The sequence below is a fragment of the Mercurialis annua genome, linkage group LG5, assembly GCF_937616625.2.
Source record: "Mercurialis annua linkage group LG5, ddMerAnnu1.2, whole genome shotgun sequence".
NCBI lineage: Eukaryota > Viridiplantae > Streptophyta > Magnoliopsida > Malpighiales > Euphorbiaceae > Mercurialis > Mercurialis annua.
In genome coordinates, this window is record NC_065574.1 from 6,547,692 (window position 1) to 6,830,170 (window position 282,479).

The 282,479-nt window shown below is 32.4% G+C and overlaps 42 protein-coding genes and 1 long non-coding RNA gene across 47 annotated transcripts; 17 read left to right on the top strand and 26 right to left on the bottom strand.

Moving 5' to 3' along the window:
• Positions 1–4,834: 4,834 nt before the first annotated feature.
• LOC126681152 (uncharacterized) lies at positions 4,835–6,453 on the bottom strand. Its single transcript, XM_050376576.2, has one exon. The coding sequence runs from the start codon at positions 6,339–6,341 to the stop codon at positions 5,055–5,057; it is 1,287 nt and encodes a 428-aa protein (XP_050232533.1). The 5' UTR covers positions 6,342–6,453; the 3' UTR covers positions 4,835–5,054.
• Positions 6,454–9,063: 2,610 nt separating this feature from the next.
• On the bottom strand, positions 9,064–10,577 carry LOC126681150 (uncharacterized). Its single transcript, XM_050376574.2, has one exon. It carries the CDS (start codon positions 10,420–10,422, stop codon positions 9,136–9,138), a length of 1,287 nt encoding a protein of 428 aa, XP_050232531.1. The 5' UTR covers positions 10,423–10,577; the 3' UTR covers positions 9,064–9,135.
• A 443-nt stretch (positions 10,578–11,020) lies between these two features.
• Positions 11,021–16,870, bottom strand: LOC130014515 (uncharacterized). The gene is made up of 10 exons (XM_050376573.1): positions 16,744–16,870; positions 16,463–16,657; positions 15,882–16,228; positions 15,404–15,695; positions 14,465–14,623; positions 13,754–14,119; positions 13,228–13,293; positions 12,973–13,021; positions 11,540–11,663; positions 11,021–11,341 (listed from the first exon to the last, which is right to left on the bottom strand). Exons 1-10 carry the CDS (start codon positions 16,837–16,839, stop codon positions 11,242–11,244), a joined length of 1,794 nt encoding a protein of 597 aa, XP_050232530.1. The 5' UTR covers positions 16,840–16,870; the 3' UTR covers positions 11,021–11,241.
• Positions 16,871–18,399: 1,529 nt separating this feature from the next.
• On the bottom strand, positions 18,400–19,917 carry LOC126681151 (uncharacterized). The gene has a single exon (XM_050376575.2). It carries the CDS (start codon positions 19,756–19,758, stop codon positions 18,472–18,474), a length of 1,287 nt encoding a protein of 428 aa, XP_050232532.1. The 5' UTR covers positions 19,759–19,917; the 3' UTR covers positions 18,400–18,471.
• Positions 19,918–20,284: 367 nt separating this feature from the next.
• Positions 20,285–26,330, bottom strand: LOC126681148 (uncharacterized). Its single transcript, XM_050376561.2, has 11 exons — positions 25,808–26,330; positions 25,424–25,707; positions 25,144–25,338; positions 24,545–24,891; positions 24,066–24,357; positions 23,123–23,281; positions 22,418–22,783; positions 21,849–21,914; positions 21,572–21,620; positions 20,820–20,943; positions 20,285–20,622 (listed from the first exon to the last, which is right to left on the bottom strand). Exons 1-11 carry the CDS (start codon positions 26,133–26,135, stop codon positions 20,523–20,525), a joined length of 2,310 nt encoding a protein of 769 aa, XP_050232518.1. The 5' UTR covers positions 26,136–26,330; the 3' UTR covers positions 20,285–20,522.
• A 572-nt stretch (positions 26,331–26,902) lies between these two features.
• LOC126681154 (phytochrome-associated serine/threonine-protein phosphatase) lies at positions 26,903–31,260 on the bottom strand. Its single transcript, XM_050376577.2, has 10 exons — positions 30,853–31,260; positions 30,580–30,726; positions 30,399–30,466; positions 30,115–30,172; positions 29,195–29,305; positions 29,036–29,086; positions 28,235–28,378; positions 28,071–28,166; positions 27,918–27,989; positions 26,903–27,220 (listed from the first exon to the last, which is right to left on the bottom strand). The coding sequence occupies exons 1-10, from the start codon at positions 30,931–30,933 to the stop codon at positions 27,137–27,139; spliced, it is 912 nt and encodes a 303-aa protein (XP_050232534.1). The 5' UTR covers positions 30,934–31,260; the 3' UTR covers positions 26,903–27,136.
• Positions 31,261–31,868: 608 nt separating this feature from the next.
• On the top strand, positions 31,869–32,757 carry LOC126682290 (uncharacterized). The gene is made up of 2 exons (XM_050377904.2): positions 31,869–32,149; positions 32,281–32,757. Exons 1-2 carry the CDS (start codon positions 32,078–32,080, stop codon positions 32,593–32,595), a joined length of 387 nt encoding a protein of 128 aa, XP_050233861.1. The 5' UTR covers positions 31,869–32,077; the 3' UTR covers positions 32,596–32,757.
• A 615-nt stretch (positions 32,758–33,372) lies between these two features.
• On the bottom strand, positions 33,373–39,933 carry LOC126682737 (uncharacterized). The gene is made up of 10 exons (XM_050378487.2): positions 39,583–39,933; positions 39,252–39,489; positions 39,040–39,147; positions 38,770–38,939; positions 38,335–38,474; positions 37,533–37,710; positions 36,781–37,375; positions 36,159–36,271; positions 34,591–34,834; positions 33,373–33,933 (listed from the first exon to the last, which is right to left on the bottom strand). Exons 1-10 carry the CDS (start codon positions 39,768–39,770, stop codon positions 33,706–33,708), a joined length of 2,202 nt encoding a protein of 733 aa, XP_050234444.1. The 5' UTR covers positions 39,771–39,933; the 3' UTR covers positions 33,373–33,705.
• A 3,684-nt stretch (positions 39,934–43,617) lies between these two features.
• Positions 43,618–45,293, top strand: LOC126682311 (mitochondrial intermembrane space import and assembly protein 40 homolog). The gene is made up of 4 exons (XM_050377952.2): positions 43,618–43,819; positions 44,639–44,670; positions 44,752–44,877; positions 44,958–45,293. The coding sequence occupies exons 1-4, from the start codon at positions 43,696–43,698 to the stop codon at positions 45,141–45,143; spliced, it is 468 nt and encodes a 155-aa protein (XP_050233909.1). The 5' UTR covers positions 43,618–43,695; the 3' UTR covers positions 45,144–45,293.
• A 127-nt stretch (positions 45,294–45,420) lies between these two features.
• LOC126682310 (uncharacterized) lies at positions 45,421–48,053 on the top strand. Its single transcript, XM_050377951.2, has 6 exons — positions 45,421–46,010; positions 46,104–46,211; positions 46,303–46,480; positions 46,966–47,063; positions 47,515–47,576; positions 47,692–48,053. The coding sequence occupies exons 1-6, from the start codon at positions 45,540–45,542 to the stop codon at positions 47,804–47,806; spliced, it is 1,032 nt and encodes a 343-aa protein (XP_050233908.1). The 5' UTR covers positions 45,421–45,539; the 3' UTR covers positions 47,807–48,053.
• Positions 48,054–50,560: 2,507 nt separating this feature from the next.
• On the top strand, positions 50,561–55,036 carry LOC126683032 (WD repeat-containing protein 26 homolog). The gene is made up of 5 exons (XM_050378852.2): positions 50,561–50,787; positions 51,408–52,224; positions 52,549–52,650; positions 53,368–53,997; positions 54,541–55,036. The coding sequence occupies exons 2-5, from the start codon at positions 51,436–51,438 to the stop codon at positions 54,754–54,756; spliced, it is 1,737 nt and encodes a 578-aa protein (XP_050234809.1). The 5' UTR covers positions 50,561–50,787; positions 51,408–51,435; the 3' UTR covers positions 54,757–55,036.
• Positions 55,037–55,419: 383 nt separating this feature from the next.
• Positions 55,420–58,959, bottom strand: LOC126683033 (alpha-galactosidase 1-like). The gene is made up of 14 exons (XM_050378853.1): positions 58,791–58,959; positions 58,648–58,706; positions 58,481–58,572; positions 58,294–58,397; positions 58,045–58,120; positions 57,307–57,365; positions 57,152–57,217; positions 56,968–57,051; positions 56,819–56,883; positions 56,641–56,723; positions 56,426–56,516; positions 56,296–56,345; positions 55,992–56,135; positions 55,420–55,630 (listed from the first exon to the last, which is right to left on the bottom strand). Exons 1-14 carry the CDS (start codon positions 58,913–58,915, stop codon positions 55,538–55,540), a joined length of 1,191 nt encoding a protein of 396 aa, XP_050234810.1. The 5' UTR covers positions 58,916–58,959; the 3' UTR covers positions 55,420–55,537.
• A 3,370-nt stretch (positions 58,960–62,329) lies between these two features.
• On the bottom strand, positions 62,330–66,846 carry LOC126683031 (transcriptional repressor ILP1). The gene is made up of 6 exons (XM_050378851.2): positions 65,562–66,846; positions 65,316–65,483; positions 64,211–64,887; positions 63,812–64,094; positions 63,367–63,656; positions 62,330–62,728 (listed from the first exon to the last, which is right to left on the bottom strand). The coding sequence occupies exons 1-6, from the start codon at positions 66,717–66,719 to the stop codon at positions 62,536–62,538; spliced, it is 2,769 nt and encodes a 922-aa protein (XP_050234808.1). The 5' UTR covers positions 66,720–66,846; the 3' UTR covers positions 62,330–62,535.
• Positions 66,847–72,561: 5,715 nt separating this feature from the next.
• LOC126683392 (ferredoxin-thioredoxin reductase, variable chain) lies at positions 72,562–73,439 on the bottom strand. Its single transcript, XM_050379268.2, has 2 exons — positions 72,823–73,439; positions 72,562–72,712 (listed from the first exon to the last, which is right to left on the bottom strand). Exon 1 carries the CDS (start codon positions 73,386–73,388, stop codon positions 72,834–72,836), a length of 555 nt encoding a protein of 184 aa, XP_050235225.1. The 5' UTR covers positions 73,389–73,439; the 3' UTR covers positions 72,562–72,712; positions 72,823–72,833.
• A 1,098-nt stretch (positions 73,440–74,537) lies between these two features.
• On the bottom strand, positions 74,538–86,149 carry LOC126680642 (sphingoid long-chain bases kinase 1). The gene is made up of 8 exons (XM_050375790.2): positions 85,184–86,149; positions 84,720–85,091; positions 81,793–81,886; positions 81,672–81,709; positions 81,141–81,287; positions 78,189–78,288; positions 75,785–76,725; positions 74,538–75,048 (listed from the first exon to the last, which is right to left on the bottom strand). The coding sequence occupies exons 1-8, from the start codon at positions 85,655–85,657 to the stop codon at positions 74,899–74,901; spliced, it is 2,316 nt and encodes a 771-aa protein (XP_050231747.1). The 5' UTR covers positions 85,658–86,149; the 3' UTR covers positions 74,538–74,898.
• Positions 86,150–89,695: 3,546 nt separating this feature from the next.
• Positions 89,696–92,140, bottom strand: LOC126679800 (uncharacterized). The gene is made up of 8 exons (XM_050374780.2): positions 91,665–92,140; positions 91,484–91,571; positions 91,112–91,197; positions 90,912–90,990; positions 90,772–90,831; positions 90,155–90,276; positions 89,983–90,054; positions 89,696–89,881 (listed from the first exon to the last, which is right to left on the bottom strand). The coding sequence occupies exons 1-8, from the start codon at positions 91,979–91,981 to the stop codon at positions 89,779–89,781; spliced, it is 927 nt and encodes a 308-aa protein (XP_050230737.1). The 5' UTR covers positions 91,982–92,140; the 3' UTR covers positions 89,696–89,778.
• A 722-nt stretch (positions 92,141–92,862) lies between these two features.
• LOC126683071 (alpha-galactosidase 1-like) lies at positions 92,863–98,675 on the bottom strand. 2 transcript variants are annotated; one of them, XM_050378899.2, is made up of 15 exons: positions 98,444–98,675; positions 96,002–96,060; positions 95,784–95,840; positions 95,637–95,671; positions 95,357–95,460; positions 95,189–95,264; positions 95,041–95,099; positions 94,862–94,927; positions 94,688–94,771; positions 94,514–94,578; positions 94,339–94,421; positions 94,158–94,248; positions 94,014–94,063; positions 93,748–93,909; positions 92,863–93,164 (listed from the first exon to the last, which is right to left on the bottom strand). In XM_050378899.2, exons 1-15 carry the CDS (start codon positions 98,605–98,607, stop codon positions 93,072–93,074), a joined length of 1,248 nt encoding a protein of 415 aa, XP_050234856.1. In that variant the 5' UTR covers positions 98,608–98,675; the 3' UTR covers positions 92,863–93,071. The 2 variants fall into 2 exon arrangements, with proteins under 2 accessions (XP_050234856.1, XP_050234857.1); XM_050378900.2 differs by having other exon boundaries at positions 93,748–93,888; positions 98,444–98,673.
• Positions 98,676–101,761: 3,086 nt separating this feature from the next.
• Positions 101,762–102,664, top strand: LOC126681367 (uncharacterized). The gene is made up of 2 exons (XM_056105828.1): positions 101,762–101,892; positions 101,972–102,664. Exon 2 carries the CDS (start codon positions 102,110–102,112, stop codon positions 102,662–102,664), a length of 555 nt encoding a protein of 184 aa, XP_055961803.1. The 5' UTR covers positions 101,762–101,892; positions 101,972–102,109.
• LOC126680431 (uncharacterized) lies at positions 102,622–104,206 on the top strand. Its single transcript, XM_056105957.1, has 6 exons — positions 102,622–102,667; positions 102,782–103,004; positions 103,087–103,219; positions 103,297–103,593; positions 103,682–103,788; positions 104,114–104,206. The coding sequence occupies exons 2-5, from the start codon at positions 102,784–102,786 to the stop codon at positions 103,739–103,741; spliced, it is 711 nt and encodes a 236-aa protein (XP_055961932.1). The 5' UTR covers positions 102,622–102,667; positions 102,782–102,783; the 3' UTR covers positions 103,742–103,788; positions 104,114–104,206.
• Positions 104,207–106,717: 2,511 nt separating this feature from the next.
• Positions 106,718–109,943, bottom strand: LOC126681123 (pyruvate kinase, cytosolic isozyme). The gene is made up of 4 exons (XM_050376520.2): positions 109,795–109,943; positions 109,283–109,543; positions 108,001–108,462; positions 106,718–107,765 (listed from the first exon to the last, which is right to left on the bottom strand). The coding sequence occupies exons 2-4, from the start codon at positions 109,541–109,543 to the stop codon at positions 106,953–106,955; spliced, it is 1,536 nt and encodes a 511-aa protein (XP_050232477.1). The 5' UTR covers positions 109,795–109,943; the 3' UTR covers positions 106,718–106,952.
• Positions 109,944–118,233: 8,290 nt separating this feature from the next.
• On the bottom strand, positions 118,234–121,883 carry LOC126679783 (AP2-like ethylene-responsive transcription factor At1g16060). The gene is made up of 8 exons (XM_050374764.1): positions 121,445–121,883; positions 121,290–121,372; positions 121,154–121,162; positions 120,875–120,963; positions 120,682–120,755; positions 120,515–120,565; positions 119,929–120,005; positions 118,234–119,066 (listed from the first exon to the last, which is right to left on the bottom strand). The coding sequence occupies exons 1-8, from the start codon at positions 121,612–121,614 to the stop codon at positions 118,570–118,572; spliced, it is 1,050 nt and encodes a 349-aa protein (XP_050230721.1). The 5' UTR covers positions 121,615–121,883; the 3' UTR covers positions 118,234–118,569.
• An 8,016-nt stretch (positions 121,884–129,899) lies between these two features.
• LOC126682115 (probable folate-biopterin transporter 3) lies at positions 129,900–134,256 on the top strand. Its single transcript, XM_050377681.2, has 5 exons — positions 129,900–130,491; positions 131,051–131,310; positions 131,639–131,734; positions 131,814–131,984; positions 133,256–134,256. The coding sequence occupies exons 1-5, from the start codon at positions 130,146–130,148 to the stop codon at positions 133,844–133,846; spliced, it is 1,464 nt and encodes a 487-aa protein (XP_050233638.1). The 5' UTR covers positions 129,900–130,145; the 3' UTR covers positions 133,847–134,256.
• A 264-nt stretch (positions 134,257–134,520) lies between these two features.
• On the bottom strand, positions 134,521–137,072 carry LOC126682114 (aspartyl protease family protein At5g10770). The gene is made up of 2 exons (XM_050377680.2): positions 136,743–137,072; positions 134,521–135,980 (listed from the first exon to the last, which is right to left on the bottom strand). Exons 1-2 carry the CDS (start codon positions 136,948–136,950, stop codon positions 134,701–134,703), a joined length of 1,488 nt encoding a protein of 495 aa, XP_050233637.1. The 5' UTR covers positions 136,951–137,072; the 3' UTR covers positions 134,521–134,700.
• A 10,944-nt stretch (positions 137,073–148,016) lies between these two features.
• LOC126681197 (uncharacterized) lies at positions 148,017–150,991 on the top strand. The gene is made up of 6 exons (XM_050376663.2): positions 148,017–148,237; positions 148,332–148,547; positions 148,634–148,807; positions 148,929–149,035; positions 149,410–149,732; positions 150,185–150,991. Exons 1-6 carry the CDS (start codon positions 148,112–148,114, stop codon positions 150,751–150,753), a joined length of 1,515 nt encoding a protein of 504 aa, XP_050232620.1. The 5' UTR covers positions 148,017–148,111; the 3' UTR covers positions 150,754–150,991.
• LOC126681198 (protein HEADING DATE REPRESSOR 1) lies at positions 150,992–153,649 on the bottom strand. Its single transcript, XM_050376665.2, has 3 exons — positions 153,320–153,649; positions 151,647–151,975; positions 150,992–151,436 (listed from the first exon to the last, which is right to left on the bottom strand). Exons 1-3 carry the CDS (start codon positions 153,438–153,440, stop codon positions 151,230–151,232), a joined length of 657 nt encoding a protein of 218 aa, XP_050232622.1. The 5' UTR covers positions 153,441–153,649; the 3' UTR covers positions 150,992–151,229.
• Positions 153,650–155,810: 2,161 nt separating this feature from the next.
• On the top strand, positions 155,811–157,343 carry LOC126683473 (probable FBD-associated F-box protein At1g32375). Its single transcript, XM_050379382.2, has one exon. It carries the CDS (start codon positions 156,099–156,101, stop codon positions 157,341–157,343), a length of 1,245 nt encoding a protein of 414 aa, XP_050235339.1. The 5' UTR covers positions 155,811–156,098.
• Positions 157,344–157,528: 185 nt separating this feature from the next.
• LOC126683474 (uncharacterized) lies at positions 157,529–161,871 on the bottom strand. The gene is made up of 6 exons (XM_056106053.1): positions 161,706–161,871; positions 160,225–161,153; positions 159,175–159,270; positions 159,010–159,078; positions 158,683–158,916; positions 157,529–158,035 (listed from the first exon to the last, which is right to left on the bottom strand). Exons 2-6 carry the CDS (start codon positions 161,144–161,146, stop codon positions 157,809–157,811), a joined length of 1,548 nt encoding a protein of 515 aa, XP_055962028.1. The 5' UTR covers positions 161,147–161,153; positions 161,706–161,871; the 3' UTR covers positions 157,529–157,808.
• Positions 161,872–166,821: 4,950 nt separating this feature from the next.
• LOC126683472 (uncharacterized) lies at positions 166,822–170,905 on the bottom strand. The gene is made up of 6 exons (XM_056106052.1): positions 170,678–170,905; positions 169,210–170,156; positions 168,599–168,682; positions 168,395–168,481; positions 167,785–168,132; positions 166,822–167,331 (listed from the first exon to the last, which is right to left on the bottom strand). Exons 2-6 carry the CDS (start codon positions 170,147–170,149, stop codon positions 167,066–167,068), a joined length of 1,725 nt encoding a protein of 574 aa, XP_055962027.1. The 5' UTR covers positions 170,150–170,156; positions 170,678–170,905; the 3' UTR covers positions 166,822–167,065.
• A 3,117-nt stretch (positions 170,906–174,022) lies between these two features.
• On the bottom strand, positions 174,023–174,586 carry LOC126682453 (protein RESPONSE TO LOW SULFUR 4-like). Its single transcript, XM_050378155.2, has one exon. It carries the CDS (start codon positions 174,522–174,524, stop codon positions 174,261–174,263), a length of 264 nt encoding a protein of 87 aa, XP_050234112.1. The 5' UTR covers positions 174,525–174,586; the 3' UTR covers positions 174,023–174,260.
• A 2,861-nt stretch (positions 174,587–177,447) lies between these two features.
• On the bottom strand, positions 177,448–180,405 carry LOC126679919 (PIGF/3-ketodihydrosphingosine reductase fusion protein-like). The gene is made up of 8 exons (XM_050374943.2): positions 180,057–180,405; positions 179,896–179,961; positions 179,688–179,730; positions 179,272–179,326; positions 178,785–178,833; positions 178,412–178,479; positions 177,887–177,995; positions 177,448–177,775 (listed from the first exon to the last, which is right to left on the bottom strand). Exons 1-8 carry the CDS (start codon positions 180,282–180,284, stop codon positions 177,662–177,664), a joined length of 732 nt encoding a protein of 243 aa, XP_050230900.1. The 5' UTR covers positions 180,285–180,405; the 3' UTR covers positions 177,448–177,661.
• A 1,857-nt stretch (positions 180,406–182,262) lies between these two features.
• Positions 182,263–189,062, top strand: LOC126682363 (probable cellulose synthase A catalytic subunit 3 [UDP-forming]). Its single transcript, XM_050378016.2, has 10 exons — positions 182,263–182,612; positions 182,755–183,021; positions 185,415–185,748; positions 185,834–185,971; positions 186,051–186,176; positions 186,269–186,481; positions 186,568–186,850; positions 187,519–187,733; positions 187,819–188,169; positions 188,246–189,062. The coding sequence occupies exons 1-10, from the start codon at positions 182,308–182,310 to the stop codon at positions 188,813–188,815; spliced, it is 2,802 nt and encodes a 933-aa protein (XP_050233973.1). The 5' UTR covers positions 182,263–182,307; the 3' UTR covers positions 188,816–189,062.
• Positions 189,063–195,648: 6,586 nt separating this feature from the next.
• Positions 195,649–196,960, bottom strand: LOC126682859 (mitogen-activated protein kinase kinase kinase 20-like). Its single transcript, XM_050378623.2, has one exon. It carries the CDS (start codon positions 196,867–196,869, stop codon positions 195,904–195,906), a length of 966 nt encoding a protein of 321 aa, XP_050234580.1. The 5' UTR covers positions 196,870–196,960; the 3' UTR covers positions 195,649–195,903.
• Positions 196,961–203,095: 6,135 nt separating this feature from the next.
• Positions 203,096–204,576, bottom strand: LOC126682691 (F-box protein CPR1-like). The gene has a single exon (XM_050378438.2). It carries the CDS (start codon positions 204,410–204,412, stop codon positions 203,285–203,287), a length of 1,128 nt encoding a protein of 375 aa, XP_050234395.1. The 5' UTR covers positions 204,413–204,576; the 3' UTR covers positions 203,096–203,284.
• Positions 204,577–206,005: 1,429 nt separating this feature from the next.
• Positions 206,006–206,662, top strand: LOC126681044 (uncharacterized). Its single transcript, XR_007641313.2, has 2 exons — positions 206,006–206,189; positions 206,320–206,662. It is a non-coding gene; the product is annotated as an uncharacterized LOC126681044 (long non-coding RNA).
• Positions 206,663–210,723: 4,061 nt separating this feature from the next.
• Positions 210,724–211,590, top strand: LOC126681043 (uncharacterized). The gene is made up of 2 exons (XM_050376412.2): positions 210,724–210,977; positions 211,206–211,590. The coding sequence occupies exons 1-2, from the start codon at positions 210,839–210,841 to the stop codon at positions 211,439–211,441; spliced, it is 375 nt and encodes a 124-aa protein (XP_050232369.1). The 5' UTR covers positions 210,724–210,838; the 3' UTR covers positions 211,442–211,590.
• Positions 211,591–212,008: 418 nt separating this feature from the next.
• On the bottom strand, positions 212,009–216,615 carry LOC126681042 (shikimate O-hydroxycinnamoyltransferase). The gene is made up of 3 exons (XM_050376410.1): positions 216,450–216,615; positions 214,896–215,361; positions 212,009–213,120 (listed from the first exon to the last, which is right to left on the bottom strand). Exons 2-3 carry the CDS (start codon positions 215,301–215,303, stop codon positions 212,233–212,235), a joined length of 1,296 nt encoding a protein of 431 aa, XP_050232367.1. The 5' UTR covers positions 215,304–215,361; positions 216,450–216,615; the 3' UTR covers positions 212,009–212,232.
• Positions 216,616–226,165: 9,550 nt separating this feature from the next.
• Positions 226,166–233,532, top strand: LOC126682441 (probable protein phosphatase 2C 60). 3 transcript variants are annotated; one of them, XM_050378140.2, is made up of 11 exons: positions 226,166–226,275; positions 226,727–226,850; positions 227,793–227,856; positions 228,854–228,978; positions 229,403–229,556; positions 229,794–229,919; positions 230,799–230,922; positions 230,995–231,071; positions 231,853–231,905; positions 232,893–232,947; positions 233,032–233,532. In XM_050378140.2, the coding sequence occupies exons 2-11, from the start codon at positions 226,780–226,782 to the stop codon at positions 233,224–233,226; spliced, it is 1,044 nt and encodes a 347-aa protein (XP_050234097.1). In that variant the 5' UTR covers positions 226,166–226,275; positions 226,727–226,779; the 3' UTR covers positions 233,227–233,532. The 3 variants fall into 3 exon arrangements, with proteins under 3 accessions (XP_050234097.1, XP_050234095.1, XP_050234096.1); XM_050378138.2 differs by having other exon boundaries at positions 228,870–228,978; XM_050378139.2 differs by having other exon boundaries at positions 227,809–227,856.
• A 3,366-nt stretch (positions 233,533–236,898) lies between these two features.
• On the bottom strand, positions 236,899–237,642 carry LOC126681368 (secreted RxLR effector protein 161-like). Its single transcript, XM_050376909.1, has 2 exons — positions 236,991–237,642; positions 236,899–236,906 (listed from the first exon to the last, which is right to left on the bottom strand). The coding sequence occupies exons 1-2, from the start codon at positions 237,640–237,642 to the stop codon at positions 236,899–236,901; spliced, it is 660 nt and encodes a 219-aa protein (XP_050232866.1).
• An 8,180-nt stretch (positions 237,643–245,822) lies between these two features.
• On the top strand, positions 245,823–248,976 carry LOC126682557 (chaperone protein dnaJ 8, chloroplastic). Its single transcript, XM_050378276.2, has 3 exons — positions 245,823–246,786; positions 246,893–246,961; positions 248,534–248,976. Exons 1-3 carry the CDS (start codon positions 246,559–246,561, stop codon positions 248,726–248,728), a joined length of 492 nt encoding a protein of 163 aa, XP_050234233.1. The 5' UTR covers positions 245,823–246,558; the 3' UTR covers positions 248,729–248,976.
• Positions 248,977–252,514: 3,538 nt separating this feature from the next.
• Positions 252,515–256,676, top strand: LOC126682365 (magnesium transporter MRS2-1). Its single transcript, XM_050378018.2, has 6 exons — positions 252,515–252,801; positions 253,179–253,797; positions 255,380–255,508; positions 255,604–255,939; positions 256,021–256,068; positions 256,316–256,676. Exons 2-6 carry the CDS (start codon positions 253,198–253,200, stop codon positions 256,544–256,546), a joined length of 1,344 nt encoding a protein of 447 aa, XP_050233975.1. The 5' UTR covers positions 252,515–252,801; positions 253,179–253,197; the 3' UTR covers positions 256,547–256,676.
• A 1,130-nt stretch (positions 256,677–257,806) lies between these two features.
• Positions 257,807–259,096, bottom strand: LOC126680450 (uncharacterized). Its single transcript, XM_050375567.2, has 2 exons — positions 258,913–259,096; positions 257,807–258,236 (listed from the first exon to the last, which is right to left on the bottom strand). The coding sequence occupies exons 1-2, from the start codon at positions 259,055–259,057 to the stop codon at positions 258,145–258,147; spliced, it is 237 nt and encodes a 78-aa protein (XP_050231524.1). The 5' UTR covers positions 259,058–259,096; the 3' UTR covers positions 257,807–258,144.
• Positions 259,097–259,202: 106 nt separating this feature from the next.
• Positions 259,203–262,494, top strand: LOC126680449 (uncharacterized). 2 transcript variants are annotated; one of them, XR_007641168.2, is made up of 6 exons: positions 259,203–259,330; positions 259,407–259,492; positions 259,565–259,625; positions 259,831–259,917; positions 260,793–260,939; positions 262,107–262,494. XR_007641168.2 is itself a non-coding variant. In XM_050375566.2 (5 exons), exons 1-5 carry the CDS (start codon positions 259,250–259,252, stop codon positions 260,883–260,885), a joined length of 408 nt encoding a protein of 135 aa, XP_050231523.1. In that variant the 5' UTR covers positions 259,203–259,249; the 3' UTR covers positions 260,886–261,307. The 2 variants fall into 2 exon arrangements, 1 of the variants encoding a protein (XP_050231523.1); XM_050375566.2 differs by lacking the exon at positions 262,107–262,494 and having other exon boundaries at positions 260,793–261,307.
• A 1,478-nt stretch (positions 262,495–263,972) lies between these two features.
• LOC126681369 (probable FBD-associated F-box protein At1g32375) lies at positions 263,973–265,217 on the top strand. Its single transcript, XM_050376911.1, has one exon. The coding sequence runs from the start codon at positions 263,973–263,975 to the stop codon at positions 265,215–265,217; it is 1,245 nt and encodes a 414-aa protein (XP_050232868.1).
• Positions 265,218–282,479: the final 17,262 nt, after the last annotated feature.

Below are 282,479 nucleotides of genomic sequence, written 5' to 3' on the forward strand. Positions count from 1 at the left end.
GCCTTTAAAGTAACGACTAATACTGATTAAGTACGAGAATTAATATCAAAAGTACTCCTAAACTAACAAATGATCCGGAGATTGAGGAAAACAAATCCGAGTTTTAATTTTTATTTGATTGATTTGAATGATGTCAAATACAAAACTTGATTTCCACTATTTATAGCAAGAAAATCCCTTATAATCCTAAATAGAATACTATTCCTAATAAAAAAAATATTCCTAATGAGGTTGAACTTTTTTTAACAAAATTACTAAGAAGTGAAGAAAAAAAACTAATTACTACAACTGTGATTTGGACTAAAACAGTCGGATCAATCTATATGTCATTCGTAAATCTTCTATTATTTTGAGCCGGTGTAAACAATTAATATTTGCTTACATAGTAATTTTATACATATAAATAAAGTTTATATTTCATAAAAGATATATTTTTTATGTCAATTGTTTAATTGATTACAATGAACTTACTTAGTTAACATAAATGATAAAGATTAGGATCTCATGCTTGTCTTGATACTACTCCACTTCTAACCAAACCAATTAAACAAGCAAATGTATAAATAATTAAATACAGCAGTGATTTATTTACCAATAAAGGTGAGCACTAACTAAATTAACCGATTTTCTCAAATAATAATAATAATAATAATAATAATAATAATAATAATAATAATGATCATTTTGGTTTGGCTCGGTTATAAGTTTGGGTTTGGTTGGTTTGACTAAAAATTTGGATTTGTTCGGTTCAATTTTGATAAAAAATTTGATGGTTTTTGGTTATCAATTCGGTTTGAGGTTTGAATTATTCAAATTAACTAAACCTACTGAATAAATTGATATTTTTTAAATAAAATTTCATTGTAATTTTGTTGGTTTTAACTAAACCGACCTAGTCACCGACCTACTCGATCGGTTCCATTTAGATTTTATTTATTCACGTGATTTTGGTTAAAGTTGCTTATTCGGTTGGTCCAGTTTTAAGCATTCTGTCTCGGTTTTTACCTAACTGACCCAATGTTCAACCTTATTTACCAATAAACTATAACTCTTAGTAGTATATGAATTTGGCGGAATTTTACTAAGCCCTTACTTGTTGGGGGTAAATAAATTAGGAAAATGTACTTCCCGGAAAATAAGAAATTTCTTTTACTTGGTTCAATTTATACATTTTACTTCTCGGGAAGTTGGATGTTGGACTTCACTTTGACTAGGGAAATATACTTATATTATTTTATAATTGTTATTTATAATAAAATTAAATATTTTTATTAAATATTTTATATTATATAAAATTCAAATAAGAAAATAAATTTTTAATTTTAATATATAAAAACTCTCTCAAATAGTACTTGAATCATAAATAATAGTTAATAAGCACAAATTAAATTATTTATTGCTCTAAAAAAAATTATTTGTTTAACAATATAAAAATTATCAAATGACATTTATGTCATTTAATTAAAAATATAGTATAGTATATTAAAATCAATTTCGTACTTTCCGGAAAGTAGAAATCAAAACAAGTAACATTTATCAAACTTTTTGGGAAGTAAATTTCCAGGAACTACACTTTCCGGAAAGTTATTTCCCAGAAATTACTATAAAACGAATTAAGTGAGGCATAAAATGGTGGGATTAATTCCTCACAAGCTTCAAAATTCTCCCTCCCAATTATAAAAAAAGTTGTGATTTATTTTCGTTAAAAAGAACAGAAATAATAAGTATGAACAAAGGGTCAATGCGCTCCCTGAACTTGTGACACAGAGTTATCTAATTCAATTTACATTTTTTGAGCAACTGACCTCAAAACTCTTCATTTTTAGATCAAATAATTTTATAATTTATATTTTTATTTCAAAAATAGATTTAGGACATTATATCGCAACAATTAGGAAAGTATCTAATTACTTTTTTGCATCTTTCACCTCCAATTTACATTTTACGCATTTTAAAAATATAATTATACGGTTGTTTAATCTAGAAATAGAGAAATTTTAAATTAGTTGTTCAAAAAAATATAAATTAAATAAGATGACACCATGTTATAAATTTAAAAGGCACAAGTTGACCCTTTATTTTAACAGTAATAAGTATCGCAGATTGTGACCGTTCATGTTCAAAATGAGAATAATTTTAGTTTTGATGGAAGACAAAAGGTAATAATGATGACAGTGATACAAAGAGGAACTGAAGCTACTTTGGATTTCATGGTGATAATTCCCCCAAACAGGTATATAATTATTAATTAACTATTCCTAATCTGGAAGCTTAGCTTTAATCTCCGTCAATTAATTAAAAAAATTTCTTGATTAAGATTAATATATAGGGACCCTTTGCCCATTTTTCTTTTCTTTCCACTCTGTCATATTTGCATCGATAAAAGTAAATATGTTGAGAAAATGATGAAGTATGGTAATGGCTAAAGGTAAAAATAAATCCTTTAAGTATTTAGAAAGAGCACACAAGCTTTTTTAGTTATTTATTTGCCAATTGGACCCTTAATATTTTTAAATGGTGCATAAAAAATATTTAAGTTTTTATAAAAAAGCACATGAGCCATTTTAATTTATTTTTTTACCATTTAGCTCCTCATCGTTTTTAGTTATTTTTGTGAATTTTTCAAGCGTATAATTTATTTACACTATTAAAAAAGGTAAGAGCGCAATGCCAAAAAAATAACTAAAAGAATTTATATATTATTTTAAAAAACTTCTAAATAATCTGTAACTTCTACCTATAATAATATATGCTAACTTTTGAAAAGGCAATGTCACATGCAGGAAAAAAGGAACACTCGTTGTAAAAAATTTAAATGTAGTAAAGCTTACCAATTGTGCAAAAAAAGCCAAAAAATATGGCTGTACTTCTCTTTACTCTTATGATTTCGAAAAAAAAAATCATTTTCTTTTAAATTATTGATAAGAAACTAATGACATCATGAAATTAGATTAGATGTACACTTTGATTTAGTTATTAATTAGTAGCCAATGACAAGTTTAATTTTGTCTTCACTTAGAAATCTAATCACCATAACACAAACTTGGAGTGATAATACATGCAACTTAAAAAACTAATATTTCTCCTTTTAAATTTTAGTCTTCTTCAACTAAAATTTTATAACGAGGAAGTTTTCATTTATAAAACATAAAAATTAAGAAAATAATAGCAAAATTTTGAAATAAAGGGAGAAAATAGTAAGATCCAGATCCATGAAAATAATTAAGTCTAAATGTATATATTGGACCCTCACATTTGGTTCGGTTTTGAATTTAGATCCTAATGAATTTTTTTTCAATGTTACAAAGATGTGTCACTCATATAAAACGCAACGTTTTTACTTACATGACAAGTCAAAATTACAAAAAAGGACATAGTTCGGTGACCGTTTTATAATAAAAAATACAACTCAATGACTTTTTTGTATTTATAAAAATTTTAGTGCTCTATTTGTAACAACTTTAGCGTGAAAACGGTGTGTTTTATATGGATGACACCCCTTTGTAACAAAAGGTATATTTCAGTGACCATTTTATAACAAAATAAAGTTTAGTGATCATTTTGTAACTTAAACTAATCCTAGTGACACAAGAAGTTTAATATCCAACGTTAAGTATTTCTATCAATTTTTTTATTAGTGTCCAAACTCAAAACCGAGCCAAACATGAGGGTCCATCCAATTCATACATTTGATCATTAACTAATAATTTTATTTATTTGTTAGAGACTCAATCTGTGGAGTCGGAATTTAAAAATTAGGGGCTAAATTATAATATGAAGGGTTAAATGCAAATTCATACACCAACTTTGACCTAATTTGCAATTACAATATAAACTTTGAAACTTGGCAATGTCAGTAACCAACTTTACACTTTTGGCAAATCGATACACCAAACTCAAAAAACACTAACGTGGACATTGTTATAAACCGCCATTTGTCGTTTTATGATTGGTCGATGTACCAATTTTCCAAGAAATGAAAGTTGGTTACCGACATTGCCAAGTTTAAAAATTTATGTTGTAATTACAAATTAGGTCAAAGTTGGTGTATGAATTTGCATTTAACCCTAATATGAATTATATGTAGAGAGCAACTTTTAAAAGTTGGGGTTATCAAATAGCAATACATTAATTTTCTGTACTATTTTATAAATTAATATAAGTTGGGTAGTAAACCTCTGGCTTGATTATTGGACTCAACGAACTATGAATTGTACTACAGAGAGCAGCTCATTATCTTATATTCACCATAAAAATAACAAATTTTCATCTAATTAGAGAAACACAATTATATGAAAATTCAAATTTAAAACTTGTATGATATAATATTGAGGTGCGATGATTGCGGTAGAATTGAACTGCACTACACTCACACTCCATTCCATTTCAATCTTCACACAGTACATGCATTATTATCTTTTTATGGCTTGTCTGATTTACATTCACTTTTCAAAACTGATATTTCGATTTCTTTAGACTTTCAATTGAACCAAAGCTATTAATTATATTTATTAATCAAAATAATAAGATTTTTATACTTATATATAAATTAACTAATAATAATTCAATTGTTTTTTTTATAAGTCAATCAATTTTGAAACTTTTACTATACCGAACCGAACTATTTAGAGGTGTCAGAGGGTTTATGGATTGTATTTGTAGCGTGTCAATCTGTTCACTTGACACAAACACAATCCATTTACTAATTGTGTCAAACGAACATATGGCACGAAGATTAAATAATTTGCGTATGTTAAATCATATAAACCATTTAATCTAATAGATCGATTAAAAAGCATATAAAAACAACTCATATGGCTTGTAGTCAATGAACAACGACACGTTTAACCCATTTATTTATTTGATTGAATTTGGAAAACACTTATATTGACAAAACACAACACAATATGTTCTCATTGTGTCATAAATGGATTGAACGAATTTACATGTCAATATGCAACATGATAAAATTTAACCGTATCTATGTTTTATGACACATAGATCTTTAACCTTAATTCTGAACCATTCGCATGACCAATTTTCTGAAAGTTCATTTATCTGACAAGGCCTAAATTAACCATGCCCCAAGTAGAGTCAGGCCACGACTTTTCTTTAGCCTTCATCAGAACTAATCTACCCCAAGCAACCCATCCTTCCCATGACATCCTCTTGTCCCAGGGGCTCCCCCACTCCAACAGCAGCCTCACCCCCCTCTCCGCCACTCTCTCTGCCTCCTCAAACCTCCCTTTCAACATATACACCTGACCCAACACCACATGCGGCTCTCCAACATACGGGTTCTTTTCGATACTACGCTCCAGCAATTCTTCAGAGTTCTTTTGGGACATTTCACAAACCCCTTTCCAGTACAAGTCCCTTGCCTCTACTTGCTCTTTTGCATCTAAAATCTTAGTGCACTTATCAAACACGGGCGGAACTACGAGCTCTATAGTTTCGTCCCTCGCTTCGTCTACCTCAATTCCGCCCCTGCTTTTCCTCTCCTCGATGAAAATCTCCTCCTCTCGCCTTATCAGAGTGTAAATGGCGCCCATTCTTGATACCGAATTCATCCATAGCCCGGGCTTGCCATCACCAGGCCACAGACAATTCTCGAAATTACTACCTTTGAACTCGAGCCTGCCATCATAATTTTCGAACATCACATCCTGATAACTGAAAAATTGGTCGCTGAAATCTGCAATGGTCATCATCAGAAAAACAGCCGCCATTCTTCTCGTTACAATAAAATCTTCGCCAGTCTTGATATGTTTGACAGTGATGCCTTCAGCAGGCAAAAGAGAATTGAGTTTCTTCCTCCAGGATTCTTCCTCTCCATGAAAAAGGTCCTTCTCCTTCGCATTTTTCAGGGACATCTCGGATAGAATAAGGTGTTCGGCGAGTTCAGAGTCCGAATACTTGAACAAGAGATCGTCATGGATCAAGGGTTGGCGAGGAACGACGCAGAACAAGTGAATCAGCCTCTCTGCAGCCTCACCAACATGTCCACGTACCACGTCGCGTCCTGTATTAGGATCAAAGATGGCGAGATTGACGTAAGAATTGGAATAAGCAGAATGGAAGAGGCCACAAAGACAGACGGAGTCCGGAGCTTTCCAGATCTTGAGAATGCGATAGGTGTCGAATAAATGCTCCAGAAAGCTGCCATTCCTGTGCCAACACTCTCCCGCGCCAGCAGAATGCAAGACTGCAACCAAGGAGGGGAGATTCTTGTCGATGGAGACCAGCTCTCCACGAAGGAAAGGGCGAGTAGAAGCCAACAGAGTATGGAGATAATCTTCGTCGGATTCTTCAGAAGGCGGACGGTGGAGTGAAGAGGACATGGTAGGATTAGTGAATGCCAATGTACAAGAAAAAAAAAATGATTAGGTAATAAAATGAGAGACACTTGATCAAATTAATAATGCTAGCCCGCCTATGATTAAGTAAATATTACTATTACTATAGTACATAAAAAAATGAATATGTCGCATTTGGCATCAATTAGGTATAGTAGATAAGAAAATAATTGATCACTTTAGTCTTTTTTTAATCTTCTTGTTCAGCTCAGCAACAAAACATATTTGTCATATTGATAAAATAATTCAAAAACCTTGCTGTACCATGGTCATCATACCAAATAAACAAGCTCACATTTACCACGATTTTGCTTGTTAAAACACCCTCAATGTACAATCTGTAGCGGCTCACTGAGTGATAAGATGGTCAGCAGTTCGATTATATCCTGACAGAACACCAAGAGAATACCGGAAATACATCCCGTCCAACTAGTAGTCCTCTCCATGCCCACGATGGTTTACCTCTCAGAGAAGCATGTATGAAATCACCTGATTGAAAATATCTACCCCGATATATCTTATATAACAGTGTATTCTTCTCATTAATAAGACGCCATCCCTGTTTTGCTAAGTATAATGATACTAGTGTCGCTTAACGTGTTTCACACGTGACTCGTAGTGTTACTCGTTATATATTAAATAATAATTAAAATAATAATTAATTAAAAAATAATTTATTTTATTTATAGAAAATATAAATATTAAATATTAATTAAAATATTAATTTATTAGAAGTAGTTTATGTTAATTAAAATTCTAAATGATAGACATCATTAATTTCTATTCAAACACAATCAAATAATTTATATTTGTAACCATTAAATTTGGTCATCACACAAACCTTGTTCTATTAATTTTTTTTTTTCAGTTAGTATATTGCAACTTTATCCTATTTAGATTCTTTTTCAGATTGAGATTATATGTTAATTATACAATTTTTGGAAACAATTAGCAAGTGGGATTTTATTGAATCAAAATTGCATTCGGTAATTGTGCCATCTAAGTTTATTTATAGCAAGGTGACAATAATCATAATATATACTATATAAAAATTAGACTTTAGAATCTTACCTTAAAAAAAGATATAAAACTTTACCGTAATTTACATCAATTATTAATAAATTACCACGATTTTAGGAAATAATTAAAAAATATAGCCGAATCATATTATTTCCTTATCCTAATAGTATTTTATCTTTATTAATTGTTAATTCAATTAGTAATAAGTAGTGACCATAAAACCTGCTATTAAAATAAATTTGAAAGGACTGTTAGGTAAATTTGCATGTCCCACCCTCCGTCCGTGCTTTTGTATATAGTATAGATAATTAGAAAATATAGCCGAATCATATTGTTTTCTTATCCTAATAGTATTTTATCTTTATTAATTGTTAATTCAATTAGTAATAAGTAATGACCATAAAACCTGCTATTAAAATAAATTTGAAAGGACTGTTAGGTAAATTTGCCTGTCCCCCCCAATCCGTGCTTTTATATATAGTATAGATTTAGTCAATTTTAATAATATTTTATACTAAAATTTGAAGAAATTTTAATATTTTTATAATTTTTTTTATAATTTTAACAGATTTTAATGAAAGTCATAACATTTAAATATTTATTAAACAATATTAAATAGATAAGTATACTTAAATAATGTATATTTATTAATTTTTGTTGAGTGTTAATTTTATAGTTTTCAACATATTTATAAACTATTCATTTTAGCTATTTTTAGTTAAATATTTGTAATTAAATAGACTTTTAAAATGATATTCATTTATTTGAACTTATTATGAATAAAGTATATAAAATTTAATTAATTGAATAAAGTTTGTTAAACTTATATATTAATTATTGGCTTAATTGCTTTAAAATTTATTAACTTTTATCACAGTTTGCAATTTAACATGAACTTTTAATTCGAAAAAGTCGAGAATTTTTTTATGGATACCTAAATAAACATTGTTTTAGTATTCACATGAATTTGTTTTGACAAAAATTTGATCGGTTTTCGAATTGTGAAAATTTAAAAGTTGGTGTCTAATATTGCCAAAACTGAAAGGTAGTATTAAAATTATAAAACATGCTAAAATTTGTGATTTTTAAAGCAATTAAACTTTATTTTTATATAAATAAATAATTATGTTAATTTTATGATTAATTAATAAATTATAAAAATAATTTTTTTATTATTCAATTCAATTCAAATTCATTAGTTCACTCTTAACTAATTATTTTTATTAGAGTTAGATTCAACATAAGATACAAAAGAAACCTTAAAGTTATTTAGAAAGAGTAGTCCTCAATATTTTTAAATGGTGCAAATAACCCCAACGTTAGGAAAAAATCACAAAAATAACTAAACATGTGAGAGTTTAAATGTCCAAAAAAATAAACTAGAAGAAATCCAGCGCTATTTCTCAAAAAATCTAAGTTATTTTGCAACGATTAAAAACATTAACGAACTAAATGACCAGACAAAAATTTAAAAAGATTTATGTCCTTCTGAATAAGTTTTTCTTGTACCTTAAACCGTCAAAATTCATATTTAATTTTTTTTTATTAAAATTACATTTAATGAAAATAATATATTTATAATTTTTCATGTTCCATTTTGACATACAGAGATGTCATAATAAATAGATGAAAATGTAAAACAAAGAGGGAGATTACAAAATAAAAAAGATATATACACACTATAACATATTAATAGCAACTATTTTATTTAGCAAAAGAAACAAGCATGTGACATATTAGAAGGCAGTGTGGTAGTCATTTATCGGACAAGCCCCAAATTAAGGATACCCCAAGATGTATTAGGCCACGACTTCTCTTTAGCCTTCATCAACACTACTCTTCCCCAAGCAATCCATCCTTCCCAAGACGTCCTCTTATCCCAGGGGCTCCCCCACTCCAACAGCAGCCTCACCCCTCTCTCCGCCGCTCGCTCCGCCTCCTCAAACCTCCCTTTTATCATATACACCTGACCCAGCACCACATGCGGTTCCCCAACATATGGGTTCTTTTCAATACAACGCAGTAATAATTCTTCGGAGTTCTCTTGGGACATATCACAAACACCTTGCCAATACAAGTCCCTCGCCTCTATTTGCACACTCGCATCTAAAATCTTAGTGCACTTATCAAACACCGGGGGAACTACGAGCTCTATAGTTTCATCTCTCGCTTCGTCCACCTCAATTCCGCCTCCGCTTTTCCTCTCCTCGATATAAATCTCCTCCTCTCGCCTTATCAGAGTGTAAATCGCGCCCATTCTTGAAACCGAATTCATCCATAGCCCCGGCTTGCCATTGCCAGGCCATAGAGAATTCGCAGAGTTATTACCTTTGAACTCGAGCCTGCCATCGTAATTCTCAAACAGCAAATCCTGAAAACCGAAAAGCTGATCGCTGAAATCCGCCATGGTCATCATGAGAAAAACCGCCACCATTCTTCTCGTTACAATAAAATCTTCACCCGTCTTGATATGTTTGACAGTGATGCCTTCTGCAGGCAAAAGAGAATTAATTTTCCTCCTCCAAGACTCTTCCTCTCCGTGAAAAATACCCTTCTCCTTCACATTTTTCAGGGAAATCTCGGATTGAATAAGGTGTTCGAGTAGTTCAGAGTCGGAATACTTGAATAACAGATCGTCATGGATCAAGGGTTGACGAGGAACGATACAGAACAGATGAATCAACCTCTCTGCAGCTTCACCAACATGTCCACGGACCACATCGCGGCCCGTGTGAGGATCAAAGATGGCGAGATTGACGTAAGAATTGGAATAAGCAGAATGGAAGAGGCCACAAAGACAGACGGAGTCGGGAGCTTTCCAGATCTTGAGAATGCGATAGATGTCGACTAAATGGTCGAGAAAGCTGCCATGCTTGTGCCAACACTCGCCCGCACCAACAGAACGCAAGACCGCAACCAAGGAGGGCAGATTCTTGTCGATGGATTCGAGCTCTCCTCGGAGAAAAGGGCGGGCAGAAGCCAGAAGGGTTTGGAAATAATCGTCGTCGGATTGTTCGGACGGAGAAAGGTGGAGTGAAGATGGCATGGCAGAATTAGTGAATTCCAATGTAGAAGATGAAGAAGAAAAAGATAAAGTTTAGATAATAAAACTGAATTGAATAAAGAGAGATGTGATGAGTTTAGTTATGTTTGGTCGAACAGATAAGGCTATAAAATTGATCAAATCGATAATGCTATCCAGCCAATGATTACGCAAATAATAAGATAAGTATATAAATAGAAAAAAGTGTATAAAAATGATACCGGTACATTTGGCATCCATATTCCATACCAATTCTGTCGCATTTTTGGCATCAATTAGCCTTCTAGTCCTTTTTCTTCTTGCTGTTCAGCTCAGCAATAAAACCATTATTCATATTGTTAAACAATAATAATCCAGAAACTTTGCTGTGACGTCATCATCATACCAAATAAACAAGCTCAGGTTTCGCACCATTTGCTTGATGGAACATCCTCAATGCAAAATCTGTAGCATCTGATAGGATTTTCTTGGTGTGCTACCGTGATGCCTGTACAAATGTCGCGATTGAAGCGTGAAAGCGATTCAATTCCATTCGTATTGCAGACCTGTTAGTGAATGAACGCTATTTCACTGTGGTTGGAACCCAAATCGGTACAAGAGATGCAATGGAAATGAAATCCGACTCGTAAAAGAGTAATACACACTCGATTCAAGGCATGGTATGGGATATGATGAGGATCAATATATCTAACCTAACATATATCATAATCCTTCTATCAGTTCCATAATGCAAACAAATAGTTCATGTCCTAAAACAGAGCTATTTCATATCGTTTTTTCTTGAGAATTTAGAGAGTTCGTCGAGACATAAAAAGCTCATCGTCACTTCTGGCTGCCGCCAGAGCCGAGGTCAGGAGGAGTCATATTTAGAACCTTCATTAGAAATGTATACTTGAATGCATCTTCTTGAAGCCTCTCAAATCTGCACAAAACAAAAAGCTTACCACCTTAGTTGGTTGGGAATACACTATCAAACATCTCAACAATAACAAATATACTGCCGCATGGTTTGACAACATAACTAAGCAGGCAGACCACATGTACAAATGCATGCACACACAGACACATGATGAGAGGAGGAGGCAACAGCCTTGAATTGAACAAACAAAAGAGACCATACCTTCCCGACTTGGAAAAATGTCCAGCACCGAGTTCACATTTGAACAGCAGTAAATTATCATCAGTTTTCAATTCTCTCAGCTTTGCCACAAACTTTGCAGGTTCTGAATACATAACCCGAGGATCTGTTGTGATATTAAAAACATTAGTATTTAACCATAGGTATTGAACATAACTTATGTCTTATTGGTCTATTCATATACAAATTGTTTTCTTTCAGATGAATCCTACACTTTTACCATACATCCCATCATATGATCAGTAAGTGCTTACTTGGACACCAAACCATGACAAAAGAAAGTTTTGAACATCCGAGTAAATTTTATGAAAAACTTTCTTCTGAGAAAAGACTACTGTGTTAAGATGGGGGTTAATATCCTGGTGTACAAGATGCAGGCTTTATAAAGGATTAGACCCTTGCACCACAATACTAAAATTGCACTAGTAATTTTCCAACGAATGGCAGCAGCAACAGATATCATCTAGACAAAGCAAAACAGCAATGAAGAATTGAACACATATGTAAAAACAACAAAAAGTAGTTCTGTTTTTAGTTAGATAGCGTGTAGAAGTGACTCTTCCATCTACTTATGATAGCACGCAAGTTTGGAATCACGTTTGTGAGTGTGAGGCAAGTTTGGAATCACGTTTGTGAGTGTGAGGCAAGTTTGGAATCACGTTTGTGAGTGTGCGGCAAGTTTGGAATCACGTTTGTGCGTGTGCGGGTAGGTGAACAATTAACAGTCGATAAGGAGAGGTTCTTAGAAAAGCTAGTTGCTCATTTATACATTGATTTTTAATTCATTCCTCAAACCAGTAATATGTTCAAGAACTCGATCACTACAGCAAGAGGCTTAATGCAGTTGATAAAAAATAAATATAGGCTTAATGCATAGTTAGACATCTGAAGTTTGGCTTCTTGGTCAATTTATATTAACTTCGGATATAAATAATACCCATTTCAAAAGATATTTTGAAAAATTCAAACAGCTTTATTTGGATTCAAAAAATAATGTTTTTATCATATTTAACCACTTTTGATTTAGCCTAACAAACACCTAAACACTATGTTTTGGTAACACTGGAGCACAAACATAAAAGATATGTGGATATATTGAATAAAAGCGCATATCAATTTTTTTTCAAAATCAAGAAAAAACATTTTGGGTTACATTAAAAGTTAAACTTGTTGAAGTGATCAGTTGACGGAGACTTAGGTGTCAAAATATGCATTTGGCCAGCAGTAATATCTACCATTCCTTACATCTCTCGTATATGGACCATCCTAATAAGTGACGTCAAACAGCTGGCATAGAATTCAAGCCGAATGTCATTGATATTTTAAATGGAAAATGCCTTCTCTCCACCTACCAACATATTTTCTAGAAACATTATGAATTGTGCAAAGCCTATGAAGATTCTGAAGTCACTCACCATGTAAGCCAGCTGTAACAAGGATGTGGGGATAATCTTGAGGCTTAACCTGTAGAAAACAAGGATATGAGTTGCAACATAAATAAAAAAGATCACCATGTTAACAGAAGCAAATGCTGGTTCAATCCACACAATTTTGGGCAATGTCCTCAGAAAGATATAGAGTCCTTAATTCATCTTCAATCACTTTTTCTGTCTTCACATTAACTAGTCTGATACGATTAAAACAACTCAGAATTACTTTATGGTGCTTACATTATCAACAGGGGAATATGACTTCATGTAGAAGTAGAATTCCTCCTCCCGAGGGTCGCCCCATTCCTGCAGCAACAATAAGAGTTCAACTACCATGCCAATATCTGGTAAGAAGCACCAGCAGACCCTATTGTGACCGCAAAAGCATAAGTATATATCTATTTTAACTGTTACAGGGTAACAACTGAAAGAATAGTTAAGACCCAAGTAATAGGAACCACACCATGAGAAAATAATAAACATGCATATAAACTATTGTAAAACAAGAAACAGACAGCGTTAAGCTTAATATTATAAGTGATAACACATCAACTAACAATGTAGTACATGAAGTATTCAAATTTTTCTAGAAAGTTTCAGGGGCTGTTGCTTTGCAAAACAAGAAATCTAGGCCTTAATGACTGCACACTTTAGATTCAAGCATTAAAAACTGTCATGCATTGCAACCAAACCAAGCAACTATACTATAGGTTACAATTGCCTCAAGTAGCTAAAAGTTTTGGAATTACTAGAGAAGAAATTATACCTCCCACTCTTCAGTGGTAAGAGGAATACTCGGGTCAAGCATAGTTGTCAGAACATCCACAAAAGGTACTCCTGCAACAGCAGCCTTAAACAAATCGGGCCTCATATTAAGAACAGAACCAATAAGTAATCCCCCTGCACTCCTTCCTTCAATGCACAGTTTTTCCTTGGAACAGTACTTCTGTTCTAGTAAATACTCTGCACAAGTAATAAAATCTGTGAAAGTATTCTTTTTCTTCAGAAACTTCCCGTTCTCATACCACTGCCTCCCCATTTCACCACCTCCACGAATATGAGCTATTACAAAGATTAAACCACGATCCAATAAGGATAGCCTTGATGCCTTGAATGTTGGATCTATCGATACCTTTAAAAAGACATATTTAAACTATTTCAAATAGGAATTCCAATTGCAAGTGAGAAATAAGAAGAATTTCAGCTTCATAATGCAAAAATGACAAAAATATTAAACAAAGAAGCAGATTTTAGTTAGTTAGAACTTAGAACTAGAAGTTTGAACCACGTATGGGCACAAATAATTGATCTTGTCATACAATAAGATCGTACACATGCAAAAGGTGCAAAGTCTCTTGTGAACAGGACCTTGAAGCAAAAATCAACATTCAAATACAAAACTAAGAACCAGCCACTGCCAGAGAAAAGCCGACTTCTAACACAAGGGAAAAATTATTTACACGAGTTCCCATCTTACCTCATATGAACCATAGCCATAAAGATATAAAGGATCAGACCCATCAAGTTTCACGAGATCTTTCCTGTAAACAACAGACATAGGAATCTGAATGCCATCTGAAGCTGTGGCATATTTCCTCTCAGTAACATAATTAGATGTATCAAAACCTCCCAATATCTGAACAAAACAGTGAAAACAAAATACACATTTATTGATAATACAACAACTTTAATATGAAAAGAGTTATGAGAATAGCATTTATTGAGAATAGCATTATCAAAACAAATTAAATTTATTGATATAAAGATTGAAATTAAACAAACCTTAGAAAGAAAATTATAACAACTATGAAAACATAAATGCATAAGCATCAAGTTTTATTGAATCAAGTAATTCAATTAAATAAACACAAGATCGAATGATATCAAATTCAAACTTTATAGCTATCATTCATATTTCAAGTAGAGCGTTACCCATATACTAGAATTTCCTTTCAGAAGTTTTGATCCATCAGCCAATATCCCATGAACACACAGCCAATAACATGAAATTTGTTATTTTATCTATTTTTCTAATTTTGTCCTTTTATTTTTTTAGATATATAATATATATGACTAATTCTTTTTATTGGTTTTATTCTATGTTGGAATATGGAGCAATTAATTCATTTGGGAATAACTATGCATATTTACTAGGGGGTAGATAAGACTTCTGATTTTAAAATTATTTACCAAAAAAATAAATGGCGGTTTATAATTTGAAACACCAAAAATAGTAAGGCGGCCTATCAATTCAAGATGAAGGGAGTACTAATTACATTTAGACATTTCAAAGTTGAAGATTCTAAATGAAAAATTCCAAACACAAGAGGAAAATACAGGAAAGAAAGACACCTTGACTCACTACACCAAAATTAGACGAATAGTAGTAAATGCAAATTAATTGTTCGGAACTTACTGTATCTATCTTCTTCAAGACAGAAGTGCCCGTGTTCATATCATAATCATACACAGAATGCGGTGTCTTCAACGAGCTATATGAAAACCTCAAAATGCTGGAAGAAAATTCTGATTCTTCTGGGTCTACAGTATATACAGGGTCAATGAAGTCAACAGTCTGACCACCTTTAAGGCTCACAAGTGGCTCATCAACAGGTGGAAGATGAAACGTTGTGATTTTGGGAAGGCAATTTTGACGCTCAAATACAACTAGATGGTCAGCAAAGACTCGTGTGTCCCAAATTTTCACGCTGATGATTGAAAGATCAATGAGCACAATGATTAAAAAGACCGACAAGAACTGAATGCAATACTTCTGATGTTACAATTAAAAATGACTATGAAGTTCTATTTAAGTTCATATGTGATGCGTTCAACATGAACTATTGATCCAAAAGTAAAAGACAATCTAAATATCATAAGAGAATCAATATCACCTTTCCCTATGAGGTATAAGAACTGTAGTGTCAGAAATGTTATTCATTGGACAGGCTACTAGCTCTGAATTGAAAAGCTCATCAGTTCGTCTCTGGATAATAAAATGATTTCCGCGATGGGTGACTGATGTATCAACGCCATCTACTCGAGGTGTCAAAACCTTAGCACCATCTTCAGGCTTAGAAACATCAATATAGAGCACAAACCTTGTCAGTTTGCTGTCAGATACAACAAACAAATAATGTTCACTTTCTGAAGCATGAAGATCCAAAGAAAATTTATCATCCTTCTCATGATATAGGCAAGTGTCAGTTGATTGATCTGTCCCCAGCTTATGCAACCACACCTGAGAAATCAAACCAAGAAACCATCACGTCAATTTATAAGCAGAAAGTAAAGAAGAGTTGGGTTTTACTTGAAAAGGAAAGATTTTCCATGTACATAGTCTAGTAGGCCCATTACAAAAAGAAGCATGTCAACAGGACCAGATGCTAATTCAAACAAGAGTCAATCTATTGTAATGTAAAACAGATGATGGTAAAGAGAGGAACTAAGGCAGAAAACTAGAATGAGAAGATACCTTATCAGCACGATGAATCTCATCCAAAGTTATATAAACCAAATAATCATTGCCAGCCCACTCAACAGCGGATGTAACACCAGTGAGAGGGCTCCCAACAGGGATTTTAGTGTCAGCATTAATGACATGAACGGTGTAAATTTCATCTCCCTTTGTGTCTTCTGCATAGGCAGCCAATTCATGATTTGGCGAAACCTGATGTAATAAATAGTATCAAGAAAACAAAAAATGAAAAAAAACATTAAAAGCAAGAACAAATCAGCTAGCGAAATTGTAAAAACCTCGAAAGCACCAATGTGGTAAAATTCATGTCCTTGAGAGTTAACATTCTCGTCGAGCATAACGTGCTCGGGGGGATCATCAGGTCCGGCGGGCATAACATCATGGACAGAACGAGGGGATTGATGATCGTAATAGTATTTTATCTTTATTAATTGTTAATTCAATTAGTAATAAGTAGTGACCATAAAACCTGCTATTAAAATAAATTTGAAAGGACTGTTAGGTAAATTTGCATGTCCCACCCTCCGTCCGTGCTTTTGTATATAGTATAGATAATTAGAAAATATAGCCGAATCATATTGTTTTCTTATCCTAATAGTATTTTATCTTTATTAATTGTTAATTCAATTAGTAATAAGTAATGACCATAAAACCTGCTATTAAAATAAATTTGAAAGGACTGTTAGGTAAATTTGACTGTCCCCCCCAATCCGTGCTTTTATATATAGTATAGATTTAGTCAATTTTAATAATATTTTATACTAAAATTTGAAGAAATTTTAATATTTTTATAATTTTTTTTATAATTTTAACAGATTTTAATGAAAGTCATAACATTTAAATATTTATTAAACAATATTAAATAGATAAGTATACTTAAATAATGTATATTTATTAATTTTTGTTGAGTGTTAATTTTATAGTTTTCAACATATTTATAAACTATTCATTTTAGCTATTTTTAGTTAAATATTTGTAATTAAATAGACTTTTAAAATGATATTCATTTATTTGAACTTATTATGAATAAAGTATATAAAATTTAATTAATTGAATAAAGTTTGTTAAACTTATATATTAATTATTGGCTTAATTGCTTTAAAATTTATTAACTTTTATCACAGTTTGCAATTTAACATGAACTTTTAATTCGAAAAAGTCGAGAATTTTTTTATGGATACCTAAATAAACATTGTTTTAGTATTCACATGAATTTGTTTTGACAAAAATTTGATCGGTTTTCGAATTGTGAAAATTTAAAAGTTGGTGTCTAATATTGCCAAAACTGAAAGGTAGTATTAAAATTATAAAACATGCTAAAATTTGTGATTTTTAAAGCAATTAAACTTTATTTTTATATAAATAAATAATTATGTTAATTTTATGATTAATTAATAAATTATAAAAATAATTTTTTTATTATTCAATTCAATTCAAATTCATTAGTTCACTCTTAACTAATTATTTTTATTAGAGTTAGATTCAACATAAGATACAAAAGAAACCTTAAAGTTATTTAGAAAGAGTAGTCCTCAATATTTTTAAATGGTGCAAATAACCCCAACGTTAGGAAAAAATCACAAAAATAACTAAACATGTGAGAGTTTAAATGTCCAAAAAAATAAACTAGAAGAAATCCAGCGCTATTTCTCAAAAAATCTAAGTTATTTTGCAACGATTAAAAACATTAACGAACTAAATGACCAGACAAAAATTTAAAAAGATTTATGTCCTTCTGAATAAGTTTTTCTTGTACCTTAAACCGTCAAAATTCATATTTAATTTTTTTTTATTAAAATTACATTTAATGAAAATAATATATTTATAATTTTTCATGTTCCATTTTGACATACAGAGATGTCATAATAAATAGATGAAAATGTAAAACAAAGAGGGAGATTACAAAATAAAAAAGATATATACACACTATAACATATTAATAGCAACTATTTTATTTAGCAAAAGAAACAAGCATGTGACATATTAGAAGGCAGTGTGGTAGTCATTTATCGGACAAGCCCCAAATTAAGGATACCCCAAGATGTATTAGGCCACGACTTCTCTTTAGCCTTCATCAACACTACTCTTCCCCAAGCAATCCATCCTTCCCAAGACGTCCTCTTATCCCAGGGGCTCCCCCACTCCAACAGCAGCCTCACCCCTCTCTCCGCCGCTCGCTCCGCCTCCTCAAACCTCCCTTTTATCATATACACCTGACCCAGCACCACATGCGGTTCCCCAACATATGGGTTCTTTTCAATACAACGCAGTAATAATTCTTCGGAGTTCTCTTGGGACATATCACAAACACCTTGCCAATACAAGTCCCTCGCCTCTATTTGCACACTCGCATCTAAAATCTTAGTGCACTTATCAAACACCGGGGGAACTACGAGCTCTATAGTTTCATCTCTCGCTTCGTCCACCTCAATTCCGCCTCCGCTTTTCCTCTCCTCGATATAAATCTCCTCCTCTCGCCTTATCAGAGTGTAAATCGCGCCCATTCTTGAAACCGAATTCATCCATAGCCCCGGCTTGCCATTGCCAGGCCATAGAGAATTCGCAGAGTTATTACCTTTGAACTCGAGCCTGCCATCGTAATTCTCAAACAGCAAATCCTGAAAACCGAAAAGCTGATCGCTGAAATCCGCCATGGTCATCATGAGAAAAACCGCCACCATTCTTCTCGTTACAATAAAATCTTCACCCGTCTTGATATGTTTGACAGTGATGCCTTCTGCAGGCAAAAGAGAATTAATTTTCCTCCTCCAAGACTCTTCCTCTCCGTGAAAAATACCCTTCTCCTTCACATTTTTCAGGGAAATCTCGGATTGAATAAGGTGTTCGAGTAGTTCAGAGTCGGAATACTTGAATAACAGATCGTCATGGATCAAGGGTTGACGAGGAACGATACAGAACAGATGAATCAACCTCTCTGCAGCTTCACCAACATGTCCACGGACCACATCGCGGCCCGTGTGAGGATCAAAGATGGCGAGATTGACGTAAGAATTGGAATAAGCAGAATGGAAGAGGCCACAAAGACAGACGGAGTCGGGAGCTTTCCAGATCTTGAGAATGCGATAGATGTCGACTAAATGGTCGAGAAAGCTGCCATGCTTGTGCCAACACTCGCCCGCACCAACAGAACGCAAGACCGCAACCAAGGAGGGCAGATTCTTGTCGATGGATTCGAGCTCTCCTCGGAGAAAAGGGCGGGCAGAAGCCAGAAGGGTTTGGAAATAATCGTCGTCGGATTGTTCGGACGGAGAAAGGTGGAGTGAAGATGGCATGGCAGAATTAGTGAATTCCAATGTAGAAGATGAAGAAGAAAAAGATAAAGTTTAGATAATAAAACTGAATTGAATAAAGAGAGATGTGATGAGTTTAGTTATGTTTGGTCGAACAGATAAGGCTATAAAATTGATCAAATCGATAATGCTATCCAGCCAATGATTACGCAAATATTATACGTATATAAATAGAAAAAAGTAGTATATAAAAATGATACCGGTACATTTGTTTTTTTTTTTGCATCAATTAGCCTTCTAGTCTTTTTTCTTCTTGTTGTTCAGCTCAGCAATAAAACCATTATTCATATTGTAAAAACAATAATAATCCAGAAACCTTGCTGTAACGTCATCATCATACCAAATAAACAGCTCAGGTTTCGCACCATTTGTTTGATGGAGCACTCTCAATGCAAAATCTGTAGCATCTGATAGGATTTTCTCGGTGTGCTACCGTGATGCCTGTGCGCTAATGTCGTGATTAAAGCGTGAAAACAATTCAATTCCATTCGTATTGCAGACCTGTTAGTGAAGGAACGCTATTTCACTGTGGTTGGAACCCAAATCGGTATAAAAGAGTAATACACACTCAAGTTCAAGGCGGTGTGGGATATGATGAGGATCAATGTATCTAACCTAACATAGATCATAATCTTTCTATCAGTTCCATAATGCAAACAAATAGTTCATGTCCTAAACCACAGCTATTTCATATCGTTTTTTCTTGAGAATTCAGAGAGTTCGTTCAAGACATAAAAAGCTCATCGTCACTTCTGGCTGCCGCCAGAGCCAAGGTCAGGAGAAGTCATATTTAGAACCTTCATTAGAAATGTATACTTGAATGCATCTTCTTGAAGCCTCTCAAATCTGCACAAAACAAAAAAACATACCAACTTAATTGGTTATGATACACTATTCAATAACTCAACAAAAACAAATGTACTGCGGCATGCTTCAACAACATAACTAAGCAGGCAGCACATGTACAAATGCGTGCAGAGACAGACACATGACTAAAGGAGGCAGGCTACTGCCTTGAATAGTATAAACAAAAGAGACCATACCTTCCCGACTTGGAAAAATGTCCAGCACCGAGTTCACATTTGAACAGCAGTAAATTATCATCAGTTTTCAGTTCTCTCAGCTTTGCCACAAACTTTGCAGGTTCCGAATACATAACTCGAGGATCTGTTGTGATTCCAAAAACATTAGTATTTCATCTTAGGTATTGAGCATTAACTTATGTCATCTTGGTCTATTCATATACAGATCGCTTCCTTTGAACTGCATCCTACACTTCTATTATTTAGCCAATCATATGATCAATAAGTGCTTACTTGGACTCCAAACCATGACAAAGTCAGAGAAAGTTTTGAACATCCGAGAAATTTATGTGCAACTTTGTTTAAAAAAAAAGTACTGCGTAAGATGGTGGCGAGTATCCTGGTGTACAAGATGCAGGCTCTATAAAGGAATAGATGCAAGAAGCCCTGCTTACCCTTGCAACATAACCATAAACAATTCGTTTGTGTTGGGAGCATGATGTGCAAGTGAAACTAAAGTTCATTTTAATGCAACCTGTAATTGCACTACTAATTTGCCCTCAAAAGGAAGCAGCAACAGATATCTAGAAAAAGCAAAACAGCAATGAAGAATTGACAACATATGTAAAAACAACTAAAGAGTAAATCTATTTTTTGTTAAATAGCATGTATAAGCGACTCTTCCATCTATATATGATAGCACACAAGAGTCGAATATTTGCTAGAAACATAATACAATGTGCAAAGCCTATGAAGATTCTGAAGTCACTCACCATGTAAGCCAGCTGTAACAAGGATGTGGGGGTAATCTTGAGGCTTAACCTGTACAAAACAAGGATATAAGTCACAGCATAAATAGAAAAGATCACCATGTTGACAGAAGCAAATACTGGTTAGTGTAACTTCTAGACTAGTCTTTCCAATCCAAAAAATTTGGGCAATGTCCTCAGAAAGATATTAGATCCCTTAAATCATCTCTTTCCGTCTTCACATTAACTAGTCTGATAAAAATATAAGAAAAACAATTCAGAACTACTGCATGGTGCTTACATTATCAACAGGGGAATATGACTTCATGTAGAAGTAGAACTCCTCCTCACGAGGGTCGCCCCATTCCTGCAGCAACAATAAGAGTTCAACTACCATACCAGTACCTGGAATGAAGTACCAGCAGACCCTATTGTGACTGCAAAAGCACAAGTCTATATTTATTTTTAACTGTTACAGAGTCGCAACAAAAAGAATAGTACAGCCCCAAGTAATACGAACCACACCATGAGAAAATAAGAAACATGCATACAAACTATTGTATAACAAGAAACAGACAGCGTCAACCATAATATTATAAGTCATAGCACATCAACTAACAATCCAATGCAGGAAAAATTCAAATTCTAGAAAGTTTCAGGGGCTGTTGCTTTATGCAAAACAAAGAATCTAGGCCTTAATGACTGCATAAATTAGATTCAAGCATTAAAAGCTGTCATGCAGTGCAAACAAGCAGCTATTGGATACAATTGCCTCCAAGCATTTCCTCCTTATAGACCCTCTAGTGAGAAATGGCCTTCTATTAAGTAGCTAAAAGTTTTGGAATTACTAAAGAAGAAATAACATAATACCTCCCACTCTTCAGTGGTAAGAGGAATACTCGGATCAAGCATAGTAGTCAAAACATCCACAAAAGGTACTCCTGCAACAGCAGCCTTAAACAAATCGGGCCTCATATTAAGAACAGAACCGATAAGTAACCCCCCTGCACTCCTTCCTTCAATGCACAACTTTTCCTTGGAACAGTACTTCTGTTCTATTAAATACTCTGCACAAGTAATAAAATCTGTGAAAGTATTCTTTTTCTTCAGAAACTTCCCATTCTCATACCACTGCCTCCCCATTTCACCACCTCCACGAATATGAGCTATTGCAAAGATTAAACCACGATCCAATAAGGACAGCCTTGATGCCTTGAATGTTGGATCTATCGATACCTTTAAAAAGACATATTTAAGCAATTTCAAATAGAAATTCCAATTGCACGTGAGAAATAAGAAGAATCTCAGCTTCCTAATGCAAAAATGATAAAAATATTAAACAAAGAAGCAGTATTTAGTTAGTTAGAACTAGAAGTTTGAAGCCACTTATGGGCACAAATAATTAATCTTGTCATACAATTAGATCATACACATGCAAAAGGTGCGAAGTCTCTTGTGAACAGGACCTTGAAGCAAAAATCAACATTCAAATACAGAACTAAGAACCAGCCACTGCCAGAGAAAAGCCCACTTCTAACACAAGGGAAAAATTATTTACACGAGTTCCCATCTTACCTCATATGAACCATAGCCATAAAGATATAAAGGATCAGACCCATCAAGTTTCACGAGATCTTTTCTGTAAACAACAGACATAGGAATCTGAATGCCATCTGAAGCTGTGGCATATTTCCTCTCAGTAACATAATTAGATGTATCAAAACCTCCCAATATCTGAACAAAACAGTGAAAACAAAATACACATTTATTGATAATACAACAATTTTAATATAAAAAGAGTTATGAGAATAGCACTTATTGAGAATAGCATTATCAAAACACATTTATTGATATAAAAATTAAAATTATACAAACCTTAGAAAGAAAATTAGAACAACTATGAAAACATAAATGCATAAGCATCAAGTTTTATTGAATCAAGTAATTCAATTGAATTAACACAAGATTGAATGATATCAAATTCAAACTTTATAGCTATCATCCAAATTTCAAGTAGAGCGTTACCCATATACTAGAATTTCCTTTCAGAAGTTTTGATCCATCAGCCAATATCCCATGAACACACAGCCAATAACATGAAATTTGTTGTTTTATCTATTTTTCTAATTTTGTCCTTTTATTTTTTGTAGATATATAAACAATAATATATATGACTGATTTTTTTTATTGGTTTTATTCTATGTCGGAATATGGAGCAATTACTTCATTTAGGAATAACTATGCATATTTACTAGGGGGTAAATAAGACTTCTAATTTCAAAATTATTTACCAAAAAAATAAAAGGTGGTCTATAATTTGAAACACTAAAAATAGTAAGGTGGCCTATCAATTCAAGATGAAGGGAGTACTAAAGTACATTTAGACATTTCACAGTTGAAGATCCTAAATGAAAAATTCCAAACACAAGAGGAAAATACAGGAAAGAAAGACACCTCGAGTCACTACACCAAAACTAGACGAATAGTAGTAAATGCAAATTAATTGTTTGGAACTTACTGTATCTATCTTCTTCAAGACAGAAGTGCCCGTGTTCATATCATAATCATACACAGAGTGCGGTGTCTTCAACGAGCTATATGAAAACCTCAAAATGCTGGAAGAAAATTCTGATTCTTCCGGGTCTACAGTATATACAGGGTCAATGAAGTCAACAGTCTGACCACCTTTAAGGCTCACAAGTGGCTCATCAACAGGTGGAAGATGAAACGTTGTGATTTTGGGAAGGCAATTTTGACGCTCGTATACAACTAGATGGTCAGCAAAGACTCGTGTGTCCCAAATTTTCACGCTGATGATTGAAAGGTCAATGAGCACAATGATTAAAAAGACCGACAAGAACTGAATGCATTACTTCTGATTTTACAATTAGAAATGACTATGAAGTAAAAGACAATTAAAAGGCAATTAAAAGACAATCTGAATATTCCTCAAAAAAAAAAAAGACAATCTGAATATCATAAGAGAATCAATATCACCTTTCCCTATGAGGTATAAGAACTGTAGTGTCAGAAATGTTATTCACTGGACAGGCTACTAGCTCTGAATTGAAAAGTTCATCAGTTCGTCTCTGGATAATAAAATGATTTCCGCGATGGGTGACTGATGTATCAACGCCATCTACTCGAGGTGTCAAAACCTTAGCACCATCTTCAGGCTTAGAAACATCAATATACAAGACGAACCTTGTAAGTTTGCTGTCAGATACAACAAACAAATAATGTTCACTTTCTGAAGCATGAAGATCCAAAGAAAATTTATCATCCTTCTCATGATAAAGGCAAGTGTCAGTTGATTGATCTGTCCCCAGCTTATGCAACCACACCTGAGAAGTCAAACCAAGAATCCATCATGTCAATATATAAGCAGAGCAGAAAGTAAAGAAGGGTTGGGTTTTACTTGAAAAGGAAAGATTTTCCATGGAGAATCTAAGAGAAATTAGTCTAGTAGGCCCATTACAATGAGAAGCACGCTAACAGGGTCAGATGCTAATTCAAACAAGAGTCAATTTATTGTAATGTAAAACAGATGATGGTAAAGAGAGGAACTAAGGCAGAAAACTAGAATGAGAAGATACCTTATCAGCACGGTGAATCTCATCCAAAGTAATATAAACCAAGTAATCATTGCCAGCCCACTCAATAGCGGATGTAACACCAGTGAGAGGGCTCCCAACAGGGATTTTAGTGTCAGCATTAATGACATGAACGGTGTAAATTTCATCTCCTTTTGTGTCTTCTGCATAGGCAGCCAATTCATGATTTGGCGAAACCTGATGCAATAAATAGTATCAAGAAAACAAAAAATGAAAAAAACATTAAAAGCAAGAACAAATCAGCTAGCGAAATTGTAAAAACCTCGAAAGCACCAATGTGGTAAAATTCATGTCCTTGAGAGTTAACATTCTCGTCGAGCATAACGTGCTCGGGGGGATCATCAGGTCCGGCGGGCATAACATCATGGACAGAACGAGGGGATTGATGATCGAAAATAGAACGCCTGCAGTGCTGCTCATACTCCTTACCCTCCAAAGTCCGACAATAGTAGTAATAAGGCCCCTTTCTTCTAGGTGCAGTTATATCATCCTGTTTGATACGCCCTTTAATTTCCGCAAACACCTGTTCCTCAAACGGTTTGGTTCCTAAAAATTCCCAAATGTAATCATTGCACATTAAGTGTTCGATACATTTCCTCACTGAACTAGAAAAACAGAAAAATAAACAACAAATTAGGAAGCAGACCAGACATAACGGAGTCGACGTAAGCATTCTCTTGCTGGAGGTAAGAAAGGACCTCAGAACTGGAACGAGAGTCATCGCGAAGCCAGTAATAATTGTCCACTCTAACATCCCCGAACTTCTCCATTACATGCTCCACTTTCTTCGCCGCTGGAGGAAGAAGTTGATCAGACTTCACGGCGGCTGCCGTGGATGATGATGTCATAATGATTGAGAGCGACGAGCAGATGACGATCAGTGGTGGCGTTAACGCGATGCTTCGCCTGCTGAACTGATGCTGATGCTGATGCCCAAACAGACGCAGACGGGATTGTATCGAACTACGGATCATATAAGGCCTTTTTTTTACTCTCTTCACTATATTTTGTTGACTGGCTTTTCTTCTACATTTTTTTATGAATTCATAATTTTTTTATACGAATGTAAAATGTGTCCATATAAAATATAAACAGACTGCAATCTGGTTGATTTGGATAAAAATTTACATAAATTTTGCTTACTACAGTTGATTTGATCAATTATGCTCTGCCAGTATCAACTTGATTTTTTGAACAGTCAGTTTTAACTCTACTGTAATTGCTAACTTGGAAAAAGTATCTGCAGATTGGAAAATTCTTACCTGGTCCATGAAAAATTCATGAACCTATCCAATTTGATCAAATCCAAAAAAACAAATTGACTATTAAATGTCAAAAGTGAAATATAGTTTGACAGGCATCAGTGCTTAAACCAGCAAAGAATGAGCATTCATAGTTTTGCTTTGGCCACTAGAATTAGAATAATTTACATTCTCTCTCGTTACAAAGCCGATATGAACGACTAAAATTACCGACATCACTAAAATTGACAGAAACAACACAATATGACTACAAGAACAATCAAATTATTGAATAAGAACTTAAGAATAAGTAGATTACAAATAAAAAATATTAGAAACAGTTCGGAGACAGACGATAGTATAGGTGTAGCTGATGACCCTAAACTTATGAATTTTTCATCGTCCTTATAAATCAAAGTACGATTAGACAACTACAGAGGGAATTTAAAGGAATGAGATTAGATAAGCATCTTAAATAGATATTCTTTTTCCAAAACAAGAAAAGGAAATGACTTCTAATAACATTAAAAACAAAACAGTGTAACTGTAAAGAATTCTAATACACAAGCCACAAACCCTAAAAAGCAGCCTTTTTAAGTGAATGGAAAATGTCCACCCAAGGTCCACCTGCAACAAAACATGTAAATTGTAGATGTACTCTATTGGCTTTCCATTACAATTCCCTTCAAGTAGGCACAATTTTACACTTAATAATTCAGCAAATGATTCCCTCATCATAAGAAATATGGAACTCCTGTCCTTGGCCCTCTCATCTGGTTGTTCTCCTCTGTTTCTGTGAAAAACTTCACCTCTCTCTCCTAAATAAATCACAAATAAACAATTACCCGTCAACACGTCACCGATGACAAAAGTACTATTCATCAAGGAGATCATCAAATTGCTACTTGAAAAAGAATGCACATGTAACTACCATTCTTAGCTATGTTTCGAAGAAAACGACAAACTATCGGTCTTAGCTTAATTATCATGAAACCGTCACAAATCATCCACAAGTTGTAACAGTACTAACTGTCGAGCAGTATTCGCAATTTATCAACATTACGTGACAGCACCTGAACTTTTATGATTTGAGCTTGAAGCTCATATGTTTAGATGTATGGGATAAGAAGTAGAGGGCGATTATGAGATTAACTATCATTTTGTAGCCTGAGGCTAAATGGGCCCTACAGAATTAAAGATAGCGGAAAACATGATGCTAGCAAAAGGCTTAATGTGTTCAAGAGTAAATACAAGTCATTTTCACACAACTGGCCTGCAATACTGACATTTCATTTGGCAGGAATACCAAAAAAAAAAATGATAATTGGCTGTCTGAAAACAATTTAAAGTTGCCCTTTTTGACTATTGTTGCACATAATGCAGTTTTCAATTCCAATCCTGATGGTGAGCTGATAAAAATCTTAAGGTGCCAATGCATTAATCGTATTTTTCAATATCAAATTTCTTTATTTAGTAATCCACCAAAATAAATAGAAGGAAACGTCTGATACTCACCATGTTCTCATTGAAGCTCAAGATAGAAGCTACATTCCCACAACGGTAGCAATAATTTGGAGCAGACCAAACCTGCAAAATGAACCAGATCTTTATACCAAATTGCATTAATAAATTCAAAATCATAGCATACAAAAGATTCAGAGTCCTTACGGTTACTAAGCCTTTATCTTGAAACATGTATTTAAGACCTTCTTGTACAAGTTGGTGTGCCCGACAAACCAGATCAAGATTATTAATGTGATTGAACTGCAGCAAAAATATAACATGTCAGATGGGCAGTCATTTTTATTAAAGCTTACCTTAGAGACAATTACCTCAGAAGTAACCCTGGATCCAAAAAGCCAGCCTGCTCCTCGTGGACTAACTGCCCATGTTTCAATATCTTCAGGATCACTCCACATTAGATCACAGAATGGCCCTTCATGTGGGATCTCACAATTGCGTTCAATTACTCTTATCTGCCAAGTAACCAGTCCATGCAAGCCATTAGAGGATAAAAAGCAAGAGCTTGTATACCAGAAACACATAAACAGAACAGGACATATTTCTACGACTACGACTACTAGTTCTTCTAACAAAAATCCTCGCAACAAACCCCGTCTAAAACGGAGCAAGTTGTAAAATTGTGAACTTAAATTTAAGATGCACTTTTTTATTATAAGAATCTTTGCACCAAACTCTTTAGATACACCACAATCTGCTGAATCGTCCATTGATATGTCTGACGGAGATCAAAACCAAGAAAGAATCAATAGATTTCAGTGCAAGTGCCAAAAAAAAACATAGACAGTTCCGCATACTTCCATAGTTTCAATGCATGCAGGCACATGTGCATGCATATCGCATGCCCACAGATGCTATCCCAAGGCAATGACACGGAGGCTTGATCTGAATTTCATGAACATTTCATGTAAAACTAAACACTTCATAAAGTGTCTCTTAAAACGCTTTATTCCTTAATTGTTTATCAGAAATAACCAGATATGAACATCTAATTTGGTGCATGTAATGAGGAAAAGACACATGATGCAAAACCTAACAACCAAAGAAAGAAATATGGGCGTACTACAACAAATATATAAATTTCCAGTACAATTAAAAGGAGAAATAAGCACCTGATCAATTGTTCGAATGTCAGGAGAGAGGCCGCCGTGAACACAAAGCACCTATACAAGACATGTATAATTAATGTCACGTAAATTAAGAATGCAAGAAAAATGCACATACAAACATGTATTAACAAATTTAATAAACAAAGAGTGAAATGGGCTTACAGTGCCATCTATAATTGCTGAGAGTGTTAAATAATCAAAGACATCAGTACAATACCGCCATGCATTTGCATTACCGTACTTCCTCTGGCACTCATCATAGAAACCATATACCTATAGGAAAATGAAAATGACACATGAAAATATTATAGGCCAAAAAGCAACTGCAAAAATTGATGGATTCATACTAAAAGCATAAAATTATGGGATTGAAATTATAATGATATGAAAAATATACTTTCATCTTCAGCAAGAGTAGAACAAATAGAACGAGTGAGTTTTACAAAATAAATAAACAAATAAAGGTATCTGTAATTCTGTATATCTTATATAACAATGTCAATTTTTTTTTGCACATAGTAGGAAATCAAAAATATTAAAGCCGAACTCAGTTTCTTCATAACACGATACTACTTATGGCTGTTACATGTCCAAAAATGCAAGTGAAACTAAAATCAACAGTGACTTTAGCTACTAAGTCTGAAAGATATCTTTACTCTTTAGACAAAAAGTCTACCTCTTAGTAATTGCTACCCTATGAACCCCCACAAGATATAACAAGACCTGATCTAAAAACATTTGCATCCCTTCACCTTAAATTATACTCCTTCCATCCCATTCTAATTGGCAAGAATCTTACACATATTGTTTATGATAATCATTAAATACAGAAAATTTTTACTTTTATATCCTTCATGTCACATTAAATACTTCACATTATACTAAAAACTTCATTTAAAAAAATAGTTATAGAAGAGGATAAAAATGGAAGAATCAGCTCAAAAATATAATATATAGATGCAAATTGCCAATTAGAATGAGACATCCAAAAAAAATTGCCCGTTATACTGGGACTAAGGGAGCATTTTTCAGAAGCACCATCAAGCAAATAAAGAAAAAACCATGTTATAACAAAAACACACCTGAGTCAGCTGCCTACTTTCATGATTTCCACGCAAAAGTGTAATATTGGCTGGGTACCTGCAAAAATTACCGAGTAAATCTTTCCACTAAAGCAAGTAGGCAACAGAACATCTTCACAAACAGAACATATTTACACGCATGCTAAGCAATTGGGCAACATCAAGCAAAAGAATACAGATGACAATTAGATGATGTGCCAAGAAAAAATACAATGCAGAACTGGACCTAAAATCCGACTCATAACATGGTACCAGATGAAAAGTCATGCAATACGAAGATATACCTGGCTTTAAGAAGCAAAAGAATAGTGAAAACTTCGAGACTGTTATAACCTCTGTCGACAAAATCTCCCTGCCAAAGAAACCGATACTAATAAGTAAGAATGCAATACCAAAAGAGCATAGCCGGGGGGGGGGGGGGGGGGGGGGGGAGGGGAGAATTAAAATAAAAACAAGGAAATTTACCATAAAAATATAATTAGTCTCAGGAACATGACCTCCAGTATTGAAAAGCTTGATAAGATCGTGAAATTGGCCATGAATATCACCACAGACAGTGACAGGACTGTTGACGGGCTGCACATTGGACTCCTCAATAAGGATCTCTTTCACCTGTTGGCGGTAGTTTTGTCAGAAAACCCTAATTTCATCCTAACATATGATTCAATTAATTGAACAATTAAAAAATAAAACAAAATGAAAACCCTAGAACGACAGATTTAAAAGAAAAGAACGTACGTATTCGCAGAGAAGCTGAAGCTCGTCCTCCAAAAGATGCTGCCCTTCCTTCACCTTTGTTATCCACTGATCCAAATCCATTTCTCTCAATTTTTTTATTAAAAAAATCCCCCAAGAATCTTAAAGAACGACGAAGATAAATTTTCCTCCTAAAATTTCCAGTTTGCTTTTAATATTATCCTCTGAATTTTCTTGTTTGTTTGTTAGAAGTACAAAAACAGATCTGCGGCGGCGGCTGAGTAAGTTATTCAGCCAATTAAATCTTGCGAAACTAATAAATATGTATTAACAGTATTATGGAAGAAAGAAACGCCACCACCAGGAGGAGGCGAACGACGGGAGGCAGCGCAAAGAATTACCCAAAAGAAAAAAGTCGATATTTTTGGGGAAATTGTTTGAAAAGGACGACGCCTTTGATTTTTGTTTTTCTTTTCTAATTACAGAAGATATCGAGAAGGCCCATAATGAACTTTGAGGCCCATAAAGCCCACTTAATTACAAACCTTTATTTATTTATTTTTTAATGACCAAACTTATTTTGAGGACCCTGTACTTTTACTATTTTATCTATCTAGTCCTTCATTAAGGTTGTGTTTTTATCTAGTTCTTATATTTAATTTATTTTGAATTTTAAACTCTTTATTGAATAAAAAAAGAGCATAGACTACACTAGTTGTAAAACGTGCATGAGTCCGAACTTTAAAAAAAACACATAAATAAAAACTAAAAAACATATGAACCAGATAAATAAAAATTAAAAAGTATAAGAATCAGATAAATAAAAACTTAAAAGTACAAAGGTCTATTGACTAAAAAAAGTAAACCGATCCAAATTCGCTTTTTCATTTTCTACGTGGTAATCGTAACAGCAATTTAACACATGCATATAAATTCCATACAAAAAAGAACCTTTTTTTAGAATCATCAAAAAATAACTTATTAAATCAATTTCATAAAGTATAGGGGTCTAATGAATATAAAACTTCAAAAATGGATCAGAAAAAACTTATCGGTGAAACTAGAGAAGTCTGAAGATGGGATGGATTTGACCTATTTTAATTTAGAAGATGAATAACATTAAATAATGGTTATTCTGATGAAAATAAACCATTCTTCCTTCTTCTATTTGAATCTTCAATTCTTTGAATGATCTTCTTTCACAAACCCTAATTAGAATTTGGTTTGATTCAATTTGGTTGAATTTGATTGAAAAGTGAGAAAATCGATGGGAGAAGAAGTAGGTTCCAGTAGCACCGCCTCCGCCGCGGCCATCTCCTCCTCCAATATAGGTTTTCAGGTCAGGTATCTTCTTCACTCTCTTTTTTGATCGGTACTATTTTATTAATAATGCATCAATTTTTGTTTTCTGAGAATTCGATTTGTTTAACTTTAATTCAAACTAAAACTCGGAAAACTAATGATTCGCAGCTTCTCAAGAAGCATGGTTGGAAAGAAGGCACTGGTCTTGGTGTTTCTGAGCAGGGGAGATTAGAGCCAGTTCAAGTGTATCAGAAAAACAATAAACGAGGCGTCGGAGCTCATACCAATAATAATCAATTCAAGAACAAGACCGCCGTATCTCAATCTTCCTCCGACCACCGGCGCCAGAATGAAACTTGCGGTTTAAGAAACTCGAAGCCTCTGTCTAAGAAACAGAGGAAGCTGGTGGAGTTAGAAAAGCGTTTGCAAGAGAAGGAATTCGAGCGGGCGTTTTATCGGGAGTTCTGGCCGGATAATGTTTGATTTGGTGTTGTAATTATATGTCTCTGCTTTTATCCACTTTCTTAGGTCCGTTGTAATTGAATCTGAGATTCTAAATTCAATTCAGCAGCAGAAATTAGGAGTCTGCAAAAAGTTGGCTTAGTTAAGAATTGATCAATTAATCAAATACAAAATTCAAATTAATAGATTCCATCAATTTTATTTTATTTTTTTGAAATTAGATTCCATCAAATTGAAATCGATTTAATCAAATTAACTAAAATCTAAAAAATATTAAAGTTAATTGACTAGATTAGTTAGTTAATTTGGTTAAATCAAGAAATATAATGAGTGGAAAACATACTTAAAATACCAGCTACATAGATAATTTTGTTATCAAACTCGTAATCATTATTGAATCGTTTCTTACTTGATGAAATCAAATTGAATGAACTAATTAAAATTTTCAAATTAAATTTAAATAAAAAATGGTTATTAATTCAAGTTGATTGTATATGTAAAAAAAATAGGGAAAAATCGATGAAGATCTAATATAGTCATTTGCTCCCCTATAGCAAAAATCTCGAAGGTCTTTTTCTTTTCTAAATTCACCAAATTTCATTAAATTAAATATGAAATAATTATATTTATAAAAAAATTGAAAAATCAAAGTAAAAAATTAAATCCGGTAATCTGATATGGGATAGGTATTTTGTGCTAACGCAAGCGCTGCCTAATCTACAAATTTTCTTATGAAAACAAAAGGAAATTATCAAATTGTTTCGCTAATAAAAATGTATCTATGGTGACATTGTAAGATAATCAAAGCTAGTTAATTCATAAGCACAAGAATTATTTACAGAGACTTCATAAGATTATCAAAGCTTATTAGTTAACCCATATTTCCTGATACTCAAACTCTCTTTCTAAACTATTCATTTTGCATGTACAAGTAATAGAGATGCATAAATGAAATTCGCTATTCAATCTAGTTCTCCATAACCGTGTTTTCAGGATCAAAATTTTATCAATTTTCCTTGAAATCAATTTAAAGCGAATGAAAAATTATATTGCTTTTTGTACATTGCATAAGCTCATCTTTTCCGCTTCTGCAATTTAGAGAAGAATGCAGTTCTTATCCAACACCAGTATTCACTTCTTTTTCTTGCTGTCGTCAAGTTTAATGAGCTGAACTGGAGCTGCCGGTATCCTAATCCACCATTCTCTTAACCGTCTACGCAACCTATCGCTGTTTTCTTTCCTATAAGGCATCTCACGTGTGAATGCCTCTAAAAATACCAGCAGAATCAACTGCCTCAACGGCACAAAAGCTATCAAAACAGCCATGACAGCCAACATGAGAGCAACTGTTTCGGTTGCCTGACAAACAAACAACCAACACCAAAAGGTGTCAAGCACAAGTATATTATGCCATCATACAAATCATAATCAGCCAATAAAAAATCGGGAGTTGGGATAGAGCAGTATCCTGAAAATAGATAGCGACAGAAAGGGAACAATGATGGAATGCAAATGTATGATCCATGTATAATATGATATGGGGCGTGCATGAAAAATATTGGCAAGAATAAAGGCACACAAGCTAAGATATAAATGCATTACTGGTGCACTTGTTTCACTTAATTTGTTGAATCTCTGAGATGCAATTAATCTAATTAGTTATTTATGAAAGCATTTTAATTTAATTAAGTTCTGCATTCCCACTTGCGTTTGAAGTAAAATTCAAATTCCTAATACTTGCTGGCATAGGCTGAAATTGAATGTCAGTATTATACAAATAACATGTTGAATGTCAATTCTGAACAAAACTTCTGAGGAAAACTGGAGTTATCTCAAATGAAGTGCATATCATCTAAATTCAACTTTTAATTCAAGTTCGCATGGGTTTAAGAGTTTCAGATAAGTTGGAAACAAGCTTCAAAATTACCAATTTTCATATGGAAAGTTGGAAACAGTGCCTCGGTCATTTTCTTCTAGATAGATAAAAGTAAAACGAAGAATGGCATAGACATGTACCTGTGGAAGAACAGAAAACAAAAGAGCTCTAATCTTCAGGAGGATAATATTAGCCGTCTGAATCAGTGCTTCAACTTGCGAGATAGCTTCTTGCAAAGTCAGCAGCTGCTCTACAGCGTTTTTATTTGGAGGAGCTGTAACCCTGAAAGCCTCCAAGGGTTTCTTTTTGTTGAAATGCCTACGCCATAACATGAAAACTGCAGAGCATATGCATAGGGATGGCAAGAAGTACCTAGTCCAACCCCTGTACATCATAAGGAATTACAACATTACACCTGTTGATTCAAGTAATCATGAAAAAATTCAAATTGTTCAAGTTTATTTAACTAAACATATTCTGATTTGTCAATTCGTGCATGGGGCAATGAACCCAAGGGAAAGAAAAAGGAACCGCTTACCTACCAAACCGAAACCTCTATTTTTTGCTACTAGATAATTATGTATGAGATACATTCTATACTAGTAAAATTTGCCAATACATCACAAATTTCACGAGTAAACTGTTTGAATACCTTACAAATTACATAAAAATAATTCATTTAACACTCAACAAAGGTTAGAGTTTAAATTTTGGATACATGACCATGAGGTCATGGTGCCTCAACCTTAGCCATTAGGCGAAACTTTTGTTAAAATAGACAAAATAATTATAATTTGCAGACAAGTATACTTTTATTAAAGAAAAAAGATTCAATAAAGTGATACTTAATGTCAAATTTAGTGTTATCAAAGGAATAAGAAAAGGAAAAAAAACTCTTTCCGCCATCGAAAAAGATCTAGGTGATTTAGCAACCTGAGAGTCAGTTGGATGTAGAAATAATCATTTGAACAGAATCAACTAATGTCAATAACCATTGAATTTGAGGATTCCTAAAATTTTCTATGCACCTCAGACTCCCAGGAATAACATTATGAAAAAAAATTGACACAGAAGCCCTGACTTCCTGTTTTTGACTTGATATGATCTCAATCAAACTAATGCTGATCATTTATTGTAATTTTCCATTTTATCTAAAGTCTCTAAATGTTACAGGCAGTTGTTCTACTTCTTTCACATCCACATCACCAGAATTCAAACTAGTTTGCAAATTTATTCACAGCGGTCTTATGTTAAGATGTGTCACTGCGCTCCCAACAAAACCCAACTCAACTTCCGGGCCTGTAGTTTGCCATATTATAACTGTTTCTACACCTAGTTCCTGCCTAACAGGAAGCTTAACAAGCTCCCTATTGTTGGGAGATGCATACTTGAACTTAATGATCACATATTCAGAGATCCATTGAAGTTAAATAGATGCATGCAGTTTACAGGATGGTGGAAAGTTCATTCTATTTTGTAGCCCAAGACTCCATCAAGGCCTAGGAAACCAACTTAGCAGCCGATGGAAAATATAACTGAAAACGTATCCTATGTTACACTTTCTCAATTAATAGAAAACTATATCTTTCAGAGGCTAAAGATAGGCAATAACAAAGAAAAAGAATATATTTTCAACACTTCCTGAATGGAGCAGAATGATACACCTAATTAACCACAACGACCAAATCTACAGCATGAGTAAAGTTACCTTGAGATGGCATAGCAGCATAACACCATAAACAAAGCTGATTTAAATGGATCTTCCCAAGAGACCAGAACTTGAAGATGGTTAACTAATTCAATAATTGGATAAAGCAGTTCCTATAAAACAAATACGAGAAATTTCAACAAAACTATATATAATAAGAATTAATATGTATGGCGAGTTTTAAAAAAAAATCCAGTCATTACAGAAGTGAAAGGTTGGACTGATTCCAAGGATATATCAAAACCATGTAGTACGTTCCGTCATATTTTTTATTCATTTGCTGGCAGCATCAAGGTGGGGAAACGTTACATTTTCTAGAGATGGTATTCCATTCAAAAAACTATCACTGAATAAGTGAAATATATGTGAAATAAATAGAACATATGATGTCTGAAAGCCTACAATTTAATTAGCAAACTGATTATAGTTATGTTAATTATTTGACCTATCGTTCAAAAGTTCTTAGTGGTTGTCTGGCTTATTAAAAGAAGCTTGGATAATTGGCCGTTTATCTAAACACCACAGAAATGATTCTCCCAAGTTTTCTGGAAAGCAAAACAAACATTATTAATAATTCTAATCATATGAGCCCAGAAACACATTCAAAAAATATTGTAACAACCTTCATGACTGCAACATTTGTGTCAATCCCTTCAACCTTGACTTTGTCCACAGTTGCCTGTGCAGCTTCAACTTTTCCAATCTTTGACACCGACTGTTTCACTGCTATCTCCAAGGGACTGATCTCACCAGCACAAAGATCTCCTATTGCAATTGCTTCTACATCTAGATTCAACTCCTTTTTTAGAGTAAATCCAAGTTGGCTAAGTGTCAGAAGTGCAACTGGTGAGCACACCCGTTGCTGTTTTGCATGTACAGATCCATCAACATTACGTGGGGAAGCAGTTAGAGTTAGAAGTGTTAGGCGACTTGATAGTGTTTCCAGGATCATATCTCCCCTAGGAAGACTGTCAGCCATTTTAAAAGAAAGGATGGATTTGTAATGGGATGAGAAGATGTGGAAAGCCTCTCTCACTGCACGACATCGGAATATGCCAAGACTAGCCCTAGCAAGAAGCTCCAGTTGCTGAGTCTCTGTGAAATTGTTTTTTCTAACAAACTGGTGCGCATGCAGAATCTCAAGACATATATCCAACCAATAATCTCGTCGAGAATTACCTTTAAATTCAGGAAACTCAAAGTAAACAGGCTCCACTCTATAAGTAAGAGAGAGGGCGTAAGGAAGAGAAAATAGAAGGAAAAGTTAAATATAAGTATATGCTCACATGCATTAACACTGGATATATGACATTGAAAGATCACAATCTGTTTAAATACTAAGCGTTCTAGATGCTAGGAAGAAAGATTACGTACACAGATGCGGACTTGTACATCACAGCTTTATCAAAGAGACGAGCACCCAATGGCCCTGTCAGTTCAGGCTTTATGACTTGTTTCATATCCATTGCCAGATCATATCTAACTGCTTTATCATATAGGCCAACTCCCAATGACTCAAAGTAGAGGGCGTAATTAGTCAGTGTTAAGCGGCCTGCGCAAGAGAAAATAGATGAAAATGAACACAAAAAAGGAAATAATTTAAATATCGGTCATGCACAAGAATACTCTTTCTCTTTAACGGACTTCAATTCAGTATCAGACCAGAAAAATAAAAAGTTGCCACTTGACCCTCACACAATTGCTATACTTAGTTTATATGAACTTGAGTTGGTGGACCTTAGCAGGTCATAACATTACTTTCTAGAACTTTTTTTTTGGCTTATTGGACATTTATAAAAAGGACAAAAGTGCCAAGAAGAGGAAGTCACTCCATCAAGCTACTAGCGTTAAGATAGGCCTATTAAGCCTTTGAAGTTTGCACCTCGACAAAGTATTTCTTTTAGGGACTATTCAGCCAGCATTAGCCCATACAGGCAGGAAAATTTCAAATAAGGAAGAGAAAATATGATGATGATGATGGCAAAATTGACTAAAGATATTCACTTCTCGCAAAAATTCCATGAGTATTTCGAATGGCCCTAGGCAACTGTGATACCACTACCAGTCCCTACCAACGATCTGCAGAATTGGAGATCCTGCTCAAGTTTTAAAAATATACGATTTCTATCTAACCAAGTGGCAAATTCTGGATGCCTTCACCAACTTGGTGACTTACCCGGCCATGCTGCGAGTCCAATATGCTGGAGAACCGGTTGTGTGGGAACTGTCCCATCAACATCAAGAATGATCTCTCCCTCAGCAAGCTGAAGATTTGGAAAGAAGGATCCAGGTGCAATTTTTGCAGCCTTTAGAATCCTATAGAAAGTAAAGAGCCAGAAGACAATATTTAAAGATCTTAAGTAAAAAACAATGAATGAAAACTGAGAAACAAAAGTAAGAAAAATATGTTTAAAGCTATTGATGTTCATCAGAATTCAAAAGTCAAAGGCACGTTACACGTGCTTCTGACTAAAATTTAAGCATGTAAGTTTACATGACAGGTTTAGCATTTTCAGATCAAGTGATGGCTTAGAAATTCAATGATCTGAAAACAAGGTCTGTGATGATGGTATATGAAAATCAAACAAGAAACATTGGAGCGAGTACATACTTGTCAAGGGTGTGAAGGTATTTATCAAATATGAGGAAATGAAGACGACCGGCTGAAGAAGTGGTGAGGGCATCAAAAAGATTGTGAGCAGTCATGACATCAGCAACAACAGCACAAGCAGGAGCAATGCGTGCAAAAGCCTCCCGGCCAACAGTTTTAGTGTCATCAACCTGATAATCCATGGTAGCTATATGTTTGGAGTTTGCGTATTAAAAGACATCAAAGGAATACTAAAAATCAGAAAAACTGATAATCAAAGCGAAAAAAAACCTGGACAGCCATAGTAGTGGGGCTTGAATAAAATAGCGAACCTCCATCCTCATCCCCATCATCCTCATTTTTTTCTTCTCCTTCGCCTTTCTTAGGAGAGGGCGCTTCCTAAGAGATGACGATAAATATATATGTACATACTACACAGTTAAGTAAACATGATCACAAATCAATAAATAAACGCGGAGAGATAAAGTTAGCGAATATATTACATTGGGAAGGGATTGGATAATGTCAATGCAAGGAGATTCCCAAGCGAGCATCATATCATAGGTCAACCGACGAAAATCCTTGTCGCTCAAAAAATTAGGATCAGAGGATATAGAATTGAGGGTTTTATAGAAGCAGAACTCCACGAAGTTCCTAGCGTAAGTGAAGAGTTGCTTTACGCTCTCCGGTAGTTCTATGTCAAATTGGTGCTGTAATTCTAGCGTCGCCACTCCAAGTACTCTACAATGCAGTGATCAAATTCCAAAATCCTTTTAAATACATTGAAAATAAATGAAAAAAAATATTAATCGGAAGTTTGATTGAGGAGATAACCTGGAACAGCGAGCCACGACGGAGTTGGCGAGAGGAGAGAGCTGAGGAATGGGGGAAATGCCATCCGCAGAAGGTGAATCGCCTTCTTTTGAATTTGAGATTGAGACTGAAGACGATGATCGTTTTCTTTGAAATAGTGATTTCAATGAATTTTGGTGGTTAGTCATCATATTCTCAAGCGTTTTCATCTTCTCCGTTCAGAGTTCGTCGGCCGTATACCAACAAACAAACGTTGAGTTCTGCTTAATTTTATTTCATCGCCACATCTTTCTTTTCTTGGCTTTGTTCTGTGCCAAGCTTGCCAGTTAGTTATTCTTTCCCCTGGTTCCTGAATTTGCCTATCAATTTTAGAATAATATTTTTATTTTTATCTCAATTAAAATCATACTCCTTACTTTTAAGTCGATCATGGTCCTATTGTCTAAAAAAATTCTGTTTTATTTTAGTTTTATTTCAATTGTTCCGTTTTTTGCATATTTGTTGGTTCTTTTGATGTGTTCTGTAAAAAAATTCTTTGTCGAAGTGCTTACCAAAGGGAAGTGGTTTGGTGATTTTTGCAAGTGTTCTTTGAATCGATCCTTAATTTGAATATGATCGTTGTTCAAACTTTAATTTTATTTTTCACAAATCGAGGGCGGTCAATTAATGAAATGTATAATGGCGGTTATTGTAATCACAAATGCCGCCTTTGATTTGCCGTCTGCTTCTCTCCTCTTCTCTACCGTCGGTGTTTGCTGCCCTCCTCTCCTTGGTCGTCCGTTGACAGTCAATTTGTCGATGTCTTACCCATTTCTCACATCTCCACTTTGTCCAGTTGTGGAGAAGAGGATGAATCAAGGGAAAATGTGAGTTTTCTGATTTGGCCTTGGGCGGTTACTTTTTTCAATCCAAGTTTGGGCGACTGAACGGTGTTGCTGTGATAACAACGACGGCGATACATCTGGTCCAGGTTTTTTCAATCCCATCGGTAGTATTCTTTCTTATTAAAACGTTAATTTCTGTTACTTTGCATATTCATGCTATTGTTCATATAACCAACAAACTATAACTGTTTGCATGAAACTATTATCAAAATTGATGGAGTTAATAATTAGATTAATTAATCATAATAAAACTTTAATCTTTTTGTATCTAATTTTTTTGGGATACGCAATCTAATAAAAACATGACCCTTTACCATCATAAACAACACTACATTTCATATCTTTGAGATCATTTTTTGCTTTTCGTTTGGTTTAAAATATATACATGTGTAATTTTTTTCCCTAAATCTTTGTATAATTGAATTCTATAAACTTGATTGTTATTTGTTTCGAAGTTAAAATTTTGTTGTTTGAGTTTATGTAATACTATAATTGATAGGATGATACTTTATCCAAATATGTTTTGCAATTCTGATAATCAAACTTCGTTGGCTCATATATACAATAATATCTCTAATATATTCAACGGTGAAAATCGTATGCTTGGTGAGTTTAAATAAAAGATTTTGATATGTGGAAGTTTTGGTATGATGGATGTCGCTTTGATGAATTTTAGTAGTGAACGAGTGTTCTTAGGTAGTGGCGATAATCAATAAGAGAAAACTCTTGCGCTCCGAACAGCACCCGTAGTCAAATATCTTATCTCTTTGTTTCTGTCTCAACTTTTTTATTGTTAATTTCTTTTTTAAAATTAGACAGTGAACAATTTTAATTTTCAAAGTACATAAATCATGAGAAAATGTGTTTTTTCTTTTTCTTTTTCTTAGTTCATACTTGGTTTATTTTTTCTCTTTTGAGTTCATACTTTATTTAGTTTATCATTCATTGTTATATATCATATATGCATAGAAATTCATTAAAAACTGATTTCATAAACTATTTGCATAATGAATTTGTTATATTGGATACTAAAATCCAATGAATTTAATTAAAAACTGATTTCATAAACTGATTTCACAAACTATTTGCATAATGAATTTACACACAAATATCTTAAACTATTATAAGGCCAATACTAACGAGGATATTGAATATATTGGTGTATTTCTTGTGAGGTTTTGTACTCCTTGTGAGGTTATTGTACTCCTTGTGAGATTTTGTACTTCTTGTGACAGTTACATGAATTTTCATCAGAGCAAATTACTTTCTATCAAGTCTCTATCGGTACTCACAAGATCACTGTGCAAGTGTAGCACTGGCGGCCACACCCGCCTGACTTGTAAATTTTAATGCATCTTTTAATAAAAGGATTTGCATTGCAGTTGTTGGTATGGTTTGTACAAATTTTGGGTTTTATCACTTATTACATTTCTCATCGATTTTCAGGTATAACATCAACAAAATTTGCTGAGGCTCTTGGCATGCACACAATGCAAGAAGAATATAACGGCAGAAATAGAAGTCATAATTATTGATACCGTTCGCTTATCATCGTTGTTTAATTCGTGTGAATTTTCACATGTTAAGCGAATGTGTAATTGGATGGCCCATGAAGTGGCTAATAAGTCCTTATATCCTCATTTTTAGGAGTTATTCAGTGTATTATTTTATTTGCGGCAACTATTGCTAAGAAACATTATGTACTTCTATTTTCACATATCAATATAATCCTTGTTTTGACAAAAAAAAAATTAATGAAATGTATTTGAAACGGAACAAGTTAAAAATGAAAGTACTAGCAGTACAAATGAGGCTAAAAAAAATCTCTAACATTAGAATTTTCTGAATTCTTACACCGTAAAAATTTCATTAATAGAATTGTGTTGATTTGTTTTGTTTTGATAAATTTTATAAATTGTTTGTATTTTTTTGTGTTTTGTAGTATATTTTATAACAGTTGATTCATAACGTACTTCAATGATTATCGTACTATATATTATTTTTTGAAAAAAGAAATGGATACGAAATAAAATAATGTGATTTTTTTTGCTTTAATTATGTGAAAGAGTAAGTAAACGATATAAAAGAAATATTTTATGGTATTTTTAATTAAGTAAAATTATTATTATTATTTTAATTAATACTATTTTTAAATGGTCTAATATCTTAAAAAAACTCTGACCTTTCATCCCCTTTTCAATCTTACTCTGACGTTGCAAATCAATCAATTTTACCCTATTATGTATTTTTTCATTTCAATTGTACTTTAAAGCATAAAATTGATTTTCTTTTATTTGGCAAAAATTCTCTAAATTGATCCTTTTTACATTAGATTAATTTTTTATATTAAATTGACCAGTTTTGAAGAATTCTTCTGAATTTTTGTCAAATAAATAACGATCAATTTTATGCTTCAGGGTACAATTGAAATGGAAAAATGCAAAATGAGGTAAAATTGACAAATTTTTAACGTCAGGGTAGGATTGAAAAGAGGATAAAAGGTCGGGTTTTTTAAGGTATTAAGCCTTTTTAAATCAATATAGACACTTATATTAGCTCGAAACCATCGCAGTTGAAAATGTAAGTTTCGACATAAAATTCACATAAAAAAGACGCATATGCTAGAAACACGAACACTTACAAAAATTAAAAGTTAAAGTTATACAACTGCGCTGGAGCTATATAAATCCTTAGGCTCATTAAAACTTTACAACCTGCAATTCTGAATCACCGCATAAATTGCTGAAGCAACAAAATTTGCAAAAAAGAGGCTTGAACCATCACAAAACTTGAAATGAAACAAGAAACAAAGAGACAAAATTCACCAAAAATCGTTATAAGTAAACAGCCAAAACTATTAAATCTTTATATAATCCAAAAAAGATTCCAACGTTTTAAATTTTTCCAAATAAAATCCCAACATTTCACATATTTGTACTTTGTAAACTAAAAAGATGATAAAATGGCCGAAATTCGGGATGAGACTACATAATGCAAAAATTGGAAAAGATAGAATTTGTTTCGTAATATTTTAAACGTTAAGCTTAAATCGCTAAAAAAGTGAAACGTTAGAATTTTTTTTATTTCTTTTATTAAAATAGTAATTTTTCTTGTAATTTTTCCCTAATTTAGATTGAGATCGGGCTGGGCTAAGTTAAAAAAGCTTAGGCTCGACCCGATTACAGTTCCTAATCTGCGGTGAAAAATTGGTGCATAATCTACTTGCAGACCAGCTGTCTAGAAAAGTAAGATGGGTCAGGCTCATAGCGAGGTGGCGGCAGTTGATCAAACTCAGAGTCAGAGCGACCAGTCAGCATCATCGGTTGAGTTACCTGATTCCCAGCCACATACGTCAATCGAATCTCTCATTGCAGGTGCCAATTTCTAGTTTTCTTCAATGCCTAACGTACCATGTGTTAATGGGTTTTAGGTGTTTGTCAATATGTCCATGTGAGGAGTTTTCGGTTGGAGTTTTGATTTTCTTTTGTCCAGTAATGCAATGTTTAATTGGATGATTAGATTTCTATAGAACTGGTAAAATCTTTCGAATTTGCGCTTACTTGAGCAAATTAGGGTGTATTATGATTGCTGATACAGTGTTAGCTCTGCTAAGTAGCCTTTGATAAAATGGTAATTAAACCAATCAAGTGCCAGTAGCTTAATTATTAAACTCTGTGAACAAAGAATAGATCAATCTATTGCTTTTCCATTATCAGACTAATAGATCAAGTGCAGTGACATAAAAATTGGGTACAAAATCTTGGCAATGTCAGATATGAACTATAACGTTTTTGTAATTCGGAACACCGGACAATTTCTTGATAACAAATATTGATGTGGATGACGGAATAATGTATATTCCGGTGTCCTCGGACCTCAGTGTTCCAAATTAAAAAAAATTATAGTTCGTGTCTAACATCGCCGAGATTTAAAGTTTGTACATTAATTGCAAAACATGCTAGCTAATGTTCATGATTTCTTTTGCATTTAACCCTAGAAAATATATAGACAGTCAAAGTGCAATTTTATTCGCACAATTCCCTCTATTCTGAAAGAATTTGGGTATCACTTGGACCCATCATTAGCCTATTACCTCTGTATATCGGCTCATGTGATATTTCGGGGGGGGGGGGGGGGGGGGTTGAAGTCTTGTGCAGTTTGCAGTTAACTTCATTTTTTAAATCCTTTGGCAGAAGCTGTTGCATTTGGCAATGAAGAGAATGAGGTTAGTGCACATCAGATTCATACCTATTTTTCTTCATGATCCGGATTTGTAGATAAGTAAAGTTGAAATATGGATTTTTAGTCTCTTGATGCAAAAGCTCAGAAAGCACTAGAGTGCCCATGCATAGCTGACTTGCGCAAGGGCTCATGTGGGGTTCCGTTTTCAGAAGCGTTCCTTTGTTTTCTCAAAAGTACCGCTGAGGAAAAGGTACGTGTAATGAACCATGCATTATAAATTTGGAATCTCTACGAAAGTGTAACCAAGATGTTGTATTTGGTTTTCCACAGGGTTCGGACTGTGTACATCCATTTGTGGCTTTGCAGAATTGCATTAAAGCAAATCCTGATGCATTTCCAAAGGACGTTTTAGAAGAAGAAGAAGTGAGAAAAGACGACAAAGTGGCAGCTCAAGAGTACGAAATTCTCCCTCCGACATGGTCACGGGAATCTCCAAGCCAAAAATCCAAGCTCTAAATAGACATTCTTGCACAGCAATTACAGTTCTGAAATACTGATTTTGATCCAGACAATTGTTGGCCTCTAATTATTTGAAAAATGGAATTTATTATGAACCCAAAAGACTGTATGAAATTAGCAATATATCGAATTGATTTGATACTTTAATGTGACACAAATATTAGGATCAAGCAAGACTCTAAAACATATAATGAATATCAGATTTAGTATCAGTAATATTATTTTCTTACATAGAAACCCAATTACGTACATTACACAGGAAATTAATTTAACCTTACGAAATAAATTTGTTTTACGGGAAAACCCTCCCCAACCCAATCCATAAACCTCAGCAGCCGAGCTGAGCGGATTCCAAAAAGCACAGTCACAAAGTAGCCGGCCGATTGACAAGTGATGTCTTTTCTCGCTGCAGCTCCGGCGGCCTCCTCTTCGTCGCAACTGCTTCAGCGATCCAAACCGCCCTTACCTTCTTCCAACTTACCGTCCCCAAATTCCCGTGCATTTTTGCAGCTGCGGAAGAACAAACGGATAGCGAGAGGGTTTCTTCATGTTACGGCGGCGGCAGCTAACAAGAGCAACTCTAGCCCAATTGAAAACAATAGCAACACCCAAAAATCCCTAAAAAATAAGGAAGAAGAAGAAATAGAAGTGGAGGAGGAATTGCCATGGATTCAGGAGAAAGCATTGGACGTAGTAGAGTTCACCGGCTCTGTTACTCAAGCCCTACCTGGTCCGAGAGTTGGCCAGAGCTCCTTACCTTGGATTCTGGCTGTTCCTTTAGGTTATCTTAGCATCACCTTTGTTATTGCCGTCGTTAAAACCCTAAAGAAATTATCCTCTCCCAAAGCCAAGCGCCGGAGCCTGGTCTCTTACTTTTAACCTATGCTTTTACATACATTATTGCGTTGTTCTTATATGATAATTAATTTAATTTATTTCTTGAATTATTTCATTCAGGTCAATAAAAATGCTATGCTTTGCAAATCCATTGATGAGCTCCTATTTCACAAAGCAGGACCTGGTGAGGCATTATCGCCTTCCGCCCTCGCTGATTTGCAGAAAAAGGTTATACAACATTTCTCAACTCTTGTTTTTCATTCATAATCTGTTGTTTAAATTCTTTTTGGCTTTGACGACTCCTGCTAATTCATTCCAGACAGGTTTTAGCATGGAGGATATTTTCCGCAAGTATGTTCGATATGCTTTGAATGAGAAGCCTTTCAATCCTGATCTAGTTGTCAATTTAATCCACTTTAGAAAAGCTTCAATGCTGGAGGACTCCCACGTTGCTGATATTTTGAATGACATTTCAACTCGGATTGTGAACGAAAAAGGTACCTTGTTATTAAAAGCTCCTAATTTCCTAATGGCGCAAGAAATAACCATTTGTTAGAGGCCTGTACTTTTGTTAGGCATTATTAGTGCTTTGTAAAAAATATGAGAATGAAAATAACAAGCAAACCTATCACCTACACATTCTCTAAACTTTTGCCGTTAGCTTTATATTTTCAATGTAAGGCAATTACAGGATGGCTTGTAGATGAAGGTTTGTGTATCTTGATGTTAAATTTTAGGTATACAGGAATTTTGTAAGTGATACAAAAGAGACATCAATGGGACTTGGGGGATTTTCTTTGCTTTAAGGTTTTACCTATAAATTTGTTTCCAAGCTTTAGTGATTTAGAATTGGGGGAGGACTAGGGTGAGGAGACTGGAGTCAGTGGACTGAGCAATCTGCAATTTGTTGAATATTGGTACTTTACTATGACTACACCATATCAGTTGTGATATCAATTTTCAACTTTTTCCTGCTCCTCAGGTCCGGTGGTCATGGATATGGCAGGGTATACTGAAAAAGGATTTAAGAGAAAGCTTGCCGTGCAGACCCTTTTCGGCAAGGTGTATTATCTGTCTGAGGTAAGTGGCTTAAAAATAATTTTTAGTAGTATTTTTATAGCCCATATCTACATTGCAGACTTTGTTGAGCTGCAGACAAATACTCTTCCCGTATTTTCTCACTTGTGAATAAGGATTTAATTAGCTTTGCTGATGTTGAAAAACTTTAAGACTTATAATATGGTGCCAATACTTAAAAATTTCTGATTACCAAATCCATACACATCTATTGCCTCTAATATGTTAAATCTTATTGTGATCATCTCTTGTGACTCATGCCTAACATGTGGTCTTCCAATACGGTCGATGATGTCCAAAATCCTCTTTTAATTTTAAGTTTCTATATTAAATTTCATTTGTTTTGGAGGGTTAAACTTTGTTTTTTTTTGGTTACTATGTGCTCTATTAGCGAATAAACCATTTTCATGAAGGCTTTTATGGTGTTCTGATTTTTGATTTGCATTTTGACCAGCTGCCAGAGTTCTGTTCAAGAGACAGTTCCTTAGTTGTGAAGGAGATATTTGGGGTTACCGAGTATGTCATTTACGCATTTTGCTCTAAAAATTGATAGAATTGAGATTTGAGAATATTTTATACTTCGCATGTTAGTTCCATACTTACACATTCCTCTTCTTTTTCCCCCCAACAGTGAAGATGCCGAAAAACTTCGGCTGCATACTCTTTCCGAAGCCGGTGATATGGAGTCACTGGAGAAAATGGTTGACAATTCAGATTCTGATGAGCAGTTATCTGCGGGTCCCTGATTTAATAGAGGTTTTGTTGCGGTGATTTTTGAGATAATGTTAGAGAACCGTACGTATTTTTTGCTGGGTTTTTTTTTTTTTTTGGAAAAGTGAAATAGTTGTAACAAGAGGCGTTGAATTGGTGATTTTCTTTCATGAGCTTGATGTGAGAATTAACTTAGAAAATTCTGTGAAAGGGAAGTCGTTATGCTCATAAGCATTTGTATACACATCTCAGTAATAAAGTGTTATATCTCTTAAAATCCCACTAGCTTAACCATACACTTTTTATGTTTAGGTGCTTTTGTATAAGCAAGAAATTATGTCAATCCGAATCTAACAATCTGGATTAGACCGAGTTATAAATAATTAAATTTAAATAAGTAGATCTGACTAATAAATATCTATAAAAGAAATGAGTGTTGTGATATGCATATTTATGAACATATATGACAATAAATTTTAAGTATTCTCTATTCTTCTGTTTTATTTTCTTTCTGCTCCTATTCATATACACTAATTACTAATTTAACCACAAGAGAGGCTTATTAAAAATTCGCAACATGATATTTGTTAGCTTTATATATATTACTTATTAGATCGAACCGAAATTTCAAAACCAAACTCCACTAAATTTCTAAGGCTATAATACTTTTTGAACAAAATCGAATAAAGGGTCAACGCGTCCCCTAAATTTATGACACGGGATCATCTAACCAAATTTATACTTTTTTGAATAATTAAGCCCAAACTATTCATTTTTGGGTCGAATAACTCCATAATTTATACTTTTACTTTAAAAAATAGATTTAGGATAATTATCTCGCGTATTTAATTACCTTTTTACATCGTTCACCTCCGATTTGTATATTACGCATTTTAAAATACAATTATGAGATTATTTGATGCAAAAATGAAGAGTTTTGGGATTAATTGCTTAAAAATACATAAATTGGGTTAGATGATCTCGTGTCACAAGTTCAGGGGGCGCGTTGACCCTTTGTTCGAACTAAATCTTGCCAATCAATTTGATTAATTTTTCAACTTGGTTCGATTTATACTAAAATTTAGCTGATCTTTTTTAAAAAAATTCAAATAAAATGAAAAAAAAAACAAAATTATAATACCAAACCAAATCAAATTTGTAGGTTAGGTTATTCAGTTTTTGCACAAGCCCTAGACCTTGGCAACCTACCTAATTAATCAGTGATTTATCAAAAATATCCTTCCAATTTCCCTACGCATTTGCTAACCTATTTGTTAGAACAGCTTCCATTGAGTCTCTGCACCTATCCTTTTTTATTCTGTCTTTATGATATGAACCTTTGTTTGTTTTCGGAAAACCGGATTTGACTCAGGATTGCCCATTTTTAATTCCAGGGTTTCTCTGAATTTGAAAGTTATCACTTAGTAAGTTTCCATACCAAGGCTCAATCCAATTAAGTCCGTAGCGTCTACCAATTTCGCCATATCCCCCCTTATTTTTTCGATTAAAATCTTATTATTACCCGCCTTTCAGTTTAAATATCATTCCATTCTAAAAAGAAGAAGAGGCAACTTTTCAAAAAAAAAAAAAAAAAAGAAGAGGCAATGTTTATACGCTAATGTCATGTGAGTGACTCATAAGCTGTATATAATCTGTAATAAACAAAGGAAAAGGTGATGATATAACCATTATATTTTAGCCGCATCTTAACGTGGGTCTTAATATTTTTCAAAGCTCAAAACAACCCTGATATTTTATTTTATTATAATATACACTCCACTTTTTGAACCATTAAACACTCGTTAGTTTTACTAATATGGATTATTGTTGCTCATTAATGTTGGAAATGTTAATAAAAATAAATGATATTGATTATTGTCATTTTAAAATTTAGTTGTAAGTGAAACTCATTATCTAAAAATATTGAATCTGAATGCTTATATGTTTTCTACCATGTTATTACGCTCAACTCAAACTTATTAAAAAGTGAATAATGTTCAACAAAATCACGCTTTCATGATGTTTAACTAAAAAACATATTCATTCCAATATTGAAGTGGTTTAAATTGAATTCGACATTTGCTTAGTTGCAAATCATACATGTGACAATAGTATAAAACAATTACATTATCTTTAAAAAATTATAACATCCCCTTTAGACGTCACTAGCTTGTAAATGAACAAATGTGCAACTCACTGTAAACCATTTCAATTTATATTGTTCAACTAATGTGAAAATGGATTTTTTTTTTAAATTCCAAATTAAATGAGTAATATTTTAAACATCAATTATCGTTCATCATTTAATCACTTTGAGCATATAAACACATAACTATTAAAATTCAATTTTTTTGGATAGTGAGTCTCACTCAAAATTAAATTTCAAAATAACAAACAGTCATATCATTTTCACACATGTATTAATATTTTCCAACATTAATGATCAACAATAAACCCATGCCATCAAAATTATCAGTGCTTAAAATTATTTAAAGGTCCGTTAAATCGTGCATCAACATTATGATAAAATAAAAATCAGAGTCATTTTTAAGCTTCGAAAAACATTAAGGTTCAAGATAGGACGCGGCTAAAACATTAGGGACATACCCACACCTTTTCCTCTAACCAAATGATGAACAATGAGGGCAACATCTGTAAAAGTGAAAAAATTGTAGGTGGTAGGGTGCAATGTAATATTAAGAAAATGATTAGGGGCAGAAAAGAGAGATACAAAAATGTCACCGTAAAACTTTTTTATTTTTATTTGCCTCTGTATAAATTCCAAGATAAATATAAATAGAACAGATTGATGGATTGTCCTATAAATTACAGAGAAATAGAGAGTGGAGAAGATTCATAGATTGGAGTCGAGATTATATTATTGTTGATAAAACAATAAAGGAAAGAATCAAAGAATCTCCCAATTCAATTTTCTAATTTTGGAAATTTTATTTCCAATTTTGGGGTTTTATTAATATCATCTAATCTAATTTCTGTATCTGGGTAATGCTATCTGGTAATCATTTTACATTTCTTCTTTTAATTAGTTTAATTTTCTTGATTTTCGTTTATAATCTTTGTGTTGATCGATCCTCATATGGTTTGCTGCTTATTTAACTGTTTTCTTGTCTCTTACTCTGAGATTGAACTTAACTGTCATAGGATTAAATAGAATTGGTTATGTTTGATCATATGAATTATTGTAACTGTTTGTTTGTTCTTAGATTACAATCATGTTGTACATTAATTAAAAATTAGAAATGAAATGAAATGAAAGTAGTGTTATTATGAATATTGTTTTAATTGTTGCTTCTAAATTAGTTGTGTTGTTGTTATCATGTCTTTAATTGCTTAAAGCTTATTGGTGCTGCTGTTAATTTTTCGTGTATTAACCGCGTGCCGCTCTTTGGGGGTTTGTACACTGCTCATTTCATACTTTTACGACGTCATGGGTTCTTGCTTTTGTTTGAGTTTGTGTTTCTTCTTGGCATTGTTCCTTTTTGTTAACATTTCCACTTTTCATTGCATCAATTTGTGTTTCTCATATGTATTCTTATTTTTAGGTTGATGCTTATGAAAATCAGATGTTAATCTTTTTCCTCTCTCTCCTACTTGATTTACTTGTTTTTATTGTAGAGCATATATGGGCTGAGTTGGACATTTCATGGGAGTTGTAGAGGATAATGAGCCGCCTTTGAAACGTGTAAAGTTGCCCCTTGGAGAATCCAAAAGTTTTTCCGGCCACTCGTCTGTTACAGGTCCATTAGCTTGCTCTTTGGGAGACTTGATGGCTAGGCCACTAACCTCCCAAGGGGATGGAGAAACAATCGGTTCAAGAGGAGTCATTAAGAAATTGGAATTTGTTAAAATTATAACTAGGGCATTGTACTCACTTGGCTATGAGAAGAGCGGGGCTCTTTTGGAGGAAGAATCGGGAATACCCTTGCACTCACCTGTAGTAAGCTTGTTTATGCAGCAAGTAGTCGATGAACAATGGGATGAGAGTGTGGCCACCTTGCATAAAATTGGTATTCTGGATGAAACAACTGTCAAAATGGCGTCTTTCTTGCTTTTAGAGCAGAAGTTCTTTAAACTTCTGAAATTGGATAATATTGTTGCGGCCCTAGATACTCTAAGGAATGAGATAGTGCCACTTCGCATTAATTTGAACCGCATTCACGAGCTTGCTGCCTGCATTGTCTCTCCTTCACGGTGTTTGGTCTTTTGTCAGGATACCGAGGCTGCAAATTCTAGGTCAAAGATTCTAGAAAAATTACAGAAACTACTACCTCCTACTGTCATGATTCCTGAGAAACGGTTAGAACATCTTGTCGAGAAGGCTCTTGACATGCAACGTGATGCTTGTGTTTTCCACAATACTTTGGATAGTGATCTTTCATTATACTCAGATCATCAATGCGGAAAAAACCAGATTCCCTCTCAAACAATGCAGGTTAGATGTCTTCTAGTTTGTGGTCCTTCTCTAATATTAATTTGTACGTTGTCCATTTGTTTGTCCTCTCTTTCATTGGTTTATAAGCAATATTAACATCAAAACTTTGTTTCTGATGCAGAGAAAGTAAGTAATTTACTTTTTTTACTTTTATGAATTTAATATAAGTTGAGATGAAAACTTTGATGTGTTGTATGGTTTTCATATGACGATCACTTTTTTGTGTGCATATCATTAAACTCCTGATTGCTTTTAGTTTGCATTGCACAAGTTTGAAAGTCATGAGATCTTCTCATTTCTTAGTTTCTTTTACCCGATGAACAGATTCTTGAAGCACATGATGATGAAGTTTGGTTTTTGCAATTTTCACATAATGGCAAGTATTTGGCCTCATCTTCTAAAGATCAGTCCGCGATTATATGGGAGGTAAGCATCTCATCGTCATTCTTGGCTTCTTTCAGACATAAATGTTTTATTTAATAGACTGGTTATATCACCTCGATTAATCAGTTACATATTTCGATAAACAGCAAGTATGACGAATTAATGACTAGTTTACGGTCTTCTCTTGCATTTTTATGAACATCATTATAGAGTAATTTTCTGGATCTAATGCTTCTCTAATCATTGGTCACATTAATACTGGTCATATTCAAACAGGGATATATATACATACAGCTACACATATTCTCGTTAGACTTTCAGAGTTTGTTACTGGGACTTTAAGCTGTCAATTTTTAAGGGTAAAAGCACTTGCGGAGGAGGGGGAGGTTGTGAAGATAAAATCTTCAATCCTTTCAATTTAACATTTTTTTGTCTACATTCATGAGTAGAGGGGGTACTATAATATTCTCAAATTTATACCACTGGTTACAAGATGCTCTTTGGCTTTTATTATTAGCTACATTTTGCACCATTACATTATTTCCTAGGCTTTCTTTATCTTTTTACTATGTAATAATCCACGTTTGCAACACATGTTTACCTGTTTGTGTGTGTGGATATTATAGGAGGTCACTGATGATTTTTAAGACGTGGATGCAAAATGTTTCATATTTTCTTCTGCAGTTTTGTTCTTGTGGAATTGTGGTTTAAGTGTGAAGTGGATTTAGAATTGATTTGACTTTTGCTGGTCAATTATAGATTAAAGAGGACGGTATAGTTTCACTGAAGCATGCATTAAAGGGTCATCGAAAACCTGTGTTGACTGTATCATGGAGCCCTGATGACAAACAACTCCTTACATGCGGACAGGAAGAAGTTATCAGGCGCTGGGATGTCAGTTCTGGAGAGTGTGTCCATGTTTATGATAAATCTGGCATTGGCTTAGTATCCTGTGGATGGTTTCCTGATGGTAGGGGGATATTTGCTGGCATGACAGACAAGAGCATCTGCTCGTGGGATTTGGATGGAAAGGAGCTGGAATGTTGGAAAGAGCAGAAGACACTAAGGATAGCGGACGTGGCCATAACTGATGACGGGAAGAAGATTATAAGTATGTGTAAAGAAAATTCAATATTGTTGCTTGACAGGGAAACGAAATCTGAAAGGCTGATTGTAGAGGACGAAACATTAACATCATTCTCGCTATCAAAAGACAATAAGTTTCTTTTGGTCAATCTTTTAAATCAAGAAATTCATCTGTGGGACATAGAAGGGAGTCCTAAGATTGTGTGCAAGTATAAAGGCCACACACGTACTCGATTTATAATCAGATCCTGCTTTGGTGGATTTGAGCAGGCATTTATTGCGAGTGGTAGTGAGGACTCTCAGGTACTTTTGTTGTCTTTTGTGCTAATGGTAATGAAAAATTTACTTCTTCTACAGAAGATGCTATGAAGAATATGCATTGACTATCTTTCCAACAGTTGGTACCTTTGAATTATTATTATCAGTTCTTGCACTTATTATTATGATATTGTGCTGTTTGTGTATATTTTGTACATAGAGTGACTGATAGTTGAAAGATGCAATATAGGGTATTATCTTAGAGATGTTGAAACTTCTATCGATCATGCCTTATTTTAGTATATATAGGCCATTTGTTGGCTTTACTGCTGCAAATAGAATGTTAGCATACTAGGTTGGCCGTCTGACAAAGTGGTTGTGTTTATTTTGGAGTGGCAGCTGTAGTGTGGTTCGAACTCTTATGCGTGCCGTTACAAACACAAAATTCAATCTGAAAATTCAACTTGTATGGATGTGCTATTTAAAAAATAATAATTAAATACACATATTTCAATATTAGTATGCAGATTACAAGGATTCATACATTTGTTTTAAGACAGCTACAATGACGGGGTGAGGTTGTTGCAGGTGTATATATGGCATAGAGGCTCCGGAGAATTACTGCTGGCACTACCAGGACATTCAGGAGCTGTTAATTGTGTTAGCTGGAATCCAGAAAATCTGCACATGCTGGCTTCAGGTAGTGATGACCGGACAATTCGAATATGGGGCTTAAATCACTACAGTCTGAAGCAGAGAGACCGGAGTAATGGCACTGCTCATTCCTGCAACGGAAAAAGTTAAAACATCCGGAGAACAGTTATTAAATTCCTTGGAAGTTACGGAGATTATAATGTTAAAAGTTAATAGACATTTGTTGTAAGACTTGGAAACAATTACTTGTGTTCATGGCATGTGATAGCCGGCAAAATGGCATGATTTGTTAGCCTGTTATCTGCCAAAGGGATAGAAATTTAATCTTCTGCTGAAGGTCAAATCCTTGGATTATGTTTCTCTTTCCCTGGAAAAGTCATGGCCTTGAATGTTGCACCTAATGCATCCTTCTGAAATTACTTCGCTTTCATTTTCTTTTCTCATTTGCTCTCTCTAGTTAAATTATTTTTACACAAAGAGTGCAAGAAGTGGTGGCATCTAGTAGGGTTAATGCTGATCATTTGGTCAGTTAATTCAAATCATTGCGACTTTATTTCGATTCAGTTTAAAGAAATTTGTGATTCAGAGTTATACTGGGGACTTCGATATTCTACATAACAGATTGTGCAGTTCACCCGATTTGTACGATTCATACTCATATTATGAATTTTCATGCTCTAATTATGCGATTGTGTGGAATGAGAATATGACATTTCGGTTTTAATTAAATATACGGATTCTTCTAGTTCTATCTATGGTAGGTTATACTCAATTTGCTCATTCCACAAGGTTCTCTTTTGAGTTGGAGAATGATAAGTGAAGATTTAATTGGATTTCGCTACTTCATTATTACAGAGTCTCATCATATACATATTACATGGTATAACTTTGTAATTAGAGAGATTAAATCTTGTTTTTTACAAAGAAAAAGCTATAAGATTGGAGTCAACACATAGAGCTTGCAGGAGTGAGGTTCCACGTCTGTTGTCAGCTTTTCTTGAAATGGCGTTGCAAGAGTTTGATGCTGAGTGACATTAGCATGGAAGAGACAGAGTAGGTTAAGAAAAGGATAAAAGATTAATCGCCGCAGTCCTGAAATTATGAGTCAGGATTAATTAACTCATATTTAGCGGTTTTAATCAATAAGAGACAATATTTTCTAATTCTAGATCGATTTACCCCAAATTGGGTCTTTAGTCACATGAACTGTTTATTTTTATAATTGGGGGGTTAATTGACCTAAAAATAAAAATACTGTATCTAATTGATTAAATTTGCTAAATGTGAGTTAATTGATTCTAACATATAAATTCAAGAACCGCGATGACCTTTTAATCAAAAAGAAGAAGTGAATAAAAATGAGTTATACAGTATTATATACAAACCTCCCACACATCTCTTGCTTGAACAAATGTATGGTCTGAAGAGATGCCTATGTCGTCCCAATGTGCTGTCATTGTTGATTTATACTTCTTTTTGTTTACTAACAATATTACTATCCTGTTCCCTGATAGAGGTCCTGCCCATATCTGCGAAATTCGAAACAATGATAGAATTTAAAGAAAGAAAAGGAAATCGTCTCGTTTCTAAATTTTAAAGAACGTGAAGGAATTATAATCAAAACTAAAGTTACGATTTTATTTGCAAATATTCGTAAAAGCTATGAAATATGAGTTGAGTTTAGCTTACATCTCGTTCTCCTTCCATTCTAACTTTTTTAGCCTGAACTCCTAACGAATCTGTAATCGTTATTCAATATTAACAAATTTAAATTTAAATATCATTAATCATAATTCAAATTTATATGTTCCACACACACCTTGATTAATGGCAATAACTTCCTGGTTGCTTATAATTTGCATAGTTTCATCGGTCATGGACCGAATATCACACCCTAAAAGCAGGGGTGCCTGCAATGCAAACAAGCATTATTCTTCGAAGACGAGTCCTACTAAGATAAGATCTTTTTCGAGAATAATATTTGTTTGAATGTCGTTAGGATTCAGTATCCATCAAGAAGCAAAATGTTGTTACCTTAGAGACGGCCCAAATGCTAAAGTGAACTACGTATTCCTCATACTTCATTCTTCCATTGCCCACTTCTAGCATATCTGGATCTGATGGGAGCATTTGCATTACAGGAATCAAACCAATGTTTTTTTTATGTCATACAAACGAACCGATTAGGCTTAGTTACAAAGCAAAAACTAACCGTTCCACCCGCCCGGTTTGGCGTAACTAGCGAATACTTGATTCATGTCAGCTATCTTTAGCATACTGTATGTATAAGACCAGCCAAATTAAATGATTAAAAATGTCACTAAAATAATCCATGTTGGAGTAAATAAAATATATGTATACCTGTCCCATGAGTCAGAAATGTCATCAGTAGTTCTCCAGCTATTTCCAATATCTCTTCCCCACAGAGCTGGACTCATGTCTCCCCTGTTTTAATCAAACAAATTATAAATACATATGCTGAGTTTGTGAATAAAATACTCTCTCTGTCCCGTAAAAATAAAAAAAAAATAGTATTGAGTCGTACCATTCACAGAGCGAGAAAAAGATGGATCGGCCCGTCTTCTTTAGAGCATCGGACATCACTTTGTATCTACAAATTTAAGAAAATTAAAGTCAGACATATATATGTGCATCCATGGATTTCATTACAACAAGTTGAGTTGAGGACATAAAATTAACCTGATCGTTGGTTTTGTATCATCGTTATAGCAGTTGTCATACTTCAAGTAGTCAATTCCCTGTAAAGTAATTTATGATTACAAATTAATAATACCATATACTTCATATGCATAGTATTAAATTTTTACACGGCCAAATGTCTTAAAAAGGCCAAACCTTTCATAAAAGTTTCACAAAAGTCCTGACTTTTCAATTTTGTCGATTTTGGCCAAAAACTGATTATTTGGTTTCAATTGTGGCCAACTCTCAGATTGATTTCAATTTGCCTATGTGGCGCCTATGTGACGGCTATGTGGCGCCTATGTGACGGCTATGTGGCATGTCAAATATTGAAAGGTCAGGACTTTTGTGAAACCAAATAATCCATTTTGGCCAAAATCGACAAAATTGAAAGGTCAGGACTTTTTTGAAACCAAATAATCAGTTTTTGGCCAAAATCGACAAAATTGAAAGGTCAGGACTTTTGTGAAACTTTTGTGAAAGGTTTGGCCTTTTTACAACATTTGGCCTTTTTACACTCTATACATTTTAATTTTAGTCAGTATAAAATATAATTTATTTCAATTTAGGTTTAGTAAAAAATTATAATTAAGTACCATAAATCTTTCTAATGATTTCAAATCAAATTGAGTCTAGCTACGTGACAACTGAATCTTGCCACGTCATATTTCTTCTTATATTAATACTAAAAAAGTTTAGTGACCTTAAAAATTTAATAGCAACTAAATGAAAATATACCCATGAAGCGAATGTAGCTGCATCTTGTTCTTCATGGCCGAGTGAACCCGGCATCCTTCCCGAACATGTTCTCGACCTGATTCATAACATATTAACACATCGATTAAATTTTAAAAAAAATTAAGAAACTTGTATTAAAATCTTACAAATGAAATGTTTAGTTACCATTTTGTTAAAAATGCATGCAAAATATTTAAACCCAACTTGTATCACTTGGTTTCTTTTATGACACACAAATTTTATACTTACCCTGCATCTCCATATATTCCCAACTTTAAACCCTTGCTATGAACATAATCTGCCAGAGCTTTAATTCCCAAAGGAAATGTACTCATGTTCGCTTCCAGATTCCCCTAATTTAATCAGAAAAAAAACGTTTAATAGCTTAATCAACAAGAAACCAAACTAACTTAACTAATTTAGGGTTGTACATTACTTGCGGGTCACGTTTTGATTCACCCCAACAATCATCTAAGTTCACATATTCGTATCCAAGCTTAGCCAGCCCAGTTGAAACTAAAGCGTCAGCTGTGTACATTTACAAATTACACTAATTAAGATTTATCAAATTAATGTAACCAACCAACTAATTAACTTACTTACCAGTTTCTTTAATAACGGTTTCATTAATTTGGCAGTGAAAGTGATTCCAACTGTTCCACCTGCATAACCATTAAACTCTAACTAATTAAATTGATGTAATAAAATTTAAATTAATTTAAAACTAATTTAAGAAATTACGTTACCCCATAGGAGGAGTGAGAAAAACGCCATTGTCAAGCAGCAATTTCCTGCTGTTAATGGAAGAAGAAGCTACATGGAGGATGAGTAAGGAAAAGAAAAATGAGCAGCAGCATGAAGATGAACTCATAATTATAATTATAACTAATTAATTGCACTTAGTTATTTGTGGTTTTTTTTTTGTCTTCTTAATTTAGTGTGTGTAGTGTGTATTTATATACGTAGACATTATATTAAATAAAAAGTAGTGTCGTGCTAAAAGAGTGAGTGTGTAATGTGCACTCATCAATAAGATGGACTGTGACGAATTCACTAGGTTTTTTAATAAATGCATTGCCGAAATGCAACAAAAAGATTTCTTTTAATTTACTACTACTCGACGTATTTCAACCACTAATTATTTTATTTGTAAATTTCCATAACCATAAATACTCGAGGACGTTGCAGTTTCGATCCTAACCTTTACGGCTTGTTGTGAATTCGTCCCGAACTTCTGAAGCCTGCTGTTTTGGCTGAATTAAAATGAAAATTGCTAATACTAATACTTAATCCAACTAATCCCTGCTAACCAATTTTAATTCAAACGAAGAATTAAAAAAATATAGATAGATGAAAATATAAAATGAAATACTATTTTTCTTCCTAAAAAATAGATAATATTTAGTTTGTATAAAAATTAAAAAGTTATTGTAAATTAATTATTTTTAATTAGTTTTTCATTCTATTTTTTAATTTAAATATAAAGATATTTCCTATATTATTAGTTGAATATAGTAAAAAAAATACAAAATACTTATTATAGTTAATAACATATTTTAAAAATTAAATTTACTTTTAATGCATAAAGTCATTATTAATGATAATTAAAAAGAATATAATAAACGTGGTTCAAATTCATGAAAGATAAATTAATATTTTAATTTTAACTATTCAAATTATAATAATACATTTATCTATGTTTTAGAACACCGAAAATAACAACTTTAACTGTTTTTGCAGTATGGAAATAATATGATTTATTTTAGTCTTATAAAAAATGGGTTGAATAATTTATTTTTAATTCAATAAAATTATATTAATAATAATTTAAAAGCTAAAATTTATATGGATAATTGCTTACTACATTTTCTTTGTGGGTCGGCTATTCATAAAATGCCCACGTTTTAGAAATCTAAGAAACTTGTCTGTAAAGGCAAGCACGCGCGACTGTGGTGCAGCAGCGGCCTCCCATTACAAATAATCACTGTGTTTATCTTTAATGGAAGTCAGCCTGCCCCACTTTCTAGTTTTAACTCTTTTTATATCAACATTTCCATACTCATCCACTCATCTCTTTATTTCTTACCACAAATAGGGATCTATATCAAATCTAACCAATTAAATAAATCAAACCTAATTAAATTAGAATAAAAAATTTCTCAAACAATGATGAAAAAAATGTTGAAGTTCATATAATTGATAGTCTTCATAAAAATTAATAATATAGATAAATTTAATTGTATTATAACATGTCATTAAAATAGTGGCACTATCATAATTTTGTTTATTATCATTTACACATTTGAATAGTAATATTATGATAGTACCACTATTTCAATGACGTGTTATAATATGATAAGCTTAGTCCAATTATAACGCGGTGTACTGAATATATCTAAAAATTTCTCTTGACCTATATCATTTTTTTTATAATGATCTCTTTATCTTCATTAAAACTTGAAATGATATATATCAAATCAAAAACTAATATTGTAAAAAAGAGTCGTTAAGATTAAAAGATATTAAATTATTATGTATTGTTCATTTAAAATGAAGAATGTAGATTGATCCAACATAAACTTGAGAAGAATCTAATCTTGTAATTTATTTATTGTATGATTTTAAAAAATTATGTGGTTTGATTTTTCAAATTTAGAAATTGTGAAGCTGAAAAATCCAAAATAATTATATAATTAAAATATGATTTTTTAAAATAATCTTTTTTATGATTTAGAGAAGTGAATTTTTTTTCTATTTATGGAAGGATTTAATCTCACAATCTTTATAGAGTGATGTTTAGAACACATACCAATTGAGTTATAACTCATTGATACATAATATGATTTTCTTATGTGTTCAAGGGTAAATAATATTTTTTATGTATTCAAACGAGTTAAAATATACGATAATACTATAGTTTAATATAAATTAAAGGGTCAATGTCAAAAAAAATCACGAACTTTACACGTTTTTTCATTTTAATCATGAAGTTTAAATTTTCTCATTTTCATACACGAACTACCACTTTTTCCCAAATTCATACACGGTGCTGAGGTGACACTCATTCATTGGTGTAAAATGACCTCCACCTCAGCGAATTACACCAATGGAGTCGTGACACCTCAGCACCGTGCATAAATTTGAGAAAAAGTGGTAGTTCGTGCATGAAAATGAGAAATTTTAAAGTGCATGATTAAAATGAGAAAACATGTAAAGTTCGTGAATTTTTATGACATTACCCCTAAATTAAATTTATTTTTGTATTTAAATTTTCCAAAAGTAAAAAATTCTTATGTTGTGATTGAACCTAATCAAACTGAATTTTAAATTTTAAATTTTAAATTTTAATTCAATTTGATTTCCTTTTTTTTTTTCCAAAATCATATAATATTTTTGTTCTCAATTTGTAGTTTTGCAAGATTGCAGGACTCTTTCTAGTTTTTATTTGGCATAATGCCTCCAAAAACCCTGATCTTTTAGTCCCTTTTCAATCTTACCATAACGTTAAAAACTGGTCAATTTTACCCTATTTCGTATTTTTGTGTTTCAATTGTACTCTGAAATATTAAATTGACGTCTTTTTCATTTGGAAAAAATTAAAAAACATTCTCCATATCTAGCATATATTAATTGTATATGTTGAAAATTTATTTAGATATAGTTAAATTAATTAAGAATTTAAATTAGTTATAATTTGATTATGTTTTTTAGTTAGCTTTTAAAAATAAGACTTATTTGTACTTTTTTTGAATGGAATAAATTTTATTTTATTTTTAAATTTAGTTAAATGATTTCATTATTTAAATTAAAAAATTAAGGTACAATTGAAACGAGAAAATGCGAAATAGATAAAATTGATCAGTTTTCAACGTCAGGGTAGAATTAAAAAGGAGCTAAAAGATCGGGTTTTGTTAAGGTATTAGGCCTTTTTATTTTCGTTCTTTGCATTCTTTTAATTTTGTGAACCGAACTTGTAATTGAATGGCACATTTTATAACCAGTAAAGTCCTTAGAGATATTTCTTTTTGTTGTAATTCTCTAGTACAAATAGTGTGGTTAGAGTCGAGACTTTGTAGTCGAATTCCCAATCAATGTAGATTTAATCTTTTGGCAAAAAAACAAGAACTACACACAAGTCTAGGCAAGCAAAACCCTACAATCTCTTTATCTCAATTAAAGAAAAAATGAACAGACCCCCACTTCAGTATCCTTAATTCATCTCATAGGCCTCAATGCTTCCTGTAATAAAGTTTTTTTCTTCTTTAAAATGAAAAACGAAATAAAATGGGAAAAGCTTTACAACTGCCTCAATAGAACTCGAACTCTTACTACAATTTACAAGATTCCTCAACAAAATTTGAGAGACTACCAAAAAATTCTATCATTAGGTGTCAAATCTACAACTGCTATTAGAGAAATGGTCCGATTCTGAAGAAAACGGACAACACAATCAAAGAAATCTAGATAGAGGATGCCTGTATTTCTTTCAAATCACAAAGCCTCTCTGAGGCCAAACATTCTAGCTATTTCCCGGGCTTTATCATAATCGTTGAGCTCAACCAACATCTTCTTCAATCGACGGGCCAGTCCGCTGGTCTCTGTTTCAGACACACCTGAAGGATGCTTGTCCTTCAACCTCTTTGCTAGAGACATTATGTAACCCACTAATCGTTGTAGCTTATGGCTGCAAGTTACATTGATTTAAAATAAGAAAACATCAGTTAATTTTAAAATGCAATGACTAACAATAAATGCAACTAATGACCAAAACTAAGGTTGAATGCACAAACTAGTAATTTCTGAAAGATGCTATTTTTTTTTATTGTTTTACTTTCTACCTCAATTAATTCTAATAAAATTTTGAAGTAAAACCGCAAACTTCCTTAATTGATATGGGAGACTGGGACTAGCTATATCTTGCCAAAATAAATGTTCTACTATCACTAATGGTCAACACCCTGCCTGAAAAACTAACTCCTAGGGACTACAACAAGAAAACATAAGCGAAAAATATTGTAAAGACTAGCAGTATATCGTCTAGGCAATTAAAGACTTTCAATGCCAAATGAAAGGGGAAAATGTAGAGAGAAGAGAGACTAGCAGTCTATTGACTGTGAAGCTGATACATTTTCTGTTAGGTTCAATCATGACTCTTTTACCGCTAAGTAATTTTCTACATTATAAACCTTCAATAAGAAAAATTCTAGTTTTAGAAACCAGTCCTATATAATTTCTAAATTTGTTTCAATTGTTCGCTTGATCTTCTAAGAAATAGTCAATGAAAGTGCAATAGCAGAATAAAAGTCAGGTCCCTGTTAGTACCTGCGGTCAGTGATTACGCTTGGACCTGCCCACACACCAGATAAAGAAGCAATAATCCTTTCAGTTCTTGTAATTGCATCATGAACATTATTTGCAATGCTTTGAAGATGAGGGAGAACCTTCCCACACAAAAGCTCATCAAGAGCAAGTTTCTCTAGCACTGGCAATGACAGCATATCTTTCCACAAACAGATGTTTTTCATCAATCGAACTGACATCCCAAATCGATATGCTGCAATTCGTGCCGCATTTGGGACAGCCTTAAGCTCAAGTGGGCTCCATGTTGGGACCTGTGACGTAAAAATTGTTGCCACCATTAGCACCACCACTAGTTATGCGTTATAAGGGAAAAATCTCAATGCCTGCATGCATGTGTTTACATGCTCTTGAGTGAATAGAGAGAGAAGGCGAGACAAAAAATGAGCATCGTGTTCAATATGCATACCATAATATCAGCAACAGCATCGGCTAGACGCGTGCGAATTGCTACCAGCAGCTCTGCTAAAGCCTCACTAGAAGGAGGAACATAATCAGTTACCAAATTTGTGGCAGAAACAGCATTTTCAGTCTCTCGTGTACTGAGTATGTCCCAACAGTGGGCAATTTCATGATGCAAAATAGGTATTGCAACCTTTGCCACTAGTTCAGGGACGAGGTTAGGATCAGCATCTCCAGGATTGGGATCACTACCATTTTCTGGCAAACCATAATCAGATAGCAAAGAATGCCTGAACAGAAAATGAAAAGACTTAGAGAGGGTATGAAGTACGTTTATATGGGTTAAAATACATAGAATAAAAACCATAGAATTAACCAAACAGGCATTGAGAATGAAAACTAATACCATTTCATATTGAAAAAATCTGCATCCTCATGGAGAGGGTCCCACTTTAAAAGTTCTAGTCTTACGTATGGAGAGAAGATGGCAGGAACACTTAGTGACATGTATGCATCTCGATAACATACTGAGTATTCTTTCTTCCAAATTTCAAACCTTTCTTTAACCATAGAAAGTTGGGAATATTCCTCCGAAGCATCACCAAAAATTTGACCAGCAGTATGGAGTAGCAGATCCCGGTTTGACTGATACGCTGCACTTTCACTGTCGCTCTCATCCGTGCTTGACTCTCCCTCTATTTTCTGACCAGTACCATCGACGTCCATAGATGACAATCTCTTTGACTCGAAATGAGCCCTCCTACGCTGACGTGCATCAGCCCTCCGCTTCATATCCATACGTTTCTGTTGGTTGATATCTCTGCCAAATTCATCTAGCTTCACTGCTAGATTACTTTGTTCTTTGGCAGCTGAAGCATCTTGGGCTGCACTTGTAGCAGCAGCAATTACTGCTTCACTGCTCCCACGTTCACAGAAAACCTGCCTTGCTGCTTTGATAGCTATTTCTACACCAATCATCTCATCGTGATTATCAGAAGTTCTTCTTTCTAAAATAGCAGATGCTCGTTGTTTATGAAGTGTCTGCATCTGCTCTTCCAGTTCCTCAATAAAAGGAGCTTTATCCTGAAATGTAAACAACCAGCAAATCAATATTTATGCATTATCACAGAAGAAGAAAGAAACTGAAAATTAATTGAACTCTATAGTTTATGATTAAGCACATCTATAAAGAAAAGGAAAATCCAGATACATAAACCATAAACTATACAGCTTTAGAAGACCAACTAAATTCTTGTTTACTTATTTCAGGTCTCTTTGGTGCCTGGTAAACGTATCTCCAAGTTCCAATGTCCCTTTTTTATTTTAACACACACCTTGTTGTTTTCAATAGTGTCATAAAACAAAAATCAGCTAAAATCCTAGGTGTCGAAAATGAACAGGCCAAAGCAAATGTGAAAAAGTATTTTCCTTTCCTTTGAGTAAAACAATTAGAGAGGGAAAAGGAACAATGAAGCAATCATGCAGGACATAACATAAAATAAAAATCATACCTGCAGAAATTCACATATATCAGAAACAAAGTGACGAAGCTTTTGCATAAAGATGTACTTCTCACCAGCAGCAGATAAAGATTTCTCAAGAGCAGTAATATTCATCAATGATGCCGATAAATTATCATCAGTCTTCGCAAGCGACATAACAGTTCTAGCGTGCGATTCCTAAAAGAACATTAGGGTTAGAAGCACATCACAGTAAGTTTTAAGCTCACAGAAACGCTAACATATTCATTACGTCACCTTAAACTTGGATAGTGTTTGTTGCAATGCTTTGGTAGCAATGAGAGCCTGCTGGGGAATGGACAAAGCATCCAATGGTTGAGAAGCTCCACCAATGCTAGTAACAGCAGCAGTAGTACCAGTTGAATTATGTGCGAGAGGCGGCTGCAGCTGATGATGCTTATGAATGGCAGAAGCCGACGCAGCATCATCCATTCTCTTGTTACCCCCTAAAGCCTTTCGAAATTGCTCTTCCTCCCAAATTTTATCCTCTTCATCCTCCTCATTATCATCAACAACAACACTCTCCTTTTCAGCATATCTAACATTAGGACCAATAACATCACTCCCGTTGTCAAAATCATCAAACACACCACCAGGAAGAGCGCTCTCTTTCTTATTATTGAGCCCAACCATGGCAACTCGAGTCCGAAACTCCGGCTCCTCATCGCTAAAACCCTCAGCAGTACCAAGATTAGAACCACCTCCTCCGCCACCATCCAAAGAAATATAATCAGGAGCAGAAACCCTAGACTTGCGTAACCGCTCCTTTCTTGCCCTAATTTTCCGTATAGTGTCCTCATCCGGAATCAAACCTAAAGAAGAGAACCGATCATTCGTACTGTGAAAATCTCCGGCGTCGTCTTCGCCGTGGTCGCCCTGATTATCTTGTCGACTGGTTAAATCATCCTGAGTGGGCTTGAGGAGACCCTTCAGAATAATTTTAGGTTCCGCCGAAGAAGACGAGGGTTTGGAGAACAGAGTGCGAGTATTCTTTTGAAGCTCAAGAAGTGCTTCTTTAGTATAAGTACCAGCTTGCGGGCGGAAGAGATTACTGTTATTATTATTGTTAGCAGTGGCAGTTGAATTAGACGGCGGTTGACGATCTTTAGCGACGGTGAGTTTGTGAGAGGATTTTTTGGTTGCTTTTGGTTTATTGCTGGATGATGATTTTGTGGAAATGCGAGGGGTTTGTTCGTCGGTTTCTTCGTCGTCTGCGAAGCTTAGTAGCTTCTTTGGTTTTGTAGAAGGGGGTTTGCGAGAGGAGGAGAGGGAAAGTGCTGGTGTGGTGGTGGAATTGGCGGCGATTTTTGATTTAGAGTCTTTGTTTCCGTCGTCGTCTATGTCTTCGTCGCCTCTGCGGCGGAAATTTCTTGATTTGGCAGAGGCGCTGCTCATGGTTGGGGAATTTGCTGATTTCTAATGATTTTGTTACAATAGAGTTCGAAAAGTTTCTCTGTAATGGTTCTGATTCTTCAATGTGATTCAACTAAACTGAAATTTCGCCCGCTCTTTTCTAAGTCCAGCCCATCATCAAGCCCAATTTTAATTTATTAATTTTAGTTATTAAAATTTAATTTGAACAAAGCATCTATTCACCCCTTCAAGTTGGTGCGAAGCATAAAAAATCAATTCTAAAAAATTGGACAAAAGAACTCTAATTTTCTGGCAAACTGTTTCAAAAAACTCATCTGAAAAAAAAGAATAAATTACCTATTTAAAAAAATTGAAATCTAATTAACACCCATTACAGCCGGCACCTCCACCACCTCCACCACCACCACCACCACAACCAGCTATCGCTGCTCTTACTTCACCACCAACACAAACACAAAGTTGTAAATGAGGCGGCTAGCGTTCGTTAGAGAAAAAGATGGCAGTTTCCGAGATCCTCAAATCTTAACAAAGAAGAAAAAAATTAAATGGAAAAAAGATAAAAGAAAGTCATAAGACAAATGCAGAAAAGGTCCTAACATTTTTATTTAAAATTGATATAATATTTATATTTTTAAAATTATAAGAAAATAATTGACATTTAAATATTATATGCCAATTTTAAAAATAGAATAGATTTTAAGGACTTTTAAAAAAAATATACTAATTGGAGTGTAATTCATTGTCGAGGGTGAGAGTAGGAGAGGGGTTCTTGACCCGGTTTGCCGAAAGTTGCAGTCTTTTTGTCCAGTTTCTCTAAAATTGCGTGTTTTGTTACTTTGTCCAACATCAAGGGATGATTTGATCCTTTGTTCATTTTAATTTTTCCTCAAAAGCAATTTTTTTCAATCAAAATGCATATATGGTTGCAAGAATTTGCCGTGGCAACCAATTTTACTAGTTTTTTTTAAAGATTTTTCATATACTAGTTTCGCATTACGTGCTATGGACGTGGCTCGTAACGTAACTCGTCATATTAATAAATTTATTATAATTATATCATTTTTTATTTATAATTAATATTGAATTAGTTAAGATTTTTTGTAAAAGTAAATATAATATATTCAGTTATTAATTTTTTTTTCAAGATTGAAATTTAAATAATAATATATTGACCAATACATTGTTTTGATTTTGTAGTTCAATCAAACTAAAAGATAGGTATTCCTACTAATTTGGAGACAATTTAGTTATTTTTTACATACTAAAAACTAAATTGGAGATAATTTAGCTACCTATTCTAATTATGACTTTAATTATAATAGTGATTAATTAAATAACTAATTAGTTAATGACAATAAAATCTTTATTTATTAATAAATTGAAAGGACTATTCAGTAAATTTGCTTGTCTCTCCCCTCCATCCGTGCTTTTATATATAGTATAGATAGATACATATATAATTTTATTTTGAAGAAAAAATTGTAAATAAAAATTATACATTGCAAGTTTTACGGGTACAAGAAGAGAAAAATTCGACTGCTAAACACATTAAGAAATCTAATTGAAACAAACTTAAAGCTGAATAATTAAACTAAAAAGATCACCTCATTTAGTTCTAACTCAGTTGGCTAAGGAGTGAGGCATAAGTCCCAAGGGTCCTGGGTTCGAACCCCCTTGTGGACAAAAAGGAAGAAAAAGAAGAAGATTTATGGAGAAGACATCTGGAGAAGGCTCACACGTCAGAAGCAGCGGCTGCGGCATCATTCCGTCATATTGGCGAGCTCGGCGATGCATTCAACGTAAACGGTGTGGATGGCGTGAATGGCGAATTTGCACATATTTGTAAAAAAAGAGTAGAATGTATATATATAGCTTTGTTTGTAACTTTGTAAATTTGTAGCTTTGTTTATAGTAGTAGTAGTATGTAATATTTATCTCTGTTAAAAAGCATCCACAAACAATGTGCAATAAATTGCCAGATCATCACTCTATTGCAATGTCTTCCATTCCATCTTTTAAAGTACGGATAATCTCATAAAAATTCATTAACTTTATATATTTTTTCATTTTAGTACCGCCGTTTAAAAATTGTCATTTTCATTTATCAGCTTTTAATTTTTCTTAAATCCATATACCGTTTAAAAATCCGGCAAAAATTGATGACATGTCACTATCTGGTTCGTTATGGCATATCAATATCCGCTTGCCAACTCAACAATTTTCACCGGACTTTTAAACGGTGTATAACTTTAAAAAAAATTGATAGTTGGTGTATGAAAACGATAATTTTTAAACGTCGTGATTAAAATAAAAAAATGTGTAACTTTGATGAATTTTTATGACATTAACTCTTTAAAGTATAATGAATAGATGAGACATTATTTTTATTTTCAATATATATATATATATATATATATATATATATATATATATATATATATATATATATATATATAATTATAATAAATTAATACTTTAAAAAACAATTTCAATAGTTTTAGAAAAATAATTAAGTTATAAATTATAAAATAATTAATGATTAATACAAGAGAGTTTAACTAAATATATAAAAAAGCTTAATATAAGAAATGTAAGAGTTTGTGTGTGAAGAAATGAATTTAGAATTCAAAAGGTAGCACGGAAACGACATGAAACAGACACGGGGAAGCGACAAATATTTAAAATGAAGGACACGAAACGTGGGAGAAACATGTAAATAAAAAAAAATATAGGGATATATTTATAATATTAAAAATTATAAAATATTATATACATTAAATTTTATTTATATATTTATGCCAATTAATAAAAGAAATCAAATATAATTAAATCCAATAAAAATAAGAAAATAAGTTTTACTGTAGATAAATTAAACAATAAAAATTGTGGATAATTGATTCAAAAAAATTATTAATTGAAAACTTTTCAGGTTTTTTTTTTCTAACTATATAATTTGTTTTATTTACGAAAACGGCCTGAAACATTTCCTTATGAGTTTCCGAGAATTTCTGAGAATTTCCGGTTTCCGAAACGGGACACACAAGTTCGTCGAATTTTCCGTGCTTCTTAGTTCTTCTTCCATCGATTTTGGATGAAATTGGGTTAGCTATTCAGAGAGCAAAGAGAACGTTTCATCAAGTCTTTTTTTCTTTACCAAAGATAGAATACGACTCTTAAAATCTGAACTTATTAGTTACGGCGGCAGAATTCGAACATAATCTCTTAATACACTTGGAGATGCCTTAACCATCTAAAATTGGCCTCAATAGCTATCAACTTATTTTTTGCCTTAGCCCCCTAAAGTTATCTTTTGCGACTCCCATAAACCCAATGTTGAATAAATTAATTACTAATTACTAATATATATAATTTAAATTTCAAAAGTCAAAAGATTATAATTAAAAAAAAAAATTGGTTGATGGTGCTAAACTAAATAAATTTAATTTGTTACTGTTTTATTGAAGAGATTGATATGGGAACCTCCAAAACACCATTTTTTTTTGTCGGATCCAAAACACCATTGAGTCCGTTCAATATTATTGATAATGGGAGAAAGTGTACTGACTGGTATAGAAGAGAGCTATTATACTCTCTATTACAGCCATGGTGGACGCTTTCTTACCTTTTTCTTCACTAGTTTGTTGAGATGATCAAACCATCTTTTGCATTTTATAAGCATGAACATTCTCTGAGTCATGCGATTGACAAGATACAACTAATAAATAACCACTAGTTAATATTGGCAATATTCAACTGAAAAGTTAGTTCATTGCATTTATGAAACCTATACTGAGATGAAATGAAATGGTTGTAAAAACTGAAGAGAATTTTATGAATAGAACACTGATTTTCTAGATTTGTTTTAACATCTCTGACAGAGGATTATACAAGACTCGGGGTGTAAACGAGCCGACCCGAACTTGAGTTATGCCAAACTCAATCTTTAGCTCGAGTATGTAATACAAGCTTAAGCTCGAGCTCGAATGGGCTTGAATTCTCAAACTTGAGCTCAAACTCAAACGACATCCGAATTACTCGAGTTCGAACTCAACTGATTTCAATAAGGGACAAATCTAATTATTCATTATGTTTTCAAGTTTGTTTCACTATAAAATATGAAATTCAATCAATTAAGTTTGATATACACTATATGAAGCAAATACGCTAAAAATAAATAACAATTTTATGTTTGTAAGAGCACGAACCTCTATAATTGATAGTTAAGCTCAGCTGAAAAACTCAAGTAGCTCGAGCTTGACTCAAATTTTTAGAGTCAATCTAGAGTTTTCTCCGAGTAGATCTCGAGTAACTCAAGAGTAGTCCAACTCGTTTATACCCCTAAAACAAACTACCCAATTTTCTAGATTTCTAGATTCCTCAACCATCTCATACCATACTGGTATAAGTTATAGTCGAGAATAAAAGTTTTCTTGTCTAGTACTCCCTCCGGTCCATAATATTTGACGCATTTGAGAAATTGTTTTGGTCCATAATATTTGTCATGTTATAATATTAAGAGAGCATTAATTGCTATTTTTCCATATTTACCTCCCATTAATTTATTGAAATAATACAAAAAACAAATGAAAATTGTAGTCATAAATATAAACAAGTTTCAATGTAGGGTTAACTTAGTAAAAGTGTTTACAAATTAAATCTTAATTCTTGTGTTAAAGCCAAATGCGACAAATATCATAGACCGGAGGGAGTAATAAACTGAGAAGTAGTGTAATTCAAGCTGAAGAGAACACAAGGAAGATGAAAAAAAAAAGCATAGAGAAAGAGAATTACAGAAAGAGAACTGAGGAAGAATGAACACTTAACTGTTGGTATTATTGCCTAACCTCTGTTAGCATTCTGCCTTTTCTTTATTTTATTAGTTACATAAGCTGATTAACTAATTGCAAACAACTAGCTAATCTAACAGCAGGGACTATCTACAGCAATTATAACAACTAAATCCAACTCACCAGTCTTTAGAAGATTAGGAAATACCAACCGATATATATATATCAACACCCAACAAACAAATTTACTGTATCCATGTCATGACACAGATCATCTATTGGTTCATTTAGATATATAGAAATCAAATCACTTCCATCTAAGAGATTTAGTGTTTGATGTTAATAGTGTTAATCATAGAAAATTTGAGTAGTAAGCAATGCTCTTCAAGGATAAGCAGAAGATAAGTTGGTTGGATAAGAATACCCTATAGTTTCAGAGTGATGCTAACTGCTAAATCATCTACATCATCTAAAATTTGGCTTATTCAAAGGTAATTGAGCTCGTGAGCAAACTAAATTCTCCATGGCCTTACATTCTCCTTACTCTTGCAGAGTATTTGGGAGAATGCAGAAAGCTGATGTCATGTTTTTTAGCAGTTACTGTTAGTAAACTGTCAAGACATGACAGCCATAGACACTAGTATTAGTTTTGAAGGGAAGAAAGAAATCGGAAAATAAAGCTTTGTTCTTCTTAGCACGGACACTTCATCCCATCAACGTTCCCGTTTCGGACACAAAACTTCATTTTGTTACAGAGTAAATCTTAAAATAACACTGTTTAGCCGTAGTTCTTCTATAACGGGAAAGAAAAAGAGGATCCAACTGCATTTTTTATGAAAAGCAAATATCTCAATTCTCATCTCAACATAACAAGGGAAAGAGGGGAATGGTTTAGGAAAAACCTTTAAAAAAGCTGCTGAATTCCCACCATATTTGAGTGCACATTTAACTACCATATTTAGCTCGAAACCAAATCAAAAAACAAAATACAAATTTCCAAATAAATATTCAAATTCAATAACAAAATTTGATATTATCCATGGAAATAATCATAACATTAATTAGTAAACAAGAGAAAACAAGAGAACTTTTCTCTAATTATTTTTACATAACAGTAAGAATTTACATATTATTATTTGCAGCAGCAGCAAAGATAATGATAAAATCTTGTATAGGTGACAATTGGGGTAAAATTACATAGTACACACACATACATACAAACAAACACTGCACAACAAATGAGAAATTTTGTTGAATAATGAAGCTTTGTATGATTAATTAATCCAAAACAAAAATCAAATAAAAATAGAGAGAGAGAGAGAGGAAGAAATACTAACTTGCTAAGGAATCAATCAAGAAATTCAAACTCATCTTCCTTGAGATGCGCAAAGAATTTGACAGCGCCGCGACCTTCAACCTCAATCAAAAATTCCACTTTGTAAGGGAAATTAGCAGAAATTCGTTTGCCTTTCCAGAGCGCGACGTACTGCTTGAGCCGACCTTCTTTACCGGTGAGATCTAATTCCGGGATCCGAGGAACGTGGTAGACCTTCAGGGGAGCTTTTACCCTAACCCTAGCTCCTACCTTAGTTTGTTGCTCCTGCTCTTCCACGGTTGTCGACGACGGTGACGCTTGGCATGAAACTAACATCGTTCTCCTACTCGTACTCTTCTCTTTCGTAATTATAATGGAGGCAGGAGTAGTTTTAGTTATGGAAGTTGTTAGGAAGCTGTGGAGAGGAGCAAGACATGATGTGAATTTTTTAGTACTATAACTGTCGCAGTAAGCCGCCGGAAATGAGGAAGAAGAGGAAGTTAGATTCATGGAGAAGAGAGGAAAACGGGCGGAGGCGGTGGCTGAGGCGGAGGCTGCCGATGGTAAAACCAGAGGTGTGGAACTCATTTCTTTTCTTCTTTTTGTTTTTGTTTTGTTTTCGTAGCTAATTTTTTAGCTCTTATATTCGGATAAGGTCCCTCTTCTAAAATCACCCTTTCTTTTGTACAGGTCATTTGCATTTATAAATTTAAAACTAATAATAATTAGTACAAAAATATAATAACAAAAAAATTCAAAAATATCACAATATTACTTTATTATAAAAATAGCACTTTAAAATGAAAAGAGTTGAACCCTCACACCAATCAAACTAAAAAAAGGTTAAATTTAGTTTTTTTAATTTTTGATTATTAATAAAAATAGAATTTCAGTCAGATATTTCATTAGTTAATTTTGTTTTGTTATCCAAACTTAATTAAAAAAAAACTAGATGTATATGGTCTAATATAATTTAATAAATAAAATATGATTTTATTTTTATACTCATAACAAATTTCTAAAAACATTCTTTAAAAAGATATCAATCGAAGAAAATAGAAAAAAAAATTAGAACTATTTTCTAAATAAAAGTTTATGATACTTTTTTTTTTTGAAATAGAGTATCAAAGATATAGAAAAAATTAATGTAACCGTTGTACCATATTATTCATGCAACAAATTAACTATGTAAAATTTTTAATAAGTGAAAGAATAAATAATTAATGAAATCTATATCACAAATGCTAGTTCATAAAACTTTGTATAGGGAACATACTTTTTTTTTCATCTCTAATTAAAAGCTACATACAACTTTAAGAATATAATGAGCAAATCCACATTTGATAATTTCAAATTTCTAATGCTACTTCTTGATATTTCTCTTTCGAGAGAAGCTTCTCTGAATGAAAAATTTGCATTCAAATGAAAAAACACTAAATTTTGTCAATAAACTGCACCATATTACAGACAATGGAACATCAGCAAATGAGAATTTTGAGAGCTGTAATAGGAATTGGATAATGATACCTGTCTATCTCACATGTCCTAGGTTTACAGCTAGCCACCAAATTTTAATCCTCTCAACTTATCAATACTGATCGAACTATCAGAATAGAAGGGAAAAAAACGAGGAACGCTTCAAAAAAGCCGACCCTTTCGAGTTTCCAGCTCTTTCCTAGATTGAAGTTGTATTCAAAAAGGGGCAGATAAGACATGAAATCTGAAGAGGTACCCATGTGAACAGAAAGCAAGAGTTCTTTACTTTACAATATTAACATCTTTAGTCGGCCGTATACAAGCTAACAACCAGGGCCCTTAAAGGGAGAAAACTGTTTAAGGCAGAATTTCAATACAATGATCTGCTCGTGCCGACAATGAGTGCACAATAAACAACAGACTACCAATGCATCACCGCAGAAGACATTTACAAAAACCTCACATGTGCAATGGCACGATCATGGGGCTAAAATCGGGGGTTAAGCAAAAGAAAAAAAAGACGGTTCAAGGATATTCTCTCCATTTATACCAATCACAACATGAAAATATCGGAAAACTAACCCTGGAACCTTTCCGATTTCAAAAAGATGGCTCAAGTATGTTAAATGTGATGGCTTGCAGGGCGACCGATGAGTCTGCACTGTTCCGGCAGCAGATAAGAGAATACTTGCCCATTTAGCGGGAAAAACTCACCATCAATGCCGCAACCATTGTGGGTGTGTTTTACGGCCTTTATCTTCACAGACTTCACCTGCAGAAGCAAGTGTTAGATGAGTTTAACCAAATCAACTTCACTTTGAATATGGTGGTATCGACACCAATCCACAGACAGACCAGATTAAATTCTAAAACTCCCCATAACTTTATTGCAATTAGATGTGCAGATTAAACACTTCTCAAGAGCAAATTTCGACCAATTCCCTCCATATCAATGACCACAGTTGACATCTTCATGAATTTTCATACAGCAAAATATTTTTGAGGATCATGGATTTTCATACAACAAAATATTCACATTTGTGCATAAAAAGTATTAACTAAGCCAGATGAGCCAAACAAGTGAAGGCAATGGCTTTTAATAACAAAACCTTTTCCAAAAAGAACAAATACGAAATAGTGTCAATTCAGTTCTCTCGTGTGAACATGCAAATAAGTGAGCTGTATAGCTACCGGAAATGAAACAGAACAGAATTTTCATTCTCTCTATTGTTTTTTTTTTCATTCTTGAATGACCCAGATTATGTATAGTGTGGGGGCACAGATTCCAATCATAAATATGGTAGAATCTGCTAATGCAGAAAGTACCAGATACGCGCTCAGGCAGCTTGTGATACATATTGTTGCATGCTTCAGTCAAATGAACAGGTAAAATTAGTATTAGGTTAAATTGTAGATTATTTGTAATTCCTAATGCTAAAAATGCAGGATCCAAGAATGAAACTTTGATTTTGATAGTGCAAAAGCATCTCTCAAGCACATGCCCGTACCTTTATGTACTCAACATATGGTAATGAAACATGTCGACCGGTCAGCATTAGCAAGAAAAATCTCGACAGCCTTAGTCGCCCACTACCATGAACTAAGACCAAATCCATGGTATTGTCATCATGCTCAGCTCTTGGTGCTGCCACTTGAGAACCCTGAACCGATCTACAAGCATGGTTGCAAACCAGTATGCCAACATAATGTCCCTTCTTCAATTCCCATTTATCCTCAAACCTAGGCACAACCTCCTTTCTGGTTCCTGCTTCAACATCATCTGACGGCCCTGGCAATTCAATTGGGTTTTCCAGGTCCCAATTAGGTTCAGAATCCCATTTGGGTTCAGCATCCCATATCGGACCTGGATCGGACAATGTTGAAGATATATCCTCTCTATCACTTGTTGCTGCATTTCCCCAAGAACATCTACTAGAGGGATCATGTGAGGATGTCAATCCACTCCATCCTTTATCTGTTCTAGACTTTGACCTCGTTCTTGGCCAGTTTGGAGTTGTTGACAGTGGTAGCTGTGGATGAATAACTTCTGGCTCTGCTATTATATTACTCCTTCCAGATGACAAACGTTTTGTTTTTGGATCTAAGCCTCGCACATACTCGGATGGTTCAGTGCTAGCATGAGTGCTACTGCAGGTTGTATCCAGCTCACCCCCAGACATTCGACTAGGGGTCATTATCGAGTCAATACTCGATAAACTAGAAGCTCTCGGCATCCCTTCGGTGTTTGATTTCCTCATAATATCTGTGTACAAGTCTGACATGTCAACTACCTCTCGTTCAGACTGTTTTCCTTCTCCATCAACTTTTGATGCCGGAAGATATTCCACTTCATAAGTGTATTTTGGTAAGCATATGAATTTGTGAAATCCAGCAACAAGATAACGCAAAGGACCAAAGCGTTTCTGGTATTTCTCAGATAGTTCCAACACTGCAGCGCAAAGGGAAATGTAAAAAAGGTCAAGAAATTTTTTTCTTAAACATATTTAGCAATCAATCAACTTCAAAGAAACTCAAGTTCAAGCGTCCTTCTCGCAACCAATGCATACATTATCTATATTATCTTCAGTCGATATATGGCAAAGCTAGGTTTCATGGAAACTGCGAAACAGCTTTCTTTGAGAATATAAGAAACATAAATATGAGCGAAACGTGTAAATAACAAAAACGTAGGAATATAATATCAAAATTATAAAATTTAATATAAATCAAATTTTATTGATAAAAAATTACATTTTCATATAAATGAACTGTGCAATCAAGTCTGTTAGAGATAAAACTTAATGGACATTCGCGTGCAGAAATGTGTTGGATATAAATAAATTATTTTTGAAGTATCACCCAACGGCTTGAACTTTTAAAAATAAATTATTTAAAAAAATTCAAAATTTAAGTTAATAAAAAAACATGTCTATCAATTCCATAACCATAATTGAAATTAATATCTAAAAGTTTCACAATTCATATTAAAAATATAATACAATCTCACAAAAATAAGAAGATAAGATTTGTTGTATCCTCTCTTTATAGATCAAGAATTAATTATTATTTTGAAGTAAAAAAAATATACATAAATCAAGAGAAGAACACAATTGTGTTTTTAGGAAGAAGAGTTTTTGTTTGAGGGCATCATAAATTAGAAGAGTTATAAAACACAAATAACTAATTTTTTTAACAAGAAATAAGCTTTCCACCAGGAAACGAATATCTAATTTTAAGTATTTACCAAAACACCCCCGACGCATTTCATTATAAGTTTGAAAAAAATTTGGATATTAAAACGCCTCGAAAACTAAGAAACTCAACTGCCTCAAAGTTTCCGTGCATCACAGTCCAAAGTATAGCATAACAGAAAAGTAGCCATTTACCCCTACTACTAGCTAAATTTGCAGAAACAATTGCAACAACTGCAACAAATAATTATACAAAATACAAAGGACGACAAATTATAACCATTAAATGATCGCAGATTACTTTCTAAGATTTAAATCATCTAATTTCTATTATTAATATTTCCTTAACATGTAAGCATAAATGACATGAATGAATTTTCAAAAATTACTCAAATCGTAGATTTCATAAATTAAATTCGGGTTTTCCAACTTATGCAAGAAACATGTTTAAGGTTTTATGTAGTGCATGTTAACTAAGATAATTGCATAAGCCTGGTAAATGATCCTTAGAGTTTCTTTTATTAGTTGCATGAGTGATTTCCATGCTTCCAACAATTTCTAATGCATTCCCTTGAGCAAGAAAAAAGTTCATTGGAATTAGTTGGTTTTTCAAACATTTTATACTATATGGCCACCTCAGATAAAAATACAATGAACTTTAATATTCTTCCAAGATCTTTTAGTACTTTCACAATGTATTAATAGACAATGTTGAACTTACCATCACTAACAAAACCATAATACGAAACTGTCATCCCAAAGTGAACAACACCCGTCTGAATCCACTCAACAGCAAAGACATCTGTGGCAGTAAGGCCACCCTGAAATAAATTAAAAAACATGTAAACTGTGTGAAGTCGAACTTTTTCCCAAACATAATTATGGAGAATAATTTGGAATGTGCAATTTCGGAACTTAAAAATTGATGAGCACATGCCTGTGCATGAACACTGCAGCAGAGGAAAATGATAGCAGACAAGTAGCTATTCAATTAGTATTCAGGTTCCGAGTAATTGCCTTAAAATATTATAAGAAGAAGCTAAACAGTTGGTAATCAATGTCATCTCACAACTAAATTGGTCCATATTTGGTTTTACTACATTAGCAATCGTTCTACTGTAGCGGGCTTCTTGCCGAGTCATTTAGCCTTCTTTTTTCCCTATTCAAGGAATTCACAACTAGTCTACATTCATAGGTCTTAAACTTTGACCGACTGGAAACCTCATACGCAGATATGTCCCTGCAGCATAAGGTATGAGTTCTTTCTTAATAACAAACAAGCAACACTTCTAAAAACTTACAACTCTGTTAAGGAATACTTCACTGGAAAACAACAAATAATCAGACATATAAGTTTATAATTGCCAAGTCATGGATATTTTAGAAAAACAGATGTTTCAACAATCAAGTTCACAATAGCTGCTAAAAACTTTTTACATGAAATGCATATTTGTTTGGTCATGATACGAGACCAGAGCACTCAATGGAATATTAATTTTGTCCCTGGCCATTAAGATACACCAAGATTAATAAACAATCAAATGCCATTATTTTAATACCTAGGACTGTAGGACAGAATTGAAATCTTGTTGAATGATGTTCTTACTGATAAATAATGCACATCGCTTCAAGTCTTGTTCGCTCTTTTTGCAGAGAGAAACTATTAAAAAGTAAATGATAGGTACATCATGGCCTGATATATATATTAAAAAAAATACTGCCAGAAATATTGGAGTGATGTACAAAATGGACCTAAATAGATCTAAAATTTACCAAAAATCAAAAGAATAATAGATTTTAAGCTTTATTTAGATTTCAATTGCATTACAAAATTAAATTAACTTACTCGCAGCATATTCTCATTTAAGATTTATATACTAAGCATGCCGATTACCATGGATCCGATGAGTCAAAGATTTGTTAAGCTCATGGAGAAAATAATAAGAGAATAATCAATCCATGTTTGATGGTGTCTTCTATGGTTACTTTGTATTTTACAGTGTAATTGTTACTTTATCCACTTATCACCATTGGATGAATAGCAATCACTTGTATCCAATGATAAACAAAGTACACTAAAAATAAAATAACGATAGAGCTCCCCACGTTTGATAGCTCCTCTTAATTTCAGATCAAATTTTGAGGGCGGGCAATTGTTTTAAAGAATATTTTTTTCAATGTGAGTGATTGTTTTAAGAAAAGTTTTTCAATCATGTCAATTTCTCACTGCAAATGCTGAATGTACAATATAACTTTTTTAAAATTAGTGAAAAACCCCTCTTGAGTGCTTATGAAGAATAGTCATTCCATGACCAAGGAATAGTTACTGCATTACTTCTTTTATATTATATGTGAATCAAATGACATCCAAATCTTAGGAGTTAGGACAATATAAACTAATTTTGATCTTTAAAACACTTAGACTCCAATACAAACCAAAAAGAATTACAATATGTTTCAAACAAGAAAATGAAATTAAAAATAACCATAGCATAAATGCAATTTGCCTAGAGGAATATCCTATAAAGAAGAGTCAGAACAAGACAAATACCTACTAAAGCCCAGTCGATCTTACCGCAGTATTTCATCATCGGAGATGTGTCAAATAAGTTATTGGCGTTAGAACCGGCTTTGACACTCTCTTCATACATATGGTTACACAAATCCACATCAACCATACCACAATCCCAACCACTGCCACCACAGTCAACTCCTCCCCAAAATAAGGAAAGATTAGAGGAAAGAAAAGCTCCGAGGAGATAGCCGATAAGAAACAGGAGACTAGGGAAATTATCACACTAATGCAACCACATATACATTTTATATCTAGCAGTATAGAGAACTCAAGATTGAGATATCAAAATATGCCAACCTGGCATACTGGATTAAATGTATGACGGCTAAGTAAACTATTAGAATGAGATAAATGAGATTAGTCAAAAGAAGATCAGATAACTAGAATTTAGTTGAAAACTTATGGTGTTATATTAAAATTACAAACTCCAGATTCAACTATAAACCTTCGATCACACAGCAAAAATGGTTCACAAGCAGAAAAAAAACAAGTCTATATGTAGGCGCACAAAAACAAATCTGAAAAAGTTTCTAAATAAAAGAAAATTCGGAAAGATAACCAAATAAATATCAATCAGTTTAGTACTTTTAATTATAGCCACGATTCACTCTAAATTTTTCTGAAGATATTGCTAATAATTGTTTGGTATGGAAGAGGAGAATCCATAGAGCTAAACCCCAATTAACTTGGGAATAATGCTTAGTTGATTTAAGTTTGATTGAGTACAGCCACTATTCCAAAAGTGACAAACATTGCCAATAGAGTTTTGAATTAAATAAGAATAGGAACATGCAGCTAGCCAACTACTATATAAGATAATATATTCTCCATCCTTCTTCCTCACTGATAAAAAGAACAAAATTCTTAAACCTTTTCATATATGAGTTACCATGCATCACTTAAGCAGTTAGATGCTAGATGGTTGAAACTAAAAATATAAAGCCGATAGGTTAAAAGTTTAGGATGATACATGAATTAACAATCAAAGAGAGGAAAGATTTGTGATCAGTTTGGCATGTGTGAGGCAAAATTTTGATACTCAATTTCACGACAATCACACATTTGCAGAGTTGTTAGGTAAAGTTACTAGTCAAGTACCTTCACAATTGCTATGGCAGCAGAAGCTGGGTCTCTTACTCCCAGAACAGTCCAAACTAGCGAATTATCTGAACCTGCTGGTATAATTCCAATTGGTATGGATATGCCTTCTTTCTGGTTATCTCTACTCAGTAGACCATTTAAAACCTATAAATAACAGTACATCAAGTTTTTATTTGTTCAAGAAACTAAAATAAAAACACAGCCTTAAGTCTACAAAGATATGCTAATTCTGCAGGGATCCTCAACAAGCACGCATAATAACAAGAATCAGAAGATTGCACCAAAATTTAATTGTAATGAATTAAATAGAACCAGTAGTGTTGGGGAAAATGTTTTTTTAACAAAAGAGAACTAAATAACTCAACTCATGCTCTGAGAAGGGTTCAACCAAATAAGTAGTTATGTCAAAACCGAAAATATTTAAACTAAATGACGAATTGGTATACCACTGAAAATTGAGCAGTAATAACTTTATAGTTTAGATAAGTCAAAAGTTTAAAACATAAATAAAGCTCAAGATAAATTCACCTCATTGATTATTCCATCACCGCCAACACAAATAATCCCTGAAAGAATGTTAAATATTATGTAAATTGGTAAGAATGGTATAATTGGTAAGAAAAATAGCCTATAGTATTGCTCTTGGTACCATCAGGGCATGTGCTGATGTCAACGGTAGATGCAAGATTTCTAGCATGACCAGCTGATGAAGTTTTCACAACCTCCAATTTAAACCCTGCAAGCTGTCATGGTTTGCACTTTTTAATGTTAGAAAAAATAATCACTAAGCTCTTCCCAACAAGTAAAGCAAGAAAAGTTAGAATGTAAAAAACATGTCCCACTACACCCATAGATACCAAGGAAAAAAAGGGAACATGCTACATAAGTTGCAAGTGTCACGCACAGTAAACAATCATATAACTGACTTGTTAAAATACAAGAAGATTCATCAGAGCAATAACTAATGAAATGTATCATAATAGGAGATTTCATTCAATTTCTAATTAAATTCTTTTCAAAAAAATGATATAGGAAATATTGCAGAAAGAGCTGTATCAATAGCAGCAGTTCCGCTGAAAAGTTTTATTTTATGCGTGTGTACGAAGAGTTTAATTGCCTGAAATATAAAGAACTCAGTCGGGATGGTTCTTGATATGTAAAGATTAGGCCAAATTGAAAATTCCTTGAAAGAAATCAAGTTAATAAAAATTCGTATACAGGTAATGCCCTTAACGTGCTTAGCTACTATTTGCAAAGCGAAGGAGGAATTGTGTATGTTCATTTAAGCTCAAATGCTTTACGAGATAAGCACAGAAGAAATCTTTTGAAAAGGCGATCTAACCTAATCATGGATCAGGGAATGTTGCACTGAAACTGATATGTAAGTTAGTGCATAGAGCAACTAAAGCAGAGTAAAATAATGATTAAAAAATTTGGCACATGCATTTTAATATGATGACAAGTTGTGAATCACGTAAACATCTACAAATCAGCGATTTAAGAATCAAAAGCTTCATCATTCCCAAATTAAAAGACTCAATGATGGTTTAGTTGTGCAATGATAGAAGAAGTGAAGATAGTGAAGGATAAACATAATGGTGACTCTATAGCATATGGGGGATGTTAAGCTTTCAACATCAAACGGCTGATAAGAGCTTATATGTGATGCTCAAGATGATTTGAATGATAGGAACAAAAGATCTTATACGAGAGGTATTCCCCTTCCCCAGTACCATAGGTAGGCAAAGGGTATCTTATCTTTATTTGCATGAACATGAAGGATACTTAATGAAAATATCAATGGGAATAAGTTAGAAGTAAAACCAAGCCGTTAAGACTTAGGTTCTATATGTCTACTTTAAATACATAGGGAAAACATCCTAACAAGAGGCGAATCAGATTTGAATCTCAAAATAATTTAAATAGGCTCGACTTTTATCAAGTCCATTTCACACTCAGATAGCATAAAAAAGAATCAATCATGAGGTTGAATATCACAATATTATATTTAGAATATTTAGAAAACCTAATATATTTAACTATTTCATATTAGTTCTTTTTTTAATCACAAACACTGAATATGATATTACTGTCTTACCTAAAATGTAAAATTACATTTTACAAAATCCTAAGTTAAGCTCCATTCAAAGGTGACTCGAGTTTGTTAAAAGTTTCATTCTAAGCTATCTTAAAAGTTTGAGTTGAATTTAATGATCATGTCTAGTTTAGTTGTGCTACATATAGCTAAACATGAGTTTGAAAGATAATCTTAGTTCAATTAGACTTTTGAACCCTGAATTTCTAAAATGAATTATAGACCTCAAGTAAAGAAGCATCCAAAAGTAAACCATTCATATGGACAGCTATGAAAAGCCCCTTGGACGGCTATAAAAAACATCATTGGATCTCAATTTAAAGCTTGAGAAGATTGAGTCAACTCTGTCCAATTGCAACCCTCTTCTTAACCCTATCATAGGGACTATATTAAGAAGAATAGCTAATAATTAAGATACAGGCAAAAAATGCTTTTGACACCTCAAGCTAGCCATTTTCAACTGAAGACCAATTTACTCTAGAATCAATGCATGTCATAATATGCCAATGAAGATGATCTTTTTTTTTACTGCCATTTTCAGGTGTACTGAAGGATAGAAGATGACGGTGAGGGAGACAGGTTTATATTCTAAGCATTTTGTACCGAAAATTTAGATCAGCAATCAAATTTAGAATTAAATGGATTTTTATGCAAGTCAGGTATCATATGCAGAATGGTTAAAATGGAGGAGTGCTGCGATGTGACCGAAATATTCTGTTAGATTCCATCTTAAAACCAATTGGTATCAAGTGGAGGTGCCCAACTAATATTTAAACACATGTCCATTCACACACACAACCAATGTGGGATTTTCCACTTCAACACTCCCCCTCACGCGTAGCGTGTCCGGGCCGAGTAACCAATCCCCCCTTACGCGCAACTCACGTGGGCCGGGCCAAATTCAAATTGTGTGAATGAACAAGTCTTTGATACCATGTTAGATTCCATCTTAAAACCAATTGGTATCAAGTGGAGGTGCCCAACTAATATTTAAACACATGTCCATTCATACACACAACCAATGTGGGATTTTCCACTTCAACATATTCCTATGAAGTTGAAAGGCAAGTTTTACCATACTGCAATATGACCTGCTATGACGTATGGTAGTGAACATTGGATAACGGAAGGGCAACACACTTCTAAGATGAGTGTAGATGAAATGAGAATGGTAAGACGCATATGCGGTTATAAAAGAATTGATAGAATAAAGAATGAATATAATCGGAAACAAGTAGGAGTTCTATTGAGGAGAGGTTACGAGAAAATAGATTAAGATAGTTTTGTCATGTGAGTTGTAGATTAATTACAAAGGTTGAACATATTAAGTCACATTGAATCCATGTAGCGGACTGCTTAACTTGGGAATAAGTCTAAATTCAGTTGAGTTGAGTGAGATATCACATGCAGAGACACGTAAGATTCATCTACAACCAATAGACAATTAGACAAAAACATAAAACTTAAAAGAAACAACGGACCTTCAATATTGGCTCGACGATACTGTGGAAAACTTTAGTTGATCGACCGCGTCCTGAGCGTGGATTTAAGATGACAAGCATTTTGGGTGGACTCTTACACTTAAAGAGCAACTCGGGAGGAGTATCTGTAGGAAGTAGCTCGGAAGATGCTTGCTTCTTTGATGAAACCAAAGGATGAGGCAAACAATTCACATAACAGTGCTGATCTGCTAAGCCACCAACCCATTGAATTGCCTCTTCGACACTAGAAGCCAAGAAGCGATAGTCCCTGCGACTTCTCTTAGGTTTTATAAAACAAGATAGACCACAAGAACCCTTTTTCATCGGATAAGAATGAACGGTGAAGTGTCTGAGACCAACATTGTATGATACCTGAAAATGTAGTATGGAAAAGAGTCAAATCTTGTATCCTCTATCTTAATGCAAAATGAATCATTTTCGTTGAAAAGAAATAATTCAATTACCGAGATAACATCATCAAGATGCAACATGTGAGAACCCCAAACAAGAGCCTTACTAGTAAGTTTAGCATCAACAGCTTCTTGGTTGAACACATCAACAGAGCTTTGCTGTTGTCCATCTTTCGCGGTAGCATTATCCTGGAAACTGGTCTTTCTCTTATCTAAAATAAGCTTACCAGAGAACACAACGCACCCCAACAAATCAGATTTCTCGTCTCCTCCGATTATATCAATCCTATGGTCTTGCACAATAACCGCAGATTTTTCCTCATCAGGTTTAGCAGACGCCTTCACCTTCTTACTGCGTTTCTCAGGGTAAACAATCGGGGACGAGAGTTGTCCCCCAGCAGTCGATATTTGGGAACAAAATCCCAACCTCCTCAGAGACTGCTGATGATGAAGCACAGATTTACTATTACTAACACCAGCAGCAGTAGCACTGCTGCTGCTATTCCTCGACGCACTCTTCTGCAGCATATCTCCGTTCCTATTCTAACAATAATAATTCGCAAGAAAAAACACTCGGGAGTCTACTCTAGGGATTTCTCAAATTACTTTCTCATCTATCTATCTATCTATCTCAAAACCCTACTGAAATACACAATTTGATCGGATCAGCTTGCAATGCAAAACTTCCTTAATTCTAAATTTCTAATTCATTCGTCTTTATCAGCTAATAATCATAAAATTAAACAGATGAAAATTGGCTTCAACAACGTCCAACCAGGGGTAAATCGGGAAACTCACTTAAAATTAAGCCGGAAGAAACTGCACCGCTGGATCTTGACGATAGCAGGTTGTTAGATTGGATGAGTAGGAGCAGGTACACGAAGAAGAAGGTTGGTCATTGAAAGTTGAAACGATGAAACCTATCTTCGTCGTTTAAATTTTTTTATTTTCTGTGCAGCTGCGGTAATGACTAATGAGTCCATATTTCATTGTCTTTTAATTATTTTTAATCTGAAAATTCAATTCTACCTCTATATTCATTGAAAAATGCAACTCCTCCTTCTTTCACAAACATTAATATGTGCACATTAAACTTTTTATTACATATAAAAGCTTACTTTATTTAATGGAAAAAAATACTACCTTTGTTTATTTATTAAAATTATTAATTATATTTAATACTAAAAAGCAATAACTTTACCAATAAAAAAAGCAATAACTTTAGACTAATTAAATAATTAAAAAAGCATTTAAAATTAAAAAAAAGTAGTATTTTTTTTTTAAATAGCGACCGTATGTTTTTGACCAAACGGGCTTTTAATTCAAATAATATAAATCAGTGTGTTAAAAATTAAAGTGGTGGCCAAACCGCTAAGCCACCGGTTCTCGGTTTAACCAGTTCTACTAGCGGTTCATCCATTTAATCACTTTAACTATTTGTCCAATCATGTTTTCCTGGGACAACTCGGTCCAACTTGATTCAACCACAATTCTGTTTTTTGCAGTTTTTAGACCGGACTGCTAGCCGGTTTTCAATTTAATCCTTGTGGACGACAAGTCTGGTCTGCTTTTTAAAACACTTTAATAACTGCTTAAAAATATTGAGGTTCAATTTAATAATATAGAATTAAAGTATACAGGTATTTTGAAAAATAATTAATTTTGAATTTCTTTCATATGATCCAGGTCATTATTTATTTAGTCTATAAAATTTTAAGTTAATTTTCATAGAAATGAAAAGGTACACATTTTCATGGATGGGTCATGAGATGCGGGTTGAGTAGAGATGGCCACATTTGTTAAAATTATTTTTAAGTTTAAAGATTTTTAATTAATTTAGAAAAAGTATAAACATAGAAAATAAATGAAAAAAGTCAAAGAAATAATAAATAATAGTATGTTTTATAAGAAACTGAAGAAAATAAAATAAAAGAGCTTGGTTGAAGTTTAAAATTAAAGTGGAGACATAAAGAAAATTTGAAAAAATGACGAGGAAGGAGGCTACTTAAAGAAAGAGGTTATATAAAGAGGAAATTAGGTACTATTAGGTTAGTGTTTCTTTAAGTATATAATGAGTTAATGACAATGATAGCACATAATTTTAATTTTACTTTTAAATTCGGTTTGGAATCGGAGCTTGCGGTTTCGGTTTCAAGAAATTCGAAACGGATCAGAACAGCCTTCCTATAATTTTCGAGCCGAATTTGGCTCGGTTTCAAGTTTGATCAATCCGAGTTTGACTAGTTTAGAATTTGACCAGTTCAAGTCCGATTTTAATTTAGTCAGTTCTAATTTCAGTCGACGGGCTAAACCGGCTAGTGGCTACCTATATGAATGGTTAATTGTTGATGAATGAGACATTATCTTATCACTCTTAATTGAATTTTAATAAAATAAACATCAACAAAAGCAAACTATTCTGCTTCTTCTTCATTTTTATTTTTTATTTACTTTTAATGAACCAAGCACGTTTCGTTTATTTTCAAGATATTAAATTAAATCACAGTCTGAAAGAAATTAAGGTGACAACTATATTTTCACAATTTTTAAATAAATCACGTGGATGCAACGGATCATATGAAGAAAAACTAAACTGAACTAAAAATAATAGGTTTCTTTTGTTTAATGCAAATTTTTAAACTGAGTTGGTTTTTAATTTCGAAAAATTTAAATATTTAAATTACATCTATGTATATAAATCCAAATGCATGATATATTACTATTTAGCTTATGTTTAATTCCTAATATTGTATTTATTTTTCATTTTACCTTTAAATTTTTTTAAATGACAATATTATTGTATTCCATTTAAGCCAAAAATCTAACCGAATTTTACTTCTTAATTCGGTGCGATTTTTATTTTTCAAAAATCGAGCGCTTTTGATATTTATAATACCAGACTGAATCAATCGATGCACACTCTTAGTATTCAATACGATTCCAGTTGGGTTTCATGTTTGATCTTGTATTTTATTAGTTAAATAAAAAATATATATTATCCCATTTTTACTAGTTAAAATACTATTTTGCCTCTTTTTTTAATTTAATGAAAAAAAAAACTAATTAATTTAACCTGATTTGTTATTGATTAGCTTTTGGTCTGTACATTTGAGGGTAAAATTTGAAGTAGTAATAAAATATGTGGAAGTAAAATACTCCCTCCATTCTCAATTATATGCCGTTTTGGAGTAAGACACACAAATTAAGAAGGGGATAAATATATTCTAAATTACTAGACTACCCTTATTTATTATTGTTTATTGATTACTTATTTTGTACTTCTAAAAAGATTAATTAATTTAATATATTGACAAGATGAGAATAAGGAATATAAAATATATGAAAAGTCTAAAAAAAAGTTGAAAGTCTTTGTAAGTTGTAACATCACTTCTATTTTAAATAAATAGATAGAATTAATTGAGGTTTATTTTAGATAAAAACAATGATGTCAAATTTTGAAATTCCTCAAAAAGTCATAATATGAGATATTTTTGAACTTCAGAAACTCATATATTTAGAAATGGAGGGAGTATCAAGTAAGAAAATGAAAATTAATAGTGCATTTTTTAGATTTAATTGTAATTCCCCTTAAACTCAAGGTTTTAAAAAAGTCGCCTTAAGTATAAATAATGTTAGGAGAATATGAACTTCTTTTGTTGAAAACTAGGCAATAACTTGAGAAATTTTTAGATCTAACTCAACTACATCAATCATGGGGAGAACTAATAATATTTTAAAAAATAAATTTATAAGAAATTAAATTAAATTAACTAAATTATGTTATTATCATCACATTAATGATATTTTGAAATATCATTTCCACTGTTCATGAATGACGTGATAGACAAATTCTATATAAATGTTTTTAAAATGGCATTAGCTCTATCTACGGATAAACAAAGTCTATTTAACAATTTCATTACCTTTTTTTACGAGGATTAAAGAAATTTATTCCTACTAGTGATTTGAACTCAAAGACCTATTAATTTTAGGTATTGATGCATATGATGGGGTTTTCTTGTCAATAAATTTTTAGATGAACCTACTTCACCATTTAAGATTATGAACTTCCCATTAATAATACATGACTTAATTAACAGAAAATAATCTATCAATAGATGGTTTTTTTAATCAGAATTAAATGCATTTCCTAAAACAATTAAAAATAAATGTTACAGAATGATCGATTATTTTCAATGAATTACGCTACATATAACACTATAAATAAAAAGCTCACAATTCGGTGCCATGAACTAAGTTCACCCAAAAAATTCTCGACAATGGACTACATCACTTGCATCAATACTAAGCGAAAATCCACAGCAAGTAATTTAGCGGCTACCACGTGAAACAAAACCAGATGTCTCAACTAGAACTTCCTTGATTTGGAAGGAAAAAAAAGAACTAGAACTTCCATCAGTTTTTACAAACATTTCATCTTAGTATAGGTCTCAGAAATACAATGCACAAACTTTCAGTTGAATATAATATCAACCATTTACCAACTTGCTTATAAATGCAAAAAATGACTAAACTACGAAAGAAAAGGTTAAGGAGAGCAAGAGAGACTACAATCATGCATATATTTCCAAAGATATACTATAAAACAACATGTAAACAATTGAAAACAAATGTTACAATCAACAAACTTAGATTTTGAAATATTTGTACCCGTCATCAGGATCTGTCATCCCCTCTTCCCAGTCACCTAATCGACGGCCTCCAAAAACTACCTGTTTAATACCTAAATATCTGCCAAAAAGAAATGACCGTATACACCCAATAAGCAAAGAATTAAAAACAGTTAAAGGTGAATTATATAAAGAAAAGTCGGCCTTTGGCCTTAAACGTACTCTGAACTCAATACAGTTAAGCAGTTGAGAAGCACATCTATGGCAAAAAAATCAGATGTACCGAGATCTACCCTGTGAGAGATATACGCATTTTAATAAGCCATATCCAAGCACCAGAATAACATATTGTTTTATTGAAATGATAAGAACAATAGAATCCAGGATTTTATACCAAAATCTGCCCCAGTTATCTTGAAATTCAACGTCACTTATATCATGGAATGATGATGGCATCGCTTTAGAGCCCTTCTCTACATCATAGAGGGGATTGTACTCCATCGACTGATTTGCCAACTGCCATTAAAGTACCATTAACATCTTTCAGTTGGGCTAGCAGTCTGACAGATAGACTAAAAAGGAATGTTGTTTTACCCAGCACTGCCTAGAGCATAGACAAATTACAGGTTGCAAGCCTATTAAACCAATGCTAAACATCGACTTTACCTAATTATCATCTTTTTCGTCTAAATAGCACAATTGAATGAAAAGTAGCCCTCAAATGTAAACTAGCGCGTTTGGCTCAAACGAGTTCCACTAAATTTTGTAAAACTCATTTGTAAATGAATATAGTTGTGTTTGGTTTAGTTAGAAATTCATTTAAGTAACTCCATTTTTTAAGCTTTGGGGAATTGATTATGTTCATGTGAAATGAATTCTATAGTAGGTCTATCCAGGAGGAGTAATTAAAACAAGTGGAGAACTGTTCTTATTATGTAACTGATCAATGAGACATTAAGGGAAAGATGAACATCAAATAATGCGAGAGAGATGCAGAGGGTAGAACCAAACCTGCAGATTTGAAGAATTGAAGGCTCCTAGACGCCCCATTACATACCATGATTGAACAGTCTGCATAAAATTTGTCCATGTCAGGTTCTATTCAATTTTTCTTGAGATCAGATAATAGAAAAAGCAAGAATCTTAGTTACGCTGCCAATAAGATCAACATCCCGATCAGTTGGACTTCCGAATAGTTCAAACCATATGTAGGAATCCACAGGATTGAAGCTGCAAGTGCAAGCCACCAAAAAAAAATGTTGGAAAATTCATGTTTGTTTCCATTTTTGCTCTAAAAATAATCCCAAATAATATACTAATAAATAAACTAACATTAAGAATGGATACATACTCTCTAAAGCTGACATTGAAAGCAAGAACTGAACCAGTTTTAGATTTGGAAAAGTTACGACCTTTCGTCCTAACTCTTTCTTCAACCTGACAAAGAAAAAACAAGATTGAAATTTTATTTTAAGACAAAAGAACACAGGAAAAATCCGTGGTGAACTGTAGAATTATGAACTATGAATTCAATGACACATGGCGTAATAAATATGAATAACAAATCATTAAATAGCATATTAATTGGCGTTTTCATATATTTAGGATATAATGCTATTTAACAATTGGTTATTCGTGTCATATTCTTAAATTGATATTTAACAATCCTTTGGTGAACTGGGTTCACACAAGAATTTCTCGAGTAGGAATGTGAATAGATAACTCTTTTTCTCATGAGGTCGGGGTTGCCAACGCTATCACCAAGAACAGCTCGAAGCTCGTCGTCGTGTTTGCAAGCATTTTCAAGGACTCTGCATCAGCATCAAACTCATTCAGAAATAATAATGAGAGAAATAAGATATTCAGTGAGGCATTTAAACAAACACATAGAAGAAGGTAATGACTTGGCCCAGGAAGGATAATTCTGAAGACGATCGTATTCTCTTTTCCTCTTTTCTTCTCTGATTTTGAGTAGCCGCCGCCCTCTCGCCGTTGTACCTGACACCACCGATGCTCCGGTCTGCTTCTGATTGTCGTTGTTAGCAGAATTCCTGCTGCTACTGCCATTTATGGAAGAAGATGATGATGAAGAAGAGGCGATTAATAGAAAGGAACGACGAGTCGTTTGCTTCCCTTGGGTGTTGCAGTTCCCCATTGGGAAGGAGTTGGTGCTGCAGCAACTCCATCCAAATCGTAGCTCCTGTCCTAATGCAACTGACATTTTTTATTTTATTTTGACGCAGCTGTTCGTTGCAGCCAGCTTAAAAGGTTAGCTTTGAGAGGAAAAGAAATGGGGGAAATTTGAATGAGAAAATATTTTCAGTAGTGAGTGAGCATAGAATTTTTTTCTTCAAAACTTGGAGTGAAGATGGTAGAAAAAGTATAAATTATAGTCATAATCAATCAAAAGCTACCAATTTTTTTTTAATTAATGATACAACCTTCAATTCTATGAATTTTGATTTAATTTTAATGAGTAGTACAATTTCATTATAGATAATTATTCAATTTAAAAACATATTAATTTAAAAATATTAAATTTTTGTAATTTTTTAATTTATAATCAAACTTTTAAATTTTGATAGTTACAGCAATTTTAATAAGTATCTTTTGATTGACAAAATACTAAATTTAGTTATATTAAATGAAAAAATCAATAATTGAAACATATCAAAATTAGCATAAAAAAACTCATCAAGATTAAACTATAATTGACAAGATTAAAAAAATTGACCATAAAAAATATTAAATATGTTTGAGTGATTAGATCAAAATTATAAGCTATCATTGTGATAAACTAAAATAGAAAAAAACTAAAGAAAAATATTCCATATAATGAATAAATTAACTCTAAAATGAGTTTTGATAAAAAAAAAATCTAACATTTTAAAAAGTTTAAAATTGTTCCGCCCCGACAACGTTATACTAGTAAAGAAAAAACAAATTAAACCCTGAATTTTATTTATAATTTTTTTTAAAAAATTGTTTTTAATTAATTTCTACCGATTGAATAAGCCACATGCATAAAAAAATCAATCTTTATTGATTTTTTTTCATAACATAATTTATATATTCAATATAATGAATATCAATCTAAAAAAGTAGTCAATAAATATGTATATAGTTGTTATTGTTATATTAATAATGATTTTTTTTAATATAATTGCTTTTGAATTATTTTTATTAATTTGACGTTATCTCATAATTTTTACCCAAATGTTCTGATACTACAAATGGAAACTTTTTGGCTATGGGTATTTTTATTTTCCAATTCTGTGTTACAAAATGGCAGAGGTATTGCTGTTTTAACTCTATGAGATTGGCTTTAAGATATACATCTTGCACGCATGTGAATCAACTGTTGCTGTAAGGTTCCCCACGAAATGCGTCTTAAGTGTCTTGTGCTGCATAAACACATACCAAATAATCAAACAAAATCATTATATCTAACCGTAAAATTAGTGATAAGAGTTCGATAATATACGTATTAAATTTTTATTAGTTAAGAATAAAAGAAATCCCCAGTCAAGATTACTATACTAGCAGTTGGCTCAGAAACCAATTAGAAATTTGATGATATACATAATAAATGAACAAATAAGTCATTCTGTTCCCTTTAACTTGCGGATTAAGAACACTCAATCGTGAGAAATTTTAATAATTTATTCTATAATTTTGCAAAAAATAGCTAGTTACATCCACTCTTGCGTTTTTAATGAGCGGTAATATATTTTTGGCGTTCATTTATTTATTATCTTATGTTAATTCTCTAATACGATTATGTTCGATATGTCCATCATTGTTGTTCACGCGCTCTACAAACATACGAATTGATGCAATTGGCCTTCTTTTGAAGAATTATGGATTAAATTGTCAAAACAGGCCAAATTAATTTATACGAGCTTGTTCTACAAATTTAAGGACCGGAATTACCTTTGCTCGTATCAAGTATATATATATAAAGAGAAAAAGAGAAGAAAATAATACCTCCCACAGATCTCTTGCTTCAACAACAGTATTCGAGGGAAGTCCAATGTCCTCCCATTCGGCAGTAATGGAATTGGGCGATGGCCCTCGGTTGAGCAATAGAACAACTACTCTGTAGCCTGACAGAGGCCCTGCCCAAATCTGGTTAACCAAATTAACAGACTAATTCGATCAGTTAATTTGACTTTGGTTATATCGGTCAGTTTATAACTGAACCGACCATTTTCTCACCCCTAGCTAGTAAATTTCATGGCCAATAAATTTACCTCGGGGTCACCTTCCATTCTAACCTTCTTAGCTTGAACACCGAGTGAATCTGCCATAAACAGTAACCCGAAATTATCTAACGTAGCTATTGATGTTAAACAAAGCAGATACATTAAAATGGTACAGAATTACATATATCTTACCTTGGTTAACGGCAATAACCTCCTTATTGGTAATAATTTCAACCGTCTCTTTTGTCATATTCCTCACATCACAACCGATAAGAAGGGGTGCCTGCAGAAAAATATAAACTGTATGTAACCGAAAATTATGTTTTCACATTTTTAAAGTAGAGCCTCGAGATAGCTTCAGCTAGAATTATACCTTGGACATTGCCCAAATGCTGAAGTGGACTATGTATTCATCTTTTGTCATCCCTCCATTACCGACCTCGAGCATGTCAGGATCTGTTCCACCAGGATAAGATATAAACAGATTCAGTAGTTATATTCTGCAAGTTTCGGAGGTTTTTTACCGTAATCCGAGAATAACTACGAACCATTCCAACCACCAGGCCTTGCAAGGTCAGCATAAATCTCGTTCATGTCTGCTCTTGACATCATACTGCAAAAAAAAAAGCAAAAAAGAAAAAAAATGAATGGCAATCAAGGATTCCTGAACTGAATGGGGATTTTCGTCCTCAAATACCGACTGTTTGAAAGTTTAATTGTACCTTTCCCAATTATCAGAAATGTCACCGGTGGTTCTCCAGCTATTTCCTACCTTGGCACCCCAAAGTGCAGGATGCAGGTCTCCCCTGATCAATATAAAGAGGTGATAAAAAATGCTTCTAGTATCAACAAGAAGACTAGAAGTTTAAGAGTGAAGTCAATGGGGAATGGCTTACCATTCACAAAGCGAGAAGAAAATAGGTCGACCTGCCTTCATAAGTGCACGAGTCATTACAGGGTACCTATACAGAATAATTGAGGAAAACATATACTAGTACTTCAATCTGGTGATTCTGGTGAACCATTACTTGACCACTCAGAGCACAAAAGAACAATATTTGTGGCAGGTAATTACCTTACAGTTGGTTTTGTACCATCATTGAAACAATTATCATACTTCAAATAATCAATGCCCTGCAAACAATACATGGTGCATTAAGTACTGTTCACAGCTACATTGTTTTGTTGAATTTTTAGATAAATAGAGGTCATTATTAACATACCCATGAAGCAAATGTCTTAGCATCTCGTTCTTCATGGCCAAGAGATCCCGGCATTGTTTTGCTGCATGTGAAATACCTGCCACATAAAGGCGGATGCAGTTATCTACTCAGGCGTCTTACTAGACTAAGTACATGAAATACCTGCATTATATGGTAGAATTATGTTACCCTGCATCTGAGTAAATTCCTAATTTAAGACCTTTGCCATGGACATAATCAGCCAGAGCTTTAATGCCAGATGGAAATGTGGACTTCTTCGCCACAAGATTACCCTGGAAATTATCAGTTATCAGTGTTGCTACTTTGTTTTACAGTTGACAATGCCAATCTTTTGGTTTTTAGCCTTTTTGTGTCACTTAAATTATCAGCAAATTTTGGTGACTAGACAAGGCTAAGTCTTCTTGGTATAAAACAAAATTAGGAGAAGAGAAAAGATGAAGATGCAAACCTTCGCATCACGAGATATTTCCGCCCAGCAATCATCTATAGAAAAGGAAAAGATAGAAGAACACGTAAATTAGATACTTGTGCAAACGATTAAACAGAGGTAGAAATAGCAATGTTTTAAAAAGAGAGCAGCAATGGCTAACATTACCTATATTAACATAGGTATAACCAAGTTTATGAAGACCGGTTGAAACTATGGCGTCAGCTGTAAAATAAACAAAATACCATCAGCGGAATCCTTTGGAATGACTTTTTTTTAATCTATGAACAGTTAAGGGGAAAAAAACTATTATATGGTTGATGATAATTTCTAAAAGGGAAATCTATTATGAAGATATAAAACTGAATAGTACAAAGATTGTATACCAGTCTCTTTGATCATATTTTCATCTATATGGCAACTGAAGTGATTCCAGCTATTCCACCTGGGGATGATCAATGCAAAGTAAATAAAATCATACTAAAACTAGAAAGATAAATTACATTAAAGGACTCGTGGTTATAATAATAATAACGAACGACTGTTCAGACGAGGGCTTGTGCAAGATCAACAGTGTTGTATGTAATAGTAGTGAAGAAAATGCGGATCACGTATTTTCTGATTGTGTTTTCAGCAGAGCTATTTGGGCTAAATGTATGGAAGCTTGTGATATTCATGGAGTCATGGACAAACAAAGAGCTAGAGCAGGAAGATCGCTTAGTTTATCAGGATAACAAATGGAAAGAGCATTTTTTGTGTAGAGTTAGAAGAACTATATTATGTGCTATTATTTATTGCATATGGACTGAAAGGAAGTCAAATTATCTTCAATAATAAACAGCAGTTAGAGAAATGGGTGCAAACGATGATAAGAGATGCAGTTTTGTTGAAGATGGATGAAGGGATGCAGAAGTCTCAAAATCCTATTGCAAATGTGTTAATTGAGAAATGGCAAAATATCTTGTTAATTTTTTGCCTGTTATGATTGTATAATAGAGTTGTGTTTCTCTGTAATAAGTACATACTGTTTTTCAGATTAATAAATTTCTCTTCTTAGTGTTTGACTAAAAAAATGTTAATGGACATGGCCGGTGGTAGAATCAGAAATATTCACGTGGAGTGATTTTCTTTTTAGTCGAGCTATACGTCGTTCGACTTTTTTGACCGAACAGTAGTTTGACTTTAAAAAAAAGTAGATCAAACTATAATTTTGTTTGGCTCAATTTTTTTTTAAAATTATTCGATCATCTATAAAATAATATTGGTACATCGGTTTCAGACATCTCGGAACCGGGTGAGACGGCCGCCCCATTTCGCCCAACCCTAGTTCTGCCACTGAACAGGGCATTGCTAAATAAACCGCCTCCAATTGTACCATATTTACATTGCCTCATATTTTGCATATACTACAAATCCTATCTATTATTTGCATGAATAGCATCAACAAACCAACAATGACTCACATATTCTACAGATTCAAAAGCAAATGACCATATCATCACAAAAGTTAATACCACCAAAATAACATTCATCAAAGAATTCGTAACATTTATCTTTATAGTACTATATACATGGATTTCATCAGGTTTGCTTGCGGTATAATAATCCGTAAATGGTAGTTCTGGGGAAGGAAAGTGCTTGTATGAGAAATTGAACCTACGACCTAAGCAGAATGTTGCATATACCACTTAAGTTATAACTTATTGGTCAGTACTTGTATCTATATTTGATTTCATGGAAAAGAAAGTCTTTACTATGGAATATGAATTTTAGAGTTTCAAATTCTCCAAAATGGATTGAAAAACTGATATTTCCTAAATTATGAATTATTCAATTTAAATAAAATAAAATAATTTTGATAACTTTTTTCTAACCAAATTTAAAATATTAATAATGAACTTTATTTATATATAAATTACAATTTGTTTTTCTTAATGAAATTATTTTTGTAGTGCATGTAACAACAAAAATTAATTAAGAAGCAAAAGATATTTTAGTAATATCCACCTCATATCTCATATATTAAATCTTTAATCAGATGAAAAATTAACTCTCACTCGTGTACTTTACCTTCCACCCAAATAAAAGAATAATTCATTAAAATCCATCTCCTACTTCTACTTTAAGAAGTCATACTTTGGCAAAAAAAAAATACTTTAAGAAGTCATAAGCTTTTTTTTTTCTTTGATAACTTAAGAAGTCATAAGTTTTAGGTTAGAGTTAGTAGCATCTTTTATTTATTCAAACTATTTCTATTTAATAGGATTATAAATTTTAAAAATAAATATGAGTTGTTTTTAGTAATGACTTTAGGAACAAATGATCAGTTATTTGGTTACATTACAATTTTAATGATTTGATTTGATTTGTTTTTATTATTTTATTTTCAGTTTGCCTGTGAACATAGGATACTGAAATAATATAAAACATCAATTAATGTTTCATTGTTGCTATCTTTAGTTTTTCTTCCAAATATGGTACTATAATACTTAATAAAATAAAATAAAATTTTAGTTTATGGGATAGTATAATGTAAATTGTCAGATGAACCAGCTCTGGCTCAAATTAAATATCACAATGATAAAAAATGATAAAAAGATCTGTATCTATTGTTTTGCTTCTGAGTAAATTTTCAAAAATTAATTACTAGTGAAACAGTAAAAGAAGTTCAGGATTTGCTCAAAACCAAAGCAAATGACTATTGAATCACTCCGAAAACTTGAAGATAAATTTTTTTATGAGCAGAAAAACAAAACTCGCCGATCAATGGAGTACTGAGTAAAAAATAATTAAAAAGAAAAAAACGAGATAGAGCTAGAAATACATACCCCATGGGAGGAGTGATGCCAAGACCATTGGCAAGGAGGTTACGTCTGTAATTGTTAGCAAGTGTTGTTGATGACGTCGGCGATGCTTCGGCCACCGCCGCCGCCGCCGCCGCCAGCAGCAGCAGCTGTAGAACTGCTGAAGTTATTTCCATCTCCAGCTTCATCTAATTTTGATTATTGCTATTTGTGGAATGAAAGGAATCGGATATAAGGAATCAGAGAAGAGGGGTTTTTGATATTTGGGTGCCTCAAAGGCACCCAAATTTCCGGATAAGTGCCTCTTTCGGAAATAATTCCGAAAGAGTGCCTGGACCCACATGTTCCGCATTCTAGAAATGCGGAACATGTGGGGTTCCGCATTCCTAGAATGCGGAACACTACTAATTTGGGTCAAAATTAGTGGTGTTCCGCATTCTAGGAATGCGGAACACCACATGTTCCGCATTTCTAGAATGCGGAACATGTGGGTCCAGGCACTCTTTTGGAATTAATTCCAAAAGAGGCACAACAATGGAAATTTGGGTGCCTATGAGGCACCCAAATATCAAAAACCCGTAGACTGGACTGTTCTCGACTGACACTCTATTATTAATATTGATAATATTATTATGACTAAATTACTATAAAGCTCTCATATAAATCATAATTCAAATTTTAGTCCTTTTTATTGAAAATCAAATGATATGATCCTCTATTTTTATTTTTGTCAACATGTTGTCTTTTCGTCCATTTTTGTGTTAGCAAAAAGAGAAATAAAAAAAAATTAAAATTAAATTTAGTCTTTACACTTATTTTTAACACAAAATAAAAATTATAAATTTATGAAATTCAATGTATTAATAAATTTTATTTTTTTCCTTTATATTTCATTTAGTTTTTTAAACTAATAAAAAAGTAAACTTTAAAAAAATAAAATATTTAAAATTTAAATTCAAGCCGTTAACTCGCTAAATATCATAGCAATATAATTTTTGTTTAGATGTGTCATATGTTTAAGGATTGGAGTGAACTTTTATTTACTTATCCTTTTACTCAGTTTTTTTTGTCATTTCTTTTACTCAGTTGACTTAAATCGTTGGCGAAAATAAAAATGAGAAACGTGTCGTTTGATTTTCAAACATGAAGAACCAAAATGTGAATTATAACATAGGTGAAGGGTCTTAGAGTAATTTACTCTATGATTATTAAAATGATAATTATTACTCCCTTGTCCAAAATGACAATCCGATATTTATTTATTTTTATTGGGAGTAAATTTTTTGACGTTTGTGAAAAATATAAATTCATTAATAAATTTATTAATTAGATAATAATTAAGAATTTGTGAATGAACGAACAAACACAAGCGGGCTCTATTAGATGCAGAATATACAAACACAAGCTCAAATTCACTACTAAAATTCACCGTTTTACCGACGGATTTTAGCGACGGAATTGAGATCCGTCGCTAAATCCATGTTTCCCGACGGATTTGGCGACGGAATTAGAATCCGTCGCCAAACCCCCAAAATTACTACGCGGGAAGCCTCCCGCCTTTTTTTTGTCGTTCTTTAGCGACGGATTCAAGCAATCCGTCGCTAAATGTAACGACGGACAAAGAGTCCGTCGCTAAAAGGGGCGCATTGAAACTCACCGTTTCAATGCTCCCTGTTTAGCGACGGATTTCTTGAGTCCGTCGCTAAATTTGGCGACGGACTCAAGCAATCCGTCGCCAAACTATGCGTTAATGAAACGCACCGTTTCATTAACGCATGGCGACGGATTATATCAATTTAGCGACGGATTTAAATCCGTCGCTAAATTGAAAATCTATTTGACAGAAAACGGCTCTGCTTCTTCATTTCACTTCATTTCCATTTATTTTTGTTTCCGCCGTTGGTTCTCCTCCCTTCGCCATTCGTTTTCTTGTCTTCCGCCCTTCGTCTGCCCTCCGTCGTTCGTATCCCGCCGCCGTTCGTCTTCCAGGTAAGTTCTCTTACATTTCTTTGTTTTTGGTATTTAGTTAGGGTTTTTAATTTTTTTTATTTAAAACAGAAAATTGATTCCCCGCCGCCTGAACCTCCTCTCCCCGCCGCCGCCTGAACTTCCTCTCCCCCTCTGAACCTCCGCCGCCGCCTCCACCGTAAGCCCACACCAGGTATGTTTTTTTTTTGTTTTTTTTTTCTTTGTTTTGTTTTATTTTCCTATTTTTACTTAATAACATTAATTTATGTTAATTGTTAGGCTAAAATAGTTAGATGGCAGCCATTTAAAAATAAAAATTAGGTTAAAAATAATAAAATGGCAGCCATATATAATTAGGTTAAAGGAAATACTAGGTTAGTTTGGTTAATTTATTATTAATTAGGTTAAAAATAAAAAGTTAAGTGTATTTAATTATTATGTTATATATAATTATTATGTTTTGTAATTTATTATTAAATTAGATTATTATAGTTAGGTTAATTTATTATTAATTAGTTTAGATTTTTATAATTAGGGTATTAAAAGTTATTTTTAATGTATGTTAGATTATTTAATTGTTATAAAAAGATTATTTTATTGTTAATTGTGAATAAATTGTGAAATATGAATTTATCTAAAAGTAATTACTTATTAATTTTGTTTAAATTAGTCTAATGGGTTTAATTAGATTATAAAAGTTATATTAGGAAATTTGATAAAAAGGGCATATTTACTTTAGTTAATCGTTAATTAGAATGTTATCAACGATAATTTAAATTGTTGAATTAATTTTTAATTGGCGTGAATAGGTTGGGTTAGTTAGCTTAAATTATTGTGTTTTATATTTTGAAAATGTACTGTTTATTTGCAGGCTTTCCCTGAAAAATGGGTGATGCTCATTTTTAGGGGAAATGCTGCCGGATTTTCATTAACAATATAATACTAATTTGCGATAGTTTTTGTACGTGTTGTAGTTTTTGTACATTGTTGTCAGTTTGCACCGCTCCCGCCTTTTTTCTTCATTATCTTGCAGTTCTGCTCTATAACAAGTAAGTATCGTTGTTTTCTATTTTTTATTTTTTTAATTAAAGTAGACTGGATAAACTTAAATAAAGAATAAAAAAAGATTTTATTCACACCGAATAAAATCTCACCTAGCCGTAGAAAGCCCGTCCCGTGTCCTCAAGAGATTGAACGACACGGGATTGTACGTGTGTACAGTTCGTAAAACTGGTGTCTACGTAATTCGATCACGGAAAAAAATATACGTATAGATGCGGTAGTTACATTCTTTTGAACTGTCCTGAAATCGAGCATTACAAGAAGTAAGTCGTACTCTACTTTTAAATTTATTTGTCAAATACATGACTTTACTGTAATAACAAATATTGGGTTCTTTTTAAAGTTTGTATGTTGACGAGTTGTACGAAATCATTCCCGGAATTACCCAAGTACAAGTAGAAGTGAAGCTCGAGACTGAATTTGCCTCGTGGTTTGAACGATATGTAAGTATCCAAAATAATTTTTCACAATTATCTCGTACTTATGTAAAAGGTCTGACAAGTATACATTTATGTGGTACAGGCGCAAACTAACTATATAAGTAATCCGTATATTTCGAGTCTGGCTAAGGGACCGCTTAGGCAAGCTAACCATTTTCAAGGATATTTTGTAAACGGGTTTAAATTTCAAACAAAGGCTTATGGGGAGAATCAATTAACCATGAATAGTGGAGTTTGCGTCAAAGGATCACTCTACGCTCCAACGGAAAGTGATTTTTACGGAATACTAACAGATGTTCTTGAGTTGGAGTACCCGGCTCTGCCAATTAAGAGGACTGTCTTGTTCAAGTGTAACTGGTTCGATCCGACTGATAGAGGTATGTCAGTGCATCCTCGATATAATATTGTGGACGTCAATCATAAACGGAAATACGGAAAATACGAACCATTTATTTTGGCTGGACAGTCCGGTCAAGTACATTACTGCACATATCCAAGTAAAAAGAAAGATAAGGTCAATTGGTGGACAGTATGTAAGATGAGGGCCAGATCAGAGATAGACATGCCCGATTCCATTACTCCAGCGTTTCAAGAGGACATTATAGAACAACCTCTAAACGTTATAACAAATGACGGTTCAAGAATTTTGGTTGATCCGGTTGGGGAAGTTGATACAGATGTGTTTTTCGCTCCTCCAGAGGTGGAGGACGAAGAACAAGTGCCGTCAATATCAGACGAAGAAGATATACTTGAAGACGATGACGATGACGATTAGTAGGTAAATTTTGTATTAGGTAGTTGTATCTTAGATGTTCATTCAAAAACTGATTTTGTTTTATGATTTATATGTATATGTATATATGTTATGTGTTTAATATTGATTTATTTGCAGATATGCGAGGGAGGAGTGCTAGTGGGACGGGCCGGACTCGGCCCCCCACACTAGCGGTTGTTGAGGAGGAGGACGACCAGACAGCACCTCCAGAGGTGGCTGAGGCGCAAGAGGGTGTGCAGCCAGCTCCAGCACCTCGTAGACCTCGAGCTCGGCGCCAGCCTGTTGAGGGGGAAGTATTGGATGCCACTGGCAGAATCCGAGTCATCCCCAACGCACAGAGGTAAATAAAAAATTTATATTTCTTAGTAATAAATGTGTTATATATAATATTTTTCTAAGTCATGTTGATTTTTGACTTACAGGACCAGGTTGCTCGATACCAGCACGGTATCTAGAGAGTTGCGGGAAATCTTCCAGAGTCGGTGGTGGGCAGTAGGCACCGCTTGGAGGTTTTTTCCTGAGGAGGCTGTTTCTTTTTACTTCGAGGAGTTTAAGGTAATTTAATTTAATTTTTATATTTTTAATCTACATTTATTATTTTAATTAATTTGTTAAAATTAACACTTTTGCAGAAAAAATTCTTCTGGGAGGACGAATTCGAGGAACGAGTCATCCGAAGTACTTTCGAGAAGCATGCTGCGAACCGGTATTCTGACAGGTTGTCCACTTACAAGACTTCTCGTGAGAGAGACGTGTCTATTACAGACGACGTGTGGCAGGCTTGGGAGAGAGTTTGGGACTCTGATGAGACAAAGAAGAAATCAGCCCAGGCGCGGGCCAATCGGATGAGCGAGCCGGCCGGAGCTGGCACTGGACCAGTTCGACATACCGGAGGGTCGATGTCTGCTTTAAAGCATAAGGCGGTTTTGGTATTTATCTTTTATTTTAATTATTATAGTATTTTATGTTATATTTTGTTGTTAAATGAACTTATAAATAACTACATTTGTCTGGCAGGCTAGGGAGCTGGGCGCGAGCCGACACATGCTGAGGTGCATAAGCGGATGCACACTCTGAAGGCTGACCCGACCCGATTCGTGGATGAGCGCGCGAGGATTGCGGCTGTAAGTATCTTTTTAAAATTATATTGATTGAAAGTAGTATTCAAATAGTTTAAGTAGTTCAATAGTTTGAATATAATATCTCAATTGTTTGAAACACATAATTTATTTTATTTGAATTAGGTATCTTTGTTGTTCCTTTGAATTAAGTGGTTTGGTTGTTGATATGTGCTAGTTTGTACAATTTGAAGTTTGCAGGATTTCCCTGAAAAATGGGTGATGTTCATTTTATAAACGAGATGCTGCCGAATTTTTATTAGAAATAACGTTTAAGTTGTTTGAAACATGTAATTCATATGAAACTAATTGGTTTAAATTATTATTGTAGGAGCGTTTTGAGCAGGAGATGTTGGCCGCTACACAGACAGCCGAGGGGAGTACAGCATCTACCCCAGTGGATCCGGACGAAGTTTATCTTGCTGTTGAGGGGGTGAGGAAGCGGCGTATCTACGGATTAGGCTCAGTTGGTTCTGAGTACGTAGCCTCGCAGCGGGGTACTTCTAGTAGACGACCCGGCAGCTCCTCTCAGACCATGTCGCCAGCTGACGATGCGAGGTTCCGCACTGATCTCATCGCTCAGTTTGCGGATACGATCAGTGATCAGGTCCAGATTGCGGTTGCAGCGGCGATGCAGCAGATGCAGCAGCGGGCCCCGGGAGATGTTTTACCCACTCCTCCACCACCGCCTCCACCTGCTACTGATGACGTTGTCCCAGATAACGACGTCACAGATTTGTAGTACTGTAGTGTAGGGACGTTTTTGGTATACAATTTTCATGTATCGTACGTTATATATATATATATATATATATATATATATATATATATATATATATATATATATATATATGATATTTTCTTTGTTTTTATAATTTGCGTCAATTTATGCGTATTTAAACAGGGTATGCATTCATTTAAAAAGCCAAAAAATCAAAAAAATTATGCTTGATTTTTGTCAATTTCCCGACGGGTTTGTCCGGATTAGCGACGGATCAAGTCCGTCGCTAAACCCAATCATAAAATTAAAATACGGAGTTGGCGACGGATAAATCCGTCGCTAAAACTGTCGCCATTTGGCGACGGACGTTGGCGACGGATTTATCCGTCGCCATTTCCGTCTTGGAACGTCGCCAAACGCGTCGCCTGGCGACACGTTTGGCGACGGACCTTTGCCATTTGGCGACGGATTTTTCCGTCGCCAAATGGCGACGGATTGTTTTGTGGCGTCGCTAATGTATTTAGCGACGCCACATTTCCCGACGGATTACGTCCGTCGGGAAATCCGTCGGGAAAGCAATTCCCGACGGATATGGGCTTTTTAGCGACGGAAAAATCCGTCGCTAAAAAGCTCCATTTTAGTAGTGATTGATGCACCGACCAATCATGCAATGGCACGTGGCAGTACATTGTAATATCCACATGTCAATGTTTTTTTAGATTGGTGTATCAATTTGCCAAAAAATAAAAGTTGGGTACTGATATTGTCAAATTTTAAAATTCGTATTGTAATTGCAAATTAAGATAAAGTTTGTGATTTAATTTGCAATTAACCCTAATTTTAATGATAGCGTGTTGTCATTATTGATCTCAAGAACCCAGACGATATGGATACAGTTTAAAAGAATAAGTATAGAAAATTGGGAAAAATACAAAGAAGTCCAAACAAAATTGGTATTTTTTTTAAAAGATACACTCTTTCAATTTTTTTCACTTAGTATCTAAAATATTTTCACTTAGTATCTAAAAGTTTTTGTTTTGTATGTTTCTTATTAGAGATGTATCAAAAATGTAGTAACAATATATCTTTTAGTATTAAATATATATCAAAATTATATTTTTTATAATAAAAAATAAGTACGTAAAATGAAAAGATTTTTATTTTTAATAAAAAATTGTATTTTTTTCAACTTAGAGCGTATTTTTTTAAAAGTAAGTGATTTTTTTGGGATAATTCAATAGTTAATCTTAGAACATTTAATTAGATTAAAATACGATTATGAAAACTTAGCATACCTTTGTGAGTGCAACAACTGTATCAAACAAATTGTACGGCCAAATCTTGAAATAATTTCTACTCAGCTTCTTCAATTCACCGATTCTCACTGTTTATGAAAATTAGAAACAATAATTAATGTGTGAAAGATAAAGATGCATCATATGTGAGTAATAATTTAATAACAATAAGGACATAAAACTCTTTTGATTACAGTAGTAATATTTTAAAATCTTATAAATTAGCGTGTTAAGTAGAAATTCTATGTTAAAAAATTTAGCTTACTTTTAGTAGATTTTAACTTCATTAAATAAGTTGAGTTGGCATATTTTGAGTTATTAAATCTATTTAAAATTATTAAATACTGAAATAATTAATTTAAGCAATAAGTTAGCTTATTAAACACCATCTTAGTACAGTATGAAACTGAAGGGGACATATGTCTTATTTTAAAAATTGAAAGGCTTAAATATCTAAAAAATAACTCAAAGGAGTTATGTGTACCTTTTTTTTAAAAAAATATTTTTTTTAACTTCTGCCTTTTTTTAAAGAGTAAGGTAGTCACGTGATGTGATTTTGTCGAAGATTTTGTCTGGTTAAGAAAGATGGATCTAAGAATGTGCCAGCATGAATAAGGGACCACAACCTCAGACTCAGTCCACATTTTTAAAATTCTAGTCAATTCATAACAAGCATGCGTACTAGTGCATGAAAGTGACGAATGAAACTCCCATCTTCACGACGTTTTGGGGCTAACTAATACACCTTTCATGCTGGTAGAACTATACATTATTCCGCTATTATTCAATACTCATCGGTCTCAAATATCTCGAAACCGGAGTGGAGCACCCGCCCCATCTCGCCACACTCTAGTTCCGCCCACTGCATGAACCTGAAATCCCTCTGGTATAGTCAACACCTCTAATGTGCAAGCAAAACTTCTTGTAATTTGAATTTCACTCATTTTATTATGAAGTTAGGATTTCACAGAACGCAAGTCTGTCTCCTAGGATCAGATACAAATCCAGAATCCCTGGACAATACATTTAGTCCCATACAACATAACATTACTCATTAAAACCATACATAATTGTAACTAAATTCTCCGACCGACCATTATACAACTCCAAATAGGAAAATCACTTCCATTTTCTTCTCTAGCCCCTTTTATATATCATTTCACAATGCATATCTTAATAACAGAGGCAGCTCCAATCCGATGAAGAGCTACCACCGCATCACCAACCTTGCACAACCCCTTTTTCGTTGCCGACTTTAGAGAAGCTTCCAGAATAACCTCAGTAGATTCTGCATCAGTAGCCTTTGCAGATCCTTCCCCAAGTAATGGAATCAGCCCCCTGTAAATCAGACTGTGCCTGGCAGGGGTCTCGTCACTGCACGACCAGTCAAAAGAATCAGTCGTCAGCACTGGGACGACTACAGACAGAATTGGAACTGCTGGCCTGTACTTGGCTACCAACTTTGCTGTTGTCCCACCACGTGTCAATACAACAATGAGCTTTGCTCTAGCTTTGTTAGCGGTCCGTACAGCTGATGATGCGAGACTCTCCAATGGGCTCATGGGAAGCGGAGTTGATCTTATCATCTCCTTGAAGATTGTTCCATAGTCAAGGGATGATTCTGCTTCAATACAAATTCGACGCATAATCTTTACAGCAATCTCTGGGTAAGCCCCAGCTGCACTCTCGCCACTAAGCATAACACAATCAGTGCCGTCAAGAACAGCATTGGCAACATCAGTGGCTTCAGCACGAGTTGGCCGGGGAGACTTGATCATTGATTCAAGCATTTGAGTGGCAGTGACTACTGGCTTGCCCGCAAGATTGCACTTGTATATCATCATCTTCTGTGCCAGGAAAATCTTCTCGACGGGAATTTCCATTCCAAGATCACCACGGGCAACCATGAATGAATCGGTCTCCCTCAAGATATCGTCAAAGTTGATCACTCCTTCCTGATTCTCAACCTAAGAAAAATAAAGCCATGTATTTTACTAAATCAACCGAGTATTAGATAAACCTTACAGTAACCGATAAAAACTATCAAGATTGGTATTTAAATTTAATGAATAAAAGAGCAGACAAAAGCGTCTAAGCTACGTACAAAATTGCATAAGGCAGATATTCAGACAGATCTCCTCCAGTATGCATATTCACAAGTCATACAAACAATCCAAATGAATAGAAGAAGCATGTTTATACCTTTGACATTAACTGAATACTCTTGGCATGTGGCCCGAGGACTTTACGTACATGAACAAGATCTGAGCCCTTGCGTACAAATGAAAGAGCAATTATATCAATCTTGTTGGGAACACCCCATTCCAAAATGTCTTCTTTATCCTTATCTGTCAGAGTGGGGAGATCCACCACGACACCAGGAAGATTAACATTTTTCCTCTCACCTAGCATGGCAGTGTTCTCACAGCGGCATCGCACTGTTCCAGCCTCTGTATCACAAGACAAAACAGACAGGGTGATGGTACCATCAGCACACAAGATGGTATTTCCAGGTTTCACGTCAACTGGCAGTTTTTTGTAGCTCATGGAGATCGTCTCGGTGTCCCCCTTGATGTCATAATCAGTAGTCACAGTGATTTCCTGGCCTTCCTTTAGTTGAATTGGCTTCCCATCCTTTAAGAAACCAGTCCGAATCTCAGGTCCCTACAGGCAAAAGAAGAGTTTGAATACCTACAGGAGTACTTATTAGTGCCAACCTAAAATAATTATCAGACTTCCAATGAGCAGAAAACAAAGTTGAGACTAAAATTATCACAAGAAAATGTTCTGAATTCCAACTTTCTGTTTCATCCAAGTGCAAAAAAGGAGTACCTGGAACATAGTAAGCAATTCGCCACCAGCACATGGAATTTAAAACATTTAGACAGATTATACAATACTGAGTGTGATGCATTTTCAAAGATTTAATACCACGCATCAGTTTACTCTTGAAACTTAAAAGAGCATTAACACATCTTTTAAGGAAAGAATTGGGGAACAAAAAGAAAACATTCTGACACATCCTATATTTCTTAATTTGATTATACATGTAGAATGCAGATGCAGTCATGTCCAAAGTGACACTCAGTAATGCTAAAAATAAGCAATCAAGAGGCAATGAATCTGCCTTTGTAAGCTTGAATAGAATAGGTAGATATGCCAGCAAAAACAATAGTGCTAGCAAGTCTTCCCCATGAAATCGGACTAGCCATTAATTTCTTATGGGTTGCACGTCTTACGAATTTTATTTTATGAACATACTATGTATCAATGATGTATTTTCAAAACAGTTCTAAAACGAACATACATGTAAAAGCCGAACAACTTGAAATTACAGGCTACGAGTGACAAAGGATGTTGTTGTGGGATCGAGCTACTATTTTCCTCAATAACAATGGTGAAGACGACTCCCAAACCACACGCAAAACTAGCATATGAATGAAATCGATATGAAGACGACCAGAAGAGATAAAAACGAGGGTACCTTAGTATCAAGCATGACAGCACAAAGGATCTGAGTGTTATGCATAGCCTCCCTGAGATTATTCAAAGTCTCTTGCTGATACTCGTGGGTACCATGGGAAAAATTGAAGCGAGCAACGTTCATACCAGCTCTAAGAAGTTTCTCCAGCATAAAAACAGATCGAGAAGCCGGTCCGAGAGTGCAGACAATCTTTGTCCGAGGGACACGTAGTCCATCTTCCGGAAGCTCTCTCAGAATACCCTCTATGTCTATGTTGGCCATCTAAAATATGCATCAGACAATAAAAATTAGATTCGATTTTTCATACATGCATACCTATATAATCAAAAGTCCAAATTTGCAATTGACATTGATTGATTGCACGAACAAATCTTAACACCGTGCTAAAAATGGAATTGAGAATTAAGACATAGATAGAAAAATAAAATTCAAAACAGATCTAATCAATATGAACAAGGAAAATTAGAACAGAAACATGAATAGAGACAGTAGTGTAACACTAGCAAGTTCACCTGCTGGCGGCGGTGGCGGTGGTGGAGGCGGCGGTCGTAATTTCACCTCTTGTCGGAAGTGAAAGGAAAGGACTGGATTGCAGATGAGTTCTGTTCTGTTTTGTTAACTGGTGTTGTAGCTTGCGGACAGTATTATACTAGTAAAAGGGAAATGAAAGCAACTAAACTACAAACAGCACTACTATTTACTTCCGTACAGTATACTTGGTTTTTAATGAGTAAAAGATCATTTCGGTCCTTATATTTATGAACCTGACTTATATACACACATAAAATTACTACTTAATTAAATAAGTATTATTATAATACCATTTTTATGAATCAATTTCTTTTATCTAGATAAATTAAAATTTGTGTCTGTTCTAAATTGTCTATTTTTTTGAGACAGGGATATTTATAATTTTGAGTTTTGCATCAAAAATTTATGTTTTTCTATAGAATATTTTAGTATAATATTGTTACAATAAAATAAATATTTTAAATATAGTAATAAAAGAGTACGATTTGAACGATATTCTTCATGTCTCCGCATTAGTTTAATTATAATATTTAATGTAATGTAGTTTAAATATATTAATAAAAATATGTTATTGTTTAAATTTAATATATAGTTTCTAATATATATATATATATATGTATTATTAATAATTTTTAAAAATAAAATTATTAAAAAATTATGATGGACAATGTAAAATTAGACTAAATTGAATATCATAAAAAGAGTAATAGCAATTAAAAATAAGAAAATTAACTAAATGATAAATTTATGTGACAAGTGCAAAATTTCATTTAGGTTTGTATTATTCAATTACATTAAAATAAGTTAGTGTTTTGGTTTGTATTGATTTGGTCTTACATGGATCAATATTACAATATGTAATGTAAATGTCCTACTTTTTAAAATATGGATGTCTCTGGCAAATTAATTTTATGAGAGAAAACATGTTAATTAGCAGCTATTAGTATTAATCATATTATTGTGGGCGAGAGCAGTCGACCCACATTATTTTATTAGCATTACCACGGGCTTCCGCAATGCTACCTACCCCTCCCTTTCCAACCTATATTCTTATTTTATTCTGATTTTTTTTAAGGATCAACGATTTAAATAATAATTTAACCCCTAAATTTATTAAATTTATAAACAATAGACAATTAACATATGAATTAATTTTATAAATTAATTATTTATGAAATTAACAATTATGGTCAATTAATCTCATTTTGACAAATTAGCTTACAAGTTGAGGAGCAAATTGCCAAAATATGATTAATTGACTGTAATTACTAATTTCATGACTGATTTATCTACAAAGTTAATCTATGTATTAATGCTCGTTGTTTACAAGTTGCGGGAGAAAATGACTATCTAAATCTAGGACAATTCACTTCCTCAAATTCGCACTAAATAATAAAAAAGCCAATTTTATAAAAACCAGTCAAAAACCCTTAATTTTTACCAAACCGGGTCAGTTTCACCCATTTAAAAATAGATTGAGACACTTAGTTTTGATTAGTTCTAATCAATATAATTAAATCTAACTAAACTTTAATTAACTCTAATTAAACTTTAATTAAATAAAGTCCTAAATAACCATAATTACCTCTAAATTAACCCTAATTGTCTCTAAATTAACCTTAATTAATCTAACATAACCTTAGTTAACCTAAACTAACATAAATTAATCCTAAAATAGTCGCCACCTTCAACGCATTTGCTACTTTTACCTCGGCCTCCACCTCCTTCAACGGATGAGTAACAACAACAAAAGGTGAACCGAGAAGTTGCAATGAAAGGCGAACCGAGAAGTCACAACCACGGATAAACAGTACCGGCAAGCATCATATTCAAGAGACGAAATGACAAGATGAGCAACATTAAATAGGCTAACGAATATGAGCGACATGATGATGATGATGATGATGATGATGATGATAATGATAGAAGAAGAAGAAGAAGAATTGGTGCATGGACGAAAAAAGCCAAAAAAAAAGGAGATGAAAATAAAAAAAAAAGCAAAAAATGTCCCTAATATTTTTATTTTAAAAGTGATATAATATTTAAATTTTTAATATTATAAAAAAATATTTAAATTTAAAAATCATTGAATGTCAATTTAAGAATAAAAATAAATATTAAGAATCATCTTTATTTTTTCTATTTTTGATACAGAGTGTGTTTCACTATCGGGAGTGCGATTAAAGCAAAGAATTTGATACAAAATGTTAAAAGTTTGGGAATTTTGTCTGATTTTTGTAAAATGGAGTTTTATGATACTCTATGTCAACATGAAATAAATTAATCATTTGTTCAAAAAATATTTAAGAACTTTCATCTTATTCCTCCATATCGAATATTTAATTAGAAAAAATGGTTTCAGCTTTCGAATTTGTGTGTTGGAATAAAATAAATTATTTTTGACCTTTTTAGCCAGTTAAATTTCAAAATTTGAAGCCACTTATTGCTTTTTAGCCAATTAAATTTTAGAATTTGTGGTTTGCAGTCAAATAAATCACGTATCTGAGGTATAGAGATTAGAGATTATTTGATCTAAATTAAAAGAGTTTAAAATATAATCGGCTTAAAAAAGTAAAGAAATGACTTGTTTGATCTCGAGACACAAAAATAATTAATTAAAAGGTTAAAAATGACTATTTTGACTCTAAAATACAAGTTTAAGGGCCGGATTGACTCTTTGCTCATAATAATTTATACTATTTAATTCCTCTTATTAGATATTCAATAATATTTTTATAATAAAAATATTTATGAGCAGCAGGGTGAGGCACCGAAAATTTTAACAATCACCACATTGTTGTTAATCAAATTTGAGACAACGCTACTACTCACGAAAATTAGCGCGAAGGTTAGGAGTCGTTTTCCAGCGGGACCGGACATTTTTTCTAAATTCGAACAGTAACCATATTCCATTATAGAACACTATCAACCACACCAACCAGAAATCCTGGTTCGCGTAGTAGTATTCCATAATTTGTGTCTGGACTTTTATGTTTTATTATTTTCCTAATTTATCCTTTTAATCAATTTTTTAGCACGTGATTTGCGAAAGCGATAAATCATATATCCATATAATTATAGCACTACAATTTTTCCAATCATACATCTAATACTATGTCTAAGGTTGATTTTATGAGTGTTATTGTCATTTTGTTAATTAAGACTAAATTGTTTCTATGTAAAATTGATTTTATTTACTTACCATATTCAATGTCTATATAACCAACTAATTACATGTTAACTAATTATAAATGTCTATGTCAATTAATTTGAATTCTATTAGTCAAATAAAACTAACTATTTACTAGCCTAAAAATTAATTATAAAAAATATGTAAAAAAAATGGGTGATAAAATAAGGCTAAACATACATCATGCAAAAATAAAAATAAACGTAAGTCTAAAATCGATTTTTAATATTTTCCTTTTTAATTAGAAATACAAAAATAAAACATAAATGTCTAAATGACTTTAACTTTAATTAAACTACCGTCTTTATTAACATATACAACCGCTAATTACATTTTCGAATTAACTCCTAATTGTTCTAAATAAATTAAAATTATTGAATTATCTAACCTAAATTAATTGATTTAAATTAAAAAAAACACGCATCAAAGTTTTACTATATTACGGTTACAATTTTACAATTTACAACAAAATAATAAAATAAAAAATAGCATTTATATATTTGAGCCGTATTTTGAAAAAAGAAAGAGAGAAGCTTTTGTTGTTTGATTTTTATTTATGTTTATCGATGATAAGTATAGCTTTTGTATCAATATTTTTGAAAGTTCTGTATTTTGTTTCCCATGTATTTTTATTTTATTTTTAAAGTTTTCTCTCAAAGAACATAGATGTTTGTTATTTTGAAAGCCACAAAATTTAAGTTTGTTGTAACTTCATTGTGAAAGCCGAATCAGATCTGGTTTTCGTCTTCCTCCCATGGAAGACGAGCAACTCTGTCTCTAATTCGGCTTTCAGCAGGAGAGACGACAATTTGATAAAGAAATTTCATGAATCTTTATGGGATTCATAAGTAATAAAATGATGTCCATTAATCAATGAACTATAACTCAAGTTTTTGTTTCTTGAAATTTTATGGTACTCATAAGTAACAAAGTGAAGTCAAGTGATCAATAAACTATAACTCAAATAGTATGTGTTTGGAAGAATTCTATTGAGATGGTGGGTTAAATTTTTCCAACTGTGTGATATGTGATGATAAGAAAAAAGTGATGTCCATTGAGAATAAAGAAGTTGGAAGGTAAATGGTAGCATGCACCTATGTTTGAACCGCAAATCCACATCTGCTAAGTCAACTATGGGCCTAACCACTTGCACCACCAAAAATGTTTCACAGATTAATAATTGAGGAAATTAGACACAGCACTTGATTATTAAAAATAATTCCAAAAATACTTAAGTATCTTTTTTTTTCGGTCAACACTTGATTCCACCTTTTTATTTCATCCAGCACTTGATTTCACCTTTTTATTTCATCCAACACTTAACCCAACCTTTTTATTTCGCCCAACATTTAACTTCATTTTTTTATTCATCCAACATTTAACTCTATTTTTTTAAGATTTAGAATTTAGATTTTAGAATTTTAGGAATTTAGGGTTTATGATTTTAGGGTTAGGGTTTAGTATGATTTAGGGTTTAGGGTTTAAGATTTAGGATATAGGGTTTAGCATGATTTAGGGTTTAGGATTTAGCATGATTTAGAGTTTAGAGTTTAAGAATTAAAATTTAGGATTTAGGGTTTAGCATGTTTTAGGATTTAGAGTTTGGAGTTTAGGGTTTAGAGTTTAGAGTTTAGGCTTTAGCATGATTTAGGGTTTAAGGTTTAGTATGATTTAGGGTTTAGGATTTAGAGAAATAAGATTTTAAGTGCTAGTTTTAATGTTTTTATTAAATTAAGTGCTAGGTGCAATTTATTTTCTTTTATAAGTATTGTCCGCAAATAAAAACCAACATAAGTATTTTTGAGATTATTTTAATAAAATCAAGTATTTTTCAACTTTTCCCATAATAATTTGCCAACCAATGAATCCTTATAATTGTTTCCGGTGCCTAACACCTAACTCCATCCGCTAACTTTGAGCAACTCTCTATAACTTCACATTTATCCCTTTTCAGGGATTGATGCATATAGTTATTGATAACTTTAGATTAACTACATATCAAAATGATAATTTTGAATACAATTTTTAAAAAAAATGTTAAATAGATAGAAAAACTCAACTTCTTTTATTATTATTTTCCAAATTAATCTAACCGAATTTTTTAATTTTACTAATTTTATCTCAATTTTAAAATTTAACAGCAATCATATTTTAATTTTAAAAATTATTTTAGAAACATGTGATATTTTGCAGTAAAAAATTTGTTTAAAAGTTATGTGTAAAAATATAAATAAAGTAAGGTTTATTTATATCTAGGGATATTCTCAAAATATTTTACTTTTGAAATAATTACAGAAGTATCCATTTTTTTGAAATTATTATGTCTCATTAAACCTGTTCATGGGCTTGGATACTCGCACATGCCCGTCCAAACCCGGTACTTAGGGTCGGGATGGGACAATAATTGTTGAGTTAATTAAACAAAACACGGGCTTAGCCCAAAATAATTAGATAATTACGGCACTAACTTTGGAAATTGATATTTGTCATTCTATCACATATTCTTTGATTTTTAACCTTTCCAAATTCAACTTTTACACTTTCAAAATAAGAAAAATACGATCCTAATAGCTGTATCGTTCATCTCCAATTTCGATTTCTTCATGTCCTCCTTTCCTCAAGGTCGGCGATTAGTTGTTGTTCTACTGTTGTATCATTCGGCGGCTGCTTCCTTGGCGGAGCCACTGTGCGGCGGCGTGGAAAGAATGCGGCTAATAAACAGATCTGGTGATCCGCAACATCTCCTTCCGTTCTTCATCGGCAGCAACATCTCCTTCTTGAGATTGAAAGGTTTTTCAACATAACAGATCCGGTGAATTGCTCCTTTAGATCCGCAATTCTAATCGCAATTTATATTTTTTGTTTTACCCATCACATATGATTTTGAATTGGTGAAGCAATTAGGGCAGGAGGAGGACGGGTGGGCATAGACTCTTACATGGTGGAGGAGGAAGGTTTTTTAGTATTGCAGTTTCCGCATGTTGCGCCGGTGGTTGTGGTGGATGTGATGGTGGCGTTGGGTAACCAATGGTTAATATTAGGTAAACCGTTGGATAATTTTGTAATAAATTTTATTTTGAATATATAATTAATAAAATCGTTAGTTAACTGTTGTTGAATTTTATTTTGTTGCTATTGAACCAACGGTGTACTAATGATATACAAATGACCTTGTTTTTTAGTACACTGTTGGTTAACAAATGGTTAACTAATGGTTAATCAATAATTTAAGATTTAAAAAAGACGATTTAGATTTTATTTGACAGTTGCTCTTGCGGTGATAAAAGTGGATGAGTTTGTAATAGAATTTTCAACTAGTTTAATAGAAATGGAGGTTTGATTTTGTAATAGTTTTGTGTTTTGGTTAACCAACACTGTTAGTATACCGTTGGGTAACCAAAATCGTATTTTTGAGATTAAAAAAAATATTTTTGAGAATAACAAAAGTCATTTTTGTAAAAAAAAAGTACAAATTATATTTTTCAAAAAAAAACTTTGAGTTAGTATTTTTGAGAATATTTTATCTTTTCTGGTATTTATCTAAAGAAGCCATAATTGTTTGTTCCAAGCTCAGCTCAAATCCGAAAAAAGGCTGCTATTTTGTGAGCGGACTCAGACTTTTATTTTTATAGATTTTTGAGGAAATTACATCATTTACCAAAAAAAATGAAAATAATTACAAAACTACGTGTTGACTTTTTCATTTACAAAAATCTTAATAATATTTACAAAAATACAAAAAAATAAAAAATAATATCAAACATACGGTGTATACTGTGGGTATAATGTCAGTATACTAATAAACTAACATTATATCAACATCATATCAACATTATACCAAAATTATACATACTGAAATTTTATTAATATTAAATAAAAATTGACCAAAATTACATCAAATCGTATACTAAAAATTAAATTAATAATATACCTAAATTATACCAACAGTATACCAAGAGTGTACACATCAAAATATACTGAAATTTTATTATTACATCAACATTACACTACATCGCATACTAAATATTTGCCTAAAAATATATTAAAATTATACCAACAATATACAAATTCTCTAGTTCATTACCAACTATAGTGAAAAATACATATAAAAAAATATATACATATTATCAACTAGAAAATATATATAAAAATTTATAATCGATATATCGAAAATATACTGAAAATTATACCAATAATAAAATAAATATCATTTTTAAATTATCTGATTTATAGTTTTAATATTTCAAAATTATACCATAATTATACCGACATTATACAAATCGTACTTTTGTAATTAATTTTCATTTTTTGGTACTTTTGTAATTAATTTTAAATCAGTCATATTTTTGTAAATAAAAAACGTTTACAGGTACATTTGTAAATATTTTTAAAATTTTAGGTAATTTTGTCATCGTCCCAAGATTCTTATGTAAGCCCGACTTCAGCCCGAGCCTGTAAAAAATATAGTGTTAGGGCCGAATTTGGTTAGAAAATATAAATTTTAAATAATTGTTTACAAGTTTTAATATAAATTATTAGATAATTTCTATTTATTAAAATCTATATTATTTTCGACAATAATCATCACTTATTACATAAAATATTAAAATAAGAAAAGCTCCTAAAAGTGTTGATTTACAATAATTATATTAATTAAAAATTAGAATATGTTATCTGAAAAATTATATTTTAGTTAAGTTTAGAGTAAATTACTTCTAAGCCCCTTATAATTGTCATAACTCACCACTTTGATCCTTCACTTTTGATCCTGTCAGTAATTTAGTCCCTTCATCTATTTTTGGTGTTAATCAACCTAGTCAAAGGACTAAGGGATAAATTAATTTCAAATTTGAGGGACAAAATCATAGACAAAAATAAAAGTGTGGGATTAAAACTGTTTTTGAAGTTAATTTTTTTTATTTAGTCCTTTAACTCGGTTGACTAACACTAAAAATTGACAAAAGAATTAAATCGTTGACTCGTTTGATTTTCAAATAAGAGGGACTGGAGCATGAATTATGATATATATGGGGAGGTTTAGAGTAATTTGCTCTTAATTTTATCTCATATATATGGAAAAAATTTAATCTTTAAACTTTCATGCATGTTGCATTTACCAGGTAAACTTTTGTTTGAGAGGTAAATTAAGATGTACATGTAACTATATATATACATTGCATAATGTAGTAATAAAAAATAAAAGGAAATAATCAAATTAATCAAGAAAAAATTGAGTTTGCCAAAATTTGTCTTATTAAAAAGAAATAATTGATAAATGAATGTCTAATTTGTTTCCTATATCTACATATAATTTAAAGATAATCTTACATCCACATCTTACGATGAAGAAGAAGAGAAACCATATATATGTTAAGAAAAAAAAAATTCTGAAATCTGAATTGTTTCTATTTTCTTACTTACCCCATTGATCGTCATCGTCTCCGACCACCATCCCTACCTCCTTGTATTAAAAAACCCTAATAATTTATGTATTTTAAGAATATAGCTAAACTTTTTTTTTGTCGGAAAATATAGCTAAACTTATTATGGCAAAATTCCCCCATCTTCAAGCATCAAGTACAGAGTGAAAAATAGGTGAATCAAATGAATTTAGGTCTCCAAATATAATATCATCTCCTTCAGTGTAGCTACCGGAATCTTGGCAATCGAAGAATGTCTGGATATCGTCCGGGAAGCACCGACGGGGCCGTTCGGATTCCGGTGGGGTGGTAGGGCAATCGGTAGTAGTACTGGCTGATGTTCTTTCTAACATTTCCTTAAACTTTGAGGATTGTAATAAAAGCCCTAATGCAGATGAAACCGAACTAGGCGGTGGTGGCGGCGGCGAAGAGGTTTCGGTGGTGGCGGTTGAGCCGGAGAAAGTTAATTCAAGGTCTTCAGTAGCGGATGGTTTTTGATCAGCATCAGAGTTAGGGTTTTGTTGAGAATTATTAGGACGTAACCATTTGATGTAACGGCTAAGGTCAAAGTTTGTAACGGCGTTAAGTCCACGATACTCGATGGCTGCCATGTCATAAGCTGTAGCTGCTTCTTCTTGAGTGGCTGAAATGAGAATACAAATAAAATTCAGGGGTAATATGGGAAATAATATAGATTTATAAATGAACTTTTATTAGCATGCATATTTTGGTGTGAGTTTGAAATTTTTAAATGACTTCAGTAAGCAGTTGGGGTTTGGTGGTCTATATCCCAACCAACTCCATTAGATTGGCCCATGCATTTATCTTTATTATTTTGACTTTATTATAAATATGCATTAATTAATAATTTAAAATTTAAATCATGAGAATCTACTAACTAAATTTCAAGTTTGTTAATTATTTTTTTTGGATAAAATAAGAATATTTGGAACTAATTAAACTATATTTTTCTCGTTTTTCACATAGATGGTACATTTGATGTCGACTCGTAGGAAAATATAATTTTTTTAATTTAAGTTCTCTTTTGTTATTAATCTTTTAAAATAATTTTTATATGGCAATCAAATTAAAAAAGACAAAAAAAACTATATCCATTTTTATACTATTTTGTCAATCTATCTACAAAAAAATATTTAGATATTTTGGTCATTCAATTTTACAAACTGATAGATAAATAAAATCAATTTCTAATTTAAACCTATATTTGGAATCAAAAACTTAAAAATAAATTTCAAAAATAAATATATAACATGAAGTTTGAATTTTAATATTTTTATTTATAAAATTGACGGAACAAAATGTTTAAATAATTTTTTAAAATATATTTAATAAAATGGTCAAAATTATAAAGATATAAAAAAACATTGTGCATATTAGAAAACATTTATTTAATGAATCATAGTATTTTATTTATTTTTGAATATTTGAATGGTGTGAAAATGCATTACTATTACATTTGAAATAAAGAGAGCAGAAGAAATTACCGTAAGTTCCAAGATAGAGGTATTTGTTGCCAAAAACTCTCCCAATTCGAGCCTCCCATCTTCCATTATGATGGTGTCTGCGCAATTTAGGATTTCTTGCTCATTCTCTCAACCAAATCAAATGTTATTTAATGGGTGGTGACCGACAAACTGCTCTATCAACTTTTTTTACTTTTTTCTTGCAAGTTATTACACTAATAGAAAGTGACTGATAGAAGCCATAGAATTTTAAGGATTTTGCCTATTGACTAAATGTGGTAAGTTCATCTAATTTCATCAACTTCAACTCTCTTCAACTAAATGCACACATTTACTATTAATTCTTCTTTCCTTCTTTTTTAGAATAAAATAGCTTATAAAAAGCGAACCCGAGAACTATATAAAATTTTATAAAATTAAAATATATATGCGAAATAATAGTAGCAAATAAAGGAAAATTAATTAAAAGCTATATTTGTGATAAACGTATTGAAAAGGTATTTTTTTTAATTCTACTCAATTATAAAATAATACTAATATAATTTTAAAGCTAAAATGCGAGTTAAAGACAAAACAAAATAAGTTTAAAATGTAATCATTTACATACCTTGCAACACCTCTATATTTGGAAACCCCACGAGAAAAACCACTGCTCTTCCTGTAAATCCAGTTAATAATGATAAATATGGAGTATATGGATAAATATTGATTTTTAAATTTAAATTTTTAAAATTGGAATATCTTTTTTATAACAATTATAAATATAATAGTTACCTCCTCAAGGATCCAATATACTCTTCTTTTGACTGACCCTCCATATATTTTAGCTCCTCTTCATAAGTTGACAGCTAAAACCAAACAGTCATGCATTAACATTAATTAGTTCAACTAAGAAATTGTTAAAGTTTAAACATAAAAAGAAATTAAACTAGAAACTTAAATAATGTGAGTGAGAAAAATAATTAACTGGAAAATTAAGGATGGTATCTTGCCCCCAGTACTTTAAAGCTGCCAAGTCATAGGCATGTGCTGCAGCTTCTTCTTCATCATACGCACCTACCAAATCACGCCATTTTAATGTAATTTTCCATAATATGTAAGCTTTTACATTAATAAAAAATAATTAGAAAAATGCAGTAATTGTTTTTTGTTTTTTTCACCTTCAATAATTTGAAAATGACAGTATCACAACTTCAAGAGAGAAAAAAGCCAAAATAAAATAAATAAATAGATATACCAAACATACCTAGATACACTGTGTTGGCCAGTAGGATTTCACCGGCAAGATCATCACCAATTCAAATTAAAAAACATATTAATAAAATTAATCTAAAAAATAATTAGTAAATATGTTAAATGAAAATAATTAATAAATGAAAAACCTTGTCGTCCTTTCTTCTTCTGTGATTCATTCCAGCAATTCTTATCCCACAAATGAGCTTCGTAACGTCCAGTCCATCGATGCCTGAAAATTTAATTCAATTATAATCTATCATGAGAATGAAATTACATATTTTAAAAGAGAAACAAATTAAACCTTGTAACGCCTCTATAAACGGAGCTCCGTTGAGGAGGAGAGTCACGAGGAACAGTTTTTCTGGTACGTTTAGTCTTGGTAGAAGAAGCAGAAGCTGATTTCATAGCGGTATTACTATTACTGTTACTATTAGTGTTGCTTGTTTGCTTGGGTAATTTGATCTTGGCCATTAAAATGAATTAGGTAAGCTCAAAACAGAAGAATATGCAGAGAAATAAAAATGTACGTAGATAGAGAGAAGAGGAAGGGAACGAGGACTAGGTCAGAAGAGAAGATATTCAAATCCAAAGAATATGGAAAAATAATTATATAGAAGAGAGAGAGAGAGAGAGCCGGCTTTTAGAGAGAGAAAGAGAGTGTAGTTTAGTGGCCGTCTCTAAGCGGCCTTTTGCTTTCTTTGTCTTCACTTACGGCCATGGGCTTTTGTGTGTCTTCATGAGCACAGCGTTGTTTAGAAACCAAACAGATGCCCCAACCGGAAATTTTATAGGCCAGTCTGGTGGGACCCCCATTCAATTTAATTGGTTGGACACATTAATCTAAAATAAATTACATTATTATTATTGTTATAATTTCTATTATTTTATTATAGAACCTATTTTGTTAGGGGCGTAAAGGAATTCGACTACTTGCAAATTATTCAATATTAATTGAAAAAAATAAGGCCAAACCCATCTAGTGGCCCCTGTACTTTACACATTTTTTTCCGTAGGTCCTTATATTTCATTTTTGTATTATTTGGTCCCTCTACTTACCTATTTTTATTTTTCAGGTCCTTTTTGAGTTTTTGTCAGTCCTTTTGTGTGACTGGAGGAAAAAACGATTGTAAGTATAAGGACTGGAGAAAAAACAAATTGTAAGTAGAGGGACTCGAAAAAACTCAAAAAGGACCTGTAAATCGAAAATAGGTAAGTAGAAGGGCCAAATAATACAAAAATGAAGTACAAGGACCTACGGAAAAAAAAGTGTAAAGTACAGGGGCCTCTAGACGGGTTAAGCCAAAAAAATAATCGAGTTTGATCCAAAAAAATTGTGTCGACCTTAACCTCGACTATTTGAGTCAAACTCGAATATCAATTAAAAAAGTTTGTGAAACTTGCAAATCTAAACAAACCTTTTACATATATTCAATAATTTTTTAATTACTCTACTTTAATATATATATTAAAAATATTTAAAAAGAATCAGGTATACCATTTATTTTTTGTCCTTTATTAAATTTAAGTCAAATTTAAGTAATTTAAATATTATTCGAATGTATATAACACATCGAGTTCGAATTTAAATTTGATCTAATTCGAGTTCAGTTGTATCTGTTTGTTTACGCTTCTAATTTATACTAATCGAATTTGTTTAAATTTCGCTTAATAGCTAAGAAGCACGGAAACTTCGATAAAGTTGCGTTTCCCGTTTCGGAAACCGGAAACTATTGGACACCCGTACGAAACGTTTCGGGCCGTTTCTGTAAATAATAAAAATTAAAATTTGTAAAAAATTTAAAATTATTACCCACAAATAAAAAAATTTAACTAGTTACCCATAAATTTTACATTCGCATTGCCCACAATACAACAAATATACTTATTTGTGTTGAATTGTATTATATTTTTTATATATTTATAAAATTTTAAATATTTAGTACATTAAATTGAATTATTTTGTTAATTATCATAAATATTTAAATAATATTTTTATAAATATATCCTTAAATTTTTGTTATTTACACGTTTCCCCCACGTTTTGTGTCCTTCATTTTGAAAAACTTTCGTTTTCCCGTGTCCGTTTCGTATCGTTTCCGTTTCCGTGCTACTTAGCTTAATAGAATTTCAATCCAATCTACCAGTATGGTTTAGATTTTTCAATTACAACTTCTTTTACTTTAACTGAATCTTAACAGTATTATTTTTCAAAGGCTTAATGGCAAAAAAAACCCAAACCTTTACGAATTGTTGCAATTATATCCAAACCTTTTAATTTTTGCAATAATATCCAAATTGCATTATTTTGTTGCAATAATATCCAAATTGCACTTTTTATATGAATTTTTTTTGAGTTTTTTGCCATTTTTTGGAACTTTTACTATATTATTACACATCAAAATATAATAATAGCCTAATATCTTAATTGAAAACAACAAGTTTAGCCATCAATTTGACTATTATTGCTACAAAAATGCAATTTGGATATTATTGCAACAAAAAAAATGCAATTTGGATATTATTGCAAAAATTAAAAGGTTTGGATATAATTGCAACAAATCGTAAAGGTTTGGGTTTTTTTTACCATTAGGCCTTTTTCAAATATAAAATTTTTTTCAGTTAACTCGGTTTATGGAAAAATTCTTAGGTAAATTTGGTCTACCACGTCATCCGTAGACCAAACCTATCACATTATGACACATCATTAAAATGATGGCAATTTTGTAATATTACTATTTAAAGGTGCAAATAAGTAAAAAACGAATTTACAAGATTGCCATCACTTTAATGACGTGTCATAATGTGATAGATTAGTCTACGGATGACGTGGTAGACCGAGTCTACATAAGAATTTCTCCAGTTTATGATAATATTAATTACAAATTTGAATCCGAATTGATAGAATGCAACTTAAATTCATGGTTACTTTATTTTAACTGTTCTATCATTAGAAAAAAAAACAATAATTGCTCCTCCATGATAAGTAAACAAAATAATTTTTATTTTGTAAAACAGTAAAATAGCCATAAAATACATCTAAATACATCTCTCTTATTTGGATTAATAATTCAAGTACTCATTTTTTTTTATTTTAACCTTTTTAGAATTAGGCAATATTTTACTAAAATCATATTTCCTCTCACAAACGCTCTACTTCAAACAATGATAAAAAAAGAGGTTATTTTTAAAATACTACGTGTAAGTAAATGTTGTTCAGGACTTTGAGTTATCGGGGTTAATATGTTGAAAACAACCCTTTTAACATTTTAAACTTAGAGTACCGAGTTATTACAATATTTATGAGGTACTAGCGTCGTTTTACGAGTTTTATAAAATAAAATTATAACGGATTATTGAAGACGGAGCAGTATCACAGAAAAGTAAATACTAGGAGGAGGAATATAGGTGGGAGGCACAGGTGGGCCAAGGGGCGGCAGACTCCATGCCCCACCGATGTCTACGCCACCGTCTACATCATGAACGTAAAATTATTTACAAAACGGCATTACAATAAGAGATACTAAGGCAGTAAGCAAAGCATGATGAGCCACCAATACCGTATTCATAATTTAATTTGTTCACCCTTGACCGGAACTATAATTAACTATCAACTGAAAATCCTTGACCGGAACAAATTAACTATAATACATCAAGTATCAGCCACTGTTTAATATATATTCTAAGTTAAATCTAATTATCATTTGCTGCATTAAAATTACATCATACAAAAATTAGATGTAAAAATCTCTGGTTAAAAGAAATTATATTTTGGAAATTACTATCTTTTTTCTTTTAAATAATAAATAGCAATAGAGGTAAAAAAATATATATTCTTTTCTATTCAATATTTTATTTTTTTTCTCTTTTAATTATAAATTTATAACAGAAGTGCAAATATGAAACTAATGTTTTTAATCTTTTTTTTTTTAAAAAAACCTTTATTGATCAACTAAAATATAAATTGTATACCTTTTTTTTTAGAAGATATATATTTTATACCTAACATTGCCTTTATGCTAATTTAAAACTCATAAATATGAAGAATTTAATATACACAATATATGCATGAAACACGGAGTAAGAAACACATTTGACTATGCAAAAGTTTTTTTCCATACCAAATGGACAGCAGCAAAAAATTTAAAATTAAATTATGTAATTAACAAATTAACATCCAATCTTGTCAACATCAATTGAGTTTATAAGACACATAATATATATATTCCCATTAAAGAGGTGTACAATTGTGGAGTTTAATTAGTTGATAATAAATAGAAATAGTACTATAGGAGTCTATAATAAATGCTAATACATATAATGGCAATTGGAGATTAGGGCTCACTAAATGGAAATATTACACCCAAAAGGAAAAATAAAATTTAGCATAAACTATATTATATATGTAACTTTATATTATCACAATGAAAAGAGGTAGCAACAAAAGGAGCTAATATGGTGTCTTGTTACTTGTCAGTATATGTGTGTGTAGTAGCTAGGTTATAACTTATAATTAACCATACACATAGAGCAGTGACCAATTGCTACCTACTAATTAATCTACAAATCCATGATCAATCAATTCTTTATATATAATAATAGAAATGGGGAACCTTTCATTTATAAAGACAACAATTATGTTATTACTTTTGTATTGTATTGTATATTAATGTAAAAATCTATACATTTTGATGCGTTTGAACTATAGAATCAGCAATGAAGCCAGAATTAGGGTACGAGTTGTTTAAATCGCAATATACATTATATATGAAAATATATTTTAAAAGTTGGAAGGGCTAAATTGCAATGTACTGTAATTTTATGTACTAATTTATATAATTTTTATAAATTGAAGGAACAATATACAGAAATTTTATGTATTAATTTAACTTTTGAAAATTTAGAGTAACTAGAGTGTATAACGTTAGAGTAATTTTTGGCCACTCCAACTGTTACTTATTGATTATTTTTATCCCGCATTTTTATTCAATTTTTAGCCGTTATTCTTTTTTCTTTATAGCTCCGTCGCCGAATATTATGATATTAGTCTAGTTCAATAAAAGGAAAAAACGTATGTAAATCAATTTTTTTTGTCTATTTGATGAATGTAGCACAGTTAAATATAAAAATTGCTTATATAAAAGATTAAATCTATCTGAAGTGGTAATAACATGTTAGAGATATTTAAAAAAAAAAAAACATGTTAGATATACATGAATTGGTCCCTCTACATAAAAACAAACCAACCAAAATGAAGGGGTAAACTAAAGCTGCTTTAAAATGCCTTCATTTCTGGTGTGCTATATTTCGCGGCTTGTGATTCATTTTTAGTACAATAGTACCATTGCATTTAATGAATTTTAAGATAAATGCACCAAATTTCTTAAATTTGAATGTCTGCAAAGATTGCTCTATATCATGGGGTAAGCATTCGCTAACCGAATCAAACTAAACTCCTTTAAACTAATCAAACCGAACTCTCCCAAATTTAAAATCAAATTCAACCAAAGGTTTTTTTTTTTTTTTTTATAATTTGAGAGGAGAGAACACTTATGGGAGAAATTGAATTTATGACTTTGGCAGTTTGATGTCCAGTGCTTATACCATTTGAGATACAACTCTAATTGAAACTGAACTCATAAAAATAAAACTGAATCAAAAACTATTTTTTTCTAAATTTCAGACGATTCAGTTGAACCGATTTAAAAACAAAGAAAATATAAAAAAGTTAAGTATTTGATTATTCGGTCATTTTGATTAATTTGAATTTTTAAAATTCAAAACTAAAACCGAACTAAAAAAGTTAAAAATTAAAACTAAATCAACCTCTAATTTAACTAAATCAAACTGATCAAAAGTCGTCAATTCAATCGGTTAACTCGGTCGGCTCAAAATCCTACTCACCCCTAATATCATGTTCTTCATTTACTACATTTTTGGTGAAACTTTTGAAAAAAATAAAGCTAACTGGAGCGTAAAAAAATTTAATCATCAGGAAACTTTGTACCCTTGTAAACTTTTTAACCCAAGGTAAATTACTATTTTGGTACAAAAATGACCTTAATGTTTATCACATATTTGATCTTTTTATATTAGTCGGATTTCAATTATAATTTTTATATCGCGTTAATAAAAAAACACATGACGTAACAAAAACATCCGTTCTCATTAACTAATATGATGGGACACTGTTTTCTTGCCACAAGACTTCAAACGGGCGTGACTAAAAATGAAAAAAATAGAGAAAAGATATAAAAAAATGATCCTAATGTTTATTCTAATTTTCACTTAGTCACTCATATTTTTAGATATCAATTATAACCTTAATACTAATAAAATATATATTTTAGACACAACAATTGACGAAACTGGATATCTACATTAATAATTATGACGTGATATCAACTTAAGGACTTATGGACATGAAAAACCTCAATTTAATAAAAAATAATATTATAAAAAAAATTAAATGATAAATTTGATAATTTCCTACTGTCTTATTTACAAACGAAAACACAAATCATGGTTCTCGATCTACCACCACCGCCTAAGGTATCATATAACTCCAGACCAAATATTCACATGCCAGCACTCAAGAGAATTCATTTTTTATTTACACTAATTATAAATGCCATCTAATTCTTTTTACTACTAACTTTTATTAAATCAAGATTTCGCATATGTCCATAATTTTTTAAATTGATGTCACATCATATTTGTTAATGGAGACATCCAACTCCGCTAATCGCTGTGTTTAGAATAAAGGTTTTATTAACATTAATATTATAATTTAGATCTGAAAAATATTAATTAACTAAGTGAGAATCAAAGTAATTATTAAGGTCATTTTTATGCATTTTCCCCAACCATGTTTGTTAAAATTCGTGCCTAACGGATAGCTAACGGAATGGAAGTTCTTGACTTCATGTTATGTTGTGTGTTTTATTAACGGAAAAAATACAAAGTTTATAATTGAGGTCGGAAAAATATAAAGACTCCGAATTCAAGTGAGATTTGGGATACATTCTTGTGTCATTTTGATTTTTTCAACCTTTTCCCTTTTATAAGCTTTCACCCTCATTTCTTTGGATGCAAGGACATGGGTAAAGGCCCACTGCCCCAACTATGGTCTAAAATTAGGCCACAAACTAAGGTTTAAGATTTTTAGAATTTTTTACCCAAATTTCGTTTTTTTAATTTATTCAAAGTTTAATTAAATTTTATAAATTATTTAATTACATATCTAATTAAATTTTTATTTAAAATTATTTAATATTTTTAAGATAAAAAATTTATCCGATTTTTTTAAGTAGAAAGCAACATGATATTATTTTATATTAAGTTGTTTTTAATGTTTTTATTTTTATAGTAACAAAATTGTTCGAAATTTCCAATTTAGAGTAAAACTGAAAGTCGAAAATGCAAAATAGAGTAAAATTGATAATTTTAAAGCGTCAGAATGCTATTAAAAAATAATTTAAAACTCAGTAGTTTTTGAAATATTTTAATTAATAAAAAGCCGACAACTCTATTTAAACAAAAAAAGTATAATTTATTGTGAACAATTTAAATAATTTATAAATAAATTAGGGTTATTGTTATAAAATATTATCACTTTTTGTGTTATTTTCGATTTAAGCATATTCTACTAAATGTGTCACCATACATTTCAGCTTTTATTTAGCATATAGAAGTTAATTTTTGGCCAAATAATAAAAAAGACCAATTCTTTCATGAAAGTTTCATAAGAATCCAAACCTTTCAATTTTATCCAATTTGTCCTGAAATGTATGATTTCGTTTCAATTTTGTCCAATTACACAATTTTGCTTATGTGGCACTGATGTGTGGCTTTGCCACATTGGTGCCATGTAGACGCCACATGAGAAAAATTACATAATTGGATAAAATTGAAACGAAATCATGCATTTTGAAGACAAATTGGATAAAAATGAAAGTTTTGAACTTTTGTGAAACTTTCATGAAAAATTTGGCCATAAATTTATCATTCTATGACGTTTTACATTTACAGTCTAAATGCTATATATAATGTCGTTTTATTCATTTAAAATGTCAATTGACATTATTTTATGAAAAATTTACGCTTAAAACGTCACTGAACTATATGATGAAAAGTTTGAAAAAAATCATAATATGAGATGAGATGTTTTGTATATTGATTAAAGTGAAAAAAATAAAATAAAAAATAAAATACCAATCCTATAGCTTATAAATTCAATTCTACAAATTTAAATTATATACGTAATGAAATTTCAAACCCAAACTCCTTACCCTTGGAGACTCTTAGTGGCGATAGATTGAGCTCAAATTTTTAATTTTTTTTTATTGCGACAATGAGATATTTGGAGAATTCTAATACCATTTAATTAAAATATTGATCTCTACATATTTTATTTAGGTCATGCCTGCCTTAGTAAACACATGTATTTCAATATCTTAAACAATTTGAATAAAGAGGCATTCCACTCCACAAACTTGTAAATCAGAATCAATTAACTCACATTTATTTATTTTAATTAATTAAAAAGAATTTTTTATATTTTTAAATTCATTAAAAGTAATATTTTCCATTTTCAAATCAATTAAAGATAAAATTAGATTATCTCAATTTCCGTACTTATTTATTTTATACAATTTCATCCTATTTAAAATTAAAAAATATTTTTATTTATTAATTATAATAATTAAATTTAAGTTAATTGATCCGACGTACAAATTCAGGTACCGGGACGATCCTTCCCTCAAATTTTGTTCATATCTAAATTGCATCAGTCAACGTTCAATAGTAACTTGCCTCCAACAACTCCATTTCTTAGTCACATTGAATTTTGGATCCAACATCCTCTTAATTAATTACATCTCCATCTCGAGATTCTTTCCGCAAGCAAAAAAAATGCAATAACGCTCGTAAATTTACTTAGATTCTGCCATTCTGGTCAAACTTTGATATACCCAGTTCATAAAACACCTCAAAATCAAGAACCCATGGAGGAATCTCAGTCCGAAAGAAACCCAAATGACTGTAAAGTTGGACTATTAGATTTCATGTTGAGGCCAGTGCAATGGTTCAAAAAGCTTGGTCAAGAGTTGCATTGGAGCTTTGTTTTAGGAGTGGTGTTAATCTATGGAATTAGTCAAGGATTTGGTGTGGGACTCAGTAAAGTTAGTACTCAGTATTATATGAAAGATGAGCAGAAGTTACAGCCTTCTGAAGCTCAGGTTTATTTTGGGTTGCTTCAACTTCCTTGGATTGTTAAGCCTTTATGGGGTCTTTTAACTGACTCTGTTCCTATTCTTGGCTACCGTAGACGGCCTTATTTTGTTTTTGCAGGTGAAGTTTGTGTTCTTTCTTGTTTAAGTTATCTGTGTTATTATATACTTGGATTGCTTATTTGAAGTTGGATAAGCTGTTTTACATTAGTCAATTTGTGTTCTGTCGATAGATAGGTGTGTTATGTGCATTTAATGCGATTTATGATGTGGTGTTTGATTTAGGGAAAATTATAACACAACCGTTGTGCCATGTCATTCGTGCTTTACAAATCAATAATATTTTAGCCGTGTGGAAAATTTAATAGCAAATGCTCATTAGCTGGTTGTAAAAATGACATGACGCAGCGGTTGTATGAGATAAACACTCTTGATTTAGAGGTGCGTGATTCTTAGTATTTGCTCTTTAATTAGGTTATAAATGTAGGATTATGAAACTTCATAAGTGTTTCAGGAAAAGGAAATTTTACTTGGACTTGGAAAGTTTCCGCGCAACATAAATCGGCAGAAGTATTGGTTTTCTTAGTAGTATTCTATGTAAAGTTGATGTCATTATTGCATTTTCTATGATTAGTAAGCCAAATGCAGTTGTTAACTAGGATGGGTATACCTTATGTCAGGTGTGCTTACTGCGACGGCGATGCTTGCGCTGTCACTACAAAAGAACCTGCATCTTGCTTTTGCTCTGCTATATCTAATGGCTGGAACTGCTGGCGTGGCTATAGCCGATGTGACTATTGATGCGTGTGTTACACAGAATAGCATAAGTCATCCTTCTCTTGCCGGTGATATGCAAAGCTTGTGTGGACTCAGCTCTTCCATTGGGGCACTTGTTGGATACACACTCAGTGGCTTTTTGGTTCACATAGTTGGTCCTAAAGTTAGTTCCTTCCTATTCATATTTATCAATGGTTGAATTCATTTATGAGCTCAATTCAGTTACATTGCCTCTTAGACATGTTAATATTCAGTTGAGCCAATTCTTTTACCCTGTCTGGATGAACACATATGAGAATACCGCCCATTTTTTTATTACTCAAAACGGACTAAAACAAAAGAATCAGATTTGCAGGTTCCGTTTAGCCTGACTTAATTTTGGTTCTTAATTATTATGAATCTAATTGCGTTCAATGGGTAGGAGCATTATCAACTTACTTTCTTAAATTTACCCTCTATTCACCTGTTAAAATGCTGCTCTTATCTGGCAGGGTGTCTTTGGGTTGCTCAGTATCCCAGCAAGCATGGTCATTTTGGTAGGAATAATCCTTAGGGAATCCCGCGGGCATCGATTTGCTTATAGAAGAGTAAGCGTATATAAAATTTTCATTCAACACATTTATATTTCAGCTTTTGTTCTATGCTCATATGAACTCATTGATTTAGGTAAACGAGAAGTTTTTGGATAATAGTAAGGCTATGTGGATGACACTCCAATGTAGGGATGTATGGAGGCCATGTTTATACATGTACCTGTCACTTGCATTAAGCTTACATATTCATGAAGGAATGTTCTATTGGTATACAGATGCTAAAGGAGGTCCATCTTTCTCAAAGGTAAATTGTTTCGCTTATTGTATACTTTAGATGGACTCAGGTTCGTGTATCAGATATAAGTACTTGCTCGGAAATCTAATTTGCATATTCCAAAACTTCTTTACCTTTTCTCCTTATCTAGTCCCTAATATCTGGCAATTTGCATCCTTCTCTACCCAAATTTCTCCTTCCTGGTCTTACTTGACAATTTGATTTCCACGTTCAGAATGAATTGGAATGAATCGCATATATAGTAAGGTGAAGTGGCACTTAGTTAGGACAAATATTTGGTTGACTGGTATGGAAAAAGTGTAATCTTTTAAGGAGAGAGATTAACTAAATGACATAGTAATGGTAGAAGTTGAAATAGTATCCAAAAGGCTACTGGATTTTGGCATCAAACAGAGTTGAGCGGAGAATGATTCTGTTATTTCATAAGAGTTTGAAAATGCTCCAAACAGTGATTGATTACTGTTTCAAAAAGTAGGAAGATTGACGAATCCGCATCATTATTTGAAAACTCATGAATCTTCAAACAATGGGGAAACCTTGAAAGTCTTTTAGGGAACTTTAGGTGCCAAACTTAAAAATCTATGCCTTGTATGGTTGACATAACCAAATGTAGTCATTCAGAGCTTATGCAATATGTTGTACATCTCAGAATGTAAGTTATCCATGGGATATAGGATGTCACCTTGGATTAAAGATCAAGTCAGTTCATTAGTACTTAATATTGGGGTGTCGATCTTTTGTTTAGCAGCATAAGATGCAGGGCAATAACAAAGGCTCCGTTAACTCTAAAACTGAGCACTTCCGAAGTGCTCAATACGTAGAGCTTGTTTTTGTTAATAAAAATGCTAAGTTGGTTCTACTCAATAGTTATTGATTCTTTTATCAAATTTTTTGAACCTCGCCTACACTTTATCAAATTCAAGTGTAAGTTAGAGCCATCAGATTTATTTTTTATATACATATAAAAAACATATAAGCTGAACTTGATGACTGTCCTAAACTAAAGAACTTTTAAAAGCCCAATTTAGTATTTTTAATTAATGGTGCAATTGGTTTATTGCAATCTATGACATTATCGATACTATAATCACTTTAACTACATTGTGCTTTGCATGCATCGTGACCTTTTTTCTCTTTCCATGTATTCTTTAAAAAAAACTCGTCTCTATAATATTCTTAAAATTGATTGAATGTATGTATAAGTACAAATCCACAATCATTTTAGAAATTTCATACTTGTGAATCGCCGCCCATGAACTCTTTACTTTCTTTGTGTACAGGAAGTTGTTGGGTCTATATTCTCGGTGGGCGCAGTTGGTTCTCTCTGTGGTGTGCTAATCTACCAAAATTTGTTAAAGGACCATCCTTTTAGAGACATACTTTTTTGGTCTCAGTTACTGTATGGTGCATCAGGATTGCTAGATTTAGTACTGGTCTTACGTCTAAACTTAAGGATTGGTTTGCCTGATTATTTCTTTGTTGTTTTCGATGAAGCCGTTTCTAAAATGATTGGACGCATTAAATGGATGCCTCTTCTCGTGCTCAGTTCCAAGCTTTGCCCAGCTGGTATAGAGGGTACTTTCTTTGCTCTGATCATGTCAATTGATCATGTCGGTTTGCTTTCATCAACTTGGGCAGGAGGTCTCTTACTACACGTGTTAAACGTTACACGAACACAATTCGACAATCTTTGGATGGCTATTTTGATCCGGAGCATGCTTAGACTGGTTCCAATTGGCCTACTATTTCTGATACCCAGAAGTGATCCCAACTCAGCTATCCTTCCAGAGGAGATGTTGAAAACCAAAAAAGGTGATGATATGCTTGAAAATGAAAATCTGGAAATGACCTCCCTTGTTGATAGTTCTTGAATTACAGTACGTAAAATGAACTTTCTGGGAATTGCTACTTTCTTCATGACAAGTAGTAATCTGAAGTTAGATCATATTTTCTGGTTCGATTAGATATTCCTGTTTATCCATTTTTGAGAAAATATCAGGAATTCTCATCAGGAATTCTTCATGATGACCGTGTCTCTTTCTTCTCCCCACAGTTCACGAAAAAGAGTGGCTTGGTCGACCATTTATGAGTTAATTTCCACGAAAATTTCATACAATTTGAGCATCAATTAGGCAATTTTTGTACATCAATGTGTAATATTTCCGGTAGGGAACACTTTAGATTACTGATAAACTCTGCAATCAAAGTTGAAGCAAAGATACAGACATGTTTACACATTCTTGAAGAAATACCTCAAACATGAAATTTTTCTACAGGGCCATTTATCTGTCTTTTGTTTGCATATATTTTACAGATTCTGTTATATCATTTTTTTTAATTTTGATGTGGCATGGATTTTGTCCTGAATACTTTTGCTTATCATTTTCTGCATGGCATTTTTTAGATTCCTTGTACAAAGATTCTTTAAATTTTGTTTCCATTTTATGCAGTAAAGTTGACAGAAATGAAATTTCCTGTGCTTGATTTGAAGTCTCATGAAAAGCTAAAGTTTCATGACCTCATCAACTGATAATCCACAGAAACATATAGAATCTTTCTTTTATATTCAAACAGATCTTGCAGGATAAATATACAATTTGCACAGATTCTTTTCCTGTGCCTGGAACACCAAATAATTACTCAAGAAAATGGAAAAGGCATTTACATATTCAATCAATGGTCGGTTTTCATCACCGGGCGATCGGGATGAAAGCTTCCAACATACTCAGTTGAAATTGCAAGCTTCTGCTGCAAATCCCAACCTGGATTCTTTAGTATCATATACAACCCTCAGGTTTCTCTGCTGATAATTTCCAATTATCGGTATCTCGTAGTCGAACGAGAGACTAGCAAGAGCCAAACAGACCTGAGATGCATCAGTTTTCACAAAATAGAAAATCCCAGTTACATCTACAATCATCTCAGCATTTCCCTCAAACTGAAATTTTATTGTAGGAACGTCAACTTCTTCATATCCACTTAGGTTAAAGCAAGAATCTAGTATCGAAAAAGGCGGTGCAGTCGGAAACCTAGAAAACTGCTTCAGAAATTCCGTCTTCAGAACACTGTAAAGCGCAGGAGGAAGCCTGGTAATAACCGTCCCCGAATCAATCAAAATTCCACCTCGTCCAAAGCCCGAAGCTTGTAATGCCACCCCGCCGATGCTAACACCGGTTAGGTTAAGAAAGTAGAAAGTTGGTAATTGAGGATTAACAATCATTCTAGTGTAAGAAATTGGAGTTATGTTCTTGTAAACTGAAGAATTAGTATTACCACCCAGAACTAACGAACCTGAAGAATCAGAAGCTGTAGTAGGCAAACAATAAGAAAAAACGCCTTCAAAAATTGCCGAAGTTTGAGAAATTAACGAAAGATCACTTCTTCCTAATCCCATTAAACCCGAAGCACCACCAAATAAACCTTTATTATTCCTCCCACACCCAAAAACAAAATTCCTGACAGGAATTTTCCCAAAACTGAGCTGTTCAATACCCAACTCGCCACGAGTATAAGATCCGTCGCCATAATTAACGATATAATTACAAGTCGGCGTATCAGTACCACAGACTCCTACATTTCCTGTTGCATATTCTAGAGATTGACAAGTTGATGAATTGCATAAAATTTTCTGGTATGAGGAAGATCTTGAAGGATTGAAAAGAGGATCTTTTTGGTTATAACAGAGTCTACAAGGTTGGCATTGAACCCATGTTAAGTCACTTCCTGTGTCTACTATCATGGTCATGTTTTGACCACCTAATTCAACCGTTACAATGTAGTTTAGTGTTTGAAGTCTTATACCAGAAATTAAGGGGATTTGACTATCAACAGAATTAACCGAATTTCCGGAGATGATTTTTTGAATTCGGGATTGAAGCGATTGAACGCGGAGTTTATCGAGAATCAAGCTTTTCTGTAGCTTCTTGTTCCAATCAGCAATCTTTCCTGATGCACTGCAGGAATCTTTGTGCTTCATTTCCAATACTGTTGCACCATTCTCCCATCCTGAAGTAGAAACATAATTAATTAAAAGATAATTAAATTGGAATATTCTAATCTACAATTGGAAAAATTGTTAGACGGACTCAACCTATCACGTAGAATTATGAATTTTTCAATTATAATTTGACATACTCATAATATAATTAAATTTTAAAATTAATAGAAGTCACATCATTTCACTTTAAAACACTTTCAATCAAGAACTAATATATATGACTTATACTAATTGGCATTATAACATAATTTAAACACGTGTCCGATTATGAGTGGAAAAGTTATAATTTTACGTGATGAATTTTCAAAAACATTCTCATACACATGAAAAAACCAAAAAAGGAAAAAAATACCAAGAAAGGAAAAAAAGGTTGAGTAAACAAGGAAAAGTACACGTACATACATAAATATTAGGCTATTAATTACCATTTGTAAGGTATAAATAGCTCTAAGTACAAAATTGTGTAGAATGTTGCATGCTAATATGGAAAGAAAAAGGAAATAAAGTTTTTTTTTTCTATTTTAAAGAAGATTGAAAGATTTTAGGTCAGATTTTCACTCCCTATAAGAAAGTTAAAAGTCTTAAAGAAAAAGAGAGACACCAATAAATAATGTTTCGTTTCACTAAAAAAATGAAAAAAAGAAAAAGATACAGATTACAGATCCCAAAGTGAAGAATAATAGAATAAAGATAGTGAAAGAAAAGAGACTAATATTATTAAATTCATAAAACTAATATTTAAACCATCCTTTTATTTTGGTAAGACTCACTGGATTTTTGTGAAATACAAGTTGATGAATTAGTGTAGCTGTTACTCTTCAGCTTCCATTGATATTCTTGAAGTTTAAGGACTTCATTTTCTTGAAAAGCTGACTGAATTACAGTACCATTAACATTAACAATGGCAAGAAAAAGAAGAACTGATGCGTAATAATAGTGTTTAAGAAGCAGAACAGAATCTAGTTTTGGTTGAAGCATTGTTGGTGAGGATGGAGAAGAAAGATAAGAGTAATATGAATATGTGAGGTATGAGGAAGAAGAAGAATGGTAATAGTGGGGGGAGATTGAGATTCTTGAGGTTGGAGTTTGGGAAGACAACAAAAGAGGAAGGGCTGGCTTTAGGACCCCACTCTTTGCATGACAAATTATTGGGGATTCACGTGCATTTCATACACTCAAATAGTTTTAGTTGCTTAGTTTAGTTTAGTCGAGCTAGAGTCTTCTAAATCCAAAACCTTAACTACGACTTTACAATTTTAGGTTTGCACGTCATATTTAAATTTATTTTTTTTTAACTATTTTTAAAATATAGCAATTCTTTTAGAATAAACTCAATGACGGAATTGAAATGTAAATCTAAAGTATGAATCACGAAAGAAAAAAAAGCGGCTCGACGATAAAAATATTGATAAGACCATGATTGGACTACATAAGCGCTTTTTTATTTGCTTTTAAAAACGCTATTGTCATTTCATTTGTTGTTGATAAGTAGAGTTTTGATTTTAACAAGATATAATTATAGCAATTTATGTTAAAAATTGTTTATATGAAGTTAAAAATTTATGTAGTTAAGATGTGTTTATTGATATAAAAACAATTATTTCATAAAAAATATGTATTAAATATGATAAAGAAAACGATAATGGCCGTTTTGTAAAAGTCATATAATTCAATATTTTCATAAAATTTATACCCTTAAATTTATAGACTCAAGTAGAGGTTAATATAGAAATCTTTATTAAAATTCAGATATATTGTAACGGATATGTAATTAATCTATATTAGCTTATTGTAAAATACTGAAAATGTACATTAATGAAATAGATGATTTAAATGAATAATTCAATAAAGAGATTATATTAATTTGTGTGGGTAGTATTGGAGTGGTGGGTATGATGAAAGGAAGTAGTAATTATTTAGAATGATGTTTAATGGTATGCTAAGCTTTCATAAGAAAAGGACTCGACCCATCACGGAATCAACTGTCATTCCATTTGAATTATGAACACACTCACTCACTCACACAAATTAGAAGAAGTGGATGATAATGATGATTGATGATTGGTGGAGAAACATGTTAGGGCATGTTGTGTGTTTGATGTTGTCCCTTTCTATTATGGGATTACTTACATGTGATCATATCTATTCAACATATATACTTGCTTTAGTATTTGGCTCAATGCATTTTTTGATCCCTAAATTTTTATTCAATAACTTATCTGATTTTTATCTTTCGATTTAATATATCGAACATTTTAATTTATTAATTTCGGATGCTTAATTTCTAAAATTGTATTTTTAATAATTGTTTGACCTCCTCTTATCCATATGAACAAAGCGTTTGGTTACAACTAAAAAAAACGCGTGAACACATATTTTAGATGACATGTCATTTGGTCAATGAATTTTGACCTTTAAATTTATACGCTTTCACCTATCTAAGCCCCAAATTTCTACTCTTTCATCCATCTGACCTTTCTATCTTCCGATTTGACTCATTTGATCAACTTTCATCACTACTGGATTTCAGTTGTTTTGCGACGGACAATTCCGTCGCAAATCACTCATAATCCGTCGCAAATGTGTATTTGCGACGGAATTAGTCCGTCGCAAAAGCTCTGGTCGCTAAAATATTAGCGACCAGAGCGTCGCAAATATGGCGACGGCCTGGCCGTCGCCATATCCAAACACACCGTCGCCAATGTCGTCTCCCAAAAAATGAAAAGGGAGACGTATTGGCGACGGATTTAAACATTTTGCGACGGAATTGATTCCGTCGCAAATATTGACATTTTGCGACGGAATTGATTCCGTCGTAAAATGGTACAAGTTTGCGACGGTTATGTGTCCGTCGCAAAATTGTATCATTTTGCGACGGAATCAATTCCGTCGCAAATTGTCAATATTTGCGACGGAATCAATTCCGTCGCAAATATCGTCGCAATTTGAACAGAATTATCTATTTTCCGTCCGTTTTTTCTATTCAATTCACGACGATTAAAATCTGTAAAATCTATTATTTGCAACTCTCATTAAAACTCAATTTCCAAAAACGACCGATTTCATATAAAAACATGTTATATTTTACATATCGTAAGAAAATATATAAAACAAGATAACACAAAATGTATAAAAGTGACAAAATACAAAATGTCAGAAATACAAACGTGACACTACAAAGTCGGAGTGTCGTCATCGTCTGAAGGACCTGGGGGTGGGCGATACTGCGGAGGAAGAGTCTGCATCATCTTCGCCATCTCGGCCTGAATAATCTCGGCCATCCTCTCATTGGTTCTCGCCTGCTGGGCACGGAGATCCTCCACCTCAGTGGTAATCTGGCGCAGTCCGTCCTGGATCCCCGCCCGCACACGCCGCTCGATCTCCTCCTCAGTTCGCTGTGACTGTGTGGACCTGGTCCTCGCCCTACTAGACGTCGTCGTATCCACGTACGCAAACTATAATTTTTTTATGTAAAGTAATTATAATTAACTAGTTATTATAATTAATTAAACGAAAATAAACTAAATTAATCTAAACTAGAGTTTTTTACCTAAACTATAAATTATAATATTTATTAATTAAATAAAATTAAATTAAATAATGAAAAACTCACTATGGCGGCTGGACAAAGGCAGCGGCAGCGGCAGCGGGCAGCGGGACGTCGACAGCGACAACAATGAGGGCGGCGGCAGTAGCGGGTATACGTCAAAACGGTCTAAAATCGAAATCATAAATTAAATCAATATACTAAACAATTAATTTAGGTTGAATAAACAAAATAAATAATTAACTAATATAACACTTACCGCCGGTGGATGAGGAGGAACAGACGGCGGCGCACGGTGGAGGAGAGAACAGGACCGGCGGCGCACGGTGGAGGAGAAGAAACAGATGGCAGCGGCTCTCGGTGGAGGAGGAGGGACTGATGGCGGCGGCGCTCGGTGGAGGAGGAGGACTGATGGCGGGGAGGAGGACTGATGGCGACCGGCAAAAGAAAAGGAAGGAGGAGGACTGGTGATGGCGGCAGAAAGCCAAACAAAATAAGAAAAAGAGTGAAGGAGGAGACCAGGTTTCAATTAGGTCTATTTTTTGCGACGGATTGTTATCCGTCGCAAAAAGTAGGCCTAATTGAAACGCACCGTTTCAATTAGAAGTTTTGCGACGGACAATAACGTCTGTTGCTAAACTTTTGCGACGGACTTTATTATCCGTCGCAAAACTTCTAATTGAAACGGTGCGTTTCAATTGAGGCAGAATTTAGCGACGGATTGAGAAATCGTCGCTAAATTTGGCCTCAATTGAGGCGCCAAATAAACCCCGCCAATTCCCGCCCTTTTAGCGACGGATTTGCGACGCCGAATCCGTCGCTAAAATGGCGGGATCACACCCGCCAACACTTTTACAACTGTGGCGACGGATTTACAACTTTGTCGCAAATTCCGTCGCCAAAACATCAAATTAGCGACGGATTTAATTTCCGTCGCAAATTTCCGTCGCTAATTTGATGTTTTCTACTAGTGCATTTGTGTCTAGTTTAGTTAGATAGCAGCCCAATATCAGTATTTTTTTGCCATATCAACACATTTGTGTTTCACTCTCTTTTAGAAGTCAAATAAGTAATATTTATAAGTTGAAATATCAGATAAATTAAACTGGAAAATGAGGAGTCAGTTGGATTAATGGATACAAGTTCATTAGTAATATTTTCTAAAGCTGTTTTTCGTTTATATAAATAAGATTTTCTATAAATATAAAACCAGAATTCACAAAAAGTATAAATCTTTCCTAATAATTTAACATAAAATAAGGTGTTTAAACAATTAATTGCATTTGTTCAAAAACCGTCTTATAGAATAAAAATAAAATTATATAACTGCTCTAATATTATAAGAATTAGATTCTCAACTTCATAATAAAAACTAACAAACTCTTCGTACAAAATAGACAAATAAACTCCATAAAAAGACAAAACAAACCCTTCGTAAATAAATAAAAATTTAACAAAATAATATCCATAAGAAAGATAAACATAAATATAAAATTGAATTGAGTATTTATTCATTGATATTTTAATTAATCATAATAAAATTATGAGAATAAATTTAGCTATTTATTTTATTTAATAAAATAAAGCAATATTAAAAAGTGATGACAACAATAAATAATAAAAAAATAAATCTTTAACAATAGCCATAAAAAGAATAAATTCTAAACGGCTAGACTTTTTATTTAAAAAAAGAAAAGTAGATTATATTAAGTTGACTTCTAACCTTAAAATATTTTTTAAAAATGTCGTTAATCACTTGTTTTCTTTTTTGATAATTATTGTTAATCATTTGTTATAACAAGGAATAACACTAACTATATCCGGCGGCAATTATGGTAAGATTATATCATTTTTTAAATAATGGTATAAGTAAACCAAATTTTATTTTCATACTTTAAATATTTTTATAGTCAGATAAGTATTATTTTAAAAGATAAAAAAGTAAAACTATAATTTTACAATTTTATAATTTTTTTTTTTTCAAAAAATCTGTAATATATGATCAAATTGTACTGCATCCATATCTATTTTCAATCACAAATTAGGCCCGTTTTCTGAGAGAAAGTCCAGGCCTTCAAATAACTAAAATGTAAAAGAGAGGTCCTGCATCATCCGAGAAAGGGGGAAAAAGAAGGCCCATTTAATAATGGCCCGTAAACTATCTCAAAGATAGCCCATAACTACCACATGGGAAAGAGTAAATAACAAAACTATACAAAAAAAAGAACAATATTACAAAAATGCTAAGTCATCTCTATTATTACATCACCACCTAAAAAAGCTAAAACTTTACATTTAATACCTTCCCAATGAGAATGCAACACATGGCACTCACAAAACAAATAAAAAAAAGTCAAAAACACGTCAGAATGGGTCAAAAACGCGTCAGAAAACGCGTCTGACTTGTGTCAGTCACGCGCGTCGGTCACGTGTCAGTCACGCGTCGGTTTGTCAAAATTATTCACATGTATCATTTATGTATCCGCGATGTATCGGCAATGTATCAGAAACATATTTAATTATCATTTTCTCTTATTTTTAAAACAAATATATATGTATTATATACACCCAAACACACATACTATTTATATTTATTATTTATATTCTTATAAAGTGTATGTATAGCATATTTTAAATTAAAAGATACATGTATTACATACTTTAAAAATACATAAATTATGTTACAAAAAGAGTATTCATAAAAAAATGTTCTTCCTACATGTTTGATGCGTGCTTTATTCTTTTATTAATTATGAATATATATATATATATATATATATATATATATATATATATATATATATATATATATATATATATATATATATTCATACACACACTCTCATATATATGTATTAATAATGTGTATGTATAACATATTGAAATTAAAGCTACATGTATGATATATTTTAATTAAAATTTACACATCAATAACAGTTTAATTTGTTACTTGATATAAACATCTTTATAATTTGGTTGTATTTTTTTAGCTCAGTTGCCTAACATTTAAAAATTATGTGTATCTTGTATGTTCTAACATATTTTAAGCATTATTGTTTCCTATATATCTATCAAAATATATGACGTGTATCTGAAATGTATTTATAACATATATCATATTAAAAAAATATGTGTTCCATATATATATATATATATAAATATGTATCCTATATATATATAAATTAAATATTAGAGATTTATCTAACAAATATAAGTAAGAAACATATCAAAATACGTTTAATTAATTAATATATATTTAAAATGTATACATTTGAACTGTTTTTTGATATGTATAATTTATATATTAAATAGAAAAACACAAATACATCCAAGATACATTTCAGATACGTCATATATACATCTCATTTTTTCAAGGTGTGACTGAATAAACTTAGTTTTTAAATTCATAAAATGGCCGAGAAAAAAGTGATGCTAAAAAGTTATAACTATCGCTCAGATAAGCATTTCCTTATATTTTCAATTATTGTAAACCATATACCAACAGTTACTCTACAATTATAATGATTCACTAGTTTAAAAATCGATCGATGTATCTACAATATATCAATGATGTATCGGTAATGTATTATTGATGTATGTGTGATGTATTTGTAATGTGTCTACAATGTATCGGTGGTACATGTATTTGAGCAGTTTCTAACATGCATTTGATATGTATAACATATGTATCTGATATGTATTTAAGATATATCTCGAAGACAGTCACATACTATTAATGGAATTTATTGAAAAACTATATCTTAGACATGATAAATCTTAAATACATAAATAATACATTTCTTTCTCATTTGCAATGCTATCATATTTTCTAAATAAATATACTGTCATTTTTATAAAATAAAAAAATTGAATTAAACTCTATCGAATTATACACTTCCAGCAAATGGATTGAATGACGAGGTTGATGAGTTTTGGTTGCAAATAATTTTCACAATTTTTCTGGCTGGCAACACCTGAACACTAGACCTCCTGAAAGTTCTAATTTCCTCCTCCACATCTTTATCCCACGATGTATCAGAGATGAATCAATAATGTATCAGAGACAACTTAAATACATTTTCTATACATCTTAGAGACAACTTAAATACATTTTCTAAAAAAAAAACTATATACTAAACTTCTCACTAAAGACACTGTTAAAACCATAAACTACAAATAAAAAAAGCACATAAGAGATGTTAGCAAATAATAATATACTATTTATATCACATAATGTATAAAAAAATAAAAAAAAACATCTCTTAAATAATATAAATAGATGATACATATGGATACATAAATAATACATCACTTTTTCATTTGCTTTATCATATTTTTTTAAAGAAATGCATTGCCATTTAACATAAAAAAATTAAATTAAATTCTATTGTTAAGAATTGAAATAAATTAATATAATTAATAACATAATTTTCATCTCTAAATCAATTTAAATAACATACAAACATAAAAAAATTAACTTATCTATGCGTCGATTAACTGTTTTTCTTAAATAATAAATTTACAACTATAATATATTTGAGATGTGTCGAAAACGTATTAGAGATGTATTGGAAATGTATCAACGATGTATTCGTTATATAAAATTTATCTTTCAAGTGGCTTTTTGTATGTTTGATTATTTTTTTATTTTTTTACATAAATTAAATTCACCACATTATAATTATTTTAACTTTTTTTAATATATTCAATCTATTTTATTTTAACTACAATAAATGTATTATACATATATCATACGTGTATCCACTAGTTGTACTAAATTAATTATTATAATTGTGTAAATATTATCCTTAATTTGATCAATATAAATGAGAATGAGTTATTTAATTTTGGGTTATAAATTCAGGGACCAGATTGGTCCATTACGCATAGAATATCTCAAAGCAGAAAAATAGATTAGTGAAAAGTTCATTATGAATCATTGTCATCTCCTTCCCAAACAATTTTTTGCAACAGTTAGGCACACCCCATTTTTTCTAACGGAAAATTGGTGCATGCCAACCCATTTCTACTCTCAGGTATTTATTTCATATTCCTTTGCTTCACTTATAGTTTATTAATTTGATTTTCATTTATTTTAAATCTGTTGGGTAATTGTTAGAAGTGGATAAAGTTAGCGTCTTGAAGCACAAAATTGAGCATCTTAGAATTAACTATATGACTTCTCTTGTGTACCTGGAAAATTCATTTTCTTTTCTAATAATTCAAAAGTAGAAAAGAAATAAATAAACTTAATAATTAAATTAACTTCAGCAAACCCACCATTACAGTACAATCTCTATTTCCCCTCTTATTAGTCTTCTTGGATCCCTCCCCCTTTTCACAAAACTCTCTTTTTCGTTCATGTAACTCGAGAAAAAAGTTTCTGGCTAATTTCTCTGTGTTTCGTTTTCACACACACAATGAAAAACAACAATAGGAGCTGACGGCGGCGATGATTTGTTGTTAGCAAAAGAAAAAAAATGAAGAAAATATAGGAGCAGAGATGTGGTATACGGAGAAAATGAAAAAGACAATATAATTTTAAATGGGTAAGAGGAAGAAGATAGAAGAAAAAGTTAACTATGGCTATTAATGGAGGAAATAAGAAAATAGAAAAAATAAAAGAAAGGAGAAAAGAAATGTGTTAGATCTATAAAAATAACAAATATGACAAATGGAAGGCTGAGATCATTTATGTATTGAATGTAATAATCTTCCGTTATTAGCTCAAAATTGTAAAGAAAAAATTAGCACATGTGTAAGATTTGAAAAGGCTTAGCATTTTTGTAAGAAAAGCCCTTATTTAGCCCATTCCTGTAATTTTCTCCATGGGAAACAACCACCATATATCAGTTGCAAACGGTGCACACTCTTGTTCTTTCTGAAACTCCAAAACTTCTTTTTGAGAATTTTTCCTTTTTGAAAAATTGAGATTTTTTTTAACCTACAATACTTATCAATTTCTGATATCAAAATGACATTTCTCATTAATTTATTGAAAAATTAAAAAAAATTAAAAAAATGCAATAATATATGTGATTTTTTAAAAGAAATTAATCAATAAAAATACTTGTGAATTTGGATTGTTATTTTCAAATTTATGTGTCAAAAGCTACACCGACAAATATTAACAATTGAAAACAACAAAAATGTGTATCATATCATATATATAACGATTTTAAGATGAGAAACATGCACACTTTTATATCATTTTTTTGTGATCAATCATGAGCTTGAATCAATTGAAACTTTGTGAAATTGTATAATTCCGATGGATAATCAGCTGAAAGTTTTTTAAAATGAGACAAGTAAAAATAATATGTCTTTTTATAAATGGAATAACATGGAGTATATTATTTCTATTATTATTTTAACATAACAAATTTATTTCTATTTAATATTATATTATTTATTTATTAACTTCAGTTACACAAAAAGACATTATATAAAAAGGAATTTTTTTTTAAATCTTAAAAAAAAGGAAATATTATACAAGAGAAAATGGTGAGAATAATGGGAAAGAAACCAACCACCTATATATGCATGTGTTGCTTTGCTACACAAAAATTCCAATCGTATGCCACATATAGAGTTAGGATTAAGTACGTATTTCGTATAATAATTTACCGTTTTCAACTCTGTATCGTAATAGCAATTTAATGAAAAAAACTAGCCAAATTGACATTTTTGAAAAGAGAAGGCGCTTATGGAATTTATGTGTAATTTTTCCATTATACAATATGCTTTATAAGTGGCTTGTTTGACGGTCAACAAAAAGCCAAAAGGAAGAGAAATCCAAGTTGGAAACATTATCCAAAACGGCATCCAAAAATAGCACCTTAAGTTATTAATTTTTTTAAAGTTATATTCATATTTGTAACATAAATAAATACTACACTACCCACTAGATCTTTCCGCGTACCCATCTGCTACCAATCAAACACACTTCCTTTAAATTAGTTTTAAAGCCAAATATTTTATAATTATTTGATGAATATTTTATAATTTCTGCTCATAATTAAAAAATAATTAATTTCACTCATAATTATTTTAATAAATCTCTATAAATAATTTATCACTTAATTATAAATAGAGACTGGGGAACCATAATAGTATCATAATATAATTTCTGAATGTTGTCATCTCTTTCATGAAGTGGGTCCCTTCTCCCATTATCTGCTGCTAGATAATGATCCACTTAGCATTTCCACGTGTTCACACGTGAATTTGACACGTAACTCAAATTGCCACCTTAGCTTTCCCCACTTCATCTCACCTCACATTTCAGATTTTACCAACATTACCAAGGGTCGGCATGATTTTTTAACCGGCAAAAGTTTTATATTACCTTTCGAATTCTATATAAGAATAGTTCTTAAAAATATAGTTGTAAATTGGATATTTTAATTCATTTTATTTTTTTCATATTAGGAGATAGAATATTATCCAATTCCAAACGTTACAATATATTAAAGCTGAAGTAGCAATATTTTTATAAAATAAAAAAAAATGAAATTTGTTGACTATTTAACCAATCATTATCTTAATAAAAGTTTCAGTTTTTATTATTTGAGTGGTTAGCTGGAGTTGATGAGAGTTAGTTATTATTATTGGTATGTTATTTAGTTATTAAATTATTTTTTAAACGAGTCGAACAACGAATTGCAAAGAGTCGGGGTCGAATTCCCAACCTCACGTTCTGAGAGTCTTACCAAGGGGACTAAGAGCTCAAGTGATAATAAAACTTAAGGTAATTTCTAGATTATCATATATTACATGTTACAAAACTTATATTATCCATTAAAATTATGATATATATTTACTTATCCAATAATTTATTTAATTTCATTTCAAAATAATTTGATATAATATACAGATGCTCGTAATTTCATTTAATTTTCCAATATATCATAAAAAATATTTCTAAAAAGAAAATTAATAATTGAAACAAAATTTGATTAAATTAAATTCAGATTGATTTTGTAGGATTCAATTTAATTGAATAATTCTTAATATTGTAAAAATAATTAAATTGAGTTAAGTAAATATAAACCAAGCACTGAAGATAAAAAGTCGTTGATTTGATTAAATATAAAAATTAAAAAAACATAGTTGAATTAGGTAAAATTAATTTTTAAAATTTTAATTTTTTTAATTATATAAATAATATTTTATTGGTGCATTTGATATAAAAAAATTTACTTTATATCAATATTAAGAAATATATTTATATATATTAAAATGTAAAATAATTAATTTATGTGGAATAATTATAATAATTTTTTTAATTTTTAATTTATTTATCAAAAGTATAAGCTTGGTTGTTTATAGTAATACAAAAAGGAGTAGTAAATAAGAAGCAAGGGTATTTCGGTAACCACCTACTGAAATTGCAATCCTTGCTGGCCTAGGCAACGAACACGTGGAGATTCGGTCCAGTCACGTGACAGCCGCCTTTTGAATAGAAAATTATAAGCAAACAGTATAAACAAAGTTTTCTTAAAAAAACACAAATGAATGACAGACAGCACCGAGTAGAAGAAGAAGACGCCATTCTTGAAACCTCAAACACTAAAAAAAAACACTTCCAATATGGTTCAGTTGATGAACAACTCCAAGAAAACATCATCAATCAAGCTCGACCTTGACGGTTCTTGTTTTGAATTAGACCGACTGGGTCCGCTTTACAAACGTCTCAAACTCGATTCTCAGTCTCAGGTTTCTAATTCACTTTCTTTTTCAATTAATTTTCTCGACAACCAAACAGAAAATTTTGGTTTTTGATTTTTTTGTTCTTTTTTTACAATTTCAGATGATACCCACCAGTAGTCCACTTGAAGAACCGAGCCCACTTGGTTTGCGTCTCAGAAAGACCCCATCTTTTTTGGATTTAATTCAAATGAAACTTTCTCAAGGAAATAAAAATAATAATATGAAGAAAGATCACAAGGATGTAGTTTTTAATACTACTGATAAGCTCAAGGCCTCTAATTTTCCTTCTACCCTTTTGAAAATTGGGAGCTGGGAGGTATTTGATTTGTGGTTTTATTGTTTGTTGAAGTTTTAATTTTTTTTTTTAGTTTAGAGATTAATTTTTTGAATCTGGTTGTGCAGTATAAGTCAAGATATGAAGGAGATTTGGTTGCAAAATGTTATTTTGCTAAGCATAAGTTAGTTTGGGAAGTTCTTGATGGTGGTCTTAAGAATAAGATTGAAATTCAATGGTCTGATATTGTGGCTATCAAGGCTAATTTCCCTGATGATGGGCCTGAAACTTTGGATGTTGTGGTAATTTCTATTCAGTTTCTGTCTTTATAAGTATCAATCTTTGTGATTTTAATGATGATGATGATGATGATGATGATGATGATGATAGATCTGATTGAGGGATGTTTATGTTTTGGTGCAGTTGGCTAGACAGCCTCTGTTCTTCAGGGAGACTAATCCACAACCTAGGAAGCATACTTTATGGCAGGCAACTTCAGATTTTACTGGTGGAGAAGCTAGCATCCACAGGTTTATTTGCCTCGAATTCTATATCAGCTTCAGTTTGTTGGTTACGATGACAAAGTTTGCTTACGAATGTTTCATGTTGTCTGTATGGCTTCATGTGTTGAAGTATTAGTGTCTTTTAAGTGTGTTAGTACCCTGGTTTTTATCAGGGAAAGTAGTATTTTGAGGTCAACTATCTCCTTTTTCCGATACGTTTTTAGGGTGTTAGGATTTTTTTGCATCTAGCTATGCATAAGAGTAAATTACAATTACAAGTAGTGTTGGAACGTTTTATCAAGCTCTGCTATGTGTAAATGATACATCGAAGAATAATGACATATATAAATCTAGTATCATGTGAATTGGTCACTGTACTGATGCTGTTAATTTTGCTACAGGCAACATTTTTTGCAGTGCCAACAAGGCTTCATGGGTAAACATTTTGAAAAACTTATTCAGTGTGATCCTCGTCTCAACTTTCTTAGTCGACAGCCAGAAATTCTGTTGGAATCCCCATACTTCGAGCAGAGACTTTCTCAGTTTTGTGACTTGAATGAATCTACGGAGGTACTTGAGCCTAAAGCTGAGAAGAGATCTGCTGTATTTGCTTTAGGGGATTCAGCGTCGCCAGTTCTTTCGTCTTCCTTGAGTGATGACCACCATGTTCTTATGGGTGGGACTCCTGAAATTATTTCTCAGCGAACTCCATCATTGAGCTCAGGTAAAATGTGATCCTAGAACTCATTCCGCTCCATCCTCATTTATTTGATTAATACTCACATCTCTCCTTAGTCCTTACCATCAATGCTATGTTCGGAATTGATGAATATGAACTCATAATAGTAATTTGTTACAATGACCTGATAATAAGCTTCAGGAGTCACCTTAAAATCTGTTTATGAACTATAGTAGACTAGTGATAGTTGATGCTGTTAATTAATAGTCATATTTGTCTTCATGCTGTAATCCTACAACTCTCGAGCATAATTTTTTATCTTGGTTATTTATATGAGTTCTATTTCTTTTAACAATTATATATTATTGTCTATTAAATCGACCACAAGCCCAATTTCAGAAAAACTAGGCTATGGGTTCTTACTGTTCTTCTAGAGTACTTTTTATATGGTAAATAACACTATTCATAGTCAAACTTATCATACTTTGTATGTGTAGACGCCTATGCAATTGAAGAAATCAGAAGTATGAAAGCATGCCGGCAGACAATGCCAACCCATTGGGATCAAATCAAGGTGCCTGGACTGCACCCATCAATTTCAATGAGCGACTTGGTGAACCACATTGGACAATGCATTTCAGAACAGATAACCACCGGAAATCCTACCATTTCCGACAATAACACAAAGAACAATGATATTCTGGAGGAGATCACTCAATACTTGCTTAGCGATTCTCAACTTACATCTACATCGGATGAGCAGTCCCTCATGTCCAGAGTTAATTCTCTTTGCTGCTTATTACAAAAGGATCCCACTTCGGCATTGAATTTACAGGCTAAAGCTAACACTAATCTTGAATTAGATGCTGGTTTGAGCCTCGGCGAAACTAAATTCAACGCTGCAGAGCGTAAAACTCTGGAGGGCTTTTCGTTGCCAGCAGACCAATCCAATAACATTTCAAGCTGCAAGCAAGCGCCGGCTATGTCGAGGAAGGATTCGGTTGGAGAGCTGCTGCTCAATCTTCCAAGGATTGCCTCCCTTCCGCAATTTTTATACAATATGTGAAGGGATTTGGATAATCAAGTGTGAAGACTGTTGGATCGTGGCGAACAAAAAATATGGAAGTCTGTAATTGGTATGTAAATATGGTGGTTTTAGTGTATGAATGTAAATTGTAGTAGCTCGAGGATTTAGAGATTTGATATTGATGAAGAATCCTCCTGTGTGCAGACTAGGAAAGTGTTCTTTTCTGTACTTGTTTCTATTATCTCAACCTTTTATATCATTTTCTTAAGAGTTTAAATAGTCTTTATCCCCCCACCTTTTTCCTTATACCATCTGCTAAAAGAGCATTTACAGAACATTTGGGTCAATTACAAACAGCAAGCAGGCGCACAACATATATAGTACCACCTCCTAAAACAAACTATCATGAAAAATACTAGTGTATATAGTATATTCATGTATGATTTCTTCTAACTTTTAAAGCAAACCTAGCTATAATAAAAGAATAATTAAAACAAATCTAAACGACTATTAATTTAGGGTTCGTCTCCTGCACCATCATCACTCATTTGTTCATTCTGTTGGAGCATGTTCATCAGCATGTTTACTTGGTCTTGAAGTACTGCATTTCCTCTCTCTACTTCAGCTCGTTTACTCCGTTCTTGAAGAAGTTGTAGCTGTAAATGTTCTAGACATCTTGCATCTTCTTCCAATTGCTCATTCAACCCGTCTATTTCACGGTCCTACAAAGGTCATTTTGCACGTGTTAGTGAGATTGTACTGCTGCTGTATTGCACGAAAACTTATCGAAAATTACTACGTTTTGACATTTTGCTTTAATGTACGGAAACAATCATGAAATTCCGAATCTTTGTATTTATAACGCAATTTTGTAAAAAGATATTTTTTCATTGTTTTGGCGTTTTCTGTTTTCGTGCATTAAAACAATATACCTTTCTGTTCATTTCTTGCACAGCAATCCTCCGCATGCTCTCAACAACATCTACATTCACAAGCTTGCGCTTTTTTCCAATCAGCCAACCCTTAGGATAGCTTGCTGCATCAAAATCCGGGGGCGGAAGCAGAGATTCAGCCGCCGGTCTCCGGCCATTGATGTTCAATACAGGTTCCAGTGGTTCAAAGAGAGCCTTTCGCCGCTCGGAAAGCTCCGGAACCACAAGTGTGTCCTCCATGTTCTCATCATTGGAAGCTGATTCTTCCTGTTTGGTGGGTGTTTCATTAGGAGTGTTGTCTATTACCTTGTCTAATTCCCTCGCGCTAGCTGTCGGAAAGAAATTACTATTCTAGTTCCAACAATCTTAGACACATGAAAAGTTTACAAATGTGATTCACCCAAAAAATAATTAGCAATCAAGAGTTAAATTTAATCTCGAGCTACTCTTAATTGTTTCTCTAGCCGAGTTTAAATATCTAGATATTCAATTTAAAATCTTATGAATTTTAATCGAATTTAAGATTTTATTTTTAATTCTTAAACATTTCTATACTTATACCTCAAATCTATAAATAAAACCTTTATGATTCAACGTTTGAGCATTTTTTTTCTTATTTACAATAGAATTTTATTTTTAAACTATTTATGAATGATCGAGTCGAGCTGAATATATCATTATTATATTGCAGCTCGAACTATTGCACGTCAAATTTCGAAATCAAGTCGAATTTAACACTATTTTGACTCAATTCTGGTACACCTAAAACTGAAGGTTAAAAGGTGGTGAACTAAATTTATATAAGAGTTTTTCGGTCCTATTTAATTTAAAGTTTGAGCATTAATATTCTCTCCTTGAAAATAAAAAATAATATGAATAGAAAGGATATTGATAAAACAAATTCTAACATTCCAACTTTGTAACGATTTAATTCTATAGTTCAAATTATAAAACAAATTTTAACCTTTCCATTTTTTGCATTTTGTAATCCAAGCTGTTTTCCGATAATTTTGTGCATACGTGACAATCATATTAGATATATGTATTGACATATTAAATTCTAAACAAAATTGAAAAGTTAGAATTTATTTTGCAATTAATCAAAATAATTTTTTTTTACAATAATGAGGAAAGAGTGACTGGTAAGCTAAGTTAACTTAACCTCAAAGATTAACGTAGCAGCAAAGCAACTGCCTAACAGAAAAAGTCATAACATTGCTAAGCTAACTATCACAGCTGGTCCTAATAAAACACTGTTTTCATTCTCTCTTTCTAACCAAATTGGGCATAATTCAGCTGATAATCATAGAAATAGTCTCAAATAATGAAAATAAAAGTGTTTTCTAAACATTTTTTGTTTCTTTTCTCCTTTAGATAGCACTTAAATTTCAAGCAAACATCACTTTAGTCTCTGAATTTATAGGGGAGGGTCGATTAACTTACATTTAGTCATTTTAATCAATTAAAAATCAATTAACTCTCAAATTATACAGAATGAGCGAGTTTAGCCACCGCATGTATCGAATAACAAAATTGGTTGATCTAAAATAATGAATATTGTGTCACGTATAAGTTCAGAGACCGCGATGATCTTTGTTTCTTAAATTTTCTTGGGAAACAAACAAATATTAGTACAAAACAAAGTAAGTAATTAAGGAATTTATATGCAGTACCTGATCTCTTTCTAGATTTCCAAGATATATTAGGAGTAGAAGAGACTATAGAGAACCCACTCAAAAGCCCATCCTCAACTTTATTTCCTTCATTATTCTTGTACTGTATATTTTTATCCATAAGTGGATTAATATTAAGCTTTCTTTCAAGAATTGAACATAAAAAAAAGATAGAAAAAAGAAGAAAAGAGAGAAATTTCTTGAGAAAAATAAACCAAACTTTTATTTTGGGTGTACTTTAGAGGTTAGCTACAGAAGAGAAAGAAACAAGTTGAAGATAAAATTGTTGTTATTGCAGACGTTGGTTATATTGATGACGAAACCATCAAGAAATGCTGTTTTTATTTCTTGGATCCAACGGCTGTTAAATGTGTTTGTGGAGAAACAGATTTTAAGCCAACAGTTGTTTATGTGGGTCCATCATCTTCGATTTTCGTCTAAAGTCTTTCCTTTATTTTGTTAAATTAAAATGTTTTTAACCTCAAAATTAATAAAGTTAAGTTAGTAAAGCGGTCTTCTATTTTAAATGAGATTCCAAATTCAAATTATATTTATATATGCAGCCGTTTAAAATTTAAAATTAAAATTTACCTCTGACACCTAGGGATGTGTAAAACCGAACCGAAACCGAAAAATCAAACCGAACCGATAAATTCGGTTCGGTTTAAAATTGTAGGGAAATTTCGGCTGATCGGTTCGATTTTGCGTTTAAAAAAATTTCTAACTGTTTTACATGTAAACTGAAACGAAATAATCGAATCGAACTGAAATAACCGACCAAACCAACTGGTTCAGTTTGGTTTGATAACTTTCTATTATTTCAATTCGGTTTTCTAAAAACACCAAAATTACGTTCGGTTCGATTCAGTTTGAACCGAACGCACCCCCCCCTACTAACACCTACAGGCTACATAGCTCAAGTGAAAATGAGTTGAACATAAAAGGATTAAGAGTACTCTTTCAATTGTTGAGACCTATCCAAAAAAAACTTATGAATTCTATACCAAAAGTCTTTTTTATTTTACTTTATTTCTAAATTTACTCTTTCAATTTGTACATTGTAATTGAATTTCACTTCTAAAAAACAAATTGAATTTCACACTGATAACAAAGCATATTCCTTTGCAGAATAAAAGATGTTCTTGGGAAAATAAACTTCTTGCAGTTCTGAATTTGTGATGCCGTTTCTAGAAAGAAGGCAAAATTTCCAACGACCCCTTCAAGATAATTATATGTATACTTTGTTTGCATAGTTATTTGCAATAATCATTGAACAAAGGATCAATTCACTCCCTCCACTTGGCACCAAATATCAAATAAAATTATTTTCATCACTTTTGGTACAAAAATACCCAAAATTTATATTTTCGTATCAAAAGAACCCCTTTTCACCCCTTACTCAGTCTCACCTCCTCGGGTGAGTTTCACTCTCCATTAACAACATAAAAAAAGTTTTAAAAAACCCCTATATATAATTTATTTTACAAATTAAAATTTAATTATATTAATTTTTCATTCTAACCTTTATTATTTTAATTTTTCAAACATCAAATTAATATATTAAAAAAGATTAGGGGCATTTTTCTATTTTTTCCCTTCTTCATTCTCAAAGAGGATGATCAGTGTTTTTTTCAATACGAAAACGCAAGTTTTGGGTCTGTATGTACCAAAAGCGACGAGATAGACTCATTTGATATTGCGTGCCAAGTTGAAGGGGTGAATTGATCCTTTGTTCAATTATCATTACTTAAAAAGGCATAAAAGATTAAAAACAATTTAAATCTAAAATTTTACTTTCAATATTAACAAGAACCCAATTTTTATTGAAATAATTTTCAAATTTCCTATTTTTGAAAAATAATTGCAGCGGTCACCTTTTGTAAATGATTACATCCCATACTTTTTTTTTCCAAATTGCCCTTTTGATTTCAAAAATAGCATTTCTAGTGTTTTTGTTTTTGTTTTTTTATTGGTGTTTTTATGATGTATTTGGTGTTTTTATGATATACTTTGATGAATTTATAGTGAATAAACGCTAGTTAAAAAAAAGCATTTTATAAGTATTTTAGAATTATTTCTACATATTGGATTTTAGCACGTTTGTTGCTTATAATTAATGTCTATTACTTCCTAAGACTATGGTTTACTAACTTCTTGGTATTTAAAATTCATTTGATTACTCATAATTTATTTTTATATATGAAAAATGAGACCATATAATAATATCTACTAATAATGGAGTTCTCGGTACCTTAAGAATTAATTGAACCGTGAATCATTAGCCACACGTATGCTCGTTCAGACCACCAGTTCGGTTTAGGCTTCACAAGAGATTGTATATCCAATTACCTACTAGCGATCCCAGCTCAGGCGCATTGTGTCCGGCTCTGAATCAGTTTCAGATGAAGATAGAAAAGAACATGTTATGTTAACACATGACAACCTCTGTTTGAGTTACCGAGATATATTTTTATCAAACACATTATGTGCATAACAGTTAGGCTTTTTATTGTAACCCGCTAACTGTAAACTGTTGCTCCCAATTTGGTGCAAGATGTCGCTGATTTCCTTACAGAATATTGAAAATCTAGATTTCTTCATTCACCTAAAAACAGTTACAGATTCGGAAATATCTCAACTCCTGAAAATCCAGCTTCAGTTTGGAAAACAAAATTCGGTAATCCTTTTCAGAATCGGAAAACCCTTCACCGACAATTTAAGCTATTTCCTCCCATATACATAGATATGTCTTCATGTTTGTGATTCCTGACTGTAAAATATGGATCATCTAAGTGAATTGCCGGACGAAATCCTTGAGAGCATAATCTCGAATTTGTCGATAAAAGAAGCAGCAGCAACGAGCATCCTCTCCCGCAGGTGGAGACACTTATGGAAAAATATTAATTATCGTATTCTTGACATTGATCTTGCAGATTTAATCTCCATCTATTGGTACCACAATATAACATCACCACTTGAAAGAAGTGAAATTTTCAGTTTAATGTCGACCATCTTGGATCAACAACAAGGCTCAACCATACATGAACTCAGAATCCGCTTTCCTTATTGCTATTGCAGCTTCTGGGATGAATTTGATGTACGCCCATTAGTTTATTGGATTAAGACGGCCGCTAAAAAGAAAGTTAAAAATCTTTTTTTACAGTTATACACATTGGGTGGTAAAACTATTACCAATGCTTGGCTATTCCACACGCTTCCTTCCAGTTTCAGTTCTCTCGTGTCTCTTCGCCTCGTAGCTTTACATTCTTCATATTCTAAAACATTGATCGACTATTTTTTATTGAATGCTCCACTTTTAGAGGTATTGTGTATTCAAAAGTGCTCTGACTTGACAAACTTGAAAATTTACTCTCTAAAGCTAAGACATTTTACTTTAACTGATACCTTGACTAAATGTCTTGAAATATCAACACCAAATCTCGAATCTTTCATGTTTAGGCACGAGTCTGAGCCAACCATCTTGTTTAAAAACGTTCCGTCTCTCAAACATATATCTCTGGAGGGATTCGACTCTTACCGGCTTATAGTAAGTAATCATCGAAACCCTATTTTGGGTTTGCTAACTCAGCTTGACTCGCTTGCATTGACAAAACTACGCCCGGCGTACATAACTTCTAGTCCTATCATAAACTTTCCTACTACGAAAAATCTTAAGCAGTTGCAGCTCTCACTAGATTGTTATTATGAATTAGTCAACACTCTGACTCCGTTGCTACGAGCTTCGCCAGAGTTGCTTAAAGTAACACTCATCAATTTGGAAAATGCGGTTTATCGGAATTCAAGGCGGGAATCAGCGCTGAATTCACGTCATCAATGCCTTGAGGTGGTGGAAATGGTCAGATTTATAGGTTCAAGCCAAGAGATAGAATTCGCTGGTTACTTAGCTGAGTATGCTGCTTCACTGAAGAAGATAATAATACATAATCATGAATCCGTCCATTCAATTGGGTTGCTTCAATTGAAACGTAGGCTACCTTCGTCTGTGGAGATACAGATAATTTAGTGTCATTAGTTCATAGAATATCATATGTTATGTTATTTGTTTTTCTCTTCTGATCTATGATCTACATCTATGAAGAATTTATTTTCATTCAACAATATAAAATTGATTCTTTGATATCGTATTTGAAAAGTTTGTAATACCAGAAAGTTTGAACATACAATCTATGCAAATTTCTGCAGAGCCTCCAACGAAAAGGACGACAAATCCCATAATTGAATAACAAAAGCTTAATTTGTACATGCTTAGCCTGTTGATATACAAATCAAAATTTCACTTAACCAGGTTTTTCAGGTTTAAATGCTATGATATATACTATAAAGTATATACAGTTGCTAGATTATACAATATTGAGTCATTCTTCTATTATTTCATTTCACCATTCTATATGTATCCTCCTGACTAAGTCTATCAATATTCAAAAAAGCAAAAACATGTGAGAAATTGATTGACCATGATGAGAGCTAGCTAGTCCTTGTGGTCCATGACACAAGCTATACACGGAGGATCATGAGCTTGAGCTTCAGGAGTGATTTTCTCCAAGCAAGAACCATGAAAGTGGTGACCGCAAGGCAACACAGCGGTAGGTGTTCGTAGCTCTGAGTTCTCGATGGTTCCTTCCGGTGAAAATGACAGATCCCTCTTGCATATGTAACAGTTCAATCCCATTGGTTCAACATAATCCGCTTTTATAACTGCAAACAATATAATGTAATCAAAATAGATTCAACTAAAATATTTCTATTATCACTAACGGTGTGTTTGCCAGCATAGACTACCAAGGCTATATAGTACGGAAACAGAAACATTGAAACGAGAAACATCAAAATGAAAAACTGTTAAACAGTATTATTTACAAGAACAAGTTATAAATATTGAGTTTCGGAGTTTCAAAAGAAAAATTGAAAACGGAAATGAAACAGTAAGACTGGAAAAATGCCCGTGTCACATATCAAATGGTGTATTCATGCATGCAATTAATACAATAAACAAAGGAGTAATAGCAAAACAAATTGGTTAAATTTTTCTCAGGTGGAATAAAACATGAAATGGCAATATTTGGAGTAATGTTTCGATAAGGAGTGTTTATCACATGCATTATGTCATATTTACAACACGCCAATGAGCATTTTCGATAGGAAATCTTTTAATTACTATTTAATTTTTTTATTTATTAATTTTTCCACATGTCTAACGCACCGTTAGTTTATTGCACGAAAGACATGGCGCAACGGTTGCTTGCAATAATTTTTCTTCGATAAGTCACTTCATAAGTTAGTTGGAACATAACATAATAAACAACCACTATACAAATGCTGACACAATAAGCGTTGAAAATTACCTTCCAATAAACTATCGGGTGGCCAATTTACAGAGGGGGATGGTAAACTGCGAGGAATGTTGAACATTTGTGGTCTTAAAGAAGACGGATGACCGGAAGGTCTAATGAATCTTGATTTTGATAATTGAACTTTTCGAGTATTAGACGAGTGAGTGGTTGCATTGCTTCTAAGAGATGGTCCGGGAGAAAATCCGAGAGGCAGTGTAGGCAAATTTACTGCTGGCATTTCTTGATCTGCGGTAAAATGAACATTGTTTAGCTAAAAACATAGAACATGCCATAAATTTTTGAAAAGATACGGATGTTGGTGCTGTATTTTCACAATACCAATAGTATGAACAGGTCGAGATAAAATTGCAGAAGGGTCAAATAAGGCTCGAGACATATCATGATTACCTGCAAGAGACCATCACAAGGTATTACCAAAGAGACTAGACAATGACATTTGCAAACAGCATCAGCATTAATGAAACATATGAAGGATGCCCTTACTTGCAGGTCGAACTCCAATATTCATGCCAAGTGGACCAATATTAGCAACTTGAGCAGCTTGAGCAGCAGAAGTATCAGCTTGAATATGCTGAGCTGCTAAAGAAAGTTTGGATACAGTTAATTCTATAAGAAACTTGATAAATTTCAACAAGAAGGTCCTCGTAATCACATTAGAACAACGTGTTTTTTCAGGACAGAAAATGTTCGAGCCTAAATACCCTCTAGAAAGATAATTAAACAGTTGCACAGCCATGATGTATTGAACACGGAAGGCTTAATCGCTAACAGTTCACACATAACAAGCTATGCATCAATGTAATATTTAATGGATTCTATCCGCTCCACGACTTCGAATAACTCATGCATCATGAGCTTGAGCTTCAGGAGTGGACCATCACAAGGTATTACCAAAGAGACTAGACAATGACATTTGCAAACAGCATCATCATTAATTCTAAATTCATTTAATAAAGTAACACACATCATTCATTTTCCATTTTTCTGTTGTCTGGAAACAAAAGCATATGATTTAGTACGGAATTTCATTACTATTCAGAATACGTTATTTTGATCAGAGAGTTCGGATTTCTTTAGCACTCCAGCTATGAAATTTGAGGTTTTGTTTACTGACCAAATAAATAATGTGAACCAACAAAAGTAATACCAACAAGAAGGTCCTCGTAATCACATCAGAACAACATGTTTTTCCAGGACAGAAAATATTCGAGCCTAATTACCCTCTTAAAAGATAATTAAACAGATACACGGCCATACAATATATAAACTAAGTACATAAATGTTTACATGATGTATTGAACATGGAAGGCTTAATCGCTAACAGTTCACACATAACAAGCTATGCATCGATGTAATATTTAATGGATTCTATCCACTCAGGCCACGACTCCGAATAACTCATGCATCATAACCAAAATCTTTCAAAATGTAATGACACTTATAAGATAAAACAATAGGTGGTCCAACAAAAAGAAAACGAAATTTCAGTTCATAATTACATCTAACATTGGAAAAGAAGGATCGATAACCTACCTGATTGCTCCAGCAAGGGCCTGTTTCTAGTAAACCCCATGAAGGGAGAAATGGCCGAAGGCTGGGGTGAAAAGTTCCTGAAAGTTCGAAACTGAGTATTTTGTAGGTGTTGAGCGATCGTAGCAGAAGAAGATGACGATTCTGGAAACCCCATTAGCAGATTCTGAGTAATCCTAGCATTAGGTGCACCAACTTGGTTTCTAAAGTTCGGAATTGGAACTGATGAACTATTTGGAAAACCTTGAAAATTTGTGTAACAATTTGCATTTGGATATCTTCCAGGCCTGATTTCCTGAAAGAGCGGACCATTAGGTACACCAAACCGGTTTATAAAATTCGGCATTGGAGAACTGGTTGGAAAAGATTGAATGCGTTTATCATTCCTATCTAGAGAACAGTCAGCCCTTTGCCTCACAGGTTCCAACATTCCCCTACTCGGGGTAGGAATACTTTGCCTATCCGTTTGTCGCGAAGGGATCGGACTATAATACGCAGCAAAATTTTGATCCTGGCGCCGTCTCTCATTCGCCCCTACTCTCGAAAATCCATCAGGAATGTTTTGCATATCAGAAAAACCACGGACAGAGTTGGCAATAGAACTACGGGAACTTCCAGAAAAGTTTTGGCCAGGGGAAGCATTGATCGTGGGAAGGACATCCAAATCAATGCTCTGGTTGCAATAGTCGCTGGCCGTCCTTACGCTTTCTCCATTAACTGGATATCCCACGTTTGTATCCATTGACCGGACATTCAAATCAATGCTCTGGTCGTAATTATCGCCGGAGACCATATGTTTATCTACCGTCCTTACGTTTTCTCCATCAATTGGAGATCTCACGTTTGTATCCATCAACTGGACATCCAAATCAATACTATCATTTGCTTCTGCAGTATCTTCTTCTTTTGGCTGTTCAGTTGCCATTGCACAACTAGTTTGGGGAAAGTAGAAATGGAACAAATTATTTGCAGGATTTACACCTATTTCAACTACGATTTTATGGAGAAGCTTAAAGAAAATGTACAGAAACAAACATAGAAATAATAACCCTCAAAGATTACATTCATTAACAAAAAATGCACATCACTTACAAACAGATAGTTCATGCTATGCAATTCTTTTGTATCAAAGAATTACTTCATAAATTTACCACACACAACTATCATTAAGATTCTAACAAGAAAACCCACCACACTGCACAATGAAAATCATTAAGAATCTAACAAGAAAACCCCAGAATCCTTAAGGAAAAATCATTCAAGAAAATAGATAAAATCAAGAAATTTAAAGAAGCAAAGAAAGAAAACAAAAAGAAGAACAAACTGATGAGTCGCATATCAGAGCTACATTAAAACATACAAAAGAATTGATCAAGAAAACAGCAATGCCAAACAACAAACACAAAGAAATCAAGAAAGAAAACCAATTCTTTTAACATTAAAGAAATTAAATCAAGAAATGGGAATCGGAAGGACGCTCTTACCAGTGAGTGACTGAGTGAGCGAGCGAGCGAGTGAGTGACTGAGTGAGCGAGCGAGCGAGTGAGTGACTGATTTTGAGCGAGCGAGTGAGTGATTTCAGAGTTAACGCAGAGAGAAAATACAGGGAGAGGGGGTAGTTTATGTGTGTTTTGGCGCTCAATAGAAGAATGTGTTTTTAAAGGGTTTGGTATGAGACCCTTGGCAGTTAGAAGCAATTTCCACGTAATTTTTTTGTATCATAGACAGTCGACACTCTAATAGTTAATATTCTATAAATTAATAATTCTAATAATTAATAGAAAATTGAGAGAACCAACTTCGTTCCACGTTGGTAGAGGTGGCCATGGGCCGGGTCAGCCCGTGAACCTGCCCAGAACCGGCTCGATCAAACCCGGCCCGGAACCGGTCAAACCTAAAACCGGACTAAAACCGGCCCAGAACCGTACAAAGGGCGGTTCCGGGCCGGTTCCGGGCCGGTTCCAGATTTGTTGAACCGTAAACCGGCGATTCCGGGTCGGAATCGGTGGTTTAAGAGTTGAACCCGTTGATAAAAAATATATATTATATATTTAAAATACATATTATATCTTTATCACATAATATCTTTATTTTCACAATAAAATATATGATATTTGTTTTAGTTAAATTTTTGGTTAATATTTTAATTTTTTTTTTCAAATTCCTTATTTTTTATAATACTATCTCCGTGAGTTATTTTATTGTTATATTATTTTTTTTAGTAATTAAAATTTAATTTAATTTTTAATTGTTTTTCTAAACCGTCTTAAACCGGAACCGGAACCGTCCGGTTCCGAACCGTCATGGAACCGTCTCTTAGGCGGTTCCGGGCCGGTTTCACTTTTTCTTGAACCGTGACCCGGCGGTTCCGAACCGGAACCGTCGGGTTATGAACCGTGGCCACCTCTACACGTTGGATACTTAATAATTATATTATCTAATAATTAATAAAATTTAAAATATATTCTATATGAATATTAATTATTAGAGAATTTTTTTTAAAGAAATATATAACAATTGATGATTTATTTGAGGCAATACTAATCTTAATTCATAAAGTGGAAGTTAAAATACCATCAAATTATGACTTTTTTATTCTTTTGAGAAATTTTCAAAAAAGTTGTTAGATAAACAAATTAAAGTAAGTAAAGTATCTATAGTATACAAAATATTTAAAATTATTTAACTTTATTAATACAACTTTTTAATAATTATTTTTTGGTTTGATATCAATTGATATTTTTAAAATTGAATATAAAATTATTTCTTTTAAATTGAGTGATTGTAAAGTGTATTTAGTTAATTTTTTTATAATATAATATTAATATTAGGTCTATTAATGTAGATGCTTTAAAATATCTTTTATAATTTTTTATACAAATTCAATAAATGAATAATTCTAATAATTAATAAATTTTTGATCCACCATGTGTATTAATTATCAGAAGGTCGACTGTACCAGGTAGCAAAAACGCTTCATTGAAATTAAAATTTTTTTTGGCAAAAAAAAATTTAAAATGTTTTGAACACTTGAAGTTTCGAAAATAAAATTTTATTTTTTATATGAATTTTTTTAAATAACATTGTTTCGCCATGCCCCAAATATTCCGTTTTCTCGTGTCCATACTTGCTAGATCATATATTTTTTTTAAATAAATTTTTTAGAAAATATAATATTATTTTAATAATTTTATATTGCAAAATAAGAATTTTAATATATTTATATAACATAAAAAAGTTATTATTTACTCTTTCTTTTTAAAATTTTAATTATTATTTTTTCTGATGTTTAATCAAATTCATTTATTTTTTCTTGAATTAGTTATGTACATTATTCGGCTTGATCAAAAAAATTGATTTTGAAAAATTTAAGGGTTAATTGCAAATTAATACACAAATTTTATCCAAATTTGCAATTACAACACGGATTTTGAAACTTGGCAATTTAATACACCAATTTTTATTTTTTTGGCAAATTAGTACACCGACCAATCATACAACAACACGTGGCTTTATATGACAATGTCCACGTTAGTGTTTTTTCAGTTCGGTGTATCAATTCGCCAAAAAATGAAAATCGGTGTACCAATTTGCCAAGTTTAAAGTTTGTGTTGTAATTGCAAATAAGGGTAAAGTTTGTGTATTAATTTGCAGTTAACTCAAAATTTAATCAATTTTATTTTTAAATTTACTTTTCTTTCAAAAATATCATAAAATTATTAGATAAATAAACAAATTTAAAATCAAATTGATTTTTTAATAATTGCACTTTTTGAACAAAAAATGAGATATAAACAGTCTTTAAAAGGCCATTAGTAGTACTTTTTTCGGTACGTAATATTTATTATTTTTAAAACAAATTACTCATAGTATTATCATATATACTGTACTATAATTCTGAACTCCTAGAATACTTTCAATATAATTTTATCATGTGTACTCATGTGTAATTCGTACATATGTTCTAATATCTCTTACAAGTTACATATGTGGAATCACAACTTTTCATTTTTTCTAATAGAATCTTAAGCATCAATTATTATTTGGGATAAGATACAAAAATGACCCTAATGTTTATTCTATGATTTAAATGGCCCCCTAATGTTTTCTGAGTCTAAAAAGTAACCCTAAGCTTACTAAAATAGAACAAATATATCCTCCACCGTTAGACGGGGGTATATTTGTTCCACTTTAATAACGTTAGGGTTATATTTGTTCCACTTTGATAATGTTAGAGTCATATTTGAAACTCATAAAATATTAGGGCAACGGCTAATTATATGCCTCATCAGCCGAGTTAACGTTCAAACACGCTGCTATTAGACGAAGGGTATATTTGTTCCAATTTGATAACGTTAGGGTTATTTTTGAGACTCAAAAAATATTAGGGGGCTATTTGAGCCATTAAGTAAACATTAGGGTCATTTTTATACCTTAACCCTTGTTACTTTACACCCTTTTATAAAATACTCCCTTCATTTTTAAATAGATATCTTTTTAGTATTTTTTAAAATTTATAAAATAACCTCATTTATTTTAATTAATTTATAAAAACTTTTAAATTTATTTAGATTAAGAATTTTATTGGACCTTTACAAATTACCACTTTTTCCTTAATTTCCGTATTATATTATATAAATTACCACTTGTTAAATACTAGTTTCGCATTACGTGCTATGCACGTGGCTCGTAACGTAACTCGTCAATGAACATATTAGTAAATTTATTATAATTATATCAATTTTTTTATCTATAATTAATATTAAATTTTTGTAAAAGTAAATATAATATATTCGGTTATTAAATTTTTTTCCATACTGAATTTATTCTTTTTTTGGTTTTATAATAACCATAATTAAATAATTAACTTAATTTTATTGATAATATCTTTAAAAATAATAAGATAGAAATTTAAATATTATTATATTGACCAAATGCAGTATTTTAATTTTGTAGTTCAATCAAACTAAAAGATAAGTATTTCTACTAATATGGAGACAATTTAGTTATTTTTTACATACTAAAAACTAAATTGGAGATAATTTAGCTACCTATTATAATTAGGACTTTAATTATAATAATGATTAATTAAATAACTAATTAGTTAATGACTATAAAACCTTAATATAGTGGCGAACTGAAAGGATTATTCAGTAAATTTGCCTGTCCCCCCCCCCCCATCCGTGCTTTTATATATAGTATAGATAAATTCCCTAATTTTCTCTTTTTAGTCTCTCATCATCTGTATATTTTTTTCAGTTTCTTTTGTTATTTTTATATTTTGAACAATAGATATTTTAGTTCTAGCTATGTTAAACTCTACTTCTGTTTAGTTTACTAGTATTAGTATAAGCTTGTAATCGATTAACTTTTTTAATACCATTATCCTTTAGACAAAAAAAACAATAGATATTAATTTATCCTCTAAATTTTAGTAGTACTTTTTTTTTAATTAATATTAGGTTAAATTCAGATAACCAAAATAATCAACCGAATCTAATATTTGTATGCTTTGGTAATTGGACCGACTAATTGACACCCCCTAGACTGTATTTAAAGAGTCAGAAGTTAACCCTAATTGCGATGAAATATGTAATACACGATGAAATATGTAATACACGATGAAATATGTAATATCGGATCTCTCGAAATTTCAGCCCCAAATCTTGTATCTTTAAAGATTAGAAACCATATTGAGCCAACCATCTTCTTTAATAATGTTCATATATCTCTGGAGGAGTACAGTTCTTATTGGCATATTGTAAGTAGTAATCGAAACCCTATTTTGAGATTACTTCCTCAGCTCGACTCGCTTGCATTGGCATTGACATCGGGATTCACAGAAGGTTACGAGCCAGTTGTAACTTCTAGGGGTTATTAGCCAAAATGGTACTCAACCTTCGCACCTTTTATTAAAATGGTAACCAACTTTTAATTTGCATCAAAATGGTATCCAACTATCTAAATAACATTTGTTTCAAAATGATTCTTTTAACATTTTCTGGCCACTTTTGATGACGTGGCAACCGAAAAAATAAATTTTTTATTGAGACTAAGAGTTCGTTTTAATTTTTTAAATTATATAAAATCTTATTTGTCATGTGATGTGGCAAAAATATAAAAAATTAATTTTCCGGTTGCCACGTCATCAAAATTGACCGAAAATTATTTAAAAAACCATTTCGATACAAACATTAGAAAGTTGGGTACCATTTGAATACAAATTAAAGGTTGGTACCATTTTGATATAAGGTGCGAAGGTTGGGTACCATTTTAGCTAATAACCCAACTTTTAGCCATATCATAAATTTTCCGACTCTGAAAAATCTCAAGCAATTGCATTGCTACAAGCTTCGCCGGAGTTGCTTAAATTGTTGCTCGTCAATTTGCAAGATCCGACTGATCGGTATTTTAGGATAGAACCAGTACTGAATGGTTTCACTACGCGATCATGCAATCAATGTCTTGTGGTGGTGGAAATAATCGGATATAAAGGCTCAAGCCAAGAGATAGAATTCGCCGGTTACTTAGCCGACTATGCTTCTTCAATCAAGAAGATATACTCAGGTTTCTGACAATTCAAAATTTCAAACATACTAATTGAATAACAAAAGCCTTATAGCCTGTTGATATACAAATCAAAATTTCACATAACCAGCTGTTTCAGGTTTTAATGCTATGATATGTCATGGTGTTTATACTATATACAGTTGCTAGAGTATACAATATTGAGCCATTCTTCTATTAACATTTCATTTCACCATTCTATATGTATCCTCCTGACTAAGTCTATCAAAATTCAAAAAGCAAAAAGATGTGAGAAATTGATTGACCATGATGAGATCTAGCTAGTCCTGGGATTCATGGCACAAGCGATACACGGAGGATCATGAGCTTGAGCTGCAGGAGTGATTTTCTCTAAGCAAGAATCATGAAAGTGGTGACCACAAGCCAACACAGCGGTAGGTGTTTGTAGCATCGTGTGCTCAACGAAAGGTAGTAGTAGTTCTGAGTTCTCCATGGGTACATATTCGACCGGTGCAAATGCCAGATCATTCATGCATATGCCACAGTTCAATCCCGTTGGTCCAGAAGATTTTTCTTTTATAGCTGCAAACAATATAATATAGTTAAAATAGATTCAACTAAAATATTGCTATTATCACCAACGGTGTGCTTGCCAGCATAGACTACCTAGGCTATATAATACGGAAACAGAAACATTGAAACGAGAAACATCGAAATGAAAAACTGTTAAACAGTATGAGTTTACAAGAAAAAGTTATAGATATTGAGTTTCAAAGTTTCAAAACTGTTTTCGAAAATGAAACGCCCACAAGTAAGACTGGGAAAATGCCCGTGTAACATATATAGCAAATAGCATATTCATGCATGCAAAAGGAGTAATAGTAAAACAGATTGGTTATATTTTTCACAGGTAGAAGACAACATGGAATGGCAATATTTAGAGCAATGTACCGATAAGTCACTTCATAATAAGTTAATTGGAACTTAATAAATAACCACTATACAGATTGTGACAAAATAAGCTTTGAAGATTACCTTCCAATAATCTGTCCCAATTTGAAGAGGCGGATGGGCTTGAAGAAGACGATTGACCGGAAGGTATAATAGATCTTGAATTTGAGAATTGAACTCTTCGCGAGGCGGATGGGCTTGAAGAAGACGATTGACCGGAAGGTATAATAGATCTTGAATTTGAGAACTGAACTCTTCGCGAGGCGGATGGGCTTGAAGAAGACGATTGACGGGAAGGTATAATAGATCTTGAATTTGAGAACTGAACTCTTCGCGCAGTAGCCGAGGGAGTGGTTGCATCCCTTCTATGAGATGGTCCAGGAGAAAATCCGAGAGGCAGTGTAAGCAAATTTACTGCTGGCATTTCTTGATCTGCAGTAAAATGAACATTGTTTTATTGAAAACATAAACATACAATAAAACTTTGGAAAGATACGGATGTTGGTGGTGTATTTTCACAATACCAATAGTATGAACATGTCGAAATAAACTTGCAGAAGGGTCAAAGGAGACTAAGGCTCGAGACATATTATCATTACCAGCAAGAAACCATCACAAATATTACCAAAGAGACTAGACAATGACATTTGCAAACAGAATCAGCATTAATGAAACATATGAAGGATGCCCTTACTTGCTGGTCGAACTCCAATGTTCATGCCAAGTTGACCAAAATTAGCAGCTTGAGCAGCAGAAGTATTTGCTTGAATATGCTGACCTGCTAAAGAAAGTTTGGACACAGTTAATTCTATAAGAAACTTGATATATTTCAACAAGATGGTCCTCGTAATCACATTAGAACGTCGTAATTAATGAAACATATGAAGGATGCCCTTACTTGCAGGTCGAACTCCAATGTTCATGCCAAGTTGACCAAAATTAGCAGCTTGAGCAGCAGAAGTATTTGTTTGAATATGCTGACCTGCTAAAGAAAGTTTGGACACAGTTAATTCTATAAGAAACTTGATACATTTCAACAAGATGGTCCTCGTAATCACATTAGAACGTCGTATTTTTTTAGGACAGAAAATGTTCGAGCCTAATTACCCTCTTAAAAGATCATTAAACAAATACACAGCCATACAATAAGCAAATTAAGTACATAAATGTTTACATGAAGTATTGAACATAAACAGTTCACACATAACAAGCTATGCATCAATGTAATATCTAATGGATTCTATCCACTCCATGACTCCGAAAAACTCATGCATCATATACTACTAACCAAAGTCTCTCAAAACTTAATGATACTTAATTATAAGATAAAACAATAGGTGGTCCAACAAAAAGAAAATGAAATTTCAGTTGAGAATGTAATATTAAATGTGACGTTGCAGTTTTTGTATGTATATATATTTGTTTGCAGAACTCATTATTAACTTTAAACACTGATTATAAGGAACAAATAAGGCATCTAACATTGGAAAAGAAGGATCGATAACCAACCTGATTGCTCCAGCAAGGGCCTGTTTCTTGTAAACTCCTTGAAGGGAGAAATGGCAGAATGTGAAAAGTTCGTGAAAGTTCCAAACTGAAGATTTTGTAGTTGTTGAGCAATTCTATCAGAAGAAGATGATGATTCTGGAAACCCCATTAGGAGATTCTGAGTACTCCTAGCATTAGGTGCGCCAACTTGGTTTCTAATGTTCGGAATGGGAACTGATGAACTACTTGGTAAACCTTGGAAATTTGTGACATTTACATTTGGATAGCTTTCAGCCCTGATTTCCCGAAAGAGCGGATCATTAGGTTCACCAAACGGGATTCCAAAATTCGACACTGGGGAACTGGTTGGAAAAGATTGAACGTGTATGTCATGAGAATAGTCAGCCCTTTGCCTCGCAGGTTCTAACATTCCCCTACTCTGGGTATGAATATTTTGCCTATCCGTTTGTCGCCATGGGATCGGACTAAAACTCATTTCTCTAGGTGATGTAGAGGACCTCCCTACACTCAGCTGTAGATCAGTTGACATCCCTCTACTCGGAAAGCCTCCAGCATCTTGCATTGCCATACCATACCTTTCATAGGAAACACCACCTTCATTCTGTGTTCGACTACAATACACAGCAGAATTTTGAGCCTGGCGTCGTCTCACATCCGCCCCTAGTCTCGAAAATCCATCAGGAAAGTTCTGCATATCAGAAGAACCACGGACTGTGTTGGCAATAGGACTACCGAAACTTCCAGCGAAGTCTTGGCCAGGGGAAGCATTGATCGTGGGAAGTACATTCAAATCAATGCTCTGGTTGTAATAATCGCTGGCCATCCTTACGTTTTCTCCATCAACTGGATATCCCACGTTTGTATCCATCAAATGGAGATCCAAATCAATACCATCATTTGCTTCTCCACTGTCTTCTTCTTTTGGCTGTTCATTTTCCATTGCACAACTAGTTTCGCGAAAGCAGAAACGAAACAAATTATCTTCAAGATTGACACTTATTTCGACTACAATCTTATGGAGAAGCTTAAAGAAAATGTACAGAAACAAACATAGAAATAAAGATTACACGAATTAACAAATATGCACATCATTATATCAATTACAATCAAACAATCTCAAAATAAACAGATAGAAACAAATCTTAACATAAAGCATAAATTTACCACATAAATATGCATCATCTAATAGCAAGAATCCACCATTTTACAGGTTACATAAAGATTCTAAACAAGAAATAGATAAAAGATTAAAGAAACAGAAGATTAATACCCAAAAGTTATTAAAACTAAGTACAAACTCATCAATCGCATATCCAAATGAAATTTAATCATTTAATCATAAATCATTATCAAATTTAATCAAGAAAACAGAAATGCCAAACAAAAAACTCAAAGAAATTAAGAAAGAAAACCAACTTTTTTAACATTAAAGAAAATCAAGAAATGTGAATCGAAAGGACGCTCTTACCAGTGAGTGAGTGAGCGAGCTGAGTAATGGGTGAGTGAACGAGCGAGTAATGGGTGAGTGAGCGAACGAGTAGAGAGTGAGTGAGCGAGTTGAGTGGTTGATTTCTTGAGTTTAGAGAGAGAGAAAATAGAGAGAGAGAGAGGGTAGTTTGTGTGTGTTTTGGCGCTCAATAGAAGAAGGTGGTTATAAAGGGTTTGGTACTTGGCAGTTAAATGCAATTTCCACGTAATCTTTTGTGGGACCAATTCGCGTGCTTACCTGGCAACCGTTTTACTATAGGACACGCGTGTCTGCTTTAGTGGCGGTTACTTTTTGCGCTGCTCTGCTCGTGTTTTAGCGGGTTTTTCTTGAACTGATTATTACCGGGTTTGGGTCTTTTGCATGGGGGGATTTATCAAATTTACTACATTTTATTTAGTGATAATTTTAATCAGAAAATTATTTATTTTATCTATTTTAATAAAAAAAAACATACTAATATATATTAATTGCAAATTAAATCATGATCTATAGCGTGATTTGTAATTAAAACACGAAATCCGATGCTTGACAATATCACTTGCCAACTTTTATGTTTTAATAAATTAGAATACCGACCAATAATACAACACAAAAATGCTGATAAGACTGAATATTATAATGTCTACAAATACCAACGTGATTATACATTATAATATTCATGTCATCATTTTTTAGTTAAGTGTTTTGATTTGTCAGAAAAATAAAATTTTATAATTAACATTGCAAAGATTTAAAATTCTTATTATAATTGTAAATTATGCTAAATTTTGTGATTTAATTTGCGATTAATGCTTTTAAAAATGACAGTGTAATTAATAATTATCTTCAAATAAAATCAGAGTTAATAAAACACATTAAGTTTACTTAAATTTTATTTATAAATAAAAATAAAAAGATCATCAACGACCTTTTTTTAAATCAACATAAAATCTTATATTAGAGCATCTCCAATGACCTCTTTAAAATTGACAAACTCTATTTAAAGAGTTCTGTCAATAAATCAAAATGCAATGAACTCTCTAAAATTTAAATTTGGAGTAGAGAGTAAATGACTCTCTATATGTGGAGAAGCATTTTCACTCTCTATTTCATTTTCAAAAAGACAAAAGTTTAAATTTTAATATAAGATGGTTATTCTTCATTTGAAATATTTTGAATTTTTAAATTAAAAACTAAATAAATAAGTCAATATTATTAATAATTTTATTTTTAAATATTTTTTATAAAAATAAAAGTAAAATAAAGAGTAAAGATTAACGAGTCTATTGGAATAAATCTAAATATATTATTCTTTGCATTAAAATACTTTTTATTTTAATAATTATGCTCTTTAAAATAAAGAGCATCATTGAAGATACTCTTAGTTCAAAACTGTTGGCTATAGGCCCTTATTTTTTATCCCTTGTTTTGATGATAACTAAAGCCCACTAATGTGTTAATTGGATTATTGCAAGGCCCAATTTCTAGAAGCATCTTGATCTTTCCTCTAGCAACAAAGATGGAGGGTATTTTCGGAATCAGCTTGAAAAATACCAGCCCAGCACTATCAGGCTGTCAGTGTACCTTGTACTGCAATCAGGCTGCCAGCACTACCAAACAAACCTGAGCTCAACCTGATTGGCCAGATTAGCCTAGAATAGGCTCCTCCTCTTGTCACCATGTACACCTTGCATAGAGGATAAGAATTGAAGGAATATCCTGATGTGACTCAGCCCTACTCTCTAGAAGATTCTTGGAGTCTATAAAAGGCATTCTTCTCCATTTGCAAAGGTGTGGGAAATCAAGTGAAAAAGATCAAGTTTCCACATTCTCAAGAGCTTTCAATCCTTGGTGTTTTATCTCAAAGAAAACTAGGAATAGTTTGAGTGAGAGTTCATACCATCTTTCTGTAATCATCTTGTGAGGAATAGAATAGGTTCTGGGTAGAATCAGATTTATTCTTCAAAGGGTATTAGTTTGCTGAAGCTATCAAATCAGCTTGTAAGTTACAGACTAGCTTCTGGGTAGAAACTAGGGTTGTATTCTTATTGGCTTTATCTCTAGCCCGTAATAGAGATCTCAGAGTGGAATACTTAAGGATGGGGATCCTTAAGGAGTGGATGTAGGCAGGGTTGCCGAACCACTATAAAAATCTGGTGTTCAGTTTTATGCTTTAGTTTCTGCTTTACTTTAGCTTCATCTAAAACTGTTTTTGAAAGAAAGCTTTTCATTTAAACTAAACATAACTTTACATCATCTCTGTTTTTATACTCTGTTAAAAAGGTTTTCATAAGTCTATATCACGCAGCTCTCAAACTGATCCATATTTGATTAGCTTGTGAAGACTTTACATTCATCAGGACGAAGCTATTCCATTAGCTTTACATATTTAAGCAAAAGTTTTTAAGTCTCAATTCACCCCCCCCCCCCCCCCCCCTCTTGAGCTACTGCTGGATCCAACAAAAACGATAGCAGTTGCAAGGATTAGGATCCTCTCAAGTTGATTGAACATGACCTATCATGTTTAATCAATCTACACCATTCATTATAAAATGAATGGTGTAGATTGAAAAAATATAAAATATGCTAAGTTAATTTATACCATTCATTTTATAATGAATGATAGGTCATGTTCAATCAACTTGAGAGGATCTTGATCTCAGTTGCAAATATATGTTTTGGGATAAAACTCAATGAGCTGACATAAAATAAAATATGGTACACTAAAAATACAAACACCTCGATGAAGTCGTTTTATATATTTTTGAAAGTTAAAATTATATAATCGCCCTAGAGAGCTATGTAAGCTATGTAGCACGGAAACGACACGAAACAGACACGGACTAATGGCGAATTTTTAAAATGAAGGACATGAAATATGGGGGAAACGTGTAAATAATAAAAATATAAGGATATATTTATAATATTAGAAATTACAAAATTATATGTATATTAAATTTTATTTATATATTATGCCAATTAATAAACTAAATCAAATATAATTAAATCTAACAAAATTAAGAAAACAAGTTATATAGGTTATTGATTCATAAAAATTATTTATTGAAGATTTTTTAGGTTTTTTATAATTATATATTTTTATTTATTTATGAAAACGGCCCGAAACGTTTCCTTATAAGTTTCCGAGAGTTTCTGAGAGTTTCCGGTTTCTGAAACGTTTTCGAAACGGGACACGCAACTTTATCGAAGTTTCCGTGCTTCATAGTATGTAAGTCCTTCAATCAATCAAGATCCCGCAACATTCAGATTTGAATCATCTAAAAAGAAGTGAACTAATAAAAAACTGCAATATAAAAATTTGAATCATCATAAAAAAACTTGAAATAAACCAAGAAACAACAGCAATACTGAATTAACTTGAAAAGAACCAAGAAACGGTACAATTGATCGCCCAAGAATAATTAAAAATTTATAAACAACACACTATCACAACTAAAACTAAATTCCATAACAATTTATTGAAAAGAACAAGAAACGAAAATTTATGTGGAATCACCCTGAAATCAACTTTAAATTCACAGAAACAAAAATTTACAAACCGAAAACAGAATTAAAAACTTAATTACACATTCGATGAATATGAAAGTGGCAGAGAGAGCTGATCCATTAGAGAGAGTAAATGAGTATTATAAAGATGAGCTTGATGAACAGCTTCAGCTTCAAGCTCCCCCAGCTGCGAACACAGCCTCTCCTCCGCCTCCTCTGCAATTCTTAATCTCCGCCAAACTCTCTCCACCTCCGCTCTCATCTCCGCCTCTCGTTCTCTGCTTTGTTTCAGAGCTTTTTCTAGCTCTTCCACTCTCTTCTTTAACTGCTCTGCCTCCATTTTTGTAGCTTCTGCCAGAACCAGACTGTTCTGTGTTCTTCCCAAACGGCGCGGAGCTTCATATTTATAGAGTGGTTTTAGTATGTCCAGGTTCATTGAATCTTGGTTTTTTTTATACTACTATTCAAAATTTGTACTCCCTAATTGACAAAATAACTAAATTACAATAGATTTCAAAAAAAAAAAAAAACTAAATTACAATAACCAATATAAACTAATAAATGACATAGATAGTTACTTCTATACCCCTCTATTGATAATGGAGCTAATTAATACTATTAGTATGTTAGTCAAATTCTCATTAAATATTCACCATTTTTCCATAAAAAGTTTAAATTTAAATGAGGGTAAAGATGGAAAGTTAAAGAAAAAAATTATAGTTAAGTTAGTTTTGTCAATTAGAATGGGACACCAAAAACTCCATATTTTGTCAATTAGAGTGGGACGGAGGGAGTATTTGGCTTATGTATTTGCTTTGCTATTATACCATGCTTTGACATTCGCATTCGGTGCCAGTCCATTTGAGTAAATTCGTGTATAATTTAAAATTCATTTGAAAGATTTTTAAAATAGTTTGAAAGATTTTTAAATTCATGTATAATTTAAATTACCAATGAGCTATAACTCAAATGATATAAGCGCTAGGCAGCAAACTGCTAGGTTGTGGGTTCGATTCCTACCACAAGCGCTCCCCCAAATTATCAAAAAAAAAAGATTTTTAAATTAATTTGAACTTTGAATATCAATTTCAATTATTCTACATTAATTGTTTATTCGAATTTAAATACTACAATATTTTGCTAGACAGAATCACAAATTTAATCAGATTTTACTAATTTATTTATTTATTTTATTATAATTGAGGCGCATCAAAATGGCAAAACTTTATAGATACATCATGAAGTCTCGAATTCAACCTAATCCTTAGCACGGCCCGTTGTTTCGGCTCAATTTCTAACACCTAGCAACTAACCTATATTCTATATTGGTCTAATTTTTATTTTATATGATTATATGAATATATAAAAACATATAATTTGATACAAAAATTAAATTTTAATTTTTTTATATAATTAGTCAAACTAAATTTTTTTATTGTTATATGGATCTTAAGGTCCAGCTTTGAAATTAAAATTTGATGGAATTTGCGTTGAAATTCAAATGCTATAATTAAATCCAATTTAATCTTAATAGTGTATAAATTTGACTCAATCATGCATATTTTAATGTAGGTCAATTTAATTTTATTTCCTATACTGAATTTGTGAGCCGCACATATCTTTTGTTTTCCATTTGCCTCTTTCTTTGTTTTGATCATAACTTGCCTCTTTTCTTTATTTTTGAAAAGGTGTTTACTGTTACTACCTTATTAATTTTTATAAATGGATTTTTGAGCCGCCCGTATTATTTTAGTGTTCTTACCTTGTCTATAAATCTGTGAAGATCTTGATTATGAAACTTATAATTTATAAAGTTGAACTACGACCCGGTATACAGAAAAGTCATCATTAGCTCCTTCTTTTTTAATGTTGAAACTTGAGAGCAACACATGTTGGTGGTGCATTGGTCCATTTGGTCAATGAATCAAACCAAAATAAATTAATCATACCTGACTGCGGTTTATCATAATTATCGCATTTAAAAAATAAATGGGTCCATAATATTAATTGTTACTCCCTCCGTTCCATTTAGGAAGTCCGAAGTCCCATTGTTGTTTTCGCACATATTAAGAAGACAAAAATGTGCTTTGAAATTGTACATGTCATTAATTATTTTATACAAGTGTGTTTAATTATTAAGATAAAATAAGGAATAAAAAAGGAAATTTAAGCTAAAAAATTACAAGAGACTTCTTAAATGGGAATAAAAAAATGGACAATGGAATTTCCTAAATGGGACAGAGAGAGTATTTTCTATATTTGTTCCTCATTAATTTATTGAAAAAATACAATAAACAAGTAAAAATAGTAATTATAAATATAAACAAATTTTAATATATGATTAATTTAATAAAAGTATTTATAAATTAATTGTTTTTTTAATTCTTGTGCTAAAAGTAAATACGACAAATATTATATACCGAATAATAAAGTATTCCTATTCGTCATTGAGGAATTCTCATTAACCTTCAATTGTATGAATTATTTAGCTTCATACAAGAAAGAGACTCCACTTGTCACTTCCCTCGTATATTATCTAACGGCTAATATGAGTTGTTTACATTTAACAGAAACCGTTAAGCTTAACTTGTAAACTCTAACAAACAAACAAAAAAACCTCTAACAGAAATGTAACAACCTAACAAACTGAAACACACACTGATTCATGTAAACTGATTCCTGCAGAGGAGCCTTCTATCAACTTCTTTTGCTGATCTTCATATAACATGACTTGTATGAAATTATTTAGTAAGTAATTATTTCGCGGTCAGTTATTTTAATCAACCGAGTAACCAAATTTTATTGATATTAATTAGTAAAAAGCTCGTTTTAGTGTCTATTCTTAATTATATAAAAGTTGAGACAGCAAATAAGTGGTCCTGTAAAAAAATTACAAAATTACCTTAAATGTTTAAATTTTTCCAAAAATAACATTAAGCATACATTTAATTTAGTGGTTCAGTTAGTTCAAAAATCTCATACTTGAAACGAACCTAACTAAATTAATCAAATTAGTCAAAATCAATAGCCATAATCGAAGTGAATGAATCAAAAGCCAGCCGAATTAAAATTGGAGTTTGATTCATTTAGTTAATTCGGTTATATCCAAAGATTGCACAACCCTATTTATATATGTAACCCTTCACCCACATGCCAAAAACAGCCTGCTTATAGAAATAGGCGAGCCATCAAAAGACTGCGCCAAGAACCCATACCATTCTATATTAATAAAACAAACCACAGTTCCTAAGATTAAGAGTTCATGCCAGTGAAAATTTAGTTTCATATAATGATCTAAAAGAATGACTCATTTATCCTTCCTACATTTATAAGCAATCGCTCTTTAAGCAAAGGGTGAGACCAGTCGGTCCAGCCAGAATGCAAAAGACTGCATATCAACAGTTACGTATTCAATAAGTATTCGTAAAATAGCATAAGCTTGCTGCTACAACACTTGATATTTTCTTATTTAGCATGTTAGTCCCCTTTAAGATGCTGCCGTCCCCCACGTGCAAGGGTAAAACAAAGAGATACTAGCATTCCGACTAGATAGCCAGTCATTGCTCCGTAAGTTACACATATTGGCCATTCCTACAAATTTACAATAAACTGTTACAGTATAGATCATAGAACTCGTGAATATAAAAATTTAGTGCATAGCTTATGATGGCGAATATTTAGGAACTGAAGGAAAATCAGCACCTGCCATGGTCTTTCCCAGTCCAGTGGCATAGGCCAAGCCCCAAACCAAGCTGCAATTACAGCCCCATGTGCAGGTATGCAAATCATGTACTCTAAAGATCCGATCGGCCTAAAAGAAAAAATGCTGAGAGTTGGTTTAACCAAAGATTTATAGATACAGTTCAACTATGCTGCCTTAAGTTCATCGCCGGTTGCTCTTTTTGCAACTCTATTTAGAAGACCATGTAAATCTACTAATCTAGCGTTTGATAAGTCTCGTGAGTGTACAATTAATTAACCAAACTGCAAGTGCAGATTAGCATGGAAACTCTCACTTTGACGTGAGGACAAGCATACAATAAGGCTGTCTAGGAATAAACAAATATTTTCTACACGTTAAAAAAGATATTTCTCCAAATCTATAGATTGCTTTACTATTTGTTTCGAATGTCAAAGTTTATGATCCAGCTTTAAGCATATTTATAATTTATAACTGTATTAGTACAAAGTTAATACTCCGAGAGATTATGCTGTTGCAAAACTTACTTAGAATGTGCAAATATACGTTGCCAATGAGACCATGACGAACCAAATACACAAGCTGCTGGCACAAACTGCAAAAATACGAGAATGTTCAATGATATCAACTTATCATAGAATGCTGGTCAAGGGAAGTAGACATGCTCAAAAATCTTGGATTTGTTCTTACACTATCTTGTCTAAGCAAAGCCAGCAAACGGAATAAAAAAATCAGTTCACTTGCATAAATCACTTCACTTGCGTAAATTGTAAAATTGATGAACATTTAAAAGTAATGCGAGAGATAGAACACAAAACATGAGGTTTTTAAGTTTGAATTTTCAAACTAAATTGCTTAATTAGTAGATAAACTTGCCTAGTGAACCATAATAGAACTTACTGTGAATGATGACATAAGAAGAGACCAATTAATGGTCTTTGGTAAGTACCTGTCTCCAATGATAAGAAAGAAAATCAATACCCTACTGTAGATTGTTAACTCCAAAACAAATTAAGGCAAGAGATAAAGTCTGCGTTCTATCATAATTAAAAAAAATACGTAAGTATCCATCTTATTATTTTGAAACCACAAGTCATAGACTCATAGTCGAGTTGGACAGCCACCACCATCATGTAAACTTAATACCCCAGCTGACTTTCAACTATAATCAATTTACTTTCAGAACAAAATAGCAAAACAAAGTTTTCTTAGAAAAAAGTTGAAACAAGCAGGGGAATTAAGGACCTGACAGTAATGACACTCTTCCAAGTTCCAACTAGAGATTGTGAACCCCTTCACTTCAAAGTTTGAAGTTCCAACCTCGACTGTGGTTTACATTTTCAGAAAAAATAAACAGAAGTAACACATTACTCACTATACCACATACTGGATACCAACAGGAGCGCCCAAAACGATTGCTCCAAGAGCATTCACTAGAGCTCCTACAGATTCAAAAACAAATATTATAAGGTTGGTGAATCCAGATGGAACGATAAGAAAACAAATGTAATAGCACAGTGTGAAGTAAATAATTGTCATAAAAATAGAATCACAAATGCCAATCTGTTACATACAAACATTGATCTAATTAGTATTGGCCCGAATTAACAAAACAAACAAGATGCCAAATAAGTGATTGATGGCGTAGTAGTGGAATGAATGAGTTATATCAATCAAGGCATAATCAAAATCAACTGTCATCAGAATTCTGCTTATAAAACTTCTATACTTCTAATGTTGATTTCAGTTTCATGTGGCATTGATCTGGAATTTAATTCGACGAAGAGTAGTATATATACTAACCAACAGGTAGAGCCAACGCGCCTCGTCCCACTCCTTTCAAGTACTGAAAAATCACATTCAAAAATACAAATTAACTACAATGAAACATAACAATAATTTAACCAAAGCTTGTCTGGTTAGTATGACAAAAAGAAAGTTACAATCATTGACCCAAAAAAATCCAATCTTTTCCGACATTTCACAGAACTCCAACAATTTCCCAACATACCGAGCATTGTTCAGGATTCAATCGAAACCAACTGTGAACAAGAATAACAATGGGAGTCTCAACAACCTAAAAAACAAGTAAATTAAAAAGATAAGAAATTTAGAATTGAATAATGTGTAAACAATAGAAAATAAAATCAAAAGGAGGATAAATGAAGGTACCCATGTGAGAAAAAGGGTGTGTGAAGGATCAGAGACGAGATTGACAGAGCAGAGATTGTCAGCCACCACCAGTAAAGCTATTGCTAAAGCAAGTGCAGAGATGAGATGGACTGAAAATGCTTGTAGAAATGAAACTGATGCTTGTAGAAATGAAACTGATGGAGAACATGAAATCTCTGGTGCAGATGCTTTTGTACTACTACTACCACTGTTCATCTTCTTCTCCATCTTTGTGAAGTAAAAAAGCTCACTTCTAGAGACCAGAGACGCACTCTAAACGGGTACTTTTAAATGAGATGAGCTGAGCCTGGGACTGGGAGAGACAAACTGCATATCAACCGGATCCAAAAATATTGTATGTAAACTAATTATGGGCTCATAAATAGTCCATAATTGGATAATTGGTATTTGGAGAACACTCATAATTTTTTTTAAATATATTTTATCAAAAGTTTTATGATTTTTTTGTATATATAGACTAGTTTGCATAGGAATAATTTAAGATACCATTTATAATTTATGATTTTTTTTCGGTTAATAATAACTCATTCTCATGATTCGAAATTCAAAATTATTGTTAAATCTCAAAATGTGGATTGCACATAAACTTGCATACCTGACAAATTTGAAGTATAATAGCCAACAACTCAGTCCTAACCACTCTATTTATCAGAAAGGGCGTAGCCGGTTTTAAAGCCATGACGTCCAGATGGCTGAGAGTTAGACCACTAGACAAAACTCGTGCAGACTATATTTTAAAATTTTAATCATGCAAGTGCTATTCTTTTTATATTTTTCACATATTATAATTGTTTTTTTATTTCATGCATTTAAACTAAAGTTAAAATAATCAAACCACTCTGTATTATGTACTGTTTTTACCATACTAGTTTCGCATTACGTGCTATGCACGTGGCTCGTAACGTAACTCTTCAATGTACATATTAGTAAATTTATTATAATTATATCAATTTTTTATTTATAATTAATATTAAATTAATTAAGAATTTTTGTAAAAATAAATATAATATATTTAGTTATTAATTTTTTACTGAATTTATTCTTCTTTTGGTTTTATAATGAACATAATTAAATAATTAATTTAGTTTTATTAATAATATCTTTAAAAATAATAAAATAGAAATTTAAATAATAATATGTTGACCAAATACAGTATTTTAATTTTATAGTTAAATCAAACTAAAAGATAGGTATTCCTACTAATTTGGAGAGAATTTAGTTATTTTTTACATACTAAAAACTAAATTGGAGATAATTTAGCTACCTATTCTAATTAGGACTTTAATTACAATAGTGATTAATTAAATAACTAATTAGTTAATGACTATAAAACCTTATTTAGTAATGAACTGAAAAGGGTTATTCAGTAAATTTGCTTGTCCCCCCCCCCCCCATCCGTGCTTTTATATATAGTATATATATATATATATATATATATATATATATATATATAGATAATAAAATAGAAATTTAAATAATAATATGTTGACCAAATACAGTATTTTAATTTTATAGTTAAATCAAACTAAAAGATAGGTATTCCTACTAATTTGGAGAGAATTTAGTTATTTTTTACATACTAAAAACTAAATTGGAGATAATTTAGCTACCTATTCTAATTAGGACTTTAATTACAATAGTGATTAATTAAATAACTAATTAGTTAATGACTATAAAACCTTTATTTAGTAATGAACTGAAAAGGGTTATTCAGTAAATTTGCCTGTCCCCCCTCCCCATCCGTGCTTTTATATATAGTATAGATTAATATAAACTTCAATTTTGTCAAATAAAAAATCGCTCTATATTAACCATTTTAACTACTGACACTTATTTTCAATCTAAATTGATTCGAATTTTTGATTTGGTTCGACTTTTACTCGCATTGTAGATCCTACGAAAATTGACAAGAATATGTCCGAAATAATTGTGTCAATGAGTGTCCTAAAGAATGAAAACAATACCCACGTATATAAGAATTGGTCCAAGATATTAGAAATATTTGCTTATGAATAGGTCCAATAATATTTTCAATAATTGTTGCCGACTTTGCTGTAAGTGTAACTATCGTTATGCAACATGTTATTTGGAAATAATTAATTGTTTTATTCATTTTAAACTCTCTTAACGAAAAATAATAATTAGTTTTCTATAAAAACACTGATTATTTTACTTCTAATTTTTTATTAAACTTGGATAGAGACCTATTAATGGGTAACAGAAGTTCATTATGTCAACTAATAAAGAGCGGATTAAGAATCTTGAAGCTGGATTTGGAGGATTACAAGACAGCTTTTTACGCATGGAGCTTGGCGTAACCGATAAAATGCATCATCTTGAAACCACCCTTCACAAAATATCTGAAGCTTTGCTCTCTAAGAATGAATCCATTTCTCCTAATGCTAGCGGACGCCTTGAGAACATTTCAATCCGGATGGAAAATTGGGAGCAAGAACAAGATGAACTTCGAATGATGAAGAATGAAAGTTCCGGGAAAGATCGGAAGTATGAAGACGATGGTCCCGATCCATCCATGTAACACTTCTTTTTCTTCCTTATTTTTGTTATTGCTACTATTTTTTTATTGTTACTTAAATGAAGTACAACTTCACTTGATTTAATTAGTTTAATTGAACTCTACTAATTATGAATTTTTTTTGGGTTGCTTGTGGATCAGAATGGACGAGGACAGACTACCATTATCAAGAAAAATACCAATTTCTTCTAGTCATATCAACCCTTACCGAATGATCATCGTTATCCGACTTGTAGTTGTAGGATTCTTCTTTCATTATCGAGTTACGAACCCTGTGAACAATGCATATGCACTATGGCTTATCTCTGTCATTTGTGAGATCTGGTTTGCTTTTTCATGGATTCTAGATCAATTCCCAAAATGGTATCCCATTGAAAGAGAAACATATTTGGATCGATTATCCCTAAGGTAATTACTAACTCCTTATGTCAACCATACATGATGTTCGTGAATCTTTTTTTTAGGGTCGAAAGTTTACACGAATTGGACTCATAAGAATATAAATTAATTTTAAAATTAAATAACTATATTAATAAATTTAGGCTTAAATGCAACAAAAATCACCAACTTTTGCCTGTTTTTATTATTTAACATAATTCTTTTTGCCAAAATTAAAGATTATGTTAAACATTAAAAACACGCAAAAATTAGTGATTTTTGGTGCATTTAATCTAAAAATTTACAAATACAAAATAATAAATTTGGAAGTCATACAATTTTTATTTTATTATAACTCTTATGATACAAATTTAATAATTTTTATATATATTTTTTATGATAAAAAGTAAAAAAAGATAAAAATAAACTAGTAGCAAAATGTGAACTCGTGATGATATAAATTATTTATAAACAAAATATTTTTGAAAATAATATCTTTTATAATTAAATATATTTAAAATAAAATTAAGTAAAAATATTTAGCAAAATATATCAAATTTTCGTAATAAATGATATATTTATAATAAAATACATTTAACTGATATAAATAATGTATAGTTTCGTCTCTCCATTTTTTTAGTCCAGATTAGTCAAAATATTAATACAAATATGAAAAATGTTCGAACGAACTTTTATATTTATTTATTTAGGATTTTAATACATACTTTTAGGCAAAACGTACCAAAAAACCCATGAGGTTTTCGCAAAAATACAAGAGATTTGAATTATCCGGAATGCCTTATATATTATCTATAACAAATATAAAAGTGTATTCGCGGGGGGAACACTTCCATTCACGGACAAAAATACCCTATAACAAATATAAAAATGTATTCGCGGGGGGAACACTTCCATTCACGGAGAAAAATACCCTCTACATATTTTATCTAAGTTGATATTCCTAATTGTGACATATAAGAATATTTGTGCTTAACAAATAGAAAGACGACATTCCTAATTCATAAAGGAGACATATTAAAAATAATTATCGCATTAGCTACCATTATGTATTAAATTTCTAATCCTAAAAGGAATTGTGCAACAACTATCATTATGTGTTAAATTCTTAATCCTAATAGGAATTGCACATATATATCACTATATATAAAAGAATATAAGGAGTTTCATTAATATTAAATAACCATATTATAATATTTGTGTTAAAACTTTGATATTTTTGATATTTATTAGTTAATTACTATGAAAAATAATATAAATTTGTTTCAATCATATTATCATTTTTTAATAACAAGAATATCAAAAATTAAATCTATTACTTAATTCGAACTTTTAACATTTCCAATAAAAAAATTAAAATTTTATAAAATAATTCAACAAAACAAATAAAAATATACAAGTCTAATAAAATTTAAATAATTATATATTATTAAAAAATATACAATTATAATATTAAATAACGGGTCATATAGATATCTTTAACGTGCATAGCACGTGGCCAAAAAAACTAGTATCAAAAAAATGCACAATCAACGTCCTTTTTGATTTTCAGGGTACAATTCAGCCCCCAGTTTTTTTATTGAACAAAAACAGCCTTCCGTCCATAATCACCGTTAACTGGTGACGTGGCACATAGAAAAAAATTTCAAAAAAATCCCTAATGTTTAAATTGTTTACAAATTTCATATTTATAATTTCTTTTAGCACATTTCACCCTCTTCTTCATTTAAATACAAATAAAATTTAAAATTTAAATATTTAAAAATCGACTTTCGGCAAGCAAATTTTATTTAATGCCACTTCACCTGAATTATCCCTGGTAATTTAAAGGAGCTGTATAGGCCGGGGAAGAAACTATACATATTAAAGCTCTGAAGATGTGGAATAAATTTCAATTACATTAAAATTGATTTTATTAGTTTCTTCCCCGGCCTATACAGCTCCTTTAAATTACCAGGGATTGTTTGCACTACACACTCTCTTCATTACTACTTGCTGCGCCTGCGGGGGACTACTTTGAACAGGCAAAGGCGATTCGGGTTCCTTACTAGTTGACACCCATTCGACAGATTCGGGTTCTCAAGAACAGACCATCAACGATGGTCGGATTTGTTCTCTGACCGGAATTCGGTTTGTCGCCATTTCGAAATAGGTTCGGGAAAATAGGTCGGCGTTTTTCAAAATAGATTTAGTTAGGTTTTAATTGAATTTCGATTGGTTTTAATAAGTATTTTAATTATTCATTATTAATATTTAAATGAAGAATAGGGTGAAATGTACTAAAAAAATTATAAATATAAAATCTGTAAACAATTTAAATTTCAAAAGACCTTTTATGATGTAAATCTTTGTGTGAAAAGTCGAAACTAAAATTCCACGACTCACTTTTTCCACTTGTTTGGCAGGTATGAGAAGGAAGGGAAGGCTTCTCAATTAGCTCCAGTTGATATATTTGTAAGTAGTGCTGATCCATTGAAAGAACCTCCCCTGGTGACTGCAAACACAGTTCTCTCCATTCTAGCCGTGGATTACCCCGTTGACAAGGTATCGTGTTATGTTTCTGATGATGGTGCTTCTATGCTAACATTTGAGACGCTATTACAAACAATCGAGTTTGCAAAAAAATGGGTCCCTTTCTGTAAGAAGTTTGACATTGAACCAAGATCACCGGAATCTTATTTTGTGCAAAAGATGGATAAGGTGCATGTCTCGTTCATAAAGGAACGTAGAGAAATAAAGGTACAAAAGCTTCCAAATTTGAAATTTATCCTTCCTTTTGTATGGCTGAGTATTTTCATTTAGATTGTTCTTACTGTGATTGCAGAGAGAGTATGAAGAGTTTAAAGTTTGTATCAATGGTTTGGTTTCCAAAGCGCAAAAGGTCCCGGAAGAAGGATGGACAATGCAAGATGGAACTCTATGGCCTGGAAATAATGTTTGTGATCACCCTGGGATAATTCAGGTGTTCAAATATTGAATTTCCATATTATGGTTTTGTTTTTTTCTGACCTCTAATATCGATTATTATCGATCCATGCCAGGTTTTCCTTGGTCAAAATGGGGAGCTTGACATAAATGGAAATGAATTGCCCCTAATTGTTTATGTTTGTAGAGAAAAAAGACCTGGGTATAATCACCATAAAAAGGCCGGCGCAATGAATGCTTTGGTACGTAGTTAAAGAAAGGAAAAGGTGTCATATTTTTTACATCGCTGTTGTTGAGGGGATATGGTGTTATTTGAACTCTTTTCATCAAGCAGGTCAGGGTCTCTGCTGTGATCACAAATGCTCCATATTTGTTAAACTTAGATTGCGATCACTACTTCAATAACAGTAAGGCTATAAGAGAAGCTATGTGTTTCATGATGGATCCTTTGCTTGAAAAAAGAGTGTGCTACGTCCAGTTTCCACAAAGGTTTGATGGTATTGACAAGCATGATCGATATGCCAACCGAAACATTGTATTCTTTGATGTAATTATTAAGTTACTAAAATTTGTTTGACTTTTCCACTACAAAATATTCCTCAGTTTAGAAACTAACACATATTTTTATTACAGATTAACATGAAAGGCTTGGATGGCCTTCAAGGGCCTATATATGCTGGCACTGGATGTGTATTCAGAAGACAAGCATTCTATGGTTTGTATGCTCCAAAAGTAAAGCAATTGTCAAGTAGAACATGCAACTGCTTTCCTAAGTGGTTCTGCAGATGTTGCTCTTTAGGAAGAAAAAAGAAGAAGAAAGGTACCAAACCTAAGCCTGAGACGGAGACGGACAAGATGGCTTCAAAGACATGTGCACATGGGTCTGCTTTAGAGAATACCAAAGTTGGATTTGAAGGTAATAAAAGTAAAATTAAATCCACATATACTATAAGGACGTTGTGTTCAAACAACATTTTGAAAATTACATGAAGATACCTTTTTCATAAGTTATTAAAAAGACAATTTTCATATATATTTGCTAAAATCATTGCAAGTATAGCTTAATATCATTTTAGTTACAATCAAACATTTGCGATGATGATTTGAGTTTAATTTGTAATTTCATTTTCAGCTTTCCTCTGAAGTCTAAACCGCACAGAGTAGATTTATTGCACGTTATTGATAGAGCCTCTGTCAGAATGTCTTTTCAATATGGAATACATATATTTGGTATGGTTTCTTAGACCAATTTGGATTTTTTGTGTATCTCAAGCATTAGTTATAATTATTTAACAATTTATGAGGTTGCATTATCACCGACAAGACCGATTTAGAGTGTAGACGAATGATAATTAGTTTTTCCCTAGTGGAACATTTAGTCATTTTTTCCTAGCCATTCAGAACAGGTTATACACTTAGATTCTACACTTGAAAGTATGCTGGTGTGATGCAAATTTAATATTCATGTCTATTTGATCATGCATTTTCTCAACTTTGTAACGTGCTTTCATGTTTGTTGTTCTTCTCATTAAGTGTTAGTGACATTCCAACTAGCCTATTAATTTTCTTTTGCTTACATGTAAGGGCTAAATACAGGAGTTGAAGATGAAAATTCAACTACAATACCTAAAGCCAAATTAGAGAAGAAATTTGGACAATCTTCTGTTCTTGTAGCATCGACACTATTAGAGGATGGTGGTATTGGTACGTTAGAAAATGCCAGCCCTGCATCTCTGTTGAAAGAAGCCATCCATGTAATTGGATGTGGCTATGAAGATAAAACAAAATGGGGAAAAGAGGTAAAACAAATAAATAAAGTCGTATAAAATTATTGACCAAATAGTTGATTATGCTTATTGAATAAAATTGCTACGAATCCTCCAGGTTGGATGGATTTATGGTTCAGTGACAGAGGATATACTGACAGGATTTAAAATGCATTGTCATGGATGGCGATCTATATATTGTATCCCAGAAAGACCTGCATTCAAAGGTTCTGCACCCATCAATCTTTCAGATCGTCTACACCAGGTCCTTCGATGGGCTCTTGGATCAGTTGAAATATGTTTAAGCAGACATTGCCCACTTTGGCATGGGTATGGAGGAGGTTTGAAGTGGCTTGAGAGATTATCTTACATAAATGCTACGGTGTATCCATTAACATCTGTCCCTCTACTGACATATTGTACTCTTCCTGCTGTATGCTTGCTAACTGGAAAATTTATTACTCCAGAGGTATGCAGTTTATATTCATAAAGCTATTGAGTCACGTAACATGTAACTAAAATTTACTTTTATTTCCACATTGCAGCTCGACAATAACGCCATTTTATGGTTCCTGTCACTTTTTCTTTGTATATTTGCGACTAATATATTGGAAATGAGATGGAGCGGAGTTGGAGTAGAGGATTGGTGGAGAAACGAGCAATTTTGGGTGATCGGAGGGGTTTCGTCACATCTATTTGCGGTTGTGCAGGGGTTGTTAAAGGTTTTATGTGGTGTAGATACAAACTTCCATGTGACATCGAAAGGAGGAGGAGATGATGCTAAGTTCTCCGAGTTGTATATATTTAAGTGGACGACGTTACTCATTCCACCAACAACATTGTTGATAATAAACCTAATAGGTATATTTCTTGCTCTTTTAACTGCCTTAAGAAATGGCTACGAGTCGTGGGGGCCTCTGTTCGGTAAGCTATTTTTCGCCTTTTGGGTGATAGTCCACCTCTATCCTTTCCTCAAGGGTTTACTAGGAAGACACAATAGGACTCCTACAATTATTATTGTCTGGTCTATTTTGCTTGCTACTATTTTTTCCCTATGGTGGGTTCGCATAGATCCATTCATATCGAAAACAAATAATCCAGTTCCAGAGAATTGAGATTTAGACTGTAATTAGAATTAGCAATACAAAGATAAAAATGTCTTCATATAGCTTTTAAAACTCTTCTTCTTTGGCCAAGGATGTGTCAAGTTTGAGGTGGTTGTAGCACCACACGCAATTGTTAAAGTGATTTGGGACAAAAACTCTAATCAGTTATTCTTTATTCAGGGGAAGACGAGACTGGATAAACTATATCTATGTATTATTATTATTATTATTATTATTATTCATAAATCTTTCTTTACATTTAATTCATTAAGATTAATCAAGATTATTAGTCATAATGTAACCAAACAAAGCTATAGTTTTTGAATCAAAACAATTTTGGTTTTGAAAACATATCGTACCACACAATAGTTCAAAACTTTAATTACAGTAATCACCAGATACTCTCATGACTTGAGTTGAGATCACATAAAAAGAAATATATAAGTAAAATATTGAGAAATTTATATAGTTCGCAAATCTATATATATCCCTAAAAGATCAAAACTTAATTGATTGTAGTCCCTAATTTCAGTTTATAGTTTTAGTTTTTGTAATTTTCCAAAATCCCATTCACTTAACTTTTCATAGGGATGACAATGTAGCAAATTGTTCGTTCCACATATAATTCAAATAAGTATGTATATACAGAAAAAAGTAATTTACAGTAAATATTCGTGGACTATTCTCTCTTTTCAAGTAGTTTTTAAATTTTAATTATTTGTAGCCAAGTTTCTTTTAACTTTTATTTTACAATTTGATTGTTTTGTCGTTATTTTTGTGCAATTTTCGTCAAATTTAATAACGTGGAAGCTAACTGAAATCCTATATGGACAATTAAAATTTAATCTTGGTCATGCGGCGCCATGTAATTAACACAAAAAAATTGTGTTCATGTAGAAATACAATTGCCTCTCTATGTCATCAAAATTCACGAAAAGGTGCAAAAATGAAAGCAGCATAGTTGAGGTATAAATTAAAATTTAGGTATAAATTAAAATTTAGTAATATATGTTTGAAAAGAGAATATAGTTACAACCAGTGTAAATTATCCAAAAATTGGGACAATTATGAAAACCAAACAGATAAATGAAAAATTATATTGAAAATAATTTAGTACGGTGAATATTTGGCTTGGGAAGAAAACTCCTACAAATAAAATTTGAGTCATTTTCCCTGTCTGTAAGTTGTAACATTGTTTCCCGAATTTTCTCTTAAATCTTACCAGTCACCTTCCATAATATACAAGACATTTTAAAAAATCAATTTTTTTTGACTTTTTAAATATATTTAAATCTTTTAAAAATTGTGAATCTATTCAAATTTGATAAATTCGTTAGAAACCTATCCAGTTTTTCATAGTTGATTTAATTATATTTATTATAAAAATTGAATATTTGAAGTTCTTCTAAAATTGAAAAGATAAAAAATTGTCGATTGAGATACCATATGAAATGAAAAAATCAATTTTAAAAAATATCGAACAGATTTTGAAAATTTAGATAGATTTTCAACGAATTAGTCAAATTTGTAGTAACATTTTAAAGGTTCGGATAGATTTTCCGAAGTCGAATACATGCATTTTTAATAGACTTATTTAGAGGGATTACGGGCTTAGCCCATAATAATTAGAGATATACGGCCTTAATTATGAAAGTTGACGTTTGTTGTTTCATCTCCCCAAATTCGCATTTTAACCTTTTTCCTTATAAATTTTATACTTTCAAAAATTGAAGATTACGGTTCCAAAATATGAGAGATTGCATGTGCTGATTTGGGCTAGATTTTCGCATTCCTTTTCTCCATTCAGTCGTCCGTTTCCATTTATTTCAAACTTCCCATTTTCAGTTGTGGTTCATATTTTTGAATTCAGAATCATAAGTCTGCCGCCATCGCCCGCCATTGCCCGCCATCGCCGTTTGTGAAGAGATTGCCTACGTTTTCAGAAAATTACAAATGCTTTTTCCACAGCAGAATCATTAAAAATGGTGAAGAAAATTAGGGTTCATGGGCGGGTCCGAAGTTTGATTTCAGTCTAATCCTTTGTTAATATGAATATTTTGGGTTAATCACATTTTGTGTGTTGTTTAATCCGTTTTTTATTTTTCTTTTGTGAACGATGTTGTTGATGAATGGTGGTTCGATTTTTTTGTGTTGCACAGCATGTTGCACTCTAAGTGTTTGAAGAAATGCTTGTGAGAATTGTAATATTTTTTGGGTGTTGGATAACCAATGGTTAACATTGGGTAAACCGTTAGGTAACCTGTAATTTATGTTTTGAATATATCATTAATAAAATCGTTAGTAAACAGTTGTTGAATTTTATGTTTGTGGTTTGATTTTTTTATGTTACACAATATGTTGCACTCTAGGTGTTTGAAGAAATGCTTGTGAGAATTATAATATTTTTGGATGTTGGGTAACCAATGGTTAATATTGGGTAAACTGTTAGGTAACCTGTAATTTTTATTTTGAATATATCGTTAATAAAATCGTTAGTAAACAGTTGCTGAATTTTATGTTTATTGCTAGTTAACCAATGGTGTACTAATAGTACACCAATGACCTTGTTTTTAGTACCTTGTTGGTTAACAAATGGTTAATCAATAATTTTAGATTTTAAAAAGACGATTTAGGTTTTATTTGACGATTATTCTTGCGGTGATGAAGGCGGAGGAATTTGTAATAGAATTTTCAACTAGTTTAATAAAGATGGAGGTTTGAATTTGTAATAGTTTTGTTTGTTGGTTAACCAACGGTGTTAGTATACCGTTGGATAACCAAAATCGTATTCCTGAGATTAAAAAATATATTTTAGAGAATATAACAAAAGTTATTTTTTTTTAAAAAGTACAGATTGTATTTTTCAAAACAAAAAATTTGAGGTAGAATTCTTGAGAATATTTTATCTTTTTTTGATATTTATCTAAAAAACCCTTTTTAATACCATTAGGCCTATATATATTATGCAGTGCATGCTATAGTTATTTTATTTTGGCAAAAATACTTAAAACCCCCTCACCTTTGACTTTGTTTTCAATTCCACCACCACGTATGAGAATTTTCAATTACACCCTATTTAGGGTTTTCAGTTTTCACCTGTACCCCAATTGACTAAAATTACCTCTTTTCATTTAGAAAAAAATTTAAATTAATCCTTCATTTGTATTTTTTAAAATGGAAAAAATAATGATACAATCCCTCTATTTAGTTGGTTTTAATAATTTTATCCTTAAATTACCAATTTTTTTTATTTGGGGTGCAGATGAAAACTGAAAACCCTAAATAGGGTGCAATTGAAAATTTTCCTAGGTGGTGGTGAAATTGAAAAAAAGTTCAAAGCTGGGGGGTTTTTCAATATTTTTGCCTTTTATTTTTTACAGAATAAACATTACTTTATTCAATCATTGTCTCATCATAATATCATATGATTAAAAGAAGTACACTAGAAGATCAATTATACAATTTTCCTTAATCTGCGTCTAACATATTGACCATTAATTTCAAATTAATTTAGATTGAACCAATAATTTGAGCAAGAGAGAATCTTTCTGATGGCAACAAATTGAAAACTGTAGCCATGGACATGCAGCTGTACTTTGTGTCATCTGAGAGGGTAGTGGCAAAAGTTGGCCGGTCTTTGCGTGGTCATGAATTCTCGCCGGAAAGTCATCGGAAATACGCCTAGCTTCAGTCAAGTTGGAAGACAAAAATATTCCAAAAATAATGAGAAATGAATAAAAAATGGCACTTATCACCATTTGACTCTTCATCCTGGTCTATAAACTGGGAATTAGGAGTGCAAATTTTTATTCAAGTAATGGTGAATTTGGATTTAAAAGTTAATTACGTTTGGTGTTTTATTGGGACAGAACTCTATATAAAGTTTATTTTTCATATTCAAATTGGTTTGCATCAAAATAGTAAGTTGAATAATTTGCCGATATTACAATTCTTTGAACAAACAAAAAACTTATTTTCATGATAATTTGTTTTATCAAGGTGTATTGGTAACAACCAATAAATCATTTATGAAAAAAAAAAGGGTGGGGATTTCCGCACTCCTTAAATTGATTTTCACACTCCAATACATTTCATATTGACTACATCACCCTCACATCTTTTTCTCATCTTATTCGTCTCCACCCCATTTTACCTTTTTCTTTCTTTCTCAAATAAATTCATCTCTCCACAAATATATTTTTATTTTCAACCAAGACCCACCATCACTCTTAACCTATGTTTAAACTTTAAAATATTCATATGTATTATATGTATCTTTTTTACATTACTTTCTAGCACATATTAAATTTCTATGCACAGTTGTTAAGAGTTAGAATGATTATTATGATTCCAATTTAAATTTTAATTTATAGAAATTAAATCATTAAATTTAATAGGGTTTTTATACTTTTATCTTAAATAGAGTTTTTGAACATAAATGTTGATTTTTAGCTGTATGTTTATTTGAAAAGTACATTGATTAATTATTTAATAATATAGGATGATGATAAAAATAATTATTTTATGGTGTTTAAATAAAGAATTTATTATATGAAATTAAATTAGTAATAAATATATGATACCATTACATATGCTTTTAGTAAAAAAATTAAATTTGATATTATGAATATAAAAATAGATTAATAATAAATTTATATAAAGTTAATTTTATTTGGGCATGTTTTTAAATGCACAATCTATTTAAAGTTCCTTATACATTTTTGAGAAAAAAAATTATATCTAAAAAATATCAAATAATATAGATTTCTATGAAAACAATAATAAAATGTGATCTATGTATATAGTTTAATAAATAATTTTTATATAAATATATGTATCAAATTATTAATTTTAAGTTAAAAAAAGAACATAAATAAGTAAATAAGATAAAAAAGTTCAAAATGTGTCAAAATATGTTAAAGTTATTGGAATCAAAGAGTTAAAAAAAATAAAAGTATTAAAGAGTGCGAGATTTTAAAAGTATAAAAGTAAGGCTTAATCACCGAAAAATACCAAATCTATACGTTTTGTGTCAATTATAGCCAAACCTTTAAAAATCACCAGATTTAGCCAAACCTTATATGTTCTGTTTCTTTTTTAGCCATTTTTGAATCGAACCGGTTTTTCTGACACTGTGTCGTCCATGTCACCGCCAACTAAGAAATTGGCTGACATGTCGGCTGAAATATTTAAATAAGGTTTGGCTATAACTGACACAAAAAAAATAGGTTTGGTATTTTTTGAGTGAATAAAACTAATTTTAAATTCAAGCCAATTTTTAAGTTTAATAATTAGTAAATTAATTATATCATTTATGAAATTTATATATATTTAAAAATAATTAATAATTAATATTTTCTATTTAATACTAATTTTAATTAATTTTAATTTTTTATTAAACCTAATTAAACCTAATAAATTTATATTATAATATATTTAATGAATATGTAATTAAAAAAATGAATTAATATATTACTTAAAAATTAATGTTGAATTAAATTTGGTGAAAGGATTTAATGTTCATGATGATTTTGAACTTGATTTATTATTTTTAATGTTGTTGAGATCTTGATATGACTGGATTTAGGTAATAAATAAAATAGTTATGTGTAAATTAAGGTAAGTTTTTGGCTATGCCGAGTAAAATAACATATGCATTTATACTTATAAACATCATGATATATATTGATTACACCACAATGAGCTTCACTTTTTAAAGAAAAAAAAAAGAGAAAATAATTACACTCGTCCTTTAAATAAGCAGTCTATTCAGTGATTATTTTTATATTTATGTGTGTATAGTTTAATTACGAACACTGTCGTATGTTTGTTGTGTATATTACTCTCAGATTGCTCGTTGGAAGACGAACAATTGGGTCTCAAACGACAGCGGTGTCAAAGAACCGACGACTGGAATTTAAAAAAAACAAATTTTAAGATGAATATGACATTTTTTGTTTTTAATAGAATTTAAATTAATTATATATCCATCAAATATGTAAAAAAATATTTATTAGAATTATTTAAATTTAGTAAAAAAATAAATTAATTTTAATTAGCGTTAAATAAAAATATTATTTTTTAAATATATATGAATTTTATTATAATATAATTAATCATTTAATTATTTTATTTTAAAATTAGTTTTATTCACCAAAAAATACCAAACCTATGCATTCTGTGTCAATTATAGCCAAACCTTATTTAAATATTTCAGTTGTCATGCCAGCCAATTGATTAGTTGGCGGTGACGTGGACGACACGGTGTCATAAAAACCGGTTCGATTCAAAAATGGCTAAAAAAGAAACAGAACATATAAGGTTTGGCTAAATCTGGTGATTTTTAAAGGTTTGGCTATAATTGACACAAGACGTATAGGTTTGGCATTTTTTGGTGATTAAGCCTAAAAGTAATAAATGATATCTAATGAAGGATGTTAAAGTCATTTACCACCAAAAGTGGAGTGTCATTATAAATAGTGGAGTGCGAAAATCCCTACCCAAAAAAAAAATACCTAACATTCTTTTTGATATGAACAAACATCTTTGTAACCGAAATAAAAAATGCTTAACAATGTCTATTTTTTTTTGTTGGAATCAAAAAGACATTCTTTGTTATGACTAATTTAGGATTATTTTAGTTAAATTTGTCGAGAAAATAAGATTTCTTTACCACCTACTTTTTTTATTAGCAACACTTTGGAATCTAGATTTTCTTTTAAGAAAACTAAATGTGTTTTTCACTTGAATTGAATTAGCCAACTAAATACAGTGTATTAAGAGCAAGCATATCCACAAAATCTCAAACCCACACTATAAAATTTCTAAAGTCTCGATGGATTTTTATTAATAATGTACAACTAATAACATGATTTAACTATGAATAAAAAGAAACTAAAATTCTGCAACATGAATCAGTTCCCCGTCTATGCGGAACGAAAACAGAAACCTTTAAACCGAAAACATAAAAACAGAAAACTACGAAACGCCATACTTATAAGAGTAGACTACGAAAATATAGAGTTTCCGAATTTTAAAAGCCTTTCCAAAGACGTAGGATTTCGAGAAGTTTCCGTGCAACATACAATTCCTCGTCTTTACAATTTGCATAGTATGGGAAAAACTTGCGAGAAATCTTTAAACTTTGAACTCACTGCCAATTCTTCTTCTGTATCTTTGATCTCACTGCTGATTATATCATCAAATCCTGACAAGAATGGATGACTCAGAAGCATCTCGGCCGTAGATCTAAACTCAGGTTGCTTCACAAGACAAGCCCTCAGGAAATCCTTCCCATCTTCTGAAACCTGACAAGGAATTTCAGGAATTTCAGATTCATCGTCACCAATCTCAACCATTAATTCTTCAGAATTTGCGTACATATAAGAATCCCAAATCTTCTTCCCTGTCAACATCTCAAAAACAATGCAACCAAAAGCCCAAATGTCACTCTCACATTCTTGAACCCCGTCAACCACCGCCTCCGGAGACAAATACATAGTAGTTCCAAATATACTACAACTCTCCCCCAAATTCCTTTTCTTGCTAACCCCGAAATCCGCAATTTTCGGCACAAAATCCCCCCGGTTTTCGATACCGACAAGCAGTATATTCTCCGGTTTCAGATCGCAATGCACGTATCCGTGTCTATGAATATAATCTATCCCTTTCAGAATACACCTTGCATATCTCCTGACGTCCAATTCCGGCAACCCGCGGCCGTCGGACTCCTTAATAACTCTATCTAGGGTTCCGCCGGAAGCGTACTCCAACAGAAGATTGTAAAACACGAAACCACTGGTGGGGGTAGTGGTTTCTTCGCCGTAAAATTGGAGAATATACGGACAATTATTCTGAAAAGTGTTGTAAATTTCTGTTTCTTTTTGCAGTGAAGCTGATTCAGGGAGCTCCGCTGACTTAACCGCCATTAACGAGGGATAAAGAGAGTTGGGTTTCTTTAAAGTAGCCGAGTGAACCGAGCCGTATCCTCCTTCTCCGAGTAAATTTCCTCTCCGCCATAAAACGCCGTCGTTGCTGCTTTCTTGTTCGAGATTGATCTCCATTGTTACAGTTGTAGAAAATATGGATCATCAGGTTTATAATTTGGTTTCTGTGGTACTATGTAAGATTAATATTATATATAGCCTAGGAATTGGTATGAGAGAATCCGTTTTCCTAAAGGAAATAGGATTGCCGACTCAGGGAAAGATTTGTTTTTAGTTTTTTACATTTAATATCAGCTTATTTACTAATTAAGTAGATTAGTATTAAATGTAGGCGCAAAGGTTATACAGTTAACATAACTAGTGACAGATATGTTAAATTTTTATTAACACGTCCCGCATATTAAAGAATATTTTTATTTAAAATAAAGGTTTTTTTTGGAATTTTATTTTAAATTTAAGTACCACGGTATCTATACAACAAAAAAATAAAACGAAACATATGTTTATGATAGTAGAATATTTAATATTTAATAATAAAAAATAATTAAATATTATAATATTATAAATATTTACTAGTTTGTTTTCAAAATGGCATATGCCATAACTGATGAGTGGAATAATCACTCATAATTTTTATTTTAAACAAAATAAATAAAATAATTATAGAATCACCCTAAAATTAAATAAACATAGAAGTAAACAAATTTCTTCAAAAAAAATTAAATACTTAGAAAAACATTAATTAATAAATAAATATGGCTCATAATTGATGAGAGACAAAAAAAAATAAATTTCTAAACATTTACTTGGAGAATTCTTATGTACCACGCCTAAATAGGAATTTCTCCCAATGCAATTACTCCTATAGAGAGATTTAAATCTTTAAAATTAAAGGTTTAAATAGTGAGTGCTAGAGAATTTTCTAACACTCGAATTCTTTCTATTATTGCCAATGTTAAAACTTTATTTTTAAACTTTTGTTATTATTTTGGTTTCTTAAAATAGATTAATTATTCAAATTAATTATTTTGTATCTTTGTATCAGTTGATCTACATTGTATTTCAATTTTCTTTTTTGATATAATAATATCTCTAACAAAAATAATTTTTTTATATTATTAAAAAGGAAAAATTAGAAAAATAATACCACTGTATCTCATCATATCGCAATTTTCTCTAATTTCTTTTTATTTTTTTGACTTTCAACATTTACAATCTTCAAATGTGAGTGCATTGGATATAAACTAAAATTTCCATATTTTTATAGTAAGATTATCTACTTTTGAAGTACCAATCATTCTTCATTTTTATTCTAAGAGCGCACCTTATTTATAATTGTTAAATAAATAATGTATTTTTTCAATATAATAATTATAATTATACAGCATAATTTTTCTAAAAAGTGGTGTTGGTATCAAGGATCAAGATGAATTTTTTTCTGAAAAAATAGATCCGGTGGTTAAGCAAAAGATTGACAAGGCAATTGATGAGAAGATTCAATGGTTGCGATGCAGTGCTAGCTCCGAGAACCGGGTACGGCAATGCTAGCTCCGCTGCTCCGGTGGTTCTGGAGCAGAACCAATTATAGAGGAGGTTAATAAAAAGTGGTTCGTCTTGGGTGCTCTGTGTAATCTGTTTCAGCTTGTGCTTAATTAGTCTAAATATTTAGGGCTGTAAATGAACCGAGTTGCTCGTGAGCAGCTCGGTGTTTAGCTCGATAAGAGCTCGATTCGTGTTAATTCGTATTCTAAACGAACCAGGCTCGAATTTGATTTTTTGTTCGTTAATATAAACGAGCCGAATTCGGCTCGTTTACGTTTACGAACAACTTGATCATTAGTTTCGTGAACAAGCTCGTGAACCAGCTCGAATAAGAATTTGTGAACAAATTCGACGAGCTCACATATAATTCGCGAACAAGCTCGTTTAGATACTCGATTAGGTGTTTGCGAACAAACTCATATTTAAATTAATTTAATTATCTTAAATAATTCAAAAATTACTCCCTCCGTCCCAAATTGATAGGTAGCTTAGGACAAAATACGGGTATTAAGAAATTTAGATTTTTTTAGATAAAGCCAGTTAATAAATAGAAACACCCTCATTTAATATAGTGGCAACTTTTGTTGTCTTTGCAAGATATTCTCTATATAAAATGTGGGTATGTCGGATAATTACTACTCCCTCCGTTCTTTTTTAGTTGTCCATTTAGTCAATTTTATTTGTCTATAAATAGTTGTCCATTTAGAAGTCTCATGTGATATTAGCTATTTATTTTCCAAGTTTACCCATCCCTAATAAATGACTCTATGTTTTAATTTAAAAAGCCTTTATTTAACTAATAGGGCTATAGTAGTATTTTTCTTTATAAATAAAGATAAAAGAAGCACTATCTTGATATGTGCAATATTACTAAATGGACAACTAAAAAAGAACGGAGGGAGTACTTAATAAGATAAATATCTAATGTCTATAAATGGGGCCAAAAAATTGAAACAGTGTCTATCAATTTGAGACAGAGGGAGTATATAGAGTAAACAATACTACATATTTTTGACATATTCTATCAAAACTACGTACTTTTGATATAAAAGAACTCATAATTTTAAAAGTAAAAATAATATATTAAAATTTAAAAATTTAGAAATAAAACCAATAACCCTAAATCTATTAGAAAATGATAAATTAAACTTTCAGTTATTTTTTTTATAATTTATTCAATTCATGTTCATTCATTTAAATTTTTCATGTTCAGTCTGTGTTTGTTTATTTAGCTGCTCCGAAGAGGGGAGCGCGAGCCCATTGCTTCCTCCTCAACACACTTATGAGCCTATATTACATATATCCTTATAAATTTATGGAAAATTCTACTTGGCCCGAAATTATTTAGACACAAAATGGCCAGAAAGGACTTTTCTGCAAATATTCAAACCAGCCATAATAAAGGCTTTTACCGAAAAATTGTAATCCTCTCCAACATTAACCATTATTTGCATCCCAAAAAATTAAAATAGCTGATGGCATTTCAATATCAACACTACTCTTTCTTTTATCTATTTCACTTTTTTTTCATTATTATTTTGAAAGCTATTTTTCATTATTGATATTATAAATAATACTATAATTTCAAAAATTTATCATCCATATTTTAAATTTGAAAAACCTGTTATATTTAGTAAATTGTTTTTAGAAAAAAATAAGATAAGTTATTTATCAAAATATTGATTTATTAAAAAATTAAAATATACTTGACTAACTAAATTCATGTGTTTTAATTTAATTCTTTTATTTTAAAAATAATATTTGTGTCATATTTACTAAAATTAAGACATATTCTCTTTGTCGCAAAACGACAGTGTGTATATATATATATATATATATATATATATATATATATATATATATATATATATATATATATATATATATATATATATATAAGTTTTTTAGTTAGAAATATACTGGTAGCAGATAAAACTTTTGTTAAATAATTAATACATTACTCTTTCTAATGTTTTTTATTAAATGCTACTCCTTCTGTTTTTTTGTTGTCAATCTGACCAAAATTATATTTATTAAGAAATTGTCAATTTTAACTTAAATTACAAGTATAAATAATAATATAATCTATTAATAAATAAATAAATGTTTTGTAAATTAAATTATAAAGTCATTGGATAAAAAATTTCGGTCACCGAGCTATAGTTTTTTATAAAACAGTAACAAAATTATAAAAAATTGTATAATGATTACCGAACTAGAGTTTTTTTTTATAAAACAGACACGGAACTATAAAAAATTATAAAGCGGCTATTGATTTTTTTTTTTTTTTACAAAACGTTTTTGATGATGTGTACAAGAAACAGATATATGAACAAAGGGTCAACCCGACCCCCAAACTTGTGTCTTGAGATCAAATAAATTATTTTTAACCTTTTTAATCAATTAAATTCTCAAATGTGTATTTCGGGTCCAATTAATATATCACTTTAATCAATGAGATCTCCAAATTTATGTCTAATGGTTTAAATAAGTCGGCATTTGAGGTATATATAGAGATTATTTGACCTAAATTAAGAGATTTTAGAGATCTAGTTGGCTAAAAAAGTTTAAAATAATTATTTGATCCCGAAACATAAATTTAAAAGCTGGGTTGACCATTTCTTCAAATATATATAATAATGCAATAAATTGATAACCATTTTGTAACTTTTTATAATTCAGTAATTATTTAATAAAAATATTATAATCCGGTGAGCTTACATATATTTAACTCAAAGTCATTTATTAAGAAGGGATAACTTTGAAAAATAATAATTAACAATATCTTAAAAAAAATTAAAAGATAAAAAAAATTATAGACAAATAAATATTAGATGGACAAATAATAAATAAAATAAATAATTTACAATGACTTATAAATATATATAAAAGTATTTTAATATAAAAACTTTCAATTATTATTAAAGCCACACAATTTTAAATCTAAAGTGCATGTGAGTTGGCAAGTTGTTCTCCTAACTTAAGTGAGGTCACGAATTCGAACCGTATTCGTGTATACGGGCGTTTAAAATTTAGGATCCCCGCAAGGAATCTAACCCGCTCGAGTAGAGATTAGTCTGAATATGGAAGATTTAAAAGCGTCGTTTCATAGTTAGAAATCGTTCATGAAACCTCGTGGTCATACAACAAAAGCCACACAGTTTTATTTAATTGACTAAAACTAATTTAATTGAGAATATTTTAAATATTTATAGAGTTATTCAATTTATAGAAATAGAAACAAATTTGGAATTTGGAATGTTCAAAATAAAAACCAGTCTATTTAAATAGATAGAATGATTAATAACTTTCTAATTAATAGATGGATCACATATATTATTCTTCCTTAACTCAAATTATTGAATTATTTTGCTTTTAAAATATCTAAAAAATAAAATTATCTATATATAAACTGATAATTTTATATAATTGAAAATTTTAATAAATTTTTAATACATTAGATGTCTTCTTTTGATAGTTCAGCTCAATTATCGTTCTAAGCAATAAAGAACCCACTAGAAATTTTAATGTGCTATTATAATTATCATATATCAAAAAAATAAAAAAAATATGCCGTCGATTTTTATATAAAAATTTAAAATAATTAAATCTTTAATTGATTAATTATCATATATTTTTATTAATTATAGTATAGTATATAAAAATCAATGAAAATATAATATTGTAATTTAATTAACTAAATATAATTAATTATAATGTTATTATAAATTAATTTTAAAAATATCAATACAATTAAAAAATTACTAAATATCAAATATATTTATGTTTATTTTAAATTTTGTTTTCATTTAGATTAAGACCCAAAAAAATTTGAAAGTTCCATAATAAATGACGTGATACTAATTTTCCACTAGGCTTTATAGTATCATTAAATTAATAAATCATATGCACTTTAATTAAAGTGTTGATACAAGTAGTCTTCTTGAAAATTTTATTTCGTCATTAATATCTTTTACTCCCTCCGTTCTTTTTTAGTTGTCCATTTAGCCAATATTGCACATACCAAGATAGTGCTTCTTTTGTCTTAATTTATAAAAAAAATACTAATATAACCCTATTAGTTAATAAATGCCTTTTAAATTAAAACATAGAGTCATTTATTAGGGATGGGTAAACTTGGAAGATAAGTAGCTAATATCACATGCGATTTCTAAATGGACAACTATTTGTAGACAAATAAAATTGACTAAATGGACAACTAAAAAAGAACGGAGGGAGTATTATTTTTGCAAAAGTATCCCTATCACAAGCTTTGATTGCATTAATACCCCTTTGGGCCATTCGTGTCCAGAATTTTTCTGGCCAAATAGCACTACCCTAAATTTATAATGCAATACACTTTTTATGTGGAATTTATGTTATTTTAAAATAACACAAAAGGACAAGTTAAGAATAAGACAAAAAACAAAACAAATTTTTACAACATTGAGAGCATGAAAAATGGGGCTGGCATGAAAATAGCTGTATGTATTGTTTGGAATGGTTCATAATAGGAGAAAATTACCCTGCTACAAGTCCCGAGCGATATCTTTTGATGCTTACCGTTGTGAAAACAGCTAAAGAAACAATAAAAATTGGTGTCACTTTGCATTCATGTTGTCCATTATATTTTGAAATGCTTGGATTTTTGAATTCCTATGTCAGTATTTTCTTGAACCAGTGATCATAGTGGTTAATTATTTTAGTAGCACATATTACTATTAATCCATAATGCATTTTCCTGTCATCATAGATAACCAACAACAATATCTTCTATCTGCCTCAATTAATATTGGAACGAATTACTGGCTGCAAATTTAAAATCTTTGTATATGAATGACAGAGACCTTAGAGCATAGGCAGTTTTTTGTTACTACATACTGAAATTCTTGACAATAAATATATTCTTAGTGTTGTTTTTTTAATAGTAATTAAAGCTTTTTAGAATAGCATGCGCGTCGCCTTACAAACTAATTATAATAAAAATTAACTAAAACAACACAGAATACCAATAGTAGTTCCCTGCATGAATTTTATGTGGAAGTGGAACAAGGCTTCTCGCACATAAAATCCCGACCCTATGCCTTCGTCCTGATTTGCCGAAAGGATAAAGAATTTCAGTAGTATGACTTGTTGGATCCAACCAGCTATGAGTAATTCCTTGCACCGCTTCTACTAAAATTCTGTCACTCTTTACGTACAATAAAGGTTTCAATTCCATATAAACATTATATCCCATGGAAAATAATTTAGTCCAAGACTCTCTCACTCCATATTCCTTCATAATCCAAATATCAGCACGGTTATTATAGGCATAGCTTGTACAAAGGCATCCCTTAAGTTCTACCACCATATTCATAAATTTGATACCTTCATCTGCGATCGTAGGCTGTAGCACCTCGTTGAACTGTCGGTTCCTGAGGTCAAACGCGAGTAATATATTGTGGTAAACACTCATCGGTTCTTCGCGTGGAATAACTACCCAATGCAAGGAGGAACCAACAAAAACAGACATTAAATTATTATAATATTTATCATAGTTAGGAGACGGGGTTTCGAGATCTTGAATCCTTGTTGACGAATTATCTTTTAAACTATATATCATAACCCGAAACAGGGTTTCGCTATCTTCTTTCGTGATTATGACCACCTTGTAATCATTCGCTGCAGCATCATACCCGAATCCATCAAACCGAATATCGCCCGTCCAAAATTTACGTACAAGCTGTTGACTCTTGGTCGACGGGTTCCACAAAGTGATGCCTTGATGATTGTACATAGCAACCAACCCGTTACAGGATCCAAACATATCACCATATAACACATTGGAATCACAGCTGTGCTTCAGAAAAGGCACACGTTGCATCTCTAATTTAAGCGTACGCCTAAATCTGGAGTCTAGATCAAGCTGGTATATTGAACCATCTTGGTGGACTTCATTGAAAATAAGAAGGCCATTAGATTTGGATTTGGTGAGATTGAGATGGTAGTTGATGAAGTCTGGACCGTCGATCAAACCACAATAGTATTTGGACAAACATCTGAAGCGTAGAATAGATTTGATTGGCAAGAGAGTTAAGATGTCGAACATAATATCAACATGCAACTCCTCTGACATTGTTAAGTATTTTCTGAGATTTTTCACTCACTCATCTGATCCATGATTGCTTTATAAGGAGTTCGGGTTAATTAATTATATTACTTTCCAATTTCATGGGGATAAGTAATTCTGTTCTCATTAGAGTTGTAATGCAACAGTACTACTTCGTAAAATAAGTTTATTAATTTGTTATTGATAACTTCAAAAGAATCAATTACTACTTTAAAATGCAACTTTCAATAAAATACATAATTCGTGACTAATACAATTTCTAAAAGAGTTTTTAGCCGTTTAAAATAGCTTCTAAAAAATAAATTGAACAAAGTATTTCTTATAAATTTAGAGAATACAAACAAACATATTGAAAAAAATAAAAAAGATAAAGGTTCAAAAATGGAGTATTTTTTTGCAAATAAAGTTTAAAAAGAAGTATCTCTTACAAAATATCTTTCACTACTCTTCAAAAATCTTTATATCTGATACTATATTTCTTTTAGGCTAAATTTTTACCAAAACTTGTTTTGAACTAACTTTCATTTTTTCAACCTTTTCTTTGTTTTTTTATTTTTTTATTTTTTGTTCATTAATTTCTGCACCTACTATGTATCAAATATTTAATTTTTTAATTATTTTATGTAAAATATCGATCTTTTTCGTCAATTACAGATCAACCTAAGGTCAATCAAATATCTACCAATGACAATGTATCACGTCCCAATAAGAACTAATAAAATTTGTCAAATGTCAAGACAAGATTAACATGCATGCAACATGTTGAGATTGAAATTGAGATTGATTCGCGGTATAAAGGTATTGATTTATATTCAACCATTACAATTTACAAGGGTAAGATTTAAAGAACTAAACATGGATTTGCTCAGAAATGCAGGGTAAATTAGATGTAGCAGACGAGAAAAAGATTGGCAATGCAATTGATGAGACAATTGAATGGTTGGATAGGAACCAACTAGGTGGAGTGGATAAATTTGAAGACAAGCTGAAGGAACTGGAGATGTTCAGTATGGTGCTAGTAGAGATGTTCCGATGGGCGGCGGTCCTCAGCCGGGAAGTGCCAGCCAGCTCTGGTGGTTCTGGAACAGGACCAAAAATTAAGGAGGTTGATTAAAAGTGGTTCATGTTCATCTTGGATGCTCTGTTTACTCTGTTTCACATTTGTTTATAAATAATGCAGGTTTATTATGTAGATAACGAATTAAAATGTTAATGATGTATTCCTCTACAACTTATTAATATTATTGTCCAGTCTCAATCTAAATAAATTACTTTCCCTAAAATGTTTTATTCCTAAATTTGAAATCACGTGCTTTAAAGTTAGGTCAATCAGCACTCAGCAACTTGCTTAATTCCTTGTGCAAGAAGGCAACTCATAAGTACAACTTTTATCTTAAAAGAAAAAAGTGAGCATCAAATTCTGTTGCATCTTTTCCTATCAAGCACTTAAAATTAAAAGTATTGCAAGAACTAAAGTTTTTTTTATTCCAAAACATTTTTGAATAACAACTTCATTTTTTTCCGGGTTTAATATACTTTTGGTGTCTCAACTTTTTTAAAAATTACATTTCGGTGTTTGAACAAAAATTTCTAACGACCGAGTAAGTGAACTTGTTAAAAACTTACAAGTTGGTTGTTATTTCCGGTTTCGATCCGGTAGCCCTTAAAAACGCATGTTATGTGGATTAATGAAGTTACACATAGGCAAATATTAATTAAAATGTATATGACATGGAATTTAGGGATTGGAGAATTTTAAAAAGACTAAAGAGCCCTTATAACGGTAATATTTTTTAACTTAAGAACAGAGGACTTGTTCTTCTTCTTCCTCTAAAATTTCTGATTTCTTTTACTTCTACTCTTTCTTTCACATCAATGAGTTCAAAAAGAATGGATTTTTGTTATTGTGACAGGAGAAGCATACAACGAACTTCATGGACAGAACGAAATCCGGGACGAAAGTTTATGACATGCGAGATGGGAGATTGCAGCTATTTTAGATGGAACGATGACGACATGTGCGAAAGAGCTAATCGAATTATACCTGGGTTATTAAGAAAGATTGGAAGTTTAGAAGCTGAACTTGCAAGAAGCTGGAAAAGAGAGAAATTCTTATGGGCGTGGGCAATATTTTCAATTGTAATTCTCATCTTTAAGTGAATTGATTGTTGTAATTTGATGTAAAATCTGTATTGTTTGGTAGTTTTTGAGATTTGTAAAATGGAAAGCACTTTGTAGATTTTTGGGTTAATGAAATGAATGTGTTTACTGCTTTTAATGAAGATGTTGCAAATATATTTTGAGTTGAATTTGATGTAGTAAATGTGTTTGATTAAATGCCTGAACTAAACTAGATCAATGGCTGAATTAAATACCTGAAATAAGTTAGGTATATTGTTGCAGTGAAGGTGTTTGATGAAATGCCTGAATGAAAGTATATTACAGCCTGTATTTGTATGTTTGATACTAGTAAAACTGTAATTGAACAACCTCAAATTCAATTGTAACTTCAAAACTCTTAACCCATAAACTAAGCAAAACAATTGAAATAAACTCTTAATTATAAACAAAAGAAAAAACTTGAAGAATAACTTTTGATTCAATTGTAATTTCACAATTTTAAGTAGTAATATGTCTACTACAAAATGTAACATTCATGTGTTGCTGCTAATCACTAACAACACAGGCAAAAACCCTTAGTAGCCAGATTGACTTCAATTGTATCAGTAGGACAAAATAGATTACATAAACCAGATTGACTTGAGTTCAATCGCTACTTAAGGTAACCAAAAAACTTAGGAACAACCTAAGCTAGACAAAATACAAAATCATGATGTAGACTATCCTGGCAATGTCTCTGGAGCTGGTTTAGACCTAATGGACTCTTGGGTAGGGATAATTGGCACTGAAGACTCAGCTTCTGTACTCTTTTTGTTCTTCTTTTTGGCTCTGGTTTTTGCTCTTTTCTGTGGCTCTGATGCAGTTGCACATTGTTTGCCCCATCTCTTGTAACCCACTGTTCTATCAGTCATGAACTTTGGTTCAGGTTCATTTCCAACCCTTCTTAAACCTTCTCTGTAAACAACCCTTTGACTTGTAGTTTTTGGCTGCAAATAATAAGACAAAACAGAACCATTTCTTACAACCATAACTTACAACCACTAAGATAGTTAATGCATATAAATAACAGCAAGTCAACTTACATTTGTCACAAAAGTGTTTGTTTCAAAGTCATTGTATACACCATATCCTCTAACAGGTTGTGTATGTATTCCTGGAATGTAAGTTGGAGTCTTTTGCACAACTGGATTCTTTCTCACAAATGTCCTAACATTTTCAGCATACCTTCTAGGAGAGAGTACTGGATTGGTGACACCACTATTTGAGTGTGAGGTTTCACTCTGTTTACTGCTTTGTGCCCCATGTGTTGCTCTCACAAACTGAAAACAAATATTGGCATATCAATGAATCACAGCAAGTCAAAAAAAATTGTATACAAATATATGCATTAAATAACTTACTGGCAGTTTTGAAATTCTAGAAGGTTGATCCCCAGTTTGTTGTTGATGCTCCGTAGTGTGCTGTTGATCCCTATTCAAATTAGTATCACTTGATGGAGCTTGAGGGCACTTTTTCCTGTTATGGCCCTTCTGAAAACAGACTTGACAAGTCATGACTCTGCCCTTTCTGGATAATTTATAACCACTAGATGCTTCTCCATCTTCTTTTCTTCTATTTTTTGCAGGCCTGCCAGGCATCTTTTTGAATGGAGGGGGCTGAGGTGGGTCATATGGAGTTTTTTTCCAAAATTTTCTCCCATTCATTGGTTGCATTAGATACATATATGCCTGTAAGTATGTTTCTTTCCTAAACCAATGGGAGATGTAATCTTCTGGATTACCATCTAGGTATGCAATGGCACAAACCGCATGAGGACAGGGTATACCTGTTAAATCAAACTGTCTACAAGTGCAAGTCCTGTTTTTCAAATTAAATGCATAGCTATCTCCAAGGTGCCCTATTTCAAAGCCATCACCCCCATTATATAAAACTTCACAATTACCACTCTGTAATTTGCTCTCATGCAGCTTTTTTCTTATCCTATTCCCAAAATCACCAATCCATTTAGTTGCCAGATCTCTATTGGTATGCAACCTATTCATAACTAAAGATCTTATGTCTTCTAACATGGCAATAACATTCTTTGTTCTAGCTTCAATAATTTTACCATTAAAAGCCTCTATTAAATTGTTATCAACAATGTCACATTTTACCTCAGTTGTGAAGTAAGCTCTGCACCAGTGTCTAGGGTGAGTGATTAGCATGTCATCAAATCCCTTTTGTGTGAGCTGTCTCATTGCCTCCATGTTTTTGTTGAAATCAGGCATGTTGGAGGACTTGGCACACTTCCACCAAAGCTTTTGCAAATCTTCCCTCCTTCCATTCTTTTTCCTCCAGTTAGCATATAGGTGTCTTGCACAACACCTATGTTCTGCTCTAGGTAGCAAATCAGCTACTGAATCTAACAAGCCCTGCAAAACCAATTCACAGTACATAAATAACTAACAGCCCATAAATTCAATAATAGTCTATATAACTAACTAACAGTCCATATGTAATTGACATTTAGCCCTAACTTCCTTCTGTGTGTTTCTCACAAGCTTAAGCTCCCTTCTCTCTTGAATTGAAAATCTTACAAGAGCTTCTTTGAACTGATCTGGTCCACTTAGTTTCATACCCAGACAAAAAGACAATTTATCTGCCTTACTTTTGAACAATGGATGTCTAGATCTTCTCCTTTGTGCATGATCACCATCTTCTTCATCTGTTGTGACTGGACTGTAACATTCATCCTCTTCCTCTGAATCCCAATAATCAGTCCCACTTCCATCTTCCTCTACATCTTGCTTTGTTGCTTCAGCTGAAGGTTCTGCCTCTTCATTGTTTTTGTAAGCTTTGATTTTATCTGCTAGCTGCTTCTTTTTCTCCTTGAAATCCCTCAGACTAGCTCTAGATTCTACCAACTCATCATCAGAGGACATATAAGGACAGTCCAGAATTTCCTCATCAGAAGGCTCTTCCTCATCAGCTGCAACTCCATTACCTTCTGTAGCCTCAGTTCCACCACCTTCACTAGCAAAATTTTCTTCTGCATTTACCTCTGTAGCTGCAATTCCATTACCTTCTGTAGCCTCAGTTCCACCACCTTCACTAGCAAAAATTCCTTCTGCATTTACCTCTGTAGCTGCAATTCCTTCACTCTCACTCCTATCTTTTTGCTGTCCATTATTATTATCATTAATATGTCCAACCCCCACATCTGTAAGCCTTATCTCATCTGCCTCTGGTGACTCAGTGTTAATGTCATTTATACCCTCAGTTATAGAGACATTACCTAAACTACCCTCACCAGTAACTGCATAATGCTCAGTGTACACCTCTATTGTTTTATGCTCTATTAATAACTTCACCAAGTCTGAAATTGACCACTCAGTTAAAAGCCTCAACCCATGTGCTAAAGATTTCCCTGGGTATCTAAAGTGAATCTTGCTAATTTGTCTATTTCCTAGCAAGTTTTGTGTGATAATGGTGAAATTCGATAAAGTAAACTTCTCTATATCAATATCCACATGCCACAATCTTCCCCCATCATAAACCTTTTGAATGCCTCGTAAGTCCCCAATAAAATAACCCCCCCAGTATAGATCAATCACAGGCCTGCCACTAACATATATAAAAATACACTTCAATAAATAATAAAAAAATGGGTGTAAAACAGAGTTCTACAATTTAATAATGAGTTTACAGAATCATCAAAGAATAAAGAAAAAAAATGTTAAATAACCTAATCACTAACAGAAATCACATACCTTGTCATTGTATGGTGATAATCATTCAAGAAATTTGCTTTAGATACGTAAATCAAGCACAACAATCGCGTTCTTCAAACCCCTTTTCCAATCTTGATAGTTTCTTGCTCTTGATTTCAATCTTGATCGAATCGCACAAATTCACAGTAATTTTTTCCCTCAATTTTAACCTAATTTTTTAACTTCATGTAACTCAGTCCCGTTTTGACAGATGAAGGGCAAATTAGGTCATTTCCGTGATCACGTGACTGTCACATATGTTCATTTCATTTAATAAATATCATAATTCCATGTCATTAGTATTACCCTCTGTCTTTTAGCCATGTCATACTCCACATCACCATTTCTGTCAGAAACCGGAAATAACAACCAACTTGTAAGTTTTTAACAAGTTCACTTACTCGGTCGTTATAAATTTTTGTTCAAACACCGAAATGTAATTTTTAAAAAAGTTGAGACACCAAAAGTATATTAAACCCTTTTTTTCCTTAACAAAAATCCAGAATTTTTCTACATATCAAGACAGGTTCCCCTCATTTTCTTGTTAAAGCCAGTTAAGAAAATGAAGCTTGTTGTATTTCTTCCATGGTTACTCATTTTATGCAATCATGCCATATCAAACAAGGCATTTCAAGAGACACCCACTTCACTACAACATCAAGATTTCACCCTGCCAGATAAACAAGTACAAGTTCATGATGGTAACGAAAATTTCTCGAGTTACAAATTTCGGAATTTCATTTTCATTTTTAGAAACGCTTAAAACTCTTAAGCTCTATATTTATAACTAATTCTTGTAAAACAAAAGTTTCCGCGTTTTACTTATTTTTGATTTCTCGTTTTGGCGTTTCTGTTATATGTAGCTTACTTAATCTTGTGCTTGCTTCGTTATAAAATAAGTTAGACTAAGCTTTTTGAACTTGCTGCAGGTTTAAAAAATGGAATGAAAGAATATGAAGAAAACCATGAAATTTTTCATTCAGTGAAGGGAAGAACAGGTGGACATGGGAATTCGAATATTGTTCATCAGCCTGGCCCTAATCAAAAAAGTGCTGCAACACTAACAGCAAAGCCTGCTTTCTTTCTGTCAGCTATTTTTATGATTGTAAATTTGTATGCAAGTTTTGGATTGGAATTTGATAGATTTTCCTATTCTCACACTTAAGAACAAATTGTGCAGATGCATTGAAATTCTGATAGCTACATGCTTGAAATAGTTGAGAATTTTGATTTTGTTACTGATTAATTATCACCAATTATTATGTGATTTGTACTAAAACTGTTTGAATTATTAATGAGTAACTTGATTTTTTACTTTTTTCCAATAAGTTACAGAGGTGTTATCTTTAGACATTGTTATTCATGGATCAATTAGTTCATCATCATCATACAGTAACTTGGACACTAGTATTCAACAAAAGAGTTCAAGGGCTGCATTTGATTTGAATTATTTTTTTTTAAATCAAACCGAGTCAATGATATAAAGAATTTAAATATTTCAAACCAAATCAAACCAAGGTTCAATTTGTTTTTCTGTTCAGTTTCAAACGAAAAGGGAACTGGAAATTTTGTACTTCTAATTTGACCAAATGAAGAAAAACAAATACAAAAAAAATTCTAACCGAACAAAAATGAATTTATCATACAATTTGATTTTCCAGTTTTGTTCATTTTTTGCAAACCCTTGCTGTAGGTAAAGAAACATTGGCTATAAATAAATAACTCAGAAACATTTAACAAAAGAAACCTTATTGTATAAAATTAGACATAATTTTCTTTTCCCAAAAGTCCCTTCATATGTGCAAAGGTATACAACAGGAGCCCTTCTGAAAGGACATCTTCTTCTGCAATGTGTTTATCAATTTAAACATGTATGACCAACACTGAAAGATACATGCTGACCGTGAAATTACAAAAACAAAACGAGCTTCCACTTATTGCCAGTAGCTCAATTTCTTAAATTTCATAAATGAACTTCTCAAACAGTTTCATGTGTGCGGATTGCAATGCAATGGCTACCCATAAGCTCCCGTCGTTTGTTGGGCTAGGCAAGACGAATGAGAGACCCTCGTATGGGATCCCACCAGGTCCCATAAAAATTGGTCTGCCCCATCCAAAATCTGCATCATGGATGGGTAGCCTGACCCAGCTAGTAATCCCGAGATTCGGGCACTTAAAAGTGTGAGCCCCTCGAACAAGGGCGGATAGATCAGGTTGAAGCTCTAGGTAATCGAGAGCTGACCTCAAGTAATCGTTGTCCATGCAAGATAACGCGTCATGGATCTTGCTTGCAGCATACCAGGTTGGCTTTGATTCCAAATCACCTGCTACTGCAATTGGTGTTGCTGTAAAGATCACATTGCCGAAGTAACCTGGTGGAAGCGGAGGGATCAATCTGGACCGTCCGTCAGTTGCAATGTATAATTTGGTTTCTTGGTCTTCAGCAAGTCCACGAGCTCTGGAAGCAGATCTCCATACATGACCCGACAACATCGAATATGAACTATAATTTATTGTATTCCCGTCTTCCTTTGCCTTAGCTTTGAGCTTGCTAAGCTGATCCTTGGACAGCTTGAAAATCGAGACTGTTGTGCTATCTGGTTTTGTGGTTTCTGGAGGATTCTTCAAGAATGGAGGAGGTTGGTACTCAATGTGCTGAAATTGAGGCAGGGGTGGATCTCTGGCACGGAGGAGGGTCCGGTCAATGAATGGGGGGATGGTTAAGTCAAGACCGCGAGCCATATCTGCCCATGTATTCACAAAGTGAAGGCCAGAAAACCCATCAGCTGCATGGTGCTGCATACCCACACCAAGGGAGGCTCCCCCACATTTGAAGTATGTCACCTGCAGATTGTCAAAGCAAAAGCATGCTCAGTAACCTTATTAGTGTTAATCTTTCAGCCAAAAAAACTCAAGTTTCTATTAAATCTTTGATAATGTAATTCAATCTCTTAACCAATTAAGAGAAAAGGATGGAGTCCAGACTTGCACTTAATGAATGAGGTCCACTTAATATGAACTGCTGGAGCACAAGTTGACTAAGTCAAAGGTAAGATATTTATTCATCTGCCTAAATACACTGACCTTAAACATAGTCCTAAAATATTTTTAAATTGCTTGATAATACCAATTTATCTCACTAGTAAAACAGTTGGAAAAATAAGTTCCCTCTCAGGAGAATGCATTGAAGATGCTGACATTAGGCTTGCCTAGTAGCATATTTTCAGTTATTCCTTTAAGTATTCTTAAGCGATGAGCTTTGGAGAATGATTGAACAAATCTGAAACTAAAGAATCTCTTTCGTACACATAAATTTCGGCTAGTTGGATTAGATGTGTATTATTAGATTCATCTGAACATATGAAGTTGTACATCAAATCTAGGAGGCTACTTTTAAGCTTGTAAATTGACTGCATTCAAAAATGTCATTCCACAAACAGAATTTGAAACCACAGCAGACCCTTCACCGTTCAACTAGAGATATAAATTCTAAATTATATCCACAATAATTCAATTCTAAATTATGAAACCACAGAAGACTCAAATTAAATTCTAAATTATGGGAACGGAAGAAATCAAAATCAAAGTTTCAACAAAAATGAAAAGGCATCAGATATGGCTATCCCTAGGCCAACAATCATCTCATCCTGCTCATAGTTCAAACATTTAACTACTGAAAGATGTTAATCAGCACCATAATATTGAATAATGCAGAAAATGCGTCTCTCACTCTCTCTCAGACGATGGACCTCAATCTATCTAAATGCGGAATATAGAAACAGCTGTACACACAAATAGTCTTTCAAGATTAATCATGATGGCAACATATCAGTAATTATCAATGATCGGTATCAAACTTAATCGCGCAAAAAGCAATTTAAGTTATTTGAATGCCACAACCATATTAGGACCCCTCCATTTTCCACAGAAAACTTGCATAAACTCTACACTAAATCCACAATAAATCAAGCTTTAATTCATAAAAGCTGAAAAAACAAACGCCATTATATTGACTATAAATAGCAAAACAATTTTTCCGGCGCATTCAATTAAGCAAATGTAATACTACCAAATTCAACTACTTGATTCATTAATAACATAAGAATTTTATATCCAAATAAAACCAATACAAATATTGGTGTAATGGCTAATTAAACTATAACGAAATTATTGCAATAGTATTATTGAACTCTCTTAAATTTACAGATTTAGTGTCTGCCAAATCAGTTGCTGAACTTAAGAGATTATAATTAATATGCTACTTTCGACCGATTTTATAGTAAGATCAGATTGATTAAATACTTGCATGAAACTAGTTCGCCGTGTAGGACTATGAATCATCTTTTAAATGCGAGACATATGTCATTATTACATGTCGCAACTAATCATTGAAGATCATTTAATTCTAATTAAAATATAATCAATGTGATAGTATCGCTTGGTTGATTTCACTGAATGACACCACGTGTGACGTATTTAATGGATGGTTTAGTACTACAGCAAACTTGGTTCACCTAAGAATTTCTCGGATTAATGACTAATATGAGGTAGATATAAACAATGAGACAGTGTAAAACATTTAAAGAACTTGTAATTAATGTAATAGATCAGTTACGTACCTGCAAAACCAGTAGAGCATAACTATCGATCCCGCCGGAGTAATCAACAGTCGGAATAAGCTGCTTGAGCTCCAAGGTAGGCGCAAAATCACCAAAATCATCAATAACAGAGTTCGTTTCAGCCACAACAAACAACACACCTTCAGCATTGCAATCAATCTCAATACGACCATCCTCATCTCTTCTCAACCGTCCAGCCATCGGATAAAACGGCACCAGAGCCTTACCAAGAGCGGACTTGAGTACATTTGGATCAAAAAAGTTTGAAGCGCCTGTAGGTCTGAAGAAGTAGACGCTCGGCGTGTGGAAGCGCGGCACCACCAGGTCCACGTTTGAATTCCACAGCGGTACTCGCGGTGTCTCTTCTGATGGCGGCACTAGTACTGACTCTTTGACGTTGATTATCATGTTTTGACGACGGTTGCTGACCGTTAGTTTTGTAGGTCCCACAGAAGGATCCTTGAAACTGCAGTTATTCATATTTATTTTGTCAATTGTTTAAACAAAATATCCTAAGAAAATAAAAATATTGAAATTAATATTTTCACATATGGAGATCCACATATTAACTAATTATATCATCTGCAATTAAAGCAACCTACAAATTTATTGTTTTTTTTTATCAAGATGCTTAGTTTAATTTTGATCATGCATATTGAAGATCTTGATTAATCAAAATTTTAAAGTTTCATCAATGAAGGTTTAGGAATAAAGTATCCAAGATTTTAAAATTGTAAATGATGTACTGAAATTTTAAGATGAATTAATCAAGTTTATTTTAATCGTTAAAATTTATATTAAACTTTTTTTTGTTGTTTCATTTTACCTCAAGGTAGATCAAATATTAGACTTTAAATTAAAATTTATTATAATTTATCATTTGATTTTTTGTATGTACTTAATTTTATCCTCTAGTGTAATATTTGTATATCTTTGAAAAAAAAAACTATTTCCTATTATTATTATAATGGGGAAAGAAAATGGAATCTAATATTTTTAATTTAACGTATTTGTCACTATATGTGGACTGAAATTTTATTGTATTTTGTCAAACATCTTCAATATCAATAATTTTAATTAAGGTGATTTTAATTTTTTATAATTGGTGAGGGGGAAGCACTTGTTGGATGATTTGAACCCAAGACCCTGACAGTTTGTTGTCTGGGGCGTATACCATTTGAGCTAGAACTCGTTGGTTAATTAAAGTGAATTAATATTAACAAAACTAAGTAATTAATCATAAAATCACTCTAAAATTAAATTACTTAAAAAAAAGTAATAATAATGCCTTATTATATTCAAACTCACACCTATGTTAATTTTTTCTGAAATGCTATTCCCAAACAGAGCAGGCATAAGGTATACGAATAAAATAGCTTTGACAATAATTAAAATTTAAACAGATGATCAAATTATATTATCTGCAGACTCAAGCTACTAGAATCTAGCAAAATCATACACACTAACGCACACAGGGCATAGTTAAGGCTAATATTTTAATGATCGTCTATCTCAGCTACAAATGGTCATAACAAAACAGAACAATAACAGTACCTGTGAATTAATTTGGGGGAGGAAATGAAGGTAATCGATCGTCTTCGTCTGGTACGAGTGAGAAATGAAAACGAATTGAATTAAGAAGAAGAAGAAGAGAGGTATTTGAATTGAATTTGAAGCAAAAGAAAAAAATGAGAGTTGGTGAGGGGGAGTTAGCGAAACCTCTTTTCTTATAGAGAGCAAGGTGAGAGACGAATGTTTCATTCACCTACTCCCGCCTACTGCTTTTGACCTATTATTTACTGCCACGTTTTCCTATTAATCCTTTTAATTAAATATTAAGTCCGGAAATGGTGCAAGGCTCTGAGCTGGGATCTTTAGGTTGGAACCATGTTCCCAAAAGTTGGTGAGCCTAATCTTATGCAACTACGAAAAACCAGATTAATTGTTTATAACTTGGCCGTTTATCATTAATCATTTGTTTTTGGCACAACTAATCCCGAAATTACTTTGTCTCTCTAGTATCAAAATATGGGGATACAAATTTTCCAATGAGACTCACTCCCTTATACTTAATGGTGCTAAATTAAAATAATTAATAAAACGCATTCTAACATATTTCAATTTTGTGTTTCGAACTTTGATATGGATCAGTTTTAAAAAATTGAAATTATATTTGTAATTAATTTTTTTAAATAATACATAAAAATTATAAAAATAAATAAAAATGATAAATTTTTTAAAAAACAAAATTAGATGACGTGATGGGCCTCGTATTGCTATCGTGATATCAAAGTAGGAGGAAGCACAGATATATTATTTGTGGCTTTCAATTATTACATTAGTCATATCGTAGATATTCAGATAATTGTTCTTTAAAAAAGAAGCTAACAAATGGACGGGGATGGTTATTTATTTATACTATTTTTGTGTTAAAATCACAGATAATAACTTAATCTTTTAATTATTTATTGTGTAAAATTATTAATGATTATATATATTGTTATTAATTATAATATGTTAAAAGATAAAAAGTTATAATTACATTGAATTAAGATAAATATGAAATTTTTGATAAATTGACTCATTTTATTGAAGTTAAATAATTTTTTTAATATTTATAATTTTTTTAATCCTTTTATCAATTTAGAATGTAAAAAAAATCATTTAAAAATTTAAATTTTATAATATACATAAAAAATAAAAATAAAAATAATTTTGATAACAATAGAGAAGAAAAAACAGTAAAATATAACACCAATCTTTTAAATTATTATACAAAATTAAATTATTATGTTACATGTTGAGTAAAAAAAAATATTGCTAGTGGGAAAGTTGGTGAGATGGTGATCCAACCACACAACAGATACGGCTTTAGCCAGACACCAAAATTTTATTGACCAAATGGGCCCACCAACCAACTCAACATCATGGTTCGGGTAATTGCTTCATGGGATGGAACCCATCATTATAGATGGTTAGGATCGTTTTGGCTAATGGTGCGTAAGTGGGTCCTATCCAATAACCTATTACATGGTTGGTGAAGATCTTTTTATATATATATTTGGCCTAATTACTCAAAAACCCCCCACCTTTCACTTTGTTTTCGTTTATACCCTGACCTAGGAAAAATGTCATAAATACTACTGACCTTGTCATTATGTTTCGCCCGTACCCTCGAGGTATTAAATTGATCTCTTTTCATTTGAAAAAGAGTTTAAAATAATCCTTCATTTTTAGCATATATTCTAATTACACGTCAATGTTATTAATTATACAAAAACACCTTCTTCTTTAAAAAATTCAACTAATAATAATAATTTAATTCATATTAATTATCAATAATTTGTTAAAAATAAAAAACCGTAAATTTTTTTACATCAGACTAATTAATTTCAACATAATACCGTACTTTAATTTTAAAATCTATTTTTAATTTTTTTTAAAAAAAAAATTAAAAAAAATAGCTCCTCCTCCATGGGAGGAGGAGCTTCTCCTTCCTTCCATGGAGGAAGGAGCTCGCAGCTCCTTCCTCCATGAGGAAGGAGGACGCTGCTCCTTCCTCATGGAGGAAGGAGCTCGCAGCTCCTTCCTCCATGAGGAAGGAGCACGCTGCTCCTTCCTCCATGTGAGGAAGGAGCAGTGCGAGCTCCTTCCTCACATGGAGGAAGGAGCAGCTCCTTCCTCCATGGAGGAAGGAGCTTATTTTCGTAAAAATAAAAAAAAAATGAAAAAAATAATATTAGCGGTTTTTTAAAATAGGAGTACGGTAATAAATAGGACTTAATAAAACTATGTTATTTTATTTATTTATTTTATTTAAATTAAAAAATTAATTAATTTTAGGACTTATTTGAACGTTTTTAAAGATGAAGTATTAGTTTGTACATTTTTTAATAGAAAAAGGTATAAAATAACCCTTAAATTTAGTTGTTTTTAAGAAATCATCTTTTTTTTGAAATTTGGGGTACGGGCGAAACACAATGACAAGGTCAGTAGTATTTATGACATTTTTCCTAGGTCAGGGTATAAACGAAAACAAAGTGAAAGGTGGGGGGTTTTTGAGTAATTAAGCCTATATATTTCCAAACTTTGATTCTTTGAAAATTGACTTTTGGGTCCAAATTGGTTATCGTCACAATGCAGAAAAAAGCAGAAATATTGGCAACTTATTTTGTCATTCTTATCCATAATTATCGTTGCAAAATTGGGACATGCTAGAAGTATTACTTAAACCAAATAAGGTAGAATCTAGGCCAAACTAGTTTGAATGAAGTTCATAACTTATCTTGATTTGGTATTTTCTTCATGGAAACTAGGGTTTCTGTTTTGTTATTGAATTTTAGAGTTAGAAGACATTAAGGAAGTCAATCACTGACTTTATTTTAATTTAATTTTAAACACTGCTTAAAATGGAGAGTTTTGATATAAAAATAGAGTTTTAACAATAAAAAATAAAAATGGATATCCGTGCAATTAAAATTTAAAATTGAGATATAAGGACTAATTTCTTGAGGGCCATTTTGTATCTGGCCCAAATATTAATGAGCTTTTCGTAAATATGCTAATATTATTATCATACCATTTGTAAAATTACGCTTGTTTTTTTATATAAAAATATGTTATTTTGTATAAATATTCATAAATTTTTTATAACTTGTTTATAATTATTTAATAATTTTTTGGTATTTTTTGATAAATTTTTGAAAAGAATATTTTTATACTAAATTTTTAAAAACATTTTCATCAACAAATTAAAGAAAACATATATTTACAAAAAATAATAAAAAGTACATATACAGTGTAATTTTCTCGATAGTTAATAGCAAAATTGGAAAAGTTACGGATTCATAGTTAGGATTGAGCTGACTATAATCTGAGCCCATCAACTGTACCATTTCATAGGATAAGACTAAGAAGAAATTACACCGCATACTCTAAAACTACAAAATAATTACAAGAATACTATCCATTAATTTTTATTTACATTATAATTTTTTAAATTTACTCGAATACAAGCTTTTCTTTTTTATTTACTCAAATACAATGTTAAGATAAAATAACTGTTATGCTATGTGCTTTTTAGGTTTGAACCTAAAATTGTATTTCACAGAAATGAAAATAGGAATTTTCACTTTTTGCTCTCTGCCGCCGCCTATTAACCGTCTCCTTCCCAATATCTGTCGCACCTTTCTTCTTGCCTACTTTCCTGTCATTCCTTTCCCGTCTCTTCTTTGGTTCATCTCCACCTTGCTCTCGTTTGCCTACTTAAAGGTACCTTCCGCTGCTCGTCATTTGTTAAATCGCCGTCGCTTATTTTCTCCGGTAGAGCATCACACCGCTTGTACGTCGAACGACAAATGCAGAGGTACATCATTCCGACGGGGTAGATGTTTGAGTTTTAGGTGTTTATGGAGAAAAATGGTGAAGAATTCGAATTCGATGAAGAAGGTGGTCGAAGACAATCAATTTTCATATTATTCTTTTCAACTGCAGTTTTGTAATCTCTGGATGCATATTCTTCTTCTAATAAGCCAATTTTAGCTTTTTATTTGATCTGTATATATATATTGTTAAACTGATATGTATTTGATTTATTCCTAATAGGATTTGTTGGAGTCCGATTGTTGACTACTAATCTTCTTCTTTTTCTGATTTTTTTGTTTAGATTCTGTTGTAATTTCTTTAAAACATTTTGAAATAATATAAATTGTTTGTATCATACTATTTGATTTGAATACGAATTATATACTAATTAAAAAATTATTTACAGATATAATTCAGATTTTATATATATTGTATACCAAATACGAATTATATACTAAATTAAAAAAATTATATACGGACATGGCTGAATTTTCTTTACGTTGATAGTACGTAGTGTATGAGAAAAACGTCAATATAAAATTGTCTTTTGAATGAAATAATTATCTTTTCAAAAAAAAGTATATTTAATATATATAAATAAAATTAAATGTACAGTATTTTGTAATTAAGTTTTATATAGATAATACTTTTGTAATTAAGTTTTATAAAAATAATATATCTGTAAAATGAACTTTAACGTAGTATTTTGGTAAATATTTTACACGTTTCTTCTATTTATGTAAAAATCTCTAAGACTAAGAGGAAATTAGGCCCAGCACCACCAAAGGCCTAATTAATCTCATGAGTACGGATCATAATGTTTCATTGCAAAATCACTATATGAAATAAGTGTGTCTCATACCTAACTTTTCTTTTTTTAATTTTACGATTCTTTTGTATAAAATCAGATTCTCAGTTTCACCTAAAAAAAATCAATCAAACAACAATAACAACAACATTAGTGCTTCGTCGTTATCGGAATCAGCAGAGACTACCTTTTTGCCATAATCGGAATCATCGGATCGTCGTTGATGAATGCCGTCGAGACTACCATTTTGCCATAAACCATATAATTGAAATTTGCAATCGGCTCTCCGCCTTGAGAGCATAAGAAAAAGCGGATGCTCAGCGTCGTAGAAGACGATCGGAGACAGCGGCGGTCGTGCTTGGCGTTACTTGATTTTGTTGAAATGAAATCGCATATTGTAATTAATTTAGGATATTTAGTCATTAGTGAGTTGAGTTATATTTCTTTATTCTTTCTTTTTTGTTCATCTGATGCAACTCCCTGCACAAGATGGGTATGCAATCAATTAGAACTGGAGATTATAACTTAGTTTAGTTTATGCACATAACATGCTCGATTGTTTGACTGAGAGAGTAGCATTGTAAAATAATATGGTTTTTTTTCACCATATATTAATGATATTAGAGCAGCGTTACACCTATATAATAGAGCAGTAATCACTAGTTAGAGTTGAACAATTGGTTACTCCTCTTGGTTGGGACAAAATTCAGGAAACACTAAAAGCTTGGATCATAAAGACCTGATTGTGTCCTTTTAGTGTTTTTTGCAATACGCAAATATATATTAATAGAAACAGTAGAATTGTCCCACCAATTATTGGTTTAGACCCCTTTATTTGTTTGCTCACTTGGTTCAAAATTAAATGTATTGGCAGATGGTAAATGAGGCCAAAAGTTCGGGGTCTGCACTAACATGTGTTATGTATGTATTAAACAAATTCAAGAGCATATTAATATTGCTTAACCATTAATAGTCTCATCTTTTGTCAACTTATTAGGAGTATAATATTGATTTCTGTTCTTTTATAGCTCTCTATCATTACTGTCACATTCAGTTTTTTTGTTTTACCATAAAGATGTGCCTACTTCTATTTCAAATGTTAATGAACTAATAATAAACAGATGTTTAGTAAACCGTTAGTAAACCGATAATTAATTAATAGTAAAGTTATTTTTATTATAAAATAAAAGTAATAAAGTTGAAATTAATTTAATACATTTTTTATACTATTGTTGGTAAACTAATAATAAATTAAATAATAATTCATTTTAATATTTTATGATTTAAAAATAAAAAATAAAATAAAAAATAGTAATTTATATTTTAAGTAAACCAATTATTTTAATTTTAATAATACCATTAGTACACACTAAGTTAACCGTTGGTAAACTTAATAATTTTTTTAATGAAGTAAATTTGTTTCAGCTTAGGTTTCTATTAGGCTTCAAGAACAGCAAAAAGATCCCATTGTTTATCATTTTTTTTAGTGGGATTTTTCAATTTGGCGGTTGTGGCATTCCCTTTGCACCACTTCATGTAGATATGAAAGTCCCATTTGTATTGCTCTTGGTTTGCTTCTACTTTTGTTGTTGGTAGCAATTTGGTTCAATGTGAGCAATTTGATTCAATGAAAACACAAAAAGAGGGGTAGCATAGAGAGCATTTATTGCTTTTTGTATCCTTCTCGGGCATTATTGCTTTTTGTATTTATTTTTTTAAATAAATTTTAAATGCTATGATTTATGTTGTTTCTAAAATTTTAAAATTGTTGTCTTCTTAGTAAAACGATAGTCAATTGTTAGTAAACGGTTAGTAATTTAATTTATCTTTTAGTAAAATGTTAGCAATTTTTGTAGTAATTGAAAATGAATGGGTGTTAGGTAATCAATGGTTAATATTGGGTAAACCGTTGGTTAATTTACGATAAATTTTATTTTGAATATATCATTAATAAAAGGTTTAATGTCTTAAAAAACCCTGACCTTTCATCCTCTTTTCAATCCTACCCTGACGTTGCAAATCTGTCAATTGTACCCTATTTTGCATTTTTTTCATTTCAATTGTACCCTAAAGCATAAAATTGACCTTTTTTTTTGGCAAAAATTATTTAAATTAACCCTTTTTACATTAGATTAACTTTTTATATTAAATTGACCATTTTTTAAAAATAAAAAAATATTGAAATTTTGTCAAATAAATAAAGGTCAATTTTATGCTTCAGGGTACAATTGAAATGAAAAAAATGCAAATTAGGGTAAAATTGACAATTTTTCAACGTCGGGGTAGGATTGAAAAGGGGATGAAAGGTCGGGTTTTTTTAAGGCATTAAGCCTTAATAAAATCGTTAGTAAACTGTTACTGAATTTTATTTTTTATTGCTAGTTAACCAATGGTGTACTAGTGGTACACCCATAACCTTATTTTTAGTACACTGTTAGTAGACGTTGGGTTAACTGTTGGTAAATGTGTAATAATTTTAATTTTGAATATATGGTTATAAGTTGTAGTATTTTGTGTAAAAAAGTATATTGACCTTTTTATATTTTTTATAATTTTATTTTTAGAATATCGTTAGTGAACCGTGAGTAAACCGTTTATCTTTTTTAGTAAACTGACAGTCAACCGTTGGTAAACTTATATTTAATAAACCGATATAAACCATAAGCTTAATATTTTATAATTTAAAAAATAAACAATAGTAATTTTTTAAATAAACCGTTGGTAAAATAATATTTAGTAAACTGATATAAACATAAGTTTAATATTTTATAATTTGTAAAAAATAAATAATAGTAAATTGTTTTTTAAGTAAACGGATAGTAACTTGTTGGTAAATTTAAATTTAGTAAATCGATATGAACCATAAGTTTAATATTCTATAATTTTTAAAAAATAAATAATAGTAATTTTTTTAAGTAAACTGGTAGTAAACCGTTGATAAATTTATATTTAGTAAACCGTTACTAAACCGATAGTCAACCGTTGGTAAACTTATATTTAGTAAACCGATATAAACCATAAAATTAATATTTTATAATTTTTTAAAAATAAACAATAGTAAATTGTTTTTTAAGTAAACTGACAGTAAACTGTTGGTAAATTTATATATAGTAGACCGATATAAACCCTAATTTTAATATTCTATACTTTTTAAAAAATAAACTATAGTAAATTGTTTTTTAAGTAAATTGATAGTAAACCGTTGGGAAATTTATATTTAGTAAACCGATATAAACTATAAGTTTAATATTTTATAATATAAATAAAAACAATAGTAAATTGTTTTTTAAGTAAACTGATAGTAAACAGTTGGTAAATTTTGGAATATCTATTAGTTTCCATTGGATAACCTATTAGGAAACCTTAAATTAAAACCATTTCGACCTTGTTCGCGTTTAAGTGTTCCGTTTTTCCATATACGTATCCATGCTATATAATTCCGCGAGTAATTTATATGATTATCAAGCTTAAGAGTTGGGAAAATAAGCTAAAAGTGATAGGGAGTAGGGATGCCTCTTATGCAAGAGAGTGACTCAAAAAGCAAATATACATGCCAAGAAAACAACTCTTAGTAGAAATTGAATTTAACTCCAAAAATTTAACATGAGAAGGACCCTTTTTTCGACCAAAAGAATATCAAAGTGGCCAATCACTAGGAGCCCAGTAAAAGTGGCAGCAACATATACACATCATTTTCACCTATTTTTCAGATCCCACGAACCACAAACAACAGCCATCAATGATGAGAGTTCCTCTTAGACATTATATCAAACACTTGGTGTGCAGCTTTCACACTCCTACAATTTACAAATACTCCATTACCCAATTCTCCATTTAAAGCAAATCTCAACTCATAGGGAACAATAACAGTAAGAACACCATTTTCCATAATAGCTGTAACCTCATGCATCCAGCTTAGCATTCTCGTTATCATCCTCTCAAGCCTCATACATCATTCTCGTTAGCATCTTCTTCTTCTTCCTCCCCTTTTCAATTTCATCTTTCTCAGACTTCTTCAAATCTTACATCCACTCCTCCTACCGCAGCCGATTCAAGAATCCTCAGATGAATTTGTATCTTAGTCTCATCGCATCCACAACGAGCGCGGTGGACCGGAAACAGAACGACAATGTTTTCGTTCACTAATTTGTAGAGTAACTGATTATTTTCAGTTTGTGATTGTGATTTGGAGAGAAAATAGAGATGAACTAGAAAGAGAGAATCTGGATTTTTGAATTTGTGATTGATATTGTATCAGTTACTAATGATCGTAAATTTTATATGTGGAAGTTTTTTCCGGTAATTAATTTTGGTCAAATCGTATATTTGCAATGATCTGAGTCAATAGGTACTGATGCTATTATTTTGCCTATTTTAGTGTAATCGTCTAAAAATCCCTAAGACTAATGAAACCCAACTGAAAACAGTAGATAGTGAGGCCCAATTATTAAACCACACAAATGCCAGTGCAGTAGCGCACACTGCACAAGTAACAAACAGAGTGATTTTTAGCCCAATATAGCATTTTAAAAATCAAATTTTCAATACTTTATTTCAAAAGTATGTTTTTTTCACGCGTAGCCACATCAGCAAAATTTCATAATTAGACATTATTAAAATAAAATCATGCGTTTCAGAACAAATTAAAAAAAATATAGACTTTTTTAAAACTTTCATGAAAAATTGGCTTTTTTGATCATTTACCCTAAAAAAGTATAACTACTATAATTATAGATCATTCTATTTTAGTGCTGAAAAATCTTCAATCTGCCTTCGATTATTGATCGCGTTGAATATATATTTCATCGGAAAAAATATTAACAGCTACTGAAACTATCAACGGCAACCGAAAAAAATATGAAAAAAGTCATGGAAGACTATAGTTTTTTTATTTTAGTAAAAGAGAGGACTTTTTTTAAGAAAAGTACAATTATTTTCTCTTTATTTACCTTTCCTCTTTATCCAATTTAAAAATAAATTTTATTATATTTTGCTCAATTATTTTATAAAAAAAAATAGTACTCACGACACGCGTCCCTGCATAATGATTAAAACAAAAATGAGAAGTCCCTTAATAAATGTACATATATAAATAGTCGTTAAATTATCTATAGAAAGCGATTTCTTTTATCCTTTTATACATAACACCTCACTGTTACTCTCTCTCTGGCTCTTGATCGTACGGAAACAGCAAAATTAACTGTCAAAGTGAGTAATTATTCTGCTTCTTCGCACATTTTCGTTCTCATTCTCTTTCAATTGTGTAAAGTATAGTTTAATTTCTTAAGCATCAAATTTATTGTTATTATTATTATTATTATGATCTGTTTGGTTAGTGAGAAAATGTAACAAAAATCGCTATAAATTGATGTAATCGAATATTGATAGCTTCTGTAGTTTTGTTTGATTTCTGTAATGGATATCAAAATGAGGCGTTGTTTTCCATTTGATGTGGCTTTGTTTTTGTCTTTTTTGTTTTGAATTTGAACTTTAATTTGAAATGAGCTTAAAATTTGTTTATGTAGATCAGTTTATGTATTTGTTACTGGCGTCTCCGTTATCTTGCGAGTAATTTTTGTGTAGAATAATTATAATCTGTTGAAATACAGATTATATGTGCATTAATGACTTGTAGCTTGTGTTTGCTGTTTGCTATCAGCTGAAGGATGGGGGCATACCTCAGCAGCCCTAAAACTGACAAGTGTTCAGACGATGGTGAGAATAATAGACTTCGCTATGGTGTATCCTCGATGCAAGGGTGGCGAGCCACCATGGAAGATGCTGTTAGTACTCGTTTTCTTTTCTGAAGTTGTTATTGTAATAATTGCTCGTTTACATGTGCTCGTTTGAAATTTTTAATAATGGCATGCTGAACTATAAGACTGTCCTTCCTTATATGAACTTGATCATAAGAAGCACTATTATAGTAGTTGTAGATTTGTATTTGCTGTTTTTACTTATGCCATTTATAGTAAAGTTTTAAACTCATAAGCAGGATATTGATTTGATGTAGGAGTATTATGTTACGTAGTTGTGCGAACTTGTAACAGTTTTTATTAAAAGATTATATGTACATTTTCTTCTACGGCTCACAATCATGCGAGTTAATCTTTTTGCTAATTAATGAAATTAAACTGTACTAAGTGATATGAATTGCTATTAAGTTGAAAAAGTTTGTATGGATTTCAGTGGAATTGAGTATTGTGCAGTATAGTGTCTTATCTAGGAGATTACTAAAATTGCCTGCTAGAAACATGCATCAAAATTGAACAATGTGCTTTACTCTAATTATTTAAATGACATGTAGCAGCATTTGCTTTCTAGCACAACACCCCAACACTGCTTTTTTTTTGTTCATAGTTGAAGCTTTGACTTTATTTGTGATAGTTGGACACCTAAATCAAAGAAAACAAAGTTTGGATTCATTTCATTATTTGCTTGAATTTTTTTTTTCTAGTGGAAAGCATATTGTTCTCTTTATGTTGATATGAGTAATTAAGCAGTGTGAAATTGACACTGCTGTCGTAGCCAGTATTTTTTTTGTTTAGTTTTTATGAGTTTCCATTTCAGTGTTTTTCTGGAGTGAATCATACACCTAGAAGTGAGAAATTGATACATATTCTTTCTTAAATTGTTTGATGATATGTTGCAGTAAGGAACTTAAAGTTTTGTGATTTCCGTATTGATATTTCTTTCCTACTGAATTTTTGTAAGCTGTTTAACAGCATGCCGCTTATCCAGATTTGGACAGTTCCACGTCTTTCTTTGGTGTATATGATGGTCACGGAGGTCAGAATTTATTTGAGTTTAGCACTTTTTATATAGCCTCACTAATGTATTTCCTATGATTTGTCCATGAACTTCTTCTTTGTTGAGTGAAGTTATATTTCCTTTCCTGGCATAATATAATGGCTATATGTTCATGTATTGTTAACCCATTCATTCACTTTACTTAATGAACTTACTTTTTAAAAATTAGTTTGTTTTTCAGATGGATATATGCAATCTTCCATTTCCTCTATCTGCTACAGATTCGGTTATAGTGTTATACGCATAATAAGAAACAAAGAGCTTCCTCCTCATTTGATAATGTAGGTTGAGAAATAAGGATTCCGGTTGTACTTGTACTATGAAGGTCTTAGGGAGTTGGTGGATTAATCAATCTGACTTTCAGTTTTATTCTGAATCCAACCCATAGATTTTGAGATTCTTCAGTCTCTCGGCTTCTCTCAATGTTCAATAGAGTCATTTTGTCACAAAATTTTGTTGAACTTTGTTATATACTTATATAAAGACAAATCTGGCACTTTCAGATTTGGCTGACTACCCCATGATTTGGTGTCCATGATCGAATTTAACAATATGATGAACGAAAAGACTTATTAAGTGAAATCTGATTTACTTAAAGATTTGATGGTTTCATTGGGTTAGAGAACCATATTGAGAGTGGTATGGGGTTTCTTAAAGACTATATCCAAAGAATGATATGAAGTTTCAAGGCTAAACTAGAACAACTTTCATTAAATTTCAAAGCAAAAATTTGTAGAGACATTTAGAGTAGGCAGAACATGAAAGGAGGAAAGATGTTAGACTTTAGAGTAATTGATTGAAAAGGATGGTGGTGGTACATTCTCAGTAATATTTGTAAACAATGGTTCCTCTTGTCAATAGCCTTCTTAGCCCATATCAAATTGCACCTCTATTGAGTATTGGTCATTGCATTGAAGTTAATTTTTAATCTTCTCTCGCACTAGTAATCTTATTGGAGGTGGATTTATCCGTCAAGGTCCATAAATTTGCAGGCAAAGCAGTGGCTAAGTTCTGTGCTAAATATCTTCACCAGCAAGTGCTCAAGCATGCAGCTTATTCTACAGGAGATTTGGGCACTTCATTACAGAAATCTTTCCTCAGGTTATTTCATTTGTGCTTTTGTCATAAAATCTCACGATTTAGGAATGTAAAATGGAGCTTTTTGATAATTCTGACAGGTCCTTTAGTGGGTGTATTGGTCTAAATACATTATAATTTATAATTAGCTTATGTGATTATCATCTCATATAAGGGTTAAAGACTGAAGGTGCTAGAGCTCTATGTTGTGATGTCTTATCATCATGCAAAATTCGATAACCATAATTATCAAATTGTTTCAAGAATGGATGGTAATGACTTATTATGGGGGTCATATTTCAGCATTGAGCTATTACTGCTGCTTGTCTGTCGAATCTTTCTAGAAACTTTGAAATTGCTAAAAATTTCAAGTTAAGAACAGTTCAGTGTGTTTTACTTTAAATTTTATATCACTTGATTTAAGTTCCCTACCATTATTCTTGTGCAGAATGGATGAGATGATGTGCGGACAGAGAGGTTGGAGGGAGTTAGCCATATTGGGTGATAAGATAGATAGGGTTTCTGGGATGATAGAAGGGTTTATATGGTCACCTAGGTCTGGACAAGCCAAAGGCCATGTTGATGATTGGTTTTCTGAGGAGGTACTCTATCACATTTTAGTTTCTGTAGGATGGTAACACCTTTAAAGAGTGACAAGATTCTTGGACTTATATGTTGAAATCAATTGAGCTTAATGCAAATTTATTTACAAGTCCAAGGCTTTTTTGAAGCACAAGGCTTCTGTGTATTTTAGTTTATATGCAATGTGTTCACCAATTATAGGTCAATTATCTGCGTGATCTAATAATAAGCCAAGGAAAATTATTTGTCCAAACCAGGGACCCCATTCTGACTTTCATGGACCGATGTCTGGAAGCACAGCATGCGTTGCAGTTATTCAGAATAACCGACTTGTTGTTGCCAATGCTGGTGATTCTCGCTGTGTTATATCCAGGAAGGGTCAGGTAGTTTTCTATATTCTCTTCTTGTTAGTGTCTCAATATATGAAATGAACATATCTGCAGTTTCAATCATTCATATCCGACATGCACAGAGGTGATCTGCACACATATGCTATTCATAAGCAACTTCGTATCTGATTAACATTTTGAGTGGCTGTTTAATGGATACAGTGACCATTTGATCATATGAAGTTGCTGACTGAATAGATGTTCGGCTCTTAAACTGCTTCTTGCATTGTGAAAGTTTTATTATGGCAATGGATAATGATTCAAACATAGAATTTAACATGCCACCAATATCTGAGAAGAAATTTTCTATACCAGTAATTATTTATGTGAAGACTCGATTACCTTATCATATAGGATTCTTTTGACATTCCCTGGATATCTCTTTGGAACTCATATTTGGATTTCCAAATATGGATGTTGTATTTAAGCAATTTTTGGACCTATAAAAATGGAAAAACTTTCTGGCGTCAAATTCATGATGGAAGAAGTTTGAAACAAATTTACCGTACATGAGCTTGTAAGTCTGTACTTCTGATGACACTGATATTGTGAGGATTAAATAGGTGATTGGCAAAAGTTGATCCCTAACTTTTTGTTGCTAGAAGAATGTTTAGTTGTCAAAGCAGGTAGGATCTATATAACAACAGGCAACAGCCTTCAACAAAGTCAGATGTTTTTTCATTTTCCTCTAGAAACTGAATAATAAAACGAACTTTTGGACATCATATCCTCACTTTGGTATCAATGGAACATTTCCAAACAAATTCAGTTACGACTTACGATGTCTTTCAGCAATGATGCATCTGCTTAGATGAACTGCTTTTATTTGGAGGATTTTATACTCCAGTTTCTTATGCAAGTCTTTCAGTGCAGGCATATAATATGTCTAAAGATCACAAGCCTGACCTTGAGGTTGAGAAAGACAGGATTCTGAAAGCTGGAGGCTTTATACAAATTGGACGTGTTAATGGAACTTTAAATTTGGCTAGGGCAATTGGTACTTGAATTTATTCCATCCTTACTCCAGGCTAAGGGAGGATTGGATTCATTTTAACTTTATTTATTGCAGGAGATATGGAATTCAAGCTGAATAAATCCCTGCCAGCTGAAGAGCAAATTGTGACTGCCAATCCAGACATAAATATTGTATGTTGCATTGCTTCCAATTGATTCTCCATCTCTTCTTAACCATCTATTTTCAGTTTATTATGTTTATGGAACTTTACCCTGCCAATTTGCCGTTAAGAAAGAATGTGTTAACCAAGTATTATCCTTTTTTGTGATTTTGCATGTTTTGAATTAATAACTCTGTATGTATGTGCTGTTCTTTTTCTTTATTTTTTTTTTAAAAAAAAAATTTTAGAAAGCTTAATAATAGACCATTGAACAGAAGGAATCCTCTTATGTATTATTTTGCATGCAAATATAGAGAAGGGCATTGAGAAACAAGCTACAAAATACAGGTCTTTAATCAAATTGGAAAGCACCTTTTTCAAAGAACTGGATGCAATTGTCCTTCTTCAAATCACACGACACTGTCTGATTATCAAAGTTACATATTGCAGTCACAAAGAATTTTGGAATTCTTCCTGCCACCAATTATTCTTCATCTTAAACCAACTAAAGTTTCTAAGATTCTAGACTCATCTGATGTTCGTCAAATTTGTAAAAGGCAATTTGAAATTGCCTAGCTACCTAATGATGTAAAAACAAGTGAAAACCGAGTCTTGCTCTATTTTGGCTGAGGAAAAGGAAGACCAATTAGGTCATTAAACCCTTAATATGTTTTTCTTTTTAACTCCAAAAACTATAATATTATGATACTTTTGAACATATTATTTTGCTAGCATAACATGGTCTTCATATAATATCATTTACTATGTCTTTGTTTTCTTCTTACTCCTTCTGTTTTATACAATTCATGTAGGTTGAACTCTGCGATGATGATGAATTTTTCGTTCTTGCCTGTGATGGCATTTGGTAAGGCACTTTTACTTTTTGTATGAGAAATGTGTTTGCATATATCGTGAAGAAATTTTATCATATTATGCCTCCCCCGCTCACACACACAAAAACAACGTTTTTTTGAAACTAGATCCTTTGCGAACAATGATGCTAAAAAATTTAGGCATTATGAGATTTTTAAGTAGGGTTTGGTTTGGTTCCTAAAGATGTTAGCTTAATTGCAACAGTTTGATTGAAACTGTACCTTGGAAATGCTCATGACTCTTTAAGGACCCAAAGTTAGAAATTATTGCAAACTTTCCTTGCTGACTTGAGGTGAAATTGATCAAATGCTCTGGCAAGGGGAACTTTAAATCATGCAAGGAGATCAATATCTCTGTCAACGTTGATTCAATCTAATCATTATTTGAATAAGAGCTATGTGTTTGTCTTTTTGATTTTTTTTTATCCTGAAAATCATTAAACTTATTTTGTTTGATCATTGGTGTCTTTATGTTGACTTACGATAAAAATTGATTTTGATTCATGACATCTGCAAATAAGCACATGTTAAATTCCTGGATAATTTGGGAGCTGCAGCTTTTGCTGTTTTTTAATGCCTAACAGAAAGCTGCGATTCTGTAAAATTTGAGTGGGGAATATTTTATTCTGGTAGAATGTAGCTTTCATTAACTATTCTAGTTAAATAGTTAGTTATTAATTTTACCCGGTCTAGTGGAATTGGTTTTTGGAGTTGGACATAATCGTTAATGGTCGGTCAGTCATGACTACTTTTAAAAGATGTGATATAGATCTTACAGATTGAAAACAAATTCTCAATGAACTCGATGTGTATTTTGTTATGCGTTTTCGATGTTGATTTGTACAGAACTGAACTCACTTTTATTTACTTTGCCAGTTAATCATCTCTCTCCTGTCACTTCCCATTGAGAACATCTTAGGAGTCACTCAGGACTTCAGTTTTATTAAAGATTATGTAATTCTCGCTCTCTTATATTCTAGGGACTGCATGTCAAGTCAACAGCTGGTGGATTATGTGAGGGGGCAATTAAACAATGTAAGTCGCTTAACTTCTAGGCTATAATTTTGTTATACAAGCATTACTACCTGCTAACAGGGTTTTTCGATTCAATCCTTGTAGGAATGTAAGCTTTCAGGTATTTGCGAGAGTGTTTTCCATAGGTGTTTGGCACGTGCAGCTGGCTGTGAGGGATCTGATAATATGACCATGATCATAGTCCAGTTCAAGAGACCTATCATCAATCCAAGCACTTTTCCACAGCAGCAGTCCGTCTCCTCCGACCAACAACCGTATGAGACTAACAAAACCCAGTAAAGATTGATGGACCATAGCATACAGCAGACTGCTTACTGACTGAGTGGTTACATATTTTTTAGTAAGCTGAAGTTGGATATGGATTTCAGGTTTTACGATTAGGAAATCATTTTTTGTGATTGTAAATGATTAAGGCCTTTTTTTTCTCATTAATTCACGTACTTGCGCATGGAATTTTTTAATGGGTTTCTTTAGAAGTTTTTGAGTGGCTTGTCAATATTTCAGGATGTGAAAAGGCAAAAATTGTGAAGTAGAGTGCATAAATTGTATACTACAAGACCATTAGTGTTTTCTTCATTTTTTTTATTTTTCGAGCAACCGAGTAAACATGCCTGAAGCTTTGATACGTCTCAAGCATCATACATGTGATGTAGCATACAGGCCAGCATTATTCTATTTGCTATTTTGTAATGCATGAAAAACTGATCTTCTGTCTTTTTTTTTAATTTTAAAACTTTGTTTGGTTATAATGAAGTTTATATGAATTTTATAGAATTAGTATATGATTGTGTTTGATTTACTTTATTTTTTTATATAAAATAAGATGTGAATAAATTTTACATGGAATTTACAAATAAATTATTATAATTATATCGAATATATTTGCAAGTAAAACACATTTTAGGATAAAATTAAATAAGGAATTACATTAGGATTAAATTATGTAAAAGATATTTGATTACTATTATTTTGCAGTAACAATACCTTATTTTATTACTTAATATCATTTTATAATCAAATATAGTTTTGGATATATATATATACAAAATTTAATTTGAGTATAATATATTAAATAATATAAATTTGGTTGAAAAGTTCACATTCTTGATTTAGTGCATATGATTTGGTCAATCAAACCGAAATCATTTTTTGATGAATAATCAAACTGAAATCTTGGTAATGCCTCATGGTCAAGGTTGCTAAAACAGGCTGACAAGTTAGAAGTCCATTTGGTTGAATTGCCAAAATTTACTACACACTGAACTGAAGATTTGAATAGAATAACTACCTAAAAGTTAAATTGACAGAGACCGCTGCCATAAATAATAAATAATAAATAACTGTAATTATAATTCATAAAACTCTATATTAGACCTTTATCCCAAATTACAATTATTTTTTCTTCTATCTCCACACACAACCATAACAAATCATAAAACTCTATATTAGACCTTTATCCCAAATTACAATTATCTTTCCTTCTATCTCCACAACCATATCAACCATAGGCCAACCGTTGGCTAAAAACAGGAGGGGCAACGGCCCCCTAAAGAAACAAACAAAAATATTTATATATATATATATATAAGAAATTTTGAATATTTATTTAAAATTTCAAATTTTTCAATTCAATTATTTATATTATTCAAAAAATAATGGGGCGGGACGGGGACAGAGACGAGAATATCATCTCCATCCCCAACTCTGCTTCTATGGCATCTCCATTTAATTGATACGGATGAAACCATAGGAATTCTCATTCCCGTTTAATATATAAACTATGGTGATTTTTATTTTTAATTATTTTAAATTCATTTACCGTTCAATAATCCTGTGAAAATTGATGAGTTGACAATCAGATAGTGACATGCCATAACGAACCAGAAGAGTTGCGATTTGCGAAACGAGAAAGGAGAAGTTATTCGAGCTAGGCAAGTCAGTTTTGCTGGAATCTTTGATCCAAGGTCGGTGGAGGTGATGGGTATTCGAGAGACTCTGAGTTGGTTGAAGGGTTGGGATAATTTGATTATTGTGTCGGATGGGATGGATGTTGTTTGGATATTAGAAATCCAGAGAGGTCGGGGAATAATGTTTTGTTATGTTAGCAAAATAGTACCTTAATGTATATTTTGTTTTTGTAAGGCAGTCTGCGAATGAAGCTACGCATTTCTTAGCGTGTAGTGCTTATGTTTTGTCAGATTATCAGGATTGATTTTCGAACTTTCCTAAATATCTTATTCATGTACCTGTTTCGGTTATCTCTTAATGAAGATTTGTTTTCATTGTCAAAAAAATATCTTATTTTCACATGTCTTGTCTAAAAAGTTCATATTATATTATTAGTGTCATTTAATATAATATTTCAATTTTTATCTTTTTTTAATTAATGAATATAACTTTAAATACAATTTACAAATTATTGTAAGAGGTAAATATTTTTTTAAAACAGAATGAAAATAATAATAATTATCATCTAATCTCAAAAATATCCAAATAAGTATTATAAACCTTTAAAATTATATTTATTTTTATATTTTTAAATATCATTTTGTTTTGATATTTAAATATTAAATAACTGAAATTTTTATAAAAACTTAAAATTATATAGACAAAATAATACTTTTAAAAAACGTATAAAGAAATTAGTAAGTTTGATTTAAATTTAGAAAATGATAATAATAATTCATTCTTAAAATTCTCTAATTCTAAATTTGAACTTCTTTTGTTGTAATAAAAAAGTTATAGTACTTATTTTTTTATTTTCGGCACTAATACGTAACTTTTTTATGTGCTAAATTTATATGGATCCAATCTATTGTACATTTATGTCCTTATTAATAACATCCAATAGGATATTTTTATGAAATATCTATTACCAGTTGAAAGTAGTGAATCACGTTGGTTGATTGAATCTTGTTTTGAACTCTTCTCAATTACAAAACTTATCAGTATCACTATTAGGGTTTGGCTATGTGAGAGAGACGGATTTTGCTGACTATACATGCTTCATGTAATTATCCATACTATTTTTTTGAATCATTCATTTGTTAAATTTCAAAGTTTGATTTTTATAGCAGTTTAATTTCATCTTTTAAAAGATAATCGCACATCTTAATTATTCTATTTTTAGTGTTTGTGTAGCACTTCTCTATTTTATGAAGTCGTTTTATACAAAAGGGTGCCATTATTTATTTTCGGTGAAAATGACTATAAGTTAGACAATATAAAAGCATGAAAGGTGGAAATATGCAATACAATAATATACAAATAACCCTATTTTTTGGTATAAGAATTGTTTTATGTACTCTGGAGTTATTATTTCAATTAACTCATACGAGCCGAATAAAATCCGTTAAGACAATAAAAAATTTCCATAATTTTTTAGATTATTTTATATTTAAGGTTTGAATACAAAACTTCTGACTAAAATACATTCTTTCACTCCAATTTAATTTGTCAATTATATAAGAAGGACGAAAGGAAAAACAAGAAAAACACCTATTAATCCAAAATTTTCATTCAACCCTATTTCTGCCAGGAAGATTACTACACAATCCATAATTCATATGCTTCATCTTGCATTCAATCAGAGCATCAAAGATGATTGGATTGGCTGATAAGCAAAATAGTTTATATCATCTAAGCTTATCCAGTTGTTTTGGTCCTCCTATTGTTTCTACATGAATTAATAACAAAAAAATTGGCACTATAGATTGACACACTAATAAAAAAAGAATTAAGATATTGTGAGCTTTCAAATCCTAGAATCGAACCATATGTTTGTTAAACACTCAAGCACTAAATTATGCAATTGATTGTAGAAAGCAAAAGCATGTATTATTGAAGGAAATAACTGAGGCTTTTATATCAGCCTTTACAAAACAGAAAATGCAAAAAATAATGGACTCACTGAAGACGTGGTCAATTGGTTACAAGAAAATCAAATCTAAATCAAAGTCCTACAAATCAGGACATTATTAACCAAAAATCTTAACTAACAAACCCTCCCTTAAACTGACATGCAATTTGTTGTCAGTTTATACTCTGTGCTGAGCAAACTCCAAGCAGCTCTCGCAATCTTTCGAACACTTCAAGCGTCAAAGGCTTAGTCATAATATCCGCTAACTGATCTTTTGAACCACAATACTCCAATTTAACAACTCCATCCATCGTTAAATCACGAAGAAAATGAAATCTAACATCAATATGCTTGCTTCTTCCGTGCATAACAGGATTCTTTGATAATTTAATGGTAGAGCTATTATCACAAAAGACATCAGTGCACTTACTTTGCTGAAGACCGAGCTTCTCAAGAATCCTACGCATCCATATACTTTGACATGCACAAGAGGCAGCAGCTATAAACTCAGCTTCAGTTGTCGAAAGAGTGACTACTGGTTGTTTCTTTGAAGACCAAGCTACAACACCTGAACTAAGCAAGAACACGTACCCAGATGTGCTTTTCCGATCTTCAACATCTCCTGCATAATCACTGTCTGAATAGGCCACCAATTTCTCCTCTCCACCTCTTTTATAGAAGATTCCCAGTTCAGTAGTTCCTTTGATGTAACGAAGAACTCGCTTTACAGCTTGTTGATGCAACTCAGTTGGTCTTTCCATGTATCTACTGATTAAGCTCACCACAAAAGCCAAGTCTGGTCTGGTTGCAGTCAAATACATAAGGCTGCCAACCATCTATTTGTAAGTTGTTGCGTCAACACTAACTCCGCTTTCATCTCTTGCAAGTTTGAAGCCTGGTACAATGGGATTCTTTACTGGATTGCAATTTTCCATACCAAACCTTTCAAGCACCTCATTAGCGTATTTCCTTTGATTTATGAAAATCCCTCCACTACTTTGCACAACTTCTACTCCAAGAAAATACTTCATTCTCCCAAGATCAGACATATCGAACTCCTTTTTCATAGAGTTTTTGAACCTTTCGAACATTGTTTCATCATTTCCTGTAAAAATAAGATCATCAACATATACACTTACAATGATGAATTTCTCTTCCTCTGACTTTGTAAACAACGTATGTTCACTCGGACATCTTTCAAAACCTTCTTTAATGAAATAAGACTCCAATTTGTTGTACCAAGCTCGAGGAGCTTGTTTGAGTCCATATAGCGCTTTCTTGAGTCTGTAGACCTTGTCTTCTTCTCCTTTAATCTCATAACCTCGTGGTTGTTCGATAAATACGGCCTCGTTCAACTCTCCATGTAAGAAGGCACTTTTCACGTCAAGCTGATACACATTCCAGCCCTTACAAGCCGCAAAAGCAAGGATCATTCGAATTGTATCCCATCGAGCTACAGGAGCAAAGACTTCAGTATAATCGATTCCAAATTTCTGTGAGAATCCCTTTGCAACGAGCCTCGCATTAAGTTTATCAACCTCCCCATTTTCATTCAGCTTGGTCTTGAATACCCATTTCACTCCAATTTTCTTTGCTCCAATTGGAAGTGTAGTCAGCTCCCAGGTTTCATTCTTCTCAATGGATTTTATTTCCGTATCCATTGCTTCTCTCCACTTCGGGTTGTTGACAGCTTCTTCGAAGAATATTGGATCATTAGGAGCTGCAAACATCATTAAATTAGTTTCTTCTTCTAACTCAGAAAATCCTTCCTCGGTAACGTAATCATTCAAGTACGTTGGTGCTCTTCTAACCCTCCCTTGAACTGGCCTGGAAGGAATACATTCAGCATCTTCGCTTGAAGATGAATCAGAGCCATTATCATTCTCGTCAACCTGCTCCTCTTCTTCAATTACAGGTTCTTCTTGCACATCATTTTCATCTTCCCACTCAAGAGTGAGACTTTCAGTTTCTTTAACTGAGTTATCCCAATCCCACCTTTTGTCTTCTTCAAACACCACATCTCTGCTCATAATGATTTTCTTAGAAACAGGATCATACATTCTATAGGCTTTCGATTCCTGACTCAAACCCAAGAGAACACATCGAATGCTTTTATCATCAAGTTTTTGCCTATTTTTGTCAGGAATATGAACATGCCCAATGCAACCAAATACCTTGAAGTGTTCCACTGATGGTTTGAATCCAGTGCTTCCTCTAGTGTCTTGTCTTTTACAGCGAGAGTTGGGCATCTGTTGAGCAAGTGAACAGCCCAGTTGACGGCTTCTGGCCAAAATTCTTTTGGTACGTGCTTCTCCGCTAGCATACATCGTACCATATTCATAATTGTTCGATTTTTCCGCTCTGCAACCCCATTTTGTTGTGGGGTATAGGCTGCTGTGAGCTGTCTAGCAATGCCATTAACACTGCAATATTCATTAAAATCAAGTGAGGTAAACTCTCCACCTCGATCAGTTCGAAGACAACATATCACATTTCCAGATTCTTTCTCAACTAGACTTTTGAATTTTTTGAACATATAAAGTGCTTCGGATTTAAGATTCAAAAAATAAATCCATAATTTTCTGCTATAATCATCTGTAAATGTGAGTATGTACCTCTTATGGCTGTTTGATTCAGGTGTAATTGGACCACAAATATCGGCATGTACAAGTTGCAACTGCTGCGTAGCTCTCCACATGCTTTTTCTAGGAATGGCTTCTCGATGTTGCTTTCCTGCCATACATACTGTGCAAATACTAGAATGCTCACTCAGATCAGGCATCCCTCTCACCATGTTCTTTCGAGACAAAGTACTCAAGCCTTTGAAATGTAAATGCCCATATCGGCGATGCCATAAGTCAGTTTGACCTTCGGATGTGATCTTGAAGCATGCAGAGACTTTAGCTTCCACCTGCATTTCTCTTTCGGCTAGAATGACAAACATTCGGTTAGCAGACATTTGGGTTTGCATAATTAACCCTCGTTCATGATGATAAATTTTGCATTCTCCATGTTGCATTAGAACAGCAAGGTTGCGTTCTTGTAGCTGACCAATGCTGAGAAGATTATTTTTGAGCTCGGGTAAATAAAATACATCAGTAATTACCTGACTCGTACCATTGACTTGAAGTTTGATATTTCCTTTCCCCACTACAGCCATTTTTGTATCGTTTCCGAGCTTCACGACCTGCCGAAAAGATTCATCTAGGTGGAGAAACCATTTCCTATCGCCAGTCATATGATTACTGCAGCCTGAATCAAGAAACCACATTTTTTCTTTAGAGTTGTCTGAGTCAGTTTGAGCCATCAACAACACTTCTTCTTCTGCATTTACTTCAGCATAATGAGCTCCTTTTTCCCAACTAGGACATTCATATTGGAAATGTCCCAGCTGCCGACACTTGTAACACTCCACGAGAGCTTTGTTTATTCCATGTCTGCCTCTACCTCTCCCCCGACTTTGATATGCTCCTCGATATGCACCTCGATATGCACCTCGACCACCTCTACCTCCTCCTCCTCCTTCGTATGAGATATTCAAAGCTTGTTCGTCATTTTTAATATGACGGTTCATTCTCTGTTCATGAACTAGCAGGCTGCTTTGAAGCTCATCTATGGAAAGTTTGCTCAAATCGTTAGACTCCTCAACTGAACATACCACATAGTCAAATCTGGAAGTCATCGATCTCAATTTTTTTTCAATGATCGTAATCTGCTCCATCTTCTCACCATGAACTTTCATCTTATTTGCAACGGTTAAGGTTCTTGCAAAGTATTCATCTACCTTTTCCCCTTCCTTCATCTGCAGCACCTCAAATTCCCTCCTTAACGCTTGCAGTTGAGCCCTTTTGACTCGTGTAGATCCCTGATATTTTTGCTTTAGAGAATTCCAAATACTCTTAGCACTACCTTTATCAAGAATTGTCTCCATGATAGTGCGATCAATTGCCTGAAACAAGTAGTTCTTTACTTTTAAATCTTTGAGTTGTACCTGTTTTTGCGCTTCTGTTGGTACAACTCCATCATCTATTGGGGAAACTCCGATCTCTATTAAATCCCAGTACTCCTTAGAACGGAGAAGATTCTCCATACGCATCGCCCAATGGTCATAGTGACCATCAAATTGAGGGATAGCTGCCTGCACATATTTGTCTGCGTTCATCTCTGATTTTTCAGTTCCCATCTTTCACTCTCTTTTCCTTTTAAACCTCACTAAGTATTTCACTCACCAGGTGTTTCACTCTTTCAATCCTCACCAAGTGTTTCACTCACCAGATGTTTTACCCCTTTTCTCTCTTAGGAATTGCAATTCCTCAACTCTCAATCAGCCTCTGTATGTTGAGGCTCTGATACCAAATTGTTAAACACTCAAGCACTAAATTATGCAATTGATTGTAGAAAGCAAAAGCATGTATTATTGAAGAAAATAACTGAGGCTTTTATATCAGCCTTTACAAAACAGAAAATGCAGAAAATAATAGACTCACTGAAGACGTGGTCAATTGGTTACAAGAAAATCAAATCTAAATCAAAGTCCTACAAATCAGGACATTATTAACCAAAAATCTTAACTAACAATGTTCATTTCTCGCTCATCTTATAAAGCATAACATCCACTTGTTATGGCTGGTGTTTTAAAAACCGGACCAAACCAGCTTGTAGTTCGGTTTAAAAAACATAAAAAAATCAAAATTCTGGTTGAATTGATTTGGTCCGGATTAAAGAGGGCGAACCGTTCATTGAACCATCAAATCGGATGAAGAGAATTAGCGGCAGAAAAATCCATCACTAATTTTAATTTTATTTTTTAAAAATTTGATTGAACCGGTTAAACCGACAGTTGAACCGGTTCAACCGAAAACTAGTGGATTCACCGGCTTGGTTTTAAAACACTGTTTATAAGCTACAATGGCTTTTATATCGTTTTCCTGATCACATCCTAGTCTAACTCTTCTATTTTGCAACGATCAATCAACTATACACATTGCTCATAACTCAATGTTTTATGAACGCACAAAATATATCGAAATTGATTGTCAATTATTTTAAGAATTAGTGGTTAAAGGTGTCGGTCATCTTCTTCGTGTAGCTTCAACTGCTCAATTAGGTGCGTATTTTACTAAAGGCCTAATTACTTAAAAAAAACCCACCTTATAACATTTTTTTGTTTATACCCTCACGTAGGAAAAAGTTCATTTGTACCTTTTTTTTTATTTTTTGTTTTCATCTCTATCCTAAAATTTAAATTTTTGACAAATAAATTAATTAAAGGATGAAAATATTATAAATGATTAATAATATTAATGTTTAATTAGAATATAAGCTAAATATAAAGGATCATTTTGAATATTTTTTTAAATAAAAAGAGGTCAAATTAGCTCTTTAGGGTAGAGACAAAAATAAAAAATAAAAATAAAAAGATACAAATAAATTTTTTTTTAGATTAGGTGTATAAATAAATAAATGTTATAAGGTGATAATTTTTTAAGTAATTAGGCCTTTATTAAATTGTTTTCTCTTATTATTCTTGTTGGTGCTACATTTAAACTTTGCATACAAAATATGTATGCAATTTGAAGGGTGCTATTAAAGCTTATATCAGCTCAACTTTTTTATTGTTATATACTACTCGGCATTAGGCTAGGATTGGTGATGTCATTTCAAGTTATTTTATTTTATTGGTATATAAGCATTTTGCTGTTCTCCAAATTAGGAATAATACATTTTTTAATCTTTAAGCTTGTATTTATTAACTCATTCAACCTCTTGTCTTTCAGTTTAATCTATTTAATATCTCAATTTGTAAATTTTGCCTATTTAATTTTTAAAATTATCATTTTTTAATTATTTTATCCTCTTCTTTATCAGATAGACCAAACATATGGTTATAAACCAAAAAAAGAGCGTGCATATATATTTTTAGCTAACATGTCATAGAGTTAATGCGTATTTTTGACCTCTAAATTTATTCTATTTCACACATTTAACCCCTCTACCTTCTGGTTCAACTCATTTGACTCTTTATTTTGGTGATGTAACATTTTTACCATACCATTACATTTGTGTCTTACTCTATTTTAAAAATTAAACAAATAAAATTTATAAAAGACGACATTTTAAGTTAAATTAAAAGATATGGGTTAGATGGGTTTATGAGTACAAATTCATGGGTCAAAAAATACATATCAAGCCCTCCAAATTATAATTGAAAATTATATATTCCCATTAATTGTTTAAATTTTGTATATTTGTATTTGAAAATAAATAGATACATAACATGTTAGAACCCGTTGAAATAAAATAAATTAATAAACTTAAATTTATGGTAAATTTTACTAAAACAATTAATTATCAATTTTTTTTCTAAATTTTAAAAGATATATTAAAAACAAATAAATAACAGATTTGAAATAATTAATAAAAAAGGCAAAAGAATTATTTGATCCAACAATAATACAAAATAAATCCATAATCTCGTTATAAAATAGAGTTGAATAATTTAAAAGCGGAATCTATTCTAAAATTCATGTATTCTTTTTTTTCTTTACTTCGTCATAGTTATTTTTATTTTTATTTGGTTTTTATACTTTAAAAAAATAATTCATGAACTCTTTATTTTAGCAAAAATGTGAAAATGTGAGAGACTAAAGTAAAATGGTTTTTAAAAGTACAAAAAGTAAGTAAATAAATGAAAGAATTTTATAAAATTGTTTCCGAAAATACATGAACCAAATAAAGAAATAAAAACGCCTAGAAATGAAGTAAAAAGAAAATACAAAAATTTAAGTGAAGTCTTAAACTTTTTCTTCCTTTTTTGGTCATAGAAGTCATAATATTTTCAATTATTAGGATTTGGTAAAGAATAAACATGTAAAATTCTCAAAATAAAAGTAACTAAATGTTCATTTACTATTTTTAACTCTATAATCTTATCCTAAACATTTTTTTAGAAAATTAAGGTGTTTATTTACTAATTATAACTCTATAATCTTATCTTAAAACTTCTTTTAAGAGAATTATAAGGCAAAAATTGAGGTATTTATCTTTATGAATTATCCTTTAATTAATCAATTATCCACATTTTTTAGCAGCTAAACAAGGATCAATTATCTTAGCAAAATTAAACAAATCACAACCATAGATTTCTACTACAACATCCTATTTTATTGCATGTCATTCACGTGTCAATTTCTTATCAAAATTATTTTTTGCTTTAATTTAAAATAAAAATAAAAAGGATAATTACCATTTTTCAGAATTTCTTTTTCATTAATTTACGCGCCAATTTCCTGACAGTTTTTTTATCCACAATAAACACGGGCACGTGTCCCTAGTTTACCATTTCTATGGGCTTATTTATATTGGTTTTGCGGTTTGGTCCTTGTATTTCTTGTTAATTTTTATTTTGGTGTCTTTTCCTGCTTGTCCATTCTGATTTTTTTTTTTGTCAAGTTGAATAAAAAGGACATTCACCACTTGATTTAATTATCAATTTTAATAGTTGGTGTTTTTGCTTTTGTAAGTTAAATAAGTGAAGATGTGGATAAAAATTCCTATTGCTACATCAATTCTAAATTTTAATTATTTCACTATAACAAGATTATATTTCATATCAACGTCAAAATATCTAAAATGGAGATTTAATTTTCAGTTTTGAATTTGACCTTTTATTTCAATTCAAAGAAAAAAAAATCATATTCTATAATTCAATTTCATATTGTTCAGCTTTGACAATGAATTTTACATTCTAATATAATTTTTAATAGTCATATTACAAAAAATCTAAAGAACTTTACATATGATATAATTAATTTATATTTGATTCTCTATGTCTAATGACTATTTGTAAGTATTACTTTTAAGATTAAATAAGTAGTTTGACAATAACATAAGGTGTTATCAATGTGAAACTAATCTGTAATCGACTCATTCACACGCAAACAAAGTAAATTGTTGAATCATGGCCAGCATACTAAAATAATATTACAATAATTTGTGAAGTTCTTCTTCTGCCTTGTACCCCGAGCAATAAAATATTAGCATTGGACTAAATCCTGTATAGAAAATTAGTCATCAATTTAGTTACTTTCACATGGATTATGACATTAAAATATCGAAATATAAATTAGATTCTTTTTAAATGTCAATTATACATCAATTGTAAAAATCAAGATCTAGGGGTATAAATACCACAAAACATAAAAGTTAATGCCAAGTTGACACTCTCTCACAATAAGTGAGGCAAAGTAGAAATTTGTAAGAACATAGAATACACATCTTAAAGTATTTATTTTTATTTACTCATATGATAATAAATAAATCACCATTTATGAAGTATAGTTTAAGTAGTATAAACGCATGAGTTGTAATTAAATAGTATAAATTTTTGATATATTTTTCTAAAAAAATATTAACTACGTGTTTAACTATTTAGTTTTTATATATACATGCATATGTGATTCTATATATATACTTCTTATAAAAAAATATTGTCACAAATATTTTAATATTTCTTTATTTTTTTTAAATAAATTATTATAAAACCACTATATTTAATATTGAAATAACTCATTTTAAAGTCCCTAAATAATACATGTTTAGTTTATCTGGTCTTTAAACTATTTTTTGTTCTTATCTGGTCCTTAAACTAAGCGAAAACGCATTTTTAAGTTTCTGAATGATAAAAATGACATTTTTTTATTTTCAAAAATGCAAATTCATACCCTAAACAGCGTCGTTTTTGACAGTCAGGGACTAGAAAATGATTTTTCGCTAAATTAAAGGATCAGATAAGAACAAAAAATAGTTTAAGGACTAGATAAATAAAACAAGTATAGTTGAAGAATCTGAAAATGAGTTTTTTCTTTAATATTTATACAATAAAAAATTAAAAATATTCTAATTATTTTATTTTTAACTAATAGCAAGAAAGATATTTTTTTATGAGACATTAAATGACAATATCTTTTTATCTTATACGATGAAGTGAACAATATTTTATGCACATTTAAGATCTAATATAAAATTTTACTTTTTAAAAAAATATTTTTAGATTTGTCAACATCATATACTGAAAGAATAAAAAAATCATTAGTTAAAATAAAATATCAAAAAAAATCATATCAATTAAATTGGAGACAATAGACTTTATAAATGCCAATTATACACCAATAATTGAATCAAGTTGAGGGGTATCAATAAAACAAAATATAAAAACTGATGCCAAAATAAAATTTTATAAAAATAGAGAATATTCTCAAAATAAACCCCTTAAATTTAAAATATTTATACATAGATGGTAAATTTTAGAATAAAAGAAAAGTCAGTTTCAATCCATATTCAATTATGACTTGGACAAGCCAAGATAAGCATAGAATTCGTTTCTCTTTCTATCTCTAGAATTTGCCACGTATACACATCATCACCATCACATAAAAACTCTACTCTTCTTTTGGATAAGGACCCATAGCCTATATCTGACCTTTAATTTGTTTTAAATTTTCCGTTTTTTATCTATAAATACTCCATACGTTATCTCCTGCAAATCAACACTCACTCTTAAAATTTTTTATTATTATTTTTTTCAGTGAATTTTTCGAATCATTGAGGAGACATTCACCAACTTTTTTTATTTATAAAATTGGCCCACAACTATTTTTTTCTGCCCACTGTTTTGTGATCGATTCTGTTTGTATAAAGGGATTTCTGGGTTTTGGTTGGATTGAGTTATTTGGTTGATTCTTGAAGAAAAAATGGCGACGGCTTCTGTGGGTTTGATCGGAGGAAATGGGTGCGGCGGTTCTTCGAGTTCTTGGTTTCAAATCAAGAACCGGAAGAAGAAGAATAATATGGGGAGGAATCGGGTCAATTTTTATTGTGTTTCTTCTAATTCGGTTGCGGATCCTTATAAGACTCTTCGGATTCAACCCGGTGCTTCTGAATCTGATGTCAAGAAAGCTTTTAGGCAGCTTGCTTTGCAGGTTTTTAATTTTTTTTAAACTTTAAATTTGAGATGCTTGAGTGATGGAATTTAATTATTTTTTAAAAATTATTTACTAATGATTTGATTTTGATTTTGTTTTACAGTATCATCCGGATGTTTGTAGAGGAAACAATTGTGGAGTGCAGTTTAGTCGGATTAACGAAGCCTACGATGTATGTTCAGTATTTAATTATTTTTCCAGTCTGTTAATTTTCTTTGTTTGGTTTGTGTGATTAGGGTTGGTTTATTTTGTTAATTGTTATTTGAAATCAAAGTTACCACTTTGGCTAGTAACCCAATAGAAATTAGGCTATTATTTAGCTATAGATACAAGAATAATTTCAATTGTTTTGCAAAACAAAATAAAATCATGCTGAGCTAACTTTATCTTAATTAGTAGTAGAATTTATGAGGAATTATTTAGAATTAAAATAAAAAACACTTTGAGAAATAAGAGATTGGTGATGCCCCTTTTAACTGATCTATGTATTCAGAACATTAATGTAATCTTATTCTATATTTTTCTTTTAAAAAAATAATTTGATTACGAGTAATCATTACCCAAATGGCCTAATGTCTTAAAAAACCCCGACCTTTTAGCCCCTTTTCAATCATACTCTGACTTTGAAAATTTGTCAATTTTACCCTATTTTGCATTTTTGTGTTTCAATTGTACCCTGAAAAATTAAATTAACGTCTTTTGTGTTTGGAAATTTGTTTAAAACATTCTCCATGTCTCGCATATATTAATTGTATATTTTTAAAATTTATTTAAATTTATTTAAAATAATTAAGAATTTAAATTAGTGTTAATTTGATTATGGTTTTTAGTTAGTTTTTAAAAATAAAAGACATATTTGTACATTTTTGAATAAAAAAAATTTAATTTCATGTTTAGACTTAATTAATTGAATGATTTCATCATTTAAGTAAAAAAATTAACAAAAATTAAAATATTGGGGTACAATTGAAAACGGAAAATTCAAAAGTGGGTAAAATTGACAAATTTTCAACGTCGGAGTGGAATTGAAAAAAAGTTTAAAGGTGAGGGGTTTTTGAGTGATTATGCCTACCCAAATTATATAAAAAAAAAATAGCACTACAACACAAAATTTTAATTATAGTAATTTTAAATACTAATTTTTAGTTTTTACAACTTGAGTTACCTATTGAATTTTCGATACACTTGTGCTTATATTATTACTAATTTTCGGTGTCCACATTAATCATATTGAAAATTCAATCGGTGAATTGAATTGCAAAATAATTGAAGTTTGTGTTTGAAATTATTTTAGTTGAAAATCTGTGTTGTAATTGTAATATACGCTAAATTTTGTAATTTTATTTATAATTAATTTCGAAAATAATATTATTATATAATTTTAGGAATAGTGTCATAAAAGTGTATTCAAAGATTGATACCTTGCACCAACTATATGACCCCATTCCAATAACTCTTTTTTGTATGTTTATTATAATGGGGAACATGAATTGAAATTCTCTATACCTAACCCGTACACATTCCAATCATAGAGTTCCATAAAAAAGGGTAAAAGTGTGGTCTACATGACATGGGCTTTTGGGTTTATTTGGTTCTCATTTTAATATGGTCCATTGAGGGCCCTTTCATGTTTAGAATATAGCTTTGGATATGAATTCAACACATTCAATTCCTAGAATGCATATGATTTTAGTTACTACTAAATATTTGAATTAATCTAATTATTCAATGTGCAATATTCCAGATTGTGATGAGTACTCTGAGGGGAGAAGTAGACGGATCGCAGATGTTCGACTCATACGAGCCCTCCGATCAAGGAATCGATGAGCCGATGAGAGGGATGGATAACGATCCGGAATGGGACATGTGGGAAGAATGGATGGGATGGGAAGGAGCTGGTATTAGAGACTACACATCTCATATTAATCCTTACATTTGAGCTGGAAAATTACAATTGTAAATAAATTGATCATATTGTAATGTACATTTAATTATTTACCGAGGAAAACCCACCCACGTGAATTATGCAACTCAACCTTGTCAAGAAGATAAAAAAGATTGATAAGGTTGTGTTTGTTGTATATAAATTAATGTGGGGGTTAAAGTGGTTATTTTTTCTGTATAGAAAGTGGTCGAGTTTGCATCACTTTTCTGCAAATGAAAAAGTTAGAACCAAATAATTTAGAATATTGCATTTATATAGTTTGAACATTCAGCATTAGAGGTGAGAATGGAAGGTTGTGAAAAATTTGAACAAAAATCGAATCAAATTAAATTATTCCGTTTGATTGATTTTTTTGATTCAAGTTGAAAATTACCTAAAGTATTATGTTTAAAATCAAGTTTGATCTAAAAATTAAAAAAATATGGACTAAGTTTAAATGAAATATGTTCTAAATTAAATAATTAACTAAAGTATTTTTTCCTGTTTCTCTAAAAATTTAAAAAAAATATGTTCGGTTCACGGATTCATATAGAATGGTTATTATTTATTTTAATTAATGTGATTTTGTAGAAGGCATAATTTTTTCAAAAATAAAGAACAATTATTTCTTTTCATAAGCGAATATAGCTATTGTTGTTTCTAAATTTTATCGGTGTTACAACTAGATTTGATTAATGATGTTCATTTGATCTGTCTATATCTGTTTATCTTTGATTAGAATTGAATATTTAGTTTTATTACTAAATTTATATTTGGTCAGTCACTTAACATTATGAACCTTTTTTTTATAATTGGAAATGGAAGAGTGATTGTGAGAGAAATTGATCGCACAACCTAATAGAATGATGTCCTACATGTGTATCATTTAATCAATATTTTAAAAAATAATATGGCAATTTAAAATTAATTCATGAATTGGACTTATTAAATAAAAAGATTTTAAAAATATAAGCTTTTTTTGTTTCTTGCAAATCTATTCAAAGCTTTCAAATTTACAAATATATCTCAATTTGATAATTTCGTGGCAATTTCATGCAATTTTTCTCATCAATTTTAATTATTTTAATTTTCAGTTGACTTTCTAATTCTAATTAATTTTATAATGTGTTTTAGTTGTTGACTAATTTTTTAATTTTATTTTTTCATAGTTGAGAGACCATAAGAAAAAATATATAAAATTTAAGAACTATCAAAACACGTATAGAGACTAATTATAGATTTAGCCTAAAACTTTTGTGCAATTAAATCATTAATGAAAGTATTTATCTCCTTTTCCAGTCTGCTAATTTTCTTTGTTTGGATTGTGTGATTTGTGTTGCTTATTTTGTTAATTGTTTGTTTGAAATCAAATCTACCACTTTGGCTAGTAATCCAATAGAAATTTAGCTATAATCTCTATAGATATATAAATCCAGAATAATCTCAGTATTTTTTTCATTAAAATCATGCTGAGGTCACTTTATCTAAAATTTTAGTATAATTTAAAAAAAGAATTATTTAGAATGAAAAAGAAATTTGAGAAATAAGAGATTGTTGATGCTCATTCTAATTGAAGGACAAACTTCTAACTCACTTTAGACTTTAGAAAACCTAAACCTAAAACCTTATTACCATATAAACCGGCCTTAACAAACCAATCAAGAGGGAACCAGAATGGCACCAAAGAGTATGAATCAAATAAAAAAATCAAACATAAACTCTAAATTTGCCAAGTGTTGGCCGAACCATCCAAATTACACACCCCCAGTCTAAAATCAAGCTAATACGTTTCAATTAATCAAGAACAAAATATACTTCGATTTAGCGCTGACTCTTCATCCGAATAGCCTGAAAACAAGTTAAGAACTCAAAAAGTAACCCATTACTCTTATGTTATCACTTTTTTATATCATATATTTATGTCAATTATATTTCAATTATATAATATAGGGTGCATGATTAGCTGTTTTTCCAGTAAAATTGCAATAAACCGCTATAACTGTTGTAATTTCCATGATTTGCTATGCTTTCGATCTTAATATATTTTAGGATAGTTTTTACTGTTTTTTTTGTATTTATTTTAAACATATATTATTCCATACCTTTAATTGCGCGTTGTAACTGTATTATTCCGCCGCCACATTGATGTTCTGGTGTTGTCGGTCCTTCCAGTGTCGGCGCCAGATCATCTAGCACCGACGTTCTTCGCTCTAGACTCTCCCAAATTTTTATTTCCAGTTGTAATCAGTATTCATTCTTTGAGAGAAAAAAGGGACTTAGTCCGACCCAAAAATGAATAGAAAGTGGGGCGAGGGTCTTTCGTTAAAGGGAGAAAGGGTGGGTTTTTATGTTTTCGGCCCGTTTGAGCTCGACATTGGGGTCCGTTTGAGCCCACAGACTTGTAATAATTGTAGGATATTATTTATGTAATTTCTTGAACCCATTCTAATCAGCATCAGTCAGCCAACTTAGATCTAGTGGACTACCACACCATTATGGGCTTCGTAGCCCAAGCCGCCGGACCAGCAACTTTCAGACCAAATTTCCGATTTGTTAGAAATCGGAATGGATCCTGGTTTTGGACCAGAAGACTCGCATTGATTAGAGGAAGAACTTTAGTATTCTGCCTGGATCCCGAATCCGACCGCAGAGACAGATAGACGATAGACATAAGAGTTTAAAGGTTTTAAAAAAGTATTTCTAACCTTTTATATATATATAACCTTCAAATCAATATGTTTTCATTGTTTATCGCTTTTTAAGTATGTCCAAACCCCCATTTAGCAGGCTAAATAAGATAATCACGTTAATTAGCTATAAATCTAGCAAATAACTTAAAGATCTTAGGATTGTCATGAAAATGTAATTAGAGGTTTTAAAGGCTTTCAAAATGATATAACTTAAATCAATCTCACATATACATCCGACTTAAATTTTGTGCTCACATGTCAGTCCAAATCGAGTCATATGCATATCATGCATGCTTTCTAGTTTTTTCATTTCCAGTTTTAGAGATTTGTTTACTTTCCATCAGTGTATCATATGAACTATTATGTATGTTGATATGAGATATTGCAGATACGTCTTCTAAATCGATATGGTCAATAAGTCAAGTACAAGAGTTTTAGTAGTGTCCATGAATCCGGTCTTTTGTACTGATGCATGATGATCTCACCCATAAAGTTGTGAGGTAGTCTAGTCAATATAAACGGTATTCTTATTTGAGTTAAGTGGCGACTCCGTTATTTTTAAAACTCAATCCAAGATCAACTATAAGTCTGGGCCAGCGCCCTCCAAACTCGCTCCGCTTACACACAATATGTAAAATAAGATTTCAGCTGGCCAGCCATGTCATTAATTTTTGAAAGAATAAAATAGAAATTTAAGAGGAATATAGTTATAAATTACGTTTAGAAACTATATGGTAAACTTGTTTATGGAGTTGAGTATTCGCTGAGGCTTGCCCAATCCCAGTCTTTAGAAACGGGCTTTGGACAATGATTTTTATTTTAAGTCTGTCCCGAGCCTGAATCCAAAAAAAATCTGTTATTTTATAGGCGGGTTCGAATTTGCATTTTTATAGATAAACCCTCCTAAGTCCGGCCTGAACTCGCAATAATATAGCGTTAGGGCCGGGGTTGGACAGGAAGTATAAAGATCGAGCCGAGTTTAGACTTGTATAAAAAATTAAAAACCCCGGCAGGCGCTGCCCGAGCCCAGTCCGACGCGGCCCATGAAGAGGTCAACTATAAGGGTAGAGAGATAAAAATCGAGGAACTGTTATTGCATATTACCCATATTAAGCCATGGCCGCTGAATTTCGACTAGGACCATACTACTAAGCGAACTAGGTTACGAACTGCGTGGTGTTTGGCTGTGGTTCAAAGTATTTATACAAACTGCACGGACATAACTGATTAACTGACCAACTTTTAGAAATATTTATTACTAATCACTAACCCATCTTAAATTCATGAATTAAAGGTCAATTATAGTTTTAGATTTTGATTGATTCTTCTATGATTTCCTTTTTAACATCGATTTTATAGCTTCAGTACTGCTCCTCTATCACACGTCACTGAAATCAGGTACTTCCACTGATCCTCACGAATCTAGGGTTTTGATTTTCAGTTTTGATGTTGTTATTATTATATTATCATTCTTATATTATTGAATTCCCAAGGAGAAATCCTTCTTGTATTTAATTCACTTAAACCCATGAATTTTAGTACTAATTTTTGTGTGGTTTGCTTTTTGTTGAATTGGGTAATTTTCAAAATTTGGATTACTTTGTGCTACTCATGATACTGAACTAGAATTTGGATAACTTTGTGTAAAGAAATTAAAATTTTAATCAAAAGCTGTTAAAAATGAGTCCTTTTTTGTACCCAGTATTGTAATAATGGTAGATAGTTAAATAAATTGATGGGTGTGTGTATGTTTTTATCTACATTGTGTTTACCAGCAATTGGAGCTTGGCACTGATGCCGGATCTCAAAGAACGTCTCCTCCCACCGAAACCTGCATCGGCTATAAATCTTAGAGATGCTTCTTATAGAGCGTCCGCTTCTGGGCGTCAACCTTTTCAAGGAATGGATGTTTTGGGTTTGAAGAAACGTGGCCAAGGGCTTCGATCTTGGATTCGTGTTGAGTCTTCTGGAAATTCTCAAGTCATTGAGGTTGATAAGTTCACTATGATGCGTCGTTGTGATTTACCGGCTCGTGATCTTCGTTTGCTTGATCCTTTGTTTGTTTATCCTTCTACGATTCTTGGTAGAGAGAAGGCTATAGTTGTGAATTTGGAGCAGATTCGGTGTATAATTACGGCTGATGAGGTTTTGCTCCTAAATTCGCTTGATAGCTATGTGTTGCAGTATGTAGTGGAGTTACAACGGCGACTGACAGCACCTGGAGTAAATGAGGTTTGGCAGTCAGAAGGTCCTGAGTTGAATAGAAGGAGAAGCAGGAATTTTGATAGGAGTTTCGATAATGGATTTGGGAATCCATCCCCTGATTATTTGCCCTTCGAGTTTAGGGCTCTTGAAGTAGCTTTGGAAGCTGCCTGTACATTTCTAGATTCTCAGGTGTGTAAAAGAGAGCTTTATATTTAAAGTATGCATAATTTGATTTTGTGGTCTTGAATTTGGCTAGGATTAGTAAAGCAAGAAAACAAAAGCGTGGTGCAGGTCTAGCTGTCAGTTAGTTTTTCACTACCAATATTTGGACTTGAATTACATTTTCTTCTCTTTGAACTGTTTCTGGAAACAATAAGTAAAAACGTTTACCAAAGGACTGAAAAAACTGACTAAATATTAGGTGTGCCGGTTAAGGTTGAGAACAACAATTTTGTGCAGAAATGTTTGTTAGTACTGTTTGCATATTTTCCTCCCATATCTTACTTTGGTGTGGAAGCTAGCTAGTGTTTTCTGTGGACGCCTATTGCCTCGTTCATGTTGTGTCCTATTACATGGCATGACAGGCATTCTGTAACATCCATGTTGACCATTTCGACAAGCCCTGTTTCTCCTTCGCTGTTTGTGATTGTCCTGGTAGAAGCGTGCTTTTCAAGTTCTACTGACTATATGATGAGTGCTTTATAACAATTTCCCATATTCAAGAATTCAATGACAATTTAAAAAATATGTGGATGAACATTTTTATTAGAGATAATATTCTTGGACGAATAAAAATTGAAATATGAACTTTTATTTGATGGAGGGTACACTTTATGATTGCTCGCCAGAAGAGACCGCATGTGTCACAATCTAGGTTGAGTAGACACAAGTATATTAAACTAGTATATATCAAATTGATTGCTGGAGCTTTCTTCTTTTTTTGATTGAGTACTTATTTCAGGGCATATCTTAAAGATGTCTAACAAATGTTGAGGTTTGATGTCTGTAGAAAATGTTAGAGCAAATTAACAACTTATCTGTATCTTTATTTTCCCCTTGTGGTTCTAAGGATCTTACTCTTAATTAATTTGAGATTTGCGTTGTGAACAGTAGATAACAATGAAATATTATAGGATCATAGGAACTAACCTTGTCGGCTGCGCTCTAGGTTACAGATGATCATGAGTTGCATAGTGATTTATTGCACCGTCTTAGTGGCCTTCTGGCGTGCAACTATTGATGTCCTGGTGAAAGAGGGATAATGTACCAGCATTACATATATTAACATAATATCATAGATTTTCAGGGCTTAAGATGTGATCTGAATGCTTCTAAAGTTTGTTTTTTCTTCCTAAACATATATAGTTAAAAAGTTAAAAAGTATTCAGTAGCTCCCAGCTTTGGCCGTAAGCAACTTATGGTACTCACAGAATCACACACACACAACGAGTACATAGTTCTGTTATCAGTTGATTTAAATCGCACTTATTCCATCGAGAAAAGATTTTCGTAAAATTTCTTTACTCTTGTATATGAATTTCACTTCCATAATCATGCATTGTGCCTGAACTTGTTGCAGCCAAATATACTTCCGTTGTTTCATTCTGTGTAGTTTTTCTGTTCCATTTGTTTTTTTTTTCGGGTTAATCAATTAGGGTAACTCTCTGGAGTTTAAAGGTACCATAGATTTCTGTTCCACTTGTGTTTTCTCTGGTTAGAATTCTGTAACTTTATCAAGTTTATAGTTACTGAAACTTGGCAAATTCCAAAGGCAGCAGAACTAGAGATTGAAGCATACCCATTACTAGATGAGCTGACTTCAAAGATCAGTACATTAAACTTGGAACGTGCGCGGCGGTTGAAAAGTAGACTTGTTGCCTTGACCAGGAGAGTTCAGAAAGTACAGTATTTTACTTATTTTTCTTTTACCAGCTAGTAATTTAAATTATTACCTTTGGCTCCATTATTGTGATTTTTTGAAATTATAACATCTAGGTTAGGGACGAGATAGAGCAGCTCATGGATGATGATGGAGATATGGCTGAAATGTATCTCACTGAAAAGAAAGGCCGCATGGAATCATCATTCTATGGTGATCAGTCTTTGCTGGGATTTAGATCAAATGACGGTGGCATTTCTGTTTCTGCACCGGTATCTCCTATTTCATCACCACCTGACTCCCGGAGGCTTGAGAAAAGCTTGAGTATTGCAAGGAGCCGGCATGATAGCATGAAGAGCTCAGAAGGTGCTACAGAGAGTATAGAGCAGCTGGAGATGTTGCTGGAAGCATATTTTGTCGTTATAGATAGCACCCTAAACAAGCTAACATCGGTAAAAACAGCTATTACATTTAGTTCTTGTAAGATATCTTTCAGATTATGGAGACATTAATTCCTGTCATACTTATTTCAGTTGAAGGAGTATATTGATGACACAGAGGATTTCATCAACATTCAGTTGGTACATGTTCTTTTGCGTCTTTCTCTGTCTCCTTGATGTATATGCTTAATTTTAATCTCGGCAATTTAAGAAATCTTATTCATTCTGAGATCCTTTTGGATGGCCATGTAGTCTGTATTGAGGTTTAGTTGAGTCGAGTTGTACATTCTTCCATCTGTTTGATCATTTGACTTTATCAATTTAGAAACTAGCCAGTTTGATGTTATTCTATGTCTAACTGAAGCTTTTTTTTTTTTTTTTATTGTAGGATAATGTCCGGAACCAACTGATCCAATTTGAGCTTCTACTCACAACAGCGACATTTGTTGTTGCAATATTTGGAGTGGTAGCAGGTATTTTTGGCATGAATTTTTCGATACCATTGTTTGACGACCCAGGAGCATTTAAGTGGGTCCTCATTATTACTGGAGTAACTGGAATTTCCATATTTAGCGCATTCGTATGGTTCTTCAAGTACAGAAGACTGATGCCATTGTAGATACTTTAGGAAATGGCAATTAGACATGAATATATTTATTTCAAGCTGCTCTTTATTAATTTTTATACTCTGTATATGAAATTAAAGTTATATAATGGAAAGATGGCTCGTCATTGATTCGATTCTTCAATTTAGTTGTGACGGAACTTTCAGGGTATGTTTTAACTTGCTTCTATAATTTGAATGAATGTAAATTGGAGTTCTCATGATGCATTTTAGTCCTTGGAAGTTGAATGAAAGTGAAAATGATGTAAATGTTGCAACTAATCATGAAGCACTAAAAGGCTCACTATTAGGCAAAACTTATCTAAAGGTCCAAGTATTATTTGAGTTCTGTTCAGGAGGTCCTTAACAATCAATTTCACTATTTCTGATCCTTTTACAACTATTCTTTTGATTTTTTTTATCCCTATCTAGACAGAATGTAGCGTGTGGGTCTAAACACTTATGCATTCATCAGTCATCATGATCAACCTCACCCTTTGAGGTCAAATAGACGCTGCGGCATATGAAAGAAGTATGTATATGTGTATGAAAGAAGTGTGTATGTGTCTAGCTGATGATGATGCATAGTAATATTTAGGTTCGTCCATTTTAATGAGTAGCATTTGGATTCATCCAAGTTTTTGAACATAAAAATCGGAAGAGACAGTTGTGCAAAGATTAAAAAGAGTGAAATTGATTGTTGAGGATTTTATGTAAAGATTAAAAGGAGTGAAATTGATTGTTGAGTAAAAAAGTCGTATAGTACAAGAACCTCTAGATGAGTTTTGTCATCACTGTATTTGCAAATACTAACAGCCATAGGCGATTAGGCTCTCCATCTTGACCTGTATAATTTCTCCACAGGGCAATTGATCATATTCTGGAAACAGAATAGTATATCACCATGAAGCTGCTCATTTAAACACAAAAGAAAAGATAGAAGGAAGAGACCAACCAGTTCGAGTAGCAATGTAATGGTTAAATGTTGTTCATGGCTACTTATGCCTTGAAATTGGAACGGGGAGATCAGGTGGTTAAATGCCATTCATTACCACTTATGCCTCGAAACCAAAACAGAGACCTAAGGGAGCAAAAATACATACATCATCAACCAGAGAAATTCTTAAATAGACCGTGAATGTGATGACTCAATTCATCACGTTATCCATGATGTAGGCCAATTGATTACCATAAGATCATAAAATTCAACCTGATTCTATGCCACACAGTCTACTTAAGAATTTCTCCATCAATCAAATATCCAGCACACATCAATGATCAAAGAAAATAACATTCTGTATTTGAGAGAACACAATGTGGTCACCAAGACAAACCATAACTTATTTTTTGGTCCAACTAATATTCTATTCTACAAAATTGTCAAAAAGAAAAATTTCCAGCTGTAAGATCTCTAATTATGGTTTACTCACCGCAACTCTTTAAGTTCTTAACTGATATTCATCTCCTTAATGCATCTTAGCAACAAAATAAATAAATATTATCCTACTGGCTGACGGCTTCGTCAAAAAAGGATGAAGAAAAGCAGCCGTGTATCCTTTTCTGCAGCCAAACACTGTTTGGAAACAAATTCCTTGACATAACATTCAGAATGATCATTTAGCACGAGCAGAACCAGAGGAAAGTCTTTCACTTCGTGCTTTATCAGCTTTTTCCATGTAATCTTGATGGGAATGGTGCCTTGATCCTGAAAAAGACAAGATTGTTACATACAATTGCATAATTGCGCATGTCTGCAAGCACGCACGCGCACACAGAAGTAAAACAGCACAGGGGAGATGGTAAATTGAAACGCAATAGCAAGGCCCATGTCTCGGGTCTACATTTACTCCCTTTATGCTACAACTGATTTAACTCAAAGACCTATTAAAGCTATGATCAAGCAGTGAAAACTGAAAACATTCAGATGAAGTCATTATCTTTGTTGTCCGAAAACTTATCGAGCTCTACGATTCTGTGTTTCATTTCAGTTCCCAAAAATGCTTTCAAAACTCTGAAACTTTACATTATAGCCTATTCTAATAACAAATTGGAGTTTTCTCCAGTTTCCTATTCAGCTTTAGCATTTCCGTTTTCATGTACGATCAGTCCAACATGGATGATCAACGATGCAACAAAATTTAGCATCAAGACAGCAGAATACTTTGATCAACTGAAGGTTAAACCCAACAAAGATCTGAGCTTTTTTCACTACAAGCTCAAGCCAAAACCTAATCATCAAGGGCTCCTACGACTAGTGAAGTTACTAATGGGTATCTAAAATTCACTACAAACAGACCAATTAAACAAATCCTATGTTCATATTTCAACAAGCAAAAAAGAATTTACAGCAGTAAATAGAGTAAAAAAAAGGAAAAAAAAACCTCTGTTCATGAGATACCAAGGCACACCAAAAAGAAGAGAAATAATCCCAATCCCAGCCAATACATGCTTCTTCTCTCCACTATATAACGCATGCTCCAATTTTGACTTGAACCCTCCATTGATTTTGCCTCCTTCACTTGCCATTTTTTCCTTCAATTTCACTTCCTCAACCGATATTTCCCTTACCTAAAACCCTTTCTCCAGCTTAAACAACGTCGTTTCAAAACCGGGTCGTTAATGGGCCTTAAACCACTTTCAAGCCCATAAAAACCGAACAAAAAGACCCGACTGAGAGCAGAGCAGAGATCAGATCGTTTTCTTCGAGTGAAGTTGAAAATGGCGACGACAGCTTGTTTTATAATAGTAAGCCGAAACGACATTCCGATATATGAAGCTGAAGTTGGATCTGCTGCTAAAGTAATTACTGATTACACACTGATCTTGCTGTTTTTAATTTTGATTTTGATTTTGATTTACTGTTAAATTCTTGTAGAGAGAAGATGCTGCTCAGCTGCATCAGTTTATTTTACACGCAGCTCTCGATATTGTTCAGGATCTCGCTTGGACCACCAGTGCAATGTAATTTTCTTGCTTTACATCTAATTTGTTTATTCAAAACCCCTGCGTAATAATTTTGCATTTTGTTTGCAGGTTCTTGAAATCAATTGACAAGTTCAATGATCTGGTTGTCTCAGTTTATGTTACTGCTGGTCATATCCTTTCTAAATAACGTGTTATGTTTTTGAAACATGTCGGAACCTTATCGTTTTGGACAAGAGATTTTAACTTAGGAAAGCTTAGAATAATACTGTTTTTTTCGTATCTGTGTTCGTGCTACGTAGCATGTGATTGAAGTTGTGTGCAAATTCTAATGTTGTTGTTTTGGTATGTGTTTATCGTTTCCTTGACTTGGCTTACATACGAGATTTATGCTACTTCATAACCCTCACAATGATGATGGAATTAAGAGCTTTTTCCAGGATGTTCATGAGCTTTACATCAAGGTAATTTTCTTCCTTCTCCGCCATTATGAATAAAAAAAGCAAAATCTTGTTCGTCTTTTTCGTGTAGTATTTAGTAGAGTTAGTAATGTTTGGTATCGAAAACTTTAGTGTCTCAAAGAATTGAGTAAATAGGATTTTTTTTAGAAGAAGCAGTAAATTCTGTATTTTAAATGCGTGAAGAATTATGATTGGAAAATGGCAAATTTGATCTGCAATCAATATGCATATATGTGCGCGGCACGAGCTCCCCTTTCAACATGTGCTTGATGCTTTCTTCCTTGTATTGGTGTTGTTGCCACCACCGGAGAATGCCATCATCTACTCTTTCTGTGTTTTTTAAATCAACTCAAACTTAAGTCGTCTCACATAATAAATGAATATAAAGCTCAGAAATAGTATATTGTAATTCTCAACTTCTCATTTTGGATCACCTTGCCCCTTGTTGTGTTTTGCGTGTTGCAATTTGTGAAACATATCAAGGTAATAGCTTTGACATTTTCAATTCAAGTGACATTTTAATTGCCTCATGTATGTTTGCTCACTATGAGAACCCCGACACTCCTATAATGTTTACATAATGCAGTGTCAAAAGCAAAGTGAAAAGGTCAAGCTAACTTTTTTTCTCCTCTCAAATGTAATTAGTATGTATTCAGTAATTTCAACCTTCTAGTAGGGTCTGAACCTAATCATAGTTTCCTGCCGATCTTCATTTATCTCCTTTTGTATCATTATGTCTTGCAATTGGGCATGTATGCCCCAAGATTGTTTAATGAACAATTATATTCTATGTTTCTTGGATATGGCGAAATTAACAGTCAGTTTTCTTATGTCTTTTAAAAGAAGATTGATCCGTTATTTATTTGGTAATTTTGCAGACTCTTCTGAATCCTCTCTACTTACCTGGCTCCCGCATCACATCATCACATTTTGATACTAAAGTTCGTGCACTTGCAAGAAAGTATCTGTAAACACTTTCATGGAGTTTTGGATAGAGTTTCCATGAAGATGAAACAGCGCTGAAGGTTAGACCGAGTTTTTAACAATTTGTAAATCTATATAATAGTTTTATAGGCTCGTTATGAGTGTTATTAATATTCATGATGATTAGATGTGCAATTTGTTCAAGATGACACTATTTCCAGAATAACAATTGATAGGAACAGAGCAAAAATATTTATTTTGACGAAATTAATCCTGTTTCAGTATGAATCTGTTTTTTTTTTCTTTTTATTACAATAGGGTGATTTTGTCAACATAAAAAATTGCTTTATCCCTATCAATCGTTGCTCTGAAAATAGCGGTACCCCTTAGTTCACTGTATATCATGCATCCAGCGGTTGCATAAAAGTCCTAACCTGAAATTTGAATTATTCTGGAGATTTTATTTTCATCTAGTGCTATATCGTCGTTAATGCCATGTAATACATACATCATTTTTCTACAGTGCATGGTAAGTTGTAAGCTAAAATTTTCACCATAATATAATAATGCTAGAATTTCATGTGTTCATCGAGTGGTTTTGGAATCTGCCCTTTGAATTTGGCTACTTGATTGTTTCCTTAAACCAAATCAGTAGCTAGGTGCAGAAATTGTCTTAGATAGACTTACAATTAATTTTTTTATACTTAATATGAGTAAATTGTATTTAATCCACCTTGTTGTACCACCTAACTTGGCGGTACAATAAGGTGGGTTAAATAACATTTTCCATTTAATATATAGCAATAAAATTTAACAGAAAAACTGAATGGAAAAACCATCCTTAAATGCATAGTGAAAATTAGTTTTTTTTTTTCTCAATCATATTGATGATAAGGATCACCCAAATGCTACAAAACGGGAGGATATAACTTTTTACTAAAATTAGAAGAAAAAAATATAAGGATGAAAATTTAGAAACCCCCAATAATTTATGCTTCTAATTGGAACATACTGAGTGCTAACTAGTATTGCAGTGTAATTAAATGACCTATTTATATATGTCCGTTATAATTAAAAAATTAATCACCCTTATAATTTAAGCAGATTTCTAAATTTAGAGGCAGACTCATAAGATATATAAAGAATCAAATTTAGTTAATAATATTCACAAAAGCAATACAAAAATCATCAATAGTAAAGTAGAAAAATATAGCAGCAATGAGTTCATCTAAAATGAAGTTATTTCTGGTGTGTTTGGCTGTGATTAGCTTGGTAATAATGGCGAATCAAGTGGAAGCAAAAAGGAATTATATTAAAGACTACGAAACTCTAGAACCTTGTAGAAAATTCGGAAATATAGTTCCGAAGTGTGGTATGGAGAAAGGCCAACGCGGGAAGTATAACCTCGGAAGATCTACTATTATACGACGAGGCCGCCATGGTTAATTATAAAATACGACAGATTATGTCTTGTTATATGTTAATATTCACATATTATATAAGGGAGGTGGTGTAAGTATTCCCGTTTGTTCAATAATTACTTTGATGAAACGAAGTGGTAATACCAGTTGAACAAGAATATAATTGAACCGTTTTAATTTTTCTTCTTCTTCAAAATAAGTATTAATGATATATTTATATCTTTTCTAAATGTAATTAACTCTGTGCTATGCAATTAAATTTGATAATGACTCTAGATAGTTGTATTATTTTATATAGATATTTTAACTATATGATGTACAAATAAAGTGATTTTATTTATAGATTTCAGTGTGCTTTGATGTGATTCTATTTGTGTGCAATCGAGTTGGGAACTAGAGGAAAATGAAGATCGACTTAATGTTTTAGGGGTTTATACGGCATATATGATACTTCCACGAAAACTACGAGGATTAATTGAGTATTTGTACATATCATGAAAGAATAAACTCATTAGAAGTTTAGTAGTGTACCAATAACATCGTTGAGACGAAGCCGCTTTATGCTCTCAAATTGCAGTCGAACAATTAATTTATTGTTTGATCATGATGATTTCCGGTCTAATTAAAATCAAGGCTAAAAAAATAGATCTATATGATTTTAGAAAAGACATACAATACTAATTCTTATTTTAATAAGTATTTTACGGATTAAAAAGAGATTAGTCTCCATCTCCGTATAGAGCTATCAAACAAGAAGCTTAGAAGTCCTTTTGCCTCTCCCAGTGCATGAAGGAAAAGCTCAGGGGAAGTCATAAAGGGAAGACTTTAAACCTCTATCCTCAGCTCCTCGTCTAGAAGCCACAGCTAATCCTAGCCTATCTGTCCTCCCTTTCTCTTCATTTCAATTCCGATTTGAAGTCGCTTTATGAGTGAAAATGGGTCGATGACGAAAAAGACGGGGAAAATGAAACTTTTTAGATTTGAACGAGAACTGTCCCTGTCCGATCCAACCAAAGAGTTATTATCTAAAATCTATATATATATATATATAGAGATTTTAGATAAAGGTGAGAACTGCGAGTTTTTTCAGAAAAGACTTGCTGCTCCCCTATCCGAATTCCGCGAGTGACTAAGCGCGAGACGAGCCATAACATAAGGGGCGAAGCTACTCTTCGTAAAGAAATTATCGACATGATAAAATATGTATCACAAACGCAAGGGCTATAGCTCAGTTAGGTAGAGCACCTCGTTTACACGCGCGCCAATGCTTTTTTTCAAAGGAGTCCGTCATGTAATCAAAAGATTTATTGAGAAGTCGATGTCTTACTCCATGACTTTTAGGGAACAAGATCACTATCATCTCATTTAAAAGTCTATAATTTCGTACACATATTAAGAAGATACTACAATATTTCTTATGTTATCTGTTTAATTGTAATTTAAAATTATAATTTTTATTAATTATCGCAAATGTCACTTGGCGCGCAATCAAATTTAGTCCTAAACTGTTGTTACTTAATGTTAATAAGCCACGTGTTTCTGTTGAATTATTTTTGTCTTAGTCGGTCTAGAATTTAAGTTGGAGTCCTTTTCAGATTTGGAAAATTCTCAATTCCAGAATCCAGTTTCAGAATAGGAAAATCCTTCACCGACAAAGCCATTGCCTCCATTATATATATATGTCTTCATGTTTATGATTCCTGACTGTAAAATATGGATTATCTAAGCGAATTGCCGCACGAAATCCTTGAGAGTATATTCTCGCATTTGTCGATAAAAGAAGCAGCAGCAACGAGCATTCTCTCCCGCAGGTGGAGACACTTATGGAAAAACATTGATTATCCTATTCTTGACATTGACCTTGCAGCTTTAATCTCCATCTCCTCGTACCACAATTTAGGTTCACTGCGAGTAAGAAGTGAAATTCCCCGTTTAGTGTCGACCATCTTGGATCAACATCAAGGCTCAACCATACATGAACTCAAAATTCGTTTTCCTTATCACTATCTTGCTCAGTTCTTGGGCAAAATCGATGCACGCTCATTAGTTTGTTGGATTAAGACGGCCTTTAAAAAGAAAGTTAAAAATCTTTTTTTACAGTTGAACACATTGGGTGGTGAAAGTATTACCAATGCTTGTTCATTCCATACACTTCCTTCTAGTTTCAGTTCGCTCGTATCTCTTCACCTTGTAGCTTTACATTCTTTATATTCTCAAACATTGATCGACTATTTTTTATTGAATTCTCCACTTTTAGAGGTATTGTTCATTCGAAGGTGCTGTGGCTTAACAAACCTGAAAATTAGCTGTCTAAAGCTAAAACATTTTACTTTAACAGATACCTCTACTGAATGTCTTGAAATATCAGCACCAAATCTTAAATCTTTCAACTTTAGACACAAGTTTCAGCCAACCATCTCGTTTAAAAACGTTCCGTCTCTCAAACATATATCTCTGGAGGGATTCGACTCTTACCAGTTTATAGTAAGTAATCTAAATTCTATTTTGGATTTGCTAACTCAGCTTGACTCGCTCGCATTGACAATACTAGGCAGGGCCTACATAACTTCTAGTCCTATCATAAACTTTCCTATCCTGAAAAATCTCAAGCAATTACACCTCTCAGTCAATTGTTATTCTGATTTAGTCAACACTCTTACTCCATTGCTACAAGCTCCGCCGGAGTTGCTTAAAGTATCGCTCATCAATTTGAAAAATGGGGTTTATCCGTATGCAAGGTGGGAAGCAGCGCTGAATTCACGTTATCAATGTCTTGAGGTGGTGGAAATAGTCAGATTTGTAGGTTCTGACGAAGAGATAGAATTCGCTGGTTACTTAGCTGAGAATGCTGCTTCACTCCAGAAGATAATAGTACATGCTCATGAATCAGTCCATTCAGATGGGTTGCTTCGATTGGAACGTAGGCTACTTTCATCTGTAGAGTTACACATAATTTAGTGTCATTAGCTCATAGAATATCATTTGTTAATTTTGTTTTCTGTTCTAATCTATGATCTACATCAATAAAGAATTTATTTTCATTCAGTAACATAATATTGATTCTTTGATATCGTATTTGAAAAGTTTATAACACCAGAAAGTTCGAAAATACAAGTTATGCAAATTTCTGCAGAGCCACTAAGGGAAAGGAAGACAAATCCCATAATTGAATAACAAAAGCTTTGTACATGCTTAGCCTGTTGATATATAAATCAAAATTTCACATAACCATTTAATTCTATGATATATCATGGTTTTAATACCATATACAGTTGCTAGAGTATGCATTTAGCCATTTCATTTTCACCATTCTATATGTACCCATGCTAATGTTCGTTATGTTTGGGGTCATTGGCACATTATTTTCTATGTTGTTTTTAAATGCTGTCAGTTTAGAAGCCTTTATTTAAATTCTTACGTTAAACTTTTCAAACACACCGAACTAAAATTGAACATGCCAAGACTATACTCTTAAAGATTATGGGACCAGGTCGCTAAGCTCTCTGTTTAGCTATAGAATGTTCTTGACGGAATTGAGTATAATTATATGATCAACAATATTGGAGCAAATTTGAAGAAATTAATTATGTTACTGAGTTAATACAGAGTTGAGGAGCTTCGAGTGCACTTATTAATTTTGATGAAGAAAGGCGTAGAATTGTGAGTTTAGCAGATATTTTTGGCATGAATTTTTCGATACCAGGAGCATTTAAATGGGTCCTCATTATTACTGGAGTAACTGGAATTTCCATACTCAACGCATTCGTATGGTTCTTCAAGTACAGAAGACTACCATTGTAGATACATTAGGAAATGGCAATTCGACATGAATATACTTATTTCAAGTCTAGGTAGCACGGAAAAGAAAACGGGAAACGAAAACGGCACGAAACGGACACGGGAAAACGATATTCTTTTAGAACGAAGGACACAAAACATGTCAATAATAAAAATATAGAGATATATTTATGTTATTAGATATTATAAAATGCTATATATATTTATACATTTTATGCCTATTAATCAAATAAATGAAACATAATTAAACCTTATAAAAATAAGAAGATAAGTTTTATTTTAGTTAACGTGAACGATAAAATTTATGGATAGTTGATTAAAACAGATTATTTATAGAGATTTTTTTAGATTTTTTGCAACTATTTATTTTTTTTATATTTGCGGAAATGGCCGAAACGTTTCCTTATGAGTTTCGGTTTCCAAAACGTTTACTTATGAGTTTCCGAGATTTTCTGAGAGTTTGTTTCCAAAACGTTTACTTATGAGTTTCCGAGAATTTATGAGAGTTTCGGTTTCTGAAACATTTTCGAAACGGGACATGCAACTTTTATAAATTTTTTGTGCTACTTAGTTTCAAATTGCTCTTTGTAATATTAATTTTTAATTTAATAAGTATTTTACGGACTAAAAAGAGATTAGTCTCCATCTCCATCTTCGTATCACTATCATCTCATTCAAAAGTCTCTTTATTTTTTTTTTTGGTAAAATGTACCAAGTGATATATTAAAGCTCAAAACTATTTACACCAAAGCCAAGCTAACACAAAAGCTGGCTATTCAAAACAAAAACAGAAGCTAAACAAGTCTAATCCAGTTCTGATACAATTTCAAAAACATCTCAGAATTGTTCCTCCTAGAAAACATCTTCAGCAGAATATCATTCCTGATCCAAGACTTGATGGTAGTCCCTGTAATCTTCTCCTTCTCAAAAATTATACAATTTCTTCCTCTCCAAACATTATAGATTGAACTCATGAAAGCTAATCTTCTGATTTTAGCTAACATAGTCTTCCCATTTGTTTTCTTCCCATACCAAGACCACTCTCTTCTCCAACTTATCCAGTCTCTGTTGATCAAGCAGGCTTCCATAACAGTTTTAATAACTGCATTTAACTCAGGGCACTCAAAAAACAGATGTTCCACAGATTCAGGAGCATTGTTACAGAACACACAGTTCTCATTATCTATGCAGCCCCATCTCTTCAACTTATCCCTAGTCTTAAGACTTTTCTTAATTACAAGCCAGGCTATGAAGCTATGCTTAGGAATACAGCCTGAACCCCAAATAATTTTCCACCAAGGCACCTTAGGATATTTAGTTCTGAAGTAGTCCCAAGCAGAATTGATTGTGAACTTCCCAGATTTACTGAACTTCCAAGAAACTTCATCATCTCTCTCATCATCTATAGCAAAATTATTTTGAATTCTATTCCAAAGCAAATCAATCTGTTCATCAATTGGTTCAGGTAAGTTCCAGCTTCCTCTCCTCCAAAAATCCTTAACACAAGCAATCTTGGGGATATCAGCTTCTTCCAAGGAGATAGCAGGGTACTCATCACAAATTGCCTTACCACAAAGCCAAGGATCAAACCAGAAAGAACAGTTGCCCTTCCCCAACTTGTAACTGAAACAATCTTTGATAGACTGTCTTAACTTGATGAGATTTCTCCAATTCCAGCTTGTATCCAAGGGCTTGGTGATACCCCAGAAGCTCAGCTTCTTTAACTTGTTCTTTGTTATCCAAGTAGCCCAAAGGGACTCTTTCATCACCAAGAGATCCCAAACATGTCTAATGACTGCACATTTATTCCATTGTCTCAGATTTTTAACACCCAGACCTCCTTCACATTTTGGCTTACACACATCAGTCCAAGCTACTAAGTTGCCATATCTATAATCAGCAGTACCTTTCCAGAGGAAATTCTTGCAGACTTTATCCACTCCATTGATAACAGAAACTGGAAGAACAAAGGTAATGCACCAAAAGACCTGCATGCTAAAAAGAACAGCATTTATCAGCTGAAGTCTCCCAGCATACGTTAGATGTTTTGCTGTCCAATGAGAAACTCTTTTGGTGATTTTATCAATAAGGGAAGAGCAGTCTTCTTTTGTTAATCTCTTACTAACCAATGGCACACCAAGATATCTTATGGGTAAGACACCTTCAGAGAAGCCAAGCACATTCAGCAACTGATTCTTGATATCTTCACTAACTCCACAGAAGTACACACAGCTTTTACTAGTGTTGACTGCAAGACCAGATGCTTTTTGAAAGTCTCCAAGAATATTAGCAATTCTATTAACACTTCTCAGATTTGCTTTGCAGAAGATGAAAAGATCATCTGCAAAGCACATGTGATTGATTCTCAAGCTCTTGCACCCTGAATGGAAGTCAAACTCATTTTCATCCACCTGTTTTAGAGATCTTGAGAGGTACTCCATCACTAAGACAAATAACAAAGGGGACATAGGGTCCCCTTGTCTGATTCCACAAGCACCTTTGAAAAATCCTTCAGGACTTCCATTTATCATTATGGAATAAACAGGGGTCCTCACACAAGTCATAATCCACTTGATGAACTTATCAGACAGTCCAAGGCTGAGAAGAACCTCTTCAATGCAATCCCAGCTTATAGAATCATAAGCTTTCCTTATGTCTATCTTCATAGCACAATCCATTTTGCCTGCACTTCTATGATAATTATGGACTAGTTCATGAGCAAGGAGAATATTATCTGCTATCTTCCTTCCTGGAACAAAAGCAGACTGTGCTTTATCCACTAAATATCCCAGACACCTACTGAGCCTAGTGGTGATGATCTTGGTAATGCATTTGTAAAGCACATTGCAGCAGGAGATTGGTCTAAAATCAGTCAAAGCTTCTGCATTTTCAACTTTAGGAATAATGGTGATGTTGGTTGCATTAAGCTGCTTGAGAAGGACGCCTTCCTCAAAAAAGTCAATTACAGCTTCACTAATATCCTTACCAATAACATCCCAACTCCTTTTAAAGAATAGACTACTATAGCCATCAGGGCCAGGAGCCTTATCACTATGAATGCTAAACATTGCAGTCTTGACCTCCATATCAGTTACAGGCCTACTAAGCATCTCATAATCTGCATCATTTATCACATTCCCACTAGCCATGATAGAGTGACTGACATTCTTTGTTCTCACTTTACAACTTCCAAGTAAACCCTTGTAGTACTCAACAATACTTTTTACTATGGTACTATGATCATTAATAATCACATCATCAACTTTTAAATGGCTGATTTTGTTACTAGAGTTTCTTTGTTTAAGGTTTTTATGAAAAAACTTAGTGTTTTGGTCCCCTAGCTCAATCCACTGGACTCTAGATTTTTGTTTATAGTAACTTTCCTCCCACTTCAAGAGCTTCTTAAAATGGATAACCATGGCCTGCTCTTCATCTATCAGGTAAGGGTTAAGGGGGTCTATTTGAATTCTATTCTGGATATCATTCAAAATATCTCTCATTTTCTCAACTCTAAGAGAGATGTCATTAAAGTTGTTATTATTGAGCTTCCTAAGGTCAAATTTCAGCATTTTTAGCTTCTTTACAATTCTGAACATTTTAAACCCCTCCACAGGCCTATCCCACACACTTTTGACAATGTTCAGAAATTGATCATTTTCAACCCACATATTAAAAAATCTGAAAGGTTTCATTCTACTACAAATCACATCATTAAAAACCACAATGATTGGAGAGTGATCAGAAATACCTTGGGGAAGGACTCTAGCCTCTGCATTATCAAACTGATTCATCCAGCTCTCATTCACAAGAACTCTGTCCAATCTTCTCCAGACTCTATTTTTGCCCTCTTGATTGTTTGACCAAGTGAACATATTACCACTCCACTTCATCTCAATAAGATTCAACTCATCAATGCATTCCTGAAAATCTTCACTAGCAGTTGAACTCACAATACTGCCTCCACATCTTTCATTATTCTTCAGAATAGCATTAAAGTCACCCAACATAACCCAGGGCAGATTTATGTTTACAGCCACCTCACATAAATTCCTCCACAGTAACTTCCTTATTCCCACATCATTTGCCCCATAGATGAAGGTGCAGATGAAAGACTTATTCCCACTAACCACTCTGCAGTGAATAGCTTGACCAGTACTAGAAATAACATTTACTTGCATACTATCATTTCTATAAAGAACCCAGATCTTCCCCAAATCATTATGCTCATAGTTGTTAATCAAATTCCACCCATTCATATTCATATTCTTCCAAACTGTATCCAAATTAACTTTCCTAACTCTTGTCTCTACTACAGCAATAAGAGATAATTGGTTCTTGAAAATCCAATTCTTCACCTCAGATTGCTTTAAAGGGTCATTTAGACCCCTTATGTTCCAAACTCCAATCATTTACCCCTATCAGGGGGTATGGATGCCTTCCTCAATCTATTGTCTCCAATAACTCCAATTTTCAGACCACTTTGCTTATCCAACATCATGCTCAGGTTACTGTTTGTAACAGTAGTTACCACTTTGCTCTTTCCTTTTACTGTAGCAACACTTTTACCCCCTACTTTACTCTGAGTTCCTATAGCTCCAGCTTTCTCACCATGAACAATTGGAACCTCAGGAACTTCCTGTGTAGTAATATCCACTACCTTAACTGGATCAATAGCATTTACTTCCTTTACAGTATCCACAACATTCACCATCTTAGGAGCCCAGGTTTTCTGCACAGCTTTTTCCTCTTTGCAATATCCCACAACATGGCCAAGGACTTTGCATTTAGTACAAGCCACTGGTTTCCACTCATATATAACCTTCTGTTTGAATTGTTCACCCATTTCATCTTCTAGGATAATCTCTTGAGGAAATTCTCTAAAAGCATCCATCTCTACCAGCACTCTAGCATAAGACAATCTGGACAAATCATTTGTGCATTGATCTGTAAACATGGGTCTACCACACATACTAGCTATTCTGCTCAACATTTCTGGGGACCAGAATTCAAAAGGCAAATCTGGAAGTTGAATCCAAACAGGGACCCTTAGGAGTTCCTCCACCTTGAATGTCATCCTTTTCCTCCATTCCTTCAATATCAATGGTCTCTTATCAAAGAAAATAGGACCATCTGCTAATGCTTTCATCTTCCCCTCATCATCATCAAAATGCATAAGAAACATCTTAGGGTTTATTTGAATAACCTGATTTAGACCATCATTCTTCCATCGATTCATCAAAAAACTCTGAAGCCTGAAGAATCTTGGTTCCAGGCCTATCACTGAGCAGATCAGGGAGTATTTCCACTTGTTTTCCTCTCCATTAACTTCCTTAGAATGGAACTTCACCACTCTATTTCCATTACTCACCGAAGGAGGGTGATATTGCAATCTGGCACCATTTTCTCTTGTTCTATTCGATTGAAACAGCGATCTCCAAGACTTGACCTCCTTAGGAGGCTCTGCCTCATCTCTTTCTTCATCAACTGGAGAGAATTTAACCCCATAATTTCTTTGACTACTTGCTTTTAAACTTGTCTCACTAACAACAGATTTAATGCTCTCAACGTCCTCTCTGTTTGTCTCTTGTTTCTTAGCATCAATCTCAAGTTCCTTCATATTCGACAAATCCACAACAGATTCATTCTTCTTGCTAGATTCAGTTGCATCCTCTTCTTCCTTTTCCTTTTCCAGTATCTCACCCACTAATTGCAATTTCAGATTCGCTATTTGCTTCGGAGTCGTGTAGCTGGTTTTCTTAGGTTTTCTTCCCATTGTGGGAGACGGCGTAGTTTAGCATGAAAACTAATCGTGCGCCGAGAGAAAAACCTGGAGAGAGAAACTCAAAAGTCTCTTTATTATTTTGTGAACAAAGGATCAATTCACCCCCTCAACTTGACACGAAATATCAAATCAGTCATTTTCGCCGCTTTTGGTACAAACAGACCCAAAAGTTGCGTTTTTATATCAAAAAGACCCTTCTTCGGCTCTTGCCCAGTCTCACCCCCTTGAGTGAGTTTCACTCTCCACTTACAACATGAAAAAAGTCTAAAAAACCCATATATTTAATTTATTTTACAAATTATCATTTAATTATATTAAATTTTCAATATAATCTTTATAATTCTAAAAATTCAAATATTAAAAAATACATACAAAAAAATTTAGGTACCTTTTTATAATTTTTTTCATCTTCTTCATCCTCAAAGAGGATGAACAGTGTTTATCCTCTTTGAGGATGATGTTCCTCCTCACTGGTGTTCATCCTCAAAGAGGATGAACATATGGGTTCATCCTCTTTGAGGATGGAACGGCGCGGTGTTCATCCGCAAGAGGATGAACGGCGCTGTTCATCCTCTTGGGGATGAACGGATCGCTTCATCCCCTTGGGGATGAACAGATCTGTTCATCTTCTTGGGGATGAACAGATCTGTTCATCCCCAAGAAGATGAACAGATGGTTCATCCTCAAAGAGGATGAACCCAGATGTTCATCCTCTTTGAGGATGAACGGTTTCAATGGTGGCCGGAGTATATGATGGCTGGTATACGCGGTGGTGGCCAAAAAAAATTATGATTTTATTTAAGAGTTTTAATTAGATTAAAATAAAATTAATTAGAGTTTTAATTAGACTAAAATGGAATTAGTTATGATTAATCAAATTAAATAGATGAAATTAAGAAATTCACTCTCCAAGGGACTTTTTTGATCCGAAAACGCAAGTTTTGGGTTTGTTTGTACCAAAAACGACGAGAATGACTCATTTGATATTTCGTGCCAAGTTGAGGGGGTGAATTGATCCTTTGTTCATTTTGTACACATATTAAGAAGATACAATATTTCTTATGTTACATATTTAATTGTAATATAAAATTATAACTTTTATTAATTATTTTGTAAAAGTGTATAACCATTGAGAAAAATCGAGAAAAAAAACAGTTCATAAGACATTTTATTTTTGACGAGAGTACATAAACGAGATATTAAAAATAATTACTTCACTGCTAATTTCCTAATGCGTAGAATTTCTTAAATCGTTGTTACTTAATGTTAATAAGCCACGTGGAAAAAAGTGCGTTATAACAACGCAACGCAAAATCCGAATTAGAACGTTTCTTAAAAGTTGAAAGACTTAAATACCCCTATTTTATTCCTTTTTAATGTTTGAGAAGGATTAGAATGACAATTAACCCTCCACCGCCATTAAAATTAGTTACTATAAGTAAGGAATAACCTAAATGCTGATTTTAGCGCCTCAAATATATTTCAAAGCCAATTTCAAAATTTAGGGTTTATGTTTTATTGATTTTATTGCCAATTCTGATTACATCTCTTAATCAACTCTCTTATGCTGCTATCGAATTCTTGCTCTCGTTGTCCCTGTCCCTTGAAATTAGAGTGTTGATTACGAGATGTGGTTGAAATTGGTAGGAAAATTAAGAAAAATCAAATTAAATGGCCGCCTTGGTTATTTTAATTGCAATTTCGATTACATCTCACAATCAACACGGTAAACATGATGAATGGTGGCCCGAAGTGGCTTATGTTGCTACGGAATTTATGCTCTCGTGTCTCTGTCCCGGTTCCTGGAAATTTTGAGCGTTGATTGTGAGATATGGTTGGAATTGGCCGGAAAATATATAAAGTTTTACGTTGTACGGCCAAGTTTACCTTTTAAAATAGTTTTATTGTGGTTACGTATGATACTTCAAATTTGGCGTTTGGTAAATTTGGCCCTTTTCAGGTATGTTCTGTGCCTTTTATTTTACTGCCAATTTGATTACATCGTATAATTAGCACTAATAATCATATCGTTTGCTGGTTGATAATTTTCTCGAAACGCCTATGTGGCTTATGTTGCTATCGAATTTCTGCTCCCATGGTCCCTTGAAAGCCGAGTGTTAATTATTAGATGTGATGAAATTGGTTGTAAAATTAGAGTCATGGTCTTTTTAAAATATGAATTTTTTTTTGACTAATTTACATCTCACAGTCAACACTGGTTATCATGTTGTATGCTGTCCGAAGTCGCTTATGTTGCTAGAAAATTTATGTTCGCTGTTCATGTCCTGATGTTTTGAAAGCCAAGTGTTGATTATGAGATGTGGCTGCTATTTGCTGGAAATTAAAAATTATGGTTTAATCATGCTAGATAAGGTTTTATGTGCACAATTATTGTATGGTTTAATTTTTTTAAATCTCAATAAACTTATGCTGATATAAAACCTCTATCCCTGTCCCGACGAATCTGTCCCTGTCCCGACGAGTGTCTGCCCCTGTATCTGTCCCGACGAATCAGTTTGTCCCGACGAATCAGTCCCTGTCCCGACGAATCAGTTTCTGTCCCTGTCCCGACGAATCAGTCCCTGTCCCGACGAATCAGTCTCTGTCCCTGTCCCGACCAATCTGTCCCTGTCCCGACGAATCTGCGCGTGTCCCTGTCCCGACGAATCTGCGCGTGTCCCTGTCCCGACGAATCTGCCCGTCCCTGTCCCGACGAATCTGCCCGTGTCCCTGTCCCGACGAATCTGCCCGTGTCCCTGTCCCGACGAATCTGCCCGTGTCCCTGTCCCGACGAATCTGCCCGTGTCCCTGTCCCGACGAATCTGCCCGTTGTTAACTAAGAGAGTTTCTTTGAGCTGAGAAAAGTGTACTCTCTTAGAGGACAAATCTTATTATTTATAGTAAGGATACAAGCTGATATTCAGCACCTAATTAGCTAAACTACCATACACAATATTGTCTAATTAGCATCTACAGCTAGCATATCCTATATCAAAGGAAAGAATATTATATTTGCATATACAAAAGATAGTTGACAAAAACTGTACAGAAGGCATAAATTAAGGCTGAAATAGTGCAATAAATTCCTTTAACATCCCCCCTCAAATTGATGCCGGTAAATCGATAAGCATCAATTTGCTAACAAGGAAATTATGGCGCTGACGTGTCATGGATTTGGTGAATATGTCTGCAACTTGTAGAGTGGTTGAGATATGAGGAAGAGTGATAACTTGACGATCATAAGCCCCTCGAATAAAGTGGCAATCGACCTCTATGTGCTTTGTACGTTCGTGATAGACGGGGTTGGCTGCAATTTGAATTGCACTAGTGTTGTCGGCATGTAAAGGAGTAGGTTGAAGTTGTGTAATGCCAAGTTCTGCTAAAAAACCACGCAGCCAAGTGATCTCAAAACATGTAGCAGACATGGCCCGATATTCTGCCTCTGTGGAAGACTTTGAGACAGAATCTTGTTTCTTGCATTTCCATGAGATGAGAGCATCACCAAGAAACACACACCAGCCAGAAGTGGATTTTCTAGTGTCTGGACAGCCTGCCCAGTCTGCATCGCTGTATGCTTGTAGGTGAAGTGAAGTATTAGTAGGAAAGATCAATCCTCGAGTAGGTGTCCCAAGGATGTATCTAATGATGCGGCGGACAGCGGATAGGTGGAGGTGCCAAGGAGCTTGCATAAACTTGCTAACAGTGTGGACAACAAAGGAAATATCTGGTCGGGTGATGGTTAAATAGATAAGACTACCAACCAATTTTCGATACAGAGTAGGATCATCAAGAAGCTCCCCTTCGTCGCGACGATATTTCACATTGATTTCCATAGGAGTATCAACAGGTGTAGCGTTTGTGAGACCAGCTAACTAAACAGATCTTGAGAATACTTATGTTGATTTAAAAAAATACCTTGAGATCGATGATGAACCTCTAAACCCAAGAAGTAGGTGAGCTGCCCAAGGTCTTTCATATGGAAAGTGGAGTTCAACAACTTCTGAATTGTAGAGATGGCTGTCAAGTCAGAACCTGTGATAATAATGTCATCCACATATACAAGGAGGACAACTATGCCCGTAGATGTCCTCTGGATAAAAAGGGAGGCATCATATTGACTTTGAGTAAATGAGAAGCCAAGAAGAGTGGATCGAAGCTTTTCAAACCAAACTCGCGGTGCCTGCTTTAAGCCATATAAGGAGCGTTTTAATTTGCAAACATCATTAGGTGAGGATGTAGACATACCATAAGGTAGTTTCATGTAGACTTCCTCTTTAAGATCACCATGTAGGAACGCATTTTTAACGTCCATTTGGTGCAGAGACCATGATTGAGATGCAGCAAGGGATAATATGGTTCGCACTGTAGTCATCTTAGCAACGGGTGCAAATGTTTCGTCGTAGTCTAGACCATACTCTTGCTTATTTCCAAGAGCCACCAGCCGAGCTTTAAAACGGTCTATGCTTCCATCGGGGCGGAGCTTAATAGTGAACACCAATTTGCTGCCAAGGGGTTTCATCGATGGAGGACATGAAACAACATCCCAAGTCTGATTTTCTTCAAGTGCTAGAAATTCTGTTTCAATAGCTTTCCTCCAACACTCATGCTCCATAGCCTGTTTATAAGATGAAGGAATGGAAACAGAAGATAAAGTGGCTGTCAAGGATGTGGGAGGGCTGAAACCATACTTATCTGGTGGTTTACTGACGCGTGTACTACGTCGAAAAGGAGCAGGTGCAGCTGGAATAGGATCATCAGTCAGGGAATGATCTTGATGGGGCCTGTGAAGGGCAGAATTCTGATCTGATGGTTTGCGTCGCTGATATACTAAGAGAGGCTTGTGATGTCCCAAATCTGCTCAAGACTTGGTAAAAATTGGCAAAACAGAAAATGGAGATGAAACAGGATCATTATGAGTGACAAAAAAATATTGCTTTTCAAAAAAAATAACATTTCGTGAGACCCGAATACGACGTAGATTGAGATCATAACAAATATAACCTTTTTGGTGTCCAGAATATCCTAAAAAAGCACATTTAACTGATTGAGCCGTGAATTTTGTGCGTTCATGCTTAGGAAGATGTACAAAACATACACAACCGAATGTACGAAGGTTGGAATAATTTGGAGCATAACCAAATAATCGAGTGAAAGGAGAGACGTTATTTAATGAGGGAGAGGGCAATCTATTAATGAGATGCACAGCAGTAGAGAGAGCTTCACATCAAAAACGAGATGGCACAGATGACATCGAGAAGATGACGATTCTTTCTTTCTGCAACCCCGTTTTGTTGTGGGGTAGAAGGACAAGACCTTTGAGATATTATACCATTAAGTTGTAAGTATTCCTGAAATGAATGAGACATGTATTCACCCCCATTGTCAGAGCGTAGGATTTTGATTTTGGCTGAAAATTGGGTCTGAATATGCGCTTGAAAAACCTTAAAAACAGAAAATACTTCATCTTTAGAATGCAAGAAATAAATCCATATGAATCGACTATAATCATCAATGAAAGTGACGAAGTATTTATAGTTAGCATGTGAGGTGACTGGTGACATACCCCACACATCACTATGTATCATATCAAAAGGATGCACTATATTTGGCTTGTGAGTGGGAAATGGTAAAGTTTTGCTTTTTCCAAGTCTACAAGAAGTGCAATCAAATTGAACATCATTAAGAGATATTGACCTTTTATTCCCAAGTAAATCAGAGTTTAACAAATTATGGAGCACATTAGAGTTTGGATGTCCGAGGCGTTTATGCCACACTCGGTAGTCAACATTAGCAAAATTGCAAGTAATAAATGGCAAAGAAAAACAAGTAGATGAAGGAATTTGGAAAGGGAAGAGACGTCCCACTTTAGGCCCCGTTGCAATCATTTTCCCCGATTGTTGATCCTGCACAACACAACCAGATTTAGAAAATTCCACTTTACAATCATTATCAACCAATTGTCCAACAGATACAAGATTACTAGTAAGGCCAGGTGAGACAAGGACATTAGTTAAAGAAGGAGAAATATCACCAGTAGCCATGATAGGTAAAGAATTTCCATCGGCTGTATAAATCTTGAGATTTCCACAATATTTCTTAATATTGGTCAAGAAATCAGTATTGTTGGTCATGTGATGCGAAGCTCCAGAATCAAAGTACCAAGGAAGAGGTGATGTAGAAGTTTTACCTGAGAGTCCTAAAGCGGAGAATGCAGAAATAATCATTTGTTGAATCATTTCAGGAGTTATAGATTGAACAGAAGCAGAAGTGTTTGGTGTTGCATCCACGCAATTGCTAGCACTTGAAGCACCAACTGAAGCAGCAAATGCTATTTCAGATTTCTTAGGAGGTCGGATAGGACATTCCTTGATAATATGGCCATTCTTTTTGCAATAGTTGCAAAATTTCTTTGAACAGTTTGAGGCATAGTGGCCAAATTCTTTACAGCAAAAACACTGAATAGTGCTCATGTCCCTACCTTTTGGTTTGCCTTGAGTAACATAAGCCACAGGAACAAAAGTTGATCTTTGTTGTTCCATGGTGGTTTGAGTAAGAAGACGCTGCTCTTCGCGTAACAAATCATTAAGGCATGTATCCAAGGACGGGACAGGTACGCGGTTCATGAGGGTAGATCTGGTGCCTTCAAATTCAGATCTAAGCTTCATAAGAAATTGATCCCTTTTAGTAGTTTCATGAACAAATTGAACAGAAGTGAGACCTTCGTGAGGTAAAGTTGCATAAATTATATCGGTGTATTCAGTCCATAGATTTATAAAACTAGAATAAAAATCAGAAATAGAGTGACTGCCCTGTTGAATAATGGCCATTTCATGTTCAAGCTGAAATCTACGAGCAGTGTTTTGTTGGCTGTAGATATTCTTCAAATAAATCCACATTCCAGCAGCACTCTTGAAGGGTCGAAGGTTCAAGATGAAATTAGGCTCAACTGAACCTAGAATCCACGCCATGATCTGAGCATCCTTGACCTCCCACTTGGAGTGTTCCTCCTGCTCTGTGACTTTGTTTGGGATAGGTTTGCTGCCATCAATATGGCACCATAGATCCTTGCCTTTTACAAATATCTCGAAATGAAAGGCCCAAGTTGAGTAGTTTTTGCCATTAAAACGAATCATAACTGATTCGTATTTGTCTGAAGACATGATGATGTGTAGTTCTCAAAAGAACTATAATCAAGAATAGTTAAAAAAAGAATCACCAAGACTGAAATCTGAGAGAAAGAGATGTGATTTTTAGAACAGAAGCTCTGATGCCATGTTAACTAAGAGAGTTTTTTTGAGCTGAGAAAAGTGTACTCTCTTGGAGGACAAATCTTATTATTTATAGCAAGGATACAAGCTGATATTCAGCACCTAATTAGCTAAACTACCATATACAATATTGTCTAATTAGCATCTACAGTTAGCATATCCTATATCAAAGGAAAGAATATTATATTTGCATATACAAAAGATAGTTGGCATAAATTTAGGTCAGCAGATGGAAGTTTTAAATGTCTGCTCTAAACTGTTTTTTGACTTGATCTGAAATTATTATGTGATGTTTTGATCTTATGTTGGGGTTTAAATTGCTATTCTGTGCTCTTTTTTCTTTTGGATTCTAGGAGCTTGTATAATTTTTCTTTTTGTTGGTACAAAGTTTTTTATCGGATTTTTCCTTGACCCGTTTTCTTAAATTTTTTGTAAATAATATTATTTGTAGTCAAAATAAAGTCATTTATGCAATGTAAATATCGGAGCAGATGTGACTTGACATATATCAAACTAGGTCGATGCTTGCGCGTTGTGCGGGGTGTTTTTTTTTTCTTTCAAATTTTAAATTTTAAAATATATAATATTATTTGAAATGTCTCAAAATTAATTTTGAATTTTTATTATGAATATATATAGATTATTTTATGAAGTTAATTGGTTAGCAATTAGTATATATACAATAGTTTGAGAAACGGGTTTTTATATTGTTTATAGTTTAAGTTCATATGTTGAAATATTTGTGTGCGTTATAATGTTTCCTATCTCGTGTAGTTTATCTAATTTTAATAATTTTAATTTTAATTCAAGTAATTTATTCGTGAATGGTACTGGTATACCATATGTAAGACTAACAAACTTCAATTATTTTTGAATAAGTTAATGTTTAGAATGATAGTGGTAATAAATCATCAATTGTTCTCACATTCAGAGGAATTTGAATCCCAATTTTAGAGTGTAAATAAAAATGAATCTAGATCAATATTTATTTTTATTTATCTTATAATGTAGCTTCTTTTGTTGTTATCAATAAATTTTCATAAATGCATATTGACCTATGTTATTTTGGAACTAACAAATGCTAATACAAAAGTTGCAACATCATAATTTTAAACTATATATGAGCCTGAAGGAACAAATGAGTTGGAGTTTAAAATTATAATATATAGAGATAGAGATAAAAATAATATAAAAGTCAAACCTAAACAAAACTGATAATGGTAGAGTGAGTCTACATATTACACATTTTAAAAGTTTTGTTCGGTTTGTTTTTAAAAATTTAAAAAACCAAAAAATTAATAAAACAACACTATATATCAAAACAACATTATGTTTTTAAAAATTATTTTTATGTATTTAAGATGATAAATGTCACGACCCATTTTCGTGAATCGTGACCGGCGCTAGAGTATGGGTATGGTTGTACCAAAACCCGTAGCTAGCCTTGCGGATAACCAATTTATATCATTTAAAACAATGTACCTGCAGAAAACCATATGCTCGGTGCCGGGGGCAACCAAGATTCTAGCCTAATCTTGCAGTACATAAAGCAACATATATCCAAAGTATGCTTATCGCGAATTATAAATCCAACAGTATGATAATATAAATATAAGTGCCATAACACTGTAATCATGCCAAAAGTAATAAAGTAAAAGTTGGACCATACCAACAAACAATAGTCTAAAAATATAAATATAAGACTAAAACATAAATAATCCAACACTACTACTGCGGTCTAAGAGTTTAAGACAGTTCGACTCTTTTATTCTGAAAATAAATAAAGAACCTCCGAAAATGAAGAAACGGAGATCGACAAATGCCAAATCATAAACCCGGAGAATTTGAGAAAACAACGAGGTCAGATTTACTGAGTAGAGTTTATATAACCATTTACATTTATTAAGTTGAAAACCTTTAAAAACGTTAAATAAAACATTTTCATTATGGATTATCAATGAAACCCTAAACCACAATTCTAAATCCATTGTCGTGTCGGTGAGACGTATCTCGATAACCGATCCCCAACTATCACTTAATAAATAGTGAGCCCAGGAGACGTATCTTCCACCGGTGCCCTCACTAAGGTGAGACGTATCTCAAACCTACCTCAATAACATAATAATTATTACCAGTGCGCACGCAGTCCCGATGATGCCCATCGAGTAGCACGTTCCAAATCAAATCCACAATGTCGAAAAACAGTTTAAAAGCTGTTTATACATATACATATACAAAATATAATATTTGCTTAATAAAGAGGTAAATAGAGATATAAACTCACTGCTTGCTAAATCTTTTAAACAATAAAAAATTAAATATTAATTAGTCGTGTAGACATATTTAATTACTAAAAAAATAAATGAACCTTTACAAAAAATCTTTACGACATAGATTAACAGAATTGTTTTAACAAAACTATTTGGTAAAAAAAAAATGCATGTCATATCATCATTCTATAAATTTCTCTCGTAACTCATCGTTAATAAATAATAAAATTTTAAATTTACTTTTTTAAATTTATTAACATTAATAATATAATAGAAATGTTTTAAATTTTATAGGTGAAATATTATCTCTCTCTAAAAAAGTATGTTTTTTTTACAGCCGCACAAACAAAATATTTTGTTACATGAAGAAAAAGTCACTTATTGAAAAAAGCTAATTGTCAATTATATTTAAATAATGTTAACTAATAAGAAAAACATTCACTAAACTAATAAATCTATTTTAATATAAAAAAAATTAAAATCTTATTGATTAAATTTTTAAAAGCTCTTTATATGAAATTACTTATAAACATTAGTTTTTCATAAAAACATTATTGATTAATTTTTTTTTAAAAAAACTCTTCATATAAAATAACTTATAAACACTATTAAAATTTTATGATCTTTCAAGGCAAAACCCTAAAAAAATACCAAACCTTTGCAATTTTTGTTAGTTATGATCAAACCTTTCAAAAATTGTAAATATAACCCGTTTTAGCAAATATGTTCCTTTTATAACCATTTTTAGAATCAGTTTGATTTTTTAATGTACTTAAATCTTTTATTATGACACAACACATAAATGTTTGGTATTTTATTGTGATCAAATCTTTTTTAATCTTATGTACATGGTTGTTATGTTGTCAAAAAAATCGGTTTGACTCGAATTTGGCTATAAAAGGAACATAATTTGCTAATACGGGTTATATTTGCTATTTTTGAAAGGTTTTGTCATAACTGACAAAATTTACAAAGGTTTGGTATTTTTTGACAGTTTAGCCATCTTTCAAAAATATTAATGATCAAATTTTTGAAACTCTTTATATTAAAGGGTTAATTCCTAAAAAAATCATGAACTTTACACGAAGTTTCATTTTAATCA

Bases quoted from the DNA above. Each gene is read 5' to 3' on its own strand.
- LOC126681152 (XM_050376576.2), bottom strand. From the start codon at position 6,341: ATGTCCTCTTCACTCCACCGTCCGCCTTCTGAAGAATCCGACGAAGAT.
- LOC126681150 (XM_050376574.2), bottom strand. From the start codon at position 10,422: ATGCCATCTTCACTCCACCTTTCTCCGTCCGAACAATCCGACGACGAT.
- LOC130014515 (XM_050376573.1), bottom strand. From the start codon at position 16,839: ATGCCCGCCGGACCTGATGATCCCCCCGAGCACGTTATGCTCGACGAG. The intron at 13,294-13,753 runs GTATAATTTCTT...TTGTTGCTGCAG, and splicing joins TTACCACTGAAGAGTGGGAG to GAATGGGGCGACCCTCGGGA. The intron at 11,342-11,539 runs GTATGGTCTCTT...TGTTTTGTGCAG, and splicing joins CATTTTTCCAAGTCGGGAAG to ATTTGAGAGGCTTCAAGAAG.
- LOC126681151 (XM_050376575.2), bottom strand. From the start codon at position 19,758: ATGCCATCTTCACTCCACCTTTCTCCGTCCGAACAATCCGACGACGAT.
- LOC126681148 (XM_050376561.2), bottom strand. From the start codon at position 26,135: ATGATCCGTAGTTCGATACAATCCCGTCTGCGTCTGTTTGGGCATCAG. The intron at 24,358-24,544 runs GTGATATTGATT...TTCAATCATCAG, and splicing joins CTTATACCTCATAGGGAAAG to CGTGAAAATTTGGGACACAC. The intron at 21,621-21,848 runs GTAAGCACCATG...TGTTTTGTACAG, and splicing joins CATATTCCCCTGTTGATAAT to GTTAAGCCTCAAGATTACCC.
- LOC126681154 (XM_050376577.2), bottom strand. From the start codon at position 30,933: ATGGATTTGGATCAGTGGATAACAAAGGTGAAGGAAGGGCAGCATCTT. The intron at 30,467-30,579 runs GTAAATTTCCTT...TTTCTTTGGCAG, and splicing joins AGACTAATTATATTTTTATG to GGAGATTTTGTCGACAGAGG. The intron at 27,221-27,917 runs GTGAGTATCAGA...TGATTTATTTAG, and splicing joins TGAGCTTCAATGAGAACATG to GAGAGAGAGGTGAAGTTTTT.
- LOC126682290 (XM_050377904.2), top strand. From the start codon at position 32,078: ATGGGAGAAGAAGTAGGTTCCAGTAGCACCGCCTCCGCCGCGGCCATC. The intron at 32,150-32,280 runs GTCAGGTATCTT...AATGATTCGCAG, and splicing joins CCTCCAATATAGGTTTTCAG to CTTCTCAAGAAGCATGGTTG.
- LOC126682737 (XM_050378487.2), bottom strand. From the start codon at position 39,770: ATGAAAACGCTTGAGAATATGATGACTAACCACCAAAATTCATTGAAA. The intron at 38,475-38,769 runs GTATGTACTCGC...TACTTTCTATAG, and splicing joins TACCTTCACACCCTTGACAA to GATTCTAAAGGCTGCAAAAA. The intron at 37,376-37,532 runs GTACGTAATCTT...TCTTACTTATAG, and splicing joins ATGTACAAGTCCGCATCTGT to AGTGGAGCCTGTTTACTTTG.
- LOC126682311 (XM_050377952.2), top strand. From the start codon at position 43,696: ATGGGTCAGGCTCATAGCGAGGTGGCGGCAGTTGATCAAACTCAGAGT. The intron at 44,671-44,751 runs GTTAGTGCACAT...ATGGATTTTTAG, and splicing joins TTGGCAATGAAGAGAATGAG to TCTCTTGATGCAAAAGCTCA. The intron at 44,878-44,957 runs GTACGTGTAATG...GGTTTTCCACAG, and splicing joins AAAGTACCGCTGAGGAAAAG to GGTTCGGACTGTGTACATCC.
- LOC126682310 (XM_050377951.2), top strand. From the start codon at position 45,540: ATGTCTTTTCTCGCTGCAGCTCCGGCGGCCTCCTCTTCGTCGCAACTG. The intron at 46,212-46,302 runs GTTATACAACAT...AATTCATTCCAG, and splicing joins TCGCTGATTTGCAGAAAAAG to ACAGGTTTTAGCATGGAGGA. The intron at 46,481-46,965 runs GTACCTTGTTAT...CCTGCTCCTCAG, and splicing joins TCGGATTGTGAACGAAAAAG to GTCCGGTGGTCATGGATATG.
- LOC126683032 (XM_050378852.2), top strand. From the start codon at position 51,436: ATGGGAGTTGTAGAGGATAATGAGCCGCCTTTGAAACGTGTAAAGTTG. The intron at 52,225-52,548 runs GTTAGATGTCTT...CCCGATGAACAG, and splicing joins TTCCCTCTCAAACAATGCAG to ATTCTTGAAGCACATGATGA. The intron at 52,651-53,367 runs GTAAGCATCTCA...GGTCAATTATAG, and splicing joins AGTCCGCGATTATATGGGAG to ATTAAAGAGGACGGTATAGT.
- LOC126683033 (XM_050378853.1), bottom strand. From the start codon at position 58,915: ATGAGTTCATCTTCATGCTGCTGCTCATTTTTCTTTTCCTTACTCATC. The intron at 57,052-57,151 runs GTACGACTCAAT...TGATTAAAACAG, and splicing joins TTTTTCTCGCTCTGTGAATG to GGGAGACATGAGTCCAGCTC. The intron at 56,346-56,425 runs GTGTGTGTGGAA...TAACGATTACAG, and splicing joins AGTTATTGCCATTAATCAAG to ATTCGTTAGGAGTTCAGGCT.
- LOC126683031 (XM_050378851.2), bottom strand. From the start codon at position 66,719: ATGAGCAGCGCCTCTGCCAAATCAAGAAATTTCCGCCGCAGAGGCGAC. The intron at 65,484-65,561 runs GTGACGTAATGA...ATGTTCTTTTAG, and splicing joins AAACACTATCCAAGTTTAAG to GAATCGCACGCTAGAACTGT. The intron at 62,729-63,366 runs GTACTAACAGGG...TGTAACTTGCAG, and splicing joins AGCGTAATCACTGACCGCAG to CCATAAGCTACAACGATTAG.
- LOC126683392 (XM_050379268.2), bottom strand. From the start codon at position 73,388: ATGAGTTCCACACCTCTGGTTTTACCATCGGCAGCCTCCGCCTCAGCC.
- LOC126680642 (XM_050375790.2), bottom strand. From the start codon at position 85,657: ATGCTGCAGAAGAGTGCGTCGAGGAATAGCAGCAGCAGTGCTACTGCT. The intron at 85,092-85,183 runs GTAATTGAATTA...CTACATTTTCAG, and splicing joins ATCTTGATGATGTTATCTCG to GTATCATACAATGTTGGTCT. The intron at 81,887-84,719 runs GTCCGTTGTTTC...AAACCATGACAG, and splicing joins TCGTCGAGCCAATATTGAAG to CTTGCAGGGTTTAAATTGGA.
- LOC126679800 (XM_050374780.2), bottom strand. From the start codon at position 91,981: ATGTCAGTTGCATTAGGACAGGAGCTACGATTTGGATGGAGTTGCTGC. The intron at 90,991-91,111 runs GTATGTATCCAT...TTGCACTTGCAG, and splicing joins TTCAATGTCAGCTTTAGAGA to CTTCAATCCTGTGGATTCCT. The intron at 90,832-90,911 runs GTAACTAAGATT...AATTTTATGCAG, and splicing joins ATGTTGATCTTATTGGCAGC to ACTGTTCAATCATGGTATGT.
- LOC126683071 (XM_050378899.2), bottom strand. From the start codon at position 98,607: ATGAAGCTGGAGATGGAAATAACTTCAGCAGTTCTACAGCTGCTGCTG. The intron at 94,772-94,861 runs GTAAGCCATTCC...TATATTGATCAG, and splicing joins TTCTTCTCGCTTTGTGAATG to GGGAGACCTGCATCCTGCAC. The intron at 94,249-94,338 runs GTATAATTCTAG...ATTTTTCTGCAG, and splicing joins GCATTTGGGCAATGTCCAAG to GCACCCCTTCTTATCGGTTG.
- LOC126681367 (XM_056105828.1), top strand. From the start codon at position 102,110: ATGAATAGTGGAGTTTGCGTCAAAGGATCACTCTACGCTCCAACGGAA.
- LOC126680431 (XM_056105957.1), top strand. From the start codon at position 102,784: ATGCGAGGGAGGAGTGCTAGTGGGACGGGCCGGACTCGGCCCCCCACA. The intron at 103,220-103,296 runs GTAATTTAATTT...ACACTTTTGCAG, and splicing joins TTTACTTCGAGGAGTTTAAG to AAAAAATTCTTCTGGGAGGA. The intron at 103,594-103,681 runs GTATTTATCTTT...TTTGTCTGGCAG, and splicing joins TAAAGCATAAGGCGGTTTTG to GCTAGGGAGCTGGGCGCGAG.
- LOC126681123 (XM_050376520.2), bottom strand. From the start codon at position 109,543: ATGGCCAACATAGACATAGAGGGTATTCTGAGAGAGCTTCCGGAAGAT. The intron at 108,463-109,282 runs GTACCCTCGTTT...TTTTGCCTGTAG, and splicing joins CTGTCATGCTTGATACTAAG to GGACCTGAGATTCGGACTGG. The intron at 107,766-108,000 runs GTATAAACATGC...TATTTTTCTTAG, and splicing joins GTATTCAGTTAATGTCAAAG to GTTGAGAATCAGGAAGGAGT.
- LOC126679783 (XM_050374764.1), bottom strand. From the start codon at position 121,614: ATGGCCAAGATCAAATTACCCAAGCAAACAAGCAACACTAATAGTAAC. The intron at 121,373-121,444 runs GTTTAATTTGTT...TTAAATTTTCAG, and splicing joins GTTTATAGAGGCGTTACAAG to GCATCGATGGACTGGACGTT. The intron at 119,067-119,928 runs GTAATTTCTTCT...TTCTCATTTCAG, and splicing joins CCTCTATCTTGGAACTTACG to CCACTCAAGAAGAAGCAGCT.
- LOC126682115 (XM_050377681.2), top strand. From the start codon at position 130,146: ATGGAGGAATCTCAGTCCGAAAGAAACCCAAATGACTGTAAAGTTGGA. The intron at 131,735-131,813 runs GTAAGCGTATAT...TCATTGATTTAG, and splicing joins ATCGATTTGCTTATAGAAGA to GTAAACGAGAAGTTTTTGGA. The intron at 131,985-133,255 runs GTAAATTGTTTC...CTTTGTGTACAG, and splicing joins GAGGTCCATCTTTCTCAAAG to GAAGTTGTTGGGTCTATATT.
- LOC126682114 (XM_050377680.2), bottom strand. From the start codon at position 136,950: ATGCTTCAACCAAAACTAGATTCTGTTCTGCTTCTTAAACACTATTAT. The intron at 135,981-136,742 runs GTGAGTCTTACC...TTTCTACTTCAG, and splicing joins TTGTATTTCACAAAAATCCA to GATGGGAGAATGGTGCAACA.
- LOC126681197 (XM_050376663.2), top strand. From the start codon at position 148,112: ATGGTTCAGTTGATGAACAACTCCAAGAAAACATCATCAATCAAGCTC. The intron at 148,238-148,331 runs GTTTCTAATTCA...TTACAATTTCAG, and splicing joins AACTCGATTCTCAGTCTCAG to ATGATACCCACCAGTAGTCC. The intron at 149,036-149,409 runs GTTTATTTGCCT...ATTTTGCTACAG, and splicing joins GGAGAAGCTAGCATCCACAG to GCAACATTTTTTGCAGTGCC.
- LOC126681198 (XM_050376665.2), bottom strand. From the start codon at position 153,440: ATGGATAAAAATATACAGTACAAGAATAATGAAGGAAATAAAGTTGAG. The intron at 151,976-153,319 runs GTACTGCATATA...TCTTTCCGACAG, and splicing joins GAAATCTAGAAAGAGATCAG to CTAGCGCGAGGGAATTAGAC. The intron at 151,437-151,646 runs GTATATTGTTTT...TGACCTTTGTAG, and splicing joins TGCAAGAAATGAACAGAAAG to GACCGTGAAATAGACGGGTT.
- LOC126683473 (XM_050379382.2), top strand. From the start codon at position 156,099: ATGGATCATCTAAGTGAATTGCCGGACGAAATCCTTGAGAGCATAATC.
- LOC126683474 (XM_056106053.1), bottom strand. From the start codon at position 161,146: ATGGCAACTGAACAGCCAAAAGAAGAAGATACTGCAGAAGCAAATGAT. The intron at 158,917-159,009 runs GTATTGTGAAAA...ATTTTACCGCAG, and splicing joins TCGACCTGTTCATACTATTG to ATCAAGAAATGCCAGCAGTA. The intron at 158,036-158,682 runs GTAATTTTCAAC...TATTGTTTGCAG, and splicing joins ACCCGATAGTTTATTGGAAG to TTATAAAAGCGGATTATGTT.
- LOC126683472 (XM_056106052.1), bottom strand. From the start codon at position 170,149: ATGGAAAATGAACAGCCAAAAGAAGAAGACAGTGGAGAAGCAAATGAT. The intron at 168,482-168,598 runs GTAAGGGCATCC...AACTTTCTTTAG, and splicing joins CATTGGAGTTCGACCTGCAA to CAGGTCAGCATATTCAAGCA. The intron at 168,133-168,394 runs GTAAGGGCATCC...ATTTTACTGCAG, and splicing joins CATTGGAGTTCGACCAGCAA to ATCAAGAAATGCCAGCAGTA.
- LOC126682453 (XM_050378155.2), bottom strand. From the start codon at position 174,524: ATGGAGGCAGAGCAGTTAAAGAAGAGAGTGGAAGAGCTAGAAAAAGCT.
- LOC126679919 (XM_050374943.2), bottom strand. From the start codon at position 180,284: ATGGAGAAGAAGATGAACAGTGGTAGTAGTAGTACAAAAGCATCTGCA. The intron at 179,962-180,056 runs GTACCTTCATTT...CTTGTTTTTTAG, and splicing joins ACACCCTTTTTCTCACATGG to GTTGTTGAGACTCCCATTGT. The intron at 177,776-177,886 runs GTGCTGATTTTC...GTAAATTTGTAG, and splicing joins ACTGGGAAAGACCATGGCAG to GAATGGCCAATATGTGTAAC.
- LOC126682363 (XM_050378016.2), top strand. From the start codon at position 182,308: ATGTCAACTAATAAAGAGCGGATTAAGAATCTTGAAGCTGGATTTGGA. The intron at 185,749-185,833 runs GTACAAAAGCTT...CTGTGATTGCAG, and splicing joins AGGAACGTAGAGAAATAAAG to AGAGAGTATGAAGAGTTTAA. The intron at 186,482-186,567 runs GTAATTATTAAG...TTTTTATTACAG, and splicing joins GAAACATTGTATTCTTTGAT to ATTAACATGAAAGGCTTGGA.
- LOC126682859 (XM_050378623.2), bottom strand. From the start codon at position 196,869: ATGGAGATCAATCTCGAACAAGAAAGCAGCAACGACGGCGTTTTATGG.
- LOC126682691 (XM_050378438.2), bottom strand. From the start codon at position 204,412: ATGTCAGAGGAGTTGCATGTTGATATTATGTTCGACATCTTAACTCTC.
- LOC126681043 (XM_050376412.2), top strand. From the start codon at position 210,839: ATGAAGCTTGTTGTATTTCTTCCATGGTTACTCATTTTATGCAATCAT. The intron at 210,978-211,205 runs GTAACGAAAATT...AACTTGCTGCAG, and splicing joins ACAAGTACAAGTTCATGATG to GTTTAAAAAATGGAATGAAA.
- LOC126681042 (XM_050376410.1), bottom strand. From the start codon at position 215,303: ATGATAATCAACGTCAAAGAGTCAGTACTAGTGCCGCCATCAGAAGAG. The intron at 213,121-214,895 runs GTACGTAACTGA...GACAATCTGCAG, and splicing joins ATGCTCTACTGGTTTTGCAG to GTGACATACTTCAAATGTGG.
- LOC126682441 (XM_050378138.2), top strand. From the start codon at position 226,734: ATGGGGGCATACCTCAGCAGCCCTAAAACTGACAAGTGTTCAGACGAT. The intron at 227,857-228,869 runs GTCAGAATTTAT...ATAAATTTGCAG, and splicing joins TGTATATGATGGTCACGGAG to GCAAAGCAGTGGCTAAGTTC. The intron at 231,072-231,852 runs GTATGTTGCATT...CAATTCATGTAG, and splicing joins CCAATCCAGACATAAATATT to GTTGAACTCTGCGATGATGA.
- LOC126681368 (XM_050376909.1), bottom strand. From the start codon at position 237,642: ATGGTTGGCAGCCTTATGTATTTGACTGCAACCAGACCAGACTTGGCT.
- LOC126682557 (XM_050378276.2), top strand. From the start codon at position 246,559: ATGGCGACGGCTTCTGTGGGTTTGATCGGAGGAAATGGGTGCGGCGGT. The intron at 246,787-246,892 runs GTTTTTAATTTT...TTTGTTTTACAG, and splicing joins TTAGGCAGCTTGCTTTGCAG to TATCATCCGGATGTTTGTAG. The intron at 246,962-248,533 runs GTATGTTCAGTA...GCAATATTCCAG, and splicing joins GGATTAACGAAGCCTACGAT to ATTGTGATGAGTACTCTGAG.
- LOC126682365 (XM_050378018.2), top strand. From the start codon at position 253,198: ATGCCGGATCTCAAAGAACGTCTCCTCCCACCGAAACCTGCATCGGCT. The intron at 255,509-255,603 runs GTACAGTATTTT...TATAACATCTAG, and splicing joins TGACCAGGAGAGTTCAGAAA to GTTAGGGACGAGATAGAGCA. The intron at 255,940-256,020 runs GTAAAAACAGCT...TACTTATTTCAG, and splicing joins CCCTAAACAAGCTAACATCG to TTGAAGGAGTATATTGATGA.
- LOC126680450 (XM_050375567.2), bottom strand. From the start codon at position 259,057: ATGGCAAGTGAAGGAGGCAAAATCAATGGAGGGTTCAAGTCAAAATTG. The intron at 258,237-258,912 runs GTTTTTTTTTCC...TGTCTTTTTCAG, and splicing joins TTGGTATCTCATGAACAGAG to GATCAAGGCACCATTCCCAT.
- LOC126680449 (XM_050375566.2), top strand. From the start codon at position 259,250: ATGGCGACGACAGCTTGTTTTATAATAGTAAGCCGAAACGACATTCCG. The intron at 259,493-259,564 runs GTAATTTTCTTG...TTTTGTTTGCAG, and splicing joins GCTTGGACCACCAGTGCAAT to GTTCTTGAAATCAATTGACA. The intron at 259,626-259,830 runs CATATCCTTTCT...TGACTTGGCTTA, and splicing joins CAGTTTATGTTACTGCTGGT to CATACGAGATTTATGCTACT.
- LOC126681369 (XM_050376911.1), top strand. From the start codon at position 263,973: ATGGATTATCTAAGCGAATTGCCGCACGAAATCCTTGAGAGTATATTC.